The sequence below is a fragment of the Dama dama genome, chromosome 20 (assembly GCF_033118175.1).
Source record: "Dama dama isolate Ldn47 chromosome 20, ASM3311817v1, whole genome shotgun sequence".
Classification (NCBI taxonomy): domain Eukaryota; kingdom Metazoa; phylum Chordata; class Mammalia; order Artiodactyla; family Cervidae; genus Dama; species Dama dama.
The window spans coordinates 58,297,602-58,551,174 of NC_083700.1; the positions used below are offsets into that span (position 1 = coordinate 58,297,602).

The following is a 253,573-nucleotide window of genomic DNA, read 5'->3' on the forward strand; positions in this document are numbered from 1 at the left end:
AATGAGTCAGTTCTTCGCATCAGGTGGGCAAAGTATTGGAAATTCAGCTTCAACATCAGTCCTTCCAATGTACATTCAGGACTGATTTCTTCTAGGATGGACTGGTTGGATCTCCTTGCAGTCCAAGGGACCCTCAAGAGTCTTCTCCAACACCACAGTTCAAAAGCATCAATTCTTCAGTGCTCAGCTTTCTTTATAGTCCAACTCTCACATCCATACATGACCACTGGAAAAACCATAGCCTTGACTAGATGGACTTTTGTTGGCAAAATAATGTCTCTGCCTTTTAATATGCTGTCTGCTGCTGCTGCTGCTAAGATGCTTCAGTCGTGTCCGACTCTGTGCGACCCCATAGACAGCAGCCCACCAGGCTCCTCCATCCCTGGGATTCTCCAGGCAATAATACTGGAGTGGGTTGCCATTTCCGTCTCCAATGCATGAAAGTGAAAAGTGAAAGCAAAGCTGCTTAGTCGTGTCCGACTCACAGCAACCCCAGGGACTGCAGCTTACCAGGCTCCTCTGTCCATGGGATTTTCCAGGCAAGTAGTTGCCATTGCCCTCTCCGAATGTCTAGGTTGGTCATAACTTTTCTTCCAAGGAGTAAGCGTCTTTTTATTTCATGGCTGCAGTCACCATCTGCAGTGATTTTGGAGCCCCCCCCAAAAATAAAGTCTGCCACTGTTTCCACTGTTTCTCAATCTATTTGCCATGAAGTGATGGGACCAGATGCCATGCTCTTTGTTTTCTGAATGTTGAGCTTTAAGCCAACTTTTTCACTCTCCTCTTTTGACTTTCATCAAGAGGCTCTTTAGTTCTTCTTCACTTTCTGCCATAAGGGTGGTGTCATCTGCATATCTGAGGTTATTGATATTTCTCTCAGCAATCTTGATCCCAGCTTGTGATTCACCCAGCCCAGCGTGTCTCATGATGTACTCTGCATATAAGTTAAATAAGCAGGGTGACAATATATAGCCTTGATGTACTCCTTTTCCTGTTTGGAACCAGTCTGTTGTTCCATGTCCAGTTCTAACTGTTGCTTCCTGACCTGCATACAGGTTTCTCAAGAGGCAGGTCAGGTGGTCTGGTATTCGCATCTCTTTCAGAATTGTCCACAGTTTATTGTGATCCACACAGTTGAAGGCTTTGGCGTAGTCAATAAAGCAGAAATAGATGTTTTTCTGGAACTCTCTTGCTTTTTCAATGATACAGCGGATATTGGCAATTTGATCTCTCATTCCTCTGCCTTTTCTAAATCCAACTTGAATATCTGGAAGTTCACAGTTCACATACTGTTGAAGCCCGGCTTGGAGAATTTTGAGCATTACTTTACTAGCATGTGAGATGAGTGCAATTGTGCAGTAGTTTGAGCATTCTTTGGCATTGCCTTTCTTTGGGATTGGAATGAAAACTGACCTTTTCCAGTCCTGTGGCCACTGCTGACTTTTCCAAATTTGCTGGCATATTGAGTGCAGCACTTTCACAGTGTCATCTTTTAGGGTTTGAAATAGCTCAACTGGAATTCCATCACCTCCACTAGCTTTGTTCATAGTGATGCTTCCTAAGGCCCACTTGACTTCACATTCCAGGATGTCTGACTCTAGGTGAGTGTGAGTGATCACACCATCATGAGTATCTGGGTTGTGAAGATCTTTTTGTATAGTTCTTCTGTGTATTCTTGCCACCTCTTCTTAATATCTTCTGCCTCTGTTAGTTTTTGTTAGATGGCATTTAATGAGGCTTCACTTTTGATTATCAGCAGGACACTATGTTACAATTTTACTTTATCTGTGATGTGTTGGTCTCTGTTTTTCCACTTAAAATTATAGCAGTGTAGAGTTCTATTTTACCCAAACATATTATATTTCTTATTTATTTGCCTTAGTCCAAGATTCTACAAGAGACCTACCAATTAAAATTCACATTGTCCCCCAAATATAAGACAGGTCTTATTCCTCAAGTGAATTCTAATTCTGAAAGGAACACATTTTCCCCTGATGAAGAAAGCAAACTGTGGCTGGGAATAGAAATCTCAAGTGGCTGACATGAGATTGAAGGAATGTAAATTAATGTCATTGCTGTCTAGTTCTTGTTCATGCCAGAAGAGCACATGGAACTTTTTTCTTATGCTGGAAAGGAATATGAAGAGGAAAAAAACAGCTGCAAGTCAGGATTAGATAAATTATTTTATTCTGAATTTTTAAGTAGTAAAAATAACCTTAAAATTGGTTTTGAAACAAAACCAGTGTGATATAACATTAGAAAATATTTTTATTGCCTAATAAAGGGCAACTGGGCTTCCCTGGTGGCTTGGTGGTGAGAAATTTGCCTGCCAGTGCAGGAGACGAAGGTTCAATCCCTGGGTCAGGAAGATCTCCTGGAGAAGGAAATGGCAACCTCTCCAGTATTCCTGCCCGGGAAATCCCGTGGACAGAGGAGACTGGTGGGCTACAGTCCATGGGATCACAAAAGAGTCAGACACAACTTAGCAACTAAACAATAAGGCCAACCATAAATTATAAGCTGTTTTCTTAAGGTTTGATCTTATAGCAGTAAATTATTTTCAAGGAGTAAGTCTTCATTCAAAATAAGGGATGACATATTCAAAGTTTTAAAAACAACCACTTCCCCAACATGTACATCAAGGCTGTATATTGTCAACCTGTTTATTTAACTTCTATGCAGGGTACATCATGCAAAATGCCAGTCTGGATGAATCACAAGCTGGAATCAAGATTGCTGGGAGAAATGTCTGCAATTTCAGACATGTAGATATGTACTCTAACGGCAGAAAGTGAAGACAAACTAAAGAGCCTCTTGATGAGGGTGAAAGAGGAGAGTGGAAAAGCTGGCTTAAAACTCAACATTCAGAAAACTAAAATCATAGCATCTAGTCCCATTACTTCATGGCAAATGTAGGGGAAAAGTGCAAACAGTGACAAAATTTTATTTTCTTGGGCTCCGAAGTCACTGCAGATGGTGACTACAGCCATGAAATTAAAAGATGCTTGCTTCTTGGAAGAAAAGCTATGACAAACCTAGACAGCATATTAAAAAGCAGAGACATCACTTTGCCAACAACGGTTTATATAGTCAAAGCTATGGTTTTTCCAGTAGTCATGTACAGATGTAAGAGTTGGACCATAAAGAAGGCTGAGCACTGAAAAATTGATGCTTTTGAACTGTGGAGAAGACTCTTGAGAGTCCCTTGAGCAGCAAGAAGATCAAACCAGTCAATTATGAAGGAGATCATCCTGAATATTCATTGGAAGGACTGATGCTGAAGCTCCAATACTTTGGCCACCTGATGGGAAGAGCCGACTCATTAGAAAAGACCTTGATGCTGGGAAAGATAGAAGGCAAAAAGAGAAGGGGGCGACAGAGGATGAGATGATTAGATGGCATCAACAACTCAATGGACATGAATTTGAGCAAACTCCAGAAGATAGTGGAGGACATGGAAGCCTGGCGTGCTGCAGTCCATGGGGTCACAGAGAGTCAGACACGACTGAGCAACTAAATAACAACTCCCACATGTACACATAAACTGTGTCACAGAAATATTTGCAGACCGTCAGAAGAATTTTTGTACAAGATTTTGTGTCCTATCGTCTTTTTCAAATTTACCCTGTTTGCTTCAGGGTTCAAAAATGAAAGCCCTGGAAAGCAAGGAGAGAGGCAAAAGCAGCAGCTGCAATAGTAGCTGAAGCAGCAGCTGCTGCAGTGATACCTCAGGCTCTGACAGGAGCAGCAGCAGCCCCCACAGCCAAGCAGGCAAACCCACCACAGCAGCGGCCAAGCAAGCAGTGAAAGCGCATCCTCCAGGGCAGCAAGGCGGGGGAAGCTGAGAGCGCACCCTTGTCCGGCAAAGACAGGCAGGTGGCATTTGAGGGAAAGACCCGTTATCAGTGCCAAGAGTTAAAAAGGTAGTTTGTCAAATTTACATTCCTACCAACATAAGGATACAAACTCGTAAGGAGTAATAAATAAGCCATTGAGATCTAATGCAGAGTATACTGAATATAGATAACAATATTGTACTGTTATGATGTAATGTCATACATACTGCTTTGGTGGCAATCGTATTACAATATATATGTATCAAAGTAACATGGTCACACCTTCAGTTTATAAAATATAACATGTCAATTGGTTTTCAAAATAAAAGATGGTTTTTCAAGGTTAAGTTGCCTGGTAGCTTTCAAATTTTATTTTTTAGGCACTGAAAGCATTTAAAAATATCTACGGTTTCTTAACATAATAAAGACATAACAGGGAATATTAGAATCCAATTTTTCTAGTTAAACTATTTTTCTTCTTTATTATAGAGACCAATGTACTGGTTGTAACATGAGAAAAATAGTCTCATCTAACAGCCCATGATTATGTCATTGAACTTTTTCACTGTGGAAGAACATGCCAAGTCTATTACCATTACCAATATGATTAAGTCTTATCATTATTACAACTGCTGGTTAAAAATGCAGAATCATATTCTTTCCTTTGTCTTTTATTAAAAGCAAAGATCTAACTATCTTTTTGAATGACTAGAAAAATCCATAGTATGTGTAAATTCTGATGCTGAAAAGAAAAATAATATTCCAAATCCACAATAACTAAAGATGCAGAGTTTTGCTCAGTCATAAATGTTAGCATGAATATTTTCAACCTTGAGTGGCCAATATTCCCCAAACCAACTTTTATACTAAGAGCAAATCAACTTTCCTGAGTCACATTAGTTTAGCTAATATAACAGGGCCCTTTATTTACTACTATGAACTCATGAAAACTGTCTCACACACTGACAGGATGTCTCCAGCATAATGTTGAAAAGGGGGCACTATCAATTTACAGAAAACACACACTGAGAGAGAGAACAAGCATCCTTGTAGTGAGATGGGTACAGTAGGCTGCCTCAAGTCCTGTGATCTTTAAAAACCTCCCTGGACACTTGGGGTCAGTAGGAGCAAGGGACCCCTACTTACTCTCATGTAGAGTCAGAGTTGGCAGCCGAGTGGCTACTGCCCTAACCCTGGCCTTGGCCTTGCTGATGCCTCAGCCTGCCTTCTTTAGCTACCCAAATTAACAGCTTCAGAGGGACCAACTCCTGCAAAGCAAATCCAGGAATGACTAAGGCATAATCTACAGTATGCACTTTTTCTTTCTGTCTACCTTTCACTAATGCTGAAAGACCAGCATTGATACCAGTGGAATCATAGTGGTGGCCAGGTTCAATACGCTAAGGACCAGAATTGTAATCAGAAGGATGCAATAACCCCCTATAAAATGAAGTATTGTTTGTCTGGTCCTGATTTATGGGAACAGATGTTTCTGGCTATAGAAACATGTGGAGCATATTGAAGCATCACAGTTTTTTTGGCCACCATTATACTATTGTGTGCAGAGTACTGAAATGCAGTTTTTCTTGTAAAATTGCCACCACCACTACCAGCCCCACCATGGTCACCATCACCATCACCATCATTACAGTCTATATGACCATTAAAGCAAATTTCTAATATTTAAAAACCAACCACAATATAGCAGAGTCCCATTCTGTATCTGGAGCTCCATAGTAGAAATGGCCATTGTAAGGTGCATCAATATAGTTATGAGTTGAATTGTGTTCCCTTGATATCCAGAGTTTGAAGTCCTGAATCCCAGTACCTTGGAAGGGGACCTTACTTGGAGAGTCCTTATCAGGTTAAAATGAAATTAGCCTTGGTTCTAATCCAATGTGATTGATGTCCTTATAAAATAGAGACATTTGGAGATAGACTGGCACACAGGGAGAAGCCCATTAGAATATAAAGATGACCACCTGTAAGCCAAGAAGAGAGGCCAGGAAGAGATATTCTTCTCACAGCACCTCAGCAGGAACCATCCTGCCAATACCTTGATTTCAGACTCCTGGCCTCTACAACTATGAGAGAAGTAATCTCTGCTGTTTAAGCTACTTGGTTTGTGGTATTTTGTTTTGGCAGCCTTAACAAATGAATACAGACACCAAGTGAAATATTGTGCCTCTCCAATACGTGGGCTGCAGTAAAAATTCATAAAGCTGAGATATCCACAGACCATGCAAAGACAGCCTTGCCTTGCTTCTCAGGGTAACCTCTGGTGTGTTGGCACAAGGACACTCAGCCTCTGTTGCTCTCCATACCTGGTAGCTGGGAAGTGAACACATTTTCAGTGGTTGTCCATGCACGCAGACAAAAGCTATATTTACAGATTATCAATTTGCTTTCTAAATCTCCTGAACTGGAGAACATCAGGACACATTGCCTCTGAGTCTTTGTATTCAGGATGGCCTGTCTTAAATAAGATACAATTTCAAGGGATGAATATGAAGTCCTTTCTCAGCTGAACAAATTGACTGCATGGGTGAAGACAAAGGACATCTGGTTGAAAATGCTTTTTGTCAAATAGACATAGCAAGGGGCTTTAATTGATCATGAATTTATTATAAGCCAAGAGGGATACTGCTGTCCAGAAAGTTAAGAAATCACTAACATCCAGAAAGCCTTGTCATTCCAGCTCATAGGTGGAAATATTTCTGCTCTATGCAAAACTGGCCATATTCTGCCTGAACTGGAATATACAGATTAGCTTTGTATCACATCCTTAAATCTCATTAAAAAAACCCAAAAAACAACAACTGTGGGTGGGGTGGTGAAAAAAGATTATTATATGAACAGTTGATGGAATTTGGTTAATTTAATGTAGAAAAGGAAATTTGGAGATGCAGAGGAGGAGGAAATATTGGTTGTCAATCTTCAAATACATAAAGGGTACCATATGAAAAAAGAATCATAGTTGTTCTGGAGGTTCCCAAGAGAAAGAACCAGGACCAATTAGGGTAATGGTAGACAATTTCCATCTCAAGATTGAGAAACTATGTGTAATTATGTCCTAAAGATAGGATGGGCTGTTTAGGGGACTGATAAGCTTGTTTTACTGGAATATCCAAGCAAAGGCTGAGCACCACTCCTTATAGGAGGGAAGATGGATGCAATGTGGGACTTTGAGATCTGCTATTCAAAGGTGTGGTCAGGATGGCCTGTGGGTGGAAAGTCAGGAAACCATCTGGCCCAGGCTGCTAACTCTTGAGGTGGCATCCTAGGCTATGCCACCCTAATGGTGACTGTCTTCTCCATCCCCCCAAAACCACATACAAACTTGCTAATTTAAATTACCATTGACAAAAATAGTATTGCTGGTGGTTGCTGAAAATGACCCCAGGATGCTATGTTTCTACATCTAAACTGATGGATCTTGCTTAAAGTTAGGGAGGGATGGGGCTCCCAGACACCTCATCAACCTGAGCCTTGTTCTTCCCAGTTGTAAGATGGAGACTGCACAACATCATTGTCAAGACTGTGGATATTGGAGCTACACTAAGTTCAAATCCTAGCTCCATGCCTTCCTAGATATGTGAATCTACTAGTTAATCTCTGATGTCCCTTTGTCTATAAACTACAGATGACAGTAGTTGAACCTATCTCACAAATTGTTGTGGAAATTAAATAAGCAAAGAGATGTTACATACTTTGAACAGGGTCCACTGCTATCTATTCTATATTTCAATTTTAACCTATCTGCCCCCAGGCTGACATCTGTATTAAGATATTTACTCCAACTAGTCTCTAAAATGATTTCAAAACATGGAAATGCTAACTATATTCAAACTTGAGGTGTCATCTCACCAAACAATAATTGATCCTTGAAAAATAAATCAGATTTTAGATGAAAAACCACCTAAGTGCTCAAGTTCCAATTAAAAGTGTCTACTGAGGCAAGCTTCAAGCTAAGCTCTGTAGTAGTAGTTCTCAAAGTGTGGTCCCTAGATTAGCTGCATTAGCTTCTTCTGGTGCCTAAGTCCATTTGGTGTGCTATCACGAAAATTACATGGACTGGATGACTTGCATGCATGCTAAGTTGCTTCAGTCATGTCTGACTCTGTGCAACCCTATGGACTGTAGCCAACCAGGTTCCTTTGTCCCGTGGGATTCTCCAGGCAAGAATATTGAAGTGGGTTTCCATTTCCTTCTCCCTGGATGGCTTAAACAACGTTTATTTCTTAGGGTTCTGGAGACTGGAAAATCCAAGATCAAGGCACTAGTAGATGCAGTCTTGAGGACCCACTTCTTGGTTCATAGAGAGTCGTCTTCTCATTGTGTCCTCATATGGCAGAAGGAAAATGAGAGAACTTTCTGGAGTCCTTTCTATAAGGGCACTAATTCCATTCATGAGGGCTCCACCCTCATGACCTAATTGCTTCCTAAAGGTCCTGACATCACATTGTGGGTTAAGATTCAACTTGTGACTTTCTAGAGAGAGATGGGAGAAGGAAATGGCAACCTACTCCAGTATTCTTGCCTGGAGAATTCCATGGATGAGGAGCCTGGTGGGCCACAGTCCATGGGGTCACAAAGAGTCAGACATGACTGAGTGACTAACACACACTTTTGGAAAGACACAAACTTTCAGTTCACTGCACCTAGGAACCTTTTAGAAATGCAAATTTGCTGGCCCCACCTTGGACCTGTATAGTCAGAGACTCTAAGTGTGGGTCCAGTGATCTTGTTAATAAGTCCTACAAGTGATTTGATGCCCACTAAAGTTTGAGTTTCAATTCAGTAGATCTAGGATGAGGCCCAAGAATGTGCATTTCTAACTGGCTCCCAGGTGATGCTAATGCATCAACCACACTTTGGAAACAATTGCTCTCTAAGCTCTGGTTCCCTTTTGGAAGACCTGAGACTGATACACATGAAATAATTAGAGATCACTTATGTCTCCCAAATTGTGTGCTGTTGATTGAGTGGAGCAAGAGAAAAGAATGCAAAGATGCATGCAATTGAATTCAATGCATGCAACGCAGTGAAGCGAGGAGGCTGAATGCAGAAGGAGTCTTGTAAGCAGAGGCTTGCATGAGGAACAAGTGGTGACCACGTGGCCAGAAAGAAGGGCAGATAAAAGGGAAATAGTCCAGATTAGTGAGATTATGGAGAAATTTGGTAGTTAGGCAGAGAAATCTGTACTTGATTCAGGAGCCCATGCTATCTCTGAAGCAGGAAAAGGACAAAAGGCTTCAGGGTATTATAAAACAAAGAATGTTAACCCACATCCAGTTCTACAGTGACTATCCCTAGCCCCTGCAGTTGCTGATCCTAAGAATTAAGAACCAAGACAGACCACTTCCATAATTACATATATACCTCAAGAATTTTGATAGGCCCAGGTTTTTTGCACTTTCCCATATATACGTGGAAAAACCCTGAAATCATTAACTGAGATATCTGTTCCTTGTGACTGGCAGTAATCTTTTACCAAGATGTAAGCTTGACTGTATGTCCCCCCAAGCCAAAAAGTTAAGTATATACTAGCTTCACCCCTATGCCTTTGGGGCAATTTTCTCAGAGCTATTGATTGTCATCTGGGATATTGTCCTTGGTAAGACTCTGAACAAAACTTAAAATCACATCTCTATGTTCTGCATTTTTCTTTCAATCTACAGTATTAGAAAGGTGAATCTAGGTGAATTTAAGGAAGAAAAGCCTGGAATGGAGGTTGCAGCTGGTAAGTTTGAAGGTAGAATGATGTAGCTATTAGAGTTTACTGCAATCAGATGGCCAGACAGCCAGGAACTGAACCCTGGCTTTATTTCTTACAATAAATTGTTTTTTGGGCGAGTCAATCTATACGTCTTAGTTTTATCATCTGTAAAATGGGGCTGAGAATCACCCCTGTCTTACTTGACCATTACTATGATCTAAGAATGAGGATTTGAATCAGCTTGGTAACACATAATAGAGAGGAAATGTGAAACAAACAGACAAACTCCTCTCAGAGCTTTGAGTCCATGAGAAAGAAAGAATGATTATACAGTACCAAAAATCACAAAGGGACTTCAAGATGAGGAAAATAAATCTGATTTCCTTTCAGAAACAATATTTCAAACTAAACTTTCCAAATCCATGCAAAGTAGACATACATTCATTTATTTTTGTTTCTAATTAGCTAGAGTATTGTCCTCTTTTGAGAGGGCTGGATTGAGATAATCTTTTTGATAATATTTTGTTTCTGGAAAAGGAATTTGCATGATTTTCAATTTTACTGGCATTCAGGGAGTTTGAAATAAATTTAAATTCGTATGCTTTAATTAGTGTTTTAATTACTATGAGCTTTGTAGTATTTGATTTTCTTCATTGTCATAAAGAGAATTTGTATGCCTGTTGATGTTTAAAAAGGAGAATCCCTAAGACACAAACTCTTATTCAGAATGTCCTTTTCTTCTTATAGCATAAGGTACTTACATAAAGTAATCTAGACCACAAGGGTGAGGATCTGGTGGCAACTATTGATCCTCACACATCATGTTTCTGTAGTAAAATGCAGTGCTCTACATGAAGCTCTAACCTCCGAGTTCAGATGATTGGGCCACTGACTTTAAACTTACTTCATTTTTTACTTGCTGTTATTTAGTCACTAAGCCACATCTGACTCTTTTGCAACAGTACCCCACCAGGCTCCTCTGTCCATGGGATTTCCCAGGCAAGGATATTGAAGTGTGTTGCCATTTCCTTCTCCAGGGGATCTTCCTGACCCAGGAATCAAGCCTGAGTCTGAGGTGGCTCAGTGTTTACCACTGGTGGCTCAGTGGTAAACAATCCCTCTGCCAATGCAGGGGATGTGGGTCATTATGATTGCCAAAGCCCATAGAATGTATAGCACCAAGAATAAACCCTAATGTAAGTTGGGTGATAATGATGTGTTAATATAGCTTAGGTTCAGTGATTGTAACAAATGTACCAGTCTGGTGTCTCTGGTATAGGATGTTGATATTTGGAGATTATGCATGTGTAGGGGAAGGAGGTTATGCAGACCTCAGTACTTTCTGCTCAATTTTTCTGCAAACATAAACCTGCTCTAGAAGTGTTATATTTATTAAATGTTTTGTATTTTGCTTTTATTTTTTAATATAAAAGGAGTATTTTAAAATAAAAACTTTAGAAACAAAAATAATTAAAAATTTTAACAATGGCTTTAATCTACTTTTAAAAATATATGCGCTTTAGTTCTTCTTCGCTTTCTGCCATAAGGGTGGTGTCATCTGCATATCTGAGGTTATTGATATTTCTCCCAGCAATCTTGATTCCAGCTTGTGCTTTATCCACCCCAGCATTTCTCATGATGTACTCTGCATATAAGTTAAATAAGCAGGGTGACAATATATAGCCTTGACGGACTCCTTTCCCTATTTGGAACCAGTCTGTTGTTCCATGTCCTGCATACAGACTTCTCAAGAGGCAGGTCAGGTGGTCTGGTATTCCCATCTCTTTAAGAATTTTCCACAGTTTGTTGTGATCTATACAATCAAAGGCTTTGGCATAGCCAATAAAGCAGAAGTAGATATTTTTCTGGACTCTTGCTTTTTTGATGATCCAACAGATGTTGGCAATTTGATCTCTGGTTCCTCTGCCTTTTCTAAATCCAGTTTGAACATCTGGAAGTTCACGGTTCACGTACTGTTGAAGCCTGGCTTGGAGAATTTTGAAGAAGAGCTAAAGAACCTCTTAATGAAAGGGAAAGAGGAGAGTGAAAGAGTTGGCTTAAAACTCAACATTCAGAAAACTAAGATCATGGCATCTGTTCCCATCACTTCATGGCAAATAGATGGGGAAAAAGTGACAGACTTTATATTCTTGGGCTCCAAAATCACTGCAGATGGTGATTACAGCCATGAAATTAAAAGACACTTGCTCCTGGGAAGAAAAGTTATGACCAACATAGACAGTATATTAAAAAGCAGAGACATTACTTTGCCAGCAAATGTCCATCTAGTCAAAGCTATGGTTTTTCCAGTAGCCATGTATGGATGGGAGAGTTAGATTATAAAGAAAGCTGAGCAGCAAGGAACTGATGCTTTTGAACTGTGGTGTTGGAGAAGACTCTTGAGGGTCCCTTGGACTGCAAGGAGATCCAACCACCCTAAAGGAGATCAGTCCACTCTAAAGGAAATCAGTCCTGAATACTCATTGGAAGGACTGATGCTCCAATACTTTGGCCACCCAATGTAAAGAATGGACTCATTTGAAAAGACTCTGATGCTGGGAAAGATTGAAGGGGAGAGGAGAAGGGGACGACAGAGGATGAGATGGTTAGATGGCATCACTGACTCAATGGACACGAGTTTGAGTTAACTCCAGGAGTTGGTGATGGACAGGGAGGCCTGGTGTGCTGCAGTCCATGGGGTCACAAAGAGTTGGATGTGACTGAGGTACTGAATTGAACTGAACTGAAAAATATAGTCATGCGTGATATGTCACTTCAGTCGTGTCCTACTCTTTGTGATCTTATGGATGGTAGCCCACTAGGCTCCTCTGTCAATGGGATTCTCCAGGCAAAAATACTGCAGTGAGTTGCCATGATCTCCTCCAGGGGATCTTCCCGACCAAGGGATCAAATCCATGTTTCCTGCATGGGAGGGCAGGTTCTTTACCACTAGCACAACCTCTCTCTCTACATATACACATTTGTATGTATATGTGCTAAATCGCTTCAGTTGTGTCTGACTCTGAGACTGTATGTACCGTAGCCCACCAGACTCCTCTGTTCATGGAATTCTCCAGGCAAGAATACTGGAGTGGATTACCATTTCCTCCTCCAGGGATATATGTGTGTATGTGTGCATATATGTGTATATATATTTCATGTGTTCTGAGTATGACTTACTACAGTTATTTTTGAATCTTTAAGATTATTATTCTCAACAGAACAGAAATTATGTGAAAAATCTTGATTATAACAGCATGATTCTGCTGAAATAAAGATAAGATAAATTTAATGGAATAATAAAAAACCAGAAAATCCAAACAAATCATTAGTATCTTTGTAATAATAATTAAGTGCAATCATCTCAACAGTTTTCTTGATATTCAGTCATAAAAACTACAACCTTACACACACACACACACACATTCATATACATAGATACATTTATTTAGTCACTCTGAAATGTATTTTTCAAGGTAGAGAACAGCTTGTCGACTTGGCTATAAGTTTAGAATATTCAGACTTGGAGGAGGCTGAGGTCCGGAATCCAGGTCTCAGGTGGATGGGAAGGTTCAGGCGTGGCTTCTGGGGTCTTGGCTTGGAGCTGGATGGAGGCTGGTGACAGGATTTCATGTTGGCTGTGCGGTGGAGACTGTCATTTCAGCTAGGAATTGGTATAACATTCTGTGGGCTTAAAAATGCCGCCAGCATCTTCCTTCCCCTCTCTTCAGCTAAGGGCGTTTTCACTGCATTTTTTGGCAGCTTTTCCAGAGCTTCTCCCCTGAGAACCCTCTCGGGCTCGTGTGGGAGGTGGGATAGCTGGAGCTGAAGCTGATTCCAGGAACCCAACTTGTAAAAGCGGGGTGTGGCACTCTGTAACAGGCGCTTGTGCTAGGGGGCATTTTGCGATTTATAAATGATTAGGAGTACTTTTAAAATCTGTACTGTGTATCTGTCAGCTCTGTGAAGTATTCAGAAGAGGTATTAAGTCCGTTTAGTGACCTTCCATCACTCTTGGCCAAGAGAGCTTAATGGGCTCATCCAAAGTCACATGGGTGGCTTGCTACAGAGCTGCATCAGGGCCCATCCTTTGAAATAATACTGACATTTAGTTTCATACTTTAGCCCATTTGGAAAAAGTAAGTTGGAGTCAGATCATTGAAAAACAGCAGATTTAGAACTGTTAGGAAGCAAAATTAGCCACTAGTTCCCCCCACCCCATTTCTTTAACAGATTTGCCCATTAAAAAAAAAAAAAAAGACCTGTTGCATCCATTTCATAAACTGCAGGAATCTCATAAACTGCATGAGGCAGGCAAAGTGAACAGGTAAGACATTCAGTATGGGAAGGAATGGAAAATCATAGGGAACGTGTAAAGAGATGATTTGAGCAGATTCTCAAATCCAGCCTGCTTACCCCCAGTTGAATATAGGCCCACTGTAGCCAAAGGTTTCATTCCATAAGAGAAGCCAGAAATCTGGATTTTCTCTCTAATAAGGCATTTCCCAAAGTTTTAAAATGCAGGCCAAATGAATTGTGTGTGTGTGACTCTAGGATATACCTCCTGTGAAAGCAGATGGTGTGGTTCTATTCCCACCCCTGTTTCTTTATCCGGCTTTTAAATGAGATATGGGCAGAAACATTAGAAAATCTGCTTAGGCAAAAGACTTTGAGCTTTAAATTTTCCATTTTTTTCTTCCCATCTGCTATTTCAAGAAAGCTATTTCTAGCAACATTACAACAGTGCTCTAGATTTGGGCATTTTTGTTGCACAAGCCACTGAGCTAAACTTCTTTACCCAGATACCTGACTCTAAAGTACATTTCAGCTCAGTAGTGTAATGGAAATCAGATTATATGTCAGATCATCGATGTGGTATAATGATAGGAGATTTCCATTTAGAAATACACAAACTATTTTCCTTACCTGGAGGGTTCACTGTGGAGTCTCATTCTTACAATATTTGAATTGTATATTTTTCAAGCCAAATAACTGAGAAATTTAGTCATTTCATACTATTCAAAACTGCAGTCAGCCTAACATACAAAGTTGGGGCTTCATACGTCTTCACCTCATGACAACACAAGAGTAAATTAAGTCTCTTGTGATCAGTTTGGGAGCCAATTTACCACAAATACTGTGGTTAAAAACAAACAAACAACAACTTCTGTGTGCCAAAATAACCTGCACAAGAGTTCCAGAAAAACATCTGCCTTATTGAATATGCCAAAGCTTTTGACTGTGTGGATCACAACAAACTGTGGAAAATTCTTAAAGAGATGGGAATACCAGACCACCTGACCTGCCTCCTGAGAAATCTGTATGCAGGTCAGGAAGCAGCAGTTAGAACCGGACATGGAACAACAGGGAAAGGAGTTCCAAATAGGGGAAGGAGTCCGTCAAGGCTGTATATTGTCACCCTGCTAATTTAACTTATATTCAGAGTACCTCATGAGAAATGCACAAGCTGGATGAAGCACAAGCTGGAATCAAGATTGCTGGGAGAAATATCAATAACCTCAGATATGCAGATGACACCACCGTTATGGCAGAAAGCGAAGAAGAACTAAAGAGCCTCTTGATGAAGGTCAAAGAGGAGAGTGAAAAAGTTGGCTTAAAACTCAACATTCAGAAAACTAAGATCATGGCATCTGGTCCCATCACTTCATGGCAAGTAGACGGGAAGACAATGGAAACAGTGGCAGACTTTATTTTTGGGGGGGCTCCAAAATCACTGCAGATGGTGATTGCAGCCATGAAATTAAAAGACGCTTGCTCCTTGGGAGGAAAGTTATCACCAATCTAGACAGCATATTAAAACCCAGAGATATTACTTTGCCAACAAAGGTCCACCTAGTCAAAGCTATGGTTTTTCCAGTTATCATGTATGGATGTAAGAGTTGGGCTATAAAGAAAGCTGAGCACCAAAGTATTGATGCCTTTGAACTGTGGTGTTGGAGAAGACTCTTGAGGGTCCCTTGGACTGCAAGGAGATCCAACCAGTCAATCCTAAAGAAATCAGTCCTGAATATTCATTGGAAGGACTGATGCTGAAGGTGAATCTCCAATACTTTGGCCACCTGATGGGAAGAACTGACTCACTGGAAGGGACCCTGATGTTGGGGAAGATTGAAGGTGGGAGGAGAAGGGGACGATAGAGGACGAGATGGTTGGATGACATCACTGACTCAATGGACATGAGTTTGAGTAAACTCCGGGAGTTGGTGATGGACAGGGAGGCCCGGTGTGCTGCAGTTCATGGGGTTGCAAAGAGTTGAACATGACTGAGCGACTGAACTGAACTGAAATAATGTGAATTCTGATATGGAAGTTGTTAATTTAAGGCATAGGCCCCCTCTCAAAAATTATGGATAGCATTAAGCAATGTGTTCTTTTTCACCAAGAAAATCATAAAAATTTGAATATTCTTTGATCTTCTCAGAATGTTAACTCTACAATATTCTATAACAAATGTGTTACTAATAAGAATGCCAAAATATTGTATTACTAATAACAAGAATGTCAAGCATTTACTAACACTACCAAAAGATATTGATGTGAACTGTCAGACTGTATCCTCCTAGCAACTTTGCGAGTTAAAACTTAGTGTCCTTAATTTTGTAGGGAAAAAATGAGGTCCTGATCAGTGGAAAATATATACTGAGAATTCTAGTCTTTTAGTTTTGCCCTCACTTCATTTGGCTTCCTGTTGGAAAATAAAATTTCTAGAAAAAGAAATTAGACTTCATGTGCGTGGATTTCCATTTGTGCCCTTGCCCTGGGGTCTGCAAATGTTAGGGGAGGCTCTGGAGATGTCAGGAGGCCTGTGGAGTTGGAAACCATCTTTCCACCATATGGAGAAAATCTACCTTATAACTGGAGAAGGAAATGGCAACCCACACCACTACACTCACCTGGAGAATCCCATGGACAGAGGAGCCTGGCGGGATGCAGTCCATGGTGTCACAAGAGCAGGACATGACTTAGTGACTAAACCACCACCAGCACTACCTGATAACAGAACAAACTCAGAGAAAAGTAGAGCCAGGAAATGGAGAATGAGACTGAGAACTGTAGATATGATTAACATCTCTGGGCCCTGAAGATCTCCCTAGAAACATTTAGTTCCTTGACATAATAAATTCCTACTTTGTGCTCAGGTCGAGTTTTCTGTGCTTGGTATCAAGTGACATGACTCATATGAAATCCCTCTTCAGTTTTGGTCCAGGAAAATGAAATATTTTCACATATAGAGTTAGCAATGAGAGTGACTAGATAGCAGTGTAAGGAGAACGGGAAGGAACTGAACTGAGGAGGTTTTGGAAAATGGGCTTGAGTGAACGGTGGCAGGGAAAGAAATACTACAAATGCCATTCTAGGAATGTAAATATGAATAATCACTTCTGAGGCTTATACCTGAGAGCAACCTAGTGGTCCACAGATAAACTAAAAAAAGGTTCACATAATTTGTATGACTATGTATATGCTCTTTTCTGGAGAGAGAGTTCATAGCTATTCACAGATCCTCAAAACCAAAACAGAACTGTGAACTCCCATAATAAGAAATACTCCCATAATAAGTATTTCTTATTAATATTGTCGCCATACTAAATGGAGACAGCTTCTGAAATAGGGGTGAGATATAAAATCAAAAAGGTTTACTTTAGACTATGAAATCACTAATCATGGCAGTGACTCTCAAATTACATGCCACAACCTACATTATAATCATGTGGGGCTGTTGTTTCAAAATTCACATTCATGGCCTCCATACAGACTCAGTGAAGCAGAATTTCTGGGTGCAGGGCCTAGGACACTCCATTTGAAATGTATGATATGTCAATATTTTGAAATGTTACATGACTTCTTCATTTGATTGATAATTTGGTAGAATTTTAAGCAGAAATCATATTCCTTCAGAATTTCAAATGCAATGTTTCACTGTCTTTTAGCTTTGTGTTGCTATTGATAAATCTGACGACCTTCTGATTCTTGATACTTTGTGACTTTCTGGAAGCTCTTAGGATCTGTATCTTGCCCTTCTGAAAACTCCTGTCCTTCATTCTTGTAGTTGATGATTTCTTCACATCTGGACTATTCTTTCAATATTCTTTTTTTTTTTTAAGAGTATTTTTGTACTTTGCTCAGACATTCTGATTTTTTCCTAATTTCTGTGATTTTTCTAATTTCCGCAAACTCTATTCTCATGCCCCTTTAAAAAAAAAAAAAGCATCCTGTTGCAGTTTTCATCTTCTCTTACCCTTCTGGGGATATTACTGAGAGGTGTCTTTTTTTTTTTTTTAAGTATCCTCTGGACAATGCTTGTTTCCTCCATATTCCTTTCTCTGTTGTTCGTTTCATATTATTTAATTGTTTTATTTGTTCTCAATGATTAAAAGTAAGAGATAAGAAGTAAAAAGAGAGGGAGCTCTGAGTGGGTGACTGGTATTTTTGACTTTGAATTTCAAAAGGATGATTTCAGGGCGTTTCTAATATCTTCGGTCAGGCACAAAGTTAGTTATATTCCTTTTAGATTAGGCTTACGGTTAGTGGTACCCAAGCACCTACCAGAGAATTCACCCTCCCAGAGAATTAAACCTCCAAACTTCAGCCTGGGTGGGAGAAGGGCAGTTGCCCAGACATAAGGCTGGAGAAAGGATCTATAGATCTAACTGCTTCTCAAGCGACTCTCACCTAATTCCCTGCATTTTCTGACATCCTAACCTCCATCCCCCCTTCACCTCTAATTTCTGAGGCATCTCTTGCAGTTCTAGTGATAGGGACAGAGTGAAAGGACAAAGTAGATGATTAAACACTTAATCCCACTAGGGGATTGTAAGTAGAAAAAATATGGGAGACCCTTGTTAAGTTAATGATTACTCAAGAGAGCAGGTTTGCTTAACTACAAAACCAAGCAGTCTTGCTTAGCAACAAAACCATGCAACAGACACATGAGACATGCCCCAAAACAGTAAAACAATGGTGGCATGAGACCTGCGCAGTGAGCTCAGTAAATTAATGATCCCTGCACATGCTCTCTGCACACACACACACACAAATGATAATTTGGGGACCTAGCTTGACTATGTAGATATGAGAAAACTCCCCTGCTCAACCTGGAAGAGGAGCTGATGGAAGCAAGCATCTACTCAGGAAAGACAAAGAAATTCTTCTCCTCCCTACTTTTCCTTTGATTATAAAACTGTAGTCCAGTAAGTTCTTGGGAGTATAGCACCCCCTTGCCCACCCACTTGAAAACATCACAAGCATCTTATTCTAATAAATCACTTCTTATCTGTCACTTTGCCTCTCGATGAATTCTTTTCTGCACTGAGAATAAAGAACTATGGTACCAGAGCTCTTTGGAGCCCCAGAAACAACACCCAAATTGCTTCCCTGAGAACTTCTGAAGATTCTATGAATTAGGCTGTTTCTCAGCTTTCTGTACTGTTGGGAGTTGGGGCACCCAGGCCTCATATTTGTGCTTTCAAACTTCCAAAACGTTGCTGTTATCTCCCTGCCCTTTTGGGTTCAGGTTTTTACTGGAGTTTAAGCATGGAAGGAAGTGAAATTAGAGTCCATATTCCAAACCACCATCTTAATTCAACAGATACCCATGTCTTTAAAACCTTTGGGCCATTCCTACCAGGTACTACAGTCATCCCTTCCAAGGCACCCTACTTCTCCACTTCGAGGGCTCCCAACGGTTTTAGACTCCACAAGGAAGATACATACAATTATGACACAGAGCCAAAGAGAGGCACAAAAATGGTAGGTGATATACACTTGAGCCAGTGCTCTGCTAGCCACCAAGGCCCTGGCTGCCTGGGCTCAGTGTGTGTTTTGTGAGAGTTTTATGTCTGTGTAAGTTTTGAAGGATTCATTAACAAAAGAAACCACTTATCACACACAATGAACACTTTCCATATTTAATAGAAGAATATTTGATGCAATTTCAATATACAGTCATTAAAAATGAGAAACAGAAAAATTAACAGCACATCCCCTGGGAAATCCCATGGACCGAGAAGCCTGGTGGGCTACAGTTCATGGTATTGGAAAGAGTCGGACACAAACTAGCAACTAAAACAACAATACATCCATCATCAAATTGGGTTGACCAACTTCCAGATTAAACAGTGCTAGGAAATCCCTTATTAACAGCAATCTGGAGTCTCAATTGGGAAAAAGTCCTGGGCAGTGGGTCCACCCCATGGATGAGACTTCAGATTGTAGTTTTGGGGACTTCCGCTCATAATCCCAGGTCACAAACTCAAATCATCATCAGTTTACACTCAAAAAATACAGCTCTGGTTTTACTTTAATGTTTGCAATGCTGTTTTCCCCTCCCCCCTCACCTTTTAAGTCATAAGATTTTCCAGATACCAGGGGGGTCTGACGAGGTCTCCAATGGGCTCCGAGAAAATTGAAGATCCACTCCCTCTCTTATCTAAAGCACGGTCGCTTGATTGGCTGATACGAATTCGTGTGTTGGAGACAAACACCTAGCCCAGGCAGGGTTAGAAGGCAGTCAGAAACCTCCTCTCCTGCTTCTAAAGCCTGCCCAGACCACTTGCTTTTTAATTTCCTTCACGCGGCGCTTGTTGTTGTTCAGTCGCTTAGTCGTCTCCGACTCTTTGCGACCGCATGGACTGCAGCACGCCAGGCCTCCCTGTCCCTCAACATCTCCCGGAGTTTACCCAAGTTGGTCTGCAAGGCGCCGGAGGCTCGGAAACTTCAGTGCCTCCTTCCGACAGCCCAGATCACCCGGCTTGGAGACCGCAGCCTCCCCACCCCAACCTGCCCAGACCGGGAGCCCCGCCCCGTCCCTCCCCGCCTCCCCCCTCCCCTCTCCCCTCCATAAAGCTGGCCCCAGCTGGGACTCCGAAGGTACCGCTGCCTGATGAGCAGCTAGTATGGCCCGGCTGCAGCTAGCGGGTAGCCGGCGGCTCGTTCCCTTGCCCCGCCGGGCGGCCAGGCTCGCTCCGCTGCTGCTGCCGCTGCTGCTGACGCTGCCCGACGGGGCGAGGGCTGACTGCCCGTGCCAGGTCCCAGCTCTGTGCCGTCCCATCACCCACCGCCCCGACTTCGAGGTCAGTGGCATCCCTCCCCCCTGACCCTCCGGGTCTGGTCCTCACAGGGCCCTAAAAGGACTTACAGTAGAAGAACGGAGCCGGAAAAAGAGGTGCTGGGGGTGGGGGTGGGGGCGAAGCTAACTTTGACCGCTCGCGGAGGACCTTTCTGTTCACGGATTTCCTTGAGGAAATTTGGGCTCAGAGAGGTTGAGTAACTCCTCCCACGTCTCACAGTTAAATATTGCAACCCAGGTCTGAATCCAAGTCCAAGCCCCTTGCATTAGCCTGCTGTGTCTCTCCTGAGGTACTCTGGCCAGACAAACAAGGATGCCTGTAAGGAATTAACTCCCTAAGTAGCAAGACCCGTTGGTTTCCAAGAGGATGAGGATGAGTTTGAAAGACTCTCAGCACTGTCGTGGTCCAGTAAAAGACCGAAGGTGCTCCTTACTCTGCTTTTCTATACCTGGTACCCAAGAAGGGGGATAAAAATAGGTCTTTAATTTTCTAAAATGCATACCTAAAATATGCATATTCTCTTCTTAAAACCCTTTCCCTCGGGATAATTTCTCAAAAGGGCTTCAAGTCCTTTCATGATTTAACCCTGACTACCTCTCTCTGGTTCTTCATTATTGCCTTCCTCCAAATTCTAGGTGTCAGCCGAACATAACACTGTGCTCTCTGTGCCTCCAGGCACTTGCCACTATTTCTTCCTAGCTTACCCTCCCCTGCTTTCCAGACCCTGCTAATTTCCTCTGCCACCAATTAATTCGGACCCGTATATCTAATTCACTCTTGTACTCTCAGTGTCTACCAGTGCCTGGCATATGATCGATGATTAATGTTTCTTGGGGTGGTCAGAATGGTATTCTTCCTGGTTTAAGTGAGGGTGCTTACTCCTGTTGTTTTGGCAGGTCTTCGTATTTGATGTTGGACATAAAACTTGGAAATATTATGACTGGTCACAGATTACAACTGTGGTACTTTTTTCAAATTATGACCCAGAACTTATGTGCCATGCTCATGCGAAAGGAGCCAGAGTAGTGTTAAAAGGTAAGTTACAATTTTAACCAGATGTGTCTAGCCAATTGGTAAGTTTAGTTGCATCATCTGCTATCTCGAATTTCCAAAAATTTTCATGTTTATATGTTTAGCATCCTAAAATTAATCTTACTGTTTAATTCATTTTTCAGGTAGAGATATTTTTAAAGCATCAAGTAAACCACCATATGGTTTTGGGCAAAATATTGAGTCCTAATTAGCATGATGACCCGTAGCTAGCCATAGCCCACAATCTCTGTTTTTAATCTGAGAATATTACTAATTATTCATAATGGTTATTTAGGAGATCGGTGACATGATTTTCTGTGACTTTGATGTATTATTTCTTCATTTGGAAAACTTAAATTTGAGGCTGAGTATTCAAAAATTATGAGATGTTTTAAAGACATTAGGATCTCTTTGGAATGGGTTTGTGAAATAAATTTTATTAAAATGTGGAAAGTATGTATGTACAAAAGATATATATTTCTTCCATAGGAGATGTATCTGTAAAGGATATCATTAATGCTACTTTCAGAGCATCCTGGATAGCTCAACAAGTTAAGCTGGCCAAAACACAATATATGGATGGAATTAATCTAGACATAGAACAAGATGTTGCTCATTCATCACCTGAATACTATGCATTAACTGCTTTAGTCAAAGAAACCACAGACTCTTTCCATCGTGAAATTGAAGGATCACAGGTGAAAATTCATTTGCTGTTTTTTGGAAACCCCTTGTTTTTCCTCTCAAAATTCATTAAGGTAGAATCTCAGTTTTACTGAGTAGGAAGAGTTTCAGCACATCCTAAAAAGTTTTCTGGAACTTCTGAGGTTCTTAACTAGAAGAGTTTTATAAAATTTTAAGGTGCCAGACCTGTTGTTTATTCACATAAGGCTACAACACTGAAACTGCCCCACCTGCTTGCCTTTCAGCATGGTTAGATATAGTAGATAGGCAGAGGAAGGACTCAGTTGGCCAGGCCCTGCTTTCATCAGTTCAGGACAGAAATAGCTTTTGCCTAAGAGTAGAGATAGTTCTGGAGAAGTGTCTCACTTGCTCCATAGACTCTGAATTACTTTGCAAAGTACCTATGGCCCATTGAGACTCAAACCCTAATTCTAGGAACTGTATTTTTATCAAGAGTGATAAGTGATTCTGGTATAGTTGGTCAATATGAATTTGAGAAGCACTAGAAAAATAATAGACAACATAAAAATTGATATCTGTGTGACTGTATGCAAGTAGGGAAGGTTTGTCAGTGTGGAATTCAGTTTTTCAGACAAGTACAATTTAGATCAAGAATAGCAAATACCTGGTATGCAGGTCACCGTACTCTTCTCACAAATTTTAGCCTCAGAAACTTTTCCTTCATTCTCTAGATTGCTTTGTTAATAGGGTAGAATTAATGCATGGGAACTTATTTGTTAGTCCTGATTAAACTATAGTGAAAGAACAAAGAGAAAGAGATTGAGCAAAGACTTTGCAGTATGAGTGTCTATTTTCATGGGCAAGTAGAACAATTTGGGCTACTATGTCAAGTTCATATTAGGTAAGTCAGTGGAAAGTACGGTTGCCAAGCTGAGCCAGATTGTCACACTGAACATCCAGGATGTCACACTGAAGAGTATGCATTTGATTCTATATGTAATGGGTAAAGTGTATAGAAAGTATCTGGGGAAGATTATTTATTGTAGTATGTAAAATTGTCGAGAGGAGACTTATGAGGACTAACCCAGTAATCCAATAACTTAGAATTTATGGTTTGAGTAGGGATGGTGGCATAACCCTAACTGGAGAAGTCAATGGCACTCCACTCCAGTACTCTTGCCTGGAAAATCCCATGGACGGTGGAGCCTGGGAGGGTGCAGTCCATGGGGTCGCTAAGAGTCGAACACAACTGAGTGACTTCACTTTCACTTTTCACTTTCAAGCATTGGAGAAGGAAATGGCAACCCACTCCAGCGTTCTTGCCTGGAGAATCCCAGGGACAGGGGAGCCTGGTGGGCCTCCGTCTCTGAGGTTGCACAGAATCAGACACGACTGAAGCGACTTGGCAGCAGCAGCAACATAACCCTGATACTCAGAAAGTGTTTATTGAATTAGTGGACAAATGAAGGGGCAGAACAATTGTGAGAGGCTACCCAAAAGAAAATGTGAGATTAGTTATAGGATGAGAGAGAAAGAGAGTCAGAAAAATCCCCAAAGTTCTTAAACTGGTGAGCAGAAAAAAAAAACAAAACGAAACAAAACAAATGAGCCCCTAGAAGGAGAAATGAATTTTGGGGAAAAGATAATAATTTAGGATTATAGAATTTGTCCTCACAGAGTTAAAGAACTAGAAGGGCTCTTGAAGAATTCTTTCTACACTTCCACTGTTATAGTTGGAAAACAGACCACATATTTAAAATGAAATAATCTAGTTATATGAGAGCCAAGATAAGAATCAGTCTTTTGGTTTCTTTTCTAATATACTAACACTACCTGCTTAAAAAGTATGAGATTAACCATGACAGGAAAACCAGTGAAAATATTCTCACTGCTCAGAAGAGAGGCAAGGACTTGCAAAAAAAAAAAATGAATTTTCAATTTACCAGCTTAGAGGCAGTCACTTTCTCTATCACCTTATTATACTTCCATTTTGTAGAGGAGAGAGTGAAAAAATGAAGTCCAATATGTAAAAATTTCACTTTATAACCTATTTTGCTGGAGAGATTTGGGGAAAGCCTGTACTTAACAAAGCAGAGCTTTCTTTAGTGTTAATAATGAGAGAGTTATAGAGAGAATTTTGAGAAAGTCCTAAGAAGAGTTAAGTAGAATAAATTGGCCAAAGTGTAAAAATTTAACTAAAATACCTCAACTTTTTGTAATATTAATCAGTATATTTATTGAGAGCCTACTTAAGCAGAAAACTTTTAATGAAGCTTTAGAACATTTGCAGGCATATATAATACTCAATTAAAGCAATAAATCTTAAGAGCCTCATCCTTACTGAGGACTGGCTCATATTCAAAATAAAAGATAATTTATCACTCAAGTTTTATTTGAATATTTCCATAAAATCAACCTTTAAGTGACTTGTATAACATTTTGAGTTGATTAATATATACTAGTAGCCATAAAATACCACTACTCTTTAACTATAATATTGGACTAAACCTACCAGGTCGCATAGTTGTAAATCAGGAGCTCAAACTCCCAACACAGTCCAGTCAGCTTGTGCCAAGAGATGACCTATGTAGCTTGCACGATATTTTTAATAATTTTTTAATTTGAATTCTTTCAGTGTGTTTTTACTCTCTAGTTGCTTATAGACCCTACCATACCCTACTGTGATTACATGAATTTTCTTTAATCAGTTGAGTTGCCAGTCTGAAGGCATTTGAGTTTAAAATTCCTCTTCTACAGTGCCCGCTCCTGGTCATTGTATAAGTCCAAATATGTCCAGGTCCAAATATATGTCCATTATCTATATATATATGTCCAAGACATTGTCAAAAACACATGTCTGGGTCAGTCCATGCAGGCAAAAAATACATTTCTTAGAATTGTTCTCATTCCATACATGTCAAACTGTATGTTCATACACCTAAGTGGTTCTTTTTAGGGGATAATATGAGTCAAGAGAAAATATAATCAACAAAACATCTGCTGTAATATGCTTATTTGATCATGTCACATAAAATGGTTTTTCTATAGGTAACCTTTGATGTACCTTGGGGTCCAAACTGCGTAGGTGCAAGGTGCTATAACTATACCGGAATTGCAGATGCCTGTGACTTTCTCTTTGTGATGTCTTATGACGAACGAAGTCTGGCCTGGTCACGATGTATTGCAGGAGCCAATTCTCCCTATATTCAGACATTAACTGGTAAGAAATCACAAAGTGATCATTTATCAGTAATAGTAATTCTATAACCTCAAACATTATAGTATGTTTTAGTATTTCTAAGTCATTTTTATGTTTTCCATTTGTAACACTTTCTTAAAACATAGAAACCTCTTAATTTGAGAGCTTTAAATTTTACAAAAAGTTTTAACATTTTCAATTACTTCTTCTGAAAGTCTTGTCAGATAGGTGTAATAAATTAACCCTCCATTATAGATGAGATGAAGGGTGTTAAGATCTCATGATTGCATGGCTATTAGGTAGTATATGGTTGGGATTCAAGCAGGTGTTCTAACTTCAAGTCACAACTCTTTTCAGAAAGTTACCTAAAGAAGATATTTGCTTATTTAGAATTTGACAGAATTTTTTTTGTTGAAATAACCAAAGTTAAATAATAGCAAAGGTAGCTATAATGTAACTGTTGTACATGATTGATAGGATTGGTTTTACCTTATTTGGCATTTACTTTTAGTACCCATGCTACACTGACAACTAGATTCCTATTACGAGTACTTCTGGTATCTCATTCATATGACATGGACTTTTGTATTATCCTTTCTGAAGTTTGCGTTGGTTTGTATACCATAAACCAATTGAATAAAAGATTGCTTGTTAACTTTCGACTTAAGTGAGATTTTCTGGCATAGTTGGCACTGATTTAACTATTAAATAATAAATAAAAATTCCTTTATTTTTCATATAGAGGTAAAATCATAGAACCTGACCTAATTTTATCATGTCCTAATTGTCTGGATGGGTTTCCCAGGTGGCTCAGTGGTAAAGAATCCACCTGCCAATGCAGGACGCCCTAGTTCAATCCCTGGGTCAGGAAGATCCCCTGGAGAAGGAAATGGCAACCCACTACAGTATTCTTTCCTGGGAAATCTCATGGACAGAGGAGCCAGGAGGGCTATAGTCAGTGGGGTCACAAAGAGTCAGACATGACTTAGTGACTAACCAACAACAAATTTTCTGAATAGACTAGTTTGATCATAAGCATATCCTATTTAAATTTTGAAAAAAATGTGTTATAATACAAAATAATTATTTAATCCAGTGTTTGCAAGCTGTGTTTATGAAAGAGATAATTATGTATATCAATAAAACATTCATTATCAAGTATGTTTGGGAAATGATGCATACTCCATCCTTCTCTTGGATATTGAACAGTACATGGTAACTTTAAAGACTCTGAAAAACAGCAAATTACTCAACTCATCCTAGCTAATCTTGGAACATGTCTTTGTGGGAAAACATATTTTGCAGCATGGGCAAGAAAGGAATTGATAGGACCATGGATTTATTCATTTTTCTCTGTTTCCTATCTATAGATTATCTGCTACCGAGTAATATAGGGTAGCTGTAATTCATGTTTATAGTTCAGTTCAGTTGCTCAGTCGTGTCCGACTCTTTGCGACCCCATGAACTGCAGCACGCCAGGCCTCCCTGTCCATCACCAACTGCTGGAGTCTACCCAAACCCATGTCCATTGAGTCAGTAATGCCATTCATCCATCTCATCCTCTGTCGTCCCCTTCTCCTCCTGCCCTACAATCTTTCCCAGCATCAGAGTCTTTTCAAATGAGTCAGCTCTTTGCATCAGATGGCCGAAGTATTGGAGTTTCAGCTTCAACATCAGTGCTTCCAGTGAACACCCAGGACTGATCTCCTTTAGGATACTGATAAAATGTGAAACACTTGTGCATTCAAGAAGTAGTTTTGAGACCCCTGCCAGAAAGTTTTGGAGAAGGCAATGGCACCCCACTCCAGTACTCTTGCCTGGAAAATCCTGTGGATAGAGGAGCCTGGTAGGCTGCAGTCCATGGGGTTGCTAAGAGTCGGACACGACTGAGCGACTTCACTTTCACTTTTCACTTTCATGCATTGGAGAAGGAAATGGCAACCCACTCCAGCATTCTTGCCTGGAGAATTCCAGGGATGGGGGAGCCTGGTGGGCTGCTGTCTATGGGGTCGCACAGAGTAGGACACGACTGAAGCGACTTAACAGCAGCAACCAGAAAGTTTGACTTATACAACTTTTTTAAAGCTTTAGAATCTAGGATATCAAATCTGTGCCTTAGTAGTTAATAGACACAATTAACGTGCTTTCCTGAAATGTGCCATTGTTCTTAAATTTTGTGAATTTTTTGCTTCTATTTGATTTTGTTTCAAATGTTTTCTATTCATTTACATGCTGCAACTAAAAGAGCTGCATGTCGAAAATAAAAGATTCTGTATGCCACAACTAATGATCCTGCATACTGCAATGAAGACTCAGTGCAGCCAAATAAATAAATATTTTATAAAACAAATGACTTAGAAAGTGATACAAAATTTATAGATTTTAAGGGATGACTTTTATAGTATATTAGAGAAACACTGTAGTGTCTTGCATAAATGTACCTGTTTTTACAAACTTGGATTCTGAGTGGTTACATAGCTTGTATGAACACATTAGTAGATATATGAAGAGAAAAATAATATGCTTTTTCTGTTCCTATTTGATCAGGATATGATGACTTCATCAAGATTGGAATTAACCCTAAGAAACTTGTAATGGGTATTCCCTGGTATGGTTATGATTATACATGCCAAACTCTATCACTGGTAAGAACAGATCATTTCTTATGTAATTTTTTTCTCTTTCTATTATATTTTTTAGAACTTGTTTTGTTTCCTCTATATAAACTTTATGTTAGTTAGAGTTTAGAAACTTCTCTCTATAGAATACATATACTTTATGGAGAACTTCTTTAATGTAGTTTGAGACTAAGTAAATAATTAAATCCCATGCAAGTGTGTGAATGTTACTGTATTTCTATTTAATATTAAAATTTAACTTTAATTTGTATAGTCAGATTATCTATTTATAGTTTATATTTCATGTCTAATTTTTATAATTTTGGATTTGACTCTGAAGATTTGCTTAATTGATAATCTGCGACATGAACATTTTTGTGTTTATAGGATCATGTTTGTACCACTGCAAAATACCCTTGTAGCGATGCTGTACATCATCAAGTGGCTTATCAAACAATTATGAAGCAAGTAAATAGTTCTGCTTCTGGAAGGCTGTGGGATAAAAATCAGCAGTCTCCTTATTATCACTATAAAGTAAGACTATCCACAAGTTACAAATCTTTATTAGTTTTCATAATTGCATGTTTTCATAATTACATGTTTGATAGTAAGATTTTTTTCTATCAGTTTTCTTGTAGGATACAACATACAGACTGCTGTTTACATGAGTAGACTTGTCTTTGAGTCTGTGTAATCAGGAACTTGACTTCCCTTGTGAGCAATTCAAGTTACGCTAATAGTGGAACTGCTCTGCATGGGCCACTTGTCATTTTAGATGATATAATAAAAACATGTATATCACAAACAATTTTCTTAGGAGTTGACAATTGTAAATGATGTCTGTGGCTTTTGAAAGGACTTTGGACCTAAATAGGTTACTTGCTCTGAAAATCTCCATTTCAAAGCAGCCTTATGAGGCTGTTGTTTTGGAAGGAATGAGACTGAGGCTAGGAGATGCATCATCATGTACTTTACAATGGAAAATTGTATCATTCCAAATTTATCCCACAGTTCAAACTGTGATATTAAATAAATTATAAACAATATTAAAAATTAGAGACTGAAAAATATTACAAACAGAAACTTGAAGAAACAGAGTAAATGACTAATAATTCTGTCAGGTAGTTTTTGATAAATAGGAATTGCCATACTGAAGGGATAAAAAAAAGTTATATTATCCATAGTTTACCTTTAGCATAATAAAAACTTTTTCACACCTCAAAAAATTTTAAATACAAACTATCTTTGAATTTGCCTTAGATTATGTTAACTATTAAAGGAACCCTAAAATGATATGATGAATGTTAATTCCAGCAAGAATGTATATATATTTTTCTGATAGTCTGATACCCATTTACAAAAAATGAGTACATATATACATATTTAATAAATTATAATTGATGTACATGTACATGCCTGTATATTATTTATGTAGAAAGTTTTAGGGTAGAGCTCTTTAAACTTTAGAATCTAGAATGTAAAGTATAAACTTATTAATTAAACTCGGGTATATTGTGATCCTCTTTACCAAACAGTATTTATAGAATTGTGTTCTGGGAACTGTTAATAATGCACACACACACACACACACACACACACACACACATACATACACTCGAGTGGTTACTAGTGGGAAGTGCAGTGAGGGGGCAATATAGGAAGTGGGCAAGTGGGAGGAACAAATTGTTGGGTATAAGATAGGCTCAAGGATGTATTGTACAGGACAAGGAATATAGCCAGCATTGGAAAGTAACCTTCAAAATTGTATAATTTTAAATTTTAAAGGTTAAATTAAATTCTAAAAGAATTCACTAAAAAGACCCACATACACACACATGCCATAGCCAAATATATCTGGTAAACACTACATACTATAAGTCTCTCTTGAAGATTTATAATGTATGACATAATATTCAAGGATTTGAGATGTACTATAGTACATAACAGAGAAGGCAATGGCACTCCACTCCAGTACTCTTGCCTGGAAAATCCCATGGATGGAGGAGCCTGGTGGGCTGCAGTCCATGGGGTTGTGAAGAGTCGGACACGACTGAGAGACTTCACTTTCACTTTTCACTTTCATGCATTGGAGAAGGAAATGGCAACCCACTCCAGTGTTCTTGCCTGGAGAATCCTAGGGACGGGGGAGCCTGGTGGGCTGCTGTCTATGGGGTCGCACAGAGTCGGACACGACTGAAGCGACTTAGCAGCAGCAGCATAGTACATAAAGTCATTTAATTGTTTAACATAGAACCCTGTTTCCCAACACCCTTAAAAACTTGCAGGGGAACAGGTTCTCATGGACATCAGTTTGGTAAATGGCTTATTTAACCAATTATATATAGTTTGGAAATACACATTTTAAAATAGTTTACCCTATGATGTACTGTTTTTTTTTTTGTAATTCCTTATTTTTTTCCTTAATGCATAATAAGACATATTCTTTAAGATTTTAGAACTGAGGAAACATCTTGATGAGCCTTGAAAACCATTCATTTAATGGCACTTCAGACAACCATCTAGCTATAACCAATTTGTTCTCCTTCATTCTCTGTAAAATTCCATAGCAACCCAAATCAAGTTTATGTTTTAACTGAAGAGAATCATTGTGCTTTCTAATGCTGTCTCAGCAATGGCAGCTTCACCTTGCAGTCAATATTCTTGGAGGCATATACTCTTAACCAGGCATATGTCATTCTTACATATATCCAGTTTTTCATCCTTTGATCCTTCACTATTTGAGGTATTTGAAACTTTTAATGTATCAAAAAGACTCAAAGTTCTATTCGGTTGGCCAGAAATTTCATTCCGATTTTGTAAGCTGGTATGGAAAAAGCTAAACGAACTTTTTGGCTAACCCAATAGAATGATGACAAAATTCGAAGGGATATGTCTTCGGGGCAATATGTCTTTGCCCCTGCCTCTAAAAAAATAAATCTTTCTATATTTAGGGACAAGGTTTGCAAGTTGCCTTTTAATATTGAATCACAATTGATACTAGAGCATGTATGTCTTTTTCTAGTTCTAAACATTTTAAATAATGGGATATAAGATATAGTATGAGATACGCTTATATGTAATGAATCTGCTATACTTATATATCCACGGCTTATTCATTTACCAAGTGACTACTACCCTTTAAAGCAGTCATCTTAGGAGATGATTCTAATTCTCATGGTGCTAGCATAAATAAAAATATTACTGATATTCACTGAGAATTTCCTTTAAAGAGTTCCCTAGATGTATATAAAAATCAGTAAATTATTTTAAATCACAGATCGTTCTATTTTTTACTTCCTATCTTTTCCCCTTCCTTTGCCCTTTTGCCTAATTCTGCTCCTTTCCTCTTTCTTTTATCCTTTATCCATAGCTTATATACCTTCTAAAAGAGACTGTGGTTAGTGCTAGATAGAGGCAAGTGGTGGGGGGGGGAAAGGACTTTTCAGGGTGGAAAGTAAGCCTAAGACCAGTTTCTAGCTTGTGGTTCTTAATCAGGTGTATGCCTAAGTCACCCATGGGGTCCAGACCCACAGGCTCTTAGACTCAATTCTGTAAGACCTAGAAAAGGAGATATTTTCTTCATCCATTGTCATTACCTTTTGAACTGACTGTTCCGTCATAAACAAAGTCACCTGTTGAGCTTCTAACTAGGTACCTTCCCAGGAACTGTAAGTGAATGCAAAAAAAAAAAAAAAAAAAAAGTGTATAAGTTGGTTTTAGAGGGCAAAAGCAGTGATCCTCCTTAATCTTGACTACATATCAGAATCACCTAATGGAACATTAAAACATAACACAAACAAATATGTGTTACAGCACTAGCCTTGGAAGATTTTGATTCAATAGGTTTCATGTGGTGTGGGTCCTAGGAATCTGTTTTTAAAAGTCCTCATAAGTGATTCAGATGTGAACAGCACATCTTGGTTGATAATCACCAAATCAGAGCAAGGAAGGAATTTTAGGGCATGAGGAGGATTTTAAATAAGATATATTGGGAGATTCATTTGTGTAATCTCTATTGTTGTAAAAGTGCTACAGACAATGATATCTAGAAAGTATCACATATAAAACGTTGGACTGTATTATGCGTGTCCTGAAAGTTTTATTATTTCAGTTGTATCCTATTTGAATCATTGGACTTAAGAAACACTTTTTCCTCTTTTTGTGCGGACTATTTTCAAGTTACACTTTAATTTATTTGTACAGGATCAGGCTGGCCATTTCCATCAAGTGTGGTATGATGACCCTCAGAGCATTTCTCTAAAGGCATCATATGTACAAAAACATGGCTTACTCGGCATTGGCATGTGGCATGCAAACTGCCTTGACTATTCTGGAGATGCTATAGCAAAACAGCAAACTGAAGAAATGTGGAAAGCCTTAAAACCAAACTTGTGACCAGAGATGAACATCTTGTTAAACTATGAAGATTTAGAAAAATGGTCTGTTTAAATCTATCTAGTTTCTGGAAGAGATTAAAAAATTTAGACCTTTTTTCATGTTCTTATATATTTTAGTTATTAGTATTCTCAAAAACAGATAAAGAACAAAGAAATGCTTTGATTGTTTGAAATTGAAAAATACTTACCTATGTATATCTTCTGTGTACAACAACATAAATGTAAGAAGCAAGTCAACTTACCATGTCAAATACTCCCCTGTAAGAAGTTTAACACCTATAGTTGGGAACAATTGCTTTCAGAATTTTATTATGCTAAAATTTTAAATGATAATAAATGATATTAAAATATATACTTACAAATCAGTGACAGTTTTAAAAATATGTATAATTTGAAGTGGAAATTGTTTGCTTAGGGATAGATTTTTAAAAATTTACTCTGGGAATCTGTTTTATACTTTTTTCAATAAATTTTAAACCTGCAATTTTGTGTCTTTAGGTTCACCAAATTGATGCAAATAATTTTTCTGCTTTCTGATTCCTTATAACACTTGTGTTGTCTGAGTCACTTGAATGAAACTCAAGTCTCCAAAGGGGAAAAAATGAATATAAAAGATCAAAATACTTAGAAAATACAAGAAGGTAACTTAATAGTAATTTTTGAATTATTATAGGTTAAATATATCTGATATTTACCAATTAAATTATTTTTTTGAGGTCATATCTGAAATGTTTACAAAAAACTTGATGTTGAACCCAGTTCTGTTCATTGTCATTTACCCTTCCAAATTATTAATATTCCTTCACTGATGGACATTTATATATCCTGGTTAGTTTTGTTTGCATAGTTAAATTTTTTCAATTTCTATATCTGTGTTTTGATTATCTAAAGACATTAGTTTCTTAACTGTGGTTTTCTTCCTAAAAGAGAAATTTTGTACAAAGAAATGTACAGGGGTCTGTGTTTCTTTACTAAAGCCAATTTAGAAGAATATTGTGTTGCATTTATATTAATTCCTATAAATTCTTAAATTAAAAATCTGCACTCTTAAACTCTGGATTTACATTAACCCTGCCTTCCCTGTGCATTCTGCTCTCTTCAAACTGGATAAATAATGGTTGAGTCTTCTGTTATGAGAATAATTCATTTCCTACTTGCATAATTATTTATAGCAAAGTAAAACCAACCATTTTCCATAGTATTTGCTTTGTATTTTTAAATATTAGTATTTGTCTTTGTATTTTTAAAATAAATTTAAAAGATTTAAATTCTCAGTACTAATCTCTGTCATAGCTGTGAATGCAAGTTAGACTTATATTTATTAAATAATTTTTCATTTTACAGTCATATTAGGTATTATATTTTAAGACTATTTAAAAATGAAAATGATAAAATATAGTACTGTAAAATAAAATGTAATACATTTGAAACCTTAAAAAATAGCCAAATAACCACCATTTTGCTTTTTTACACCTATATTTCCTGAAACACTGTATAATGGCCACAAGAAAAGGGAAAAGATGTAAAACTTATAATTTATATGAAACAAGGAGAACAATGGTTAAACAAATATGTTCAAGTAAGTAAAAAAAATTTTTTTTGGCCATACCACAATGCATATGGGATCTTAGTTCCTAGACCAGAGATTGAACCTGCACTCCCTGTAATGGAAGTGCGGAGTCTTAATCACTGGATCTTTGACCAATAAAAGTTTTAAATTAACATACCTAATTGAGATTGAAAAGTTGTATTAAGTTTCCTCTGTGCCAGTTCAGCTTTCATTGTGCGTAAATCTGAAATTGCTTGTTTTCTCATCTATAAAAAAGAATTGTCTTTCAAAAATGAACTTCCATCTTTTCTAAAATTACATAATTGTCATATAAATAAGGGTTTTTGAAATAGCTTTCATGTCTTCTCTCATTTGCCTTCAGTGCCTTTGTTTGCACTGGATTACTGTGGTAAATGTATACTTCATAAGTCCCTCTGAGAAAGCATGCTTATCTACTGCTAGGTATGCTACCAAATAATTTCACTTATTAGTATATAAACATGATAAAAATAAATGGTTCTAAAAAACTAGAGTGAGAAAGAATTTTATCTTTCATTTATTTCAGTATCTTCTCAATGTGTAAAGAAAATGGTAAAAGCAAAAAACCTCTGACTCCTAAAGAAATTACAAAAAATACTTAATTTCCTGACCTTAGAAACCAAGGAAGTACTTAAGAAATATAATAGTGTGGTAAGCACTCTTTTAAGTGCATTAACCCCTTAGATTCTTCCAGAAATTTAATTGAAGCCATTACTGTTATTTCTCCTCATTTTACAGCTAAGGAAACTGAAATGCCTAGAAGTTAAGTAAATTGCTAAGGTATAAAACCAGAAAGTGGCACAGCCAGAATTCAAACTTAGACCATCTGCTACCAGAACTTGCCATTCTGAGTATTGTTTGTGGACCAGCAGCATCAGCATCACCTGGGAGTCTATTAGTGCTGAAGATTTTCAGGCTTCCCCCAGAGATCTGTTGAATCAGATCCTGCTAGTTTTAACAGGATCTCCAGGTGATGTAACATTGAACTTTGAGAAGCAGATTGTGCTATATTATTTGAATATGGTTGCAACAGTAAAAATAGGTTTTCTGCTCCTTAGATCTGTATCTTATGTATAGATATATAAATTCTTATAATGTATCTTATAATGTCTACTATGTGACAGTTAGTCCCTATGGTTAATGTAGGATTTTTTTCCCCTGCAGCCTGTAAGCTGAAAATGTGGTTCTCTTTTTTCCCCTTTATTTATTTATTTATTTTTTCAGTGGGTTTTGTCATACATTGACATGAATCAGCCATAGATTTACACATATTCCCCATCCCGATCCCCCCTCCCACCTTCCTTTCCACCCGATTCCTCTGAGTCTTCCCAGTGCACCAGGCCCGAGCACTTGTCTCATGCATCCCACCTGGGCTGGTGATCTGTTTCACTATAGATACTATACATGCTGTTCTTTCAAAACATCCCACCCTCACCTTCTCCCACAGAGTTCAAAAGTCTGTTCTGTACTTCTGTGTCTCTTTTTCTGTTTTGCATATAGGGTTGTCATTACCATCTTTCTAAATTCCATATATATGTGTTAGTATGCTGTAATGTTCTTTATCTTTCTGGCTTACTTCACTCTGTATAATGGGCTCCAGTTTCATCCATCTCATTAGAACTTGTTCAAATGAATTCTTTTTAATGGCTGAGTAATATTCCATGGTGTATATGTACCACAGCTTCCTTATCCATTCATCTGCTGATGGGCATCTAGGTTGCTTCCATGTCCTGGCTATTATAAACAGTGCTGCGATGAACATTGGGGTGCACGTGTCTCTTTCAGATCTGGTTTCCTCAGTGTGTATGCCCAGAAGTGGGATTGCTGGGTCATATGGCAGTTCTATTTCCAGTTTTTTAAGAAATCTCCACACTGTTTTCCATAGCGGCTGTACTAGTTTGCATTCCCACCAACAGTGTAAGAGGGTTCCCTTTTCTCCACACCCTCTCCAGCATTTATTGCTTGTAGACTTTTGGATAGCAGCCATCCTGACTGGTGTGTAATGATACCTCATTGTGGTTTTGATTTGCATTTCTCTGATAATGAGTGATGTTGAGCATCTTTTCATGTGTTTGTTAGCCATCTGTATGTCTTCTTTGGAGAAATGTCTGTTTAGTTCTTTGGCCCATTTTTTGATTGGGTCATTTATTTTTCTGGAATTGAGCTGCAGGAGTTGCTTGTATATTTTTGAGATTAATCCTTTGTCTGTTGCTTCATTTGCTATTATTTTCTCCCAATCTGAGGGCTGTCTTTTCACCTTACTTATAGTTTCCTTTGTTGTGCAAAAGCTTTTAAGTTTCATTAGGTTCCATTTGTTTATTTTTGCTTTTATTTCCAATATTCTAGGAGGTGGGTCATAGAGGATCCTGCTGTGATTTATGTCGGAGAGTGTTTTGCCTATGTTCTCCTCTAGGAGTTTTATAGTTTTTGGTCTTACATTTAGATCTTTAATCCATTTTGAGTTTATTTTTGTGTATGGTGTTAGAAAGTGTTCTAGTTTCATTCTTTTACAAGTGGTTGACCAGCTTTCCCAGCACCACTTGTTAAAGAGGTTGTCTTTTTTCCATTGTATATCCTTGCCTCCTTTGTCAAAGATAAGGTGTCCATAGGTTCGTGGATTTATCTCTGGGCTTTCTATTCTGTTCCATTGATCTATATTTCTGTCTTTGTGCCAGTACCATACTGTCTTGATGACTGTGGCTTTGTAGTATAGTCTGAAGTCAGGCAGGTTGATTCCTCCAGTTCCATTCTTCTTTCTCAAGATTACTTTGGCTATTCGAGGTTTTTTGTATTTCCATACAAATTGTGAAATTATTTGTTCTAGTTCTGTGAAAAACACCGCTGGTAGCTTAATAGGGATTGCATTGAATCTATAGATTGCTTTGGGTAGAATAGCCATTTTGACAATATTGATTCTTCCAATCCATGAGCATGGTATGTTTCTCCATCTGTTTGTGTTCTCTTTGATTTCTTTCATCAGTGTTTTATAGTTTTCTATGTATAGGTCTTTTGTTTCTTTAGGTAGATATACTCCTAAGTATCTTATTCTTTTTGTTGCAATGGTGAATGGTATTGTTTCCTTAATTTCTCTTTCTGTTTTTTCATTGTTAGTACATAGGAATGCAAGGGATTTTTGTGTGTTAATTTTATATCCTGCAACTTTACTATATTCATTGATTAGCTCTAGTAATTTTCTGGTAGAGTTTTTAGGGTTTTCTATGTAGAGGATCATGTCATCTGCAAACAGCGAGAGTTTCACTTCTTCTTTTCCTATCTGGATTCCTTTTACTTCTTTTTCTGCTCTGATTGCTGTGGCCAAAACTTCCAACACTATGTTGAATAGTAGTGGTGAGAGTGGGCACCCTTGTCTTGTTCCTGATTTCAGGGGAAATGCTTTCAATTTTTCACCATTGAGGGTAATGCTTGCTGTGGGTTTGTCATATATAGCTTTTATTATGTTGAGGTATGTTCCTTCTATTCCTGCTTTCTGGAGAGTTTTAATCATAAATGAGTGTTGAATTTTGTCAAAGGCTTTCTCTGCATCTATTGAGATAATCATATGGTTTTTATCTTTCAATTTGTTAATGTGGTGTATTACATTGATTGATTTGCAGATATTAAAGAATCCTTGCATTCCTGGGATAAAGCCCACTTGGTCGTGGTGTATGATTTTTTTAATATGTTGTTGGATTCTGTTTGCTAGAATTTTGTTAAGGATTTTTGCATTTATGTTCATCAGTGATATAGGCCTGTAGTTTTCTTTTTTTGTGGCATCTTTGTCTGGTTTTGGAATTTGGGTGATGGTGGCCTCATAGAATGAGTTTGGGAGTTTACCTTCCTCTGCAATTTTCTGGAAGAGTTTGAGTAAGATAGGTGTTAGCTCTTCTCTAAATTTTTGGTAGAATTCAGCTGTGAAACCATCTGGTCCTGGGCTTTTGTTTGCTGGAAGATTTTTGATTACAGTTTCGATTTCCTTGCTTGTGATGGGTCTGTTAAGATCTTCTATTTCTTCCTGGTTCAGTTTTGGAAGGTTATACTTTTCTAAGAATTTGTCCATTTCATCCAAGTTGTCCATTTTATTGGCATAGAGCTGCTGGTAGTAGTCTCTTAAAAATATGGAATGCTTCATGAATTTGCGTGTCATCCTTGCGCAGGGGCCATGCTAATCTTCTCTGTATTGTTCCAATTTTAGTATATGTGCTGCCGAAGCGAGCACTGTGGTTCTCTTTTTTTACATGTCTTTCCTGTTTTTTCACTATAATTCTAATTGGGGTCAAACCATTTATATGTAATATTTATAAGGCTAAAATATACAAAAAGTGGTAAGAACTAATGTGTATGCTTTCCAGAAGAAAATGGCATTGAGGAAGTTGTAATTGAAGGCCCTGGTGGGTCTTCTACCCATCCACCTATCCTTAAGTGGACAAGTTTTATGCTTGATTTCTCTCCTTTTTCTGGATACACAGGAGTTTTCATTCACTGAATGAACTATTTTTTTGAGTGTATACTGTATAAAAATGTCAAATAACTCCTTTTTTTTTTGTTTAAAATTGTCCTTTACCTTTTTCCTTTCCTGTAGTTTTAAGCTTCTCAGTGCTGAGCCAGGGTTTAGTCTGGAGAATGCTGCTAGTGAAAAGAATCTAGAACAGTTCTGTCCAGTAGAGTAGCCACTTGTCACATGTAACTATTTAACCTAAAAGTAATTAAACTTAAATCTAAAATTCAATTCCTCAGTCACACAACAATCTATATATTAAGTGTTCAACATCCTTATGTGGCTAGTGGCTACCTTATCAGAGAGTGCAGGTCTTAAACATTTCCACCATCACAGAAAGTTGTATTGGACAGTGCTAATTCTTGACAGGGGTCATTATTCTCTGTCATAAAGCTATTTCTGATAAAGAGGTGAATTGAGAGCACTCATATAACATTGTATATATATCTATGAAAATAACCAGAGTAAAGGAGATAATTACCCAAGATAGGAGAAAACATTAAAATTAAATGGGAGCTCAGAGAGCTCAGTGGTTTGTCAGACTTAGGTATGAATGATGCTAATGTATGAAAATTACTTCTTTCAAAATATTTTTTGGAGACTCTGTACTGATTCACAGGCTTCCCTGATGGCTCAAGAGGTAAAGAATCTGCCTGCAATGTCTCCTGGTTCTGACAGGAGACATGGGTCTGATCCCTGGGTCATGAAGATCTGCTGGAGAAGGAAATGGCAATGCACTCCAGTATCCTTGCCTGGAAAATCCCATGGACAGAGGAGCCTGGTGAGCTACAGTCTATGGGATCACAAAGAGTCAGCAGACAGGACTGAGCACATGATGGATGGATGGGATACTGATTCACAAGGTTCTTTTACTTTATTTCTTAGTGAAATTTTACTAAGTTTTGCTTTGGCCTTGTTAGGAATCTTTTCACAGGATTTCATTATTATTCTTGTACTTTTTTCATTCATGCTTTTGTTAAGGTAACAATTTTAAGACAGTCCTTACTGCCTTTACACTATTGACAAGCAAAGTTAAAACACCAAAGTAGTTTATTTCAAGATAAATGTTACAATCTTATTAGGGGAAATTCAAAGTACCTTAATTTCTATTATGAGTTTCATTTTGTCAGTATCCAGTTTTCTCTTAAGTTGATCAATAGCATGTTGTACTTCAGTGATCTGGATGATAAGGTAATTCTGTATGGGACATATAAAGATGCCTGTTTAGTGTAACATCTACCTTTCTTTGTCAATATAAACAACAAAAAGATACCAAATTTCAAAAGAGCATATCATGAAAATAACCTATTCCATAAAATACGCTTGTTGCTTTGCAGTAAATTATCGAGTTGTTTAAATTATTGAGTTGTTAATTTCTTATGCTTTAGGGACCACTTTCCTTTATGCTCTACTACCATTTTCATGTATTATAAAAATAAATAGGTATTTGTAAAATTTACCTTTAAATTAGCACCATAGAATCCAACAACTATTACTATAAGATGAATATACTAGGTTTAAGATACTTAGCAAGACTTCAGAAATTGGCATAATGGTTTATCAGTGGAATCATAATAGAATCACATTAAAATATTTAATAATGAAATACTGTATTTTATAAGAAAATCTGTTTAATATGAGAAAACCTATTTTAGTTAAGTAAAGGTTACTTAAGTAACCTTTTGGTTACTTTTGTTCAGAAAAGTTTGTGAGTTGTTATTGTTCATTCTTCAGTTGTTAGTTGTGTCTGATTCTTTATTACCCCATGGGCTGTAGCATGCCAGGCTTCCCTGTCCTTCACCATCTCCTGGAGCTTGCTCAAACTCATGTCCATTAAGTCATTGATGCCATTCGACCATTTTGTCCTCTGTCGTCCCCATCTCCTGCTGTCAATCTTTCCTAGCATAAGAGTCTTTTCCAGTGAGTAGGCTCTTCCCATCAGGTGGCCAAAGCATTGGAGCTTCAGCTTCATCAACAGTCCTTCCAATGAATATTCAAGGTTGATTTCCTTTTGGATGGACTGATATGATCTCCTTGCAGTCCAAGGGACTCTCAAGAATCTTCTCCAACATGACAGTTCAGAAGCATCAATTCTTCGGCGCCCAGCCTTCTTCATGGTCCAACTCTCACGTCCATACATGGCTACTGGAAAAACCATGAGATGGTTTTGTCACTAAGTCATGTCCAAGTCTTGCAACCCCATGGACTGTAGCCTGCCAGGCTCCTCTGTCCATGGGATTCTCCAGGCAAGAATACTAGACTGGGTTGCCATTTCCTTCTGCAGGGGATCTTCCTGACACAAGAATTGAACCCAGGTCTTCTGTGTCACAGGTAGATTCTTTACCAACTGAGCTATGAGGGAAACACCATATCTCTGATTATATGGATCTTTGTTGGCAAAGTAATGTCTCTGCTTTTAAATATGCTCTATAGGTTTGTCATAGCTTTTCTTCCAAGGAGCAAGTGTTTTTAATTTCATGGCTGCAGTCATAGTCTGCACTGATTTTGGAGCCCAAGAAAATAAAGGCTGTCACTGTTTCCATTGTTTCCCCATCTATTTGCCATGAGGTGATGGGATTGGATGCCATGAACTTAGTTTTGTTAATGTTGAGTTTTAAGCCAGCTTTTTCCCTCTCTTTTTCACCTTCATTAAAAGGTTCTTTAGTTCCCCTTTGCTTTCTGCCACAAGGGTGGTGTCATCTGCATATCTGAGGTTATTGATATTTCTCCCAGCAACCTTGATTCCAGCTTGTGTTTCATCCAGCCCGGCATTTTGCATGTCATCTGCATATAAGTTAAATAAGCAGGGTGACCGTATACAGCCTTGACGTACCCCTTTCCCAATTTGGAACCAGTCCTTTGGTTCTAACTTGCTTCTTGACCTGCATACAGATTTCTCAGGAGGCAGGTCAGGTGGTCTGGTATTCCCTTCTTTTTAAGAATTTTCCACTTTGCTGTGGTCCACACAGTCAAAAGCTTTGCCATAGTCAAAGAAGCAGAAGTAGATGTTTTCCTGGAACTCTCTTGCTTTTTCTCTGATCCAGTGGATGTTGGCAATTTGATCTCTGGTTCCTCTGCCTTTTCTAAATCCAGCTTGAACTGGATTTTCAAACTGGATTTTCTGGAAGTTCTCAGTTCACATACTGTTGAAGCCTAGCTTGGAGAATTATGAACATTACTTTGCTAGTGTGTAAGATGAGTGCAATTGTGCAGTAGTTTGAGCATTCTTTGGCATTGCCTTTCTTTGGGATTGGAATGAAAACTGACCTTTTCCAGTCCTGTGGCCACTGCTGACTTTTCCAAATTTGCTGGCATATTGAGTGCAGCACTTTCACAGCATCATCCTTTAGGATTTGAAATAGCTCAACTGGAGTTCCATCACCTCCTCCACTAGCTTTGTTCATAGTGATGCTTCCTAAGGTCCACTTGACTTCTTACTCCAGGATGTCTGGCTCTAGGTGAATGATCACACCATCGTGATTATCTGGGTCATGAAGATCTTTTTTGTATAGTTCGGTGGATTCTTGCTACCTCTTCTTAATATCTTTTGCTTCTGTTGGGTCCATACCATTTCTGTCCTTTATTGTGCCCACCTTTGCATGAAATGTTCCCTTGGTATCTCTAATTTTCTTGAAGAGATCCCTAGTGTTTCCCATCCTATTGTTTTCCTCTTATTTCTTTGCATTGATCACTGAGGAAGGCTTTCTTATCTCTCCTTGCTATTCTTTGTGAGGTGTAACTGTCTGCAAAGAAATAATTTAAGTTGCTTTCATGAAAAGTACATTATCATATATTGAACTGGAGAAAACAGTAAGATAAAAAGATTCAATGATGCTTAAAAATAGTATCAGCTAATACGGAGAAACCTTTATTTAAAACTATTTGGATTTTACATTAAATTGACCTAAAATGGTAAACTTTTACTCATAGAAACAGAGTAGATTGGTGGTTGGCAAAATGGGAGGTGGGGTTTGGGAGAAATGGGTGACAGTGGTCAAAAGTTACAAACTTGTAGATATAAGATCTACAAGTTCTAGGGATGTAATATACAGCAAGGGGCTTTCCTGGTGGCTCAGACAGTATAGAATCTGCCTGCAATGCAGGAGACCTGGGTTCGATCCCTGGGTTGGGAAGACCCCTGGGAGAAGGGAATGGCAACCCACTCCAGTATTCTTGCCTGGAGAATCCCCATGGACAGAGGAGCCTGGCAGGCTATAGTCCATAGGGTTGCAAAGAATCAGGCACGACTGAAGTGACTTAGCATGCACACACAACAGAATGTGAACATATTTAATAGTACCTTAGAGTCTGTGATGTTTGCAAGATTCTTTGGTCTCATCTTGATCTCCCTGGCTTCAAGTTGCATGAGCAATTTTTTATAGTAAAGTTCCAAATCTTCTCGAAGTTTTGTTAAAACTTCTTCCAATGATGCTGTAACTTTCTTTGTTTCAAAGCACTTTTTCTTCCAAACACTGCAGGCTTAAAAAAAAAAAAAAAACCACCACCAACAAAAATGCAAATGCTATAGTTTGATTAAATTTTTCAATCTGGAAAGGACCCTGGAGTTAATTCAAACCATTCCTCTCTCATATGCTGAGAAAATTAGAGTTAAGAGCAAAATGTTTATTGAATAAAAGACCTACAAATATAGTAAAATGCTCTTAAATCCAGGAACCAAAATCAAGCTCTTCAAGCTTGTACGTTTTTAATAAAATCTTTCTTCAAAATACTACCTATAACAAGATGTGTATATTTTTATTTTGATTACTTTTATCCATAATCTGATTTGAATTCAGCATTTATATAATTGAAAATATAAAAAAAAGGCAAAATATATATTTTCAGATTTTCCTTATTTTTCAGCCCCAAAATGACTTGTTTTGTGAAATCGATTGATTCTAATTTATCATTTATCAAAATTATTCCCAGTATATCCCCAAACTTCTGTAGGGCAGAATTTCTTAAACATGACTTCTGGTTGAGAAAATTAGAAATTAAACTCTGCCAGTTTAAGAAATCACTTTAACACTAATGAGATTCTAAATATAAACTTATTTGGAACACAAACTGCATGCTAGTATACCAGAATATGCTTATATTTCCTTTTTTAAGATTATCATGAAAACACCTTAAAATTCTACATTATAAGGTGATTTAATTAAAAATAAAAAACTACATGGAACTTTAACTCAAGATTTTAATGATTTATCTCAGCCCTATATCTAACCCCACAGCAAGTTCTACTGGTACCACTCCCAAAATCCTTTGCGCATCTCACACATTCTCCCTTCTTCAGTGCTGCATTGCTAGGCAATCCACTATCAGCTTTTGAAAGATGTATTATCTTTCTAATGGCCTCTCTGCTTCCATTTTTGCCCCTCTACAGGCTATTCCATCTTTCTAAAACATCTTTAAAATACTTTAAAAATCACAAAAATCAAATAAAGGTTAAAAATCCTCTGATGTCTTCCCATGTCACTTGTAACAAAATCCAACTTCTGGAACTGGCCTATCTGTTCCTTGCTGACCTTTTGATTTTCTCCCTCTACATTTTTTCTTACTGATCACACTCCAGCCACACTGGTCTTGGTTCAGGTCCTTAATTCTGAAAGTTTATTTCTATTTCTATATCTTGACTTTTGCTGTCCCTCCTGTTTGGACTCTTTTCCCCCTATCTTTTTACATGCTTGTTGTTTAGCTGCCAAGTCATGTCCAACTCTTTTTGCGATCCCATGGACTGTAGGCCACCAGGCTCCTCTGTCCATGGGATTTCCTGGGCAAGAATACTGGAGTGGATTGGGTTGCCATTTTCTTCTCCAGGAGATCTTCCCAACCAAAGAATCGACCTGTGTCTCCTGCATTGGCAGGTGGATTCTTTACCACTGAGCCATCAGGGAAGCTCCTTCACATGTGTATCATTTTATTAATCAAACCTTAATGATATCTCCTCAGAGAAGCCTTTTGAAAAGTCGAGCTAAACTGTCTCTCCTGCCCCACTACTCTTTACTGTTCTCTTCTAATTAACTTTTTAGCTCTCATCAGTAGCTGATATTATCTTACTTATTTGTTTATTGTCTGTATTCTCCAATTAGAGGCAACCCCTTGAGGGCAGGGACATGTTTGTTTTGTTTACTGCTATATCCTCAGCATTTAAAACAATGCTGAGAACCGAGGTGCATAGTAGGCTCAATCAAAATATTTGATGGCTGTTTCAACATTTTATCTTGAAATGTTTCCTGTTGAAATAGAAAGTAAGTGATAATTCTCATTTTATAAATAGATAGAGTGAGGCACAAAGAGGAGAAATAACTTGTGTAAGTAAAAGATTATTCTGGTATCAGGTCCTGGTCCTGTGATTTCTAATTCATTGCTCAAATCTGTCTGATAAAATTGTTCTTTTATCACTATAACATAGCCAAATCGTTGCCACCTCTTCTGGGGTAACGCTTTAATATTATGAGGTAAAACACTGAGAAATACCTCCTGACATTGTCTGTAACCTCCAGTCAGATCTAGTACTAGAGCAATAATTTTGCTGTAAACTGAGAGATTCACGGGATTAGCTCTGATACACAAAGCACCTGAAGAACTATGAACAGAGGTTTGTTCATACTGTACAGGAGGCAGTGATCGAAACCATCCCCAAGAAAAAGTAAGGCAAGATGGTTGTCTGAGGAGGTCTTACAAACAGCTGAGAAGAGAAGAGAAGGGAAAGGCAAAGGAGAAAAGGAAAGATATATCCATCTGAATGCAGAGTTTCAAAGAATAGCAAAGAGAGATAAGAAAGTCTTCCTAAGTGATCAATGCAAAGAAATAGAAGAAAACAACAGAATGGGAAAGACTAGAGATCTCTTCAAGAAAATTAGAGACACCAAGGGAACATTTCATGCAAAGATGGGCACAATAAAGGACAGAAACAGTGTGGACCTAAAAGAAGCGGAAGATATTAAGAAGAGATGGCAAGAATACACAGAAGAAGAACTACACAAAAAAGATCTTCATGACCCAGATAACCATGATGGTGTGATCACTCACCGAGAGTCATACAGCAAATTCCTGTTGGCTATCTATTTTACATATGGTAATGTAAGTTTCCATGTTACTCTCTCCATACATCTCACCCCCTTCTCCCCTCTCCCCGTGTCCATAAGTTCATTGCTGCCCTGTAAATAAATTCTTCAGAACCATTTTTATAGATTCCGTATATGTGCGTTAGAATATAATATTTATCTTTCTGACTCATTTCACTCTGTATAATAGGTTCTAGGTTCATCTACCTCATCAAAACTGACTCAAATGTGTTCCTTTTTATGACCGAGTAATATTCCATTGTGTATATGTACCACAACTTCTTTATCCATCCATCTGTTGATGGGCATCAAGGTTGCTTTGGTGTTTTAGCTATTGTAAATAGTGCTGCAGTGAACAATGGGATACATGTGTCTTTTTCAACCCCGGTTTCCTCAGGGCATATGCCTCGGAGTGGGATTGCTGGGTCATATGGTGGTTTTATTCCTAGTTTTTGAAGGAATCTCCATACCGTCTTCCACAGTGACTGTATCAATCTATATTTCCACCAACAGTGCAAGAGCATTAAAAATTCAATTATTTTTAAAAACTGACATTTATTTATTCATTTTAACAGTCATGTATTAAATAAGTATTTATTAAGTGCCTACTGAACTTAGTCACTGCTCTAGGGGCTGGGGAGTTAGTAATAAGCCAACATAATCTTGTCCCTGCCCTCAAAGTGTTTGTGGTCCAGTGGAGGGAAGATGATCAGGTTAAGCAGTAGTGATACATCCTGATAACTGCTATGATAAAGGAATTACAGATTCTATGCATGGGAGTACAGATGAAAAACACCTAAATTAAATGGAAGCGACCAAGAAAGGCTTCCAGGAAAAGTGGTAGATGTACTGGAATCTGAGCTTCCCTGGTGGCTCAGACAGTAAAGAATTTGCCGTTTGATCCTTGGGTCAGGAAGATCCCCTGGAGAAGGAAATTGCAACCCACTCCAATGTTCTTACTGGAACAATCCCATGGACAGCGGAGCCTGCCAGGCTACAGTTTATGAGGTCACAAGAGTCAGACACGACTTAGAAGCTAAACCGCGACCCACCATACTAGAATCTGAAGTGTGCCTCCTCTTGGCTCCAGGCCTTCAGTCTTTTCCCTCGGCCATCTAAATCTTATCTTCTTCTACTCCTTTCTTCAGAGTTCCTGGTTATTTCCTACTAATCATTCAATCTCAGCTTAGATATCATTCTCAAAGCCTTCTTTGAGTCCCTTAGTCTCCCCTAGATGCTCAATTTTTTTGGTATAAGTATCTGTCTGCTTTGCTAAATTGAATGAATGGGTGAATGAATGAGAGAAATGAGGTAAGAAAAATAGTTTCCTTGCAATAATTAGAAACAGTGTTGTTAGAACTTGTAGAAATGAAAAAATGGGAAAGGGTGGAGGAAGCATAGGATAATGATTTGAGAGATGTTAAATAGTTCAAGAGGCTTACATTTTGGGTTGTATTAGAAGATAAAAAGGGTAAAAGGTATATATGGAATTAATTGCCTTTCAGTTCAGTTCAGTCACTCAGTCATGTCCGAATGTTTGCCACCCCATGAACTGCAGCATGTCAGGCTTCCCTGTCAACTCCTGGAGCTTGCTCAAACTCATGTCCATCGAATCGGTGATGCCATCCAACCATCTCATCCTCTGTTGTCCCCTTCTCCTGCCTTCAATCTTTCCCAGCATCAGGGTCTTTTCCAATGAGTCAGTTCTTCCCATCAGGTGGCCAAAGTATTGGAGCTTCAGCTTTAGCATCAGTCCTTCCAATGAATGTTCAGGATTGACTTCCTTTAGCATTGACTGGTTTGATCTCCTTGCAGTCCAAGGGACTCTCAAGAATCTTCTCCAACACCACAGTTCAAAAGCATCAATTCTTCAGTGCTCAGCTTTCTTTATAGTCCAACTGTCAAATCCATACATGACTACTGGAAAAACCATAGCTTTGACTAGATGGACCTTTGGCAAGGTAATTATCAAAGTAATTATCTTGGCAAAGTAATGTCTCTGCTTTTTAATATGCTGTCTAGGTTGGACATAGCTTTTCTTCCAAGGAGCAAGCATCTTTTATTTTTTTTAATTTATTTTTATTAGTTGGAGGCTAATTACTTTACAATATTGTAGTGGTTTTTGCCATACATTGACATGAATCAGCCATGGATTTACATGTGTTCCCCATCCTGAACCCCCTCCCACCTCCCTCCCCATCTCATCCCTCTGGGTCATCCCAGCGCACCAGCCCTGAGCACTTGTCTCATGCATCCAACCTGGACTGGCGATCTGTTTCACACTTGATAATATACATGTTTTGATGCTATTCTCTCAGATCATCCCACCCTCGCCTTCTCGCATAGAGTCCAAAAGTCTGTTCTATATATCTGTGTCTCTTTTTCTGTCTTGCATATAGGGTTATTATTACCATCTTTCTAAATTCCATATATATGCGATAGTATACTGTATTGGTGTTTATCTTTCTGGCTTACTTCACTCTGTATAATGGGCTCCAGTTTCATCCATCTCATTAGAACTGATTCAAATGAATTCTTTTTAATGGCTGAGTAATATTCCATTGTGTATATGTACCGTAGCTTCCTTATCCATTCGTCTGCTGATGGGCATCTAGGTTGCTTCCATGTCCTGGCTATTATAAACAGTGCTGCGATGAACATTGGGGTACATGTGTCTCTTTCAATTCTGGTTTCCTTGGTGTGTATGCCCAGGAGTGGGATTGCTAGGTCATATCACAGTTCTATTTCCAGTTTTATAAGGAAATCTTCACACTGTTCTCCATAGCGGCTGTACTAGTCTGCATTCCCACCAACAGTGTAAGAGGGTTCCCTTTTCTCCACACCCTCTCCAGCATTTATTGTTTGTAGACTTTTGGATAGCAGCCATTCTGACTGGCATGTAATGGTACCTCACTGTGGTTTTGATTTGCACTTCTCTGATAATGAGTGATGTTGAGCATCTTTTCATGTGTTTGTTAGCCATCTGTATGTCTTCTTTGGAGAAATGTCTGTTTAGTTCTTTGGCCCATTTTTTGATTGGGTCATTTATTTTTCTGGAATTGAGCTGCAGGAGTTGCTTGTATATTTTTGAGATTAATCCTTTGTCTGTTGCTTCATTTGCTATTATTTTCTCCCAATCTGAGGGCTGTCTTTTCACCTTACTTATAGTTTCCTTTGTTGTGCAAAAGCTTTTAAGTTTCATTAGGTTCCATTTGTTTATTTTTGCTTTTATTTCCAATATTCTAGGAGGTGGGTCATAGAGGATCCTGCTGTGATTTATGTCGGAGAGTGTTTTGCCTATGTTCTCCTCTAGGAGTTTTATAGTTTTTGGTCTTACATTTAGATCTTTAATCCATTTTTGAGTTTATTTTTGTGTATGGTGTTAGAAAGTGTTCTAGTTTCATTCTTTTACAAGTGGTTGACCAATTTTCCCAGCACCACTGGAGCAAGCGTCTTTTAATTTCATGGTCACAGTCATCATCTGCAGTTATTTTGGAGCCCCACAAAATAGTCTGTCACTGTTTCCATTGTTTCCCCATCTATTTGCCATGAAGTGATGGGACCAGATGCCATAATCTTAGTTTTCTGAATGTTGAGTTTTAAGCCAGTTTTTTTTCACTCTCCTCTTTCACTTTCATCAGGAGGCTATTTATTCCTCTTTGCTTTCTGCCATAAGGGTGGTATCATCTGCATATATAATGTTATTGATATTTTCCCCTGCAATCTTGATTCCAGCTTGTGCTTCATCCAGCCCGGCATTTTGCATGATATACTCTGCATGTCAGTTAAATAAGCAGGGTGTCAATATACAGCCTTGACGTACTTTTCCAGTTTGGAACCAGTCCATTGTTCCATGTACGGTTCTAACTGTTGCTTCTTGACCTGCACAGGGGTTTCTCAGGAGGTAGGTAAAGTGGTCTGGTATTCCTGTGTCTTTAAGAATTGTCCACAGTTTATTGTGATCCACATAGTCAAAGGCTTTGCCACAGACAATGAAGCAGAAGTAGATGTTTTTCTGGAACTCTCTCGCCTTTTCTATGATCCAATGGATGTTGGCAATTTGATCTCTGGTTTCTCTGCCTTTTCTAAATCCAGCTTGAACATCTGGAAGTTCATGGTTCACATACTGTTGAAGCTTAGCTTGGAGAATTTTCATCATTACTTTGCTAGTGTGTGAGATGAGTGCAATTGTGTGGTAGTTTGAACATTCTTTGGCATTGCTTTTCTTTGGGATTGGAATGAAAACTGACCTTTTCCAGTCCTGTGTCCACTTCTGAGTTTTCCAAATTTGCTGGCATATTGAGTGCAGCACTTTCACAGCCTCATCTTTTAGGATTTGAAATAGCTCAGCTGGAATTCCATCACTTCCTCCACTAGCTTTGTTTGGAGTGATACTTTTTAAGGTCCACTTGACTTTGGACTCCAGGATGGGCTCAGGAAACTCAAGTAGGGGCTCTCAACCTACAGGGTGGGATGGGGAGGGAGGTTCAAAAGGGAGGTGATATATGTATACCTATGGCTGATTCATGTTGAGATCTGACAGAAAACAACGAAGTTTGGTAAAGCAATTATCCTTCAATAAAAATTAAGTTGAAATAAAAAATAATTGAATTTTAATAAAAAGTATGTCGCATTTAATGTATAAAATAGTCAAACAATGATTTCACCGTTCCTATAGTGAATCTATATCAATAGTGTATCATTTAAACTATAACAGTAAAACAGTAAATATCATCATTTTGTGGTTTATTCTGTAAAATAAATCACAGGCACAGAATTTACAGGCATGAATTCTGTAAACCTTGAGTTTCCTTTATAGTGATAAAAGATATGTAATAAATTTTACCATGATAGTGCTTTAATTTGCTTTGTTCCAATAGCCTTTCAGCTTTTTTCATTAGTTCTTCTCTAATTCTTTCCAGATATCTTCTTTCTTCCTTTACTTGTTTCATTTGCTCAATAATCTTCTCCCCTAATAGATTATAAGCCATACTTATAAATACCTAAAAGCTAAAAGATGGGTCAAGTCCTAAAATATAGAATATAAAACTAAAAAATGCTTAAAACAGCAAGTATAAATTTTACCCCAAACTCTGTGTTTCTACCTGTAGTATAGTGATTGCCACTGTGGAAAACACTGAGGAGTCATTTCAGTATCTATAGGAGATTTATATATATGTAAACAATACAGTATGTTTCTTTTGCATTTATATATATGTATAGAAACTAGGTAAAGCTTGTGTAGTTATATCTCTTGATTTAATTCTTTAAGTAAATTTATCTTGGGTCCAAAGTTATTGTACTTAAATCTTACATAGAAAAATGTATATTTTAGAATATATTTTTTAAAAAGTAGAAATAATACTAGTGACACACATATGCAGTAATCAACATAACAATCATACACTTTAATTTAACTTTTTGTGGTAAAATATACATAATTTACCATTTAATCATATTTAAATATACAGTTTAATGGCACTGTGTGCATTCATAATATTTTACAAGCATCACCACCCCTTCATCTCCAAAACTTTATCTTTCCAAACTAAAACTCTGTACACATTAAACAGTTAACTCCTCATTAACATAATTTAATGTTACCTTATAGAATCATCTGTACTTATAGTATCATCATACTTACTCTCAATCTGTGATAGAGATGTATCAGTTATTCCTGGAGAAAGATCAGGTTGACAAGGAAGTGAAGGAAAATCAATAAGATCTGGTAGGGGGATGTACTCTGTTTTACCTAGCTGTAAGCAAACATGAAAATCAGTAAGATCTGGTAGTGTGACACATTATTTTTCACCTATTTGTAAGCATCTGATAATGCCAACAGTAATGCATCTTTTAACTTATAAGGTGATGAACTCCAAAATCTGTCTTTGTAACTATAGACCCTCTCTAGTGCTCTATTTTGTCCATTCCACTATTACTTGGACGTTATACCACAGGAGCTTCAAACTATAAATTTACAAAGAAAAAATAAAAAAGAATCCATATTCCTTTCTAAGCATGATTTAATTCCAAGATTTCTGATTTCAGTTACTTGTTATGACAACTTTTAAATGTTTCTCAGATGGCTATTGAATTTTTTCTTCTTAAGCCAATTTTGACCATTTATATTTGCTTAGAAAATTGGACATCCTAGCACATTTTCAAATTTTAGCATACATTATATTCTCATAAATTTTATCACCTCTGTGTTACATTGCCTTCATCTCACCTAATTTTTTTGTTTCTATCCTTTTTTGATAAACTGCCTCAAGCCTTATCAATGTTGATGTTTCTGCCACTACCACTTTATAGATCTTGAACTCTTTTCAATTCTACTAGGCTGTTTACTTCTGTAATTTATTAGTTTCTACTTTTATCTTCATTAAGAAACCCTTATCCCTACTTTTTTTCATTATTTTTTCTAGTTTATTGCATTTTATTTTATTTTGTTAACTTATAAGGTCAGATTCCCACAGGATAATGGAAACCACCTAAATTAGAATCTCTCCATACATTCTCTCAACTACTATAAAAAGAAAGCAAATATAATCACCCATAACTTATGTCTGTGGTGTAACTAGGACACAGAATCCTCTAATTTACATATACTTTAATTTACATGTAAGTGGAGGAATAAACACCCTAGGCCAGCAGTGTGTGCTTAGGAGCTCACATCTAAGCAGAGTCAGATGGGGACTGTGCATCAGAGAGACAATACACAGATAACATAGTGAACATTAACCACAATTCGGTCTTAAAGGAGAGAGTCCTACATGTGGTGGAGAAATATTGAGAGATAGGGTATGGACTGGTAAATCAGAGCTCTTTCTATGAGGAATCTAAAAGAAAGGGGTTTTTAAAATGTAGAGGACCAGAGGTGGTAATTATGGGGAAACAGTTACTAGGTGAGAGGAAAATGCTTCAGAAGCAAGAGATGTTCTGTTAAGCAAGGTAGTAAGAGAAAGAAAGGTGGTCAAGTTAGTTAAGAGCTCTGCTGAATTAAATTAGTAAGAAAGTATACAAAGAAAAAAGAGCATTTCCCCCAAATGCCTCATTTATTTAAAAATAAACAACCGCATTTTATTATAACAACAGAAGAGGGCACTCCTAATCTACAAACTAAACCACCAGGACACTACTCCCTGTTCCTCTGTAGGAACACCTGCTACTGATTCAGAAAAATCCAACACAAATAAGCAAAGACAACATCTACAAAATAATCTAACATTCATGCTAAGTTACTTTTTGAAAACCCTCAAAATTGAGAACTAAAACAAAACAAAACCAGCAGCCAAGAGGCAGAAAAAATTAACAATATCCCAACATAGATTGTATTAAATGAATTCAAAGCATTTTGGGTATTAATGAACGCCATAAATCACAAATTTAGACATTCAGAAAAAAATGGAAAAACAAAAACCCAGGAAGATGTAAAATGGAGATTGATCAAATTGAAGAAAGAAATTAAAGAAAAAACAAACTGTCTTAGAAATGAATAACAGGTATCCAAATAGGAACAGATATGACCAAAAAAATGCAGTAAGCATAATATAGAACAGAAATAAAAGGAGCAAAGAAAATTAAACATAAAGAAATGGTAAACTTGACCTAGAAGAAATAAAAAGGAGTTAATCAATAATGAATAATGCAATAACTGAGATCAAAAACATTCTGGAGGGAAACAACAGTAGAATAACCGAGGCAGAAGATAGGATAAGTGAGGTGGAAGATAGAATGGTGGAAATAAATGGAAGCAGAGAGGAAAAAAAGAAAAAAGAATGAAAAGAAATGGGGACAACCTCAGAGACCTCTAGGACAATGTCAAACGCCCCAACATTCAAATCATAGGAGTCCCAGAAGAAGACAAAAAGAAAGGCCATGAGAAAATACTTGAGGAGATAATAGTTGAAAAATTCCCTAAAATGGAGAAGGAAATAGCCACCCAAGTCCAGGAAACCCAGAGTCCCAAACAGGATAAACCCAAGACAAAGCACCCCAAGACACATATTAATCAAATTAATGAAGATCAAACACAAAGAACAAATATTAAAAGCAGCAAGGGAAAAACAACAAATAACACACAAGGTGATACACATAAGGATAACAGCTGATCTTTCAATAGAAACTCTTCAGGCCAGAAGGGACTGGTAGGACATACTTAAAGTGATGAAAGAGAAAAACCTACAACCCAGATTACTGTACCCAGCAAGGATCTCATTCAGATATGAAGGAGAGGGTAAACTTGCAAACTCATTCTATGAGGCCACCATCACCCAAATACCAAAACCAGACAAAGATGCCCCCCCCCAAAAGAAAACTACAGGCCAATATCACAGATGAACATAGATGCAAAAATCCTTAACAAAACTCTAGCAAACAGAATCCAACAACATATTAAAAAGATCATACATCATGACCAAGTGGGCTTTATCCCAGGGATGCAAGGATTCTTTAATATCCACAAATCAATCAATGTGATACACCACATTAACAAATTGAAATATAAAAACCATATCATTACCTCAATAGATGCAGAAAAAGCCTTTGACAAAAATTCAACATCCATTTATGATAAAAAAAAAAAAACCCTCCAGAAAGCAGGAATAGAAGGAACATATCTCAACATAATAAAAACCATATATGATAAACACATAGCAAACATTATCCTCAGTGGTGAAAAATTGAAAACATTTTCCCTAAAGTCAGGAACAAGACAAGGGTGCCCATTCTCACCACTGCTATTCAACATAGTTTTGGAAGTTTTAGCCACAGCAATCAGAGAAGAAAAAGAATAAAAGGAATTCCAGATTGGAAAAGAAGTAAAACTCTCACTGTTTGCAGATGACATGATCCTCTACATAGAAAACCCCAAAGACTCCACCAGAACATTACTAGAGGTAATCAATGAATATAGTAAAGTTTCAGGATATGAAATTAATACACAGAAATTCCTTGCATTCCTATACACTAACAATGAGAAAACAGAGAAATTAAGGAAACAATTCCATTCACCACTGCAGCAAAAAGAATAAAATATTTAGGAATAAATCTACCTAAAGAAACAAAAGACCTATATATAGAAAACTATAAAACACTTCTGATGAAAGAAATTAAAGATGACACAAATAGATGGATCAGAATAATCAGTATAGTGAAAATGAGTATACTACCCAAAGCATTCTATAGATTTAATGCAATCCCTATCAAGCTACCAATGGTATTCTTTACAGAACTAGAACAAATAATTTCACAATTTGTATGGAAATACAAAAAAACTCAAATAGCCAAAGCAATCTTGAGAAAGAAGAATGGAACTGGAGGAATCAACCTGCCTGGCTTCAGATGATACTACAAAGCTACAGTCATCAAGACAGTATGGTACTGGCACAAAGACAGAAATATAGATCAATGGAACAAAATAAAAAGCCCAGAGATAAATCCATGCACCTCTGGACACCTTATCTCTGACAAAGGAGGCAAGAATATACAATGGAGAAAAGACAATCTCTTTAACAAGAGATGCTGGGAAAACTGGTCAACTGCTTGTAAAAGAATGAAACTAGAACACTTTCTAATGCCAAACACAAAAATAAACTCAAGGTGGATTAAAGATCTAAATGTAAGACCAGACTCTATAAAACTCCTAGAGGAAAACATAGGCAAAACACTCTCTGACATGAATCACAGCAGGATCCTCTATGACCCAGCTCACAGAGTAATGGAAATAAAAGCAAAAATAAACAATGGGACCTAATGAAACTTAAAAGCTTTTGCACAACAAAGGAAACTATAAGCAAGGTGAAAAGGCAGCCTTCGTCATGAGAGAAAATAATAGGAAATGAAACAACTGACAAAGAATTAATCTCAAAAATACACAAGAAACTAACTCCTGCAGCTCAATTCCAGAAAAATAAATGACCCAATCAAAAAAATGGGCCAAAGAACTAAACAGACATTTCTCCAAAGAAGACATACAGATGGCTAACATACACATGAAAAGATGCTCAACATCACTCATTATCAGAGAAATGCAAATCAAAACCACAATAAGGTACCATCTAACACCAGTCAGACTGGCTACTATCCAAAAGTCTACAAACAATAAATGCTGGAGAAGGTGCGGAGAAAAAGGAACCCTCTTACACTGTTGGTGGGAATACAAACTAGTACAGCCACGATGGAGAACAGTGTGGAGATTCGTTAAAAAACTGGAAATAGAACTGCCATACGACTCAGCAATCCCACTCCTGGGCATACACACCGAGGAAACCAGAATTGAAAGAGATACATGTACCCCAGTGTTCATCACAGCACTGTTTACAATAGCCAGGACATGGAAGCAACTTAGATGTCCAATTGCAGACGAATGGATAAGAAAGCTGTGGTACAAATACACAATGGAATATTACTCAGCCATTAAAAAGAATGCATTTGAATCAATTCTAATGAAGTGGATGAAACTGGAGCCTATTATACAGAGTGAAGTAAGTCAGAAAGAAAAACACCAGTGCAGTACACTAATGCATATATATGGAATTTAGAAAGACAGTAACGATAACCCTACATGCAAGATAGCAAAAGAGACACAGATGTAAAGAACAGTCTTTTGGACTCTGTGGGAGAACGCTAAAGTGGGATGATTTGAGAGGGTAGCATTGAAACGTGTATTATATGAATTGGATCGCCAAGTCCAGGTTCAATGCATGAGACAGGGTGCTCAGGGCTGGTGCACTGGGATGACCCTGAGGGATGGGATGGGGAGGGAGGTGGGAGGGGGGTTCTCGATGGGGAACACATGTGCACCCATGGCTGATTTATGTCAATGTTTGGCAAAAACCACTATGATATTGTAAAGAAATTAGCCTCCAATTAAAAAAAAAAAAAAGAAATGGTAAACTTGATCAGAGAGAAAGTAACAGAAATAAAAGGTAGAGAAGAACTAATAAAGACAAATTGGGGTCCCCAAAAGAAAAAACATGGAATGGATCTGCTATTTATATTATTTTTTAGAACTATAATTTGTTGAAATAAAAAAAGTCTTGATTTTCATACTGAGAGGGCCCACTAATGAAAGTTGCTCAGTCATGTCCAGCTCTTTGCGACCCCACAGACTGGATTCCCCAGTCTATGGAATTCTTCAGACCAGAATACTGGAGTGGGTAGCTGTTTCCTTCTTCAGAGGATCTTCCCAACCCAGGGATCTAATCCAGGTCTCCTGCATTGCAGGCGAACTCTTTACCAGCTGAGCCACCAGGGAAGCCCTAAAAGGACCCACTGGGTACTCATAAAAACCAGACCTAGAATGCTCAACTGAAGTATAGCCTGATAAAACTAGTATACATTAAAGGAATAATCTGGCCTTTCAGAAGAAAATACCCAAACTAATTTACAAGGAAAATAAAATCAATTTGGCATCACACTTCTTAATAGTAACAAATAAAATAAGACATCAATAGGGGAACATTTAAATAAACTCAAGGAAAAATTGCATAAGCCGAGGATGTTACAGACAATCAAGCTATCCCTCAAGTATCAAGGCTCAAATCAGGGATGAGCAAACTACTTCTGTAAAAGGCCTCAGAATAAATAATTTAGGTTTTGCAGGCCACAAATGGTATCTGTCATAATTCTTTTTCCAACTTAAAAAAAAATATTTTTAGGTCCCATGCTACACTAAACTGGCTTTGAGCCTTGTTTGTCTATTCCTGCTCTAGACAGATTTAAATATGGAAGAAGTAAGGGAATATTGTATATAGGAGCTTTTTTAAAAATAAGTGGAGCTTAACCCAGCCAGGAAGTGATTGAAAAATCTTGTGCAAAAGAACTGGCAGTAAGTGTTGATCGTATTTAATTATAGATCTGAGACTAAAGCAAGGGTGAGGAGAAGACAAGAAGCACAGCCCATAAATGTTCTATTCTTTGACAAAGTAGAAATGATACAACTAAAAGTATATGAGGGAAGAAAAGAGAGAGGGATGACTTTTTAATCACCTTGAATGTAAAGGTAGGAGTCAGAGGATAATTTTAGAGGTAATGAAACAAAAATTTCAAAATTTTGAAGAAGCATAAATTTTAAAAAAGGAAAAAGGAGGGCGAGGAATGCTAACAAAAATTTGTATTAGTATAAAGGTAAACACTAGAATAAGATTCAACCTTCCTACATACGAGGAAGGGGGAAAGTGCAAATAAGCCACATAGTAACTATAGCAAAGTAAAATGACAGATTTGAGGTCAAATATATCAATCCCATCATAACGAAAAGGACATAACTCATCTACTAAATGAAAATGACTTTCAGACTGTTTACAAAATGAAACCCAACTTTATGATGTCTATAAGGACATACCTAAAACAATGCAATCCAGAAAAGTTGGGGGGAAGAGTAGAGGAGGAAGATGGGGTATACCAAATAAATGTAAACAAGAAGAAATGAGAAGTTAGTATCTTGATTTGCAATAAGAGAAAAATACTTCAACTACTTGAAAAGGTAGTTCTTCAAAAAAGTTATCAAAACGGAGCCCATAAAATATATAAACAGGATCAAACCAACTGTATGGGTAACCTGGGAAATTAAAATTCAGGCCATAGTTAAAAAGCATTTAGTACCCACCAGGTGGAAAAATTTTATTTTTAAGTGTGAAGATAGCAAGTTTTAGTAATATCTAGCAACAACAAAATAATTATTTGCTGCAGATGGCATGCCTTTACTCCAAAACTCAAAGGCTCTGAGCTGTGACTCTTCTACCAGGACTCGTCTCAGACTCCATTCAGCATTCCGACTTATTGCACATCAAGTATGCCTGAACTAGATGAACGTTAGCACACAACCGGCAGCACTGCTCGCTGTGGCTCTCGGACCACTTTGTGAGCCATTTCTGCCCAAAGTTGACAGTCTTTTAGATTGCTTGATTGGGAAAAAAAAAGGAAAGATTGGAGCCACATGTTCGAATGCTATAAATCTCCAAATTCGAAAGAGGTGCATCGGGTGACTCATTTTCAATGGTAGCTGGGGCAAGGTTCAAATACCTGGTTTTTTACTTTAAAGGGCATATCTCAACATATCTCCCAGATCATAAAACTCCCAGAAATTTCACTGAATTGGCAGGCTCCTGAATTTTCTTGAAGTTTGTCTCCCCCGTCTCTAACTTGGGCATTTTAATCTGCAGTTTCATTTTCAATCTGCAATCTGCATTTCAATTTCAATATAAATATGGTACAATATCACATTTAAGAAAAATTTAGAAATCATACCTGATTATCCTCTCTTCTAATGATATTAGCTCTATCATCTTCATTTTTCCAAAGAAACTGACTTAAAAGGGAATGATAAAATTGAAAGTCATATTAAAAATGATTCCATGAATATTAGCTTTTCATGTTTTTAATTGTTTAACATTCTATAAACACAAATATAACATTAAAAATGTTTAAAGTCATCTCAAAACTATTATGTTATCTTTCAAACTCATTTTTGATTAACATAAACTACATTTAGCATGAGTTATAAGATAATATTTCATTATGTTGTTGTTCAGTTGCTAAGTCGTGTCTGGTTCCTTGTGACCCCATGGACTGCAGTGCACCAGGTTTCCCTGTCCTCTATCTTCTGGAGTTTGCTCAAACTTGTCCATTATAGCTAAATTCAAATCACAGTCCAGTGTTGATAGCAAGGTAAACTAACTGGAAATTTAATAGACATACTTTGTTTACAGTTATTTTGAGAATAATTATTTATAAAATTTCTTAATTTCAAAAGGCTATGCAAAGCTGTGGTTTAAGTACTATAATTTTGACTGAAATTATACCAATGTGAAACTCAAGCATAATGATTAGTTTACCATACCAGGAATGTAAAAGAGCCAGAAAAATTAATTCTAGGAAACAAAAATGAGGACAGAAACTTTTCTGCCATTTAGGTTGCCCCTGATGACAGAAGAATTACAATAGAATAAATTTAAGCAATACATTATCCCCCATTATATTGGAGGGAAATACTAGTACACAACAGCAAACATCAGAATCAAGGTAGTTTTAGTTAAAAATGTCACTAACTTCACTTGGTCCTTGTTTTAATTAGAAGATTTTAAGACAGTACCCTGAGTATCTCACTCTTATAGATTATGATATGTAAAATCAACATTCATACTAATTACCTTTTACTGTCACTAAAATAATCATTATCTGAATCTTCCTGTGATCGTGGCAATTCAGGATTTCCAGTTTGATTATTTCCGATCTGATTCTCATTTGGAGTAGCTTTTCCCCCAGCTGATGCTGATATCCATCCATAGCAAAGAAAGTTTACAATATTAAGAAAATACTAAAATAATAAATTTTTATATGTACATACTATATATTCTTCCATGTTTCAATATCTCCATGAACTTTACTATTTCCAAACTGAATTTCATGAAAACTCTAGTTTATGCAAAAGGAGAATTCTTTGGTAAATTCAGTTTGGGGAAAATTGGATTAAAGCAATCCTAACAGGAACACAAATCCCATAAAGACACACACCTATTGTAGGATTTCTCTGTTTTTATGTACAATATGTACAAGGTGAGGTAAGTTGGGTTTTATTCAAATCTAATTGTCTCTAAAAAGCCTTTGCCAAAAGTATCTTTTCAAATAGCATCCTGAGGATCCTCCTCTGGAAAGCACTGGGTATAAATACAGAGCACATGTCATTTGTTATTTTACATACGCAAACATGTAAGTGTTCCCGCCCGGGCATTATCACAGCATGTGTGACCTCAGGTAAGTTATTTCTCACTTCAGTTTCCTTAGCTCTAAAATGGCAATAGTGCATATAAAACACTTTCTGCACAGTATGCAATCATTAGAAGTCTTTAGACTTCAAGTTCTGATTTCCATTCCATAGCATTTCCTGGTTCAGGTCTTTATCACCTCAGTCTAGTCTCCATATTGTCTCCCACATTGTTTTTCTGGAACTGAAATCCAATTACACCATTCCTGTTAAAAACTTCAAATGGCTTCCCATTACCTGCAAAACATTTTAGCTTTGTAAACAAGGATCTTGTAGCTAAATCCCTACCTACCTCTGATTGTACTATATGGTACTTTTTCCTCTCTTTCCTATCACTGAACTATAATAAAATAGTGTGTGTGTGTGTGTGTGTGTGTGTACTCAGTTGCTTAGTTGTGTTCAACTCTTTGCCACGCCATGGACTATATATAGCCTGCCAGGCTCCTCTGTCCAAGGAATTTTCCAGGCAATAATAATAGTACTATTACTGCTGCTGCTGCTGCTGCTGTGTCACTTCAGTTGTGTCTGACTCTGTGTGATCCCATAGACGGCAGCCCACCAGGCTCCCCCATCCCTGGGATTCTCCAGGCAAAAACACTGGAGTGGGTTGCCATTTCCTTCTCCAATGTGTGAAAGTGAAAAGTGAAAGTGAAGTCGCTCAGTGCTGTCCGACTCTTAGAGACCCCATGGACCGCAGCCTACCAGGCTCCTCCATGGGATTTTCCAGGCAAGAGTACTGGAGTGGGGTGCCATTGCCTTCTCCGAGTACTATTACTAATACCAGGTAAAAATTATTGAACAAACTACCACATTAAACAAATCCTGAAAGCTCCATTCAAATCATAACCTATGTGAAGAAAACCTTCTGGAATTGGGCTGCATGGCCCAACATTTGTAACCCGGATTTGAAGTCAAGAGTATGAATAATTCTCTATGCCATTTTAAGGGGGCTTAATCAGTGACTCTTTCAAGGGTTTTTAAATAGGAAGATAAATAATCCAACTTGTAACAAGAAGAATGATGCTGATGGCAGTCTAGAAGATAGACTAGAAAGGAGATGTAAGCAAGAAGGCCACTCAAGATGCTTTTTAAGTTTCCTTTAAACTAAGAAGCTATCATTTTACAATAAGGAAATTTTCAAAGCTTTAAGTCTGAACAACTGGAAGAATGATGGAACGGAAGAAATAAGAAAGTGTACTGGCTTGGGGGCAACAATAATCAAGGATTAAACATGATAAAGTTGAGGCATGTCAAAAAATATAATAGAGATGTGTAGTGCTGGAAAAGAATAAAAGATAACTAATGGAAATGACTATCCATTTTAATATGTAAAAATAAGTAAAGAAATACATCTTTTCTCCTTCATTAAAGAACCAATGAAATATACTGTGCATATTTTTACCAGTTATATTTTGATACTAATGTTAGAGCTCAGATATTTTGTATTCTCAAGCACCACTAAAGAGCAATCTGACAATTTTAAGATACTGTACAACTATCATCAATAAATGATAGTGTACATATGATAAAAATTAAGGAAATTCATCTCACATCACACATAAAAATAAATTCCTGTTATATTAATGAACTAAATGTGGAAAGCTAACCATAAAATATTTGTAATATAATACAGGGCCATATCTTCATGCTCTCAGGGTAGAAAAGGGATTTTTTAAAGACATCTTAATACAGAGCAAGCACTAATCATGAAAGAAAATGCTGACAAACTTGACTAAAGAACTGCAGCTCCACTTTTGCTGAGGATATAGAAAGACAAAACTACTCCCACCCGAACAAGGAGAAAAAAAATCTATAAAATAATAACTGAACTCATCAGAGTTAAGTTTATAAGAAATCAGATTCCAGTTTCCTCCAAGGAGAAAATAAGATGTTTCATTTTTGACAGAGCATTGGAGGAAGTAAGTGTCATTGTTTGAAGAAGTAAAAAAGGAGGCTTCCTTGATGGCCCAGTGGTAAAGAATCCATCTGCCAATGCAGAAGACATGAGTTTAATCCCTGATCCAGGAGGATCCCTCATACTGTGGTGCAACTAAGCCTATGCACGACAACTATTGAACCTGTATGTGCTCTAGAGCCTGTGCTCCACAAGAGAAGCCACAGCAACGAGAAACCCACACACTACAACTAGAGAGTAGCCCCTGCTTGCCATAATTAAAGAAAAGTCCACAGAGCAATGAAGACCTAGCATGGCCAAAAATAAATAAATATTAAAAAAAAAAAGTAAAAAACAAAAGAGATAAAATTTTAAGGAATTCTAAAGGCTAATGTGGGCTACCAAGATACTCTGGAATTTCTAGGATCCCCAGACACAAAAGGCAGTCAATACTCATAGCAAGCTCCTTTCCATGTACCTGTATCACACACTCATAAGAAAGACTGGGGGCAGGGCAGGAGACCCAAAAGAGTCATCAGTGACACACAGGTATGAATGTGTGTGAATAAGAAACCCTATCTTTCTTAAACACTCTTTTCTCACAAAAAGCAAGAGCCTTAAGCCAATGGAAAAGGAGCACAAAACTCTCCCATCATAGGGATTGGACAAAAATCCACTGACTCTGGAGGAAGAATAGTAGCAAAAGCCATATACCCTAGAGGAAAAAAATAGGTAACTCCTCTTCCACCAATTTCAGCCTTGTAAATTTTTATTACTGAGTAGGGTATAGGAAACCTTCCCACCCCTAGTCTTAGATAAAGCCTAAAGGAAGAATAGAAGCTAAAAGCTGGCAGGGTCATCTTGGGCCCAGGATCACAAACATACAAAGCATTGGTTACTACTACTAGGTTAGGGGAAAGAAATTCTCTCCTAAGTTTAAAAAAGTCATTTTCCCCTTATTTTTAATTTCTTTAAAAGATGATGCACAGTAAAAGCAAAAACAATAAAAATGTATTATGGAGTTTGTAACATATATAGGGGTAAGATGTATAACAACAATAGCACAAAAGATTTGAGGGAGGGAATAGAAGTATATTACTGTAAGGTTCTTATATGATATATGAAGTTGTACATAATTGAAAGTATACTTCAAATTAAAGGTCTATATAATGTATATCCTGCAGACACTTCTTCTTAAAGATACAGACAGCAAATATTTCAGGCTAGTAGACCATGGCCTTTATCACAGCTACTCACCTCTGTCATTGCAGTGCAAAAACAGTCATTGACAATACGTAAATGAAAGGGCATGGCTTTGTTCAAGTAAAAGTTTATTTATAAAAAAAAGAGCCATAGGGCATGGATTTAAATAAAATAAAAAAAAAAGGTGTTTTCTGACCATCAACCTATAGTAACCACTAAATGCTTTTTAAAATGAGGAATAACTAATGAGCCAATGGTGGTGTAAAATTGAATCACAAAAAAAACACTACTTAATCAAAAAAAAAAAAAAGCCAAGGAAAAACAGAAAACAGATGAGACAAATAGAAAATAAATACTAAAATGGTACATTTAAAGCCAACCACATCCATAATTACATTAAATGTAAATGGTCTAAACATGCCTAATATTAATAAAAGGCATAGATGGTCAAACTGGATTAAAAAGTAAGATATAAATATATGCTGTTTATAGGAAACCCATTTTGAATATAAAGTCAGACAATACTGAAATAGATAAAGATATACCATCAAAAACTAATCAAAAGAAAGCTAGAGTGATTATATTAATATCAGACTAAGTGAATTTCAAATTGAAGCATTACCAGAGATAAAGAGAAACATTACATTATAACATAGAAGTCAATTTTTTTCAAGAAAACATAACAATCCTAAATTGTGCATACATCTCATAACAGAGCTTCAAAATGCATAAAACAAAACAGGGCTGAAAATGTCAACAGTCATCTCTATAATTTTTAAAACATGCTGACAAAATTTAAGAATTCCTTCCTCAAAGAATCTAAAGAGAATAAAAAGACAAGCCACAAACTAAAATCTAGAGTGAATTATATAGAAATATACACACATGTATACACACACACACATACAAATGCTGGAAAAATATCTGTACATATTGTCACCCTGCTTATATTACTTATATGCAAAGTACATCATGAGAAATGCTGGGCTGGATGAAGCACAAGCTGGAATCAAGATTGCCGGGAGGAATATCAATAACCTCAGATATGCAGATGACACCACCCTTATGGCTGAAAGCAAAGAAGAAGTAAAGAGCCTCTTGATGAAAGTGAAAGAAGAGAGTGAAAACGCTGGCTTAAAACTCAACATTCAAAAAACTAAGATCATGGCATCTGGTCCCATCACCTCATGGCAAATAGATGGGGAAACAATGGAAACACTTACAGGCTTTATTTTTGAGGGCTCCAAAATCACTGCAGATGGTGACCGCAGCCATGAAATTAAAACACGCTTGCTCCTTGGAAGAAAAGCTATGACCAATCTAGAGAGCATATTAAAAAGCAGAGACATTACTTTGCCAACAAAGGTCCATCTAGTCAAAGCTATGGTTTTTCCAGTAGTCATGTATGGATGTGAGAGTTGGACTATAAAGAAAGCTGAGTGCCAAAGAATTGATGCTTTTGAACTGTGGTGTTGAAGAAGACTCTTGAGAGTCCCTTGGACTGCAAGGAGATCAAACCAGTCAATCCTAAAGGAAATCAGTCCTGAATATTCATTGGAAGGACTGATGCTGAAGCCAAAACTCCAATACTTTGGTCACCTGATGTGAAGAACTGACTCATTAGAAAAGACCCTGATGCCGGGAAAGATTGAAGGAAGGAGAAGGGACGACAGAGGATGAGATGGTTGGATGGTACCACTGACTTAATGGACATGAGTTTGAGCAGGCTATGGGCAATGGTGAAGGACAGAGAGGCCTGGTGTGCTGCAGTCCATGGAGGTGCAAAGAGTCAGATATGACTGAGCGACTGAACAACAACAAAATGAGTCAATATTTAAGAGAACATAAAATAGGCAAAACACTTGAATGAAGACAAATCCAAATGGCCATGAAACATATGAAGAAATTTTAAGTAAAGAGAATGACTAGAAAAGAGAAACAGAATATTTGGAATTAAAAATTCAGTGTAAGGGTTTAATAGCAGAATGGCACCCCACTCCAGTACTCTTGCCTGGAAAATCCCATGGGTGGAGGATCCTGGTAGGCTGTCATCCAGGGGGTCACTAAGAGTCGGACACGACTGAGTGACTTCCCCTTCACTTTCATGCATTGGAGAAGGAAATGGCAACCCACTCCAGTGTTCTTTCCTGGAGAATCCCAGGGATGGGGGAGCCTGGTAGGCTTCCATCTATGGGGTCACACATAGTTGGACACGACTGAAGTGACTTAGCAGCAGCAGCAGCAGACATAGCTAAAAAGAGAATTGGTAAGGTAGATTTGGAAGAAAGAGGTGAACAAATTATCCAGAATGTAGTCTGACAGCAAGATTATGGTTCAACAGGAACTTTTAGATATTGTTGTTAGGTACAGTCACTTTGGAAAACACATGTAAGTTATTTAGTAAAGTTGAACATATACATACAATGCTAATTCTAGGTATACTTTTTTGAGATCCTTCTGCACATATGCATTTAAGACTCATGTACAAGAATGTACAAAATAGCATATTTGTAATAGCCCCAAATTGGAAACCAACTGTCTGTCAGCAGAATAGATAAATAAATCATGATATGATCATACAATAAAATATTATACAACAGTAAAAAGAAATGAAATAGTGTTATACATGACATCATTGTTGAATTTTTCGTTATAATGTCAAGTAAAAGAAAAAAGTTCCAAATAAAATGCTTTCAGTATGATTCTGTCTAAATAAAATTTTTTCAAAAGAGACAAAACTAAATTATTACTAAGGAATACACATTCAGGTTATAATAAAACTATACAAAAAGTGAAAAAATAATTCAAGTAACTAAAAAAATCAAGTAAGATTTCCCTGGTGGTCACTGGTTTGGAATCCACCAGCCAATGCAGGGGACATAGGTTTGATACCTCGTCTGGGAAGATTCACATTCCATGAGGCATATAAGCCTGTGCACCACAACTACTGAAGCCCACACACCCTAGAGCCAGTGCTCTGCAACAAGAGAAGCCACCACAATATTCTTATTCTTCACCATGGACTGTGACTAGAGAGTAACTGCAACTAGAGAAAGCCCGCACACAGCAACAAAGACTCAGCACTGCAAAAAATACATAATTTTTTTAAAAATAAGAGTACTCTTTTTATTGGAGAAGGAGCAAGATGTGACCAGAAAGAGGCACACAAGGTTTCCAGGACTACTGGAAAGCTCTTCTAAGAAACCTAGTGAAATATGCCAGTCAGATAAAGACAAATACTATATGTTATCATTTATACATGGAATCTAAAAAATAAAATAGATGAATATAAGAATAACAAACAAAACACATCCCCTGAGAAACAGCCATTAAACTTCTAAGAAGAAGATATGATAAATGCATGATATTGTATTTAGAAAAATGTTGCTTATAGCACCATTCATAATAGCAAGAATATTAATTCAAGGTTATATAAACAAATATACCACAAGAGAATTCTACAATGATGTAGATCTATATTTATTGACATGAAATGTGGGTGACATTTTCTAAAAGAAGAGGATTTAAAAGAGTTTGTATGTGTCCTCATTTTTCAAAAGTTCAAAAATATTTATATGAACTAAAGAAAAATTGGAAGAATATACACCAAAATACTAACAGATACTAACAACTATGGGCTTCCCTTGTGGCTCAGCTGGTAAAGAATGTGCCTGCAGTGTGGGAGACCTGGGTTTGATCCCTGGGTGGGAAGATCCCCTGTAGAAGCAAAAGGCTACCCACTCCAGTATTCTGGCTTGGAGAATTCCATGGACTATATAGACCATGGAGTTGCAAAAAATCAGACATGACTGAGCAGTTTTCACTTTCACTTTACAACAGATATCTCTGGATGGTGAAATTATTGTTAATCCTTATTTTCCTCTTAATAGTTATTGATATTTCTAGAACTTTGTAAAATGAGCATACACTAGGCTCTCAGTTAAATTATAGTTAATTTTTTTGATGTGAAGCACCAAGAAATTAATACTATTTAAAAATTACAATGACACAAAATTCATAAAGATTAAATATTCTCAATCAAATACTTTTTTGGGGTTTTGTGCAAGTAACATAGTTCAGGGACTTGGCCAGTAGCCTAGAGTATAAAATATGATACTACTCATAACTTTATGTAGGGTAATTGCCTACTTCATTAGTTACTTGATCTTGTACTTTTCAGGACTACTGGAATCCTACAGTTAACTTTTTTCCTAGGTGTTTCTTCATTTAACCTCTAATTGATACCATGACTGGAAAGCCATATATAAAACTGCAGGGATATACCTAGGTAAAAAAAATAAGGTAAAGACTCTCACTGATCACATCAAATGTGTGTATGCTCAGTTGTTTCTGATTCTTTTGAGACCCCATGGACTGTAGTAGCCTCAGGCTCCTCTGTCCATGGGATTTTCCAGGCAAGAATACTAGAGCAGGTTGCCTTTCCTCCTCCAAGGGCCTTCCCAATCCAGGGATAGAACCCGTGTCGTTTGTGTCTCCTGAATTGGCAGGCGATTCTTTGTCACTGTGCCACTTGGGAAGCCCATATTAAATGTATCTAAGGTTAAGCACACACACACACACAAGAAGGGGCTAAGTTTGGAATATCACTAGGCATAGTATAAACTTAGAATGCAGAATGCAATAATTGTTATAACTGAAGATGAAGAAAAATGCGACTAATTAAGAATAAGTGTATTTTGCAGCTGTAAAGAGTGTTGTCATTAACTGATGGGGGATTCATTTAATTCATAAAATTTTAGTATATTTGGTTTTCCATCACAATTTAGTTGCTGTATGCAGCCGGGTAAAAAAAAATCCAACTGACTTATTTCAATAGATTCTTAGAGTGTAGTACCAGCTTAATTTATATATTTATAAGTTTAATTTTGATTTTTTAAAAACCTACCACTTTTTGAGAACTAAACTACCAGTAAGTTGGTATGTGTAATCATAAAAAAATTTTTAGTCTTTGAAATACAAATGTCTCCCAATATTATTTTGTTTTGGCCTGATACTGTTTGCCTGGATAAGATACTTCTGAACTTACAACAATAAGGTTTTATGTAACAATCACTTCCCTTCTCTTCTCCTTTAGCCTTAACTTTATCTGAAACTATTATAAAAGGTGGTAGACTTTATGTTGTATTTTGATTTTATTTTTATTTTAGCATAGTATTTAGTCTTTTTTTCTCCAAACTCGTAAAACTATTTTTAAAACTCCCCAAATTGAACTGGAGCTTTCCTATTATATTGCCTGTATTTGTAAGGCTAGATTTGCCCAGAGTTTGCCTAGACTTGACTATTAAAATGTACTATAACAACTTCATTCCAGTTGAAATCACCTTCTTCCTGATTCTTGTCAAGAAGTTCTTTCAAAGCATTTTCTAAAAAACTGGGATCTGTTGCAGGTTCTTCCTTTGACGGAGTTATACTAAGTGGTCTGTGTATTACTCCGTCAGGCTCAGCAACACTGCTATTAGTCTGTTGTTTATTGAAAGAAACTGCTGCTGATGCTGAATAAATATTTCCTAAATGATCCATTATAGGAAGCAAATATAATTCTGGTTGAAGAGCCTAAAACATACAGGAAATTTAAAAATTAGTTTATACTTTAAAAAGCAATAAGTTAAAAAATTAGCATAAGTTTAAAATGTCAAATTACACACATATGGAGGAACAAATGATTTGAGTTTCAGTTCTGATTCTTGCTTTGTCTTCACCTACAAACAAATGAAAAAATAATTAAAGCTTTTGTAGCATTTTCCACTTACTTTTAACCTCACTTTTTTGCAGAAGGCATATATCTGTGATATAAAAATCACATCAAATAGTTGGTACTAAAGCTGGTAACTAAGCTAGATTCTAGAAAAGGTAGAATATATCCTGCTTCTATTCAGTGTACTAAACATAATAGAAACTCTATGTTATTTAACAACAGTAATTATGGCTCTCACTTGCATGGACTTACTATGTGCCAGGCCCTATTCTACATGCTTTACACGTACATATAAAGCTCAATTAATCCTCACAGTTCCATGTGATAGACATACGTATTGTCTGTAGTTCACAGATGAGAATGAGGCAAAGAGAGGTTAAGTATCTTGCCTAAGATTTTAGAAGTAGGAAGTTTCCAAGTTGGGATGCAAAACCAGGTAATCTAGTTCCAGAATCCAACTTTGTAAACTTTACTTCCTAAACGTTAGACCCACAGAGTTAATTTGTTACTTGTTTATTCACTCAACAAGTATGGAGGGCATAGTGTGTCAGGTGATGTCCTATAGGGTGGGGGTACAATGGTAATGTGAAGTCCCTGCTCTCATGTAGCTTATATTCTACTTGGAGAGCAGATGTTAAAATAAACATGATTTAAGGTAGTAATACATGATTTATGAAAATAAAATCCAGTGATGTAATAGAGAGTAATTCAGAGAAAGAATATCTGAAAATTAGGTGGTCAGGGAAGGCATTTTGTAAAAAAAAGAAAAATAAAGACAATAATTGAGCTGAGAACTGAATTATGAAAAAAAAAAAAGCAATCTATTTGAAAATCGGGGGAAGTGATTTCCAGGCAGGTACAAAGATGATGAAATAGATGTGAGTCTGACTTCATGTGAGGACCAAAGGAAGATTTTGTGGCTAAAATGTAGAACCAAGAAGAAAATAGTAGTAGATGAAATCTGAGAGCCAGCCTGTTCATGAGAATCTTCTTATCTCTTGCCTAGCCACTGTAAGACTCCTGGTTACAATTCCTGTCTCTGGTTTCTTAAGGCTCTCATTACATTATCTTCTGCTCAAAAACTACAAAGTTTCAGAAAAAAAAAAAAATCCAAATTCATTAGTCTGGCATTCAAGACCTTCAACCAACTATGTTTACAATTGTCTACTATTCCCTTTCACACAGTCAATGCTCCAGTAAAAACTGAACCACTCACTTTTCTGTAGTTGTCTGCTTTGCCACTTCCGTGCTCATTCTGCTTTCTCTACTCAGAAAGCTTCTGCTACCCAACATTTTTGCAAGATCAAATCAAGATCAAGAGCTGTCAAAATCCACTGATGATCACTTCTTTCCTAAAGTTCTCCATTTCACCTGTTCTCTTTCTGGAAGGAGTCTCTTTTTCTTCTAAATATACAGAATCAGTTCGGTTCAGTTCAGTTGCTTGTGTCCCACTCTTTGCAACCCCATGGACTGCAGTATGCCAGACCTCCCTGTCCATCACCAACTTCGAGTTTACTCAAACTCATGCCCAGTAAGTTGGTGATGCCATCCAACCATCTCATCCTATGTTGTCACCTTCTACTCCCATCTTCAATCTTTCCCAGCATCAGGGTCTTTTCAGATGAGTCACTTTGCATCAGGTCACCAAAGTATTGGAGTGTCAGCTTTAGCATCAGTCCTTCCAATAAATATTCAGGACTGATCTGGGGCTTCCATGGTGGCTCAGATGTTAAAGCATCTGCCTGCAATGTGGGAGAGACCCAGGTTTGATCCCTGGGTTAGGAAGATCCCCTGGAGAAGGAAATGGCAACCCACTCCAGTATTCTTCCCTGCAGAATTCCATGGACAGAGGATCCTGGTGGGCTACAGTCATGGGGTTGCAAAGAGTCGGACACGACTGAGCGGTTTCACTTTCTTTTTCTTTCTTTCTTTTTTCCTTTAAGATGGACTGGTTGGATCATCTTGCAGTCCAAGGGACTCTCAAGAATCTTCTCCAACACCACAGTTCAAAAACATCAATTCGTTGGGACTCAGCTTTCTTTCAGATCCAACTCTCACATCCATACACGACTACTGGAAAAACCATAGCTTTGACTAGACGGACCTTTGTTGACAAAGTAACATCTCTGCTTTTGAATATGCTGTTTAGGTTGATCATAACTTTTCTTCCAAGGAGCAAGTGTCTTTTTAATTTCACGGCTGCAGTCACCATCTGCAGTGATTTTGGAGCCCCCCAAAAATAAAGTCTGTCACTGTTTCCACTGTTTCCCCATCTATTTCCCATGAAGTGATGGGACTAGATGCCATGATCTTAGTTTTCTGACTATGAGTTTTATGCCAACTTTTTTACTCTCCTCTTTCACTTTCATCAAGAGGCTCTTTAGTTCCTCTTTGTTTTCAGCCATAAGGGTGGTGTCATCTGTATATCTGAGGTTATTGATATTTCTCCCAGCTTGTGATTTCAGCTTCTGCTTCATCTAGCTCAGCATTTCTCATGATGTACTCTGCATATAAGTTAAATAAGCAGGGTGACAATATACCTTGCTTACTTAAAAGCACCGTCAAAGGAGCCTTGACGTATTCCTTTCCCAATTTGGAACCAGTCTGTTACTCCATGTGCAGTTCTAACTGTTGCTTCTACCTGCATAGGATTTTCCCAAGGGGCAAGTCAGGTGGTCTGGTATTCCCATCTCTCTAAGAATTTTCCACAGTTTGTTGTGATCCACACAGTCAAAGGCTTTGGCAGAGTCAGTAAAGCAGATGTTTTTCTGGAAGTCTCTTGCTTCTAGAGTTTTGCCAAGAGAACACACTGGTCATAACAAACACCCTCTTCCAGCAACACAAGAGAAGACTACACATGGACATCACCAAATGGTCAATACTGAAATCAGATTGATCATATTATTTGCAGCCAAAGATGGAGAAGCTCTCTATACAGTCAGCAAAAGCAAGACTGGGAGCTGACTGTGGCTCAGATCATGAACTCCTTATTGCCAAATTCAGATTGAAATTGAAGAAAGTAGGGAAAACCACTAGACCATTCAGGTATGACCTAAATCAAATCCCTTACGATTATACAGTGGAAGTGAGAGATAGATTCAAGGGATTAGATCTGATAGACAGCCTGAAGAACTATGGACGGAGGTTCATGACATTATACAGGAGTCAGGGATCAAGACCATCCCCAAGAAAAAGAAATGCAAAAAGGCAAAATGGTTGTCTGACCAGGCCTTACAAATGGCTGAGAAAAGAAGTTAAGGCAAAGGAGAAAAGAAAAGATATACACAGCTGAATGCAGAGTTCCAAAGAAAAGCAAGGAGAGATAAGATAGCCTTCCTCAGTGATCAATGCAAATAGAGGAAAACAAAAGAATGGGAAAGACTAGAGATCTCTTTAAGAAAATTAGAGACACCAAGGGAACATTTCATGCAAAGATGGATTCGATAAAGGACAGAAATGGGATGAACCTAACAGAAGCAGAAGGTATTAAGAAGAGGTGGCAAGAATACACAGAAGAACTATACAAAAAAGATCTTCACAACCCAGATAATCACAATGGTGTGGTCACTCACCTAGAGCCAGACATCCTGGAATGCGAAGTTAGTGGGCCTTAGGAAGCATCACTATGAACAAAGCTAGTGGAGGTGATGGAATTAAAGTCGAGTTATGTCAAATCCTGAAAGATGATGCTGTGAAAGTGCTGCACTCAATATGCCAGCAAATTTGGTAAACTCAGCAGTGACCACAGGACTGGGAAAGATCAGTTTCATTCCAATCGCAAAGAAAGGCAATGCCAGAGAATGCTCAAACTACCTCACAGTTGCATTCATCTCAGACACTAGCAAAATAATGCCCAAAATTCTCCAAGCCAGGCCTCAATAGTATATGAACTGTGAACTTCCAGATGTTCAAGCTGGATTTAGAAAAGGCGGAGGAACCAGAGATCAAATAGTCAACATCCATTGGATCATCGAAATATACAGAATATGCTGTTTTAATTATTTCTATATTTTATCTTCACCATTAAACTGAATATTCGTTAAGGGAAAAATCTATGTCCAATTCTTTTTTTCCCTCATTTTGTATACAGAAAAACATCAATAACTATTTGTTGAAAACAATAAATTATTAGAAACATTTTAGAACTTGATTTTAATTACTGTCAAATCACTTCTAATTTAGAATTCTGTGGCTGATATTTAGTAATTTACATATCATGAAAAAGAACAAACATTTATGGGAGTAATTCTTTTTCTTCCAAGATTCAGGTCAACTCAGTTCAGTCGCTCAGTCGTGTCTGACTCTTTGCGACCCCATGAACCGCAGCACACCAGGCCTCCCTGTCCATCACCAACTCCCGGAGTTTACTCAAACCCATGTCCATCGAGTTGGTTATGCTATCCAACCATCTCATCCTCTGTTGTCCCCTTCTCCTCCTGCCCCCAATCCCTCCCAGCATCAGGGTCTTTTCCAATGAGTCAACTCTTTGCATGAAGTGGCCAAAGTACTGGAGTTTCAGCTTCAGCATCAGTCCTTCCAATGAACACCCAGGACTGATCTCCTTTAGGATGGACTGGTTGGATCTCCTTGCAGTCCAAGGGGCTCTCAAGAGTCTTCTCCAACACTATAGTTCAGAAGCATCAATTTTTCGGCGCTCAGCTTTCTTTAGAGTCCAACTCTCACATCCATACATGACCACTGGAAAAACCATAGCCTTGACCAGATGGACCTTTGTTGGCAAAGTAATGTCTCTGCTTTTTAATATGCTGTCTAGGTTGGTCATAACTTTCCTTCCAAGGAGTAAGTGTCTTTTAATTTCATGGCTGCAGTCACCATCTGCAGTGATTTTGGAGCCCCAAAATAAAGTCTGACATTGTTTCCACTGTCTCCCCATCTATTTGCCATGAAGTGATGGGACCAGATGCCATGATCTTAGTTTTCTGAATGTTGAGCTTTAAGCCAACTTTTTCACTCTCCTCTTTCACTTTCATCAAGAGGCTTTTTGATTCCTCTTCACTTTCTGCCATAAGGGTGGTATTATTTGCATATCTGAGGTTATTGATATTTCTCCCAGCAATCTTGATTCCAGCTTGTGCTTCATCCAGCCCAGCATTTCTTATGATGTACCCTGCATATAAGTTAAATAAGCAGGGTGACAACATACAGCCTTGATATACTCTTTTTCCTATTCTGAACCAGTCTGTTGTTCCTAACTGTTCTAACTGTTCTAACTGTTGCTTCCTGACCTGCATACAGGTTTCTCAAGAGGCAGGTCAGGTGGTCTGGTATTTCCATCTCCTTCAGAATTTTCCACAGTTTATTGTGATCCACACAGTCGAAGGCTTTGGCATAGTCAATAAAGCAGAAATAGATGTTTTTCTGGAGCTGTCTTGCTTTTTTGATGATCCAGAGGATGTTGGCAATTTGATCTCTGGTTTCTCTGCCTTTTCTAAGACCAGCTTGAACATCTGGAAGTTCTCGGCTCACGTATTGCTGGAGCCTGGCTTGGAGAATTTTGAACATTACTTTACTAGCATGTAAGATGAGTGCATTTGTGTGGTAGTTTGAGCATTCTTTGGCATTGCCTTTCTTAGGGATTGGAATGGAAACTGACCTTTTCCATTCCTGTGTCCACTGCTGAGTTTTCCAAATTTGCTGGCATATTGAGTGCAGCACTTTCACAGCATCATCTTTCAGGATTTGAAATAGCTCAACTGGAATTCCATCACATCCACTAGCTTTGTTCATAATGATGCTTTCTAAGGCCCACCTGACTTTACATTCCAGGATGTCTGGCTCTAGGTGAGTGACCACACCATTGTGATTATCTCGGTCATGAAGATCTTTTTTTTACAGTTCTTCTGTGTATTCTTGCCTCCTCTTCTTAATATCTTCTGCTCTGTTAGGTCCATACCATTTCAGTCCTTTATCGAACCCATCTTTGCATGAAATGTTCCCTTGGTATCTCTAATTTTCTTGAAGAGATCTCTAGTCTTTCCCATTCTGTTGTTTTCCTCTATTTCTTTGCATTGATCGCTGAGGAAGGCTTTCTTATCTCTCCTTGCTATTCTTTGTAACTCTGCATTCAAATGGGAATATCTTTCCTTTTCTCCTTTGCTTTTCACTTCTCTTCTTTTTGGGAAACTAACTTAATGATCAGTAAATTAATATTCTGTGTATGGAAGAGAACTCTATGACAAAATGTTCAAATCTAGCAGATAAGCCCAAGAATTCCAATAGCAAATTCCTCTACAGTACTACTTTGGGGGGCATGTTTATTTTTTCTATTATCATTCATCATTTAATTTTTTCAATAAACACTTAAATGCCTCTAAGTGCTAAAAGCCTTGTTAGGCACTCATATATAAAATAGTGATTAAAATAAGGCCTTTGCTCATAGGGAGCTACAGTCTAGGCAGAGTTAGATGTTAAACAAATAACCACATAAGGAAATACATAATAATGATATGTTTAAACTAGAGTAGAATAGGAATAAATGGCATTCTAGAGTTTCAGTTCAGTTCAGTCATTCAGTCATGTCCAACTCTTTTCGACCTCATGGACTGCAGCACACCAGGTTTCCATGTCCATCACCAACTCCCGAAGCTTGTTCAAACTCATGTCCATCACGTTGCTGATGTCATCCAACCGTCTCATCCTCTGTCATCCCCTTTTCCTCCTGCCTTCAATCTTTCCCAGCATTAGAGTCTTTTCTAAAGAGTCAGTTCTTCACATCAGGTGGCCAAAGTATTGGAGCTTATGCTTCATCATCAGTCCTTCCAATGAATATTCAGGACTGATTTCCTTTAGGATTGACTGGTTTGATCTCCTTGCAGTCCAAGGGACTCTCAAGAATCTTCTCCAACACCACAGTTCAAAAGCATCAATTCTTCAGTGCTCAGCTTTCTTTATAGTTTAACTCTCACATCCATACACGACTACTGGAAAAACCACAGCTTTGATTAGATGGACCTTTGTTGGCAAAGTAATGTCTCTGCTTTTAAATATGCTGTCTAGGTTGGTCATAACTTCTCTTCCAAGGAGCAATCATCTTTTAATTTCAAGGCTGCAGTCACCACCTGCAGTGATTTTGGAGTCCAAGAAAATAAAGTCCGTCACTGTTTCTGTTGTTTCCCCATCTACTTGACATGAAGTGATGGACTGGATATCATGATCTTCGTTTTTTGAACACTGAAATTTAAGCCAGCTTTTTCACTGTCCTCTTTCACCATCATCAAGAGGCTCTTTGCTTTCTGCCATAAGGGTGGTGTTAACATGCATATCTGAGATTATTGCTATTTCTCTGGGCAATCTTGATTCCCACTTGTGCTTCATCCAGCCCTGCATTTCACATGAAGTACTTAGCATATAAGTTAAAGAAGCAGGGTGACAAAATACAGCCTTGACGTATTCTTTTCCCAATTTGTAACCAGTCTGTTGTTCCTTGTCTGGTTCTAACTGTTGCTTCTTGACCTGCACACAGATTTCTCAGGAGGCAAGTCAGGTGGTCTGGTACTCCCATCTCTTTCAGAATTTTCCACACTTTGCTGTGATCCACACAGTCAAAGGCTTTAGCATAATCAGTGAAACACAAGTAGATGTTTCTCTGGAATTCTCCTGCTTTTTCGATGATCCAGCGGATGTTGACAATTTTATCTCTGGTTCCTCTGCCTTTTATAAATACAGCTTGAACATCTGGAAGTTCTTGGTTCACATACTGTTGAAACCTATCTTGGAGAATTTTGAGCATTACTTTGCTAATATGTGAGATGAGTGCAACTGTGTGGTAGTTTTAACATTCTTTGGCATTGCCTTTCTTTGGGATTGGAATGAAAACTGACATTTTCCAGTCATGTGGCCAGTGCTTAATTTTCCATATTTGCTGGTATATTGAGTGCAGCACTTTCACAGCATCATCTTTTAGGATTTGAAATAGCTCAGCTAAAATTCCATCACCTCCATTAACTTTGTTTATAGTAATGCTTCTTAAGGCCCACTTGGCTTCACACTCCAGGAGGTCTGGTGCTGGGTGAGTGATCACACTACCATGGTTATCTCTGTCATTAAAATTTTTTTTTTGTACAGTTATTTTGTGTATTCTTGCCACCTCTTTTTAATATCTTCTGCTTCTGTTAGGTCCATACCATTTCTGTCCTTTATTGTGCCCATCTTTGCATGAAATGTTCCCTTGGTGTCTCTAATTTTCTTGAAAAGAGCTCTAGTCTTTCCCATCCTATTGTTTTCCTCTGTTTTTTACATTGATCACTTAGGAGGGCTTTCTTATCTCCTCTTGCCATTCTTTGGAACTCTGAATTCAGATGGGTCTATCTTTCCTTTTATCCTTTGTTTTCCCTTCTCTTCTTTTCTCAACTATTTTTAAGGCCTCCTCAGACAACCCTTACCTTTTTATATTCCTTTTTCTTGGGGATGGTTTTGATTACCACCTTCTTACAATGTTAGGATCCTCTGTCCATAGTTCTTCAGGCACTCTATCAGATCTAATCCCTTTAATCCATTCACTTCCACTGTATAATCATAAGGGGTTTGATTTAGGTTGTACCTGAACGGTCTAGTGGTTTTCCCTACATTCTTCAATTTCAGTCTGAATTTGGTAATAAGGAGTTCATGATCTGAGCCATAGTCATCTACTGGTCTTGTTTTTGCTGACTGTATAGAGCTTCTCCATCTTTGGCTGCAAAGAACATAATCAATCTGATTTCGGTATTGACTGTCTAGGGATGTCCATGTGTAGTATCCCCTCATGTGTTGTTGGAAGAGGGTGTTTGCTATGATCAGTGCGTTCTCTTGTTAAAACTCTCAGCCTTTGCCCTGCTTCATTTTGTACTCCAAAGCCAAACTTGCCTGTTACTCTACGTACCTCTTGACTTCCTACTTTTTCACTCCAGTCGCCTATGATGAAAAAGACATCTTTTTTGGGGTGTTAGTTCAATAAGGTTTTGTAGGTCATCATAGAACCATCCAACTTCAGCTCCTTCAGCATTAGTGGTTGGGGCATAGACTTGGTTTGCTGTGATATTGAATGGTTTTCCTTGAAAACGAAAAGAGATCATTCTTTTGTTTTTGAGATTGCACCCAAGTATTGCATTTCTGACTCTTTCGTTGACTGTGAGGCCTACTCCATTTCTTCTAAGGGATTCTTGCCCACTTAGAGTTTAAATAGGGAAAATCTTGATTAGAGAAATAAACCTATATAAATATGAGAAACCAGAAACTTTGAGATCTAATGGTTTGCTGGACTGAGATTTCAGCTAGGAGAACTCTCTGTTTAGAAAATCCTGCCACTGAAGTTACAAATAGGAGTGTTCAATTGAGAACAGCTGATTCCTGCCCCATCAAATACAGTATATTGGAGTCATTCCACATCAAACAAGGCTAGTTGTGGCCTAACAAATGAGAATCCTTTTTTTTCCCCGTAAGTGCTCATTTTAAAAGCTTTTAAATGCTATTAAATTTAAAAATTTATGATCACATTTAAAATTTATCTTTCTTTTCTCCCCAAGGAAATTTACACCCCAACCCCCCCCCCCCCCCATATTTTAGTGCACAGTAATATACCAGAAAGGCCCATCTTTTCTTGATGACCTATGTGCTAAATGATATTTCCATTTTGTTATGATTGAGATTACATATTGCATAGTATATTAAGGAGTTGAGTTGATAAGCATTTAAGAAAGAAAATTTGTTAATGTATGCTTTTCTTTAATCAAAAGGAAAAATTAAGAAAACTTACTACAGCTAGATTATTTCCAATGCATTTGAGAAATAAAAATTTTTCTGCAACAGCTTCTTCACCAAGGAACTCACTGAGACGCTCCCTCAGGTCTTGTAAAGTTAGGTGAGGAGATACTCTGAAATATCATGACATTGCCTTATAATGTAAAATAAAATAGGTTTCAGCTATAATAAAGATTCAATAGCTTTAGTCATTTAACTCAACTCCAAATACTAATTTAACATATCATATATAACTTAATATATTGTGTTTCTACGTTGCTTGGAACTTTGTAGGCTTGAAGGCTGTAAATATATTTTTACAAAATGGTTAAAAGTCACTTAATCAATAAAATTATTAAAATTTTAAATTATCCAAAGGTACAGTTTATAAAAGTCCTTTCTGAACTAAAAAGGACTTATTTTCTCATCTACCTTCAGTTTCACTTTTCTCATCTACCTTCAGTTTTTTATTAAAATAAAACCTTGCAATGATATTTATATAATGTTATATGTATCTTAAAGAAGGATTTAGCCACAGATTTTTGGAAATTTGACACTGTTAGCTAATGCTTAAAACTTTCTTTGATGATCGAATGTCAAACATCTTCGCTTATTGGGAACACTTCATTCCTCAACATCTAAAATTTAAAGCTCTTGTTCTGAGTTCTTATTTTTGTAGACTTTTAGGGGAATATTATATAATTAACTCATTCAATTAACAAACATATATTGAGCTCCTCTTTGTGTCAGACATTGTTGTAGGGTTGAGAATAAGGCAATCAACAAAACAAATATTTTTGCCCTTATAGACCTTACAATCTAATGGTGGAAGTGAAAAATTAACAAAGTAAGTAAGAAAAAATTAAATTCATAAGACACTGCTAAGTACTATTTGCTGTTGTTGTTTAGTCGCTCAGTCCTATCTGATTTTTTGTGACAGCATGGACTGTAGTCTGCCAGGCTCCTCTGTCCATGGGATTCTTCAGGCAAGAACACTAGAATGGGTTGCCATTTATTTCTCCAGGGAACATTTCCAATGCAGGGATCGAACCCACGTCTCCTGCATTGGCAGGCAGATTCTTTATTGCTGAGCTACCAGGGAAGCCCAGTACTATAGAGAAACATAAAGCAGGTAAGGATGAGTATTCTGATGAGAGAAAATATAAACAAAAAAGTAATATTGGAGAAAAGACATGAATGAAGGAGGTGAGATAGCATATGTAAAGACACAAAGAGCACTTTAGACAAAAGAAACAGCAAGTACAAGAGTTCTGAGGTAGGACTATGTCTAATGTGTTCCAGAACAGAAAGGAAGTTCGTGTGCTTAAAAGAAATGAAGTTTGTGTGCTTAAAAGAAATGATCGGGAAGATTAGGAAGACTGAGGTGTCCTCAAGAGAAATAACAACAGGCAGTTAGAACACATAGTATCATGTGTGTTTCTGTGAATGTGAAAAAATATATATGTTATGTGTGTGCTCAGTTGCTTCAGTCGTATCCAACTTTTTACATCTCAGTGGACAACGGCCCATCAGGCTCCTCTGTCCATGCAATTCTCCAGGCATGAACACTGGAGTGGGTTGCCCTGCCCTCCTCCAGGGGATCTTCCCGAGGAATCAAATCCATGTGCCTTAAGTCTCCTGCATTGGCAGACGGGTCCTTTAGCACTAACGCCACCTGGGAAGCCCATATGTGTTATATGTATATATATATTGTGTTTCTATTTTTAAATAGTTCAGTGAAAAAGTCATTGTAGATATGCTAGTTTAACCACTATTCATAGCTCTTCAGGAGGTTTCTAATTTCAGGTAAATATGGTCTTAATTCTCTTTGTGTATAGCCTGGTTACTACACAGGTTAGTTTTACTCTGTTTTCTAGGTGGCAGTGTGGTGGCTAAGTGATATCTGTTCCTATGGCACTTTTTAACAGTTACATAGTATTATTTATTGATAGTATTCATTAAGGCAGGGACTGGATCCATCACACGAACAAGATATTTTTCACTTACAATTTTGAATTTCCACAAAGCATTTTTCTCTGCAGAAAAAAAAAAGATCACTTTTTCAGACACATTGTAATGTGACTACAAAATACTTGCCTTATAAATCCAGCTGAAATGAATTTGTTAATAACTTCTATTGAAATGGTATTTAACTTATAATTCCATGATCCTTCAGGTACATAAAAAACATGAAGTTCCACCAACTGAATAAATTGAGAATAAAGTCAGTTAAAATCATTTTTAAGTGAGAAAAATCAATTAATGTCCTCTAGAATTTAAGTTTAATAAACATTGTTGAAATAAACAAGGTATATTATGTATCCTTCTGAACAAACACATACAAAAAAACAAAATGAAGAGCCTGAAATAGCTAAGTTGGCTACTTGGCACTGGAGCACATTTCCCCTTGGAAACAATGTCCTAGATGTGGTGCTAGATTTCCTTAACATATATATGACACACAAAACATTTGTGGCTTGCAGTGAGGACACTAGATTGCCAAGATCAGATTTCCTATTACCAACCAATGCCCCTTTCCCTGACCCCTACCTACATAGTTTAATTTGTGTGACTTTGTGGAATCCTTATTCCTTATATATATATATTCACACACACACACATATATATGTATAGTTCTTATTCTATATACATATAGAATCCTAACACATTCTATATACATATATAATCCTGACTATAGAATAGTCACCCTAACACAGCTGTTATGATTGTTGCTAGTTCTAACCTGCTGAAGTGTGAATACAGGGGTTTGGGGAATATTTTTGTTTACCAGAATTTGAGGGAGAACCTATTCCTGACCAGTGATGGAAAGGAATGGTTGTTTCCATATAGGGCAGGTCTGTAAGCTTAGATTGTCTCTGTTTATATGTTGTCTGTGCTTATATGTACTATCACCTTTTCTATTAATGTTTTATGACCTTAATTAGAATTCACCCACTGAGAATATTTAGATTCCTACAAAACAGTTATAGCAAATAAAGACTTTTACTTCAATGAAAGTTTGCTACTCATCCATATTAAAAGTCAAAGCATTTAAATGATTATACACTACAGTATAATGTATCTGAAAAAAATGTTTTTTAAATTTGAAGTAAATATGACCTCACATTAATATTAGTAATTCTTATAGGAAATGAAAATGACTCTTGAATGAGTAACTTGCTCGTTTTTATTATAGACCAAGCATATTATCTGTATATTTTGATGTCAGAATATTAACTAATAGTTTAAGATGTATGCATAGATTGAATAGTGAAGTTTCCTATATGCTGTATTTTAAATATCAGGGCTTTTAAAAGATTACTCTCTGGCTATACCATCCTATTAACAGCTAAAAGCTATACTATGTACTAATACTACAATAGTAAATATTAAAGCTATACTAATAAATATTTACATTTCTTACATTTCTTAATGGCTAACTTTTTCCAGAACAAACATATTTGAAAAAATATTGAAAATTTTGCAAGCCTGTATTAAAATTCAGGACATCACTTTAAGGTTAAAAATTCTATTTATATCAAAATGCAACTTTATTGTAATTTTACTTTCCTGGCTTTAATGGAAGTAAACTCATCAATAATATTCTCATTAAAACAATTAATTATTTAAAAATACATTAAATAGCACAGGAAACTATACTGAATATTATGTAATAACTTATAAGGGAAAAGAATCTGAAGAAGAATATATATACACACACGTGTAACTGAATTGCTGTGCTGTGGCTTCCTCCTGCAATGCAGGAGACCTAGGTTCCATCCCTGGGTTCAGACGACCCCCTGGAGAAAGGAACGGCTAACCACTCCAGTATTCTGGCCTGGAGAATTCCATGGACTGCATAATACATGGGGTTGAAAAGAGTTGGACACGGCTGAGTGACTTTCACTTTCATACCTAAAACTTACCTGTGGAGTGCTCAGTTGCTCAGTCGTGTCCGACTCTTTGGGACCCCATGGACTGTGTGGCCTGTCAGGTTTCTCTGTCCACAAAATTTCCCAGGCGAGAATACTGGAGTGGTTTGCCATTTCCTACTCCAGGGGTTCTTCCTGACCCAGGGATCAAACCTGCATCTCCTGCACTGGCAGGCAGATTCTTTAACACTGAGCCACCTGGGAAGCCCGTCTTAAACTTACACTATATTGTAAATCAACGATGATTAAAAATTTTTAAAAATAAGTGAAAATAAAAATGACTATTCTACAATAAATAAATACATAAATTAAAAATACATTAAAAGGGATACAGAGGGGTATATATTTTGCCTTTTGCCTCTGGTTCCAAAATGTCTAGGCATAGCATTATTGGATCCTGTTTCTATTTAAAATGTTGATATCTTGTTCATCATTGGTTTTTCCATTAATGTTTCATTTTAGAAACATTTTATTATTTATTTTAATTACTTAATTTATTGGGTGCCTCTTTAAGTTTTGCACAAAAGACAACTGACTCCTTTGCCTCAGACTAGTGTCAGCCTTGTGAGGGACACAGACAATAAACATTAAATATAAAACACTGGTAAGTGACATAGAAAATTAGAAAGTGAACAGCCCTGGTCAAAAAGAATAAGTAGAGCAAGGCAAAAAAAAAAAAAAAGGGAAGATAAAAGTGGGAGTACTGTTCAGTTTTAAGTGGAATAATCCAAGTACACATCTAAGAAAACTAACAATTCCTTAATGTCAACTGATATCTAGTCCATATTCAAATTTCCCCTATTGTCCAACTGTCCTCAGAATGTTTTTTCAATCTAGAATCCAATTAAGGATAACATATGCATTTGGTTCTCATATCTTTTTTATTTTAATTGAAGTGCAGTTGATTTATAACTTTGTGTTAGTTTCAGGTGTAAAGCAAAGTGATTCAGCTATTTTCTTTCAGATTAAATTCATCTCACACGCTAGCAAAGCAATGCTCAAAGTTCTCCAAGCCAGGCTTCAACAGTATGTGAACTGTGAAATTCCAGATGTTCAAGCTGGATTTAGAAAAGGCTGAGGAACCAGAGATCAAATTGCCAACATCTGCTGGATCATTGAAAAAGCAAGAGAATTCCAGAAAAACATCTGCTTTACTGACTATGCCAAAGCCTTTGACTGTGTGGATCACAACAAAGTGTGGAAAATTCTTAAAGAGATGGGAATACCAGACCACCTAACTTGCCCCTTGAGAAATCTGTATGCAGGTTAACAAGCAATAGTTAGAACGAACATGGAACAACAGACTGGTTCCAAATCAGGAAAGGAGTATGTCAAGGCTGTATATTGTCACCCTTCTTATTTAACTTATATGCAGAGTACATCATGAGAAATGCTGGGCTGGGTGAAGTACAAGCTGGAATCAAGATTGCCGGGAGAAATATCAATAACCTCAGACATGCAGATGACACCACTCTTATGGCAGAAAGTGAAGAAGAACCAAAGATCCTCTTGATGAAAGTGAAAGAGGATAGTGAAAAAGTTGGCTTAAAACTCAACATTCAGAAAACAAAGATCATGGCATCTGGTCCCATCACTTCATGGCAAATAGATGGGGAAACAATGGAAACAGTGACAGACTTTATTTTGGGGGGCTCCAAAATCATTGCAGATGGTGTTGGCAGCCATGAAATTAAAAGACGTTTGCTCCTTGGAAGAAAAGCTACAACTAAACTAGACAGCACATTAAAAAGCAGAGACATTACTTTACCAACAAGGGTCTGTCTAGTTAAAGCTGAACTGTGGTGTTGGAGAAGACTCTTCAGAGTCCTTTGTACTGCAAGGAGATCCAACCAGTCCATCCTAAGGAAATCAGTCCTGAATATTCATTGGAATGACTGATGTTGAAGTTGAAACTCCAATATTTTGGCCACCTGATGCGAAGAGCTGACTCATTTGAAAAAACCCTGATGCTGGGGAAGATTGAAGGCGGGAGGAGAAGAGGATAACAGAGGATGAGATGGTTGGATGGCATCACCGACTCAATGGACGTGAGTTTTGAGTAAACTCTGGGAGTTGGTGATGGACAGAGAGGCCTGGTGTGCTGCAGTCTATGGGGTCGCAAAGAGTCAGACACGACTGAGTGACTGAACTGAACTGAGCATCCAAGAAGTGAAGTTTGAGTAAGGCATTAAGTATGACTCCAAGGTATTTGGCCTCATATGTTAAAAGGATGGATTTGCCATAAACTGAAGTGGGTAAGGTCATGGTTAGTACAGGTTTGGGTTGCGGGGAGAAGTATAGTTCAGTTTCAAACATGTTGAGTTTCTGCTGTCTATTGGTCATCCGAGTGGAGATTTCAAGTAGGCAGTTGACAACATCTGTCTGGAGTTTGGGAAAGAGGGATGGGGATATAAATTTGTGAATACTTAACATAATGTTGGTATTTAAAACTACTAGATTGAATAAGATCACAATGAGTGCAAACAGAGAAGAGAACAAAGAGCTGACCCTTGAAATTCCCCAGTATCAAGAGATCAGGAAGAAAAATAACACCTAAAAGAGAAGACAGAACAGGGACTTCCTTGGTAGTCTGGTGGCTAAGACTCTGTTTGACCAGTGCAGGGGGCCCAGGTTCGATCTCTAGTCAGGGAAATAGATCCCATATGCTGCAACTAAAGATCCTGCATGCCTAAACTACAGATCCCATGTGCTGCAACTAAGACCTGATGCAGTCAAATATATAAATATTTTTTGAAAGAAGACTCAGAATGAATAACAAGGAATTATGTCAAGGAAGAGAGTGATCAATGGTGTCAACTATTGTGCACATACAGATCAAGCGTGTGTGGGATAAGAATTAAACAATAGCTTTAGTAATGGAAAGGCGAACAGGGCAGTCGGTTTTGGTGGAGTAGAGGAGTGAAAACTTGTTTGGAGTTAATTTAAAGAAAAAAATGGGAAGAAGGTACGGGGGTTTGAGAAAGTATGAAATAGTTGTCTAAAACAGTGGAACAGAGAATAAGTGGGAGGTAGACTTGTTGCCTCTTAACAAAAAGTTCCACTTGAAATTCATGCTCATTAATTTAAAGTGAGAATAGTCCTTATGCTGGTATATTTTTCTCCAGCCATGTGCCAGTGTAGGTATACATGAGGAACAGATGAAGATTAACCAGGGTTTTTGTTTTGTCAAGGAGTACAATGAAATGAGAGGGGGTAACGAGTCAAAATTTTGTGCAAGAGAGTGATCAAGAATGCTCCATGATATTTAAGATAGCCAGAGAGGGTATCCTGAGAAACAAACAAACAAAAAAAGATTATAGGGTCAATGCACTAGAGGTACCAGTATAATTGGGGTCCTTAGAGATACAAGATCTGTAATCAAATAATTGGATACAGAAAATTGGGTTCACAGTGGAGTTAGTATCTAATACTTTATATAATCCATATTTTTGCTTTATCAAAACTTTTAAAAACCAATGGTAGGTAGGTGTTTCTTATATTTCAGTACAAAAAGATTCTCTTACCTCTGATGAAGAAGGTTGACTTGGATTGAGGGACATATTCACCAATGTCTGAATAGGGTAATTATCAGTTGGAATTTTGTAGGTTTTTTTTTATCTTTTCTTCATTTAGTATTTAAAAAAGGTTATAACAGATTTTTGGTTTGGCTTGCTTAACTTATAGCATTCCACTCATTTCTGGTCTTTGATTCGTTCAAAAAGTAAACAGAAAAAAACAAAAGGCTTTAAAATAGAGTCAAAATGAAAACTTCGATAAGTATGCAAACTTATAATAATAATTTAAAACGATATACTACTGATAAGTAGGGCTGGTAAATGCAAAGAAAATCATATATCCCATACAACTAAGGGGTAAATTATTAATACAGTAGACTTGTGACTAAAACTCTTTTTACTAAATAATTCATTTTCTCTCGATCAAAAATTAAGCTTAAATATATATAGCTTTTTACATAAAGTAGAAATACACTTTTGGAAGTAGAAGGACTAAAACTATAAAAATGACTGCTGCTGTTCAGTCACTCAGTCATGTCTGACTCTTTGCTACCCCATGGACTGCAGCACACGAGGCTTCCGTGTCCAACACTAACTCCCAGAGCTTTCTCAAACTCATGTCCGTCAAGTCAGTGATGACATCTAACCCCCTCATCATCTGTCATCCCCTTCTCCTCCTGCCTTCAATCTTTCCCAGTGTCAGGGTCTTTTCTAATGAGTCAATTCTTTGCATCAGGTGGCCAAAGTATTGGAGCTTCAGCTTCATCATCAGTCCTTCCAATGAATGTTAGGACTGATTTCCTTGAGGATTGACTGGTTTGATCTCCTTTCAGTCCAAGGGACTCTGAAGAGTCTTCTCTAACACCACAGTTCAAAAGCATTAATTCTTTGGTCCTCAGCTTTCTTCATGGTCCAACTCTCACATGCATACATGACTACTAGAAAAACCAAAGCTTTAACTATATGGACCTTTGTCAGCAAAGTAATGTCTCTGCTTTTTAATATGCTGTCTAGGTTGGTCATAGCTTTTCTTCCAAGGAGCAAGTGTCTTTTTAATTTCATGGCTGCAGTCACTATCTGCAATGATTTTGGGGCCCCCCAAAATAAAGTCTGTCACTGTTTCCATTGTTTCCCCATCTATTTGCCATGAAGGGATAGGAGTGGATATCATGATCTCAGTGTTTTTTTTTTTTTAAAGCCAGCTTCTTCACTCTCCTCTTTCACTTTCATCAAGAGGCTATTTAGTTCTTCTTCACTTTCTGCTATAAGGGTGGTGACACTTGCATATCTGAGGTTATTAATATTTCTCTGGGCAATCTTGATTTCAGCTTTTGCTTCATCCAGCCTAGGATTTCGAATGATGTACTCTGCATATAGGGGCTTCCCTTGTGGCTCAGCTAATAAAGAATCTGCCTACAGTGTGGGAAACCTGGGTTCAATCCCTGGATTGAGAAGATCCCCTGGAGAAGGAAAAGGCTACCCATTCCAGTATTTTGGCCTGGAGAATTCCATGAACTGCATAGTCCATGGGGTCACAAACAGCCAGACACAACTGAGCGACTTTTACTTTCATTTTCACTCTGCATGTAAGTTAAATAAGCAGGGTGGCAATTCACAGCCTTGACGTACTCCTTTTCCTATTTGGAACCAGTCTGTTGCTCCATGTATGGTTCTAACTGTTGCTTCTTGACCTGCACCCAGATTTCTCAGGAGGCAGGTAAGGTGACCTGCTATTGTCATCTCTTTAAGAATTTTCCACACTTTGTTGTGACCCACACAGTCAAAGGCTTTGGTGTAGTCAATAAAGCAGAAGTAGATGTTTTTCTGGAACTCTCTTGCTTTTTCGATGATCCAGCGGATGTTGACAATTGGATCTCTGGTTCCTTGGCCTTTTCTAAATCCGGCTTGAACATCTGGAATTTCACAGTTTATGTACTGTTGAAGCTTAGCTTGGCACATTTAGTATTTTGAGCATTACTTTGCTAGTGTGTGAGATGAGTGCAACTGTGTGGTGGTTTGAATATTCTTTGGCATTGCCTTTCTTTGGGATTGGAATGAAAACTGACCATTTCCAGTCCTGTGGCCACTGTTGAATTTTCCAAATTTGCTGGCATATTGAGTGCAGCATTTTCACAGTATCATCTTTTAGGATTTGAAATAATTCAGCTGGAATTCCATCACCTCCACTAACTTTGTAGTGATGCTTCCTAAGGTCCACTTAACTTCATATTCCAGGATGTCTGGCTCTCAGTGAGTGATCATACCATCATGGTTATCTGGGTCATTAAGATCTTTTTTGTATGGTCCTTCTGTGTATTGTTGCTACCTTTTCTTAGTATCTTCTGCTTCTGTTAGGTCCATACCGTTTATAGGTGTATGAGGCTTCCCCTGTGACTCAGCAATAAAGAATCCACCTGTAATGCAGGAGACACAGGTTTAATCTCTGGGTTGGGAAGATCCCCTAGAGAAGGAAATGGCAACACGGTACTCCAGTATCCTTGCCTGGGAAATCGGATGGACAGAGGAGCCTGGCAGGTTACAGTCTATAGGACTGCAAAAGAGTGGGACACAACTTAGTGACTAAACAATATATACGCATGTGGCAATTTATCAGTTAAGAATTAATGGTAATAATCTATAATAAATACAGCACATGGGTATTCACTAACTAGTATGCCAATTGGGAGACTAGAACTTGCATTTGTAGTGGATGCATTAAAAAGTTGATATTTTAATTCAGAAATAATTTTTGATTAATTGAACTCAAGACAGAGCAATCAAGACCTGCTTTACTATTAATATTATCCTAAGATAAACTGGTCAAGGCTATGGTTTTTCCAGTGGTCATGTATGGATGTGAGAGTTGCACTGTGAAGAAAGCTGAGCACTGAAAAATTGATGCTTTTGAACTGTGGTGTTGGAGAAGACTCTTGAGAGTCCCTTGGACTGCAAGGAGATCCAACCAGTCCATCCTGAAGGAGATCAGTCCTGGGTGTTCATTGGAAGGACTGATGCTGAAGCTGAAACTCCAATACTTTGGCCACCTCATGCAAAGAGTTGACTCATTGGAAAAGACCCTGATGCTGGGAGGGATTGGGGTCAGGAGGAGAAGGGGACAACAGAGGATGAGATGGTTGGATGGCATCACCGACTCTATGGACATGAGTTTGAACAAGCTCTGGGAGCTGGTGATGGACAGGGAGGCCTGGCGTGCTGCGATTCATGGGGTCGCAAAGAGTCGGACAGGACTGAGCGACTGAACTGAACTGAATAAAGTATGAATGAGATTAGTTAACAAAGCATAAAGGTCAAATAATTTGCAATACTACTGGTGAAGAGGGAAAAGAGACATTTATTGAGATACCTATCATACTCTTTACATATAAAATTTCATTCAGAAAGACAATTCTGCGAAGTAAGCTTTATTATTTCATTTTGAAATGAGGAAACAGAAGCTCAGGAAAGTGGCCTGCCCAGGGATACCAAGGTAGGAGACAGAGACAGAATTCAAACTCTGGTTTCTAGTTCCGGCCAAGTAAACTGTACATTCCTGTGAAGCGATTTAAACTGTTTTACAAGTTAGGTTTTGTTGAGATAGAGCACACAACACACAGATTTTCTCACTATACAAAACAACTGAAATGTATTAATGATGAAATTATGCATGTTTCTAGAAAATACTAGTGTATTCACTGACGGACTATACCAGCAGAACAAGAAACATTTGTCCTAAGTGCGTGACACACGTTCCCATGGGTGAAACATGCAGTGTCTGAGCCTTCTTTGCTTAGTTCCATCCTCCTGAAAGCTCCTCTGGTCAATTTCAAGCATCAGGTAATAAGCTACAACTCAAACATAAAAGAGCAAACTTTCTCAAAACAGAAAGTTTTTATTTCTTAAAGTACAATGAACGTTCATCCACCAAATGAAATGGACAAGAAGAGATAAATATAATTTTCAGTTAGCACCTTGGCTTCTTCACAATCGTTTCTAGAAAAACGAGAGATAAGAGGCGCCAGAAGCCAAACCTTGTGAAGATCCCCTTTTCTCAAGCGAACCAGCGCCCTCGCTGCCCGCCGCCCGGCTCCTCTCGGTCGGTTAGAGACCTCGCGCCCTCCTTCGCTCTCGGGGGTCTGTCGGTGGGAAGCCATCTGCGGAAGGGCCGCCCGCTGGACAAAAACGGGTCACTGAGGGACGCGTCCCTAAGGGAACAAGGTGCCAGCGACTCAAGCCCATACTTCTAGCTCCTACGCCTCCATGGGGCTCTCCCTTCCCTTTCCTCCATCTCTGCCGCCAATTCCGCCAGGGACACTGGAACCGCCTCGTCGTCCCGCCACCATGACTGTTACAAAGTCTCTCAACAACTTACTTTCCTCACCGACCCTCTCTGGAGTCCCTTTCGGGTCTCGCAGGATAACTACGATCTCTTTCCTTACCTCTCCCAACACTGCCTCTCGGGAGAGGGAGGACGGAGAGGAGGGGCGTCCGTTCCAGTCGGCGTCCCGTAGCTGCCGCGCCCACCGTCCGCTCCGCCCCTTCTCCCTCCCGACTCTCCCCTCACCCTCCGAAGCTCGCGCTCCCTTTCGGGTGTGGAGCCAAAACGGCGGGCGGAGGAGAGCGCGCATGCGCGTTGAGGGTGGAGCCACTGGGTAAAGGACCGGAAACTTGAGAGACAAAGTTCCGAGCCTCACCCCCAGCCCCGCCGACTGGCCCAGCGGACCCACCGCAGACCTGCCGACGGCCCGCGGATCTGCCATCCTTTCCAGTGCGCCATGTCTGGTTCATCCAGCGTCGCGGCTATGAAAAAAGTGGTTCAACAGCTCCGGCTGGAGGCCGGGCTCAATCGGGTGAAGGTGAGCGGGGGCGGGTGGCCGAGGGGGAGGGGAAGGCGGGGAGGTGGCGGGTGGGATCCGCCAGGCGAGCTGACGCGGCGGCCGCCACTCGCCCCTGGGGAGGACCCCGGCTCGGCGGCCGCGATCTCGGCCAGCTTTAGAGAAGTAGCGGCACGGGTCGGCGCTGTGGCTTGGGGGGCCGGTTAGTGCGCCCTTGCGCCCCAAGGCGGTCCCAGGCGGGCTGGCCCTGGTTGAACAGCCGCTTTCCGCATTCCGGCCCTCGTCCCTGTCTCCCTCCCTCGGCAGTGACTCCGCGGCTGGGCTCCCCAAGAGCTGCGCCTCCGCCCGCGCCCTTCCCGGCCCTCGCTACCGTTTCCCTCGTTTTTTGTCACCGGACGGAGTTTTATTTATCCGCCTTTTGATTCAGAACAGAAGTATTTTTTCATGTCAGAACTTTCCCAAATCCACTCCCTTTAGTAGTCGAGCCTTACTTCCAGCTCCACTTATTCACCGAACACACACTTGAAAACGAATTCTTGCATAACTTTAATTGTAGGTTAAAGAAGCCTGTTTTGGAAACGTTTACAGTGTCTAAGATTACCACTGGTGTCCTGCGCAACCTCGGACAAAGCGTGCATTTCATATCTGTTTTGCACTTTGCTGTGATCTGACCTTGGACATATCTCCTGGTCTGCATACCCGAATAAGTAATTAGGGTGGAACAGTGTTATTTATTTTGGCGTCTGGTTAGCATTGACCTTGTCCTGAGGTATTTACTTTGGGGAAAAAGTCGTGTGTGTGTGTGTTGATAGGACAAGCTGACGTTAAGTGCTATTCCAAGTTTCTTGATTTTTTAAATCCTGCGTGGATTGGCTTCTTTGTGGTGCACTCAGTTTACATGTGAAACGCTTACTGTAATTAGAAAAGAAACAGGGAAGGATATAAACCATGCACTCTGTTGAAAGAGACAGCTAGTTTCCAAGATGATTTGATTCTTTACTCATCACACTAGTTTTTACTTCCCCCTGAAGTGTTTCGTGTTGTTAGACGCTCTCTTTTTACCTATTTCCTTATGTAGAAATGCCAGGAACCTGGTTTACCCGGTTGTGGTCATCTCAGGAGGGAAGGGAAATTCCCATCAGTCTTGGGATGGGATTCCCCTCCCTTCCTGTCCTTTAAGTGCTATAAACTCCATTGCTGTGTGGAATCCATTTCTCTAATTTCCAGATTCTTACCTCATCCCAGTGATTTATGGTTAGCCTTGCCTGGATTTATCTCTGAAATCATTGTTATTATTCAGGTGTGCCTTCATCTTAGGTTGGAGTGGCCGAGGAAAGAAAAAAATGGGAAGGGGGGCAAAAAGAGGCTGGTTGAAAGCAGTTAAGTGTTAAGTAGGGATATTCAGTCCTAGTCTCCAAAGAAAATGAGTATACCCTGAGGGCTTTACCTTAAAAACCCTAGCCCTTGCAGTAACTCTCCAGTGGGGTGCCTTCCTCCAGTACTAAAGAGGGTTTTGGTCAGAATCATTAAAGCCATCACAAGGGTTTGGTTATAGAAATCTCAAGTCTAAATGGCAGGGCTGTGTGTAGCAAGGAGGAAAGCACCTCACCTTGGGGGAATTTAAATGAACTTTTCTTTGGACATGTTGCAAAATGTGGTGAGTTAGATTTCATTTTGTGCTTCTGTTTTACCCATGACTTTGCTAGATGCTTTTGTAGTGACATTTTACTTTTGAATTAGCACGACTTTATTTTTTAAAAGCTTTTGTTTGAGTAGTTGATAGAAATTATCACAAATGCTTGACAAACTCCCCCAGTGTTGGTGACCATACACTTTGTTCCCAACCCAGGGCACTTTTGAGAGGGAGAGAGGCACTGATAATTATGCCAGGATTATAGGGTTTCAACCTCTCTGGTGGTTATTATTATAGTGCCTTAGGGGCTAGCAGCTTGTTTGAGTTTTAAGCCTTTGTCTCCACTCTCCCCATTGATTGGAATTCTCACTGGTTATTTTCACTAATGGTTCCTTGGCTGGATCTCTTGTCACAGATCTCAGTTTAAATGTCACCTTCTTGAAAACACTTTGCACAGGTCCTGATCTAACAAACTACCCTTTTTTTTCCTGCAGATCATCTTGTCTCTTTTCATCTGAACTGTTAGCTCTGTATCAGGGACCTGGTTTTTCTTACATATTCCGAGGGCCTGAATTATATTAGGCACATAGAGGTGATGAGAAGTTTGTGAAAGGGAGTTTAAGTTGGAGTCTGCCTACATTTTTGGCAGAAAATTAACAGATTCTTTCTCATGTTTATGCTCAGTCATGTTCTGAGCATAAAGTCACAAGTCTTTGTGACCCTATGGACTATAGCCCACAAGGCTCCTCTGTCCATGGGATTTTCCCAGCAAGAATACTGAGTGGGTTGCCATGCCCTTCTCCAGGGGATCTTTCCAGACTCAGGTATCGAACCCACATCTCTTATGTATCTCCTGCATTGACATGTGGGTTCTTTACCGCTGAGTCCCAGGGGAAGCGCAATAGATTCTTTACTGCTGGTTAATGTGAATGAATGAAACCATGTTATAAGATACTGAAAAATGATGCCACCCTTCCCCCACTGTAGCTACACTCGTGAGGGGAGCAGGGTGCCCATTTCTTGTTGTACTTGGAACCCAAAACTACTTACACAGTTGCTAAATAAATTCATGAAACTCTTTATCCTGGTCTGGTGTATAAACCAAACATATAAGTAGATTCCAGGAAGAGTTTAGATTCATCTCACGGTGATGGATCCATTTATCAGAAGCTGTCATCTGCAGAAATTCTTTGTATAGAGAGCACTTGTGGTGCCCTTAGCTTCCTTTCAGAGGCTAAATATTACCCAGCCAGACTGGACACCTGTTCTTATCCTTGTAGATAGTTAAAACAGAATAAAATAAATGATTGCCTTCCCCATCTTCCTAAACCACAATTCAAGAGTTAGGATACTATATTTATTTGAGGCATCCTTTAGTCATTCATGTTATATATATGAACTATTCAGTTTATTGTTTTGGTATCCTGCACCATGCCTTCACAGAATATATACAAATAGTAGATGTTGAAGTTGGTATAAAGTTGTTTTAACTGTGAAACCACAGAAGTTCTCTAAGTCCTGTTTGATTGGTTTTGTATATATATGAAAATTATTAAGTCACATGTAAGGCAAACAGTTTCTTAAAGGCAGGCTGCTCAGTAAAGTTCTTAAATTGAAGTTTGCTAATAATTAGCCTTTCAGTCCCATGTCACTGAGCAGAAACTGTCATCGTCCAATTTTGTAACAGAACAGCTGATGGTATGTAATACCAAGACACTCTCAGCATTTTCTCAGTATACCACTTTCAAGACAGAGTGATAGTTTACTGGCATTTTAAGTTATCTTTACCCTATAATATCCTGTGTATTGCTTTTAATAAAAAAAATGTTGAGTACCTTCATGGTTACACTAGAACATCCTGTTTATTAGTAAACTAGCAAGATGTACTATGCTTTGCAGATAACAGAATTGTACTGTTCATGCTTGTTTTATTTACATGGAGCGTTTTGACTGTATATGATTGTGTATCAAACATATGTATATGTTGATAGTATATGACTGTTGAGCTTCCTGGTGGCTAAGTGGCAAAGAATACACCTGCCAAGCAGGAGATGCAGGTTTGATCCCTGGGTCAGGAAGATCCCTTGGAGAATGAAATGGCAACCCAGTCCAATATTCTTGCCTGGATATGGACAGAGGAGCCTGGTGGGCTACAGTTGATGGAATTGCAAAAGTCAGACATGATTTAATCAGACACAAAACAACAACAGTATGACTGGTGACCTTCAATTAGCGTATATATTTTTTGAGTTGTGTTTATTGGCAGATATTTTTATTAAAGATTTGAGAAAACTTTCATTAACACATTGTTATCACCTCCCACTCCCTCCCCCCACCGCTTGTTATATGCAGGTTTCCCAGGCAGCTGCAGATTTGAAACAGTTCTGTCTGCAGAATGCTCAACATGACCCTCTGCTGACTGGAGTATCTTCAAGTACAAATCCCTTCAGGCCCCAGAAAGTCTGTTCCTTTTTGTAGTAAGATGAATCTTGACAAGGTAAGTTTCCTTAAATTAAAACAACAAAACTCCATATAGTAGGGATAAGTAGTCAAGTTTCTTTCTTTGTAGCACTTTATAAGTTGAGCAAGATCTCACCATACTTTTGTTTTGCACTTGGATTTTCCAGTCTTTTTTTGGTGAAGATTGATGAAATTCGCTGATTTAGTAATCATGAAGACTAGTTGTTTCTATTTTACCAGAGGGTTAAGTAGAGGATTTAATAACCATAAAGAAGATATAGGGGTTACTAGAAAATTTCACTATTGTGACAAGCCATGTTAACCCTTTATAGTATTGCTTAATGGTGTACTCTGGTGTCCCCAAATACTAATTTTTTTGTACCTAGAAAATATTTAGACATTTAAAGAAATCTGCTGTGTTCATGGTGGTGACTTTTAACGTACTGTCAATGGATTTGGATTAATTATGATCTAGAATAGCATAGAAAAGAATTGAAGTAGTGCAAACTGAGGAGATAGCTGCATAAGCTGACATAGTGCAGGCATTTGGAGTTGGGGACAAAAGGTTTTAACTTTCTTCTTTTTAGGTAAAGATAACGAGAGGGAAATGAAGTATGTAAGTTTATGGTGAGAGATGGTTGGTTTTCAGAGGATAGAAACTAAAATTTGGGTGGATTTAAAGCGTACTTCTGTATGTTAACCTGTACCTTGCAGAACAGATGTCAATATGTGTAAAAATGTATGTTAATCCACAAGAGAGGTGGCCAGACAACATGATGTGTGGATAATTGAAAATGGACTCTAACGGTACTGCCTTCATGAAGCCATAGGACTTTAGTCAGAGCATTTATTTGTTATAAAGACAACTCTGTATATGGTACACACCCTCTGCAAATATTCTGACTCCTCACAGTGCAGGAAGCTGCTTCCTAAAATACCATGTTACATAGTTGTGCCTCCCTTATTAAATTTAGTAGACTTGGGAGTGTCCAGGAAGTCTGTATAAGTAACAACATGTCTCTAGTAAATACCATGATTGGTTGAATTGGTTAAGGTTTTCCAAACAGAGGGGAAAAAACCACCTTTGAGTTCAAGGAAGTAATTCTTTTCAACATTCAAGCACCTTCATATTTAACAGTGAAAGGTTTTTTGCTTCTGGCAATTTTGAGAAATTCCGTATTGTTATGGTTCCTCTTGTATTTTCTTCACAAGTTTATTTTCATTTATAATACTGCTAAGTGTGGCTTCTTAACTGGCTGTTCATAGTTTCATTTCATAGAATACAGATCAGTGCCTAATTAACTTGGCTCTGGTTGGGATAAGAATCCAGATTTCAAAGTAAAATAATGGCTGTTAATCCTGGCAGTATAATAAAAACCCACAGGTTTATGAATATTATGATTTGAAGCACTTTTGGCTAGGAAAAGTATTTGGATGGGAAAGCATTTCTTCTCAAACATGAATGTAGCTACAAATCACTTTGTTAAAATAGAGATTCTGAAACAATAGGTCTGGGACATTATCCTGATGCTGGTGGTCCTTGGCACACCGAGTGGCATGGATGCAAAACATCTATATTTAAATCTGTGCTTAAGTCTTTGCACTCATAACTTTTAAAAATATATGTAACTTACAGCATAGATATTTTAGCAACAAATAGTCCAAGGTATTAAAATAGAAGTTACCATGATTTGCACACCTAGAAATAACCACTGTTAACAGATGTTTCCTTTTAAGACAAAAAAATAAAAATCATCAAAAAGTGATTATAGTATGCAGTTTTGTTTTTTTGAAGTTGAATTTTGTTTCATTTAATAGTCTTTGTAAATTCCCTGGTGGTCTAGTGCTTAGGCTTTGGTGCTCTCATTTAATAGTTTTTGTAAATGAGATTTTTCTGTGGTTGTACTGTAACTTAAATTATACTTCATCAAATATTGAGGTTTCCAAATCTGAGGCTACACTGAGGTGAACATCTTGGGTATCTATAAGTATACTCTACCCATTTCTTTAAAATAAACTTCTGGAAGTAAGTTATTCAGTAAGGAATGACATTTAAAATTTAATAATCTTGATAATATTGCCAAATTAAACTCTGCTGTTCCACCTGGAGCTTAAGAGTACTTTTGGCTGAGCCCCTGCCAAACAGATCACAGATTGTTTGCTACTATTTCCTGCCTATCTCAGTTTTGTAATTTGCAAAACTTGAGGCTAAACATTTTCACCACTGATTCTGTTTATGCTTCTTGTAAAACTTTTTGTAATGAAGTAACAGGAAATTTTAAATCACTATAAAAAACCAATTATCTACTATCCTGAATTAAATGGTTTACCTTGTTAGTTCTGAGCTGTGCAGCTTATGGATCTTAGTTCCCAGTCAGGGAGTGAACCTGGTCCCTTGGCAGTGAAAGACCAGAGTCCTAACTATTGGACCTCAAGGGAATTCCCAACCTTGTTAATTTTTATAAAGAAATAAGATACATTCCCTACCTTTCCAAATATATAACTTACCCTGGAGTTGTTATGCCCATGTATTTATTGTTTTATAGTTCTAAAACCCAGCTGTTATTTTTAAAGAATAACTATTAATGCATTATTTTTCAGATTTGTGTTAATCCATAGATTGTTTAGTCATTTTAATTGTTGTATTGTATTCCATCATGTTTATAAACCTTAGCTTACTTATCCGTTGTCCTATTGAGTTGCATTTAGGCTATTTGCAGTTCTTTGCTATTAAAGCACTACTATAGTCAGTATCTGTGTGTATAGATTTATGTGGGTAAACAGAAGTGACTGCATCTTGCTCTCAGTTGTTGCTCATTTTCTAGAAGTGTTCAGATATCTCCCATCATAAGAGATTTTTATATTAACCTTTTTAAAAATTAGAATCCCCAGAGTGTTTTTTTTTTTTAATGTATTGGCAAGTTACTCTTTAGGTCCTTTCATTTAGGCATTTTCTATGCCGCCCCTCTCCGCCCCCCAAAAAAACCAACTGGGATGTGATTTTTTTTTTTTTTTAAAGGAAAAAAAAAAAAAAAACAGGCTTAGTTTAATTGAAAGCACTATATAAGCTTACATTATTTAAATACCCTAAAAGTGATGTAATGTAAGATGTACTGCTACTCATAAAAAATGCTATTGTTCTTATGATATTTTACCCTAATTCACTTTACCTTTTTCCATTTCAGGTTTTCCAAACCACTTTTCATAAACCAGTGAATATTCAAAGGAAAGCTAAATTTGAAGCCTGTACAAAAGCCTCTCTGTAACGTGCCATACTACACAAACTTCTACTTTTGTCAGTCCTTAATGTCTACCTCTCTGAATATTCTTAATTTTCTGTTTCACAAGGGTAATTATTTTATATACACTGATGGCAGCATACAATAAAATACTTAGTATAAAAGTTTTATGTATTAATTTGTTTTGTACACTTAAAAAATGAAAATTTCCCTATCATACTTTTGATTAAATTTTTAGTGTTCTAACAACTCATCTCACATAACTTTATGCCATGTATTTACAAGATTACTAGAGAATTAAAGATTGCAAAGTAATTCTTTTAAGGTCAGGAGAAGGCTGCTAGTAAATACTAGTTTCTATTCATGAGTTATTTACATGGTTAACTTTGTTTTCTAATAAACCCCTTTGTTGGGTGTTAGTTCATATTAGGTGGCGCTCCTAATAAGGATAGTAAAGACTAGACATAATTCCATTTTAAGTTGTGAGAAACATTCAAAGCCTGAATTAATTCCTGAATGGAGCCCTACAGTACAATGTAATGAGGTAAAGAAATACCAAGGAAAAAAGGAACCAAAAGCAAGTATCAATAATTCACAACTTTTGCTCTTAAGTCCTTAGCAAACCATTTTGCTTTAAAACTTTTTACCCTTCTTGAAAGGCTTAAAGAAATGTTAAAACATCTTAGAAACCTGGCCCCAAATATATGTGTTTTCAGGAAACAGAATTGAAACTATGAATACTAGTCTGATAGAAAACCAGTAGGTTACACAGTGTCTACCAAGCACTGTGTTTCTCAGCAGCCCACATGTTCCATGAAAGTACAAATGGGAATGTTAGTTTGAATCTTGATTCCAGAGTATTCACAGTTACCTAAAAATAAGAGAATTAGATTTTAGGAAACTTACAAACTCTTAACAAAATGACCTTTTTATTTGCTACATAAATAGTGGTAAGTTATGGCACTTGATACTTTGTTCAGATAGGAAAGGTTTATGAAATCAGTAACTGCCATTTTGAAAAGAGTCTTGTTTCATAAACTCAAGACAGGCCTGTTCAGCACAGTTTAATACTATCCTCTCAGTCGTTTATAAATGGAATTTTCTTCTACTTGTATCCATTTCCCGGGGCTGGAAAAAAAAAAAAAAGTTAACATTCTGTAGGTAATAGCACAAAACACTCTTGGTTTGTCTCTGAGACTGAATTTATCTTCGGGGGGGGGGTTTGGGGGGGTGTGTGTGTGTGTGTGTGTGTGTAATTTTAAAGTCATGCTTATGTATTTTATTTTACTTTTTTATGCTTATGTATTTTAAAGTATTATTTTCATTTATAATTTAAAATGATCTCCTAATTTATCTTCAGGGGTGTGTGTGTGTGCGTGCGTGTGTGTGTGAGTGACAAGTTCTTAGGTGATGCTTCTGGTCTACCTTTCAATCCTAATTTATCTTCAGGGTGTGTGTGTGTGTGTGTGTGTGTGTGTGTGTGTGTGTGTGTGTGTGTGTGTGTGTGTGTGTGTGTGTGTGTGTGTGTGTGTGTGTGTGTGACAAGTTCTTAGGTGATGCTTCTGGTCTACCTTTCAATCCTAATTTATCTTCAGGGGTGTGTGTGTGTGTGTGTGTGTGTGTGTGTGTGTGTGTGTGTGTGTGTGTGTGTGTGTGTGTGTGTGTGAGACAAGTTCTTAGGTGATGCTTCTGGTCTACCTTTCAATCCTAATTTATCTTCAGGGGTGTGTGTGTGTGTGTGTGTGTGTGTGTGTGTGTGTGTGTGTGTGTGTGAGACAAGTTCTTAGGTGATGCTTCTGGTCTACCTTTCAATCCTAATTTATCTTCAGGGGTGTGTGTGTGTGTGTGTGTGTGTGTGTGTGTGTGTGTGTGTGTGTGAGTGTGTGTGACAAGTTCTTAGGTGATGCTTCTGGTCTACCTTTCAATCCTAATTTATCTTCAGGGGTGTGTGTGTGTGTGTGTGTGTGTGTGTGTGTGTGTGTGTGTGTGTGAGACAAGTTCTTAGGTGATGCTTCTGGTCTACCTTTCAATCCTAATTTATCTTCAGGGGTGTGTGTGTGTGTGTGTGTGTGTGTGTGTGTGTGTGTGACAAGTTCTTAGGTGATGCTTCTGGTCTACCTTTCAATCCTAATTTATCTTCAGGGGTGTGTGTGTGTGTGTGTGTGTGTGTGTGTGTGTGTGTGTGTGTGTGTGTGTGTGTGTGTGTGTGTGAGACAAGTTCTTAGGTGATGCTTCTGGTCTACCTTTCAATCCTAATTTATCTTCAGGGGTGTGTGTGTGTGTGTGTGTGTGTGTGTGTGTGTGTGTGTGTGTGTGTGTGTGTGTGTGACAAGTTCTTAGGTGATGCTTCTGGTCTACCTTTCAATCCTAATTTATCTTCAGGGGTGTGTGTGTGTGTGTGTGTGTGTGTGTGTGTGTGTGTGTGTGTGTGTGTGTGAGACAAGTTCTTAGGTGATGCTTCTGGTCTACCTTTCAATCCTAATTTATCTTCAGGGGTGTGTGTGTGTGTGTGTGTGTGTGTGTGTGTGTGTGTGTGTGACAAGTTCTTAGGTGATGCTTCTGGTCTACCTTTCAATCCTAATTTATCTTCAGGGGGGGGGTGTGTGTGTGTGTGTGTGTGTGTGTGTGTGTGTGTGTGTGTGTGTGTGTGTGTGTGTGTGTGTGTGTGTGTGTGTGTGTGTGTGTGTGTGTGAGTGACAAGTTCTTAGGTGATGCTTCTGGTCTACCTTTCAAACCACTGATGTTTCAGGTGAACCAAGATTAATCTCTAGACCAGAATGCTGTATCAGAGATTAGTTCTAACTCATGGGAATAAATGCACAAGCATAACTTAAGGTATAAACACTCAAAGCTTAAAGTGCAGGGTTTTATTCTCATTCCATCCTTTTTAAAACTGCCTAAATGGCTTTTCATAGAATAAGCACATACCTTATGGACCCATTCATATTCTCCATATTTAGAATCAAAGGTTCCTTTCTGAAGAGATCTTAATTTTAAGGTAAAACGTGGTCCAAGTTCCTGAATTCCCACTTTCTTTTCACTCTTGAATATGTATCTTAAAGATAAAAATAGTTAAGGAAATTAGTCTGAATGAACCCAACTATTTAGTATGTCAGTTTTAATTTCTCATCTACAATACTTGTCAGAATACACTGGGAAACAGGTTTATGTAGAAAACGTTTCATAATTGGAAGTCAAAGTCCAAGGAGTTAAAGTACTTTCCTCACCTGTGAAATCTGAAGAAGATATAATCCCGTTGATTGTGGAATGTGGCAACCTGCCTTCCAATAAACTGAGGATTATGGGGAAAGAGAGATGCAAACATACGTCCAATAGAATGACCCAGTCGTGTTGTAAAATTGTTCAAAATTATTTCTGGTATGTGTTCTGTTGGGTCTTTGCCTCTTCTCTAGAAAAATGAAAAATCACAACAAAGTGGCAAAAATACATCTCATTGCAGTTTCAAGTTTTAGAATTTACATGACATTGAAACATTTTAGTTATCTTAATGACAAATTACTATAGATAGCTTAATCAAACCCAAGAAATAAGATGTATCTAAAATTATGTAATACACAGTGAACACCAAAAAGAAAGTGCTACTATAAAGTGACATGTTTCATAGTCATGGAGGCTATTGCTTGTCTCCTGTAACTATTATAATCTCACAAGAACACCGTAGATAAAATACCAATTTTAATCAGAAGAGCAAACAAACATCATTATTAAAAATCAATTAGATTGGGCTTCCCTGGTGGTCCAGTGGTTAAGAATCTGCCTTGCAATGCAGGGGACACCAGTCACTGATCTGGGAAGATGCCACATGCCATGGAGTGGCTAAGCCCAGGCGCAATTACAGAGCCTGTGCTCTAGAGCCCTTGAGTCACAACTACTGAAGCCTGTGTGCCTAGAGCCCATGCTCCACAAGGAGAGAAGCCACTGCAAGAAGCCGGTGCACCACAACTAGAGAGAAGCCCCTACTCACCACACAGCATCACAAAACCAACCAGCACCACCTCCCCCCGCCAAATTAAATCAATTATAGGTTATAGCATTTACTAACCAGATACTGTGAGGAGACCCGTGCCAGTCAAGCAATGCATAAAACTCACCTTAATTTCTTTACGCAGACGAACACTGCTCATTTTAAAGTGAGCAGTTGGGCCGTTGGGCAGGTGACTCAGAATTAATCCATCTGTTCACAAAGCTAAGGACACATTGAACTCTGTAATCTAAACCTTAAGTTGTTTAAATAACTAGTCCTTTGTATGCCCGAAGGCTCCTAAAATCTGTAGGTAATTCAACTATTAGGTGAATAGGTGGGTGCATGTATTCCTTTGACTTGATTTTCACACCATACCCAAAACACATAAATCATGTGTCAAAAGACACATAAATCAACCTGAATCTTTCAGAAAGACAATTATGTTAAGCATTGAAATGAAGTAAGTGAAAGAGCTAAAATCCACTACTCTAATACAGGAATAAGGATAAGATTCTAGCATAACTGTAGCACCACAAATGGAATGTAAGTTTACCTCCATGTTCAGATGCTTTATAACCCTTAAAAGCACACTTTCATACATCTGTATATACATTTCATACATTTGTAAGGCCAGGATATGCAGTTTTGAATATCATCCCATAAGACCAGATACTCAAACTATCTTCTGGAAATCAAGGTTATTAGTGTTCTCAAGAGACAAGGTCTTAATTCTTGGGATTACTGTACTACAGTTTAAAATCAATCAATTAACCACTTACTGACCCTACCACAAACAGAATTAGGCTATATACTCTAAATTACAAATGAAATATAAGACAACTACCTACAATCAAGCCTAGCCGTTCAAGGGCTTTAAAAGTTTGGAATGCAGCTCAAGTCTTTGTAGCACAACATGATTCTTTCAAATACTTAAAAGGAGGTCAGAACTAGACTTTTAAGTATCTGCACACATAAGTTTTATAAAACAGATGTTGCCATCTTTAAAAGACACCAACATTCTCCTATTCATCTATTAAATTAGAAACTATGGTGGTTATCATCTGCAACTTCCTTCTCTCCCACCACCAGATCCTGTTCATTGCTTTTACCTTTATAAATTCCTCACTTTTATAGCTGCCTCTTTTACCCCAGGTGTTATTGTATTATTTGAGGTCCCTTGAGATTTTTCCACCCAGATTAGGAAAACAGTATCCTGCTTGGTCTGACTTCTCTTTCACCACTTCAAGTACATCTGTCTCCTAATATAGACTAATCAAGTTGGATTTAGACCTTGGTTCTGTAAGTAATAAGCTATGAGACTCAGATGTGCCATGGTATTTGTAGTTTCTCATAGCTTCTTATGTGCTAAGTGAAAAACTAGATGCCTTGAGAGTTTTGCCAGCTATAGGTAATTTCAAACTACTCCCATCACAGACTCATCTACAGATTAAAAACATCAGCATAGCACTCATACTGTGGCTCCGCACTCCCCTTTTATTAATAACCTCCTGTCTCTACATCTTGTTTCATAACTGGGAGACACTGACAGCCTCTCTAATATACCATAAACATTAATCCTATCATGTGCTTTTTGCTTATGCTATTTCAAGTATCTACAGTATTTTACTCATCCATTAAGGCCTGCTTCAAATGCCATCTCTTTTTACACTCAAGCTCTAAATATTCTCAGCTCTCACTGTTACTATAGCACTTGTCATTTGAGTTATAGTTACACAAATGCCTTTCTTCCCAATGAATCCATTACCTCTAAGATATACTTCTGACAGATACTATGCCTACTACACAGCAGATTATCAGTAAATGTTTGAATTCTTTCCTTCTCTTCAAGGTTTGGCTATACTCATGAGGTACAGCCAAAAAAAAAAAAGTATTTCTGTATCATTTGCACTACAAAAAAAATCATAAAATCTTAAGGGGATTAAGAGAAGTAGAAGTCATTTAACCTAAATGAAAGCTTGAATCTTTTCTAGAAATTTCCACTAAATTGTGGTTTGTATCAAAAGAAACTACAAAATCCAAATGTATCTATTCCTAAGTACCTGCACTGTACAAAAGGCATTACTTATGTTATTGCTCATCTCTAACACAAACCACGCCACATAGGACTCATCCTGATTTTTAGTAATGATTTTAGCAATGAAGAGTTTGAGAAGGGTCAGGTAGATTCATTCAAGTGCTACATGGCATATCTAAACTGGGTGGGATTACACCTGAGTCCTAGACTTTAGCTGGTAATTTGCAGTCAGAAATATATAGAGGCATTTTGTTACCACTGATGTGAAAGTTACTTTGTTATGAACGACTCAAAGGCTAGGAATGTAAAACACCCTATATAAGCTGCCAAGAGCACAAAGACTTATCCTACCCTCAAATTTCCATTTAGAAATAAGGAAGAGGAAAAAAGTGAAAGTGAGGAAGTACTGCCTGCCCCAAAACAGAGGAATAAAAGTCTTGAAATCTCATTTGGGGGGTGGGGGTGGGGATGACATGTTTTAAAAAGGCAGGGATTAGTATCTTCAAAGCAGAGCTCTTCTGGAATAGATTAAGTATTCAAGAAACTTTTTTCCCTAAACTCACAATCCAGCCAAATTATAAAATGACTAACAATACAAAGCTAGTTTAGTCTTAAAAGTCTCTGAAAAGCAAGTGGTGCAAGGGGATACTTGGAGAAGGAAATGGCTACCCACTCCAGTATTCTTGCCTGAGAAATCCCATGGACAGAGAAGCCTGATGGGCTACAATCCATGGGGTCGCAAAGAGTCGGACACGACTGATCAAGTGGATGTCTTTAATTAACTTATACTGAAAAGAATAAACGCCATAAAAGTTATTCAGATGGAAAAAAATAGCTTGTAAACCATTATTTTTTAAAAAGCAGTGTTCGTTGATTTTTTAAAATATGTTATCCTGGCAGCACGGAAGTACTATCCCCATTGTTTATAAATCCTTAGTAATTTTGTTTTAATAATTTTGACATTCAGTTGGTCATTTTTAAAGTTACTGAGTTCACAGGCAATAAGTAAAACAACATCAATGACAAAAACAAATCTAGGCATCCTTTATATGATCTTTTATCTCAAAACAGGAAGAAATACCTAGGGTTGAGGTAACACATTCACCTTGGATCTGAGACTCACAGTAAAAGGATAGGTTATTCTTGGTATCTGAAACACTAGTTGATACATAATATGGGCCCAAATTCCTACTTCAAAAATGCAATCTGTGACACCACTTCTGGCAACACAAAATCTAGCCATATCAAAATAGTTGCAGATCCCCAACTGGGAGAGCACCTTCATGCCTCTATATTTTCAAATGGTTATATTTTTGCAATAGGTATTCTTTCTCTGCCTTACCTCATTCTCCCATATCCACCTAGACAGGGTTTAGGCATCTTTTCCTGTCAAGCACTTCTTCCCTAATGTCCCCAGGGCAGATTTTTACCAAAGTTTGTACTGTATCCTGTATTTGCCTCTATAATTGTACTATCGACACAATATTTTTATTTGTTTACGTATCTATTTTATCCTACTAGATTATGAATTCCCTGAAGCTGACTTTCTCATTTATCTTTTACTAACAAATAATGTCTTGCTTATAGCATGTGCTTAACAAATGCTTGCAGAGTGAAAAGGAAAAATCAGTTCAGAGTTTTGAATAGAGATATATAACTCTCTGGTTGAAAAAATTATGTTCTAAAAGTTACAGGAAACATTTTCTTATTCTTTTAAATATATCTTAAAAGGGGTGAAGGGGAGACAAGAAAACTCCTTAAAAAGAACAAAGGATACTTGGTATCTTACGATCTTCATTAATAACAATCAGGTCTGTGAAATCTCTTGAGATGCACTGTGGAATAATTTTTTTCAGAGCCAGTCCTCTTCTGTAATAAACATGCGAATTTGGTATAACTGTAGAGAGCTGTTCACAGAGTCGTACTGTTCTCTATAAAACAAAATAACAAAATCCTCAAAAATGAAAAAGAATAAAAATCTAAGTTGCATATATTTATAAGGAAAGAAGTAATCATTATAGTGTTATTAATAGAGAGCAAGGCTAAGGAAGAATGAAATCCAAACAGTTTCATCCTCCATCAAAGGCTGATCTACCTAAAGCAGTCATTCTCAACTAGGGACAATTTTGTCATCAAGGGATGTTTGGAAATATCTGGAAACATTTTTGGTGGTCATGACTGATGGTAGTGGTAGAAGTTGGCTGCTATGGGTATCTAGTGGATAGAGGCCAGAGATACTGCTAAGCATCCTATAATGAACAGGACAATCTGAACAATAAAAAAATCCAGCCCAAAATGTTTAAACAATGCTGAGGCTGAGAAAGCCTATCATGAAGAATCACACATGGTGAACCTATATCACATCACCGATACATTTTATTTAGCTTATTTACAGGCATTAACTAAGGCAATTACTAAAAATTTAACTCTTCTGAACGAAGTTATTTTAAATAACCTATATAAGAAAATCAAGAATTTAAGACCTATAGTAATTGATATGTTTACCCCATGAGGTCTATCTGATGTAGTGATGAGAATCTTGGGAGAAGTTTGTCTATTGAAGTAAGAAGCAAATTCATCTGTAGCTTCATCATAAGCAACCTGAAAATGGAAAGAGAGGTCACTTTACATCAAACACTCTACTGGGCCAGCATTTTACAAGCAATTCTAGTAGGATTCTATTAACACTGGGTATCCGACTGACTTGTGATTTAAAGAGGGCCCAGGAGGGTCAGGTTAATGACAACATGAAGAGGTTGGATAATTTTATAGATGAAGAATACTAATATAAAACTGGAGCAAAAAACTGTGAAAAATAATTTAAAGAAATTGAGATGCATTCATTCTTGAAAAATGGATCCACTTGTGGGCAAGAACATCAAGAATCTTGCTTAAAGCTATTCCATTTCCCATACCAACCTGGGTGGTAAAAACAGTAACTTTATCAACTTCAGGACTAATGGTAAGTGAGAAACAGCAATCCTGGATGCAGAGGTGGTAGACCAGATTTGAGGACGAGCAGTGGACTTGGACTTGGACTTGGACTTGGCTGTGCCAGTCCAAGGTTACAGGCCTAGTTCAGGGTAGGTGAGGACCAGCCAAAAATTTCAATGAGAGCTCTGGAAGTGAAAAAATCATAGACGAACTGACATAATCTCTCCCCAAATCTTTGACTGACAGCTAAGCTACACATAAGAGAGACCTGAGAATCCAGTGCACATGAAAGACAAGGGAGACTTGAGAAATGGCTGCAGCTTTGAATGCATTCCTCAATCCACACACACCACAGTTGGCAAAGGGGATGTATGTCTTGGGGGCCCAAGGTTTCACCATGCAACCTCTACCCAAATCACTGGCTGACCATTAAGTCACACAAACAAATCTCTAGGGAGGAAGGTTAAAAATAACACAAGCTGAGTAGTAGTGTAATGCTACTGTCAGAGATTCCAGTTTAAGTCCAGACAAGTTACTAAAACAACAACCAAAAAATCAGTAACCTGTAAAAAAAAAACAAAAACAAAGACAATCCAGAGTTACTGCAATATTTTCTACAAGTGTCCAATTTTCAACCAAGATATTAGATATACAAAGAAACAGAAAAGTATGACGTATAATCAGGAAACGAGAAGTCAATAAAACTGACTGAATGGGTCCAGATGGTAAATTTAGTGACAATTTCAAAGTCATAACAAATATATTCAAGGAATTAAGGAAAAATACAGGCTTTACAGTAGATCTAAGATGCAGGAGAATCAATAATCTTGAAAACAGATTAACGATCCAATCTGAAGGATGGAGAACACAATCATAGCAAAAAGAGTAAAGCTGCAGAAATTTTTAGGATAATGTTAACCATTTCAATAGTGTGTTAGAAAGGCAGTCCCTGAAGGAGAGTAGAGGGCAGAAAAAAAAAATATTTCAAGAAATAATGGATTAAAAACTTAACTGACAGGTCCAAACTCAACAAACATTAAGTAGAATTTAAAAAAAGAACAATATCTAAACACACCAGTGACAAACTGGTAAAAGTCAAAAAACCAGAAAACTTTAATAAATCATATGCAGGGGAAAAATGTAATGACTGGTTTCTCAAAAGAAATAATGAAGGTCAAAATTCAATGGAACAGGTTCAAAGAAAAAAACAGGTCAACCAAGGATTCTATGTTCCACAAAATTTTTTAAAATATAAAGGCAAATAAATGCTTTTAAAAAGACAAAAACTGAGATAATTAGATCTCAGACCTGCTACAAAACCAAAGGCTTAAGAAAATCCTGCAAGCTGAAAGAGAATAATACTAAATGATCCAGAGGCAGGAAAGAAGAGGACTATAAACAGGTAATGATGAAGGTAAACATAAGACTTTGTGGGTGTGTTGTGTGTGTAAACTCTTAATTTTTTTTTTTAAACATGAGGATGTTTATTTATTTTTTTTAACATGAGGATGTTTAAAGCAGTAATTACAACACTGGGTTTATAACATAGACAGATACATAACAAGATGTGCTGACAATTAACAGCATGAGTAAGAGTGGAGGTCACAAAGCTATACTGGTGCAAACTTGCTGTATTTTACCAGAATTGTGTCAGTATTTACTAGAAGTAGGTTGTGATAAATCATTCTCCAGAACAGATCTTATGCTAGGACATTTCTTCAACTGAAAAGGACTGAAATAAAACAAAATATGTCTCAGACCACAATAAAACTGAACTAGAAATCAATAGCAGAAATCAGCAGAAATCGGGGGAATCCTCAAATATCTGGAAATTAAACAAGATGCTTCTTGAAAATTGTAAGCCAAAGAAGAAATCACCAGAGAAATTAGAAAATATCTTCAACAGAATGAAAATGAAACCACCACAAACACACCAAAATGTATGGAAGGTGGTTAAAGCAGTGCTTGGGCGAACACCAGAGTTTTATATGCTTATATTAGGAAGAAAAAATAAAATCAATAATCTAAGCTTCCATCTTAGGAAGCTAGAAAAAGAAGAGCAACTAAAACCCCAGGTAAGCAGAAATAAAGAAAAAATAAGGATGGGGGGAAACTAATGAACTAAAAAAATATAGCAAGCAAGAAGAAATCATCTTTCATTAGAAGAGGTACTCAGATGTAAATGATTAAAGAAATGCATCTTAAAACTTGTGGACTATATATAGCAAATGTGAATTTTATGACTGTAATTGCTCATCATAAAAAGATAAAAATAAGTTAAATAAACAAAAATAGAATAAACTCAGAGTATAAAAGAAATAATAAAGGTAAGAGGAGATGTAAGTGAATTAGAAACATTTAATAGAGAAATAAAAGAAAATAGTAACTTGAAGAGAATAACAAAACAGGTATGTCTCTGATGAAAAGCTCAAATAAAAAAATTAGGAATGAAAACAGGGTATTACTTCAGTCTCACTCATGAACATGTTCTAAACAATGCACTTAACAAACCAAAACAATATTTTAAGAAGACAAAACACCTTAACTAAATTGGATTTACCCCATGAATAGAACAGGTTTTACTGCAATAAAGGAGAAAACTGGATATTCATCTCAATATTTGCAGAAAAGTGCATAAATTATCTTAATATTTGCAGGAAAGGCATCTAATTCATTAGCAAATTCATTAATTAAACAAAGCAGCAAAAAAAAAAAAAAAAAAAAAAGGGAATTTCCTTAAGTCATAAGGAAAATCTACCATTAATGACACATACATTAATGATGATACACTGGAAGTATTCTTTAAAATTAGTAACATGGCATAGAGGATAATACTGCTTTTTAAAATTTATTTGACATTATGGTGAGGGTCTAGTAAGCACAAAAGAAACTGTTAATAGTTTGAAAGTAACAAAAACATATTTGCAGAAATGATTATCTAAACATGAAATGAAAACATTCAGAAAAATTATTACAAGTGAATTCTACTGATTAAAAGATCATGATTCAAAAATCAATCTCATTTTTGTAAATCAGCAAATCAAATAGTTTTCAGAGAGATGTGATGTATACTAACAAAAAAATGTAAGATACCCAGGAATAGTTCTAACAAGATTTATATGTATAACTTGTATGGAGAAAATAATGATATTCACTGAAATACATTTTCAGTATTTAAAGGCCCAGTGAAGCAAAATTAGAGATACCAAAGGAACATTTCATGCCAAGATGGGCACAATAAAGAACAGAAATGATATGGACTTAACAGATGCAGAAGATATTAAGAAGAGGTGGCAAGAATACACACAAGAACAATACAAAAAAGATCTTCACGACCCAGATAATAATGATGGTATGATCACTCACCTAGAGCCAGACATCCTGGAATGCAGAGTCAAGTGGGCGTTAGGAAGCATCACTATGAACAAAACTACTGGAGGTGATGGAATTCCAGTTGAGCTATTTCAAGTCCTAAAAGATGATGCTGTGAAAGTGCTGCACTCAATATGCCATCAAATCTGAAAAACTCAGCAGTGGCCACAGGACTGGAAAAGGTCCGTTTTCATTCCAATTCCAAAGAAAGGCAATGCCAAAAAATGCTCAAACTGCCTCACAGTTGCACTCATCTCACATGCTAATAAAGTAATGCTCAAAATTCTCCAAGCCAGGCTTTAGCAATACGTGAACCGTGAACTTCCAGATGTTCAAGCTGGATTTAGAAAAGGCAGAGGAACTAGAGATCAAACTGCCAACATCTGTTGGATCATCGAAAAAGCAAGAGAGTTCCAGAAAAACATCTACTTTTGCTTTATTGATTATGCCAAAGCCTTTGACTGTGTGGATCACAATAAACTGTGGAAAATTCTTAAAGAGATGGGATACCAGATCACCTGATCTGCCTCTTGAGAAATCTGTATGCGGGTTAAGAAGCAACAGTTAGAACTGGACATGGAACAACAGACTGGTTCCAAATAGGAAAAGGAGTACGTCAAGCCTTTATATTGTCACCCTGCTTATTTAACTTATATGCAGAGTACATCATGAGACACGCTGGGCTGGAAGAACCACAAGCTGGAATCAAGATTGCCAGGAGAAATATCAATAACCTCAGATATGCAGATAACACCACCCTTATGGCAGAAAGCAAAGAAGAACTAAACAGCCTCTTGATGAAAGTCAAAGAGGAGAGTAAAAAAGCTGGCTTAAAACTCAACATTCAGAAAACTAAGATCATGGCATCTGGTCCCTTCACTTCGTGGCAAATAGATGGGGAAACAATGGAAACAGTGGCAGACTCTATTTTTGCGGGCTCCAAAATCATTGCAGATGGTGATGGCAGCCATGAAATTAAAAGACGCTTACTCCTTGGAAGGAAAGCTATGACCAAACTAGATTAGCATATTAAAAAGCAGAGACATTACAATATTGCCAACAAAGATTCATCTAGTCAAGGCTATGGTTTTTCCAGCAGTCATGTATGGATCTGAGAGTTGAACTATAAAGAAAGCTGAACACTGAAGAATTGATGCTTTTGAACTGTGGTGTTGGAGAAGATTCTTGAAAGTCCCTTGGACAGAAAGGAGATCCAACCAGTCCATCCAAAGGAAATCAGTCCTGGGTGTACATTGGAAGGACTGATGCTGAAGCTGAAACTCCAATACTCGGGTTACCTGATGTGAAGAACTAACTCATCTGAAAAGACTCTGATGTTGGGAAAGACTGAAGGAGGGAGGAGAAGGGAACAACAGAGGATGAGACGGTTGGATGGCATCACAGACTTAATGGACATGAGTTGAGTAAACTCCGGGAGTTGGTGATGGACAGAGAGGTCTGGCGTGCTGCAGTCCATGGGGTTGCAAAGAGTCGGACATGACTGAACGACTGAACTGAAACAATACATATATATATATACATACATATATACTAAGACTTCCCTGGTGGCTCAGACGGTAAAGCATCTGCCTACAATGTGGGAGACATGGGTTCAATCCCTGGGTTGGGAAAATCCCCTGGAGAAGGAAATGGCAACCCTCTCCAGTGACTCTTGCCAGGAAAATCCAAAGGATGGAGGAGCCTGGTAGGCTACAGTCCATGGGGTCGCAAAGAGTCGGACACAACTGAGCCATTTCACTACCTACATATATACAATTATATATAATTCTATATATGTATATATATATATATATATATATATATATATAGTGGATACACACACACACACACACACACACAGGGTTGGCCAAGAAGTTCATCCTGTAAAACATTCCATTAAGAAGGCACAGAAAAACCCGCATGAACTTTTTGGCCAACCCAATACTACCTAGATTCTGACACTGATCTGATTTAGTATGATTCATACTTTTACATGGAAGATGAAAGATCCAGGAAGATAACACTCTTGAAGAGAGGGATTTGAGGACGAGGGGCATCTTTCCTTCACAGCTATCAAAACTTACCATGAAGCTAAATAATCAAGAAAGTAAAGAACTGATCCAGTGACAAGCTACCAAAAAAAAAAAGACTCAGCACATATGGACAACTAATATATCACACAGCACTACAATTTACTATGAGAAAGACTGTACTACTTCAAAAATGGTGCTGGGAAACTGGTTATGGAGTGGAAGAAAGAAACTGATTTCCTTTCTCACTCTAATAAGAGAAATCCGTTTCTGATAATTAAGTACATGAATGTGTTTTAAAACCTTGACTCTTTCACTGTACTACTGCAAACTAAAGGGAAAAGTGAAAGATTATCTTGAAACCAAGAGTTTTATATGGACACACAAAAAAATAGCATCAGATTACCTTAGTTGTCAAAATGTCTAACAAATACTACAAAAATCTATAGCAAAAATTTATAAAACAAGGACTGCTTTTCAAATGACATTAAAAAACACTGGAAATATTATTGATTAAATGACAAATAAGTCTATCTGCATAAAATACCTTTTGAGAAAACAAATAATTATTGCCATTTTCTACAGCATTGTTGGAAAACCCAATTATGAAATAATCTTCAACAAATAATAAGATAATATGCCAGCATTATAGCTAAATCAATCCATTATACAACTTCACCAGCTAGTACTTTAAATTAAACACTGGCATAAGAACAGATAATTTATCAAATGTGATTATCCAAATTTATTTAAGACCTCTAACATTTACCTCTTCATCATTAGGATCTACTATGGTTTCATCATACACTCGCTGGTTGTCAATAGTCTTGGGTACAGGCTTTGGTGGAGCCTAAATAAAAGAAAAAAATGTTAAGTCTGGGAAGCATTTCACATTAATAATTTTGCATTATGCTTGGGGAAGAATAACAAAAATCTGCAAATAATGCAAAAACTCAATCCGTCCCTCTTTCAACCCACTGCTACATCAGTCCTAGTAACCATAATATTGAGTAAGAGACTTTTTAACTCTCTGAGCACACACAAGCACTTACTGGAAGCATTGCTGACAGGATAAAATGGCTTAAAACCAGGCAAAAGTAGCAGAAAGAGAAGACAGAATTCAGGATGATTATTCAAAAAGATGAAAAATATCAAACATAACAGAAAAATTACAAAGGTACATATTTAGGTAGCTTTGTTCGAATACTTTCAGAAAGCTATTCAGAAATATCTAACAAAGGCTACAAATCTGTATCTTTCTGCTGAACTAGTAATTCTAGTTTAGAGAATTTATGGTAAGGAATGAAAAGGGGAGCAATTTATACAAAGAAATATGTATAATCACTATGGTTAGTGGAAATGAACAGTAAACAGGGCAAATGCCCAACAACAAGATAATGACTATGGCAGTGCCAACTTAACGGAATACCATTAGCATCAGCAATCACATACACTCAGCTTAGATCAAGAAATTGTGTAAATGAAATTTTAAGGAGCAAGAACACAAAACCATAACCATACACTGATTAAAACTAATCTAAAATATATGTACACTAACAGAGATGAATATGACCTGACAAACTATTTAGGAATTCTTTTGTATTATTTTATGAAATGAATATTAAATTTTAAGTAATTTTTTAAAAAGAGGCAGTTCTAGATCATCTATCAATCCAAAAACAAGAATGGTGGTATTTTCAAATGGTGATCAGCATATTAATTTGCTGTAACTAACTGATTATTGAGTTAAAAAGAGACTAACACTACTTGATAGGATTTTGCAGGTGAAAACAGTCTTAATGTTGGAATTTCCTATGATTTAATCTAATACCATTCAAGAGAATTCATGAAAAAGTAGTATTTAGTTTGTATACACTATATATGTATATAGTCTGTATTTTTCCCTTCCTCAAAAATGCTTATTATTACTTGGTACTCCATCTTAAGTAAAAGATGGAAGGAGGGGGGAGTTGAACATTTTTAAAATTTTGCAAGTATAAAACACAACCTAGAACTATAAATAAAATGAAAATGACTTAGCTGTGCAATAATGCAGAAGCATTCAATAGTTCTTTTAAAATTTTTCAATAGAAAGATTTCACTTTTTGTCAGTATCACAAAAACAGTTAAATCCTTTCTTGATGCTCTCTTCTTTGCCACAATCCACTCAGGTGTCTCACCTTCCTCCTACTCCCCATTCTCACTCTTCACGGGTTATATTCTCTGTCAGCTCTCAGTCTCACACATCCCAACCCTACAACAGAAGAGGCTCTATCATGCCCTTCTTCAGCCTAGCATAACAAAATGCCTTTGCTTGAAGTCTGAAGAACTCCAGTTAGAGGCCTATGGTGGGGAGCTTCTCCATTCCCAGTCAGGGATAATGTATCTCTGCCTCTCAAACACATGAAGTTAAGTAAAATAAGCAAGCTGGAAGTATACACACCACTTTGAAATTCTGAAAACATGCAAAATACCACTACTACTGTATTTACTGTTTATGCACACAAAAATAAAGGAAACAAATAAAGTGCATGGCAATAATAAAAAGCAATTTCATGAGTTATTGTCTTTTTTTTTGACCCTGCTTCGAGACAAAAGGGATCTTAGTTCCCCAATCAATTGAGGACTAAACCCTTGCCTCCTGCAGGGGAAGTGTGGAATCTTAACCACTGGACTGCCAGGGAAGTCCCAATGAGTGGTTGTCTTTGGAGGGGAAAGCAATCAGAAAATACCACACAAGAGACTTGAACACTATTTACTAATGCATAATTTCTTGAGTAAAGGATAGAAAGGGGTGTGCTATATTGTTTTTATATCATTTTAAACATTCAAAATATTTCATAATAAATTTTAAAATAGTGATTCAATGTAAGTATCAGGGAACATTCCTTAATAGAAGATACAAAGCAGAGGACTAAAAATTTTATTTACCTTATCACCAAGAGCTTCTCTCTCTTTTTTAAGTTTTTTCTTAGCTGCCAACTTTTCCTAAAGGATTTAAAAAAGAAAAGAACAATATTGAGAAACTACTAGTTACATAGCAAACACATAATGAAATTACTAATGCAATGAATATTTAAACTGACCAGTCTTAGAACTGAATTAAAATAAACATCCAGACTTAGATGTTCACACCTAAGTAATTGTAAACCAGATGATCTTGCTCCCTCAAAATAATCTAAATTGACAAGTTTGAATATTTAAAATTTCATTAGCTTTATCTTTTACTCTAAAGCCTCAAATAAAATGAAAGTGCAAAATGTATACTAAGTAAGTTAACAAGCTTTTGTTATTTTGCATTCCTAACAAGTTGCAACCTAAAGAAAACTTATGGCTATTCTTGAAAAGTGCTAAAAATAATGAGTTTTCACACTGGTTACAATAAATCCATTACTAGTTATTCAAACATTTTATAATCAGAATATGCTTTTATTATTCAGAATCTGGAGGATGTTACTGTAAATCTGTAACTTCTGGGGACTTCAGAACAGGATGCTTGACACACAATATAAAATAAAAAATTTCTTCTCCCTAGCGCCTGTTGATCCTCAATCCACCAGGTCTCCGATTAGAAATTACAGACCCAAGACATCTAGGACACCCTTTCCTGATACTTGCGCCACAAAATGGGTTTTTTGTCCTTCCAGGTACTCCAATAGCACTTTGTCACCTACGACAAATAAGACACCGTGCAGGGCCTTAACAAGTCTAGCAAGAGGCAGCAGGCAAGTAAAAAGAATATTGTGTATGAATTTTCGCCATATGCAATAAGCAACTTGCTTCCAAGCGTAATTTAATCACAAACGAGCACTATGACTTTGGGCTTTATCTCTTTCTATGTGCTTACCACCTAGACTGGTATAAGGACAATGCGGGAAAGAGTAAATCCAATTTCCAGGAACTTGACAGTCTAACTTCGGTAAGAGCGGCTACCGCAATCAGAGAAGGATCATTTTGGATGTTTGTACTGCCTGTACTGCAGATTTTAGGCATTAGTCAACGTTAGGTTGACGGGGTAAATCGGAGACGAAGATTTTTGCCTTCTAAGTCTGGCGGGTGGGGGGGGGGGGGTGCGGCGCAGAGGAGCCAGGCAGGAAAGTAATTTTTAATACTAGGAGAGCAAGGTTTCTTGCTTTCTTTCGCAACCGAGGACAACAGAGCTGACAAGGAAAGCAATCCTTGCTGCTCAGACGGAAAGCTGGGCCGAGAGTGTGGTAAAAGTGAGGGTGCAAGAACCAGGGCAGGGACCAGGGCAGGGTTGCTTGGCCCCTACCCCTTCCGGATTAATAAGCGCCGCCTGCGACCTGGGCAGGGGTGACCACGCATGTGCATCATCCAGCCCGCCCCACCCCACTGGCTCGAGAGCGACACCGCGCACGCGCCCTGGCGACTCCGCCGCCTCATACCTTCCGCTGTTGCTGTTTCCACCGCGTGAACATTAAGTGTCGCCGCTGTTTGTTCTTAATTTCCGAAATGCTGAATCCTGGAGGAAAGGCAGCCGTCGTTGGGGGTTGGACCCCGCTTTCCGTCGTCCCATCCTCACCGACTGCAGCCTCCTGAGCTGCTTCGGGAGCGGCTTTGCGTTTCAGGCCTTTCTTCCCGCTGCCTCCGCTCTTATCTCCGGCCTTCGCCATGGTATTTTTGCTCTTTGTGGTCTGTACGGAAACGGAAGTAGCTTCTTCTTCCCACCCCGTCCTTAAGCTTTTATTTCCGGGTCGGGAAGTTCTTAAAGGAAAGTTATGTTTGCTGAGTTTTATCAGTTTAAGGAGGTGCTGAAATTTAGGCTTGAGGAGAGTATACGGAGCTTGCCCAGGCGTGTGAACTGTGAAATGAGTTGCTGAAATCCATTATTGACTGTTATCCATGTGAGAGCCCTTCAAACCTAAATGTTAGTTGCTCAGTCCTGTCGGACTCTGTGTGACCTCATGGGCTGTATGTAGCCTGCCAGGCTCCCCTATCCATGGAATTCTCCAGGCAAGAATACCGGAGTGGATTGCTATTTCCTTCTCCAGGGGATCTTCCCCACCCAGGGATAGAACCTGGGTCTCCTGCATTGCAGGCGGATTCTTTACCACTGAGCCACTATGGCCTAAGTACAAAACAGTCTTTATAGAGTTTACATTGTACTAGAAACTAAAATGATCTCCCAAATAATTACTGTGGTAAGCTATTAAATATGCATGGTGTTGTAAAAATAGAACAGGATAAAAGAAGATGAGGGGATAAAGGGACGGGTTATAGCTCTTAAATAGGATTCTGAGAGTGGTCTTAATTATTGAGCAGAGATTTGAAGGGCATATGGGTTTCCCTGGTGGTTTAGGGGTAACGAACTTGGCTGCAATGCAGGAGCCCCCGGTTCCATTCCTGAGTCCGGAAGATACCCTGGAGAAGGAAATGGCAACCCGCTCCAGTATTCTTGCCCCAGAATTCAAATGGACAGAGGAGCCTGGTGCGTTACAGTCCACGCGGTCCGAAAAGAGTGGAACACCACTTAGTGACTAAACAATAACAACAAATGGAGCATACAGTGCGGTTATCTGGGGGAAGAGCTGTTAATATGAGAAAAGCAAAGCTTTTTATCTAGGAGAAAAGCTGTCCAGGCCAAGGAAACATTCAGCTCCAAGGCTTCAGTCAGTAGCGAGCCTGGCTTGTTCAGAAAACTTCACTGAAGCCAGAGGTCAATGAGAGAAGAGAGTAAAGGTGGGCGGGAGTGGGCATGGGAGGTTAGGGTGACAGATTGTGTAAGATTTTGTAAGGGCTTTGGCTTTTATATGAGATGCAGATTTCTTGGAAGGTTTTGAGTAAAGGAATGGTGTGATGACATATTTTAAAAGCATCACTCAGACTCTTCTGGGAGTAGACTGTAGGGGAGGGAAAGTGATAGGAGGGGAAAAATGAATGTCTTGAACCGGTGGTACTAGTGGAGGTGGTAAGAAGTGAACAGATTGTTTTGGGAGGTACAATTCCTGACAATTGAATGAAAGGCATAAGAGAAAGAGAAGAGTCACGGATGACTCCAGGATTTTTGACTGAATGACTGGATGGTTGGAGAGAGAGGTATGGGCTGGAGATCAGAAGTGGGGAGTCATCAGCTAATGGATAGTAATTCAAACTATTATAGTGAGTGTAGATAAAGAACTGAAATAGAAAAGAGAATGATGAACTGAACCCTGAAGCAGTCTCACATGAAGAGCTAGAAAGAAAAGGAGGACCTAGTAAAGGAGAATGAGAAGGGAAAATCAAGAGAGTAGTGTGTCATGAAAGTGAACGTTTTCCCAGTGATTAAATTTTGCTATATTCCTCATTCTAATTTTAGGAAAATGACCTCTAAACAATTCTTTTTGGTTTACTGTCAGCAGTTGATTTTCCAGAAATTACCTTAATTTCAAGTTATATGTTTCAATATTGACATTGGGTGTTTTGATAGTCTAATATTTTGGTTTCCATAGTCTAATATTTTGGTTTCCATCCTTCATTTTCACCTTTTCAAGTTCTTTTAAACAGGATATTAAAGATATCAAAACTGTATTTTAGAATACAAGCCCCACCAAAACCTTCTGTCAAGCTACAAGTCTAGAATTGTGATTAGAAAACAAAACCTGTCTGTTTAGATCCAAAACTGGATTTGAATTATACAGTACAAGAAAAAGGGAAAAATAGTGTGGAGCTAAAAAGTCACTATCCTACAGGTTTGGCTTCAAGCAGTCATAAAAATATTACTTGGCTTATTTAAAGAGGAATAATCAGATTGTAATTGGTGGGGGGGAGGGGGCAGCAGGAGAAGACAAACCAACCTTTATCTAAAAAACAGACTGAACTATTTTGGAAGTCTCTTCTAGTCTTAATATTTTCTGTCTCTCTACATATGATACATTCTTTCCTTGTAAAAACAAAATAATCCTGAAATGGATAACTTTTTATTTATTTAGATGAGCCATACAAATGAGACCAAGAGCTGTTTATAGAGGCTGCCTTCATTGCTTGTTGCCTTCCTTGCTTGTTGGTAATGATAGTTGTATGAGTTGAATAAAATTATTTCTATGATCCGAATTCTTATCTGGAAGAAATCACAAAAGTGTTGACCAATTCAGCAAAAGTGTGTTTAATACTACTCTAATGAATAGGGAGAGCAAGTATGATGGAAACAGTGGGCTCTGTGTTCAGATCTGTGTTTAGATTTTGATTCAGTCACATAGATGATATAAAATCTCAGTTAAATCAGTAATCTCTCTGAGCCTCATTTTCTTCATCTGTTAACTGGGCTAATATTACCACATAGTTTCTTCAGATAATGTGCATTAAAGAAACATACACATGCAATAAATGCTAACTGGTTATTTTTATTACTTCTAGATCTAGAGGCTAAGCTAAATATTGTTGAGGAAAAAAGACATCATGCTTGCCCTCAAGTAGCTTACAGTTTGGAAGAAGATAAAACAGAATTCTAGTGTAAGTATTCAGTAGTGTTCAATGTAGAGTGCTCCTTAGTTTGTGGTCCATTTCTTCCATGCACTTCTTTTGAGTAACTGCTTTATTGTTTATTATTTGCAGGGCCTACTCCTAATAGACTATACATTATTTTAAAATAACACATTTAATTTTGATAGTTAATAACTTTTTTTACTTGTTATTTGAGAATACAAATGTACATGATATTCCAGAATACCCTGGAATACAACACATGGACACCAGATGAGTTCAGTGATCCAAACAAATATAACCTAAGATTCTGCTGAGAAAATTTGATCTGTGTTTACAATATGACTTATGCTCTTTACATAACAGAAATCATTCCATAAGTACAAAATATTAGTCTATTGCATGAGGAGAAAGAAATACAAGGTTTAGGGATAAAAAATTTTTTGTTTACAATGTGCTATAACTCTTTGAGAAACACAAAGTAATAAACTAATGCTTTCTGAGCTTGAATTATGCCATTTGGTCTGTTAACAGTTAAAGAAAAACCAAAATAGAGTCCCCATTTTGAATAAACTTTTAGACAAACACTCATAGTTATATAACCAAAACTTTTAAACTGTCCAGATTTGCCCAAAGCCTGACTCTGATCTAAAACTAAAACAGCTTTTTTCAGGTCAGTATGACCTTATAGCTTCCCAGCGAATTGCTATAGACAGTTAAGCTTACACAGTGCTGCTACCATAAAAAGACTGTAAGTTTCTAGTAACCAGTCACACACACACACACACACACACACACACACGTGCTCCCACATTCATGCTTTTTAAACTCAGCTGTCACTGCTGCATGCTGAGCTTCTAACCATGTTTCAGCTCAAAACTGCCCTGTTTTTGAGCAGTGTTTCTTGCTCAATAAAATGCTTGTATCAAGTAAAGCACTCCAAATTTTCTTTTGACAGGACAGTAGAACCATTACAGAGCTCGTGTCTCATCTGTGAATATTTCCCTGGTATCCAAGACCTGTTTAACTTCTCAAATACTGAAAACCTGGAGATTAATTGTATGGTTAATACTGTCATCTCTATGTACTCCACACGATGAAATAGACATAATGCATATCCTGACCTTTCCAGAAACCAGAAATATATTAGGAAACCAGCAGTTTTCTTCCAGAAGTAAATCTTTATAGATTGTAATAATTTCCTTGAGACTTTAAACGTTTTTTCAGTAGACACTAAACTTGGCCATGCTGGTGTTGGATGGAAGGACGGTCCTTACTTTATTTTCTGAGTAGCCTCCTTAGCATTAAGGTGGGCTGTTTGCTTAAACAGGGTTTTTTTCTTTTTTTCTGCCTGCTGATATTTGCAGAGTGCATGTAGTTCCACCATATCAGAAACTTTGATACACATTTCTGATGCTTACCGGAAAAAGTAACAGCACAATAAAAATCCAGTTTCACTAAAATATCATCTCCTAAAGTGATTTCTTGTTGTTTGAGTTCATCACAAAAGCTTTTATTTATATTTTTGTAAGGTATTCAGTGCCTCTGGATGATATTTCTGACTATGGAGCAAGCATAAATAAAATTTAAACATCAGCCTGGCAGGACTTTTGTATATCTAAGTATTTAGTATTCTGTTGATTCACTCGTTCAACAAATATTTATTAAGTCATACTTAATGCCAGATCCTCTGGCTTTTTTAATATATGTATTTATAGAATTAAAAAACAAAAAGCAACTCCCTGCCTTCAAAGAATTCCAGTGGGGAGAGCCCAAGTACAGAATCAAATGCCCAGAGTATGAGAGGTTATATGACCATCACCATGTTTTATAATCAAAACCAAATTTCTTCTCACATCTTCGAAGAACCAGATTAGGTGTATTTGCAAGTCACTTGTAGCTCAGAATATATTTTCCATAGACGTTAACCCATGTGTTGTGATTTGATCACCCAAACCAGAGATACAAATATCAATTGTTTACAACCAATACTGTTTATTTTCCCCCACATTTATGTTCTAATTTGCCATTATCATAGAATTATAATGTGACATAAAATATTTTCTACTGTTACCATTTCACAAACAAAATATAGCAAGCATTCTGTATAATTATCAGAAATAATATTAAAAATGAAAGCTGATGGAAGCATAGTCCTTAGCTTAGGATGAAGTGAAGTGGAGTGAAAGTCACACAGTCGTGTCCGACTCCTTGTGACCCCATGGACTATACAATCCATGGAATTCTTCAGGCCAGAATACTGAAGTGTGGTTAGCCTTTCCCTTCTCCAGGGGATCTTCCCAACCCAGGAATCAAACCCAGGTTTCCCACATTGTGGGCCCAGCTGAGCCACAAAGGAAACCCGTAGCTTAGGTTAGCAGTTTTCAAGCTTTTATCCTTAAAAATTATTGGGAAATTTTTTTGGTAATAAATAAAAAGCTTAAAAAGAATTATTGGGAACTCCAGAGAACATTTGTTTATATGCTTTATATCTATCAATATTTACCATGTAGAAATTTTTAATTTCTTCAGTTTTCTTAGAAAAAATTTATTTAAAAATAATAACAATAAACCAATTATGTGTAATATACACACTTCATGAAAATAACTATATTTTTCCAAACAAAAAGGTCAATGAGAAGTTAACATTTTACATGCTTTGCAAATCTCTTTTATGTCTGACTTAATGGGAGATACTGCATTTGTATCTATGTCTCTGTTTAACATATTGTGACATACCATTTTGGTTAAAGAATATAAAGAAAAATCTAGCCTCAAACAGGTCTGTGATTGGAAAAGGGAGGAGTATTTAAGAACTTTAGCAGAGAGCCAAGGATGTTCTTTTTGATATTACATTAATATTTGACTAATAAGTTTTTTAAAGAGTGAAAGTGAATGAAAGTTGCTCAGTTGTGTCCAACTCTTTGCGACCCCATGGACTATGTAGTCCATGGAATTCTCCAGGCAAGAGTACTGGAGTGGGTAGCCTTTCCCTTCTCCAGGGGATCTTTCCAACCCAAGGATCAAACCCAGGTCTCCCGCATTACAGGTATGTTCTGTACCAGCTGAGCCACAAGGGAAGCCCAAGAATACCAGTGTGGGTAGTCTATCCCTTCTCCAGTGATCTTCCCAACCCAGGAATGGAACCAGGGTCTCCTGCATTGCAGGAGGATTCTTTACCAACTGAGCTATCAGGAAAAACCCTTAATTTTAAAGATTAATTGCACCATATAATCTAAAATCATATCAACAAACTCTTTATGTTCTATTACCTTAAAATCTATTGGTCTGTTTTGCATTTTGAATGGATCTTTTACTGATGCATGATTTTGTAACATCATGCATTCATTGGTCATCTGAAAAATAGTGGTTCACTGAGTTATGCATTTCTTCTATAAGTTGACACACTCTTTATACAGTATCAAAAAAAATCACAATGTTAAAATCACTACTAGTCTCATCAGAGAAGTCTTCTGGTACTAGTAAGTTGTCAAGCTTACAGTAGTGAACAGTTTTCTGAAGTTCTGCTTTTTCTGAATAGGGGTTTCTTTTGGCTCCAGGTTACTGAGGGTAGTGCCCATAATGCAATGCAGGGATAGAAGCAGGGAATTAGGAGACTTGTGAGTAGTGAGAGCCTTTTGTTGATGTATACTATCCAGGGCTAGGCCACCTCACTGTTACCTTTTCTCATCTGTGGAGCTCTGAAGGTTGCCTGACTCTTCCATTGCCACCATTATTTAGCTAGAGACACCTTTTCATTCACCTGAGTATATTCCGGGAGTCTACTTATGGAGGCAGTCTGAGGGGGGCTTTGTGGGGGTCCTTCTACCCTATTCACTTGTTCAGGATGCATGAGCCACAGTTTATACTGTTAGTTGATTCTGACTAAGGTTTCTCTTCCAACCCACTATGGAAAAGAATGCATTCTCATAGCCTGTCTTCCTCTTCTGGAGGCAATCAGCAAACCTTTTCAGTTTTTCTGAAGCTTCCTTTTTTTTTCTCTATAGCAACCAGATGAAATAGATATAAAAGGCCCCTTATCCTTTATCCCTTTACATTCTAACAGGGATGATAAGGTCTGAAAAGGTCTTATATATTGTTGGTCATTGGCTAAAATTTCATTTAGGGGGAATAACAAAAGTCAGTAGCTTTCCTGGGAATTCCATCACAAGAGCCAGGAGGACCTCTGAGACAGAGAGAGTTAAGGAGATGGAAGAACAGTCTCAGGAACTGAAGACATGTTCATGAGATGAGCATTCATGGCAGTGACCTGGGCAGAAACTGCAAAACTGGATTATACTCTTCTGTACTTTTCCCCTAGATCACTCCTACTTACTAGATTAACTAGGGTAAAAAAATAGAGATTAAAGATAAAGGACCCCTCAGTAAGTGACCAGATTCAGGAAGTTTCCACCATGTACCAGTGCACTCCAGGGAGATTTTGTTGACTTAGTTTCCCTACAATTATCCCTTTATTCTAAAGACTTGGGTTCAGGATGCAGATTTGTATGTTCCAAAACTTGCCTTCGTCAAAGGCATTCTTTCTTTTTTTGTTTGTTTTTTCTTTGTTTCTTTCTTTTTAAATTAGAGTGTAGGCGCTTTACATTGTTGTGTTACTTTCTGCTGTACAGCAGTGAATCAGGCACCCAAAGAACTATTTCTATGACAGAGCATTGCTAGGAAGTTCCAAGATTCTCCAGGGAGCACTAGATGCTAGAACATCTTGTATTTGCTAAAACCATCAAAAGGCATATATGTAACCTGAAGTATGATCCACGACCAGCAGCAATGCATCATCTGGAAGCTTGATAGAAATGCAGAATCTCAGGGTCCACACCTAGACCACCTGAAAGATCCTTAGGCGATCCATAAACACAGCAAAGTTTCAGAAACACTGCTGAAGATGTGTGTTTCATCCCCCAGCCCTATTAAGTTTCATTGATCAATCAGAGGCCATGTTTCAGGCCAAAAATTTATGGTTGGTTTATAATAATAATTTATTATTGTCAAAAAATATTTTTAAAATGATTGAATTGATTGAAGGGAAGATAGACTTGTGAGAACTGCAGTGGAAAGCTCATATCTTTGTTTTATTTTTCTAACTTAGTCCTCACACAGACATGAAGTGAGATTTAACAGATCCCTTATTGAACTGGTAGGCAACAGATAAATCCAGGGACCTATGATTATACGTACCTCATCAGAACAAAGTGGCTTTATTTTTCTTTCGTACGACTGTCAACAAAAGTAACTCCCAAAGCATAGCTCCAGGACCAGCAGCGTCCACAGCACCCTGTGAACTTGTTAGTATGCAAATGCCTGGGCTAGCCCAGACCCTCTGAGTTGGACACTCTGGGGATGGAAGTCAGAAATCTGTATTTTAACAAGCCCTCTGGTAATCCTTGTGCATGCCCAAGTTGGAGACCCATTGATCTTGACTCATAATTATCTTCTAATACATGTTCTGTTTTTGTTCAGTTGCTCAGTTGTGTACAACTCCTTGAGGCTTCCTGGACTGTAACCTGCTTGGCTTCTCTGTCTATGGGATTCTCCCAGGCAAGAATACTGGAGTGGGTGGCAACCACCTCCAGGGGATCCTTCTCCAGGGGATCTTCCCTACCCAGGGATCAAACCCATGTCTCTTGCATTGGCAAGAGGATTCTTTACCACTGAGCCATCAGGAAAGCCCTCTGATACATGTTTCAATCAGTTCAGTTCAGTCGCTCAGTCGTGTCCAACTCTTTGCGACCCCATGAATCGAAGCATGCCAGGCCTCCCTGTCCATCACCAACTCCCAGAGTTTACTCAAACCCATGTCCATCGAGTTGGTGATGCCATCCAACCATCTCATCCTCTGTCATCCTCTTCTCCTCCTGCCCCCAATCCCTCCCAGCATCAGGGTCTTTTCCAATGAGTCAACTCTTCGCATGAGGTGGCCAAAGTATTGGAGTTTCAGCTTCAGCATCAGTCCTTCCAATGAACACCCAGGACTGATCTCCTTCAGGATGGACTGGTTGGATCTCCTTGCAGTCCAAGGGACTCTCAAGAATCTTCTCCAACACCATAGTTCAAAAGCATCAGTTTTTTGGTGCTCAGCTTTCTTCACAGTCCAACTCTCACATCCATACATGACCACTGGAAAAACCATAGCCTTGACCAGATGGACCTTTGTTGGCAAAATAATGTCTCTGCTTTTTAATATGCTATCTAGGTTGGTTATCACTTTCCTTCCAAGGAGTAAGCATCTTTTAATTTCATGGCTGCAATCACCATCCACAGTGATTTTGGAGCCCAAAAAAATAAAGTCTGACACTGTTTCCACTGTCTCCCCATCTGTTTCCCATGAAGTGATGTTTAGCAGACTACTTAAGGTTTTGTTTTTCTAGTATCTAAGGTAAGTTTCCTTAACTAGGACCCAAGTCAGCCTCTTCTCATGTCTTCTTTTGGAAAATCTAGGTGTCTATACTAGGTGATAGCAAAAGAATAGTCTTATCAAAATCTTCTCATGGATATTAAAAAAAAAAAAAGGCCCCCAAAACAATAACCAAACAACAATGACCAAGAGCCCTCTAGAAATGATGGTAGAGCTTGTCTTGATACAGTCATCTTTAGGTAAATGAAAGAGGTTAATGACTACCTACAAAATCATACGTACTTTTTGCTAAGGTTAAGAATCTGACACTATGGTGTGCCCAGGTGGCTCTTGAACACTCAGTTTATTTTTATTACTGCTCCACATTAATATTTTGACTGATTAGCCTCATTGCCCAGAAACAGTTGATTTTTTTAATCTTAGCAGTAAGACATTAGATACTCCTATTAAATGCAATGTAGGGTATAAGGACTGAATCCTGAAACAGAAAAAGGTATTAGTATAAATGAATGAAATTAGAATAAATTCCACAGTTTAGTCAATAGTAACATTCCAATGTTGGTTCTTAGTTTTGAAAAATGTACTGTGGCAATGTAAAAATACTAACGTTAAGGGAAACTTGGTAATGGTATACTGGAACACTCTGTATTATTTTTTGCAACATTTCTGTAAATCTAACATTATTCCAGAATAAAAAGTTAAAAAAAAAAAAAAGTCTCCCTGGCCCTTCACTGAGTAAATCTGTAGCAGTATTACCAGGTAAAATAAATTAAAGAACTGCTCTCCACCAACCCAGATTGCCCATTTGTTAAGTAGACCAACGTTGTTTAATTTATTTTGTTGGGATGCCAGCAAAGCTACTAGCAGTCACAAAATACATTTACTAAATATATAGGACAGGCAGTTGAAGCCGGAAAGGTGCTTCTTTTATTCTCCATTTCTTGAACTTTTGTGTATAGAGTTTCCACTTGAGTACTTTGTGCTTGGTGATCTGTTGTGTTAATAATAATCCTTAAATCATTTCATGATGACTGTTCCCATCCACCCCCGCCCTCCTCCAGAGCACTTAATGCAGTGTGGTACAGGAAGTAGGCTTTCAGAGCTCAGATTTCTCTGACTAACTGACTGACTCAATGTGCTACCTGTAATTATATTTTAAAATTTAATCAGGGCAGTTCTAGCAACTCAAGGGGATAAAGTCAAAATCAGCTATTCAAGTTAGGTTTGCATAAATTGTCTAGAGTGAATAGACTTCATCAAAACTTGTCAAAATGGAGAATTCATCAGTGGGAACCAGAATATCAGAAATTTAAATCATCCTTTTGAAATACCCTTAAGACTGAAGGTGAATAGTTCGTTGTGAAGTTATCATTTCTAAAATAAATTTTGAGCTGAACAGAAAGTTACCACGCTTAACTTTTGTGCTTTTTAAAAATTGTGTTTTGTTTTTTAAAGTAATCAAGGATCACAAATATTATCTTGTTCTGGTCGTTGATATGTGTGAAGAAATTCTAAAAAAGGCTTGTAATAGAAGGAACCATTATCTCCCCAGTCTTCCTTACTAGTATCTATGTAAAATAAAAACCAAAGCTATTTAAAAATACTAGGAATTATGATACAACTAACCTTAGATAGTCTCAAAGTATTTCTGATATAGCATCTCAGTCCTCCTAAAATTCCTATAAGTAGATGCAAGGCAGGCATTTTCATCATTTTTCCAGTGGGAAAATGGAAATTCAAAGAGATTTAAAACAGCATCCAGATTAAGCTATGAATTATTAGTCCGTTGCTCTTTTAATTTACCATGGGTCATGCCTTTAGGTCCATATGACTTAGAGTAAATGATTAACTGAACACAACCCCATACAGCTGCACATAACTCATTTTCTTTTCTTGACTCTGCAGTGAATTCTCAGGAACAAAGCCCTTGATGAAGTCAAATGTGGATCCTGTAAAAGGCAGATGCATGAAGTTTGAAACTGTGAATGTGAGAGCAATATTTGTTTTTCATTTAATTATTTCAAACCATGTTTTCTCTTATGGAGATGATAGAGCTTGATAGAATTTTGGCAAAATGAATTTAAGCAAGATTTCATATATATATATATATTTGATGTATTGTTTCCCATATCTATAACTAAAAAGAGATTTAACCTCAGGAGTTCCCAGTTGTAAAATGTGGGAAAGAATTATCTTTATGATTTCCTGACATAATAAATTGAAAATTATTTGGTTGACACAATAACAAAATTGTTGGTCAGAAGCCAGGAAAATTTCTCTTGCAGATTTCTTTCTCAGGAACAAAATAGTTTTCAGATACCTGAATAAGGGGCTTCTCTGGTGGCTCAGTGGTAAAGAGTCTGCCTGCCAGTGAAGGAGACACAGGTTCGATTGCTGGTCTGGGAAGATCCCACATGGCAGTAGAGCAACTAAGCCCATGCATCACAGCCATGGAACCCGGGAGCCACAAGTACTGAGTTAATGTGCGGCACCTACTGAAGCCCGAGCGCTGCACAACAGGAGAAGCCGCCACAAAGAGAAGCCCGAGACGTACCACAGCTAGAGGCAGCTCCCACACTTCGCAGCTAGAAAAAAGTCCATGCAGCATCAAAGACCCAGCATAGCCAAAAATAAACAAATAAATAAAATTATTTTTAAAAATGCCTGAATAAGATTTTACTTTCACACCATTCATGGGGAGATTTAGTGCTTTCTTGCATTATACAAAATGAAGATGCACCTAATGTACTGTATATAGCTAATAAAAGATATCATCTATTTAATATTTTATTTCAAATTAACATGACTTTCCTGGTGGTAAAGAATCAGTCTGCCAGTGCAGGAGACGCAGGTTCGATCCCTGGGTCAAGAAGATCCCCTGGAGGAGGAAATGGCAACCCACTCCAGTATTCTTGCCTGGAGAATTGTATGGACAGAGGAGCCTGGCAGGCTACAGTCCATGGGATCGCAAAGAGTTGGACGTGACTGATCGACTCACTTGCACACTTTCACTTTCAAGTTAACAGAAACATTGCTACAATTGTTTTGAAACTAACATCTAACATAGATTGCTCAGGTTTGATGTTCTAGATAAGAAAATACCGTGTGTTATCTTTTCCAGAGGATGATTGTATTGTCATATCAAATACTCAAATAGCAGTCATGGCCTTGATTCTTAGGCATCTTTATTAAAAATGGAAGTCTTCCTAAACTTGGACATGTGTTTAATGAATATAGCACGTTTAGTCCATATAAACTCTTAAGTAAGATTGTTCTAGTACTCATTTATTCATTCATTCTATAAATATTATGGAATACTATAGATATACTATAGAATACTATTCATTCTATATTGTACTTTCCAGGGTAAGGTATCTTACTCACCAAGTAAGGCATCTTCACATGTTATTCCAGACATGCCAAAATAGCACAGTTATTTTTCCCTAGCCAGTAATCTGATTTTACTCATTAATACACATCCCATCAAAAGATAAACTCTGAGAGATTAGGGAGGAGGGAAAGTATTTTAGTGATTTAAGTTGTCTTAAAGCTTGACTGTCCTTGACATTAGGGCCAATGCTTATTTTCATGACTATAAAAACATACAGTGTCCTTAATCAATTTGTAGAAACACAAACTACAGAAATGTTTGGCTTTCCAAGCATCTTGTTATATAAATAGTGTGATAATTTGGAAACTCCTGAACAAGATTATAATATATTTCATTACATAAATCTTACTGAGTGACCAGCATGTTTAGAAAGCTAGGAAAGCCAGTTTTATATGGTACCAACTTCATTTCAACTGGATTTACAGTGAATAGATAAGTTATTTAAATTTCCATTAACAAAGGTCAGTTTCATAGTAAATTCTCCCAACTAGAGGCAACCCCTTCCTCTCTTAGCCACTTCAGATTAAGTAATCTCATGGACTCCTATTTGGTTATTTCCCTGTCACTAAACTCTTGTGTGAGGAAGCATCCCTGAGTGGGTTTGGATTTCTGTTTACCCTATTTTGGGCTTCAGAACCTGCTTGCCAATGCAAGAGCCACAGGAGACGCGGGTTCGATTCCTGGGTCGGGAAGATCCCCTGACGGAGGCCATGGTAACTCACTGTAGTATTCTTGCCTGGAGAATCCCATGGACAGAGGAGCCTGGCAGGCTACAACCCGTGGGATCACAAAGAGTCAGACACAGCTGAGGTGAATTAGCAAGTCTGCATATTACCCTGTTTCCTCCATTCATTCATTAGCTCCTTAAGGGTCATTCTCTATTGCAGTGGTTTTGAACTGTTTCTTGTGTCCTGATTATTACACCAAAGACCTGAATCCTACTGTGATAGAAATAAATTCATGTTTTCTGAATGCTTCCTGTAATTATACTTCTCATGTACTGTATTATTTTAATGACAAAAAAATGTGATACTATGGTAGGGTATACATTTTATTTCATAAGAATGGTGGCTAACATTTATTTAGCACTTTTTACCTGCCAACCAATGTCCTAAGTGCTTTACATCTGTGACCCATTTAACCCTCTCAATGATTCAATGTGTTGGGTACTATTACGGACCTTACTTTTATTGATTAGGTGCCTGAGGCACAGAGTTTGAATAGTCTGGCCCAGAGTCACCTGACCAGTATGTCGGGTGACCTGGCCCAGAGTGCCAGGATTAACACCCAGGCAATCTGGCTCCCGCACCCATGCTGTTAGGGGACGGTGCTGTACAGTGAAATATAAAACCAGCATTTCATTAGTAATTTATAAATAATTTGGAGTATGAACTTTACCATTACAGAAATGAAATGAAGACAAATAAAATTTGCAGAAGTAATATCAGCAAATAAAATAGGCAGGAAATGGTGCATTGTGCTCTCAAGTAGACATGGGAATTAAGGAATAGTGAATATCCAGAGATTCTAATGAAAACCTGTGTCTTGCCTAGAACACTTTTCCTTCCCGACTGCATACCCCTGACAGGGAATTAATGTGGTAGTAAACATTCTGTATGAATCCCTAATACAACTCCTGTACATAACTCCAAGCAGAGTGAGCCCTGGGTGAATATTGGTATATGATTGGAAAATTCACTAATATATTCAACAAGTTTTTTTTTTAAAAGATTTGTGTGTGTCTGTGTGTATCATTTCTTTTTTTTTAAGTCTTTGTTGAATTTGTTACAATATTGCTTCTGTTTTGTGTTTTGGTTTTTTGACCCTGAAGCATGTGGGATCTTAGCTCCCCAGCTAGGTATTGAACCTGAGTCCCCTGCATTGGAAGGTGAAGTCTTAACCACTGGACCACCAAGGAAGTCCCAATTCAACACTGTTTATTCAGAATCTACTCCTAAAAGCTCATGTATCTATAGGTGAGGCAAATATATGAGCAAATAATTGCAGTAGAAAAATGAATTTATTTGGGGATACCATGATGAAGAGAAGTAATGGGGAAAGGATATTAGGGAGAAAAAGATATCCCTAAAGAGGAAATGTTTGATTTGGGTGAGTGGACTCTGCAGGCAGACAAGGAATAGGGATGGTCATTCCAAGTAATGGGAGTAGCATGTGTAAAAACTTGTGGATATGAAATAAGATAATGTATTCAAGGAACTGCATGTCCCTTAGTATTATGGGAATGTACAGTGCTGAAGGAAGGGGACTGAGGATGAAGCTGGAGGGATAGGCAAGGACTGGAAGAATATAAAGGAATTGGAGAGAATGAGGGGTCAGTGAATACTTGTAAACAGGAGAGTGACATGATTAATACCCCAAAAAATTGAACCTCAACTTCTTCCAGTTGATTATTATAAATAAACAATGTATCAAAAAGTAATCAACCAGGGGACTTCGCTGGTGGTCCAGTGGCTGAGACTCCATACTCCCAACACAGGGGGCCCAGGTTCTATCCTTGGTCAGGGAACTAGATCCCTCATGCCCTGCCTAAGACCCAGTACAATCAAATAAATAAATACTTTTTAAAAAAAGTGATCAACCATAGGAGATTTATGTATATATAAAGTTGGCACCATAGTTGGCATATATTATTTATGCCTGCCCAGCATCCATTCTTTCTGTCATTCTTTGTAACAGGAGTTAAATTTTCCTTTCAGGTATTAACCCTTCTAATACCTACCATCTCCTGCAAGTATCAGACAAGTTATTCTACCCTCCTTAGCTGAAAAGGGATCTAAGTAAGTTTCATCCAGCTCTTCCTGGAATTTAAATTTTGTGAGGAGTGACTCAGGATGGGAAAAAATTGTAGCTGATGAACTTGGTGTCAGCACCCTGAAGGAAGCCCATACTTCCTGTTACTCAGGTCATCAAAATTACTTCAATCTTCCCCTTCTGAAGCTAGATCTTCCCAAATTGCTTTTGGTTCCTTGAACTTCCCTCTGTGCATGTGTGCATGCTAAGTCGGTTCAGTCATGTCAGACTGTTTGTGACCCTATGAACTGTGGCCTGCCAGATTCCTCTGTCCATGGGATTCTCCGGGCAAGAATACTGGAGTGCGTTGCCATGCCCTCCTCCAGATCTTCCCAACCTAAAATTGAACCCACATCCCTCATTCTCCTGCGTTGGCAGGCAGGTTCTTTACCACTAGCACCATCTGGAAAACCTGAACTTCCCTATAACCTTCCAATAAATTCCACTTTTAAGGCAATACATTCTTTTCTTGCTCAAACCAGGTGCAATATGCTGCCAAGCTAAAAACCTTAATTTATACATCACCCGTGGGAATCATCTTCTTTACCTTTACCTGTGGACTTTAGCTGAACATTTTGTACTTAGGTGGTTGTGCTCTCCCAGCCAAGACACAGCAGGCAGCCATTTCTCTCTGGGTCTCACTGCTGCACTAGTATTCTGGTAGGGCATGGGCTCAGGTCTACTTTGCTCTCAGAATCTGCAAGCCTCCCCCTCTCTCTCTTCTCCCCTCAGCCGCCAACCTAGATCAGAGGGAGTCTATTTATGACAGTCTTCTTCCCTTTTTATTTTTAGCCAAGACACTTTTTCGATGTTCAGCAAGAAACGTACGTCCCCTTCACAAAACCACTGTGTTCTCTTAAGATCCTGGAAGAATGATGAAAATGATTTGCTGCCATCTTCTACTTTCTGTCTTGTCCCAAAACTACTTGGAGGCAATAAATGTATCATTTCTATGTGCCTGGATTGGGAAGCATGTTGAAGGTGGAAGAAAAATAAAAAGACACAAAGGAGGAAAAGAAAGGCAATTAACACTTCAAAATATTCCAGTAGCTTAATAATAAAAATAATGGTGTGTATGCTGTCGCTTCAGTTGTGTCCAACTCTTTGCGACACTATGGACTGTAGCCCACCAGGCTCTGTCCATGAGATTCTCCAAGCAAGAATACTGGAGTGAGTTGCCATGCCCTCCTCCAGGGGATCTTCCAAACCCAGGATCGAACCCATGTCTCATGTCTCCTGCATTAGCAGGTGGGTTCTTTACTAGTAGCCGTACCTGGGGTAGCCCTACCTGGGAAACCTCTGGTGGTTACCTTTCAAGATATCTTCATTAGCATTCTTTATTTTTTCTGTTTGTGTATTTTGTTTCATTTTATACTTTACTTGTGGATGGAGGGTGTACATTTATTATTAGATGTATCGGGTTGTTTTCCTGGGTACATAGTGGCCCTTTTAATTCCCTGTAATGCCAGCAATGATTATGCCTATTTCACAAGATGAACAATTTTCATGCATTTTGAAATGCGAAATCATTTGAAACAACTCTGGAAAGCCACACTTCTTGGCTTTCCAAGAATGTATGGACAACAACCCATCCATCTTAAACACTGGATTTTGGGTCACTGGCGAGATGTTGTTCTTAGTCATCTCTTTCATGCACACCTTCTGGCATTCAATGCTTCCTGTTATGCTTTTATGTAATATCAAATCCAGATGGTGGAATATATGGAGGTGCGGCAAATGACTGTGCATGTTTGAACATGTTTCGTGATTGGACTTTATAATGGTGGACTTTCTTTCCTAAGTCTTTATTTCTGCCATGTTCTGTGATCATTTTTACCAGGTTATATAGACATCCTTATAGAACTAGGGCTTAAGGGAGGTAAATGTTTCAGTCTCCAATTCTGGTCACACTCTTATTCTCTCCTCTCATATCATCCCTTTCTTAACCCCAGAGCCTCGGAGCTTTGCAGTATGGAGAAGATGGAGACAAAGAAAAAGGAAAAGGCCCCAAAGGGAGAAAAAGCCATTAAAGGAAACTGGAGAAAAGAATGAGAACTTGAAAGAGAAGAAGAAGAGAACCAATACTCAAAATATTTTGAAAGTTTTAAAAAGCAAAATATTAGAATTAGTTAACAACCCTTTTTACAAGTGTTGCTTATGCTTCCTCTTCTCATTTTACATCTGCTTCCTGCCCCCGCTCCCACCACATCTATCTCCCCCTCCCCAAGTCTTTTTGATACCAGACACTTCACAAAAATAATACTGGTTTTGTACATGTTCTTTCAATATATGTATTTTATCTATTGCTCATCATTACTTGGGTTCCTCTAATTAAATAAGAACTGCTTCTAACTGCTTTATCATTACTGGTGACGAAGTTGTCCTTCTTGTGAGGGACTGCCTGAGAGGATGACCCAGGTAGCAAATTAGGATTTGAACCTACCTCTTAATTCTCTTCTCAGGATGGAAGCATCTTGTACTCTGGACCTCATCAAGTTGTTTTATATTCTTGTTCATATTTTGGGGTTTTTTTAAAGATTTTTTTTAACCTGCATATCCTTGGTATTATTTGAAAACTGTTGTTTGACTTCAGCTTTTTTCTTGGATATGAATATAGGCAATAGTAATATTTATGGCACCTTGTACAAAAATGAGGGCAAATAAAACATAATTCATTCCTTTTATTATAGGTTTGCCATCTAAGGAGAAACTACCCTGAGATGAAGGTAGCATCATTTTTGGTAGCAAATATTATGTGCTTTGGTATTTTTTTTTAACTTTACCTGATGTAATAATAAACTTCTTTCATTTGGTGAGCTTAGGAGGATAGAATGAGAGATAGCCAGTGATGGCCTTTCTTTGGAAATTTGTTTTAATAATTACCTAGGCTTTGTTGTCTATGTTGCCCTGTTAACATTCCTTGATGCTAGAAGTGATTTCTGTCATAAGCTTTATCCTCATAACTTTACTTCCCAGAGGCAAAGGACATGCTCTGTGCCTGACTACATTATGAAACACTTGACTTTGTCTGACCCATCCCTCCACTAGCTGCACCACCCAGGACACTATGAAAATTAAGATGCCACTGACTGGAGGTCAGCAGTAATCCACTGGTTCAGATGAACTTAACCAACATGGAACCCCAAAGTCCAGGCTGTGGAAGGTCATCTCTGCACTTCCTTGAAGTAAGTTTTCAACCAGGTTGTTACTTATCTTAGTGCTGGTCTTTGAGATTCACTGGATTTTAAAAAAATTGATGCTTGTAGAAGCATGTAGGACTTCACTGGATGAGAGTGATCATTACCAGGTTCTATTTTCTTTTCTGTTTATAAGGACCTCTTTTTTCCTTGGTTGCTATTTTATGCTCAGTGTCTTGGGAGAAATACTTCTTAGAAATTGTTTCTATTTTATTTTATAGCAGTCTAGCCAAACCTAAAGAGAGAGTTGAACAGGAATGAGATGAAATTCAAAGATCAATTTATAAAATATATATGTATATATTTTTTAATCTTAGGTTTTATATAGCTCACAGTCTATTTCTATACTGGGCTTCCTAGGTGATGGAGTGGCAAAGAGTCTGCCTGCCAATGCAGGAGACGAGGGTTTGATCCCTGGGTCTGGAAGATCCCCTGGAGGAGGAAATGGCAACCCACTCCAGTATTCTTGCATGAGAAATCCCATGAACAGAGGAGCCTGGTGGGGTACAGTTCATGGGGTTTCAAAGAGTCAAACATGACTGAGCAACTGAGCACATCTTTATGCTCTAATTCACCTAATTCTCATAGGCTACCCCCAGTATTATTTATCACTCATTGATTCAACAAACATCTAGGGAGAGATTTTGAACAGAATATAAGTTCCATGACAGGAATTTAATTTATTCACTGCTATATCCATAGCACCCAAAATAGTGCCTGGCACATCAGAGACACTCATAAATATTTGTTGATGAATGAATAAATAAATGAATATTAGTACAACTTTTTTAAAAAAATTCGTTTTAGAGTAAGAGATTTACTAAGTATATTGGATCTGGGGTTGTAAATGGCATAAAGCCCATCATTAAGAAAAGCACCCCTTAGAAGACTTGAAGCACACAAGTGTCAGAGGAGATATGTTCCTTTATGTTCAGAGTGGGCAGTTATTTTATTTTCCAGATTGCTTTTACCTCAAAAGGGAGAAGCAGTTAATTTCATTTTTTCATTTTCACTCTTGTCTAGAAGGTAAAAAGATTTTGATCTATAAAAACAATGAATTAGCTTTATAAGTCTTTTCTGTGTTCATTTAGTGCCTATCTCTGCGGAATTCCAGGGTGTCCACCAGATGGTTGTATTAAGCTTTACAGCTCACCACAGAGATTGTGAGCAGAGCCAGCCCCTGGTGCAGACAGCATGTACTTCTGCACACAGCTTCTTCACCAGTGCCAGCTGACTCTCACCAGAGTTTCCATTTTTGAGTTTTCTATTTACAACAGTATTTCTGTATCCTTCTAAAGGTCAGCAGTAAAGAAAAAGAGAATCGAAGATGGGGACCTGGGATGTTGCTAGAGGGCTTGGCTGGCACCCTCTATCACCCAGTTTCTTTCCTGTATGCCTAGTTCAGAACATTGTCTTTTTTTTTTTTCCCCCCCTTTGCTTTTCTAGCAGCAAAGTCAAAGTGGGAACCAACTGCAGATTTTGTTGTGGGCACTCCCAGGTAGAAAGGTACCATCTCTTTCCTTTTGTAGTCACAGGAGCTGAGACTTCAGAGCAGGTTTTCTAAGGGTACGCTGTGTCTGCTGTGGTGAGACCAGAGATTCTGTCTGAAGACTTTGCTATTATACTGTGCTATAAAAAGCATATAACACAGTTTTTTTAATGTCTCAAGTGAAGTGTTATGAGATTTCATAAGAACCTTAAGTCCTACACATAAATCTCTCTCCAGTCAGTGAGGCCTTGTATTTTTTGTTTGTTGTTTGTTTTTTTCCCTGTGACTCACTCTGAGTTCATCCAAGGTGAGTATTTTTTTTTTTTTTTTTTGGTCATGTTACGTGTGGGATCTTCATTCCCTGGCCAGGGATCAAACCCATGTCCCCTGCTTTGAAAGCATGGTGTGTTAACCACTGAACTACCAGGGAAGTCCTAAGGCGAATATCCTTTCTAAACCAGCTGGTTAGAAAAGACACAGTGGTGTGTTGGGAAAAGCCCAAAATTGTGAATCAGTAGCTCAGTTCTAGAGTGGACTGTATTGCTGACCAGCTGAGTCAAGACCCTGTGCCTCATTTTTTTTGTTGTTTATAAACTGAAGGAATTGCACAAAATAAACTGTAGCAGTACTTGCAGCTTTAGTATTCTTTGGCCTCTCCTCTCCACCTTTTTGAATAATGGAATGTAAAACATTGGACAGAACTGTAGCATCAGTTCAGTCAAAGTGAAGACTGAGCTAAATAAAATCTAAACAACCTACCAAGTCTGTAGAGGAGGGAACTAGGTAAGCACAGAAAAGTCAAGTTACTTGCCTAAGTCAACAACTATTTAAAAGCAGAAATGTGACATTTTTTATCAATCATGAATTTATTTTCTCAGAAAAATTTCCCCTTGTGATGGTGGTGGTGGTGGTGGTCATGGTGGTGGCTGTGAAAGAAACAGAAGTTTTCATGAAAAGTGGAACTTCTAATCCTGCTGAGATGGCACTGCCCATTTTGATATTCCCTGTATAGTTCTTGCCAAAATACTGGTGGTTGTTGTGCAGAAGGATATGTTCATTGCTTTAACTCCTGGAGAAAAAGACTACCCATTCCTTAAGAAATTAGTACCTTTAATTTCTTTTTCTTCTGACCACTTTTAAAATCATGCTTATTGTTCAAATAGTAAAGGAGGATAGAAAAATCTGTTCAGACTGTCAAGAAGTAGGAGTTCCAGTCTACCCTCTGCCTAGGCTTTTGGAAAATCTGATGTATGAGTAGCATAAACTAATGTGAAAATAGTGACACTCTGCTCTACACACTGTTTCCTGCTCTGGAAGGAGTGCTATCTAAGTATGAACTCATCACGCTGCCAGAAGCTAGCTCTTCTTGACTTCTCTCTTTGAACGCTGTCCCTATTCTCCATGTTACTCACACTTCAAACTTGAGTCATCTTTAACTCTCTCCTTTTCTCTAATACATTGCAACAGTCGCTGAACTCCATGGATTCCTTTTTTGCAATATGTCTTACATCAGTTTTGTTTTCTTCATTTCTATTTTTCATGTATGTCACATAAAGTCATGTTTTGTGAGCAGTTTAGAACACAGGTTTGGAGTCAGGTAAAACTGGTTTGAGTCCTAACCCTGATACTTACTACCTATGTGTCATTGCTTAGTCTCTCTGACTCTTAATTATCCTATCTGTAAAATGGGAATCATAATTTTATTGGCTCCAAAGATTTTTTATGAAAATTAAATGACAGAATATGTGTAAAATATTCAATAGAGTACCTGGTACATAGGTATTCAACACATTTTGTTGTTGGTCAGTCGCCAAGTCATGTCTGTCTCTTTGTAACTCCAATGACTTCAGCATGCCAGGCTTCCCTGTCCTTCAGTATCTCTCAGAATGTGCTCAAACTCATGTCCATTGAGTTGGTGATGCCATCCAACCATCTCATCCTCTGTCGCTCCGTTCTCCTCTTGCCCTCAGTCTTTCCCAGCATCAGGGTCTTTTCTAATGAATTGGCTGTTCGCATCAAATGGCCAAAGTATTGGAGCTTCAGCTTCAGCATCCATCCTTCCAGTGAATATTTGGGATTGACTTCCTTCAGGACTGACTGGTTTGATCTCCTTGCTGTCCAAGGGACTCTCAAGGTCTTCTCCAGCATCACAATTCGAAAGCATCAATTCTTCAGTGTTCAACCTTTTTTATGGTCCAGCTCTCACATCCATACATGATTATTGGAAAAACCATACTTTGACTATACGGACCTTTGTTGGCAAAGTAATGTCTGTGCTTTTTAATGTGCTGTCTAGGTTTGTCATTGCTTTTCTTTCAAGAAGCAAGCGTCTCTTAATTTCTTAGCTGCAGTCAACATCTGCAGTGATTTTGGAGCCTGAGAAAATAAAGTCTGTCACTGTTTCCATTGTTTTCCCATCTGCTATTATGAAGTTTATATTATTTATATTTTAAATTAATGACATAATAAGTTAATATGAATTTTTGATAAATAAAAACCTATGCTATTTTCTTATATTCACTATTTTATAAACATGCTCTGTATTCATTTCTTTGGGCTTGTGGTTCCTTCCACCTAGAATGCAGGGTGGTGTAATGGAAAGAGTACTTGTAGCCCAAGGAGAGTAATAGGTTTTATATACTTAGGTGTCAGCTTTGACCTAGTAGTAGTTACATGGATTACTTTGAAAATACTCTGGGGCTTTGTATGGTTTCAGTGAGAAGTCATCTAATTTTTCTCCCATGGGCCTTAGAGGGAGAAGTGGAGACATATCTTCATATTTTTGCCACAATAAAGAAGAATTCATTTCTAAGAATCACAGTGCTTTCATTACAAAAATACACATTTTTGGGTGAAAGAAATTTTCTTAATACTGAGGCTACAGAAAAGAATTTTCTGACTGTTCAATTTATTGCATTTTATAGCATTCTTCTGATTGCTTTATAAACTAGAATTCATTTATTTCTCATTTATATATAGCATGTTAATACAGTGTTTTCTGAGGTAGATAGTATTACTGTCCTCATCTCCTTTTTACAGATGAGGAAGCAAAGGCATAGGGAAGTCAAGTAACTTGCTTGAGGTCACGTGGTTAATAAATGGAAAGGCTGGATTTGAAAAGTGGTCAATCTAGTTCCAAAGTCTATGCTTTTGTCCATTATACTAAATATAACTCTTGATCCTTGGGCTACTTTTTAAGTAAATCTATTTTAATTAAAAATAGGGTAACAATGCAATTTGAATAAATTTAATTCTATACTTTCAGACAATTCTGTGTATGTGTGCTCAGTCATGTCTGACTCTTTGTGACCCCATGGACTGTAGCCTGCCAGGCTTCTCTGTCCATGGAATTTTCCAGGCAAGAATACTGGAGTGGGTTGTCATTTCCTTCCCTAGGGGTTCTTTCCGACCCAGGGATCAAACCTGTGTCTCTTGTGTCTCCTGACTTGTCAGGCGGATTCTTTACCACTAGTGCTATCTGGGAAGCCTGACAATTCTATGAAGGCCCAAATCACTTTTCAAATATATATCTCTCTGCAGATTGGCTTGATTCAATAATAAAATTAAGAGTATATTGAACAATGGAACATACCACTGCTTACAGAACCCTAGGGCTGCACAGGTGTTTTTCTGGGATCTGCAGGTTGCTAAGTGATGAGTATGAAGGTGGCTCTGAGCCTCCGTTCTCATTTCAGCCAGGGCAGCCTTGTTTTATCTGTTTAAAAACTGGGATCCTAAGTAAGATTTTTTGAAGAAAGAGCTTTGGGTTTTAAAAAGTGAAAAAAATCACTAATCAAGAGAAATAAATGGATAGCATATTTGGGGGCAACTGCCCCAGTTTCCTTATCTTTATTGTTAGTCAAGAACACAAGTTTAAACTCTCTTCACTCATACATAATAGAAAAAAATCGTATCTGGCCTCAATGGATTTTATAGTATTTTGAATGTTCAACTTTTAAAAAATCCTACTTTTTATCCTGAGATTGGAAGTGTTTCCTGTAATTTACTTTTCATTAAGTTAAAACACATATCAAATGTCAAACAATAATCAGTATCAAGGCTGCAAAGAACAAAGAACTTTATTCGGGGTCTTAAGATTTGCAGTTCAGGAGACAGATTTGGTAAAACAAGAGTGTTCCTGGAAGAAGAGTCAGGGGCTTATAAGGGAAAAGCCACAAAATTGTTAAAATTGTCTGGCAGGAATTATGATTAACTCTGTGGATGTGAGAGTTGGATTGTGAAGAAGGCTGAGCGCCGAAGAATTGATGCTTTTGAACTATGGTGTTGGAGAAGACTCTTGAGAGTCCCTTGGACTGCAAGGAGATCCAACCAGTCCATCCTAAAGGAGATCAGTCCTGGGTGTTCTTTGGAAGGACTGATGTTGAAGCTGAAACTCCAATACTTTGGCCACTTCATGGGAAGAGTTGACTCATTGGAAAAGACCCTGATGCTGGGAAGGATTGAGGGCAGGAGGAGAAGGGGACGACAGAGGATGAGATGGCTGGATGGCATCACTGACTCGATGGGCATGAGTCTGAGTAAACTCTGGGAGTTGGTGATGGACAGGGAGGCCTGGCGTGCTGCGATTCATGGGGTCGCCAAGAGTTGGACACTACTGAGCAGTTGAACTGACTGACTGACTGATGACACAAGAAAGGAAGTATTTATCCTTAAAAGATAAGTTGTCATGAGTTATTTTAGGGTAAGGGTCAAATGAATATTTTGAGTTTCTGGATCATTGGGAAGATGTTCTGGATGCCTATGTTAAGACAATAAGTGATTGAAGTTCAGATTTCATCTGGGCTGTGTGTGCATGCGTGCTAAGTCACTTCAATCGTGTCTGACTCAGCACTCTATGGACTGTAGCCTGCCAGGCTCCTCTGTCCATGGGATTCTCCAGGCAAAAATACTGGAGTGGGTTGCTATACCCTTCTCCAGGGGATCTTCCCGACAACAATCAAACCTGTGTCTCCTGCAACTCCTGCATTGCAGGATGATTCTTTACTGCTGAGCCACTGGGGAAGCCCCATCTGGGCTGACACATACGTCACTCACTCTTCCTTCATGGCCTCCCACCTCTATTTTAGACAGCTCTGTTGGCAATACCGATGACATTTTGGTTTTCCTGTTACACAATGGTGGTTTGGAAGGGAGGGGGAACTGAAAAAATAGATAAGCAACAACTTGAGGAATGCTACTTGAATCTACTTCTTAGAACACAATGAAGACCCTAAACATGCCCTGTTATTCTCTAGGACCCACTTGGGAAAATGCAGGTTATTGAGTCACCCTGAGTTCTGGATTAAGACTTTTAGAAGTGTGCTTCCAAAATATCATGTGTCTTAAAGAAAGGTACAGTTCTACCAGCAACCAGTTTTCTGGATTAAGACTTTTAGAAGTGTGCTTCCAAAATATCATCTGTCTTAAAGAAAGGTACAGTTCTACCAGCAACCAGTTTTTCCCTATTATAGGAAGCAGGATTCTGGTACTAATGATTTGAAAGTTGGAGTGAATAGTTTATTTGGCCTGGGGATGCACTGCATTCCTAACCTAATTTCCCTTCCTAATTATGATTTGCTTTAGGTGAGTGGCATTTAAAATGACTATCCCTTGAGAGGCACTCATCAGAGGGGGACAGGTTGTCAGTTTGAGAGAATGCTGATAGCATGAGAAATTCAGCCTGGTATTAACATTCCTTGTGGAAAATCTACCAAATAGTAACCCATGTAGGGAATAATTGAGAGTTGACTTTACAAGCGAAACTCATGACTCTAGTTGACTTGTTATTTAATTCAGCTGTAACTCTAATCTCCATGGCATACCTAGTCAGTGCCCTTATCTCTAGGAGTGAGTTAGTAAGACGCTGATAAGAGCAGGAGAAGGGAAATCCTCAGGCCTCACCACTGGCACAGACCACAAAGCCCTGGATGCCTGCAGGCTTAATGTAAATGAAGGAAGATTTCAATTCCTCCTGCAACAAGTTACAGAATTCTAAAGCTATAGAATTTAAATGGTTACCTTTTTCATTTAAGTTACCTTTTAAAAAACATTCTGGGGCTTCCCTGGTGGCTCAGTGGTAAAGAATCCCTCTGCCAATGCAGGAGACACGGGTTCCATCCCCGATCTGGGTGGATCCCACATGCACAAGAGCAGCTAAGGCGGTGAATCACATCTACTGAGTCTGTGCTCTAGAGCCAGGAGTGGCAACTACTGTGGCCCATGAGCCCTGGAGCCCATGCTCCACAAGAGAAGCCACCACAATGAGAAGCCTGCGAATCACAACTAGAGAGTAGCCCCTGCTCGCTGCAACTAGAGAAAAGGCAGCACAGCAAAAGACCCAGCACAGCCAAATACAAATAAATAATAAAAATAAAATTGATAAGCAACAAGGATTTATTGTATAACCCAGATGGTCAATACAGAAATCAGGTTGATTATATTCTTTGTAGCCAAAGATGGAGAAGCTCTATGCAGTCAGCAAAAACAAGACCGGGAGCTGACTGTGGCTCAGATCATGAACTCCTTATTGTCAAATTCAGACTTAAATTGAAGAAAAGTAGGGAAAGCCACTAGACCATTCAGTTCAGTTCAGTTCATTCAGTCACTCAGCCCTCTCCAACTCTTTGCGACCCCATGAACTGCAGCACGCCAGGCCTCCCTGTCCATGACCAACTCCCGGAACCTACCCAAACTCATGTCCATTGAGTCAGTGATGCCATCCAACCATCTCATCCTCTGTCATCCCCTTCTCCTCCTGCCCTCAATCTTTCCCAGCATCACGGTCTTTTCCAACGAGTCAGCTCTTCGAATCAGCAGGCCAAACTACTGGATTTTCAGCTTCAACATCAGTCCTTCCAATGAACACCCAGGGCTGATCTCCTTTAGGATGGACTGGTTGGATCTCCTTGCAGTCCAAGGGACTCTCAAGAGTCTTCTCCAACACCACAGTTCAAAAGCATCAATTCTTAGGTGCTTACGTTTCTTTATAGTCCAACTCTCACATTCATACCTGACTACTGGAAAAATCATAACTTTGACTAGATGGATCTTTGTTGGCAAAGTAATGTCTCTGCTTTTTAATATGCTGTCTAGGTTGGTCATAACATTCCTTCCAAGGAGTAAGTGTCCTTTAATTTCATGGCTGCAATCACCATCTGCAGTGATTATGGAGCCCCAAAAAATAAAGTCTGCAACTGTTTCCACTGTTTCCCTATCTATTTGCCATGAAGTGATGGAACCAGGTGCCCTTAGTTTTCTGAATGTTGAGCTTTAAGCCAACTTTTTCACTCTCCTCTTTCACTTTCATCAAGAGGTTTTTTAGTTCTTCTTCACTTTTCTGCCATAAGGGTGGTGTCATCTGCATGTCTGAGGTTATTGATATTTCTCCTGGCAATCTTGATTCCAGCGTGTGCTTCTTCCAGCCCAGCATTTCTCATAATGTACTCTGCATATAAGTTAAATTGTCAGGGTGACAATATACAGTCTTGACATACTCCTTTTCCTATTTGGAAGCAGTCTGTTGTTCCATGTCCACTTCTAACTGTTGCTTCCTGACCTGCATACAGGTTTCTCAAGAGGCAGGTCAGGTGGTCTCGTATTCCTATGAACTGTACAAAAAATTATCTTCACAACCGAGATTATCACGATGGTATGATCACTCACCTAGAGCCAGACACCCTGAATGTGAAGTCAAGTGGGCGTTAGGAAGTATCACTATGAACAAAGCTAGTGGAGGTGATGGAATTCCAGTTGAGCTATTTCAAACCCTAAAAGATGATGCTGTGAAAGTGCTGCACTCAATATGCCAGCAAATTTGGAAAACTCAGCAGTGGACACAGGACTGGAAAAGGTCAGTTTTCATTCCAATCCCAAAGAAAGGCAATGCCAAAGAATGCTCAAACTACCTCACAATTGCACTCATCTCATACGCTAGTAAAGTAATGCTCAAAATTCTCCAAGCCAGGCTTCAGCAATACGTGAACTATGAACTTCTGGATGTTCAAGCTGGATTTAGAAAAGACAGAGGAACCAGAGATCAAATTGCCGACATCTGCTAGATCATCAAAAAAACAAGAGAGTTCCAGAAAAATGTCTATTTCTGCTTTGTTGACTATGCCAAGGCCTTTGACTGTGTGGATCACAATAAACTGTGGAAAATTCTGAAAGAGACCATTCAGGTATGACCTAAATAAGATCCCTTATGATTATACAGTGGAAGTGACAAATAGCTTCAAGGGATTAGATCTGATAGACAGAGTGCCTGAAGAACTATGGACAGAGGTTCCGCACATTGTATAGGAGGCAGTAATTAAGACCATCCCCAAGAAAAATAAGTGCAAAAAGGCAAAATGGTTGTCTGAGGAGGCCTTACAAATAGCTGTGAAAAGAAGAGAAGCTAAAGGCAAAGGAGAAAAGGAAAGATATACCCATTTGAATGCAGAGTTCCAAAGAATAGCAAGGAGAGATAAGAAAGCCTTCCTCAGTGATCAGTGCAAAGAAATAGAGGAAAGCAATAGAATGGGAAAGACTAGAGATCTCTTCAAGAAAAATAGAGCTATCAAGGGAACATGTCATGCAAAGATGGGCACAATAAAGGACAGAGATGGTATGGATCCAACAGAAGCAGAAGATATTAAGAAGAGGTGGCAAGAATACACAGAAGAACTATACAAAAAGATCTTCACAACCCAGATACTCATGATGATATGACCACTCATCTAGAGCCCAACATCCTGGAACAGGAATTCAAGTGGGCTTTAGGAAGCATCACTATGAGCAAAGCTAGTGGATGTGATGGAATTCCAGTTGAGCTCTTTCAAATCCTAAAAGATGATCCTGTGAAAGTGCTGCACTCAATATGCCAGCAAATCTGAAAAACTCATCAGTGGCTACAGGACTGGAAAAGGTCAGTTTCCATTCCAATCCCTAAGAAAGGCAATGCCAAAGAATGCTCAAACTACCCCACAATTGCACCCATCTCACAAGTTAGCAAAGTAATGCTCAAAATTCTCCAAGCCAGGCTTCAGCAATACGTGAACCGTGAACTTCCAGATGTTCAAGCTGGTCTTAGAAAAGGCAGAGGAACCAGAGATCAAATTGCCAACATCTGTTGGATCATTGAAAAAGCAAGAGAGTTCCAGAAAAACATCTACTTCTGTTTCATTGACTACACTAAAGCCTTGGACTGTGTGGATCACAACAAAGTATGGAAAATTCTTAAAGAGATGGGAGTACCAGAGCAAGTCTGTGTGCAGGTCAAGAAGCAATATTAAGACCTGACATGGAACAACAGACTGATTCCAAATTGGGAAAGGAGTACGTCAAGGCTGTATATTGTCATCCTGCTTATTTAACTTACATGCAGAGTACATCATGAGAAATGTCAGACTGGATGAAGCACAAGCTGGAATCAAGATTGCCAGGAGAAATATTAATAACCTCAGATCTTCAGATGACACCATTCTTATGGCAGAAAGAGAGGAATAACTCAAAAGCCTCTTGATGAAAGTGAAACGGGAGAGTGAAAAAGTTGGCTTAAAATGCAACATTCAGAAAACTAAGATCATGGCATCTAGTCCCATCACTTCATTCCAAACAGGTGGGGAAACAATGGAAACAGTGACAGATTTTATTTTCTTGGGCTCCAAAATCACTGGAGATGGTGATTGCAGCCATGAAATTAAAAGACAGTTACTCCTTGGAAGGAAAATTATGACCAACCTAGACAGCATATTAAAGAGTAGAGACATTACTTTGCCAACAAAGGTCTGTCTAGTTAAAGTTATGGTTTCCCAGTAGTCATGTATGGATGTGAAAGTTGGACTATAAAGAAAGCTGAGGGCAGAAGAATTGACACTTTTGAACTGTGGTGTTGGAGAAGATTCTTGAGAGTCCCTTGAACTGCAAGGAGATCCAACCAGTCCATCCTAAAGGAAATCAGTCCTGAATATTCACTGGAAGGACTGATGCTGAAACCAAAACTCCAATACTTTGTCACCTGGTGGGAAGAACTGACTCACCTGAAAAGAGCCTGATGCTAGGAAAGACTGAAGGCAGAAGGGGTTGACAGAGGATTAGATGCTTGGATGGCATCACTGACTCAATGGATATGAGTTTGAGTAAGCTCTGGGAGCTGGTGATGGATAAGGAAGCCTGGCGTGCTGCAGTCCATGGGGTCGCAAACAGTCAGACACGACTGAGTGACTGAACTGAGGAAACGTATGTATTGTATAACACAGGGAACTATGTTGTAATATTTAAAAAGCATTCTTGAAAGAAGGTCTTCCTATGGAAGGCAAAGTCCTGATCTGAAACAACATTGTATTTGAAAGAATATTCAAACAGAGTACTTTCCAGTAGAGTTTTATAAATGCATCTGCGTTGAGTTTCTTGCAACTTTAGTTCAAATGTAGTGAGTTTTGGAGAAATTGGACCAGTAGTCAAATGGAAAATTATGCTGACTCTTTCCATAGTAGTTTTGGGTATATGATGATGATTCACAGCCATGACTTTAGCTAATGATGTGGCATCTTTAGTCTTTCTGAGCAACAGTGCCTCCTTGTGTAATGAGAATGACCTTCTAACCCATTAATCTGTGTAATTTTAAATATATTTTTTCATTTGAATTTATTTATTTTTCTTTTTTTGGCTGCACCATTTGGAACCTGTGTCCCCTGTGTTGGCAGTATGTGGTCTTAACCACTGGACTGCCAGGGAAGCCCCTTGCTTGAATTTAGGCTCTTAAACAATCCCAACCAGATAGAAATATCTTTGTGCCCACATTTGATAATTTCCACTGATAAGGCCAACTGTATTGTTTTCAGGGACTGTGTGCCCATTTTGATATTATCTTGGTCTTTGATATTTTTTGCTCTTATTTCTAATCCCTCTCATTATCACTTTAAAGTGGTAGAAAGCAATAGAAAATTGAATGAAATACAAAACAGTATTTTTGCTACTTATTACATCATCTTGTGAAGTTTTTGTTGGAGGAAAGATAGAAAAGGTAAAATAATCCACTAATCAGAAATTCAATTATATATATATATTCTAACTTTATCAAAAACAGTTGATCCAAAGTAGTAAAGCCTGATGCATTTAAGTTACATATTTTCTCACCACTTCCTGTTTACTCTTGGTTCAGGAGATTGGTGCTATTTGGCTCCATGCAATTCATCCAACAAATATCTATGTGCATCTGTTGCTGCTGCTGCTGCTAAGTCGCTTCAGTCGTGTCTGACTCTGTGCAACCCCATAGATGGCAGCCCACCAGGCTCCTCTGTCCTTGGGATTCTCCAGGCAAGAACACTGGAGTGGGTTGCCATTTCCTTCTCCAATGCATGAAAGTGAAAAGTGAAAGTGAAGTCGCTCAGTTGTGCCCGACTCTCAGGGAACCCGTGGACTGTAGCCTACCGGGCTCCTCTGTCCATGGGATTTTCCAGGCAAGAGTACTGGAGTGGGTTGCCAGTTCCTTCTCCAGTGCATCTGTTAGATACACTCTGTTTCAGATGCTGGAGAACAAATCAGAGAAAAACCCTGCCCTTATGGAGCTTATCTTCTAGTGAGGAAACAGATAAGAGAGATACTAATAAAATATACAGTTAACCCTTGAACAACATGGGTTTGAACGGCATGGATCCACTCTTATTTGGATTTTTTCATTAGTAAATACCACTGTACTACAGGATTCATGGTTGGTTGAATCTGCAGATATAGAGGTTATATGTGTTACATATAGAGAAATATGTGTTACATACCGATTTTCGACTGCACAGAGGGTTGGCGTCCCAACCCCTTTGTTTTTTGAAGGGCTCACAGTCTATTATTTTAGATGGTGATAAGTGCTAAGAAGAAAAAATAAAGCAGAGAAAGGGGGTAGTGAACATCCAGAGTGAGGAGTGATATTACAGTGTTAGCTAGGGTGTCAGGGGAGGCCTTACTAAGGAAGTGATATTAGAGTGAGGTGAAGGGAAGAGAAAACCATACCAGGAGGAAATTTGGGAGAGGAATGTTCCATGCACAGCTAACAGCAAGTACAAAGGTCCTGAGAAGGGAATGTGTGCCTGGTTTATTTGAGTGACAGCAAGAAGGCCAGCATGGCTGGAGCTGAGTGAATAAGCAGTAGAGCCATAGAGGATGAGACCAGACAGAATCTTACAGCCTTTGCAAGGATTTGGGATTTTAGGCCTTTATGGGGTTTTGAGCAGAGAAGTGAGACATTTTGACTTTTTAACAGAATAGAATGAAAACAGATTAGAGTAAAAGTAGAATATATGACTAGAAGACTGGATTTTGACTTTGTAATCCACCTCCCCCCCTCCCCGCCCCCAATTTGGGGCATCAAAATCTGTTACCAAAGGGAGGTGTGTGGAGGGGAAATCCAGCTGCTCGCTGCTCAGAAGCCAATAAACAGGCCAGGTTGGTAGAGAGGAAAGTTTGCTTTATTTCAGATGCCAGCAACTGGGAAGGGGAATGTGGCAGACATCTGTCCAAAGGCCAGCTACCCCCGCTAACAAGCAGGGGGTGAGAGCTTTTAAAGACAGAGTGGGGTTGGGGGGAGGTTACTTGCAGAAACAACGTAGTCATCTCCAACAGTCATCTTCAACTGGTCATCAGTGGTCTGACTAGCATCATCTTGTTTGTTTAGGTACAGTTAATCTTTAGTTCCAGGGTGCACTTGTTCCCATTTCTTTGCAGTCACTTCTCAGAATTGTGGCAGCTCAAGTCCAGGGTAGAGTCTGGCCATCATGTAGTTAACTTCTCCACCTGAGGTTTTGGTATCTACAAGACAGTTCCCAGGATATGGCTCAGAATATTATATCCACAGCCTTTGAGAAAGAACTAAAGGTCCTTGACTATGATTCATGACTACATTATTATTATTATTTAGTCTCTTTTGACTGTTTTTCTTTGTTTCAGCATTTCTCACTTCTCTGATTAAACTTATTCTTTGACTAAAGTTTTCCACAGTCTAAGGCATCCAGAGGACATGGTGGAGGGGGCAAGGACCATATGGTCTTGCTCTCTTTCAATACCATCATTTATTCTGGAGTATGCATATGTTCATGAACCAAGAACTCGTTAGTAATGTACAGGATACTGGTCATGATCAAGGGTTTGTTATTAATAATGAGTTACCATATAATAAAGTTGAATACTGAGTAGGGAATAATTTTCAGAATTCTCAGCAGTAATCAACAAGGAAATTTTTGTTTAAACAGCAAATGAGCAGATTTGGAAATAGAAATGCAAATATGATTTTAATTAGTATTTTATGTTTGTAGAAACCTACCCCATTTTATAAAATTGTGACTTATGTAGAAAGAAACTTAGGGTACTTAGGAATAGTTCATCTTCTAAGAGCAACCCTTTCCTGAATGTGTTAATCTAGTCTAAACATTTTAGCTAGGAAGATCTTTTGACAAGAAACAGAATAAAAACTTGTTCTCTTTTCCTTTTTATATATAAGTACTCAGCCTTCACAGCAGTTCTACTTCCCAGCAGTCTTGTTTACATTGCAACTATTTGTGTGTTCCTGCTACTGCTAAGTCACTTCAGTTGTGTCCAACTCTGTGCAACCCCATAGACAGCAGCCCATCAGGCTCCCCCGTCTCTGGGATTCTCCAGGCAAGAACACTGGAGTGGGTTGCCATTTCCTTCTCCAATGCATGAAAGTGAAAAGTGAAAGTGAAGTCGCTCAGTCCTGTCTGACTCTCAGCGACCCCATGGACCGCAGCCCACCAGGTTCCCCCGTCCATGGGATTTCCAGTCAAGAGTATTGGAGTGGGTATGTTTTCCTAGAACTACTTTAAATGCATGGCATCACCATTGTACTAAATTCACGTTTTTTAAAATTAATGTTTGGAAAACTTTAGCATTATTACCCAAATGCTAGTCCCTGAAAGCAGACTGTGGTTTCTGTATATACTCTGGTAGCTCAGACAATAAAGAGTCTACTTGCAATCAGGAGACCTGGGTTTGATCCCTGGGTCAGGAAGATCCCCTGGAAAGGGAAATGGCAACCTACTCCAGTATTCTTGCCTGGAAAATCACGTGGACGGGGGATCCTGGTGGGCTAAAGAGGTGCACACGACTGAGTGACTAACACACACACACACGCAGAGGAAGAACTTAACACATTTTTGAATTTGCAGAGTTCCCTTACATTACCCTTCTATTCAGGAATCATTCATTTGAGCATTAAAGGCTTTAATAGTGTTGATGATGTTCAGCTAACTCTGATGTGGCAGCTTTCAAGGATATACCTCATGTCCTTGAAAAGATTCTGTTAGTACCCTGAGGTAAGAAAAGCTGTCAATGATCCCATGACTTAATGCACATGAAAATCTTTTATTATTGATTCACTCAACATATAATTATTGGACACTTATTATGTGCAAGTTGCTGTAAGGGGATTTAGATATTCAAGAGTCAAAAGAAATAGCCTAGGGGAAGGGGGACGGGGAGGGAGGAACATCCCTGATGTACAGGTAGTATGTACTGTAGCTATGACTAGCGTCAGATTGCCCAGCAGCATTTTAAGAAAGTCAGATGCCTGGATTGGACTCTGCAGAGCACAACGTGGGACACCTTCACTTAAAGGCTGTGTTTCCTGAAATCGATACTTGTATTCGTTTAGTGCCAAGTTAAATGCATCAAATTATAAAACACTCCTCTGTAACTTTTTCTCACTGAGACTCTCAGCGCTTTTAATATCTCCAGAATATATTTTGCCATTTTCCATAAGACTCAAAAGTAATATAAGCTTTAAAAAATCCACTAAAAAGACTGCAAAAAGTAGACGACAAAGGGCACTCTGATGAAGAGGGGGACCATAACGACATGAATGAGCTGGAAGAGGAGCCCAAGGACAACCCTGGTGAGGTCAGAGGCTATAAACACCTGGACAAAGTAGTACAGTATTTACAGTTTGATGTTATCCTGAAGACGAGCCTAGATATTGGAAAAGGTTAAGGTGGGAGATACATTGGATCTCCTCATTGGAGAGGATAAAAAAGCAGAAACAGAGAAAAGTGATGTGGATTCTCCTGAAAAAAGTGCTGGAGGAGAAGATCATCAATGAGAAGTACAGAGTGGTGTTACAATGGTGGAAAAAGTTACAACTGCCTAAAAAGAGTACGCGCAAATAAACGGATTGCTTTTCTGTGATAAAGCTGCTTTCTAGTGGTTCAGGAAGGGGCCAGGTTCAAAAGAAGATGTTTTTATTAAAGTTCTCCCACCATTGGTGGAAGATGCCGAGCCATTTTGTGGAAGTCAGGATCCACATGGTAGCTTTTGAAGATGCTTCCCTTGGCCTGGATTTCCCTCCCAGGCTTGATTTGTTCGCATTTTGACCTCATGAGCAAGAGTGAGACGTGTGCTGAATGAGCTAAACTCAGAGACGATTTACATGATCAGCCCGCTGTTTCCCAGGTTAAGTGCCTCGAGAGGCAGTGTAAAATAAACTGGCCTTGTTCTTAGGAAAAAAAAGAAATAGCCTAGAAAAGTTATGCATTATCTTCAACTAATACTTCTCTACCATTAACAACTTTACCTCTGTCCCTAGGCATTACTGTTCATAAACTGAAAATAAATCTTAATCACATAAAATGTACAGATTTAGAATGTTGCATAGTCTATCTTGACCCTAGATTTGAGAATTAACTGTCTTTTTTCCTCAGGCTTAGAATAGAGAAAGATCTATTGTCCCTTATCCTTCCACTTCCCACCCATACCCAAAGTTGTTGTTGTTTTTATAATTGTATTTATTTATTTTGGCTGTGCTGGTTCTTCATTGCTGCATGGGCTTTTTCTCTAGCTGTGACAAATAGGGGCTACTCTATAGTTAGAGTGTGCGGGCTTCTCATTGCGGGGATTTCTCTTGTGGAGTGCGGTCTGTAGGGTGCGTGGGCTTCAGTAGTTGTGGCATGTGGCCTTAATGGTTGCCGCTCACAGGCTCTAGAGCACAGAATCAGTAGTTGTGGCTCACAGACTTAGTTGCTCTACAGCATGTGAGATCTTCCCGATTTAAGGATCGAACCCTTGTCTCCTGCATTGGCAGGCAGATTCTTTACCATTGAGCCACCAGGGAAGCCCACGCCAAAGTTTCTTAAACATTTATCTTGTCTTCTCTGATCATAGTTGCTGATTCCCTCTGATTAGCCAAGCTTGTTTGTTTGACACAGACTCAGTATTCATGCCTTTGAGGAATTTCCCTGTCAATTCTAGGATGGATTACCACCTGTGCTCCCTCAATCACATTTCCCTGGATACCAGAAAAAAAACGTTCAAGCTCTTTGCTGGAGCTGTATTTAGGGCCAGTCTTGTTAAAGCATGGACTTTACTAGGTGCTCAAAGCCTTGTTTAAGGCCGTTCTCCACTGCAGGCCCCCAGGGCACTGTGATGTCCCTTGGCCACTGGTGGCACCTCAGGGTCACTTGAGAGGTCTCCTTCCTCCCAAGAGCAATCTGAACCTCTCCTAACCGCCTTTCCTTCTACAGTCCTTCATCTAGAATTTTATAGGAACAATTTTTGAGCAAACAAATAAATCCTCATGGATCTCGTCAAACCACAGTAAATCACAACATTCCACCTTTGGGGTAGCTGCTCTGTAGGTTTATAACCAGAGTATATTTTTAGAACTAGAAAGAACCTTAGGGCTTTTCTGGTTTTGTTTGTTTGCTTTTTTAATACTTATGATGTTTGCTTAAAAGAAACCTTACTTAGAAATCCAGCACATAAAACAAGGGAGAGTAGAGCTGTGCTAGGTGGGGGTGTAATGGGTCCCCACATGTTCTAGCTTCTCCCTCTCCACAGTCCCAGAGCCCCCAGAGACACGGCAGAAACACTCTCCCACAGAGACCTCTGAAAACCGCCTGATTTGCTAGATGAAGATTGCCCAAGAGCTTCGTTTTGTGTACTTCCTCCTGTCTTTTGGAGGTCTGATCTCTGCTCTCATAAACTTGAAGCTGTTATTTACTTGCTCCCAACCTGCCTGGAGGGAGAGGTGCTGGCCCCCTGGTATCACAGTCTTAACACTTCACTGTGGTGAATGTCACGAGGCTAGTTTTGGTGGATAAGAGTCATGGAAACTATTCCAAGAGCCAGCATACAAGGGCTAAGTTTTCTTTTATTATAGCATTACACTCTTAAAAATATTGAAACAAAAATAGAGACTTGTGAAAATGTTCTCCTTTCCAGTGACTGCGGTGAGAAAGCATTCAAGTCTGCAAAGACACAAAACAATTCTCATTCTCCCTTCAGCTTTTGACGGGCAAAATCCAGTTGAATTGCCCTTCGTATCAATAGTCTGTGTCCCCAGAGATATCTAAGCCCATTTCCATTGCTTTAATGAAAGCGGAGGGAGGCTTGGTACCAGGCTGATAGCAGTGATCATGTTTTGGAAAAGTCCATGTTTGAGAACACATTGTTTTCTTTACTTGGCCCACAAGACAATTTAGGACAGATAGGAGATAATCAGGAAGCTTGATGTAGGCAACTTAATTTAGTTTAGGCTTCTGATTTAAAAATAAAACCCCATGTTTAATGGTGAGGGAAGTGGAGGGGAGTAAATAGAAGGCTCCTTTGTGTTTTATTCATGGTAATTAAATTTTGCCATCACAATAGACCACACCCTTCTGCAGAGGCAATGGAATATAGAGGAAAATATGGGAGCTTTCAAGTCTTTCATTTTTTTTTTTTTGTCATTAATCTATACTTTTCCCGCATTCCCTCCCTCCTCTCCTTCTCTTCTTCCCTCCCTTCCTTCTTCTCTTGACAGTAGTTTTTGTCTCCTAAAATGTGTTTGGTGTTGCTAGCTGCTGGGGTCACAACGCTAAATTACACAGTATGGTGCTTTGGGAGCATTCCTCTTCCATCTTTGCCATTTACTGACTAAATGACCTTTGCCAAATCACTTAATATAGCTGAGCCTCAGTTTCCTCTTTTATAAAATGGGAGAAATAGTAGCTCCACACAGAGTAGCAACAATTAAATAATTAAATGAGTTACCCCCCAGAGTGCCTGGCACAGAGTAGGGGCTTAAAAAAATGGGAACCTGTTAGAGATTCCCATCTTTATAGTCATTATAATCTGATTCAGGTTCATCTTTCCACATTTTATGAGGACTTCTCTGAGGGTTTTGGCATCTGGCTCTTAATTTCATTCTGCCTCAGTCAGCAATTAATAGGCCAGCAACAGCTCCATGCCAGAGATTCTGAATTCTCAAAACCCCTTTCATGCTCCAGCTTCTGCCCTTCAAACTCTCTCTCCAAGTTCACTCTCTAAATGGGATTTTCAATTCTTTTGACATCCCTGGTTTTTGGATCTCATCTCAGCTTCCCAGACTGTCAACTTTCCACACTCCATCCCGTCCCTTCTGCCCGCAGCTTCATTTCCTTCCACATTCTTTCTGCACACCACAGCCAGACTCATTGCTGCAGGCTCACCAGGAGATTACTTATTGCATTGCTTGGTAATCTATCACTTAATCAGCCCAATTATGGATTTTTTTTTTCCTTCTCATACCTTTGGTTTACCTGTTGCTGCTGTAGAAAAGCATTCAACCGTGCCAACACTCATCTCCTTTGGTTTACATTTCCAGTCTCACTGTCCTCTCAATACTGCCCAGGGATTCTTTTACAAACTGGCTCTACAGAACTGCTCTAGCATAAAACCTTTATTGTTCCCCTTAAGCCCTCATCTCAGTGCTGTTCTCCTGAAATCACCACCCCCACCACTATCTAAAAGTTGTTAGTACATCCTTTCTTAACTGCCCAGGTGTCCAAGAAGAACATGTACTCTTATTCTTCTTGAAGACTCAACCTGGGCTCTTGATCCTTTCCCCTCCCAACTAGCCTATCTGAACCAATCATTTCTTTTCTCATCTGTCTCTCTCTCTTCACTGGCTTTTCATTAACCTTCAAACATGTTCAAGTCAAGTCTTAGGAAGTCTCCCCTGCCCCACTCTCTCCTCTGGACACCACTGTCTTTCTCTCTCTTCTTCTTCAGTGCCAGATGTCTCAGCAGTGTTGTTTATCTTCATTACTTTTACTTTCTAATCCACCACTTAAACTATCACTAAAATTGGGTTTGGCCTCCACCACTGTCCTTTCTTGGGGTCACCAGGGTTCTTCTAAATAGTGAAGCCAATGGTTTCTTTAAGTTCTCATCCTTCTTGGCCTCTCTGGATCTTGACATTGTTGACATAGTCCCTCTTGACATATTCTCCGACTTTGGTCAATCTTATCATCATTTCTTTAGTTTTCCTCCAAAATCTCTGAAGATTCTGTTTCTGCTAATGGTTCCTTTTCTGCCCATTCTTTAAATGCTGGTGATGTTCTACAAGTTTTCATATTCAGCTCTTTTCCTCTTCTTTTTCTTTATTTTCTCTGTGAATGATCTCACCCATACACATGACTTTAACTGTGATATATAAGTTGATTTTTAAATCTATAACTCAATTTCCAAATCCTTCTCCTAAACTCTACTCTCTATGGTAATATTAATAGCTAACTGGATAGGTTGTACACCCTTCGAATTCAGTGGAGCTTACCTGACCCTCCATAATTTGATCACCCAATCCCTGCCACTTTTCAGCTCAGTGTTAGATGCTTTCAGTAATTTCCATGGTGCAAAAATCAGGATCTTTATAGAATTCTCTTTCTTTCCCTCTCTTCTCCATTACAAGTAACTAGTAATTTTAAAAAATCACTAGCTAATATTACAAGCAATTTCTTACCCCTTGATGTTTCAAAAGTTCAAATTGAACTCAGAGTTTAAATTATAAAGGTGAGAAAAGTCTTAATCTCCAGGTTCACTCTGAGTTGAAGAGACAAAACAAAGAAATAGCCTGAAGATGTGAGAAACCTGGCACCTAGTCAGAATTTGCCTTATGTTTCATCATATGGAACAGGAAAGGAAATTTCCAGTGTATTTTAAATAAATTTAAATATCCTTGGAACACAGTTTTGCAGGTAAGTCTAAAGCTATTTATTAACAATGTCTAATTGCCCTAATTTTTTGTTTGTTTTAAAGCAAAAAACAAAACAAAACAAAAATGACCTGGGCTTCTTGGTCAGCAGGGGGAGCACTGCCACTTTGCTCTGGGAAGCTTTTCACCAGGGTAACTGCTATCTTTAATATAGACCACATCCTAGCAACGAGGAGGAAATAAACAATGATACGATCGATACATTTGCTCCCTTGTGGTTGCAATTTTTAAAAATAGCTTTTTTTTTTTTTTTGCTTTTAGAATTCAATGGTGTTTGCTTAGGAAGGTGTCGTCTTTTGTCTTTTCATCTTCTCTGTCCTGCCTTTCAGTCACTTTCTAATTAGAGAGGTGTTTATTAAGGGGACAGGGTCGAAAATGGGTCATGGAGGCCAGTGTTAACAGCACTGAGTCAGTATTTAGGCTATGTCTGTGTGACACAGAAACAGACACCCTGGTTTGCTCATTTTATTTAAATTGGCCAACACGGTGAAATAAATCAGTCAAACCAGTTTTCTGTCGAAAATGACCTTTTGCTTGAGTGAACTGATTCAAGGATATCAGTGGGACATTGTGTCCTTCTCAGACTGAGCTGGAGGGAAGCCTATCAAGCAAGGGTGGCAGCATTGTGAAAAGAGTCAGGAGACCAGGCTCTCATCTGGATTCTGCTCTGTGACTGTGGACAAAACATTTAACTTAACTCTTTGTACCTCGATTTCTTCTTTTATTAACTTCACACACTATTATGAAGGGGAAATGATGTGATAGGTTTGAACATACCTTGAAAGGCCAGGAAATATCTGTATAATAATTTACACAAAGATCTAGTTTGACACATATGTATCTGCATGTAGGTTGTAGATGCATACATAGTGCATATATACCCTATGTGCACATATATATGTATGTGTGTATGTATATATAGATAGATATATATAGATACAGGTAGATGTGTCTGTATAAGATACACATGTATATATATGAATGTATATAGATTTGTACATGTATGTATATATGTAAGTATGAAGTCTATACACATACAGGAGATAAGGAGGTAAGGACAGTTCTTTCTGAAAATATTGTACTGTTTGTAGTAATTATTCCACTCACTGAGAACAATAATAGCTTACAGGCTGAATAAAGAATCTAGGTCTCTACTGATAATCATTTACTTACTAAAATTCTTACTTGGTGATGAGAAATTTGTATCTCTTATTTCCCATGCACATTTTATAAGGAAAAAATTACAGATGATGCTTTAACTAAAGCTGATAATATACATTTATTCTTATTTAATAATATACCTGATGTGTGCTTAGTCATTCAGTTGTGTCCAATTCTTTGTGACCCCATGGACTGTAGCCCACTAGGCCCCTCTGTCCATGGGGATTCTCCAGGCAAGAATACTGGAGTGGGTTGCCATGGCCTCAAAATAAACCTAATAAGACTTAATAAAACACTTTGCCACTTTTGTTCACTTCCCCCTTGTCTTATTTGTGCCCTGAATGGAAGCACAGAATCAAAATATTTTTGTAGGCATTTTGAGAGAAATAATGATTAAAAAATATACATGATTCCTAATAAAGAGAAATCTAGTTCAGTATGATGAAAAGTGTGCATTTTATCCACTTAGCTTCTAAAATGGCTGATTTTTTTCAGTAAATCTTTCTTTTTTTCCAAATGACAACAAATAATTTAACAAGTAACATTAGGATTGTTAAATAGTGAATTTTAAGAAAGCAAATGAATAGCTTTCAGTTTTAGCAATATATTCCTCTGTTTTAAATGCACTTGGAATTAATTTGATCTGTGGCTAGTTAACTCAGTGATTCAAACTGAAGTGCTAATGAAGTCAAAGAATAAATTTAATTCCTATGAGGTTAGGTTTATGTATTACTATTACATAAACAGACACACACACATCCTTAATCCTAACTAGTCATTTGTCCTACAAATAGTTATTACTGTCCAGAACTGAGACCAGACAATGAAATATCATCTACACAATGCAAAACTATCGTTATCAATAAGAGGAAAGTGACTAAATTCCCTTACCCTACTTCTAAATGTTTTTGGTATAATCTTGGGACAGTTCATTCACAATTATATTTTGTGTTTATGTAGTGTTAGGAAGGGCTTCTCTGGTAGCTTAGCTGGTAAAGAATCCTCCTGCAGTGCAGGGGACCCTGGTTCAATTCCTGGGTCAGGAAGATCCCCTTGGAGAAGGGATAGGCTACCCACTCCATTATTCTTCGTGGCTCAGACAGTAAAGAATCTGCCTACAATTCAGGAGACCTGGGTTAAATCCCTGGGTTTTGAAGATCCCCTGGAGGAGGGCATGGCAACCCACTCCAGTATTCTTGCCTGGAGAATCCCTATGGACAGAGGAGCATGGCATGCTAGTCCATGGGGTTGCAAAGAGTCGGACACGACCAAGTGATTAAGCACAGCATAGTGCTTAGGAAAGGTTATAGATTGAAGAATTTCAGGTATTTTAATTGAACCTTGTAGGAAAACTGATATCATCTCAGATAAAAAGCTGAAATGCAATGAAAAATTTCCTGGACTGGGAACCAGACATACTGTATTTGAATCCCAACTCTTCCACTGAGCACTTAGACAAGTCATTTAACATTTTCTAGCCTCAATTTTCTCATGTAAGAAGGGAGAGAACTATATTCCAACTTTATTGCAGGGATTAAATAAGATAATGTATGTAAAATACTTAGCATAACACTAGGCACAGAATAAGTACTCAGTAAATAGTAGCCATTTTTATCCTACCAATCATTATTATAACTCCTACAGAAGAGGTATTATAAGAATTAAATGAATTATTTCCTGAATTGAAAATATTTTATATATCATTAAGCATTCAATTTATGTAAAATATTATATCTCACTAGGAGAAAATGATGCTAAGAAAACTGAGATGATTTCTTTGTTCATGAGTTAAAAATTCATGGCACATTACTGTGTATTATTCACAAAATATTGAGATAGGGATCACACAGTCTCATATGAGATTTTCTCTTCTGGGTAAGATATAGTACACCATGGCAAGCCAACACTCCTCCGAGTACAACAACTAGGTTAACCTGGATAAATGACAAAAATTGTATTTTAAAGGCAACTAGTTGCTATGGAAGCAGTAAGGATTAGATAAACTAAGATTTCAGAGAGAGAGTAGAGTACTTTCCCAAGTGAGTTGACACTGTCTGTTATTCATTCCCAAAGACACTTGCTGATTCTGAGTGTGGTCAAGGGATTTGTTTAGGCAGAAAACCTCTGCTGGGGCAAAGAAAAACCAATGAAGTTCTTAGCAAGGATAATGCAATGATGAAAAATAGGAAAAAGAAGACTCAAACATATGGCAGAGTTCCCCCATAACATGGTTGCTGAATTCAGGTACTGCACAGCAGGCGACAAAGCCAGGGGAAAAAATTTCAAAAGACAAAGTGAAACCTACCTCCTTTAGTCTTGAAATGCTTAGGAAACAAAAGCCCTCTGAGGAAGACTTTGCCTCCAGTATATCCTCAAGATATTTACTTACAGTGCTATGGGACAGGAGGCTGAAGAGCTGGGCTAGAATTTCTGAAGGGCAGACCTAGATCTCTTGTAGTCTTCCAGGGCTAAGGAGCTGAAGACGCTTAGGCTCACAATCACAAGCCCAGGAGAGCCATATGCTCAAAACAGGGTCAGATCCAAGGTAGAGCAAGTCTTTGTCAGGCCCAAGGCACATCATATTCTCATGTAATAAAAGTGACCAACTCCTTATCCTCTTAGCCTAACAGAGGAAAGGGTGAGCTCTGTTTGGTAGAAGGGAACATTTGGAATCTTTATGACATCTTTATGCTTAATGTTTGGCATATAATATAAAAATAAAAAAAAATGGACATTCAATGAGGCAATAAAATGTGGCTAATAATCATGAGAAAAGGCAGATCATAGAAGTGGACCCACTGACGATCTACGTATTGAAATCAGCAGTCAAGAACATAAAATAATTCAGAGCATAACGGGAGGCCAACAAAGGCACCATCAATGCAGAATGACAATCATGTATGACTGATCTATGGTTTATGGGGGAGTATTCTCAATCAAGAACATTTATCCTGTTTCTCTCCACCTTATGAAGGTGGTGGTGAGATAAAAGGAAGAATGATATTTGAACTGTGTAACCAGACAGGGGCCTCATGTCCTGGATTGTGAGTGAGAAGAAACGTAAATTAGCAAATATAAAATCCCAAAGAAGAGTCAAAGGTTACCAGCAAAAAGTTCAGGAAACAATAACTGAAGTATTAAGGTGAGAACTGAAGACTTACCTTGATCCAACATGCAACTGAAGCAGCACACAGGAGCCAGGCTGGAGGCTGGCTTTGACAGATACTAAAGAAGCAGAATCAAGAGGAGATGGTGGTTGTTTGGATGAGTGAATGAAAGAAAGGGAAGAATCTATAGTGTCTCCAAATTTGGGTTATTGATGAGTGGTTCTTAGACAGGGAAAACCCAAGGAAGAGGAGGTCCAAAGAGCAAGACTTGAATATGGGACATTTTAAATGCCATCCAGGTGGAGATGGTCACTCACTTTGGTTTACACAGTCACATGCATATAATGGACACAAGTAAGAACTTTGCAGAAATATAGATGAAGGTGTCATCAAAGAAAGAGTGGGAGAGATTGCCTAGAGAGGATGTTTCCAGTGAGACAATATCCAGAAATAGAACCCTAAGAAATACTGACATTGAGGATTCAGATGGGAAAGGTAAAGTTGAAAGGGGACCTGGTAGGACAGAGGTAGGAAGAAAATATAGCAAAGGAGTATCACAGGGGCCTGGAGAGAAGCTTGGCTTAAGAAGTAGGGTGCAGTCAACTGTGCAAATGCAAGTATGTAGAAGATAAGATTGAAACTTAATAAAAATAAAGCATTGGAAAATGGCAAAGAGTTTCTTAGAGAAGTGGCCACAAGATTCAGAACTATTCTTAAAAGCTTGATTACGAAGGAAAGGAAAGGCATAGGTCAGTGCTCGGAGAGGTTGGGGTACAGTTAAGACCTAGGCAGGCTTTCTTATTTTGTTTTGTTTAGAAGAGACTTGAACATACTTATATGTTGGAGAGAAAGATCTAGTAGAGATCAAGGAGCTGGAAGTAATTAATGGCATCAGTTCCTGGAAGAAATGGCAAGATTTTATTTGATTTAAAAATAGGTGTCTAATGTCTGTAAATATATTTATATATCAGTAAGACTACATAGATAAAAATCAATTCTCTGGGTGGGATTTTAGCATAGTAATATTGAATATACCTAATATCTATTTAAAGTTTTTTTATTGGTGTATATTTGATTTACAATGTTGTGTTACCTTCAAGCGTACAGCAAAATGAATCAGTTATACACATACATATATCTACTCTTTTCTTTTTAGATTCTTTCCTCATAGAGGCCATTACAGAGTATTGAGTAGAGTTCCCTATGATATACAGAAGATTCTTATTAAGTATCTATTTTATCTATAGTAGTATGTATATGTCTCAATTCCCCAGTTTATCCCTCTCCCCCCACCCCTTATCCCCTGGGAGTGTAAGTTTGTTTTCTAATACAGCTGTGACTCTACTTCTGTTTTGTAAATAAGTTCATTTTTTTTAAATTGCCAATTAAAAAAAATTCCATATATAAGCTATATCATGTGATATTTGTCTGTGTCTGACATTTCACTCAGTATGACAGTCTCTAGGTCCATGCACGTTGCTGTAAATGGCATTATTTTGTTCTTTTTTTGGCTGAGTAATTTTCCATTGTATATATGTACCACATCTTTATCCATTCCTCATTGATGGACATTTAGGTTGCTTCCATGTCCTGGCTTTTATACTAGTGCTGCAATGAACATTGGGGTACTTGTGTCTTTTAAATTATGGTTTTCTCTGGGTATATGCCTAGGAATGGAATTGCTGGGTCATATGGTAGTTCTACTTTTAGTTTTTTAAGGAACCTTCATACTGTCCTCCATAGTGGCTGCACCAATTTACATTCCCACCAACAGTGTAGGAGAGTTCCCTTTTCTCCAAACCCTCTCCAGCATTTATTGTTCATAGATTTTTTTATGATGGCCATTCTGACCATGTGAAGTGATACCTCATAGTAGCTTTTATTTGTATTTCTCTAATAATTAAGTGATGTTAAGCATCTTTTCATGTGCTTTTTGGCCATCTGTATGTCTTCTTTGGAGAAAAGTCCATTTTTTGATTGTGTTATTTTTTTAAATGTATATATTGAGCTGCATAAGCTGTTTGTATATTGTAGAGATTAATCCCTTGTTGATTGCTTTGTTTGCAATATTTTCTCCCATTCTGAGGGTTATCTTTTTGTTTCATTTATGGTTTTCTTTGCTGTGTAAAAGTTTTTAAGCTTAATTAGATCCCATTTGCTTATTTTTGTTTTTATTTTCATTACTCTAGGAGGTGGATGAAAAATTCTTGGGACAATTTATGTCAAAGGATGTTTTGCCTATGTTTTCCTCTAAGAGTTTTATAGTGTCCAACCTTATAATTTAGGTCTTTAATCCATTTTGAGTTTATTTTTGTGTGTGGTGTTAGGGAGTGTTCTCATTTCATTCTTTTATACGTAGCTGTCCTATTTTTCCAGCATCATTTATTGAAGAGACTGTCTTTTCTCCATTGTATATTCTTGCCTCCTTTTTCACAGGTTAGGTGACCATAGGTACATGGGTTTATCTCTGGACTCTCTATCCTGTTCCATTGGTCTATATTTCTGTTTTTTTCCCCTGTATCTACTGTTTTGATTACTGTAGCTTTGTAGTATAGTCTGAAGTCAGGGTGCCTTATTCCTCCAGCTCTGTTTTTCTTTCTTAAGATTGCTTTGGCTATTTGAGGCCTTTTGTGTTTGCATACAAATTATAAATTTATTCTAATTCTGTGAAAAATTCTTTAATAATTTGATAGGGATTACACTGAAATTTGTAGATTGCCTCAAATCTGTAGTCATTTCCCCAATATCAATTCTTCCAATCCAAGAATATGGTATACCTCTCCGTCTGTTTGTCATCTTTGATTTCTTTCATCAGTATCTTACAGTTTTCTGACAGGTCTTTTGCCTCCTTAGGTAGGTTTATTTCTAAGTATTTTATTCTTTTTTGGGGGGATTATACTTAATATTTTAAGTGGAAGTGCTTAACAGCCAACATGGTATAACCTGAACTTAAATGCCAACTTTAAACCTTCATTTTGGAAAGTTATTTTTCCCAAATGCTCTACTTTTCCTTCTTAAACAAAATGTTCTGAATATAATTTGACCTTATCTTGATGACTTGTTTTGAACATCAATCATTGTCCAATGCTACAATGCTGCCATGACCTCAGGAATATTTGAGGTCCTCAGGGCTCTTAGCCCAATGCTAAATGGCTCCAGACAGCTGTGAATTTGCAGTTCTTCTGTCCTCCACCCTGTCATTAGTCAATTTTCTGCTGTTTTCAGTGTGTCCTGACTCTCTGCTTCTCATATATTGCCCTCACTTTGTACATACTTGCTGAGTGAGGGCCCAAGAGCAGCTCCAGCCATACAGCGTGCAGACACAGATGTGGCAAACAGCTTGTTCAGCCACTCAGGTGCCCTTATGCAGAGCCCTGGCCCAAAGGGATTCAGGCTTTCCTGTCTTCAGGTCTCTTCCCTGGGTTCGGGTGAGAGCTGAGGGTGCAGAAGTCTGACTTATTGGATATAGAGATACAACTGGCAAGCCTCCAGCTTGGCTTAGCCTCTCCTTGGTCACTAGGCACTCTTCCATCTTGGAGGTGTGTATACCTGAGTCATCAGGAAGCCCTGATTAAACCCTAATTTGCATATGGTACTGCTGTAAATGAGTCATGAAATCTTACTAGTGTTATGTTCTTGTTTTTCTGTCAATGAGGCCAGATTATTTTGTCTCTGATAAAAGTGGCTGGAGTTTAACAGTTTCCTTTTCTGTTCTTTAGGAACCATGTATCCCAGAGACAGATTACCTTATAGTTGGAACCTTTGTTTAATATTCCTGGTAGGAGGTATACTTCTCTCTCTTAGACTGAGTAGCCCACCTACACACACACAGATATCCACAGATGCAGAGGCAGAAGCTAGGTGGTAATTGCTGCTGCTTTCTCTGCAACTGGATCTATACACTGACATCTATGTTAACTGCTGGGATGATTTTGATTTTAATTCTTCCACCACTTTTTCTATTCCCAAATTCTCACATAGATAAGAGAGTTGGTTCTTAGGGGTTCAGAATTATAAAGGAAACCAGAATATTACTCCAAAATATGCCACTGTTGCAGAAGGATTATTTTAAGCTAAAGGCACTTGAAAAATAGCAAGTGTAAGAAGGGTGCTCTGATCTCCCCTTTTCTTCCTAAAAGCAGGAGATACAACTTCCATGTCTCTGTACCAAGAGGAAAGAAACATTCTGATCACCTGAAGTGAGGAGTTGAAGCTAAGAGAATTCTGTACAAACAGACCTGGTTAAAATGATTCCTTTCTTTCATTAGCCTCCGTGTTTATTTTAGTTACTTTTCTACAATTGCCTCTAGTTGTTTAACCCAGTGTAAAAGCATTTAGGTTTTGCCACTTCTTTGGGTCTTCATTTCCTTGTGAAGGCCCCTGTAAACTTAGAAATTTTCTTATGTAAAACTTATATTACATAAAACTTGTATTATTTTTCCCCTGTTAACTCTCTTGTATCGGTTTCTTAGTCCTGGCTGGAAACTCTAAGAGGGTAGAGGTAAAGTTTTGCCTGCCTTACAATTAGCTCTGGAAAATGATAGCTTTGCCTCTGGAAGAAGTGGTCAGCGTTTTCTGTTGTCCTCTCTTTTAAACTGTCTAGTAAATCTCTAGAAGTAGAGGGTTGTATGGGTGTACACCAGGCATAAACCTACAGGTGGACTCACATTTTCACAGGCAGATGTGATGTAGTCAGAGGTATTGGCAGGAGCTGACAGTGGGCATCTTAGCATTCAGTTACCATGACATTACTAATGGCAGGTGTTGCTATCCAGCTTTTATGCAGTGCCTATTAGGTGTACAGTGATGGCTGAATCATCAATAATGAGATCCTGGAGGCTGTAAAAGTCAGGATAGCTTCCCCTGTTTCCCTTTTTCCGAGGCAATTTTTTCACTTCAGTGTTACGTAATGTGCTTTGTGGTTATGGTGGTAAAATCTACTTCCAAGAAAGAGAATAAAGAATTGAAATTGATAGAAAGCTGTTACATTTGATAAAAATGATACCTTTTTTGTATAAACAAACATGTATATTCATAGATACATAGAAAAATCATTTGAAAAAATGTACATAAGGGTATTAACAATAGTTTTGTATGGGTAATGACAGAAGTACTTTGAAAAGCATGAATTGGCTTTATAGAGGTAAATTTGCATACAATAAATCACATCCAGGTTGAGTATACAGTTTGATGAATTTTGACAGTATATAAGAATTCGTAACCATCACCACCACAAAAAGTTTCTCTATGTCCCCTTTAATCAATTCTATCTCCCCAACCCTCCAGGCCCAGGCAAACACTGATCTGCTTTTTTTCAAATGTACTTTGAATTATTTTTCTTTTGCTTGTCTGTATAATATTTTTCGGTGAACATGTATCTTTTTTTAATAAAAAAAGCTATTTTAAAATTTAAAAATTATGTTAAAAACAGGAAAGGAATACAAAAAATTAGTCTATGAAATAGTTATTTCAAATTGATTCATATATTTCTCTCCCATAAAATATGCACCAAAGAGTACGATTTTCATTTTCCTATTTTGCCCCTGACTCTGAAGGACCTCTCCATCCATCTCCCAACCCACAATCCAGTCATGTAGCTGACCCAGAGTCACTCAGCCCAAACCTGCCCAAAGTTGGGAGCTCCCCACCCCTTTCAGATTCAATAGTATCTAGGGCTTATCACAATCTTCTCACCCAAAATGGAAAAAGAGAGATAGCCCCCTTTTCCAATGTTTGTAGATACATGACGTTGATATAATTTATTGTACAGGACAATCATTCAAATTATTCTTCTTCCTTCAATTCTCTTTGAAATACCTTCTGACCACAGTGATAATTAAATATAGTGGAAGCTTAACACAGTCCAAACATGTTAAAAAGATTGCCTTCCGTGGATAACACTTCTGCCAAACCACTGGAAACATTCTGAGACTAAAGGACATGAAGAAATTGTGGTGAATGAAATAGACAGGATCTTGGGATTAGGTAAGGATGCTGCAGACCTTGAAAGCTGGTAGCTTCTCTACCTAAAAAGGTTATGAAGCAGATCCGAGATTAGCTGTTGGGGTATGCAAAGTAATTCCATTAAAGCCAAAACAAATCTTCAAATATTTGTTGAAGACCTGCCTGCCTAATATCCAGATACAAAATCCTCTTTGTACCATGTACACTTTGAGTGATGTAGCACAGTAGCCCTGATCAAAACAATTTTATTTAGTTCACATTGCCCTAGAGGAGTAAGGATACAATAAACACTGATGCTTAACTTGTAGAAGAACTTTACATATATTATTTTTCTTAATTGTCTCCATTTCACAGATGAGAAAGTCAAGGCTTTGAAGACTTAAGTAGATTGGCTGAGGCTGCATGAAAAACAGCAGAATTGGAAGTTAAACCTTCAAAGCCCTGATCTCGTGAAGGGCCTCATGCCTGTTTGCTCTGCAAATATGGCTCCAGCGTCCTTTAGTCTACTTATTAATCTTGTATTGAAAGCACTTGCAAAAAATTCTCATGGATATTTGCAAGGCTCATGCCTGCACCTTTCTCTTCTCTGAGAATATTTCTTATATTCATTTCCTCTTGACTCTTCAAATGTGAGATAAAGTAAAAAATTACTGGCTTATATTTATTCATCTGTTTGTTACTGAGAAAACATTATCACCACGGAGAAAGAGAACAATTCAAATAAATGGCATTCTCAGTTCTTTTACTGTATTTACACCTGTGTCTGTTAGACCAATTTCTTCATGGGATTAAGTAGTTGTTAAGAGTGTGGTATAGACAGAGCAGTTGATTTTCCCTCAATCTCTGAATTATTAAGATTAATTAATGTAGTTAACCTTTATTATTGTTCTGATAGTCTTAAATGGAAGGTGGGGAAATTTTTTATGTGCTAAGAACTAAGTATTTTACAAAGATTATCTTATTCCTTTTATTAACATTCTTGTTTTTCAGTTTAAGAAGGTAGCTTAGAAAGGTTAAATAATTTGTAGAAGGTCATACAACTGATAGTTGCTCAAGTTCAACAGAGCCAGCTTTCAAACCCAGGCTGTGTGATTCCAGAGCTGTTACCCTGTGTTGTCGTTCAGTCAATAAGTCATGTCTGACTTTGCACGCCCATGGATGGCAGCACACCAAGTTCCTATGTCCTCTACTATCTCCTGGAGTCTGTTACACTGTGCTACACCTCTTCCCAAATTGAACTGGGCTCTTTTAGGGTGGCATACTGAATTCATTCACATAACAAATACATTTGACATTTCTTTGGCAAAAAAATGTGGGGGAAAGACAGCAACAAAAATCAAGCAATATTAGAAATAAATGAATCAAATGGAGAGAGAAGAAGAAGAAGAAAGGCCAGTTAACAAGGGAAAAGAAGTGAAAGGGGGTGGGGATCAATTGGGATCTTGGTCTCTAACCAGCGCTGCCTGAAGTAGGGAGCTGTGTTGATGCTTTTAAGGAGATCTGGCAAAGAGTTACATGGCATGAACCAATTCCTATAGAGTGATGAGTTATTTTAATTGTTTGGCTGCTGTGTGGCTTCTAAAAGTCTTTAGTAAAGAGAAGTGTCAGGAAGACTGGGATGAATGAGATGAAAGGGATGGGCTTTTAAAGTGATTAATTGGAAAGCAGTGTATTCATTGTATAAGTGCTGGCAAGATGGATAAGAAATCATTCTGATTTCTTAATGGTGCTGCCTCACAGAGGCCCAGTCACATGAGGTTGTAACAACTGTTCTGAATGGAGCGTGGTTCTAATAAGATCACAGTCATATAAGTCATAGGGACAGTTTACAATAGAGGACATCGTTTTCACCTGACCATGCTCACCCAGCCACCTGCAGGATACTGGTGACAATGGATTCTGAGTGAGAGAATATCTGCAAATTCATTGCCATTGTTACACAAAGGATTCTAGATATCTTGCCAGTGTTCAGTAATAGAATCTTTTTATAGTACATAAGCAAATATTTATTGAGCACCTACTATATTTTGGGTTCCACTATGGAAATAACTATAATTATTATTAATTTAGGCATGAAATCCTGATAGCTTCCCCCCCCCCATTTATTTTTATTAGTTGGAGGCTAATTATTTTACAATATTGTAATGGTTTTTGCCATACATTGACATGAATCAGCCATGGATTTACATGTGTTCCCCATCCTGATCCCCCCTCCCACCTCCCTCTCCATCCCATCCCTCTGGGTCTTCCCAGTGCACCAGCCCTGAGCACGTGTCTCATGCATCCAACCTGGGCTGGTGATCTGTTTCACCCTTGATAGTATACTTGTTTCAATGCTGTTCTCTCAAAACATCCCACCCTCGCCTTCTCCCACAGAGTCTAAAAGTCTGTTCTGTACATCTGTGTCTCTTTTTCTGTTTTGCATATAGGGTTATCATTACCATCTTTTTAAATTCCATATATATATGTGTTAGTATACTGTATTGGTCTTTATCTTTCTGGCTTACTTCACTCTGTATAATGGGCTCCAGTTTCATCCATCTCATTAGAACTGATTCAATGAATTCTTTTAATGGCTGAGTAATATTCCATAGTGTATATGTACCATGGCTTCCTTATCCATTCATCTGCTGATGGGCATCTAGGTTGCTTCCATGTCCTGGCTATTATAAACAGTGCTGCGATGAACACTGGGGTACACGTGTCTCTTTCAGATCTGGTTTCCTCAGTGTGAATGCCCAGAAGTGGGATTGCTGGGTCATATGGCAGTTCTATTTCCAGTTTTTTAAGGAATCTCCACACTGCTCTCCATAGTGGCTGTACTAGTCTGCATTCCCACCAACAGTGTAAGAGGGTTCCCTTTTCTCCACACCCTCTCCAGCCTTTATTGCTTGTAGACTTTTGGATAGCAGCCATCCTGACTGGCGTGTAATGGTACCTCATTGTGGTTTTGATTTGCATTTCTCTGATAATGAGTGATGTCGAGCATCTTTTCATGTGTTTGTTAGCCATCTGTATGTCTTCTTTGGAGAAATGTCTGTTTAGTTCTTTGGCCCATTTTTTGATTGGGTCATTTATTTTTCTGGAATTGAGCTGCAGGAGTTGCTTGTATATTTTTGAGATTAATCCTTTGTCTGTTTCTTCATTTGCTATTATTTTCTCCCATTCTGAAGGCTGTCTTTTCACCTTGCATATAGTTTCCTTTGTTGTGCAAAAGCTTTTAAGTTTCATTAGGTTCCATTTGTTTATTTTTGCTTTTATTTCCAATATTCTAGGAGTTGGGTCATAGAGGATCTTGCTGTGATTTATGTCGGAGAGTGTTTTGCCTATGTTCTCCTCTAGGAGTTTTATAGTTTTTGGTCTTACATTTAGATCTTTAATCCATTTTTGAGTTTATTTTTGTGTATGGTGTTAGAAAGTGTTCTAGTTTCATTCTTTTACAAGTGGTTGACCGGTTTTCCCAGCACCATTTGTTAAAGAGGTTGTCTTTTTTCCATTGTATATTCTTGCCTCCTTTGTCGAAGATAAGGTGTCTGTAGGTATGTGGATTTATCTCTGGGCTTTCTATTCTGTTCCATTGATCTATATTTCTGTCTTTGTGCCAGTACCATACTGTCTTGATGACTGTGGCTTTGTAGTAGAGCCTGAAGTCAGGCAGGTTGATTCCTCCAGCTCCATTCTTGTTTCTCAAGATTGCTTTGGCTATTCGAGGTTTTTGTATTTCCATACAAATTGTGAAATTATTTGTTCTAGTTCTGTGAAGGATACCATTGGTAGCTTGATAGGGATTGCATTGAATCTATAGATTACTTTGGGTAGTATACCCATTTTCACATTATTGATTCTTCCAATCCATGAACACGGTATATTTCTCCATGTATTTGTGTCCTCTTTTCTTTCATCAGTGTTTTATAGTTTTCTATGTATAGGTCTTTTGTTTCTTTAGGTAGATATACTCTTAAGTATTTTATTCTTTTTATTGCAATGGTGAATGGTATTATTTCCTTAATTTCTCTTTCTGTTTTCTCATTGTTAGTGTATAGGAATGCAAGGGATTTCTGTGTGTTAATTTTATATCCTGCAACTTTACTACATTCATTGATTAGCTCTAGTAATTTTCTGGTAGGGTCTTTAGGGTTTTCTATGTAGAGGATCATGTCATCTGCAAACAGTGAGAGTTTCACTTCTTCTTTTCCTATCTGGATTCCTTTTATTTCTTTTTCTGCTCTGATTGCTGTGGCCAAAACTTCCAACACTATGTTGAATAGTAGTGGTGAGAGTGGGCGCCCTTGTCTTGTTCCTGATTTAGGGGACATGCTTTCAATTTTTCACCATTGAGGATAATGCTTGCTGTGGGTTTGTCATATATAGCTTTTATTATGTTGAGGCATGTTCCTTCTATTCCTGCTCTCTGGGGAGTTTTTATCATAAATGGATGTTGAATTTTGTCAAAGGCTTTTTCTGCATCTATTGAGATAATCACATAGTTTTTATCTTTCAATTTGTTAATGTGGTGTATTACATTGATTGATTTGCGGATATTAAAGAATCCTTGCATTGCTGGGATAAAACCCACTTTGTCATGATGTATGATCTTTTTAATACATTGCTGGATTCTGTTTGATAGAATTTTGTTAAGGATTTTTGCATATATTCATCAGTGATATTGGCCTGTAGTTTTCTTTTTTGGGGGGGCATCTTTGTCTGGTTTTGGAATTAGGGTGATGGTGGCCTCATAGAATGAGTTTGGAAGTTTACCTTCTTCTGCAATTTTCCGGAAGAGTTTGAGTAAGATAGGTGTTAGCTCTTCTCTAAATTTTTGGTAGAATTCAGCTGTGAAACCATCTGGTCCTGGGCTTTTGTTTGGAAGATTTCTGATTACAGTTTCGATTTCCGTGCTTGTGATGGCTCTGTTAAGATCTTCTAATTCTTCCTGGTTCAGTTTTGGAAAGATACTTTTCTAGGAATTTGTCCATTTCTTCCAAGTTGTCCATTTTATTGGCATAGAGCTGCTGGTAGTAATCTCTTATGATCCTTTGTATTTCAGTGTTGTCTGTTGTGATCTCTCCATTTTCATTTCTAATTTTGTTGATTTGATTCTTCTCCCTTTGTTTCTTAATGAGTCTTGTTAACGGTTTGTCAATTTTGTTTATCTTTGCAAAAAACCAGCTTTTAGCTTTGTTGATTTTTGCTATGGTCTCTTTTGTTTCTTTTGCATTTATTTCTGCCCTAATTTTTAAGATTTCTTTCCTTCTACTAACCCTGGGGTTCTTCATTTCTTCCTTCTCTAGTTGCTTTAGGTGTAGAGCTAGGTTATTTATTTGACTTTTTTCTTGTTTCTTGAGGTAAGTCTGTAATGCTATGAACCTTCCCCTTAGCACTGCTTTTATAGTGTCCCAGAGGTTTTAGGTTGTTGTATTTTCATTTTCATTCGTTTCTATGCATATTTTTATTTCTTTTTTGATTTCTTCTATGACTTGTTGGTTATTCAGAAGCATGTTATTTAGCCTCCATATGTTTGAATTTTTAATAGTTTTTTTCCTGTAATTGAGATCTAGTCTTACTGCATTGTGGTCAGAAAAGATGACTGGAATGATTTCAATTTTTTTGAATTTACCAAGGCTAGATTTATGGCCCAGGATGTGATTTATTCTGGAGAAGGTTCCATGTGCACTTGAGAAAAAGGTGAAATTGATTGTTTTGGGGTGAAATGTCCTATAGATATCAGTTAGGTCTAGCTGGTCGATTGTGTCATTTAAAGTTTGTGTTTCCTTGTTAATTTTCTGTTTAGTTGATCTATCCATAGGTGTGAGTGGGGTATTAAAGTCTCCCACTATGATTGTGTTATTGTTAATTTCCTCTTTCATACTCGTTAGCATTTGCCTTACCTATTGCAGTGCTCCTATGTTGGGTGCATATATATTTATAATTGTTATATCTTCTTCTTGGATTGATCCTTTGATCATTATGTAGTGTCCTTCTTTGTCTCTTTTCACAGCCTTTATTTGAAAGTCTATTTTATCTGATATGAGTATTGCGACTCCTGCTTTCTTTTGGTCTCCATTTGCGTGAAATATTTTTTTCCAGCCCTTCACTTTCAGTCTGTATGTGTCTCTTGTTTTGAGGTGGGTCTCTTATAGACAGCATATATAGGGGTCTTGTTTTTGTATCCATTCAGCCAGTCTTTGTCTTTTGGTTGGGGCATTCAACCCATTTACATTTAAGGTAATTATTGCTAGGTATGGTCCCATTGCCATTTACTTTGTTGTTTTGGGTTCGTGTTTATACAACCTTTCTGTGTTTCCTGTCTAGGGAAGATCCTTTAGCATTTGTTGAAGAGCTGGTTTGGTGGTGCTGAATTCTCTCAGCTTTCGCTTGTCTGTAAAGCTTTTGAATTCTCCTTCATATCTGAATGAGATCCTTGCTGGGTACAGCAATCTGGGTTGTAGGTTATTCTCTTTCATTACTTTAAGTATGTCCTGCCATCCCCTTCTGGCCTGAAGAGTTTCTATTGAAAGATAAGCTGTTATCCTTATGGGAATCTCCTGGTGTGTTATTTGTTGTTTCTCCCTTGCTGCTTTTAATATTTGTTCTTTGTGTTTGATCTTTGCTAATTTGATTAATATGTGTCTTGGGGTGTTTCTCCTTGGGTTTATCCTGTTTGGGACTCTCTGGGTTTCTTGGACTTGTGTGACTATTTCCTTCCCCATTTTAGGGAAGTTTTCAGCTATTATCTCCTCGAGTATTTTCTCATGGCCTTTCTTTTTGTCTTCTTCTTCTGGGACTCCTATGATTCTAATGTTGGGGCATTTCACATTGTTCCAGAGGTCCCTGAGGTTGTCCTCATTTCTTTTGATTCTTTTTTCTTTCTTCCTCTCTGCTTCATTTATTTCCACCATTTTATCTTCTACTTCACTTATCCTATCTTCTGCCTCCGTTATTCTACTGTTGGTTCCCTCCAGAGTGTTTTTGATCTCATTTATTGCATTATTCATTTTTAATTGACTCTTTTTTTATTTATTCTAGGTCCTTGTTAAACATTTCTTGCATCTTCTCAATCCTTGTCTCCAGGCTATTTATCTGTAACTCCATGTTGTTTTCAAGATTTTGGATCATTTTTATTATCATTATTCTAAATTCTTTTTCAGGTAGATTCCCTATCTCCTCTTCTTTTGTTTGGCTTGGTGGGCATTTTCATGTTCCTTTACCTGTTGGGTATTTCTCTGCCTTTTCATCTTGTTTAGATTGCTGTGTCTGGAGTGGGCTTTCTGTATTCTGGAGGTCTGTGGTTCCTTTTTATTGTGGATGTTTCTCCCAGTGGGTGAGGTTGGACGATTGTCTTGTCAAGGTTTCTTGGTTAGGGAAGTTTGTGTCGGTGTTCTTGTGCATGGAACTGGATTTCTTCTCTCTCCTTTCGAAGACAATGTGCTGCTTTTCTGGGCGCCTGATGTCCTCTGCTAGCGATCAGAAGTTGTTTTGTGCAGTTTGCTCAGCGTTCAGATGATCTTTCGATGAATTTGTAGGGAGAAAGTGGTCTCCCTGTCCTATTCCTCCACCATCTTAGCTCCTCCCTCCTGATAGCTTTTTAAAAAAATCTCTCACATTAATCTTTTTGTTTCACTTGTTACTATCTTAGGTCAAGGCCTCATATCTTACATCAGGATTATTGTTAAAGCCTCCTAAAATGGAATAGATTAGAAAAGAATAAATTGTTTTATAGTTGAAGGGATATCATTTAGTTCAAATCAATTACAAGGCTCGGATTCTACCAGGGATCAACATCTCTTAAATCATTGCCTTTATCATGGTGTTCACCTATCTTCTCAAGGATACTCAGGATTTTCCCACAGAGTTTAATTCATAGTTTGGCTTTAAGGTCCCACCTTGTATTGTGGCCCTATTCTGTCTAGTCTCATTTTTCTCAAGTTCCCAAAGCACACCCTCTCCTTTAGATGACCCTAATGCTTTTGAACTGTGGTGTTGGAGAAGACTCTTGAGAGTCCCTTGGACTACAAGGAGATCCAACAAGTCCATCCTAAAGGAGATCAGTCCTGGGTGTTCATTGGAAGGACTGATGTTGAAGCTGAATATCCAATACTTTGGCCACCTCATGCGAAGAGTTGACTCATTGGAAAAGACCCTGATGCTGGGAGGGATTGGGGGCAGGAGGAGAAGGGGACAACAGAGGATGAGATGGCTGGATGGCATCACCGACTCGATGGACATGCATTTGGGTAAACTCCGGGAGTTGGTGATGGACAGGGAGGCCTGGTGTGCTGCAATTCATGGGGTCACAAAGAATCAGACACAACTGAGCGACTGAACTGAACTGAACTGAACTTCTTACAGTTTTCTCTCACTCATATGATACTCTGGTCTGCCTCTGAGACTTTGTTCATGATATTTCTTTCTCCTAAAACATCTTTCCTCCCATTCCTACTGTTTAAATTCCACCATGAACATGAGTTTGAGCAAACACTGGGAGGACAGGGAAGACTGTCATGCTGCAGTCCATGGGGTCAAAGAGTCAGACACAGCTTAGGAACTGAACAACAGTAACTACATCTTTGATGAAGACTTCTTGACTGTTCCAGTCTCCATTTATCATCTCTCTCAAGCCACTAGTGATACTATAATGCATTCCATAAATTAGGGAATAATTGTAGAACTTCAGGATTGAAAAGGTCTTTAAGATCACCCAGTTATATGTTTTAATCTGTGTGCTAATCTCCCCTACTACAGCCTTCCCAATGAGTTTTTGCTCTTCACTCAAATATATATTCTGGCAGATCTCACCAACTTTACATTCACTCATACATTCAACCAATGTTCACTGAGCACCCAATGTTCCAGGCATTGTACAAGGGGCTAGGAATTTGACAGTGGATAGAAAGCAAAAGTCCATGTACCACCATGAAGATAATATCATATAGGGATGAATGTTAAAATAAAATAGTGTTGCACTGCAAAGTGACTGGAGATTCTAACTTAGATAGGGTGACCAGAAAAGCCTTCTCATCAGAATTTACCTTAATGCTAAGGGCCCTAATGATAAAAGGCCAACCATGTACACATCTGGGGAAAAAGCTTTTCAGACAGCAGGACTAGCAAGTACATAATGCCAAGGTCGGGTTGGTGAGTTTGAGGAATAGGAGGAATGACAGTAGGTGACCTGTAATGAGTGGGTGGGAGAGCAGTGGGACAGGGGCTAGAGAGAAGCCTAGTACGGTAGATCCCATAGAGCTCATTGGCCATGGGTAAATGTTTAGACAACATGGTTTGTACTTCATTTGAGCTGGATGTGATTCATTCTATTTTTCACTGCTTTATCCTACCTCAGCCTCTAGATGTCATACAGAACAAGTATAGACCCTCCTCCACAGAAAAGTCTTTTATATATTTGAAGATTTGTATCCTGTTCCCAATGACCCTTTTTGGGGATAGACATTTCTGTTTCTTTCTTTTTTGTTTGTTTCTTTGTACTGTTTCCTCTTCTGTCACAGAGGCCATCTTTATTCTGGCCCATTTCTTCTACACATCCTTCACTGTTTGTGTATTTGTCATAAAGATGATACCTGGGCCACCACCTATTTACTATTTACTCTTTCTAATATATGTTCAATGCATACATCTCAGTATTATAGTATCTTTTTTTTTTTCAGCCAGTCACACTGCATAGTCATATTGTGTTTTCTGCCAAAGGCCATGAATCATTTTCTGTCATCTGCTGTTAAATTATATGTTCCTTCAGCCTGTTACCTCTATGATGGTCATTGTGGGGTTTTGTTGTTGTTAATTTTGGATTCAAGGGAAGAGACTTATATTTATCTTTATTATATTCAGTATTATTTAATTTAATCTATTACACCAGCCTTTCAAGGTTCCTTGGGAATAAATTTCATCATCTGTAGGATCTACTATTTTTTTTTACCTGCTTGTCATATAAAAATGTAATTAACGAGTTTTCTGGATACTCACCAAAGTCATCTAAAAATATTTATGGAACAGACCTAAGGGCAGACTCAAATTTAAGATCCTTAAGGGCAGAAACTGTCTGTCTTGTTCCTTGTTGTTCCTTTTTCTCATCACAGTGTTTAGTACAGATTATGTTTGATGGATTAAATTGGAAAAAAGTGCTCAGGTTCTTTGGTATGACACCAAGAACCTCCTTTTAAATGGACATAAATTCACCTTGACTACCCTTTGAATAATGTATAAATTCATCAGTCTGTATTCACATTCACCCAGTGTTATCATCTTGACCACAGGATATTGAGAGATATCTATTTTGTTTCTATTCAAGGATTTCCCACCTACAATTTTGCTGTTGCTGCTGTTTAGGTCACTAAGTCGTGTCCTACTCTTTGTGACCCCATGGATTGTAACTGGCCAGGCCCCTCTGTCCATGGGATTTCCCAGGCAAGACTACTTGGAGTAGGTTGCCATTTCCTTCTCCAGTGGCCTTCCCCATGCAGAGATCGAACTCATATCTCCTTCATTGGTAGGCAGATTCTTTACCACTGATCCATCTGTAACTGTTGTCCAAATGGAAATGAGGTAGTCAGAGATGCTGACTCTTAGAGGGCTTGGTTCTTTCTCAGCCTTGCAGATTGTCTAACTGATCATTTTCTAAGGGCTTAAAATCTGGCCCTTTAAAGATTCACTGTAGGATCATTCTGGTGATTAAATTTCAGACCATACCTTCCATCCCTTTTTGGAAATTAAGATGATATTTGCCTGCCCTCCATGTTTCTGCAAAGATCTCTGGTCTTTCAGTAGTTTTCAGCTGTAATTTATTGGGCCTGAAAACATGAACTCAAGGTAGTATAACTTTCTTAAAATGTGCTTTCTTTAAAATTACTTTGCAGAAGTCTTGACTTAGTCATCCCTGTCCATTTTTTCCATACCCTCTCAGTTTGAATGCCATTCACCTTTACTGAAAAGACAGAAATAAAAGAGACAAAGATTTTTTCTTTGGTATTCACAAACTACTATTTGTTCCAGTGTATCCTGATCAAATATAAGCATAAAATTTTTTTGTTAACCTTAGCATTTTTTTGCACAAGTAGCCTTTTTTCTTTCATGTAATTCTGTATATAGATTGATGCCATTCTTTTATTCTAATTTCATTGGCCTTTTTCTCTTATGGTTTGTATGCAACTGTTACATATAACCTCATGAGAAAACTGTATAATTACACTGCTTTTCCATTTCTTTCTCATAGAGAAACCACATAGTCAGAATTTCATTTTTTGGTAACTTCATAACCCCTTAAACTATATCCCCTTAAAGAATCTTCTGCCGTGGAATCATATTTTCTTCTGTACCTCAATCTCAGGCTTTCTAATCTTAGGCTATATTCAACTTCTGTTTTCCTGATGATCATCCAGAAAAGTTTTCTCTTGGGACACCATTACTTTCCTTTCACCAACACACTCCTCCTTTCTGGCAAGTTTTGGCTCAGAGTTGAAATTCCTCTAGATACTTTATCTGCTCTTTGGGAGATGCAATTGTCTGTGTATTAAACTAAAAGTTAATCAAGAATTAACTTTAGCTGGATGAGACCCTTAGTAAATGTCTGAATATTTGAAATTATGTCATAACTCTTTCTTATTCTATCCCATCAATGCTTCCTGTGAAAGCATATTTACCATGCCATGCTACAATATCAAATGTATCTTCTTTATAACACATATTCTATGTTAGTATGTAAAACACCTGATGTTATGAGACTGTGAGACTTGTTTAGAACACAATTCTCTATTATTTTTATTGAAATGATTTGCAACACACTCATAGTCATGCTTTTTTCTACATAATTTAGATAAGAATTGTTTGCTTGCAAGAATTAGGTACCTCCTCAAAATAAACTAAACTAAATATGGGGGCCTTAATGACAGAATATAGGAGTATGTTATAGAATAGTATAGTATTCTATAACATATAGTATCCTCTATGTGACCATAGAGGATAGCTGAGCTCCACAAGGAACTCAACTGACATCTGACACTTAGGAATTGCTATCTCTCTGTGCTTCTTTGATTTTGAGGTTCGTCTGTACCATTCCCCAGCTTCTGCATCCTAGCATTTGTTGGTTATGTTTGCACAAGGGAAATGCTATGGTGATGCTATCTGCAATGGACGTGATCAAGTGTCCAATCCCCAAATTCAGCCTTGGTACCCCTACTGTATCTCCCATATCTAATTGCCTTGAAACGGCCCATAACTTATGTTCTTTGGTGTTACAAGCTCACTTGCTCCAGCCATTTGGATCTAGAGAAGAAAGATCTTTTCTTGACACCAACAAACTAGGGAAAATAGCTTTTCTAAGAAGAAGGCACAGCAGAAAAATGTCTTGGAGGTTCCATGTTAGAACTACCATCTTTTACTCTAATTATTATTGCTATAGGTTTATTTCTAACTTTTCCTCATAATTACATTAAGTAGTTTATAGACAAACAGTCTTACCCTTCTTGGAAAGATACAGTCCCATTTTAGACATGGCTCTTTAATTTCATTGTTTTAAGTCATGGTTTAGAAAATTTCATTCACTAATATCTCCCACATTTTCCTCTTTCTCCCAAAGGGAATCAATTTAAAATACCTCATGTTCTCAAATATTTGTTTCCTTCCAATACTGTTATTACCCTAAAGATATATCCCAATTGTCTCTATGGGAATCAGCTTGACTAGGTAACAATCCTGGGCACATGCTTGAAAAAGATAGCAATACTGGCTCTCGTTTGGTTTATTATAGCTGCCTCGAAGTTCCACCATAGGGAGCTACCAACACCAACATATATTCCTTCATCCCAGGGTTAGTATTTGATAGCCTTGAACTACCAGGACTATTTAGTTCTGGCATTTTTTTCCTTCCTCAAGGAAGGTCCAGTCACATCCCATCTCTACTTCAATGAGAAACACATCCTTTCTTTGCATTTCCAATGAACCAGCATCTTCTATTTCTTCTCTCTCTCACATTCCTATACTTTTATTCTGTGATTTCTGATTTTGACTCTCTTCTCCAATAGATTGTTCTGTTGAAATTGGTATGAAACCACTTTTCTAGTAAATTGGTATGAAACCACTTTACTTTTGAGAGTAAATCTCAAACTTATTGTGCATGTTTATTTTGTTCATTTGAATTTCTTCACCTTTGCTATCTCTTTTTCCTTTTATTCATTACTCTTAATTCACTACTCATTTTATTCATTCATACTGTTGGATCAAGTTTTTCTTACCAAGTTCAAGCTCTCTCTGCTCACGACATGACAGGCCAATAAATTGGGAGACAAGTTATTGGGGCAAAGAATAGTGACTTTAATCGGAAAGCTAGCAGACTGAGATGATGGCAGATTAGCATCTCAAATAAATAAATAAATAAAAGAGCCCCATCTTTTCTCAGCCCCATTCCAGGATCCCTTTATACAGAGTAGGGGGAGGGGCCCACTGTGGGGCTGACCAATGACTGAGAGGGACTGCTATAGGTAGCGCCTGTCCCACCCCTATTACAATTCCTCCCTATCAATGTTCATTCCACAGTCTTGTTGGAAAATGGGTAATTATCTTTCTGGTTACTTCCCACTGAACAGAGGTGATAAGGGTGTGATCATGAAATGGAAGTGATTGGCTTGGGGTCTGGAATATTCCTAAAATTTTTAGTAAGCAATACACTTTTCTGTCCTTATTTGCAACTATTTGAATCTAATGAAATTCCTTCTGTGATGAAATTTTAATCTCATCAACATCATCTCTGTGATGAAATTTTACTCTTTTTGAAGAGCAATCTTAACCCTTCTAAGAATTCACAAATCTATTAGAACTGGACATGGAACAACAGACTGGTTCCAAATAGGAAAAGGAGCACATCAAGGCTGTATATTGTCACCCTGCTTATTTAACTTATATGCAGAGTACATCATGAGAAACTCTGGGCTGGAAGAAGCACAAGCTGGAATCAAGATTGCCGGGAGAAATATCAATAACCTCAGATATGCAAATGACACCACCCTTATGGCAGAAACTTAAGACAACTAAAAAGCCTCTTGATGAAGTGAAAGAGGAGAGTGAAAAAGCTGGCTTAAAGCTTAACATTCAGAAAACTAAGATCATGGCATCTGGTCCCATCACCTCATGGGAAATAGATGGGGAGACAGTGGAAACAGTGTCAGACTTTATTCTTTTGGGCTCCAAAATCACTCCGGATGGTGACTGCACCCATGAAATTAAAAGACGCTTACTCCTTGGAAGGAAAGTTATGACCAACCTAGATAGCATATTAAAAAGCAGAGACATTACTTTGCCAAGAAAGGTCTGTCTGGTCAAGGCTATGGTTTTTCCAGTGGTCATGTATGGATGTGACAGTTGGACTGTGAAGAAAGCTGAGTGCCGAAAAATTGATGCTTTTGAACTATGGTGTTGGAGAAGACTCTTGAGAGTCCCTTGGACTGCAAGGAGATCCAACCAGTCCATCCTGAAGGAGATCAGTCCTGGGTGTTCATTGGAAGGACTGATGCTGAAGCTGAAACTCCAATACTTTGGTCACCTCATGTGAAGAGTTGACTCGTTGGAAAAGACCCTGATGCTTGGAGGGGTTGGGGGCAGGAGGAGAAGGAGGTGACAGAGATGAGATGGCTGGATGGCATCACCGACTCGATGGGCATGAGTCTGAGTAAAGTCAGGGAGCTGGTGATGGATAGGGAGGCCTGGCGTGCTGCGATTCATGGGGTCACAAAGAGTCGGACACGACTGAGTAAATGAACTGAACTGAACTGATTGCTCTCTAGGCCTCTCAGGAGTTGGGTCATTTTCTGATGTCAGTGGGGCTACTTTAACCCAAGTGTGATGAATCCATGGTTTTACTCTAGCTAGCTTGATGGATGAGTGTGTGATGAGTAATACCACACTCATGAGTGGTCCTACCCACCTTGCAGTCAGCTGGTATTCAGGCCCTTGTTTTCTACAGGTTTTAAGGGGGATTCAGTCTCCAGACCAGAAAGGATGTAAGACTAACTCAATTGGATAAGCAGACCTGCTGGAAACAAAGTCATGAACAGAGGTTAGTATAGTGTCCAGAGTTCAACATAGTTGGCAACTGTTAGATTGTTCAGAGCATTTATAGATTCTCCCGCCCAGGCAGACACCTGGAATGGCCTACCATACAATATTTCAAAGGAGCTTAAATTAAGCCTGCTTCTGGGAGTCACGTTGATCCATAGCAAGGCAACTGGCAAGGCCTTATCCCAAGGTAAATTCGTCTCTTGACATATTTTAGCAATGCTCCTTTTTAATGTATGATTCATTTTCTCAGTTTTTCCTGTTGATTGTGGACTCCAGGATGAATGTAGCTTTCAATTAATTTGAAGTACTTTAGACGCTTGTTGGGTTGTTCTAGAAACAAACACAGGCCCATCACCTCTTTGGTGGGAGTTAGGCAGTCCAAACTGGGGGATAATTTCCTTAAGGAGGACTTTAAAACCTTCAGAATCTTTTCCTGACCTGGTGGGATATGCTTCTAACTATCCTGTAAAAGTGTCCACAAATGCTAGCAGGTGTCCGAAATTCCCTGTGGCTCGAGGCATTTGAGTAAAGTCTATAGGCCAGTCCTTGGTGCACGGGTTCCTCTGTGTTGGGTCCCCATCTGGGGAGGTCTGACAGCAGTCTGGGTTATTTTTAGCACAAATTCTATAATTTTGAGTGACTTGTTGGATGGTCCTTTGTGGGCTAGGCCCCATTACATATTTTTGTGTCCACTGTAAGGTGACATCTCTCCTAGAAAGGGAATCATTATGAATGTGCTGCAGCACAGTGTCCAAGAGGACCTTGGGAAGCAAAACATTTCTGTGTGCATGACACTCCCAACCAGGAGAGGTGTGATGAAGGGTGAATCTCCACTCTTTGACCCTCTCCTTGCCTTTTCTGAATACACAGGCTGGTATTTTGACAGATCAGACTGTGGGAGAAGTCATGGCTTGACCATCCCCCTCCTTGGCTCCTTCTTTATAGCTTGGTCAGATTACCAGTTGCCTTTTATTAAATGAGCCTTGCCCTTTTGGTGGCCTGGGAAGTGCATTATGGCCCCTTGTGGGGGTTTATGGACTGCTTCAAGGAGTGACAGGATTTCAGAAGCATGTTTTAAGTCTTCATTGTTTGAAATGAGGAGCCCCTTCTCTTTCCAGATTGCCCTGGGAGCACGCACCACAGAGAATGCACAGAGAGAGTCTGTGTATGTATTTACTTGCTTGCGTTCAGTGAGTAGTAGGGCTCTTGTCAGAGGAATGACTTTTGCCTTCTGAGCTGAGCTCCCCGGCACAGGGCTTTTGCCCCAACAGTCTTTTTAAGGATTACCACTGCATACCCAGTGCGCTGCCTACCTTGATTCATGAAGCTGTTTCCATTGGTGGACAGGTCTGATAAGTGTGGTCTGCTGAAATATACTAGCTGGATGACATGTAGGCAGTCATGCTCTGGGGATTATGCAGCATTAACTGGGAACAGCGGGGCTGGATTTATGACTGAAGTGACCTGAAGTCCTACATTGGGATTGTCCGAAAGAATTACTTGGTGCTTTCCCATTTTCCCAGCCAGTAGCTCCCTTTCTGTTCCAGTAAAGAAAGGACATGGTGAGGGACATACACAGTGGTGGGTTGCTCCAGGGTAAACTCCTCAGCTTCCTGAAGTAACTGCTTCAGCTCAAAGGAAAGGTGGCTCCCAAATTGTCAATTTCTTGCTCCAACTGCCAAGTGCTGGGGCAGCTGGTGCCACTTCAGGGAATTTTGAAGGGAAGGTCCTCAGGACAAGTGGTCTTGGAAGCTGCTAGGGCCTTACATGAAAATTCCCTAATTGGGGTCAGCTGGCTTCAAGCAGCAATGATCCTGGCTGACTTTCCCAAAATTTGTTACCAAGCTGGGGCTCAGTAACATTTTCACCCTCTTCTTTTTTAAAGTCAAGATTTTGTACTTTAAAATTTCTCTTCTAATCTGATTTTGTTGGAATTATTTATGTTCAGATGCTCTCTGAAAAGCCAAAATATATTTTTCAAGTCTTCTTATATTTTTAAGTATGTAAGTTAGCTAGCAAGTATTCAAAATTCCCATAACTTATGCTTGCTTCTAACAGGAAGACAAACTTCGTTTTTTCCTCTGCATTCCACTGAACTAGTGCCATTATGTCCCATGAATGTTGGTTAATTAAGACATCAAGATATGTATTATCCTATATCACATCATTGTTTAAAACTCATCTCTTGAAATAGAAGTTAACACCATAATAGTCTTAGAGGTCAGCTGGACCTCTGTGATACTGTAAAAGTTACTAAAACTCTGTAGGACTCACTTTCCTTGTCAGTAAAAAAGGATTATAGTAGTTCCTACGGCATAGCATAGTTATAAAGATCAAATAAGAAAAAGTCGGTTGGCTGTTTACTGCATAGTATATGCAGAAGCGCGCCGGCTGCGACTGACCGCGCAGAAGCGTGACCGTGAGGAGCTACCCCTCGCCCAAGGGTAGGGGTAGCGACCGAGAGCACCAGGCTGCGACAGCGCAGGAGCGGCAGCCGAGAGGAGCTACCCCACCTCCAAGGAGCAGCTGCTGCGCGGGCGCAGGAGGGCCAAGAGGAACTACTCCACGTTCAAGGTCAGGAGGGGCCGCCGTGAGAAGTTACTGCTCGTCCAAGGTAAGGAGCAGCGGCTGTGCTTTGCTGGAGCAGCCGTGAAGAGATACCCCACGTCCGAGGTAAGAGAAACCCAAGTAAGACGGTAGGTGTTGCGAGAGAGCATCAGAGGGCAGACACTCTAAAACCATAACCACAGAAAACTAGCCAATCTGATCACAGGACCACAGTTCTGTCTAACTCAATGAAACTAAGCAATGCAGTGTGGGGCCACCCAAGACGGTCGGGTCATGGTGGAGAGCTCTGACAGAATGTGGTCCACTGGAGAAGGGAATGGCAAACCACTTCAGTATTCTTGCCTTGAGAACCCCATGAACAGTATGAGAAGGCAAAATGATAGGATACTGAAAGAGGAACTCCCCAGGTCGGTAAGTGCCCAATATGCTACTGGAGATCAGTGGAGAAATAACTCCAGAAAGAATGAAGGGATGGAGCCAAAGCAAAACCAATACCCAGTTGTGGATGAGACTGGTGATAGAAACAAGGTCCAATGCTGTAAAGAGCAATACTGCATAGGAACCTGGAATGTTAGGTCCATCAATCAAGGCAAATTGGCAGTGGTCAAACAGGAGATGGCAAGAGTAAATGTCGACATTCTAGGAATCAGCAACCTAACATGGACTGGAATGGGTGAATTTAACTCAGATGACTATTATATCTACTACTGTGGGCAGGAATCCCTTAGAAGAAATGGAGTAGCCATCATGGTTAACAAAAGAGTCCAAAATGCAGTACTTGGATGCAATCTCAAAAATGACAGAATGATCTCTGTTTGTTTCCAAGGCAAACCATTCAATATCACAGTAATCCAAGCCTATGCCCCAACCAGTAACGCTAAAGAAGCTGAAGTTGAACGGTCCTATGAAGACCTACAAGACCTTTTAGAAGTAACACCCCAAAAAGATGTCCTTATCATTATAGGGGACTGGAATGAAAAAGTAGGAAGTCAAGAAACACCTGAAGTAACAGGCAAATTTGGCCTTGGAGTATGGAATGAAGCAGGGCAAAGGCTAATAGAGTTTTGCCAAGAGAACACACTGGTCATAACAAACACCCTCTTCCAACAACACAAGAGAAGACTCTACACATGGACATCAACAGATGGTCAACACTGAAATCAGATTGATTATATTCTTTGCAGCCAAAGATGGAGAAGCTCTATACAGTCAGCAAAAACAAGACCAGGAGCTGACTGTGGCTCACATCATGAACTCCTTATTGCCAAATTCAGACTTAAACTGAAGAAAGCAGGGATAACCACTAGACCATTCAGGTATGACCTAAATCAAATCCCTTATGACTATAAAGTGGAAGTGAGAAATAGATTTAAGGGACTAGATCTGATAGAGAGCCTGATGAACTATGGACGGAGATTCGTGACATCGCAGAGGAGACAGGGATCAAGACCATCCCCATGGAAAAGAAATGCAAAAAGGGAAGATGGTTGTCTGAGGAGGCCTTACAAATAGCTGTGAAAAGAAGAGAAGTGAAAAGCAAAGGAGAAAAAGAAAGATATACCCATTTGAATGCAGAGTTCCAAAGAATAGCAAGGAGAGAAAAGAAAGTCTTCCTCAGCGATCAATGCAAAGAAATTGAGGAAAACAACAGAATGGGAAAGACTAGAAATCTCTTCAAGAAAATTAGAGATATCAAGGGAACATTTCAGGCAAATATGGGTTTGATAAAGGACAGAAACGGTATGGACCTAACAGAAGCAGAAGATGTTAAGACAAGGTGGCAAGAATACACAGAAGAACTGTACAAAAAAGATCTTCACGACCCAGATAATCACAATGGTGTGATCACTCACCTAGAGCCAGACATCCTGGAATGTGAAGTCAGGTGGGCCTTAGAAAGCATCACTATGAACAAAGCTAGTGGATGTGATGGAATTCCAGTTGAGCTATTTCAAATCCTTAAAGACGATGCTGTGAAAGTGCTGCACTCAATATTCCAGCAAATTTGGTAAACTCAGCAGTGGACACAGGACTGGAAAAGGTCCGTTTTCATTCCAATCCCTAAGAAAGGCAATCTCAAAGAATACTCAAACTACCACACAATTGCACTCATCTCACACGCTAGTAAAGTAATACTCAAATTTCTCCAAGCCAGGCTTCAGCAATACGTGAACCAAGAACTTCCAGATGTTCAAGCTGGTTTTAGAAAAGGTAGAGGAACCAGAGCTCAAATTGCCAACATCTGCTGGATCATCGAGAAAGCAAGAGAATGCCAGAAAAACATCTTTTTCTGCTTTATTGACTACGCCAAAGCCTTTGACTGTGTGGATCACAATAAACTGTGGAAAATTCTTCAAGATATGGGAATACCAGACCACCTGACCTGCCTCTTGAGAAACCTGTTTGCAGGTCAGGAAGCAACAGTTAGAACTGGACATGGAACAACAGACTGCTTCCAAATAGAAAAGGAATACATCAAGGCTGTATATTGTCACCCTGCTTATTTAACTTATATGCAGAGTACATCATGAGAAATGCTGGGCTGGAAGAAGCACAAGCTGGAATCAAGATTGCCAGGAGAAATATCAATAACCTCAGATATGCAGATGACACTACCCTTATGGCAGAGAGTGAAGAGGAACTAAAAAGTCTCTTGATGAAAGTGAAAGAGGAGAGTGAAAAAGTTGGCTTAAAGCTCAACATTCGGAAAACTAAAATCAAGGCATCTGGTCCCATCACTTCATGGGAAATAGATGGAGAAACAGTGGAAACAGTGTCAGACTTTATTTTGGGGGGCTCCAAAATCACTGTGGATGGTGGCTGCAGCCATGAAATTAAAAGACGCTTACTCCTTGGAAGAAAAGTTATGACCAACCTAGATAGCATATTAAAAAGCAGAGACATTACTTTGCCAACAAAGGTCCATCTGGTCAAGGCTATGGTTTTTCCAGTGGTCATGTATGGATGTGAGAGTTGGACTGGGAAGAAAGCTGAGCACCGAAGAATTGATGCTTTTGAACTGTGGTGTTGGAGAAGACTCTTGAGAGTCCCCTGGACTGCAAGGAGATCCAACCAGTGCATCCTAAAGGAGATCAGTCCTGGGTATTCATTGGAAGGACTGATGCTGAAGCTGAAACTCCAATACTTTGGCCACCTCATGCAAAGAGTTGACTCGTTGGAAAAGACCCTGATGCTTGGAGGGGTTGGGGGCAGGAGGAGAAGGACATGACAGAGGATGAGATGGCTGGATGGCATCACTGACTCGATGGGCATGAGTTTGGGTAAACTCTGGGAGTTTGTGATGGATAGGGAGGCCTGGCGTGCTGCAATTCATGGGGTCGCAAAGAGTCGGACATGACTGAGCGACTGAACTGAACTGAACTGATATGCAGTCCATGGGACAGCAACGAGATCAAACAGTCAATCTAAAGGAAATCAACCCTGAATATTCATTGGAAGGACTAATGCTGAAGCTAAACCTACAGTACTTTGGCCACCTGATGTGAAGAGCTGACTCGTTGGAAAAGACCCTGATGCTGGGAAAGATTGAGGGAAGGAGAAGGAGGGGATGACAGAGGACAAGATGGCTGGATGGCATCAATGACTCAATGAACATGAGTTTGAGCAAACTCTGGTAGATAGTGAAGGACAGGGAAGCCTAGCATGCTGCAGTCCATGGGGTTGCAAAGAGTCAGACATGACTGAGTGGCTGAATAAGAACAACAAAATGCTCAACAAGTGCTAGTTTTAGTTATTCTTATGATTACTTTTGTTAGATTGTAAGCTTCTTGAAATTAGGAACCATGCTCCAAATGTTATTAAACAGTGAATACCTAATACAAATATATTATTATATATATATATTAAATATATATTATTATATATACCTAATACAAATATATTATTTATTATTCATTTATATAACAGTTATATTTAGTGATAAGAATTCCAGAAAATGAAACACACTGGAATTAAGATTACTAGATTTGATTCTAGTTTGTTCTACTTCTTTATTTCTCCCAAGTTGGTGGGTTGTTTTATTTCTTCCTCTTAATCTGACAATTTCTTCTTTTTGAAAAATAGTAATCATCTCTAAACTTCCTTTTGTCTTTTCTCGCTGCAGGGTAATTCACATTCAAATTCCACCTATATTTTTAAGTGTCAGCCGCGCCAGGCTCTGTGCTAGGTACTTGAGCATACTTAGATATTATCTCCATTTCATAGAGAAGAAAACCAAGGCTTAGAGAGTTCAACTGAATGGCCCAAGATCATACAATTAATGGGCTTCCCTGGTGGCTCAGATGGTATAGAATCTGCCTGTAATGCAGGAGACCTGGGTTCAATCCCTGGGTTGAGAAGATCCCCTAGAGAAGAGAATGGCAACCTACTCTGGTATTCTTGCCTGGAGAATTCCGTGGACTGAGGAGACTGGAAGGCTACAGTCCATGGGGTCACAAAGAGTTGGACATGACTGAGCAACTAACATATACTAGCTCAAGAATGACCGATTAGACTTAACCATAAACCACTGAAAAGAACTTTAGGAGGAAAATGACTAAGTAGTTTGATGTACAGAGAGATAGAAATGTCTCTTCTTCAAAAAGAGGTGAGGAGGAGAGTCAGGGAATTCTTTGTGAAGATGAAATTACTCTAGGAGGTGGCCGGTCACTCCATGGACAATTGAGAGCTGACTAATCTGGAACAAAACTTTTCCCTTTCACTCCTTTCATTTTACATATATATTTAAACATATAAAAAATAAATACATATTTTATTAATTATATATGTGTGTGTATATATATGCATGTTTATGGTATATAAATGAAAGTAGATAAATTGTCATTATTTGGAAGATAACGTGGTAGGCATGGGAGAAAAGCATTTTATTTGATGATATGTGGACCATAAGTACTGGAAAAGGAAATGGCAACCCCTTCCAGTATTCTTGCCTGTAAAATCCCATGGACAGATGAGCCTGGTGAGCTATAGTCCATGGGGTCTCAAAGAGCTGGACATGACTGAGTGACTAAAATGATGATGGACAATAAGTAAATTCACAGGTTTTTAATTTGTAAAGAATGAATCTAGTAGAAGAAGGCCCCTTATCAGTGTTGAAAATGATAGCACATATGTCCTTTCACCAAGTTTAGCTACAGTTCTCATAATATAAAACTAATCCTTGAAATGCTTGGTAAATGTGCTGATTCTGGGTACAGATGAATCCACCACTTCTGAAGGCTTGGTATGGACTCCGATTTAGGTCTCCAATACATGTCCAGCGATTTTTGGTGCCCTTGTGGGAAATACACCATTTGGCATGATCCTGATAAGAGCTGAAATAAGAGTGTCTAGATATCTTAATTGCTTTGATATTGTAGACATGGTGAGGAAGGGAGCAGTTTGAAGGAAGCTCTTGTCTCTTTCGTTGCCAGGTTTCTGTTAGCAAGTGTGTCTTCAACTGTTGAGCCATCCAGGCTGCAAAGATGTCTAGAGTTTATAAAGAGAAAGATAGTGAGGTTAATATTTATTCTTAGATAAATCCTAAAAATATCCTCAGGAAGAGAATCATCGCTCATGCCTGATATGTGGATGTCACACGCATAATAAACACAACATGATTGAGAGAGTGAATGGGAGAACATTTTGTAAATGCTAAAGTGATATGAAAATAAAAGTTATTATCATTATTACTAAGATGATATTAGTGCTGAAAATGTCTTCTGTTCTGCACAAACAAGGGAGCAATATATGGTTTTGTCCTGAAAAGACCTTTGGAAAGACTAAGGCTGGAGAAGTAATCAGAGGCCAGCATCTAGAAATCTTTATAAGCCATGCCAGAGTGTATGAATTTTCCTGAAATCAATGGGAAATTTTTTAATACTGTATTTTATTTATGTATTCTAAATTAGTTAATTTTATTTATTTATTTCTGTTGCTCTGGATCTTCATTGCTGCATGCGGGCTTTCTCTAACTGTGGAGAACAGGGGTTACTCGCTAGTCGCAGTGCACAGGGCTTCTCATTGCAGTGGCTTTTGTTGCAGAGCACAGGCTCTAGGCTCATGCGCTCAGTAGTTGCAGCTTGCTGGCTCCTGGGCATGCAGGCTTCAGCAGCTGTGGCTCATGGGCTCTAGAGTGAGGGCTCAGTAGTTGTGGTGCAGGGGCTTAGTTGCTCTGAGGCAGGTAGAATCTTCCTAGTTCAGGGACTGAACCCATGTCCCTTGCATTGGTAGGCAGATTCTTATCCACTGTACCACCAGGGAAGTCTTCAACAGAGAATTTTTTAAGGAGTGTTAGTGGAGGAATTAATAGAAACTGATTTATGATCATAAATATCAACTGAGAAACCATGTGCAGGATGAATTGAGAAGACTACATTAGATTGGAGAGAGGAAAAACATGAGGTTGTCATAATAACTGTGATAATAAGCACAAGTGTAGACTATGGCCATGACAGAGAGATAAATGTGAGAGTTATTAAGGACCTGGAACTGATTGTATTTGATGATTTGATATGGGGGGGGACAGTGAGAAAAAAGAGGGACTGAGAGTTTCCAGGTGACTATGCAACAAAGGTCCGTCTGGTCAAGGCTATGGATTTTCCAGTGGTCATGTGTGGATGTGAGAGTTAGACTGTGAAGAAAGCTGGGTGCTGAAAAATTGATGCTTTTGAACTGTGGTGTTGGAGAAGACTCTTGAGAGTCCCTTAGACTGCAAGGAGATCCAACCAGTCCATCCTAGAGGAGATCAGTCCTGGGTGTTTATTGGAAGGACTGATGCTGAAGCTGAAACTCCAGTTTCAGCTGGAGGCCAAACTTCGCATGGCCACCTCATGCAAAGAGTTGACTCATTGGAAAAGACCCTGATGCTGGGATGGATTAGGGGCAGGAGGAGAAGGGGGTGACAGAGGATGAGATGGTTGGATGGCATCACCGACTCGATGGACATTGGTTTGAGTAAACTCTGGGAGTTGGTGATGGACAGGGAGGCCTGGTGTGCTGTGATTCATGGGGTGGCAAAGAGTTGGACATGACTGAGCGACTGAACTGAACTGAACTGATGCAGAATGAGAAAGGGGGTAAGATATGTGAGGGATAGTGATGAGATGAGTTTGACATGTTGAATTTTATGTGGCTCTGCCACTCACTGTTGAATACATCTGTCAGAACACAGGCCTTGGATGAAGATCTAGATTTGGGAATCTCTCAAGGGCTAGCTCGGAGAAGACAACGGCAACCCACTCCAGTACTCTTGTCTGGAGAATCCCATGAATGGAGGAGCCTGGTAGGCTACAGTTCATGGGATCGCTAAGAGTCGAACACGACTGAGTGACTTCACTTTCAATTTTCATTTTCATTCATTGGAGAAGGAAATGGCAACCCACTCCAGTGTTCTTGCCTGGAGAATCCCTGGGACAGAGGAGCCTGTTGGACTGCCGTCTATAGGGTCACACAGAGTTGGACACGACTGACGCGACTTAGCAGCAGCAGCAGCAAGGGCTGGCTGGAATTGCCTCAAATGCATTGTAGATGAGATAAGGATCAGTAGAGGACTACAGGGCAACCTAGTCACATAAGGATTATGCAGAGGAAGAGGGCATGGCAGAAGAGACTTAAAATCAGGAGGAAGACCAAAAGCCTGTATACTGCCAAGACTCAGGGAGGGAAAAGTTCCAGAAAGGAAACTGTTCCAACTGTGCCAAATTCTGCAGAAGTTATTTCTGTCCTGTTAATTTGGGATATCTAATGCCTACCACAGGACTTGACAAGTAGTAGGCATTCAATAAAGTTTATTCACTATTAAAGGAAGGAAGCAAGGAAGGAAGACTGAGGTCAATTAAGGCTATCAAGGGTGACTGGGGATAGATACAGAGAAGCAAGACTGCAGTCAAGGAGCAGTAAGCAAGTAAAGATCCTGAAGAGTTTCCTCAAAATAAATTTAGAAGAAAAGAAAAACAACCCAAAAAAACAGATATAGGGAATCTAGAATTGAGGGAGGATTTTTTAGGAATGTTCGGGGCTCGTAGAGTAGATAGGCTAAAGTACAAGAGGGAGAACAGATTGAATGTAAGAATCCATGTATTTGGAGCCTGATTAGTTTCTAGGGCACAGGGGGGCACTGCTTCTGTTGGGAAGGGAGGAATCTGGTAAAAAGGAATGAAAGTAGAAATGATTGTTGAGGGTGGAGTGTGCGCTTGAAGTGGTTTCTCCCTCTATTCGCTCTGTGAAGGAAAAAGTGAAGATGAGTGAAGAGACAGGGAAAGGTAAAGGATTTGAGAGTAAAGAAGGCTTAAAATAATTGCTTAGGGAGTGAAAGAAAAGGAAGACAGCTTGGTTCTGTGCCCAACTGAGGCTGGAGACTGAGTTTTTACTGGCCTCTAGTTAGATGGTTGTGAGATACTTTTTTTGGATGGATCAGCAATCCTTCTATTCAAGTGGCTGTTGTTTGAATTGATCCTTGATGTCCCTTTTCCCTTTCCTTTTTTGTCTTCCCTCCTTTTCTACTTCTACACTCCTAAATAATCAGTATATTTGCTCTTTGCATTCCAAAGTGAGTCCAACAGCACGGTTACAACATATTGTTTTGATGATGGTCTTTCTTACCGTCAAGAAAAGAATCAGACTTTGCAAAATGGAGGAATTTTTGTCCCTGGGCTGACTGAAGTGTGGTCAGGTGCCGGCCTGGGATCTCTGAGGAGCTGGATCCAGCACACAGCTGGGGCATGTGGATGAGTTCCATGTGAAAGGTTACAGGGATGGAGCAGCTGTAAATATTTGGGTTGTAGACCAAGAGCTGAGAGTCTGAACCACAAAGAGTAAAGAAAAGTTGAGAATTAAGATACAAACGGAAATGCTTGTTGGTACTTTAGATCTTGTTGTGAATTAAAAAACTGAACAGAACAAAAAACAAAAGTGAAAGTATTTCCTTCTTTAAGCCAATAGCCTTCAAACTTTTAACTAAAATAGTTGACACCTGTTGAGCACTCCCTACTTTTTACTACATTGGTTTACTGATTTAATCATAAGAATATTACCTTTATTATTGGTAAGTTATTTTATCACAATCCTCATTTTATAGATAAATTAATGGAGAATTTATGCCCAAAGCTATAAGACTTGTAACTGAAGGAGTTGATATTCAAACCCAGGCAGGCTGGCCTTGGAGACCATGTGTTTTTTTCCCCTATGTGTAAACATACAAAAGTAGAAAACACCCATATACTGATCATCCAGCTCCAAAAATGACCAGTTCATCACCGTGCACACCCAGTCTCTATGCTATTAAACTCTGTAATCTTTGCAGGAGCTCAGCTAGCTAGACTAGGGCTTAATTTGGGTAAGAGGCTCAGTGATCCTTTCCATCAGATGGAAATTTGATTAAAAAAAAACATATTTGAAACCTCCTATATTAGAACAAATCACTGTTTACTTTTTAGCAGCTCCCTCAGTAAAAAGTGATTGGTAAAATACCATTACTACTTCTGCTCCTCATTTGTACTTTGGATTTTTCAAGTCTAAGTATTTTTGGCCACTTGAGCTTGAGATCTTAAGGGAAAATCATCTGGTTTAGGCTCAGAAGTGTCACATTGGTGGCCTGTAAGCAACATGAGGTCTGCACAATTTAAATAATAAGATGGATACCATATCAGAAAATCAGAAGATCTCTTTCTCTCTCAATTTCTCTTTCTCTCTCTCTTTTCTACTTTATATCTTCCCCTAGATTTCTGCTTCCTCTGAAAAATATGGAGATGTAGGTCTTCATTCTCATGGAGCCACAACATAATGGAGTTGCAGCTTTCGAGGAAAGCTAGTGGAGAGTCAACACCCCATTTTGTCATATTCCCCACTGCCCATGCAATGTCCACTGGTGTCACCCAGTTTTGTCACCTGCCTGGCCCCTGTAGACATTTGAAACTACCACTTCTGATCAAGTTCAAAGACTTCCTTGGACTAGGAAACCAAAGTTCAAAAGTGAGCCTGCCCAAGATCTCATCATGGCAAAACCAATATTGGAATCTAGGTATCAGGGTTTATGAATAGAGAAGCAAATAAAGTAATACATTTATTCATAATTTCCAAATCCCTTCTTAAATATTATGTCTTTTTAAAAACACTCTAATGTTACCTATTGCTTCATACTGGTTGTACTTGAAAGTTATGCAGATGCCAGCTTGTCCATTTCGTCTCCCTGTGGGTGGATAATCATAGCCTTCTTCAGGAACTGGAGGAAAATGGGGAATGGAATGAATCAACCAGAACCCCTGGAGTCTGTTCCACAGAAGTACACCTACCAAAGATATAGTAAATACAGATAAAGTAGAAAAACAAGCCTCCTTTAAAAAAAAAACAGAGTTCAAAGCTACAACATTTAAGCCCTTTAAACTTCAGGCTAATGTTTCCTTAGGCTAATAATGACAAGGATCATGTTCTTTTTCAAAGATTTCAAAACCAGTTAAGGTATACATCACATTGCCCCATTACTGATGTTAACCCAACACAAAAGGGAGCTAGCGCAGACACCCTGTGAAGAGTTAAGAGGCATTTCATGTTGAAACTACAAGGAAAATTTGTTTTGGCAGAATGCAAATTTGCTAAATTGGAGTTTGACCTCGATAGACTATATAGTCACCTGGCAAGCTTCAGATAATGTCTTTACTGCTAAGCAGCTAAGCTATTTTCAAAACCCAGTTGAAAAACATAGTTGAAAGAGAAAACATCAAATGAAAAAATGTATTTGCAGTAATTTGTTGTGAGAAACTGATGCTCATTTGTGTGCAGAAGTCACCCAATTTTATAAGTTTGAAAAAAAAGAAGCAGAAAAGGGGTGGGGGTGGGGATGAAGGAAGCCATGTTCTAAAGCATCCTAGTTACTTGTATTTTGTAAAATCTCTGGAGCAGACAGTATGAAAGCCAGAAAGGAAGAAAGCTGAAAGATTTTCATCATCTTGTGACATGGCACAAAGAACCCTGTCCAACAGGCACCTATGACTATTTCTGTGTTTGTAAATATATCAGGATAATTTGGGTATGCTAACTTGGCTTTCTAGTTTGCACATGACCATGCAGACATAAAAGTCATACTTGCCTTAGTGTTAGAGTAGAAACCAAATGCCTGCCAGTTATTTCTTTTTCAAAGAACACACTTTAAGAAATCACACTGTTGCTGTCTCAGTGACTGTGGAATCAATACCTGCGTCGAGATGGAAAATGTTCAAAGTTCAGTTGCCTCACAGAGCTGCATGACCTCAGGGTCTCTCTTCTGCCCAGATGAGTATGCTGTTTGTCTGAAATCCTAACTTCCTGGTACAAGTGCCACAGTGTATTGGAACACCTGTTGGCAGGGAACTCTCCCATATGACATCAGGTTCCACTCCATTTCCAATCTTCTTTCTGAGCCCTTGTATCAACTAACAGATTGGAGTGATAATGGTGGTGGGAGGTTGGTAAAGAAGAGTTTGCAGAATGTGGCAGGATGTGGCAAATACGACCATCAGGAGGGCAACTTAGCTAAATCAAAAGCTAAGTTGCTCATGGCATTTGATAGCCATTACAAATTAAATTCTTAATCAGAGTTTGCAAACTGGCAGCCCCAGGCCAAGTCTAACCTGCAGATACATTTTATTATGCTTGCAGATTATTTTTAAAACTTTGAATTCATTGCCAGCACTTAAAAACTGGGATTTTTCACAAACTCCTCATTTTCTCTGGAAAAAAATCACATTCCCATAAGGCAAGCTGAGTGGTAACTGCTTCTTTAGACCATGTGTATACTGTCCAGCTCTCCAGTTACCTGCCGGTTCAGCCCCCTTGGCGTGCTGACATCATTTGCCTGACCCTGAAGGCATTTGATTTGGGAACCTTCTGAAAAATACTTATTGCTGTGGGAAGTTATTCATGGTATATTAAGTTGAAAAGAGTTTGAAGTAGTCACTACAAAAGTTTTATAAAAAATGTTTCAAAATATATATTATAGAAAAAATAGAAAATATTAGCCGCAACTGGGGGCTTCCCAGGTGGCTCAGTGGTAAAGAATCTGCCTGCAATAGGAGAAGCAGGTTTGATCCATGGGTCAGGAAGATCACCTGGAGGAGGATATGGCAACACACTCCAGTATTCTTGCCTGGAAAATTCCATTTTCCAGGAGCCTGGTAGGATACAGTCCATAGAGTCACAAAAGAGTTAAACATGACTTAGTGACTGAACAACAAGATTAGGTATAATTAGCTAATGAATATTAGGATTACAAATTTCTTGTTTACTATCATTTTGACTTCTTCAACAACACACATACTTATATACATAGTTTACAAATAGAAAAATATAAAAAATCCCTATAATAAAAACCGTTATAATATATAATTATTAACAAACTTACTATAATATGAAAATTATTTTAAAATACTTTTTCAAAAATGTTTACTGTATTTTAAATGGAACTAAGAAGGGTGAATTTTACTCTGTGTAAATTATACTTCTATAAGCTTAACTAAAGTGTGTGTACACACACACACACACACACACACACACACACGAGGCTGGCTAGTATTTCCAGTAGTCAAATGCTTGTATTTTTGCCTTAAAGTATATTTTAAAAATATTGAGAAATAAAATGGTATTTGGGCAAAGGATATTTCAAAGTCAAATTATATTGTTATAAACTGTGATACAGGAATCACTCATCTTGATAACTCAGACCATTAAAAAGAAAAGCTATCTTTTTAGTGTGGAATATAAACCTACTAAAGATAGGATGTTTAAGAAAATGCTGACTTTCAGTAGGAAAGAGAAATAAGAGCCTTTGTCATACCTTTGCTGTGTCCATACTTTCTGCTGTAATTCACGGATTTAGGGACTCCATCATTGTATATTAGATAGGCTGTGCTGTTATTCTGCAGGAATATTTTAAGGTTATAATGGCATAAGTCCTTCACTCATAAGCATTTTTCGCCCACAACATTTCTACTAGCTACCCAGCCTACAATACAGAACTTTCATTAATACACATGAGAAATCATCCATTCCCCTAACAGGCAGATTTCCCATCAATTTGAATTCTGTGCCATGCAAGGCAGGAGACAAGAAGTCCGTCCTCAACTTCGCTGCTTGTGTGACAGGAACCCTGTGCTCTGTGATGTGTGTGTGAGGGCAATATTCCTATTTCTCCCAGTTGTTTTGGACTCATGTTTCTGATGAAGCAACTAGTGTATAACAAAGGAGTCCTTAAATATTTGTTCAGGAAATGAAGTAAGAACAACCAGCCAAGGATTACATCTGGGCTCTTTCCATTGATATTATAGGCACAGCGCAGAGCTGGCTGCCAGGGTTTGATTTCCTCTGCCTGCTTTGTGCTTTACCACTTGGTCATAGCTTCCTGTTTAATCAGAATTCCTCATTCTCTGCTTCTACTGCCTCTTTGTTAGTGGAGGATTTTTCTTCAATCTATTTCTCTGTGTCACTGCACCTTTCCAATTGACATTCCCCTGCTTAAAAAAAGTGGTGTAATTGAATATGTGATATTGGATTTCCTCTGGGAAGGCAAAATGCTAGTAAATTCTCCAAACAGTTTGCCAAATCTCTGAGTCAAAATGAAGCTATTACTTTGATAGTGTCTTTTTGTCATGTTTTGGAAACTTGCTTATATTTGTTCAGTGTCATTCCATTTCAATTGTATCATGATGCAGTGACTTTTAATGAAGCCAATAATGTCAATAGTAAAAAGTCCCAGCTATATATTAATAATTAAAAGCAGGAAAGGACAAACCATCTCTGTAAAAAAGGTCTTTGTTTTTCTCTGAGAAAAAAATAAGAGTCTCCTACAGTTGCTTCATTATTTGATTTCATCTAAAACCATTTTTTTTAAGGCATAAGATAGTCTGTATAGCATTTTTGGCTACTATATTCAGGAATATTCGGGGAAATAAGCTGTTTTCTTACCTGCATTTTCCATAATTGACCATAGCTACAGTTGGCATTCATATTCTCCACTGGAGAACTCTGACAGTTATTCTATGAGCCTGTGTTGAATGCGGTAACAAGGCCATTGTGTGCCTTTAGGGTACAATGTGGAGGGCCTCTGGGAAGATTCGGTGAGGAGCATAATTCTCCTAATAGATGAAGTTTATCATTCTAACTAGGAGTATAACAATCAACTAAGATTAAATGGGATGTAACTCTAGTGAAGAGAGGCCCTCTCACAAAAAGGAAAAATCATGAACTAACAATAGGGCCTGGAGGTAATCATACTAAGTGAAGTCAGACAGAAAGACAAATATCGTATGATATCATTTATATGCAGAATCTTAAAAAATGATGCAAATGAACTATTTTTTTTACAAAACAGACTCACAGACTTAGAGAATAAATTTATGATGCAGGAGTCAAGGGGAAAGGTGGGGAGGAGGGATAGATTGGGAGTTTGGGATTGACATGTACACACTGCTATATTTAAAATACAAAACCAACAAAGACCTGCTGTATAGCACAGGGAATTCTGCTCAGTATTCTGTAATAAACTAAATGGGAAAATAATTTGAAAAAGAATAGATACATGTGTATATATAACTGAATCACTTTACCGTGCACCTGAAACTAGCACAAAATTGCTAATCAACTGTGCTCCAATATAAAATAAAAATAATAATAAAAAAGAATAGCAGACCTAGTCCTGTGCCTTTGGACATCTCTCTTTTTTTAACTCTTAGTTGGATTTGACTTATTTGGCTACTGGATGTTGAACAAGGTTACGGTCCCCAGTCTAGCTGGGAATATAGTCAGGCAAATATAGGCAACTGTGATATGGTCTAAGTGTTATTGTCAAGGTATATGGAAGGTTCTCATTTATTGACACAAAAGCAGAAGAAGAAAAGTATTTCCCAACATAACCCCAGATATTATCTTAACTTGACATTTGAAATTTAAAACCAGTTAGTCTGATCTTGCTTTCTGCTCTCTGTTAGAAGTTCACTTCTGGGTCAGAAGACGGGAAAGTTGTATTTTCATGGTCACTTCTGGCACGTATGTTCAACTTCCAAAGAACATTCAATCTTATCTGGATATCACCCCCTATTGTCATTATTTTTCTTTTGGCTCTATGCCAATCAAACATGGCAATCAGCCCCTCTACTGTCATTTTCTTCCAGAATCCACCAGTCATGGCATCCTGTGTGAGCAGGGTATACTGAAGCTAGGAAACACTGAATGGTTTTACATTACCAAGCTGACCTGCTTCAGCCTCCCTCCATGTTTTATATACTTTTTAATTCCTAGCTTCCATCTGCATTTTTTTTTTTTTTTTTTTAGCAGAGCAGTTTAGTTCTCCAGCCCTCCTAGGCCCTGGGACTACTTTTGCACTTCCAAAGATCATTGTTATAGTTTGTCAAACTAAGATCCATCCTTCCCAACCAAGATAAACGACAGAAGCTTTGCAGTGTTACCCTTTCCTTTCTCTTCTCGGGCAGTGTGCAATGGGAAAGGGGAGAATATGTTTATTTTTTCATTGATGGGTTATACTCCAGGTTTTTCCATCGCCAACCTTGGAAAGCAGAAGCAGCTGCAAGTAATTTTGATTTTACATAATAATTTATTAATTCAAAACAGGCTTGTTGCTGAGACTGAAGAATTTCTAAAAGCCCCTAGGACAGTGTTTGGAACATCACATGTATTCAAATAGCCTACAAGTAAGTTTTGACTTGGTAACTTGGCTCTGAAGGCTGGTGTTAATGACAGGTGAATACAGTGAGTATTTGCACACACAGAGACAGTTCTCCGCACATTTCAAGTAAATGCTCAAATAGACCTGTGCACTATGGTGTCTCACTGCAAAAAAGCAAAATGGTTGTCTGAGGAGGCCTTACAAATAGCTGTGAAAAGAAGGGAAGTGAAAAACAAAGAAGAAAAGGAAGGATATACCCATTTGAATGCAGAGTTCCAAAGAATAGCAAGGAAAGATAAGAAAGCTTTCCTCAGCGATCAATGCAAAGAAACAGAGGAAAACAATAGAATGGAAAGACAAGAGATCTCTTCAAGAAAATTAGAGATACCAAGGGAACACTTCATGCAAAGATGGGCTGAATAAAGGACAGAAATGGTAGAGACCTAACAGAAGCAGAAGATATTAAGAAGAGGTGGAAAGAATACACAGAACTGTACAAAGAAGATCTTCACGACCCAGATAATCATGATGGTGTGATCACTCACACTCACCTAGAGCAAGACATCCTGAATGTGAAGTCAGGTGGGTCTTAGAAAGCATCACTACGAACAAAGCTAGTGGAGGTCATGGAATTCCAGTTGAGCTATTTCAAATCCTGAAAGATGATGCTGTGAAAGTGCTGCACTCAATAAGTCAGCAAATTTGGAAAACTCAGCAGTGGACACAGGACTGGAAAAGGTCCGTTTTCATTCCAATCCCTAAGAAAGGCAATCCCAAAGAACGCTCAAACTATCACACAATTGCACTCATCTCACATGCTAGTAAAGTAATGCTTAAAATTCTCCAAGCCAGGCTTCAGCAATACGTGAACCGTGAACTTCCAGATGTTCAAGCTGGTTTTAGAAAAGGCAGAGGAATGAGAGATCAAATTGCCAACATCTGCTGGATCATCGAAAAAGCATGAGAGTTCCAGAAAAACATCTATTTCTGCTTTACTGACTGTACCAAAGCCTTTAACTATGTGGATCACAATAAACTGTGGAAAATTCTGAAAGACATGAGAATATCAGACCACCTGACCTGCCTCTTGAGAAACCTGTATGCAGGTCAGGAAGCAACAGTTGGAACCTGACATGGAACAACAGAGTGGTTCCAAATAGGAAAAGGAGTACGTCAAGGCTGTATATTGTCACCCTGCTTATTTAACTTACATGCAGAGTACATCATGATAAACGCTGGGCTGGAGGAAGCAAAAGCTGGAGTCAAGATTGCCGGGAGAAATATCAACAACCTCAGATATGCAGATGACATCACCCTTATGGCAGAAAGTGAAGAAGAACTGAAGAGCCTCTTGATGAAAGTGAAAGAGGAGAGTGAAAAAGTTGGCTTAAAGCTCAACATTCAGAAAACTAAGATCACGGCATCTGGCCCCATCACTTCATGGCAAATAGATGGGGAAACAGTGGAAACAGTGGCTGACATTTTTTTTTTCTGGCCTCCAAAATCACTGCAGATGGGGATTGCAGTCATGAAATTAAAAGACACTTACTCCTTGGAAGGAAAGTTATGACCAACCTAGATAGCATATTAAAAAGCAGAGACATTACTTTGCCAACAAAGGTCTGTCTAGTCAAGGCTATGGTTTTTCCAGTGGTCATGTATGGATGTGAGAGTTGGACTATAAAGAAAGCTGAGTCTGAAGAATTGATGCTTTTGAACTGTGGTGTTGGAGAAGACTCTTGAGGGTCCCTTGGACTGCAGGGAGATCCAACCAGTCCATCCTAAAGGAGATCAGTCCTGGGTGGTTTGTTGGAAGGACTGATGTTGAAGCTGAAACTCCAATACTTTGGCCACCTGATGCAAAGAGTTGACTCATTGGAAAAGACACTGATGCTGGGAAAGATTGAGAGCAGGAGGAGAAGGGGACGACAGAGAATGAGATGGTTCGATGGCATCACTGACTCAATGGACATGGGTCTGGGGGGACTCTGGGAGTTGATGATGGACAGGGAGGCCTGGCATGCTGTGGTTCACGGGGTCGCAAAGAGTCGGACACAACAGAGTGGCTGAACTAATGGTGTCTCAGATGGTAAAGAATCTACCTGCAGTGCAGGAGACTTGGGTTCGATCGCCTTGTGAAGGGAATGGCAACCCACTCTTGTATGCTTGCCTGGATAATCCCATGGACAGAGGAACCTGGTGGGCTACAGTCCATGGGTTCGCAAAGAGTTGGACATGACTGCATGACTAATGCTTTCAGTAGTGCTACAGTCTAACTCAGAATTGTTGTGGGAATTAAATTAGTTGACACATGTAAAGGCCCAGCACATTGTTAAGTGTTGAGTTATTTTACATTTTTACTTCTCAACAAATTGTTAGGAAATGCATAGATGAGTATGAAGTGAAGTGAAGTGAAAGTCACTCAGCCATGTGTGACTCTTTTCTATCCCATGAACTATACAGTCTGTGAAATTCTCTAGGCCAGAATACTGGAGTGGGTAGCCTTTCCCTTCTCCAGGGGATCTTCCCAAACCAGGGATTGAACCCAGATCGCCCGCATTGCAGGCGGATTCTTAACCAGATGAGCCGCAAGGGAAGTCCATAGATGAGTGTAAGTGGCTGTTAATTATTGTTTGATTTACTTGTCATCTCTGGTGGAAAAACAGTATCTTTCACTGGATAGCAGATGTTGCCTGGATGTTGCGAGACTGCTCACGTTGAGGCACTAGGCCTATTTACCCATGTCTCTTTGGCTGGTTAGTTCATTGCCTGATGAGGTCCAGTGTGTGTGCTCAGTCACTCGGTCATGTCTTATTCTCTGTGATACTTAGGACTGTAGCCTGCCAGACTCCTCTGTCCATGGAATTTTTCAGGCAAGCATACTGGTGTGGGTTGCCATTTCCTCCTCCAGGGGATGTTCCCAATCCAGGGTTCAAACCCACGTCTCCTGCATCTCCTGCATTTGCAGGCTGATTTTTTACTGCTGAGCCATCGGGAAAGCCCGATGAAGTCCAGATAGTAGACTTAATCTCCATTCAGGTAAATGAGTTCCAGGGCCTTGAACTAGTTCTTAACCTAGTAACCTAGGTACAGATACTCTAACCCAGTCCTAGTTCTTAACCTACTATTTTGAAAATGATTAATTAAAAGGAAGACCAAGTGGAACCCTTTACTTTTCCCATCAAACTCATCACACCATGGCATGAACAACCCATAACTCATGGCATATTGATCACAGATCTATACTACATTGTAATAGGAAAGATCTCTTCTCTCTAGTTCCCTTTAAAGGGCTAAGATAGCCAGTACTGAGAAAATTGGCAGAGTTTGGCAGCCAAAAGATTTGAATATGTAATTAGTTCAGTGATGCCATTGGACATAGTGCTAAATGTATAAACAATTTGGCATTGCTGTAGAGTCTGTTGACATATCCCCTAAGGTTAGTTAGATTGATTCAGATTCTGAGCTAACTTACTTCCAGTTGCTAGGATTGGGGGTTGGATATGTGAGCAGTTATAACTTTTTGGAAGCTTTGGAGTCTGTAGTATGCATTTTATGTGGTTCAAATGAATGATTAACCATAACATACCTTGGAGGCAGATGCTTCATACAGTTGTTGTAATGTCCTTCCCAGAACACTCTTGGTGGCATTCATGAGTTGCTTACTCCGACTCCAGCTTCTGGTTGTAGAGTCAAGGTACAGGTACTCTAACCCAGTCTCTCTGCTTTCCTCATCTTGCCTTTTGGGCAACTTATAAAAGGTAAACCTAACAAAGGAAATAATTATGAATTACTAACACTTACTGAGTGTTACCTTTTTTTTAAAGTTTTTATTTTTCTTTTAAATCTAGTTTTTAATTGGAGGAAAATTGCTTTACAATGTTGCATTGATTTCTGCCATACAACAATGTGAATCAGGCACAAGTGTGTATATATATACACACATTCATCACACCTTCCTCTTGAGCTTCCCTCCCCTTCTGCCATCCCATCCCTCTAGGTCATCACAGAATGCCAGAACGGGCTTCCTGTGTTGTGTAGCTGTTTCCTAGTAGCTATCTATTTTACACATGATAGTGTATATATGTCAAGGCTACTTTCTCAATTTATCCCACCCTCTCCTTCCCCTGCTGTGTCCACAAGTCTGTTCTCTATGTCTGTGCCTCCATCCCTTCTCTGCAAATAGGTTCATCAGTATCATTTTTCTAGATTCCACATATGTGCATTGATATTTTATATTTGTTTTTCTCTTTCTGACTTACTTTGCTCTGTATAACAGGCTGTGGGTTCATCTACCTCACTACAAATGACTCAAGTTTGTTCCTTTTTATGATTGAGAAATATTCCATTGCATATACATACCACATCTTCTTTATCCATTCATCTGTCAATGGACATCTATTGCTTCCATGTCCTGGCTGTTGTGAATAGTGCTGCAGTGAATACTGGGGTAAATGTGTCTTTTTGAAATGTGGTTTTCTCAGGGTATATGCACAGTAGTGGGATTGTGGGATCATATGGTAGACTTATTCCTAGCTTTTTAAGGAATCTCCATATTGTTCTCCCTAATGGCTGCATCAGTTTACATTCCCACCAATAGTGCAGGAGGGTTCCCTTTTTTCCATCGCCTCTTCAGCATTTATTGTTTGTAGATTTTTTGATGATGGCCATTCTGATTGGTGTAAGGTGATATCTCATAGTAGTTTTGATTTGCACTTCTCTAATAATGAGTGATGTTGAGCATCTTTTCATATGGTTATGTCTTATTTGGAGAAATGTCTAAGTATTCTGCCCATTTTTTGATTGGGTTATTTGTTTTTCTGATACTGAGCTGTATGAGCTGCTTATATATTTTAGAGATTAATTTGTCAGTTGCTTTGTTTGCAGTTATTTTCTCCCATTCTGAGGGCTGGACTGACTATTTTCTTGATGGTAGCCACTGTCAAGCATTTAACTATATCATTTCACCTATATTTCACAAAAGGTCTCGAAGTTAAGGAGAGGGATTTGCTCAAGCTTTCTGCCTCTTACATTCCACCCTTACTGTTGCTCCTTCCCAGCAAAGGAAATACAAATCTGACTGTGCGTGTTCTAAAAACATTTACTGGCCTGGTGTGTGAGATCCCTGTGGTGAAAGCCCACATACATTGAAAATGGCTCTTCTATTCTTTCCACAGTTGTTAAGAATGTCAAGGCCCAGGCCTGGACTAGAGAAGTCTTAGATGTGTCTCTGCTGCCTGAAGGGCTTGGCGTGCTCATCTCTTTGCAGCTGGCTGGCTGAATCTGAGATTTGGGTTTGGGCATCAGAGTCAGTGGAGGCTGTTTTGAGCCTCTGACCTGAGCCTCATTCTTCAGCCCAGTTTATCAGCATACTCTGCATTGAGGATTCAGGGCCAAGCCCAACCAATTAAGTGCGTGCCTTGCTTGCTTTCCTGTTGTCTCCTGTTCGTGTGTTTCCTTTAGTTGCCTCACAGGATGCAGAGGTGGCTGGACCTGCATGGTATTCAGACGTTCTTGAATCATCTGGCCCAGGTTTCTCAGTGTGCTGTATTCACATTTTGGGGCTCATTGTTCTTCATTCTGGGGGGCTGCCCTGTGAACTGTAGCATCCCTTGCTTCTACCTGTCAGTAGTACAATCAAAACTGTCTGCAGACATTGTCGAAAGTACCTGGAAGGTGAAATTGACTTTGCCTAGCCAAATACCCTTTAATAGCGTGAACCCACATTTAACCCTCAAATACTCACACTGAAGCAAACATTGTAATGCATTCACTATTACCACATAACAGCATTTCACTTCACCCAGAAAATCTTCACTTTTCATTGGGTTCTCACCAGTCTTATGCTTCTATTTATGTTCTTTCCTGCCCTGTCCAGGCTTTCTGACTCTCAGGGCCATGTCCTCACATGTGGCAGGAAACATGAAATTATTCTTTGATGCTGACCTCATGTTCCTCTGGCCTTTAACTCTCACAGTAAGTTTTAGACTCAAGATTGTGCCTCCCTGTGTGCTCAGTTCAGCATTCTCTCTGACAGAGACTGCTAAATAATATGTCCATTCATTTGTGGCAAAAATAAATTTTTTGTGCTGATCACAATTTGATGGCCCACCAATGAAAGGTTTGTGAACTATCATGGCACACCAGTTAAGGACTAGTGCTTGTATAAACAATTTTCCTGGGTGACCATATCCAGTTACAATCTGAAGATTCTTGAATCTATTTCTAGCCTCTGTGCTGAGGTCTAGATAAATCCAAATGCAAAGATGGTTCAGAGACCAACTCCATGTTTTTGAAACCAAGTTCATGATACTGTGCAACAAATCTATTCATTCCCTACTCTTAGGGGACACATTCACACAGTCACAGAAGCTAGCAACCTGCAAGTCTTTCTTAACATCTTCCTCTCTCCTACTACCCTCTGCCCATCCATTATCAAGTCTTCTTAGCTGCTCTTCTGCTTTACTTCTACTTCTTTAACTCGAGTATCCAGACATTGTCTGGATACTTTTCTCACCTATTATGCTGCAGAAGTCTCGTTGGTCTCCATGACTCTGCACTGGTTCCTGGCCAATTGGCCTTCACAGTACTGCCAGTGGGCTTTCTAAAATGCAAATCTGACTTATTCAAGTCCCTGCTTGACGTCCCTCAGTAGTTCCCTTTCAAGGTCAAATTCAGTCTCAGCAATTTAACCCATAAAGCCCTTCATGACCTGGCCCTTGCTTATCTCTCTAAGCTCCTCTCTTGCCATTTCCCCATGTTCTCCTGAAGCACAAACATTACTCAACTGCTTCCAGACTTTCCCCACTGTTTGTTGCCTCTGGACCTCCTCAGTGCTACTCCATTGGCCTGAAATGCCCTGACATCTCCCTTGTTTTTCTAACTAACTTAAAATTATTATCTAAACTTCTCCCAGAGAAGTCTTTTGGGCTCCATCCTCTCTAATGCCCCATCTATACCCTTACCACACAGCTATGAACTCCTTAAGGGTAAGAACTATGCTTTATTCATATTTATATTTTCAAAACTTAGCATAGGACTGGTGTGTGCTCAGTAACTGTTTGGTGAGAGAGTGAGTGAGTGTATCTGTGTCCTCCAGCCTCAACTTTACACAAAGCTTGATGCCAACCATAAAAGCAAACCTAAATACCCTAATTAAAGAGTGAAGAAGTGATCAGAGCTTTTGGAGAATCCATGACTGTAATGCAAAGCTGTGTTTCACCCCTTTGACACTTCAGGAGATCAGCGGCCTCCCACCCACTCTAACAACGGCCTGTTCTACCCAACAAACAAGGTTAACCAAACAGTGCTGTGTACCATCAACCCTCTTTCTCCTTCACATAAGCATTCGCTCCACTATCAGGAAAAAGTCATCTATCTTCTCTCCTTTGTCACCTTAAAAGGATGCTGGGAGTGCTCTGTTAGGAAAACCACAAAACAATTGAAGGAACTTGCCAAATGTTCAGCTCTCCCACACCTCTGTGGCCACCAGCTTTGCCCTGCTGAGAGCATGAATCAGGCCCACAAGGCTGCTCAGCTCCTTCTCAAGGGAAAGGTCCCTCATTCACATCCTACCCCTACCTGGATACATGGCCCGTTTACACACTTTCACTTCCTTTCCTTTTATGGGGAGAGGTGGAGCAGAGGTCTCCTTCAGAACACACAGTGAACCAGGTAACCACCAGTAGTTTGGCTTTCCACTGGCAGGCACCAAGCCTTACATTTCATTTACTTACCAATCCACAGCTTCACCGTCTTCATTTCTGCATGATATTTTTGTTGCCTCCAGGATCCCAAAGAGACCAAGGAACAGCACAGTCAGCAGTGTTCCTAGAAGTCTTGCTGTCATTTTCTGTCACCTTTAGTCCATGGCACAGCAGGAAACCTTCCCCCTGGATGGTGGAGTCTGAGTTTCAAATCTCCCTCAAACTGTGCTGGCTCTGACGTTTGATTCCATTTACCTCTGCCATTTGCTGTCTGGGCATTTTCAGAATGGGATTCATCCTATCTATGTAATTGTGTGATTCAGTCACAACATGCCAGCGTGATTCCTCATGCCTTTGTGCTGAATTGTTGACTGGCTTGCAAAGTCATCAAAAAGTCCTGGAGAGAAAAAAGGGATGTACGGGTAACTCTTTGGAATGAACATCGTGTGATAGGAAGTTCAGTGGACAGGAGAACTCTGTATTGATAAACAGATGTTGAATTAAATCTATTTCATGTGTTTTCCCCTTATGATTGTTTCTCTATGAAAAGAAAAGAAAGTCAAGTCAAGTCACTCAGTCATGTCTGACTCTTTGCGACCCCATGGGCTGTAGCCTACCAGGCTCCTCCGTCCATGGGATTTTCCAGGCAAGAATACTGGAGTGGGTTGCCATTTCCTTCTCTAGGCGATCTTCCCGACCCAGGGATTGGACGCAGGTCTCCCACACTGTAGGCAGATGCTTTACCATCTGAGCCACTGGGAAGTCCTCTACGAGTATCTCTATGAGTGAGGGTAAATGTTTGTGGTTCACCCATTAAACAGAAATGACAAAATCTTATGTCTTAATAATAATTAGGATCTATCACTTGTGATACTCTCTATCTTAAGGAAACACTTCCTAAAGAGTGTCTCAAAGGCTTGCTTCAAAGAAAGGGCAAATTCAGAATTGCTTTTAGCAAAGATGTTTACATATCCCCTCCACCTCCTAGTTTCAGCCACTCAGCATGGTGCTTCACTTCAAAGAGGCTTTACTGTCCAATAGGTTACAATGCAATCAGATAAACATACCGACCACTCTTGCATCAGATCAAATGAAAAATGTTGCAAGCATCAGTTTTGCCCAAATTATTCTTTCTCACTCTTGAAACTGAATCTGAAGTTGAAAACAAAGAGAAAATGGCTTATTACCATAATGACTATCAAAAGGTGAGCCCATTCTCTTTTTGGAGGAGGGAAGAGGTAGATGGGCATATGAAAAAATTTCTTTAAGTGCCTGCTGATTTTTAATCAATTATTAAAGATGCTGTCATAATAAATAGCAGTTTACTTTATACCTGAAAATAATTATGGCTCTGATCTGTCTCTTTGATTTTGGATCCAGATCAGAGTTACTTAAGAATTCAGACTAAACTGGACTCTTGCAAATTGGATCACTTCTATGGTTGAACTGGAGCTATTCAGGATTCTTGGGGGTTCATAGGAAAGAGAGGGCTAGTTCTCTTATAACAGAATTTTGTTTGAACTGTTCTGGACCACCCGTCCATATTTTCTTGTGGTGCCTTGCAAGAACAGAATTGTGGGCCTTGATCCGAACCTGATAAATAAAAATCCTTCCAGTTGGGTCAGGAATCTACCTTAATTACCAGATTTTTGGTGATCTGCTGTACTTTGAGAATCGCTGGCCTGAGATCAAGGCTGTGCTGTATCTGGTTACCAAATTGGTAAACTGAGAAGCCTTTTTCTGACTATTCCTCCATGGGTATCATATTATTTAATGTATGTTTTTACTGCACTCAGATTAAAATGATCTTAGCAAACCCAAGCTTTTCATCAATTTTTAAAAAATTTCATAGCATGAAGTTTACTTTTCTAAGTTAAAGTGAAATAAATTTAATTTTATTCATATTTATCTTGTGATACCTTTTCATATTATGATAATAGATAAATACACTAGACTTAAGATTCATTAATTCATAGAAAATATAAGGAACTTGTTTTCAGTTATGTAAGCTAAAGAACTTTTGTTGAATAAGATATAAAATAATTCATATTTTCTCCTCATTACACATTTAGCACATGCATGCATACGTGGTCACTCAGTCATGTCTGATTCTTTGCAATCCGATGGACTGTAACCCCCCAGGCTCCTCTGTCCTTGGCATTTTTCAAGCAAGAACACTGGAGTGGGTTGCCATTTCCTCCTCCAGGGAATCTTCCTGACCCAGGGATCAAACCAGCATCTCTTGCATTATCCTGCATTATCAGGTGGATTCTTTACCAACTGTTCTATGCGTGCAGCCTACACACTTAGCACAGTGCATGGAAAATAGTAAATGATCTGTAAATGATAGCTAAGATTATTTTTACTTCAACCTGAGCCTTTCCTGTGACTGGGCTTTAGGATATCTGCATTAGGATGGTTTTGCTAAAGCTAATTTTATTTCAAGGTCTGGAAAAACAGGTAGGTTCTTTTCTTCGAGATGTCATTTTCAATAAGCTTTCTTATCTCTTGTTTCTGACCTGATCATGCTGGTTGTCAGTCAACAGCCTTCATTATGCAATCACTAAGTGTCAAACAGTGCACCCCAGCCACTGAAGGGATCCAGGGATTTCAACATTACCCTAAAGCCTAAATTCCAGTGTGTCCTGGGTTTTTACTAAAAACAGCAAAGTAATGGCATGGAAAGAAGCACAATGAATTTAATGGATAGACAAAACAAACTGGGCAGAATGTTTTTCACATTACCCACTTTCGAAGCCCAAGTAATACAATTTTATGAAAATACCATGTCTCCGTCATAATGATTAAATCTTTATAGAAGAAATCGTAGAAAATCCCTTCATTGTAACTTGGCCAAGTATAGTGAACAAAGATGAGATCTTCACTTGGCATTGGGCTTCTTATTTTATGGTTGAAAGTTTGCATTCATTCATCCAGTAATTCTAGAAAATATGTCTTTTTTCATTGAAGCGTAGTTGATTTACAATGTTAATTATTGCCATACAGTAAAGTGATTGTTATACATACATATTCTTTTTTAAATACTCTTTTCCTTTAGGGTCTATCATAGGATATTGGATATAATTCTCTGTGCTATACAGTAGGGTCTAGTTGTTTATCTGTTCTATGTATAAAAGCTTACATCTGCTAACCCCAACCTCCTATTTCATCCCTCCGCCAACCCTCTCCCCACCACAAGTCTCTTCTCCATATCGTTGATTCTGTTTCATAGACAGGTTCATTTGTATCATATTTTAGATTCCACGTATAAGTGATATCATATGATATTTGTCTTTCTCTTTCCGACTTACTTCACTTAGTAAGATAATCTCTGGTTGTGAAAAGCTCAGTCTTAATTTCTCCAAATTTTGCCACTTTCACATTATTTCTATCATATCTTTCTAGTACATTTTTATACTATTCTTTTTCTAAAAAAATTATTTTTTCATTGAAGTATAGTTGATTTACAATGTTTTGTTAGTTTCACAACAAAGTGACTAAGATACAAAATATTGAGTATAGAGTTCTCTGTGCTATACAGTAGGTCCTTGTTAATTATCTATTTTATATATAGTAGTGTGTATGTGTTACTCATAAATTACTAATTTATCCCTTCCTCCAACCTTTCCCTTTTGGTAACAATAAGTTTGTTTTCTATGTTTGTGAGTCTGTTTCTGTTTTGTAAATACATTTTATGTTTCTTTCATATATTCGACCTCCTGTGTATCTGCTTTAATCTCTGATTCTTTATTTGGGTCAGTGTCCCAGATCAATCTCTTTGGCAAGATTAAATTGTTACTTAATCTGTCTCTTACAAATAACTAATTCTTTCTGTTTCAGTCTGTTTCTTAATCCACTTATTAGTGCATTTCTAGAAGCTCTGTTGGATTCTTTTTCAAATTTTCTTGGTCTTTTTTATGGTTTTTTAATTTCTCGTTCAAGAGAAACTTCTTAATTTTCTCTTTTATTTCTGTAAAGATATTAAATATATGATTTTACATTTTGTGTCTGGTAATTCCAGTATCTGAACTCTTTGCAGCTCAGACTTTTCTACCTGTTATTTCTGTGACTCTCAAGATACCTTGTTACTATGTATGCTTTTGATTTTTCATTATGAGTTCATGTCCCTTAAAGCTTTATATGTGAGAATGTGAGGACGAGATACAGTTGGGTTTGTCCAGACTATGGTCTATGCTGGCTTCAGCACAGTGAATTCATCTTGCAAGGACTCCTGGGTATTAGACTGCTGGCTTTGTTTCTTTAGCCTCAATAACTCTTTGAGGCATGGCTTCCCTGGTGGCTCAGACGGTAAAGAATCTGCCCACAATGTGGGAGAGCTGGCTTCGATCCCTGGGTGGATAAGATCCCCTCGAGAAGGGCATGGCAACCCACTCCAGTACTCTTGACTGGAGAATTCCATGGACAAAGGAGTGTGATAGGCTACAGTCCATAGGGTCGCAAAGAGTCGGAAATGACTGCGACTTTCACTTATATACTACAACATTTTTATGTTTAAGTCCAACTTTAATTTTGTTCGAACTGTTAAAAAAAACTATTAATATACAGAGTAAAATCTAGAATGTGACAAGCTGAAAGAAAAAGTTGATATGCTTGTTGCATTGTTATTTTGATGAAATGGGCTGAGACAAGCAAAATGGCCCAGGTATTTGTAGCATAAAGAACTGTTGATGAAAATGTGGTTAAAAGAAAAGATAAGGAGAATAATCAGAAGAGGACCAGACAATCTGCCTGTCAGCTATGTGACTTCTGGAAACTTGTTAACATCACTGATGTAGCTTATTTTAAAATAAGTGTTCTTTCCACCAAATCACAGGGTTTTTGTGAGGAATAGATTAGATAGTGTAGGTCTTTAACGGATGGAAAATTTTTAAATGTATAGAAGGGCAAATTTCTGCAGTAGCATGTCCACTTCCCTCTTTCTGTTGGGATCAGAGTACTTCCTTTCTTTCCCTAATGAGTGTAGGGACTTTGATGTAGTAAGATAGAACATATCATTTTAGGGCAAATGGGCTGGGTTTTCCTCCTGCCTCTGTCGCCCAATAACTGTGTGACCTTGACAAGTACTTAACCTTAAAGTCTTCCTTTGTGAAACTTGAATAAGGATATCTGCTTCACAGTGTTCTGGTAAAGGGTTAGAGGAAATCATACATGCAAATTTCCCAACATGTATCAAACCCTCACTAAATGGTTGCTACTTTTATTTTTACTTGTAAGTCTTACACATTAGGAAAGAAATCTTTCAGTGTATGCATTTCAGTACAATTTCCTTCCAACTGCGTGTTTGGAAGTCTCCATCAATTCTTTTTATTTTTTATTTTTACAAAGTTTTAAAGAAATATTTATTTATTTATTTATACGACTGTGTTGGGTCATAGCTGTGGCAAGAGGGATCTTTAGTTGCAGCATGTAGGATCTAGTTCCCTGACCAGGGAATGAACCCAGGCCCCTTGTATTGGGAGAACAGAATCTTAACAACTGGACCACCAGGGAAGTCCCTCCATCAATTTTTTGTTGTGAGATTTCTTGCCCCTAATTCTAGAGGCTCCAGAGGCCTGTTCCAGCTAAGACTATTGCTACCTTGGAGAGGCTGGCAAGAAGAAAATTAGCATTTCCCTTTGCATTTAGTAATGAGTTGCTCTTCCTTTGTAACAGGCAGAAGTATGAAAATAACTGAGCGCCTATAAATGAAGTCTTCATTAGGTGACAGGTCGCCTTTTCTACAATAATTATGCTTATGAATTTTTACATTGTTCTTGAAACCTCTGCTTGACAAATCCCTTAATGTTAGTTAAAACACTTTGAACATAACTCAAGGCGTATCCCCCCTTGATATTAAAAATGAGCCACTCTGCAACCTAAAGCAACATGACATTTTGTACAAGATATCGATATTTTTCTATCTGACATTTAGTAGATCCTAAGCAGCCAAAAAAAAAAAAAAAACACAAAAAACCAGTTGCCTCTAAGGTTATTATTCATCATTATTGTTTTTATCATTATATATTATTAAGATCCACTAAAATGATATTAAGATGGTTCATATGAATGCTCTTTTTTTCTCATATTAGTTCAGCACTTTTCTCGGAAGTCTTCTTGTTCACAAATGCCCAAGAAAATACGCAGGCAGAGGAAGAACCTAGGCAGAGAATTGGAGGGACTTCTCACATTCCAAAGACAAGGAGGGAGGCATGTGTCCTGGCTGAGTTCTTCCATCTGTCACCGCGCACTGCAACTGAATTGGTATTTATACATGAGTGATGGGTCCAAAATAGCTCGCACTTCTGTATTTCCCTCTATTATGGTGGGTAGAGATATGCTTACAAGAGCTCCTCTAATACTTGAGAGAAAATTCTAGCCATTCTAAAATTTAAATTTATAAAAGTTTTCCCTTGTCTTTTCTAATATTTTCTACCTCAGATCCATCCACTGAACCTTATAGACCTTAACAGACTCCAGGCTAATAAATCCTAGACCTGTAGTGACAACCTACATCACTTTCAGTGTGGCCTGGGAAAAACAGAACACTCAGTATCTCACTGCAGAAGTGAAAATGCACGAGTCACTTAAAAAAGTCTCTGAGAGTTCTCTACAACATTACTTAGAGGCAATCAATGATTCTCTATTCCTTTATATTTCAAGACTTGTCTAAAAAAAGGGAACTTTTCTCATGCAGTGCCAAGTATAGATATCCTACTGATATCTTTGCCTGATATTTTGTCGAGAGTACTGCTCTAGGAAATTAAGTTTTCTTTTATAACTTTGTTCCCCCAAGCCACATAAGCCTGAGGAAGGACAACCAAAGTATGAAGGCAGAAGTAGGCTGGATTATAGCCGCAATCTTTGAGTTTAGCCACTCTAGCTCTGGATTGATGTGTAGTCTGAGTATTTCTCTCTAACGGTAACTGGAAGAACCCTTTGATGCAAAATATAACATACAATTATTGTTTATTAATAACTAATGTTTGTTGAACATTTATTATTTGCCAAGTACTTTTCTAAGTGTTTTATGTTTTTTTTTGTCATATAATCCTCACAACAATCCTGATAGATTGGCCCTAGTATCATGGATTTTACAAATGAAGAAATTTGCCTCCATTCAGAGAGTTAATAGGTGGCAGAACAGAAACTCACACTTGGCCCCTCTGATTCCATCCTCTCTGCTCCCCACCCACCCTCCGGATGAGAGAAGCCTTGGTATTTTCCTATCTGGTTATCTTGGGTGTGGATCTCTGCCCCACACTGTGCAGTGTACACAATAGGATTCTGGCACCTACTCCTGGTTCTCAGACTACAGAGCTGGGGAGGCTTCATTGAGGAGAACAGCCTCAGTCTGGCCTGGGCCGTTATCTGTTCTGTCAGGTCCTGCTGAGGGACTCTTGAGTGTCCCACACGGTTCTTGTTCCGTCTTGCTCCATCCTCAGATGGTTACATCCTCTTCATTCTGACTCATTTGCTCAGTAAACATCATTACTCAGCCTTTGCTGGAGCACCAAGGCCTCGGCAGGGGCTTTCTAAGGTTGCTGACCTGTCCCGCCTGTGTCACCCGTGAACCCCGGGTGGCTGTGGCGCTGGAGCGTTCTGTCTTGTTAGCATTGGGAACACTTTGTGCTGTGTCACTGACTCTGTCTGCCCTCAACTCTGCCCTTCCTGACCTTGTTCTCCGGCCAGCTGTTCCTGTGATCTCCGTGCTGCGTTGATCAGAGAGCACAAGTTGCCTTCCCCTCTTTCCTAGGAAGAGGAACTTCCTGACGGGGTTCTGAGCTGAAGCAGCTCTTCCTGTATTGAAATCTTAGGGGCATTTTCATGAACGAGTCCATGTCATTGCACAAGAGGTGCAGGTGATGAGGCAGCAGTCAGTCACTCATGATACATTTATTAGGCACCTATTTATGTTCCAAGCACTCTGCTGAGCACGGGGGTTGCTATGGCGACCAAGATGGAAATTGTTTCTGCTTTCATGGCTTACGGTTTTTGAATAAATCACACACATGAAGAGGCAGTTATAGTTCTACTTGATAAAGTCTCTGATAAGGCAATAACAGAGCATTTTGAGATCACACAGAAGGGGCACCTACTTCAGACTTGAAGGGCTAGGGCAGATTACCTAGTGGAAGTGACATCTGAGATTTAAGGAAGCTGAGTCAGAAGTTAGTCAGGTGAAGAGATTGGTAGTCAGATAATGAGGAAGAGAAGAATGTTTGAGAAAGAAGTAATAGTAAATTCAAAGGGCTACTGGCAGAGCAGAAAGCATGCAGAGCCAGGGTGACCACATCTAGCTCAGGATAGCCAAAGTGCAGTTTGAAGTAGAATGTGGTAGAATACAAAGTTGGATTGGTGAGCAGGAGTGGGGATATGAAGGGTAGCTACCATTCCATCTTTCTTGGTACCTCATGGTAACTAGTTGCTTTAACAGACTAACCAGCATGGGTACTTAGTGGCAGGGAATGGGACTGAGGAGTAATATTTGTTGAGTCTTCCTGTGTGCTGAAGGTGCTGGAAGGTCTCAGAGACCTCTGGTCCTGGACCCCAGCCCATATTACCCAGGGACTCCAAGCCAGCCAAGCCCTCCCTCCTCCGGGTAGAATTCCCAGTGGTTTAAGACACACCAGAGTCTTCCTTCTGCTGTTACCAGCAGGGCTCCCCACTCCAGAAACTAGTGCCCCTGCTCAGGGTTCCTTCTGCTGTCTCTGCTGCCGCTGCATCCACAGCCAGAGCTGACATGGCCACTCTTGCCACGGGGAGACCTCAGTGCATCAGTGGGTACCAGGGATGGAGCCCAGCCCCTCACATTCACCAGCACTTGTTGAGGTAGTTATCTCCATTTTTACAAAGCAGGGGGAAACTCGGGCTTACAGACATCAAATTATTTGTTACAAGCCACAAAGCTATAACTGGCAGGGCAGAATTGGGACCTGGTCTGATTTCAAAGCCACTACAATCACACAACTGTGCCTCTTTCCCGGTCAGCATTAGAGTTCTCATTAGGATCCTTTAAGATTTTCTTACTGATGTTTTTCTTGAAGATGAATCCCCGAAAGATTGGGTCAGAGGCTTCTGGGGAGACTCTCCAAGAGTGGCCCTTCCGTATGTCACTCCTACAGGGGAAAGTACTGAATGTAAACACCTCAGACCCTCAGGGTATGTGCAGCAAGAACAGCAGCAAGCCCTACCAGGCTCTATCCCCAAGATTTAAGACAGCCTCCCCTACCTCAGTTTGATAAAGGATATGACAATATTTCTAATTTTAGTATTTTAAAATTCCTCCTAGGGGGTGTGGTGATTTTTTTAAAATGCAGGTAAGTGTTTAGGCAGTTCCTGACCTGTCTGAGCATATCACATATGTGTGATAAGCAGGTGAGGTTTCTTCTTTGTGACCTCCCCAGATTCTCACTGCATGCTGTTTTTGATTTACTGTTATTTTTGTCACCTTTTCTTATTACCATTTCTATGATAATTTTCTTTTTTTTTTCCATGTATTTTTATTAGTTGGAGGCTAATTACTTTACAATATTGTAGTGGTTTTTGTCATACATTGACATGAATCAGCCATGGATTTACATGTATTCCCCATCCTGATCCCCCATCCCGATCCCCCCTCCCAACTCCCTCTCCACCCGATTCCTCTGGGTCTTTCCAGTGCACCAGGCCCGAGCACTTGTCTCATGTCTACGACAATTTTCATGCTAAATAAAATAAGTTTTCCTGTCCTTCTGCTCCCTCCTGCCTCTCTTCTCAAACACCAGGAAAGCCCAGGCACAAGTCTTAAAGGGCCTAGCAGTGGAGATGGGCGTAATCGCCAGTGAGGGCTCCAGCTTCAGACAGGAATACTAATGAATCAATCACTGGCTTTTATTAAGGGTCTCTTCTCTAAAAGCATAGCTCTCCCTACAGCCAGATGGCCCTGGCTCTGTGCTGCTGAAGGTCATCAAGACCCTGTCACTAATTGCTCTTCTTCCTGGTAGCAAGTAGAAGAAGCAAATTTTCAAATGTTTTTATTGATCATAGGGCTGTTTCTCCAGAATACTACTCTCTATAAAAAGAGGGATATAATTATTTCCAGTTAACATTGTCAAAACACTTTTATAGAGGAAGGCAGTTTGTACAGTGGTTAGAAGTACACAATTTGGAGTCAACAGCCGTGAGGGTGAATTCTTGGCTCTATCCTTTACTAAATAGTGCAAGTCACTTAAATTCTTTGAACCTCAGTTTTTCTCTCTGTAAAATGGAAATAATATTACTTCATGGAGCTGATACAAGGATTAAGTTAGTAGAGATTAATGAAGACTGAGTAAATAGTTAGCCTCAGAAGGTACTGTTTTTATTATTATTGCTTAGTATTATCAAGAAAGTCATCTACGTGTCTCTCTTAAGGCCAACCTGATATATCTTAGTCTATTTCTTGCAATTCTCTTTTCTCCATACAGGTTCTCATTCTTCAAAGGTAAGGCACGATCTTGGTTTCATGAATAATTTGACTCTCACCATTCACAATTATATGATAAAATTAAGGCTGAAAGAAATTGCATTCAAGAGTTCAGTTCAGTTCAGTCGCTCAGTCGTGTCCGACTCTTTGTGCCTCATGAACTGCAGCACGCCAGGCCTCCCCGTCCATCACCAACTCCCGGAGTCCACCCAAATCCATGTCCATTGAGTTGGTGATGCCATCCAACCATCTCATCCTCTGTCATCCTCTTCTCCTCCTGCCCTCAATCTTTCCCAGCATCGGGGTCTTTTCAAATGAGTCAGCTCTCCACATCAGATGGCCAAATTATTGGAGTTTCAGCTTCAACATCAGTCCTTCCAATGAACACCCAGGACTGATCTCCTTTAGGATGGACTGGTTACATCTCCTTGCAGTCCAAGGGATTCTCAAGAGTCTTCTCCAACACCACAGTTCAAAAGCATCAATTCTTTGGGGCTCAGCTTTCTTTATAGTCCAACTCTCACATCCATACATGACTACTGGAAAAACTATAGCCTTGACTAGACGGACCTTTGTTGGCAAAGTAATGTCTTAGCTTTTTAATGTGCTGTCTAGGTTGGTCATAACTTTCCTTCCAAGGAGCAAGCATCTTTTAATTTCATGGCTGCAATCACTATCTGCAGTGATTTTGGAGCCCCCCAAAATAAAGTCAGCCACTGTTTCCACTGTTTCCCCATCTATTTACCCTGAAGTGATGGGACCAGATGCCATGATCTTAGTTTTCTGAATGTTGAGTTTTAAGCCAACTTTTTCATTCTCCTCTTTCACTTTCATCAAGAGGCTCTTTAGTTTTTCTTCACTTTCTGCCATAAGGGTGGTGTCATCTGCATATCTGAGGTTATTGATATTTCTCCCAGAAATCCTGATTCTAGCTTGTGCTTCTTCCAGCCCAGCGTTTCTCATGATGTACTCTGCATGTAAGTTAAATAAGCAGGGTGACAATATACAGCCTTGACATACTCCTTTTCCTATTTGGAACCAGTCTGTTCATATTTTTACCTATAGCTGATTCATGTTGATGTATGGCAGAGACCAACACAATATTGTAAAGCAATTATCCTCCAATTAAAAATAAAAATAAAAGAAATTGCAGTTGACTTCTGGTTTTCATCTAGCCTTCTTCAATAAGATGACTATTTTCATTGCAGAATGATGAAGTGGAGTTTGTCCAAACTGGTTATGGTAAGGATATGGTAAAAGTTCTTCATATTCAGCGAGATGGAAAATATCATAGTATTAAGGAAGTGGCAACTTCAGTGCAACTTACTCTGAGCTCCAAAAGAGAGTACCTGCATGGAGACAATTCAGACATCATCCCGACAGACACCATCAAGAACACAGTTCACGTCCTGGCCAAGTTCAAAGGCGTATGTGTCATTCTTCTTCTTAGATGCTGCCTATCTGGATGGGCAATTCACTGTACTATAGTGTGAGAATAGTACTTGCTTATTTCAAGTTCCCTATATGTTTTAAGTTTATTTTTACATTTAAGCCATTGAAAGAAGATTCCTTTTCTATTCTAAAATTCTCAGCTTTACGGGAAATTTTGCATTTTAAAAACTCACCACTTTATATGCTTTTCTTTTTTTGTTCCCTCTTTGTTCTGTTTCCTTGGTTTCCAACTCAGTACATCTTTTAGAAGGTAGAGAATCCTATTTGACAAATTTACATGTTATCACTTATCTAGGATCATTGGCAAATCAAGGCCCTGAGACAATTTCAGATTAGAATTTTACCCACTATTGCCATGCATTTATTTGAGTCCTATTGTTTGGTTTTCTTTCTTTTTTTTTCTTTAAGAATGGTATGTATTTACAGAAGAAAGTGCCATTTCTCTTCTTGGTATTACTAAAGAAGAAAATTCAGTATAAGATACAGTTTGAAATATATTTGTCCAACTTTTAATGCCTTCCTAATTTTCTCAACTCTATGACCACTTAATGTCCACATTTGATGGTAACTGTACTTTTCAAAAGGGTCTTGGAACTAATAGAATCTGATTTTTTTTAGCACTTTACCTCAGATTTCTCTAAAAAGTGTGAGTGAAATTGTGCTGGGTGACCACCAGATTTCTGGGCAATTCAGGATGATTTTTTATTTACTAAGACATTTAAAAAGACAAGAAATGTAGACTAGAAAGTTTCTTTTTCCATGATTTTGCATGAAATCCACACATATAATGCATGAAATGAACAAACTAATTGAAAAATTATTTCTGCAAGGCCTGTCTCCACTCTGAACCTTTCTCTTGCTAATCAGAATGGCCCAGCAAGCATAGACAGGGCTCTGGAAAAAGGCATTGCTTTCTTTAAAAAAAATTGAAAGTAAGCTTCTAGTACTGTGTTTAAGAAGATGGTTGGGTACCACAAATTCTTATACTTCCTGTACTATGTGAGAGATACAAAAAAGTGAAGGGGTGGACCTGGATGTTAAGAAAAAAATTTAAATTCATTCATTATAGCGACCATAATTTCTTATCCAAACCAAGATACTTTTGAGAATGCAATAGGATGCTTATAAACCTCAGATATGAAACAAAACTATCCTGGAAACCTGTATAGTCTACCTTAATTACAGGCAAAACCATAAATAATCTGTAGACTGAACTAGTGCCATAAAATAGAGATTAATATGAAGAACTTGGGTGGAAATAGGGAGCTGTTTTATGGGGGTGGAGAGTTGGAGATGGTCTATAGAAGGCATGTTTGCAAGGAAAGAAAGCTGAGTGACCGTTCCTTAACATTTTTCCTGGGGAAACTGGAAGGTCTGTTTGCCAGCCTCATAAAGAGAGCAGAGTGTTTTGGAGTATCCTGCAATAATTTTGCTGGCATGGGTGATGACTGAGCTCATCTTGAGGAGAATCTGAATATTCAATTCCTTTTTGCTCATCCATTGATGGACAGACACACCCTCTCCGGCACACAGTTTTCTTTTAAAAACCGGGTAGTCTCACCTGGTGATGGTGATCCATTAACTACACTGAGGGGCCCATGTGAAAAATTGGGATAAAAAGATAAATTCATCTCTAAGATTCTTTCTAAGTCTTTGTTTCTCTGATTCTAAAAAACACTTGATCAGGAAAGAGAGTCTCATGGATATTTAAAAATGACTTTCAATTGGGGCAAGTATTGCTGCTCATTCACATTTGTTTCTCTTTATAGATCAAAAGCATAGAAACTTTTGCTATGAATATCTGTGAGCATTTCCTTTGTTCTTTTAACCATGTCATTCGAGTTCAAGTCTACGTGGAAGAAGTCCCTTGGAAGCGTTTTGAAAAGGTTGCCTTACTTATTTGTGTTCTCAGTTTAATTAAAGACATTGGCTTTTTGACATATGCTGAAATTTTACTGGAAACAATCTTTTTTTCTAATTTTCAGAATGGAGTTAAGCATGTCCATGCATTTATTCATACTCCCACTGGAACACACTTCTGTGAGGTTGAACAGTTGAGGAGTGGTGAGAAAATGTTTTTCGTGTTTGATTCTGCAATAGCAATTTTAGTTTTTTTTTTTTTTTTTCTTCTAAACAACTCTGTTTATCAGCACCAAGGAGAACTGTAGAGAATTTTGAACTCTTTTAAATCTGAGATGGGAATGAAAGTTGTGACCTTGGATTACATTAAAGAACTATCTGCTTTTTATCTTTAAAGTATAAAGATGAAATAATACCCTTTGCAACAAATCTGGGGGTTGAGTGGGGTCAATCATTTTTATTGCATGATCTTGAGGTGAGAGGAAAAAAAGACTCAGGCTGACAAAAATCTCAAATCTCTGAAATTTCTGACCAGTGCTTTTTATACCATACCAAACTATGATTATAATAACTTTATAGGAAATACCTAGAAAATAACAATCATGTTTCCTTATTTTGTCCTAATAATAAAACCATTGATATTATTATAATTACCATAGTATAAGCTTCATTTAAAATAGCAGTGACAGTTATATAGTTCTTTCTGTTTAATAAGAAATCTAAACATTAACTGTGGAACATAATTACAATATAGACCTTATTGGTACTGATGAATAAACTTAGCAAAGTATGTCTTCCACTGATTTGTTGAGGTTATCAGAACATAGTTCAATAATTGGTTAAGAGCTGGACTAGATGACCTTTAAGAACTGTGGAGCCACCATGGTAGAAATGTCCCTATCCTAATAAAAAATAAACTTAGTGATCATTATAGATTGAAAGTGAGGACTCTGAATTTTTTCTTTTCTCATCTCTCTTTTCTTTCATCTCCTCTCCTTCTCTTTCCCACTTGTTTCTTTCATTTCGTTTCTTTTACTTTCTTTATCTTTCTTCCATCTCTAGCTCTCTTCATTAAGAATTTAAGGTGGTATCTGGTAAACATCATAAATATCTTTTAAAAGGTTAGTAAAATATAAGTGCCTCTTATTCTGAGTTCTGCTGGATACTGCCTTCCCTTAGAAAGTCCTAGTCATTTAATATTTTAATCATTTAATATTTTCTCTATCTGTATTAAATTCTAGACACAGCCAGGGCCTTCTCAGTGTTTGAGTAATAGTTGTGAAATTGTTAGTATATAAAGAAGACTGAATAATTAGTTGATAAGTTGAGAAGATAGTGAGTTTTTAAATCCTCCAAATGTGAAGAGATTGGTTTGGGCCTTAATGTACTGTATTAGCAAGACTGGTGTAACTAGGGAATTCCTGGTGGTCAAGTGGTTAGGACACCACACTTTCACCATTAAGGGCCTTGGTTGGATCTCTGGTTCAGGAGCTAAGTTCCTGTAAACTGAGCAGCATGGCCAAAAAAAACAAAAATAACCCTAGTGCAATGAGGCAGTTTTTGCATGGTAGTTAAGTCTATAGTTCTTGCAGACTAAGATGTTTTGCTTCCTTTATTGCTTTCCTATTGTAATTTTTTAAATGTAAACCATTTTTTACATTATAGTTTAACTTACAATGTTGTGTTAGTTTCAGATGTACAGCAAAATGATTCAGTTATACACATACACACACACACACACATATATGTATATATATATTCTTTTTCAGCTTCTTTTCCACTAGAGATTATTTAAATGCTAGATATTGAATATAGTTCCTTGTGCTATATATTAGGTCCTTGTTTATCTATTTTATATGTAGTAATGTGTATATATTAATCCCCAATTCCCAGTTTATCTTCCTCCCACAGCTGCTATCCCCTTTGGTAACCGTAAGGTCAGTTTTTGTCTGTGAATCTATTTCTGCTTTGTAAATAAATTCATTTGTATCTTTTTTTTAGATTACACTTGTATTTGTCTTTGATTTACTTCACTCAATATGATAATCTCTAGGTTCATCCATGTTGCTGCAGATGGCATTATTTCATTCTTTATTATGACTGAGTAATAAATATTCTTTATCCTTTCATCTGCCTATGGATATTTAGGTTGCCTCTATGTCTTGTTGTTATTTTTGTTGTTGTTGTTTGGTCACTAAGTCATGTCCAACTCATTTGTGACCCCATGGACGGTAGCCCACCAGGCTCCTCTGTCCACAGGATTTGTAGGTTGCTTTTTCCTTCTCAGGGGATCTTCCTGACCCAAAGAGTGAATCTGAATCTTCTGCACTGGCAGGAAGATTTTTTTTTTAACCACTGAGCCACCAGGGGAACCCTTCCATGTCTTAGTTATTGTAAACAGTGCTTCTATAAATGTTGGAATGCCTGTATCTTTTCAAATGAGAATTTTCTTTGGATATATGCCCAGGGTGGGATAGCAGGATCATATGATTAATTCCTTTCTCTCCACAGTCTCTCTGGCATTTATTATTAGCAGACTTTTTAAAGTAATGGTCATTCTGATCTGTGAGAGTGATATTTCATTGTAGTTTTGTATTTTTCTAAAATTAGCAATGTATGTATATGTGCATGCACAGTCATGTCCAACTCTGTGTAACCCCATGAACTGTAGCCTGCCAGGCTCCTCTGTCCATGGAATTCTCCAGGCAAAAATACTGGAATGGATCGCCATTCCCTTCTCCAGGGGATCTTTGCAACCTAGGGATTGAAACCGGGTCTCCTGCATTGTAGGCAGATTCTTTACAGTCTGAGCCACCAGGGAAGTCCCAAATTAGTAATATTGTGCATCTTTTCATGTGCCTACTGGCCATCTGTATGTCTTTTTCTGAGAATTGTATCTTTAGGTCTTCTGACCATTTTCTGATTGTGTTGTTTGCTTTTTGATATTAAGCTGTATGAGTTATTTATATATTTTGGAAATTAATCCCTTGATATCTCCCAGTCCGTAGGTTGTGTATTCATTTTGTTTATGGGTTTATTTGCTGTGCAAAAGTTTTTAGGTTTAATTTGGCCCTATTTGTTTATTTTTCTATTTGTATTACTCTAGGAGATGAATAAAAAAAAATTCCTGCAATTTATTTCAAACAGTGTAAATTCTTGTCTCTTTTCACAGTCTTTATTTTAAAGTCTATTTTGTCTGATATAAGTATGGCTACTGCAGCTTTCTCTTTTAAAATTTTTATGTATTTATTGGCTGTGCTGGGTCTTCATCGCTATGCACAGGCTTTCTCTAGTTGTGGTGAGTGGGGGCCATTCTTCCAGCGTGTGAGTTCATTTAGTGTGTGTAGTGAGTGTGTTCTCATCGTGATAGTTTCTCTTGTTTAAGGGCACAGGCTCTAGGTACATGTGCTTCAGTGGTTGTGGCACCCTGGCTGTAGAACACTGGCTTGGTAGCTGTGCATGGGCTTAGTTTTCCCGCTAAGGCATGTGGGATCTTCCCAGACCAGGGATAGAACCCATATCCCCTATGCTGGCATGGGGGTTCTTAACCACTGGGCCACCAAGGAATTCCCTCCAGCTTTCTTTTGATTTCCATTTTCATGAAATACCTTTTTCTAATCCCCTCACTTTCAGTCTATGTATATTTCTAGATCTGAAGTGAGTCTTTTGTAGGCAGCACATATATGGAAGCTGTTTCTTTACCCATTCAGCCAGTCTATATCTTTTGGTTGGATCATTTAGTCCATTTATGTTTAAGGCAATTATTGGTATATATGTTCCCACTGGTTTCCCAGGTGGCTCAGTGGTAAAGAATTTACCTGCCAAGCGAGAGATGCGGGTTTGATCTTTGGGTCAGCAAGATCCCTTGGGGGAGGAAATGGCAACCCACTCCAGTATTCTTGCCTGGAACATCCCATAGACAGAGGAGCCTGGTGGGCTACAGTTCATGGGGTCGCAAAGAGTCAGACATGACTTAGCAACTAAACAATAGCACCAGTAGCTTGTTTCTATTGTCATTTTATTAATTATTTTAGATTTGTTTTTGTAGGTGTTTTTCCCCTTACTTCTTTTGTTCTCTTCTTTTGTGATTTGATGACTATCTTTAGTATTATGTTTGGATTTCTTTTTCTTTTTCTGTGTGAATTTTTGTTTTGTGGTTACCATGAGGTTTTTGCACAGCAATCTATCTAGATAGATACTTTGCATTTGTACTTTCCTCCCCTCATGATTACTGTTTTTGATATTATTTTCTAATCTAAATATTTTGTGTGTCCCTTAACTTCTTATTGTGGATATGAATGAATTTATTACTTTTGTCTTTTATTCTCCCTACTAGACTTCCTATTTTTATTCTATGAAAACTGAAGTGTTTTTGAACTTGAGCTCCATTACTTAATGGGCTTCTCTGGTGGTTCAGATGATAAATCTGACTGCAATGCAGGAGACCTGGTTTCAGTCCCTGTGTTGCGAAGATCCCCCGGAGAAGGGAATGGCAACCCACTCCAGTATTCTTGTTTGGGAAATCTCATGGACAAAGGAACCTAGCAGGCAGTCCTTAGGGTCACAAAAGTCAGACATTACTTAGTGACTAAACCACCCCCACTTAATAACTTTGTGACTGTTAGCACATTAAATACACTACTTTAGTGTCTTTTAATTTGTAAGGTGAGGATAACAATGTCTACCTCAGCAATTATCCAGATAATTGAAAGAAATAAATGTTAATTTAAAGCATTCAGCATAGTCCCTAACATATAAGAAGCGCTCCTTGAAAGAAAGCTGTTATTATTTTGAATGATTATAGAGATCCAGGGAAGGTCTTTGTGTATATATGTGTACATTTGGGTAATTCCGACCAAGATTATGGTGAACTGGCTAGAGAAATAAGCCATAGGGAAACATTTGGAGACTTGTTGCAGAGATGAAGTAATGATGTAGGCTGACCTCAGGCAGTAGAGGCAGAGATGGAGGGACTGCAGAAGCTGGGGAGGGACATTATGTGAGGCATTTTTGAAGTGTGCTTAATATATTGGTCTGTGTAGTTGCATAGGGATGCAAGGTTAGAGAAAAGGAGGGGTTAAGGTTACCCTAAAGTCAGGAGCCTGGCGGTGTTGACTAAGAATAATACATGTAATGAGGAAGTTTTCAGAGGAAGCTGGTAAGTTTGGAAATAAGGAAAAGATTTGGAGACTGATAGTTGGTGAAGCCATGGGAAGAAGGACTAATCCAGAAAAACATATAAAATGAGAAGAGGAAAGATGAAAGGGCCCTGGGGAAAATTCCCCAGTTTAAGAGTTAAAAGTTTAAAGACCGAGACAGAAGAATGGTCACACAGGAGGACACTTGGAGACAATGGTATTATGGAAGCAAAAGGAAAAGTACATTTCAAGAAATGAGGGATAGTTATTGGGGTAACAGAATGCATAACAAGTAGGCTTATATGCAGTGGCTTCCCACACAAAGTTTACTGCTATGTGTAAAAGTTAAGTTTACTGTGTATGTGTGTATGTTGGGAGGGTGCCCTGCTCCAGGAATTTATTCAGGAACCCAGGTTGATGCAACCAGACATTTTAATCCTTTCCCTTCTGGGTCACCTTGAGAGTAGATCCCCACACCAGACAAATGGAGGAAAAAAGCTTGGAGAAGAAAACGGAGGAGGCAAAACCACTCAAGCATAGCACCAGGCCTGAAAGTAGCACAGAGCACATCAAATGAAGAGAACCCAATTAAACAACCACACCCGAAGGCTGGGAAATGTAGTCCAGGCAAGGACCCAGGAAGAAGAGAAGCTGCTCTTGGTCTCTGCTGCAGGAAGGTTAAGAAGTTTGGCTTGAAAGGAGACTGAAGAGATTGTGCAGTTTGGCAATTAGACATCATTGGTGACCTCCCTCTGCAAGAATATTTAGCAGAGCCCTGGAGGTTGAAGTGGAGTGGCCAAATATAGGGCTCAGCTGATCAAAGAAGTCAGGCTGCTCTTCACACCCTGTTCTTTCCAGGAATTACTAGGAGCTATCATCAGCTTGCATGCTAGTCACCTGGCTGCTGTAGGGTGGGAAAACTTATCAACAGAATCAGGCCCAAAGCTTTTTCTTTCTGCAGAAAACTTCAGGGTGTTGCGATCACTGTGGCGATGTTCCCAGAGCTCCAGCTTGACTGTCTAGAGCCCAGTAAACCCTGCCCCCACCCCCCATAGCATGTGGGGCTGTCAGGAATCTGAAGGGAGGAGGCATCTGCTGCCTGGGTGTGTGCAGTATGTGTGTGCACACATCCCTGAGGGTGCATATCTTCCTGTGTTGTCTATTTGAAGATGATACTCGTGCTCTGTCCCTTTTTGGATTTTTGGTAGCAAAGTTTAACTCTTAATTTGCTTATTTTCCAAGAGCTAAAACTGCAGGTATCATGAGGTGATTCAGTGTACAATCACTGTCACAAGAAATGCCCTTACATAGGCTTAACTGAAGAAAATAATTATTATCTGACACACACACATTCCAGTTCACATGCTGAAGGCTACTGTTTTTTGTTATTTAGTTGCTAAGTCAAGTCTGAATCTTTTGTGACCCAATAGACTATAGCCTGCCAGGCTTCTCTGTCCATGGGATTTTCCAGGGAAAAATACTGGAATGGGTTGCCATTTCCTTCTCCAGGGATCTTCCCAACCCAGGGATTGAACTCACATTTTCTTCATTGACAGGCAGATTCTTTATCACTGCACCAGCAGGAAAACCCAAAGGCTACTGTTACAAACCTCTAAATGAGACTTTCAGTGGGTGAGGCTGGCTAGAGTCATGAGAATTCTGCCCCCGTGAATACATATACTTAATCACACATTCAACCTACAACTTTCCCCAGCAGGATATGTAACTGGGTTTCTCCTAGTGGCCTGGATTCATTTTTATTGATTGAACAAACATTTAGAGAAAGCCCACTGAATCTGAGGAATCCATTTTAGGCCCTGAGAATTGCTGTAAAACTCCCACTACTCTATTGTTTCCTACCGTATCTTTTAAAGTTACATCATGAAGTGTACTTTTAGCTGTTTCAGAGTCTGCTAGTTCCATGGGGGAATCTGGAAGAGAGAGAAATTTTTTCACCAAAGGGATGAGGGTGGGTGTTATGCTTGTGACTTCCTCAGCTCTGAGAGGAGAGCGAGGCTCTACATGTGTGGCGCAGGCTGTGGTGTAGGCATTATATGGAACCTCAATCTTCCAAACTCTTTCTCTCATGAGTCTCTGTGACCTGCAAGCTTAGACAAGCCTTGAAGTCACTAGGATGGTTAAGTCATTAATTTAAACTCGTTGAAATAAGCAGAACACCCTGCCAACACACACACACACACACACACACACACACACACTATTTGAATTATAATACATAATTCTTTAAGCATCAAATTTCCCCCAATCTGACACTAATTATAAAAACACAACTAAAGCATAACCAAATCAAGGAATGAAAGGTAAAGAAGATATTTCAAATAAGAGATACTATCTTCTAGTGGTGAAAAAAAATCTCTTGACATGGGGACTAGCAGAGGTAGGAAGATGGTTTTAAGAAAGTGGGAGATGAAAATGAAGTCCAGAAGAAGAGATTTAAGAGGTGTCAAGCCGGGCAGATGGAAGAGAAGAGGAAAATGGGAAACTCAAGACAGAGAGGGCCACTGCCGAGAAGTTTACGTCTGTCGTTCTGATGTCAAGACTAAGCCACTCATCAGTTATTTCAAATGAAAATTTCTGGGCAAGCACAATATCTTTTAAAAATCATCTTGAGGATCACTTTGCTGTACAAAAGCCCAGTTAACTTCCTTCCATGAGGTGACGTCATCTCTCCTCATCCAGAATTGCACACAGAGAGCTTTCGCCTTCCTTCCATGAGCTAAATGGACTCTCAGAGGCAAATGATATTTAATTGATCTTCACTTGTTCTAGCACTTTCCAGGTGTGAGGTTTTCTACTAGAATTATTTAATATAGTTTTAAAATAGTCCCCTTTTAGCTATTTGTGTCCTTTTTGGAGGTGTTAAATGTGGAAGCAATTATTCTTTTCTTGACAGGATTTTTTTTTTCTTGGCTCAGTAAAGCTTTGTGCTTTGTGACACCTGATGCGTAGGTAAGGAATCAGGCTTATTTTCTATTAATTTGCAGTGAGTTTCTTTCCCTTAGAGACCTGAAGGGGTAGGATGTATGCTTCTCTGAGAGAGAAACCACAATCTGTTAAGTGTGTAGGAGGACTCTAAAAGCTGGAAAAGATTATATTCTAGCAAAGGAAAATGTGGAAATCTTCCTTTTGTGTTACTCCATAAACATGGCAGAAAGGCAAAAAAGAGCTGATTAAGTGGTTTCATGGGAGATAACCTAGAAAAGGACAGTCTTTAGGGTTGAATTATTTCTTGTCTTCTAAATTGGAATCTTTTTTAGAGTGTGTGAAGTATCATATTTTTAGTTGATGGGCCCATGAATTTGAAAGGCTCAGGTTCCTACTAGTGTTGAGTAAGCTGGGGCACCGCCAGCAGAAAAGATAAAATAAGCTCCCAGATTTCATCGAGGGTGTCTGATGTGTGCCAAGAGAATTTATTTTTCACATTCAAAGAGAATAAGTTTTTGTTGTTGTTGTTCATAGAATGATGAGCATACCAGCGTCGATAGTTTGCGTTCTGCCTAAACCGTGGCAGTAGTGAACTGTCTTGGAGAATGTAAGATGTTTTATACTGCATGAAACTGAAGCCAAAATATGTTAGAAAATACAACTGCTTTCTCCATTTTCAGATTCTAGTGAGAAAGTAGATCATTTCAAAGTTGCCTAGCAAACTGCCACTCCCCAAAGATTAACAAATATCATCCCAGAGCCAGAGGCGGATAGGAATGGCATGTCAGAAGGAGTTTTCAGAACCCAATGATTCTTTGTGAAACATGGGCAGTATTTACAGGGGGTTGAAGTCAGTTAGGGCAAAATCATCTTAGTAACTTCTGTAGAGTATTTCCAATGGGGCAGCCATTTTACTGAGTCCTTTACGTGTACCATATTAGACATCTATCACCTCTAGGAAATAGTTATGATTATCATCTTCTGAAAATGAGAAAATCAAGATAGAGAGAGGTTAAGTAATTCTATCAGGGAAATACTACTCATAAACAGGGGAGGAGAAGCATGAAGAGCACTGGAATTGAATTCGAATAATCAGAGTCCCAAGACTGTGGACTCAACTGTATGGAACACAGAATCTGGAAATCCTTTTATGATTGAGACAGTTGAGGGGTCCAAGTCTGGTTGGCTCACAGAGATGCTGGTGATCAAGGCCATCTATATAGGAAAAGTGGAAATGGATAGAGTTTACCTTTGGTTTCTCTTGCCTTCTCTTTATCCACCTTCAAGGGTTCCCACCACTTGTTCTAACGCCACTCCTGATTGCAAATTGAAGTCTCATTTCTAGAGGATTTTTTTTCTAGGAGGGATTACTATTAGAAGTAAATTATGATACTAGTTTATAAAATATTAAGGAGTCACTCCTTTAAGGGGTCTTGGTATTTCAATAGGAAATTTTTGAGTGATAAAATATTTTCAAAACTTATAGGGATCATTTCTAAAAGTGATGCTTCATTTCAGACCAATGGGGATGGTATTTTTCAATTAGGGGCTCTGTCTGAAGCCCTCAAAGCACATTGTGGAATGGCGGTGGCAACTTTCTTATCTCTTGGAAAGTCCTCTTTTATTACAGAAATGGAAAGATAGAATTGAAAGAAGGAGGAAACATTTTGAGGATGGAAAGTGATGCAAAAAGGGGGAAGAAAAGCATGAAATCTCATAATGGGGTGGTGAGTTCCAACTCCACCTCTGCTAATGTCTAGCCAGGTGACTAGAATGCATGTTGGCAGTCAGGACCGTCTCAGTGTTGCTGCCCTCCCCCTCTACCCCTGCCATACTGTCTGAGAGCTGAGAGGAGGGGCCAGATCAGGAAGGGAAATGCTAGAGATTGATAGAGGAGAACTGTCTAGAAGGAAAAGACTGTAAGTTATGAGGCTAAGTTGCTAAGGTGAATCAATGGCATTGCATTCATTCATTCATTCATTTAATGGATATTTATTGATTGCTTCTGCAATTCTCTTGGGTCTGAGACTAGACTCACTTGGATTAGCTCTACACTGCATTTTGAAATGCTGATTTTGCAGAATTGTGTCTTTATACACTTAGAATCTGATAAAGCCAACCAACTTAAGGTATTAAGTCCAGGTATTCTCTTAATCCTTCTTCAAATAAAGCTTCCAATGAGAACTTTGGAATGTTAAACAAATACCATTTTCTATCTTACCACATTATCCTAGAATACTCTGGCCAGAATGCTTATTTAAGCAGCACATATTTAATCAGCAGATCTACCACTAAACAGGGCCCCTGCTCTCTCTGGTAGGTACACACATGTGGTTGGGAAAATATCAAAAATATAGTCATTGTTTACCTACTTGTGAAATTCCAACGGTTCCCAAGTTAACCACAGCAATTGAAATCACATAGGATGATATAAACCACTGGATTATTAAGAACTGTCCAGGATTTTAATTGACAATCATGCATTACATTCTTATTCTTCAACCAGGGCCATGTGCAACATAGTGATGTGTGATGATATACCTCCAGCTTTTGACTTAAGATTTTAGGTCAAAAGGGGTAGATATTAGTCAGGACTGATTTCAAGATCTAAAAGAGGTTGACCTTAGTCATCCTGCTTTGACTATGCTATTGGGAGTTTGCACCCAACTGCTCCCTGAGTATACCGGCCTCACCAGTCTGCACATACAACATAAGGCCATGATGATGTTAATTCCTGAATTTCCCTGGCCTTGTCGTTCTCTTATTACCGAACTGTTGAACCTCTCCAGCCCAGCTCTCCCACCGTCTCCCAGCCTGAGGGCTGTCTCACGGGGGCTCAGGGAGCAGTCCGCACCCGCTGAGGACAGCTGCGGCCTCACGGCTCCGTCCAGCATCTGCTGTGCCGGTTCCCACTGCTCCTGGGGCAGAAGGCCGCTCTCCACAGACACTGTGTCCTGGGCTTCCCACTGTGTCGCCTGGTGCCGTGTTCTCTTCAGGCAACACCAAATTGCTGGAGCTACAGTGTGTTCCACAGAGGAAAAGAAAGACCCCTCCCCTCACTAACTCAGTACCCTACCTGTCACCTGGGCCCTGAGCTAGAACTACCTGGCTTAAGAAAACAAGGTTTTCAGATTTTTGCCTCTCTCCCCACCACCTTTCCAATGCACCTCATGAGGTGATGTCAGGGACTGCCAGAGAGACATATCATCTCCTCCAATATTTTCAACTCTGCCCTCTCTCCCTCAGGTCTCCACAAACCAACTCTGCCCCCCTCTCAGTTCAGCCAAAAGCTAAAAACCTTTATGGGTGTCCACGTATGCAATCTATAACTTACGGATCACTGATCTCATCTTCCCAGTCTCCATTTAGGTTCATTCGGGCCCATGCTGCTACCCATTCATAAAATTGTCTGGTTTTGCTGAGTTCGTAAACACAGGGAACTGAGGGGTCTGGAGCCATTCGGCAGTATAGAGAATGCACATGAGAACCACCCCCAATTGAAGGCATCACAGTGCTGGACAGAAGAACTGCTTTTGAGGAATTTATGAACTCTTTCCAGCATGACTGCCTGCTGAGTGAGATGGAGCTCAAAATGTGGAACGTAATTTGGCCTAGAAGACACACTTGTACGTAGCTGAGAAAAAGGTTCCTGTGGGCTTCAACACAACCTGGAGGTTTAGTCTCTGCCCTTCAGTTCTCTTAGGGCATGAGAAGGCAGGGAGTTGTGGAATTCAGATAGGGGGAAAGGCACACCATCTTCATCACATGGACTTCGGAGGAGACCAAGAGACAGAACTCTTGGGGAGTGATGTCGCTGTTCATACAGACACAGTGTGCCATGTTTTATTGACCCCAGAATCCTCAGGGCTAGGCAGTAAGAAGGCGCTGTTTCCTTTATGACTTCATCCCCTCTTACCTTTTGACTTAAAAACAGGACCTCCAGTCGTTCATTCTGGAATCAAAGACCTCAAGGTCTTGAAAACCACGCAGTCTGGATTTGAAGGATTCCTCAAGGATCAGTTCACCACCCTCCCTGAGGTGAAGGACCGGTGCTTTGCCACCCAAGTGTACTGCAAGTGGCGCTACCACCAGGGCAGAGACGTGGACTTTGAGGCCACCTGGTATGAAGAAGTGCTAGGGTCTGGCACTGGAGCAGGTAGTGTCCGCCCTCTTTTCCAGGGGCCTAGGAGTCTTCAGTCTGAAAGAGAAACTTGGAAGCCATTTAGTTCAACCTCCCCATTGTAAGAAATCCCTTCTGATGGGTAACAGAAAGAACACTGGTCTTACTCTGAGTTAGTAAACCTGCACTTGAATCTTAGATGCTCTTAGCTATAACAGCCTCAAGTGGACTGCCTGATTTCTCTGATTCTATCTTTCCTAATTGACTAAATCAGTAGTACACAAACATGATTGGGTATCAGAACCACTTGGAGGGTTTGTTACATTGTAGCTCGCTGAGCCCAGAACCCAGAGGTTCTGATTCTGTGGCCTGGAATGGGGCCTGAGGACTTGCATTTTCTAACAAACTCCCAGGTGTTGCCCATGCTGCTGAACCAGAGGCCACACTTCCAGAATCACTGGATCAAATGAGGATAGTGGCCTTGTCACTTCATAGCAGGTGCAGGGAGAGCTAAACCAGGCTGACCAAACTCGTCCCAGTCTGTCAAGGGCTTACCTGATTTTAACACTGAAGGTCCCATGTCCTAGGAAACCCCTTGGTCCCAGTCAAATTGGCCACCGTAGGCCAAACTCAAAACAAGATGACAGTTACAGAAGCATTTTCTAAATGATAAATTCTTTAACATTGTAAAGGTATGACTTTTATTTTTAACATCCTCGACAATCAGTGATTAGGCCTCTGAATTCCCAGTTTGCTTTTGACCAGGTATCTCATTCCTTTGTCAAAGTTCTAATTGTTAGAATCTTGTACTCTGTGATGAGCTAGAATCTGCCTCCGGTAGCTTCCTCCCACGGGGAGAGTGTTGCTCTGCTCCTTTTATTATATGCTAGGTTGGAAATGCTTGACGAGAATCTCACCTCAGTCTTTTTATTTTCCCTTGTTTTTTCAAGTGTTACCCATGGGCAGCAGTCTGATGTATTTATGTTGAAATGAGTATGAAATTGAGAGTCAGGGTACCAGCTGGGCATCCCACTAAGGAGACGGACTGAGAGTGAATCATTTAACTTTTAAGCTCAGATTCCTTCCAAATTGAGGATGATAATAATAATAGGAGCTGCCTCAGGTACATTGAGAAAATTTAATGAAGTAATCACATAAAACACTTAGCCTACAGCCTGGCATAGTAAAACCCCTCAAAAATGCAGCAATTCAAGCAACCAGCCAAGCCAAGCAGCACAAAGATTAGAATATGAGGAAGTCTTCCTAAATTCTTCAAGCATGGAGAGGAAACTTACCCTGGGATGCCCATTGAGCCCTGGTGCCAGATTATGAAGATAGCCTAGTTATGTGCAATATGTCTGTTGCCTGGTGTGTGTGTGTGTGTGTGTGTGTGTGTGTGTGTGTGTGTTGACATTATAATATTCCCGTGCTGTGCTAAGTCACTCTGTCTTGCCTGACTTTTTGCGCCCCTGCGGACTGTAGTCCACCAGGCTCCTCTCTCCATGGGATTCTCCAAGTGGGAATACTGGAGTGGGTTGCCATGCCCTCCTCCAGAGGATCTTCCCAACCCAGGGATTGAACCCGCATCTCTTAGGTCTCTTGCCCTGGCAGGTGGGTTCTTTACCACTAGCGCCACCTGGGAAGTCCCTGTAATCCTCTCTAAAACCAGCAATAAAATTGTTTTGGGGGTGGGGGACAGAGAGGTCACCATATCTCAGTTTCACAGTGAATTCCCAAAGACCATCCTGTGGGAGCCCTCAGTTCTCCTTTCTGTGCTCTAGGGAGGCTGTCAGGGGCATTGTCCTGGGAAAATTTGCTGGACCCTGTGACAAAGGCGAGTACTCGCCCTCAGTCCAGAAGACCCTCTATGACATCCAGGTGCTCTCTCTGAGCCAGCTTCCTGAGGTACGTTTTGTCACTTGCCATTCTGAAGACTGAGAGAGCTTTCTGTGTCTCCTGTTAGCTCTGAGAAAGAGCTGAGAGTTAAAATAAGAAAGTGGAAGACACATGAAAAATGACATCTGTTGTTGCTCAAAAGCTTGTTATAGCAAGTGAGAAAAGGGAAAAAAAGTAGAAAAATCTGTGCAACCTGAAAACATAGGCCACTGCTGTAGTTCTTTAGTTTTCTTGAAGACTCTGAGTCTCTTCAATCTGCTACAATTTGAGTCTCATATTTAGGACACTTGAATGGCCTGAAGGAGGGGTAATTATCCCAAGGGTCTATGTTTCAGAAGAGCCAGAGAGTGAAGGCTAGATACAGAGAGATTGCATCCATCTATCCATTTGATATTATTGAATGTTACTATGTCTCTATCAGCACATGAGAAAATCAGGGATAAATTAGACATAGAGTCCCATAGACTCTACCCTCAATGAGTTCATCATTCAGTGAAAGAAGAAAATAAGTAAGCTAAATATTCAATAAACAATATAATATTATGGAAATTCAGAAGACGGCACCTAACTCAAGTATATGGGAAATGCCTATCAGGCTCTCTGGAAGGAGAGGTATTTGAGTTGAGCCTTAAGGGACAAGTAGGGGTTTTCTGGGTTCATTCTCAAGGATGAGGGAGGGGTAGGTATGGACAACAGGAGGCAGCATGGAACAGGCATTTATTGTTGAAGGTCTGCCACACGTTAGGCTCCAGGAGTGAAAGCCCTTCCATGTGCCTAGGTGGGAAACAGGTCTGGAGGGCTTTGTGGTCTTTGTAGAGTCTATATTTTGTCCTGAAAAAATCTTAGGAGCCACCGAGGGGTCTAAGCAAGGTGCCACGCTACCAGCTTTGCACTCTAGAAAGATCGTTCTGAAAGATGTGTGATAAATGAAAAGGATAATGGGCCATAGACAAGGAGACCTATTGGGAGGTTATTGCAGGAAGCTGGAAAGGAGGGCATGAACCATGGCCATGATGGGATGGAGAGGACAGTGCTATCCTTAGACCTGGGCAAGAGGGACACCCACCATGGCCCAGAGGCCCCCTTCAGGTCATCCTCTAGCTATGCTTCTCTCTACTGGAAGAGGCACTTCAAGGCAGTGAACACTTCGGGAGCCCATGCTTCCCCTTATAGACCATTCTCTGGGATGTTTACCGTTAGGCAACTTGACATGCAAGCTGGAATATCCACCCATGTGAGTCCAAGAGAGAGGATAGGGTGGGCCAGGGGTTGGGGCTGGCTCTTCCCATGCTACCAGGTCCTGGCCTGATGATGCAAGGAGTCAGAGGATTTAAAATTTGGTCCTGGCCTTCCAGATAGTTTTGAAGGACTGAAGGATAGTTGTGAAGGACTATCTGTTAAGTTACAGAGATAGAACATATTTCTATCTCTATATTTTAGCTTGATTCATAACTTTAAATCTTTAAACATGTGGTATGAGTGTGTGCTAAGTCACTTCAGTTGTGTCCAACTCTTTACAACCTTACGGACCATAGCCTACCAGGCTCCTCTGTCCATGGGATTCTCCAGGCAAGAACACTGGAGTGTGTTGTCATTTCCTCCTCCAAGGGATCTTCCTGACCTAGGGATTGAACCCACGTCTCCTGCATCTCCTGCATTGGCAGATGGGTTCTTTACCACTAGTGCCACCTTGGAAGTCCAAAACATCTGGTGTGGGGACCTCCAAATGCTCTTACTCCAGGGCCTGCAAATGTTGAGGACAGGCCTGGAGAAGAGGGTATGGACTAAGTGGGAACTGAAGAGGTTGATGGGCCAACATCTGGAAGCCAGCTGGATGCTGAACATTTCCCAGGTGTCTGACCCCAAGAGATTTTACTTTTCTGAGAAATGGATTTCATACACAGAGGGAGGGGTGAGTCCATCATTTAATAATAGTACTAGCTAGACAGAACAGTGTCGAGCAGTAGAGGAACATCAGACGGTGTCCCAGAGACAGAGGTGGAATCTGAGTAATGAGCTAATTGGAGGATGGGGGCAAGTAGTGATAGAGACAGATTCCTAGTTTTCCAATGTAATACATATTATTGTGGATTCCAGATAGAAGATATGGAAATCAGTCTGCCAAACATTCACTACTTTAACATAGACATGTCCAAAATGGGACTGATCAACAAGGAAGAGGTAAGAGAACTTTTAAAATATTTAAAGCACATTTCCCCTGCCTTGCCCACTTTTTAACCCTCTTTGTAAACTTGGGGTGATACAACTGCCACAACTCTTTTTTTTTCCATTTATTTTTATTAGTTGGAGGCTAATTACTTTGCAATATTGTAGTGGTTTTTGTCATACATTGACATGAATCAGCCATGGATTTACATGTATTCCCCATCCCGATCCCCCTTCCCACCTCCCTCCCCACTCCATCCCTCTGGGTCTTCCCAGTGCACCAGGCCCGAGCACTTGTCTCATGCATTGTGAATGTTGGGATATTTATAGTTGCAACTGTTTAGAGCCCACTTAGACTCTGGCCTTTCAATATCTGAGGCTGGTATGCCATACAAGTGGATGAATACTTATAGAGGAGGCTTGAAAGTTGCAGAGAGTAAAAGACAAAGAAAGAACAGAGTGTGCCCAAAGAAACAGCTCTGAGATCCATTTCTCCAAAAGGTGACACAGAAGGTCACAGTTTCATTATTTTTCCATCACAAGGCAATGAGAAGAAAGGAAAAAGTTATCTTTTTATTTTCTTCTATCATCCCTTTTAAATAGTCAGTTTGAGTAGCATGCAATAAACACACACAAAATGAAAGATATTTGTGTTTCTAATTGCGATTACAGCAGGCAAGACGAGGAAGTTCAGTTTTCGAAAGGAAACCCAGCCTTAGAAAAAGCACTTAACCATGACTTGCTTTTAGACATGGCAGAAGGTTCAGCCAAGCTAGTGTGAAGTCCCAACAGATAGGCCTGCTGTGCTCAGTCGTGGGAGATCAGAATTGTCCCTCCCCACTTGGATCACTATCAGACTGGCAGGACGTCTCTGATCCATCTTCCCATGGGCTTCCAGGGTGCTAAAAAAAAGCACCATTCTGTTGGCTGCTTCTAGTGTGTTGGGGAAGTGAGACAGGAAGGGACCCTCTATTACCGTGGCTGCGCAGCCAGAGAATCATCTCCTTTGATGGCAAAAGGTCAGTGAAGGGTGTCCAGAAGGTCCTACCTTCTGGGCCTGCTGCCCCAGGAGCCTTATCAGTCACAGCCGTCTGGCCAGGTACCTTGTTTCTGTTCTGTGCGTTAGGCTCCATCACGCTCTGTACTGCGACAGCTGTGAGGGAGGCTGGGAGCAGCGCTGGGTAAGTAAGGTCATGCTGAGGTGCCTGGCATGGCTGAAATAGGGCCCGAGTTGCAGAGACAGTCACTGTCCATTCAGCTGGAAGGACAGGCAGCCCTGTGTACTTCAGAGGATGGAGGGGATGTAGATTCCCAGAATGCCACTGTTAATTTGGATGTAAAGACTCTTTTGACAGCTTACTTTCCAAAGGGCAGAAAGGGGACATGTTCAGCAAAGATGACACCAATGGGCCCCAAACAGAAAAAGGCTCAGGCTCATGGCTAGAGCAGTGCATAGCTCAGGAACCCCAACCTAAGGAGGCCTGATACTGCAGGCCTGCAGTGATCCTAGCTCGATGGAGTTCTGGTAGACCAAGGCCACGGTGTCTTTTGCTCTAAGAAGTCAGACTCAAAACTTCCCCTGGAGACCTGCAGGCAGGAAGGCCTGAGGTCCTTTGGGTCAGGCTCTGTGTAAAGGCACTCAAGGGGGTGAGCAAGCTGTCCCTATGTCTGTGTTTGCACCTTGAGGATGGCTGGTCATGCTTGGGCCCTCACTCAGCAAGTACCTACAAAGTGAGGGCAACATATGAGAAGCAGGAGTCAGGACACAAAGAAAACAGCAGAGAAGTGACTAACGCAGAGTGGAAGACAGAAGAACTGCAAATGCACAGCTGTCTGGAGCCATTTAGCACTGGGCTAAGAGTCCTGAGGACCTCAAATGTCCCTGAGGGCATAACTGTATTATAGCATTGGACAATGATTGATGTTCAAAGTGAGTCATCAAGCAAAGGCTAAATTATGTTCACTACACTCTGTTTAAAAAGCAGGGATATGTAATGCATCTGAGAAACATTTATATCCTGATAATTAAAAATTGTTGAAAAACTCTAATTTTCTGGAAAATCACCTCATCTCTCTTCAGTGTCTCTGAAGGTGCCCTGTGGTTTTTCTACAGGTCTTGTTACCATTAGACAATCCATATGGCAGAATTACTGGTACAGTCAAGAGGAAGCTGACTTCAAGGCTGTGACATTGTGGCCACCAGTGGGAGTCCATGCTCCATTGAGGCATTCCTTAAGCCACTTGTGATGCTGGAAATCATAGTGTATGGTCGTGCAAATTTTCAACCTAGTATGTTGATTTATAGTGTTCATTTTCCTCCTAAATGAAAGAATTCTTCTATACCTAGCTCAGCAAAGTATTTGGGGGTTAGTAATTAAAACATGTGTTGTGGATACAGTTTATTTCACAAATGCTGAGTAGTATTAGAATAATCATAAATCAGTATTTCATTTTAGTGGTCTTGGGCCTTCCTATCTTAGAGGAGCTTTAGAATGCATTCAATAGGAAGATAATCATGAATCAATGGAGGTGTGATAACAGTTAATCTTGTGAACAAATTTAAGAAGCCAGCATTGCTTTCATCCTACTGATGCTAAAACTTGCTCCTTGGCCAAGCAGAAAATGTAATGATAAAGTAATATTTTGAAAAATATCACCATTGTGACTTCAATTAGACTGAATATTTGAGTTCTTAAATATGCTCTAGCATATGTATTATTGGGAGTTTATTTCTACTCTAAAAGTACTTTTGAAATTTTAATGTATTGGTTTTATGACTTTTACAGCCCTTAAAGAATGTTTAGTACACACTGAGGCATTGTAAAAAAAGTGTGAATTGTTTTTCTTTGAATAATGTATCACTTTTGCACAGAGTCACATTTAATAAATGGTAAGTCATTCCCCAGGTGGCTGAATATACATATAGAAAGAAGACTAAAGACTATATGTATGAATGTATCAGCAGTGATGATTTCTGGATGGTGGGATTATGAGTGATTTTTATGTTTTGTCTTGTGATTGAATCTTCTAGATATGAACATTTATTACTTTTATAATCAGAGAAATAAATATAATTGATAATTTAAAGATACATGTGTATTTGAACGGTGGTCATCTTTACATCAGTAAACTAACACTACTGTTGTACATATACCATAAAGCTTCATAAACTGGAATTTTAGAAACCCATGACTAAAAGTTGTTTACATGAACAGCCTAGATAACCTTCCTCCATTAAAAAATTGTCATCCTGCTTATTTAACTTATAGGCAGAGTATATCACATGGAATGCAGGTATATTATCACCCTGCTTATTTAACTTACATGCAAAGTACATCATACAAAATACCAGGCTGGATGAAGCACAAGCTGGAATAAAGATTGCCAGGAGAAATATCAATAAACTCAGATATGCAGATGACACCACCCTAATGGCAAAAAGCAAAGAGGGATTAAAGAGCCTTTTGATGAAGGTGAAAGAGTAGAGTGAAAAAGCTGACTTAAAACTCAACATTTAGAAAACTAAGATAATGACATCTATTCCCATCACTTCATGGCAAACAGATGGGGAAACAATGGAAACAGTGACAGCCTTTATTTTCTTGGGCTCTAAAATCACTGTGGATGGTGACTGAAGCCAGGAAATTAAAAGATGCTTGCTCCTTAGAAGAAAAGCTATGACAAAACCAGACAGCATATTAAAAAGCAGAGACGTTAACTTTGCCAACAAAGGTCTGTCTAGTCAAAGCTATGGTTTTTCCAGTAGTCATGTGTGGATGTGCAAGCTGGACCATAAAGAAAGCTGTGCACCAAAGAATTGATGCCTGCAGACTGTGGTGCTGGAGAAGACACTTGAGAGTCCCTTGGACAGCAAGAAGTTCAAACAAGTCAGTCCTAAAGGAAATCAACCCTGAATATTCATTGGAAAAACTGATGCTGAAGCTGAAGCTACAATACTTTGATCACCTGATGTGAAGAGCTGACTCATTGGAAAAGACCTGGATGCTGGGAAAGATTGAAGGCGGGAGGAGAGGGGGATGACAGAGGATGAGATGGGGGGATGATAGAGGATGAGATGGTTGAATGACATCACCGACTCAATGGACATGAGTTTGAGCAAACTCCAGGAAATGGTGAAGGACAGGGAAGCCTGGTGTGCTGCAGTCCATGGGGTCGAAAAGAGGTGGACATAACTGAGCAACTGAACAACAATGATTAAAAATCTCCATTTATTTAAATTTTTTGTCTCCCTTTTCATAAATACATACTCATGAGTACTTAGTATTATTTGACTAAGTAATTCTTAGTGAATTCTGCATTCACTTTTATAATACTATTACTTAAGGTGCCATGTTTGATTGCACAATCTCATTTAAATCCTGACTCCATCTCTTACTAGCTCTGTGACAAGTTTCTGCATTTGTAAAATGGAGGTGAACATATAGAACCTATCTCAGGTTTTTTTGAGGATTAAATGAATAGTCTGTAAAGAACTATGGTAGTAAGGGGGCTTCCGAGGTGGTGGAGTGGTAAAGAGTCCACCTGCCAAAGCAGGAGACGCAAGAGACAAGGGTTCTATTCCTGAGTTGGGAAGATCCCCTGGAGGAGGAAATGGCAACCCACTCCAATATTCTTGCCTGGAAAATTTCATGGACAGAGGAACCTGGCAGGCTACAGTCTATGAGACCACAGTCGGATACATCTGAGCGGCTGAGCACATGGTAGTTTTTATACCTGACACATAAATTTCTGTATGTGTTTGTTAAATGAAAAATCCTGCCTTCTTTTCATTTGTTTGTAGACCTACATGGAAAGTTATCACTGGACTTTGTGGGTGAGATGAGAGATGGGAGGTCTGAGAGCAGCAAACTCTAGAAGGTACTGCAGGTCATTCTCAAGCTGCTGCTGCTTAATGAGGAACATGAGATAAGAAGGATGAAGTACTGTGACATAGAAAGTTTTGTGCTGTATTGATTACTCTTGTTACAAAATGTGCTTCCACATCATGTAACTTGCATGGCCAAATGACTAGTACATTTTATTTCTCTGCTACTTTGATAATTCTGTGCAAAGAGGAATTTAGATTCTAACGTGATTTTTCCTAAAAAAAGAAAAAAAAATTTAATTAGCCCCATTTTACTCAATGGTAATATAAATCTTAGAAATACTATATTTGTTTCAGAGAAGAGCAGAATTCTTAGAAATCGTAGTTTACATTATACATATATGCCTTTATTGTAATGAGTTACAAAGGAACTATTGGAGGTTATATCCCAGGTGTGTGGCAGGAAAGTCTGTAGTCTGTGAAAATTTCAAGGACCAATTTCCTGTTTTGTGTGGTCAAGCCATTCAAGATGGCTGTTCTCTTGTTCTCTGTGCAGACTTCTGCTCAACCACATGCCTGCTTCACTCATATGACTATCCAATCCTCTGAATCAGAGGGCTTAATAAGTGACTGCCTATGTGCTTGTCCCCTGCCCCAGCTGCTAGTTTCCTTGGTAACTGATGAGCCAACTTGATGTCAATTTCCCCTATAAAGGGTAGCCTCCTCCCCTAAATAGTGAAGACTGCGGCCATATCCTGCCTGTTGTTTGCCAGCCATGGTGGAATGTTGCTCCAGGATCCTTTGTTTTGGACGTATAAGACATCAAACCGTCAATGTCTCTGGCACTGTCTCCGGGCTCTATCTTCGGTCTTGAGCCTGGGCAACTACAAGACTTGGAGGCCTGTGGGTGCAGCCCAACAATTGGCAAGCCAGCCAAGAGGCCAAGGAAACTCCCATGAGTGCTGAGATATCATGAAATAAGGACAGGGAGTGAAAAGTTATGCGGGTAACCCTGAGGTGATTAGCATGTGGGCCTGTGGCAGTTGACCACCATGAGACCTGTCTTCCTCTTCCATTATATTGATGATACTCCATAAACCTCAGTCTCTTTCCAGTTCAAAAATAGCCCTGTGCTCATGGCTTATCTGACTGCATGGGGTGGCTGGTGAATACAGATAAAATGCCAGGACTTGGATTATCTATCAAACACTTGGGTGTTAGCTGGTCAGGTAAAATAAGCATACTCCCAACCTACCATTCTTAAAAAATAAGCCATTGACACAGGTTTTAGGGATATTAACTCAGGGATAGGCTTGAGAATTGGATGTGGCCAGTTGCCTGAGAGGGTTTGTTTGGGGCCTGTGGCAGTGACAAAATAATAGAGTGCCCTTGGATTCCTGGCCCCAGCTCTGAAGGATGCAGTGTGATGGAACAGCAGTGATATGTGGCCTGCAGTGCCTTAAACCAGGTGGAAGACATTAAAGCAGGCATACCTGCTGTAGGCATCAAGCCACAAGAAGAGTGACGGTTCAGGGTCTAGACAGTTGTGCACACGTGACGCACAGGGCACCCACTGGGACTGATAGTGAGCGAGGATCCCACTTGGCCAGCCACGAAGTTCACTCATGGGCTGGGCTGATAAGAAGGCATATACTGGTGTTTCCACCTGTCTCACCACTCCACTGCTGCCAGACTAATGGGAAGAAAGAAGGGGCTACGTCAACAATAGTTGATGTTCCCAACACATGGACACACCCAGGAATAATTGTCCCAGTGGCTGCACCATGCTAACCCAGAGGCAACCAGCCCACACCATTTGAGTTCAACCGCTGACCACCAAAGGACAACTGGCAACTATGGGTCAGGACAACAACTCACTTTTACCCTGGCCACAGGGTCTATGCTGAGGGGAACACACTATAGAAAGGCCGTGGGATTGGCAGGTAAGTCCCCTGTGCTTTGGTTTTGCTGCATCGTGGGGAATAGGGTTAAAAAAGGACTTACAGGTTTCATTTGTCTTCTACCTGGCCCAACTTAAGACTCCTAAGGGCTAATCTGGGCCTCTGCTGAAGACAAGCACCATTGTGTTGGGTTGGCCAAAGAGCTCATTTGGGTTTTTCTGTAAGATGTTATGGAAAAACCTGAAATATTTTAGGCCAACCCAATATTAACCCTGTGGTCTACTGTTACACCATCTCTCTTGGATTTGGCCCTGGCTGTGGGCACTAAGGGTGGGCAGGTGGGATGGTACTGCTGGCCAGGACAAAGCCCACGGGCAGGGGTGGTATGATCTAGAATGCTGTTACTGCTTGTAGTCTGCTTAATGGTCATGATCTTCCCTATACTGTGTCTGTTAAACATCTCACATTTCATCCCTAGTCTGACCAGAGGGAATCTGTGCACAGTGAGGGCCACACTGTAAAATGAGTCTGATTGCTGGGTCGACAGTGAGATGCTCTTGTTGCCCACTGGACTTGCATGGAAAACCAACATAAACTCCTGGCTTACTCTTGATACTCTTTAGTTGCTGGTGTCTGTACTGCATTTGTGGTATCTAGGTTGCAGTGTACTCTACACACTTCACTTCAGGAATATGTCAGAAGAGGGGTGAACCAACACAGCAAGGGACATGCAGGGTACAGAGGAGTGGAATGTATGGTTAGGTCATCCAAGATGGCTGTTCTCTTGTTTTCTGTTCATCCCCTGCTTCACTCACGTCACTGTCCAGTCCTCTGAATCATAGGGCTTAATCAGTAACTGCTTATATGATTGCCCCCTGCCCCAGCTGCTGGTTTCCCTGGTAACTGATGAGAGAGCCTGACATCAATACTCCCTATAAATGATAGCCTCTTTCTCCCTCAAGTAACAAAGATTGCCATGTCCTTCCTACATACCATCTGTCAGACATACAGGGGTGCAGCTCCAGGACCTTTGTTTTGGATGTGCTTATTCCCAATAAGTGAAGTTCTTCAGTTGTGTCCGACTCTTTGCAACCCCATGGATTGTAGCCCAACAGGCTCCTCCATCCATGGGATTTTCCAGGCAAGAGTACTGGAGTGGGTTGCTATTTCCTTCTCCAGGGGATCTTCCCAACCCAGGGATCGAATCTGGGTCTCCTGATTGTAGGCAGACACCTTGCCATCTGAGCCACCAGGCTGAAGAACAGGAGTGGCCGAGAGGAGCTACCCCAAGTCGAAGGTCAAGAGCAGCATCTGAGAGGAGCTACCCCACGTCCAAGGTAAGCAGCAGCCATGAAGAAATACCCCACGTCCAAGGTAAGAGAAACCCAAGTAAGACAGAAGGAGCTGAGAGAGGGCATCAGAAGGCAGACAGAATGAAACCACAATCACAGACAATTGGCCAATCTGATCACATGGACCACAGCCTTGTCTAACTCAGTGAAACTAAGCCATGCCATGTGGGGCCACCCAAGACAGGTCATAGTGGAGAGGTCTGACAGAATGTGGTCCACTGGAGAAGGGAATGGCAAACCACTTCAGTATTCTTGCTTTGGGAACCCTATGAACAGTATGAAAAGGCAAAAAGATAGGATACTGAAAGAGGAACTCCCCAGGTCGGTAAGTGCCCAATATGCTACTGGAGATCAGTGGAGAAATAACTCCAGAGAGAGTGAAGGGATGGAGCCAAAGCAAAAACAACACCCATTTGTGGATGGGTGATAGAAGCAAGGTTTGACGCTGTAAAAAGCAATATTGCATAGGAACCTGGAATGTTAGGTCCATGAATCAAGGCAAATTGGCAGTGGTCAAACAGGAGATGGCAAGAGTGAACATCGACATTCTAGGAATCAACAAACTAAGATGGGCTGGAATGGGTGAATTTAACTCAGATGACCATTATATCTACTACTGTGGGCAAGAATCCCTTAGAAGAAATGGAGTAGCCATCATAGTCAACAAAAGAGCCCAAAATGCAGTAGTTGGATGCAATTTCAAAAATGAAAGAATGATCTCTGTTCATTTCCAAGGCAAACTGTTCATTATCACGGTAATTCAAGTCTATGCCCTGACCAGTAAAGCTGAAGAAGCTGAAGTTGAATGGTTCTGTGAAGACCTAACACCCAAAAAAGATGTCGTTTTCATTACAGGGGACTGGAATGCAAAAGTAGGAAGTCAAGAAACACCTGGAGTAACAGACAAATTTTGCCTTGGAGTACAGAATGAAGCAGGGCAAAGGCTAATAGAGTTTTGCCAAGAGAGCACACTGGTCATAGCAAACACCCTCTTCCAACAACACAAGAGAAGACTCTACACATGGATATCACCAGATGGTCAACACCAAAATCAGATTGATTATATTCTTTGCAGCCAAAGATGGAGAAGGTCTATACAGTCAGCAAAAACAAGACTGGGAACTGACTGTGGCTCAGATCATGAACTCCTTATTGCCAAACTCAGACTTAAATTGAAGAAAGTGGGGAAAAACACTAGACCATTTAGGTATGACCTAAATCAAATCCCTTATTACTATACAGTAGAAGTGAGAAATAGATTTAAGGGACTAGATCTGATAGACTGCGTGCCTGATGAACTATGGATGGTTCGTGACTTCGTAGAGGAGACAGGGATCAAGACCATCCCCAAGATGCAAAAAGGCAAAATGGTTATCTGAGGAGGCCTTACAAATAGCTGTGAAAACAAAAGTGAAAAGCAAAGGAGAAAAGGAAAGATATAAGCATCTGAATGCAGAGTTCCAAAGAATAGCAAGGAGAGATAAGAAAGCCTTCCTCAGCAATCAATGCAAAGAAATAGAGGAAAACAATAGAATGGGAAAGACTAGAAATCTCTTCAAGAAAATTAGAGATACCAAAGGAATATTTCACACAAAGATGGGTTCAATAAAAGACAGAAATTGGATGGACTTAACAGAAGCAGAAGATATTAAGAAGAGGTGGCAAGAATATACAGAAAAACTGTACAAAAAAGATCTTCATGACCCAGATAATCACGATGGTGTAATCACTCACCTAGAGCCAGACATCCTGGAATGTGAAGTCAAGTGGGCCTTAGGAAGCATCACTATGAACAAAGCTAGTGGGGGTGATGGAATTCCAGTTGAGCTATTTCAAATCCTAAAGGATGATGCTGTGAAAGTGCTGCACTCAATGTGTCAACAAATTTGGAAAACTCAGCAGTGGACACAGGACTGGAAAAGGTCAGTTTTCATTCCAATTCTGAAGAAAGGTAATGCCAAAGAATGCTCAAACTACTGCACAGTTGTGCTCATCTCACATGCTAGTAAAGTAATATTCAAAATTCTCCAAGCCAGGCTTCAGCATACGTGAACCGTGAACTTCCAGATGTTCAAGCTGGTTTTAGAAAAGGCAGAAGAACCAGAGATCAAAATTGCCAACATCTGTTGGATCGTTGAAAAAGCAAGAGAGTTCCAGAAAAACATCTATTTCTGCTTTATTGACTATGCCAAAGCCTTTGACTGTGTGGCTTTCCACAATAAACTGTCAAAAGTTCTTCAAGATATGGGAATACCAGACCACCTGACCTGCCTCTTGAGAAACCTGTATGCTGGTCAGGATGCAACAGTTAGATCTGGACATGGAAAAACAGACTGGTTCCAAATAGGAAAAGGAGTATGTCAAGGCTCTATATTGTCACCCTGCTTATTTAACTTCTATGCAGAGTACATCATGAGAAACACTGGGCTGGAAGAAGCACAAGCTGGAATCAAGATTGCTGGGAGAAATATCAATAACCTCAGACATGCAGATGATACCACCCTCATGGCAGAAAGTGAAGAACTAAAGAGCCTCTTGATGAAAGTGAAAGAACAGAGTGAAAAAGTTGGCTTAAAGCTAAACATTCAGAAAACTAAGATCATGGCATCCGGTCCCATCACTTCATGGCAAATAGATGGGGAAACAGTGGAAACAGTGGTTGACTTTATTTTTTTGGGCTCCAAAATCACTGCAGATGGTGACTACAGCTATGAAATTAAAAGACACTTACTCCTTGGAAGGAATGTTATGACCAACATAGACAGCATATTAAAAAGCAGAGACATTACTTTGCCAACAAAGGCCCATCTAGTCAAAGCTATGGTTTTTCCAGTAGTCATGTATGGATGTGAGAGTTGGATCATAAAGAAAGCTGAGCACCAAGGAATTGATGCTTTTGAACTGTGGTGTTGGAGAAGACTCTTGAGAGTCCCTTGGACTACAAGGAGACCTAAAGGAGATCAGTCCTGGGTGTTCATTGGAAGGACTGGTGCTGAAGCTGAAACTCTAATACTTTGGCCACCTGATACGAAGAGCTGACTCATTTGAAAAGACTGATGCTGGAAAGATTGAGAGCAGGAGGAAAAGGGGACGACAGAGGATGAGATGGTTGGATGGCATCACCGATTCAATGGACATGGGTTTGGGTGAACTCTGAAAGTTGGTGATGGACAGGCAGGCTTGGCATGCTGCAGTTACAAACATGGGGTTGTAAACAGTCAGTCATGACTGAGTGAGTGAACCGAAATGAATTCCCAATATGCTGTTAATGTCTCTGTTGCTGTCTCTGGGCCCTTTCAGTCTCCAGTCTGGGCAACTCAAAGGCTTGTGGGTCACAGGGTGGAGCCTAAGAGGTGTTTTCTTGTGGTTGAAATTGTGAACCATATGCTGAAAACCAGTCTTCCTATTTCACTGCTCCTCTTGGCACCAGCAGCAGAGCAGGCCCGCCTGGACTGTAAACACCTGGGAGGTAATTTGTATCAAAACACTTTGTGATTTTGTTACAGAAGGTCACATAGACTCTTCCAATTTTCTGGGAAGCAGAGCTTCTCTCACAGCACTTTTCCCTCTTATCTCCCTGTTTTTAGCCCAATCCATCAAGTACTATACGGGAATAATACAGGTGATTCTAGCCCATTTGCTACCTGGGAGGCAGTCTGCATAGTCTTTGGTGGAGCAGCTATCACCTAGGGCTTGTGGTTTTGGCAACCAAGATTTGGCTGACTTATTCCAAAGCCTCTAAATCTCATCTCCTAGGTTTTCACAGAGACAGGCTCAGAAAATATTCCATTCCCTCCCTTTATACAGTCAGACTTAAGTTCATACCATTCTTTACTCTTAGTAAACTGATTTTCTCCCATTTTTCCTCCCCCCAATATAATAGAAATAATTCTTGAGATAACAGTTTGTCACTGAAATGGAATATACCTTTTCCAGTTGCCTACAAGATTCAACTATAGAAACATGAATTTCCCTCTAACCTCCTAGCCCTCTATTCAGAAACGACTTGGGGCTGTCTGACTTTGTGTTTTGTATCCTCCTTTATAACACTTCTGAAACTCTGGCTTCCTCATGCTCATGCATGAAGAAACCAAATCTTATTTCTAAAGACATGGATTTCCAGTCTTCTAACCAGAAACACTGGATTATTCTCACTTTCAAACACTGGAAACTTCATCTCTTTATTATAGTCTTTGTTCTTGCTTCTCCTAGAGCTTGGGTGCCTCTCATTCTTTCATTTGCCCAACTCTTTCTCAGAAATCCTTAGAGTTCTTTGGATCCTATGGAGACTGTATTGTAAATACAATGGCTATGGGCCTTCTTCTAGGGCAAGCATTCATTCACATCTCTACAGATGTTTAACTTCTGTGAAGGAAATTGTTTATACTCCATCTTCGAAGTGTAAAGGATTCCATTAGAAATTTACTACATAAGGAATATACTCAACCAAACATAAAAGAAAAGCACCCTGATTACCCTTATGTGAGAAAGGAAATGTGTCTTTAGAATGAAAGAAAGATCACAGATGTATTAGTTTACTGAGACTGCCATAACAAAGTGATACAAACTTGGTGGTGTGTATAACAGAAGTTTATTCCCTTATTGTTCTGCAGGCCAGAAGTCCAAAATCCAGGTGTGGGCAGGATTGTGCTGGAGGTGATTGTCCTTGCTGTTTCAGAGACCCTTGGCTGTGGCTGCATTTCCTCCAAGCCCAGTCTCCACTGTGTGTCCCTTATGAGGACTCTCGTCATTGGATTTAGGGCCCACAGAGACAACCCAAGGGACTCTCATTATCTCAAAACCTGAAGTTAATGACCACTACAAAGGCATTTTTTCTACATAAGGTCACACTTACAGTTTCTGACAACTAGGATGTGGACATAGGATTTTGGAGCCACCACTCAGGAAGCTGGGAGCTTCTTAAGAGCAGTTCTTCTGGTACATATTGAATCTTTAGCTACACAGGCTTCTATTCTTTTCAGATCTGGGGATGCCACATGCCTCTTCCCAGTTTGATCACATAGATTTTTTTAAATGGAAAAGAGCATGGAGTTTGGATTTAGATGGTATGACATTTTAGACTAGGTTCCACCAATTTCTACGCTATGTGAACTTGGGGAAGTTACTCTAAACTTTAATTGTATAATTTTGAAATGGGATTAATATCAACTTCAGAGTAACTGGGGGTTAACTGAAATAATGCAATGCATGCATGCATTAGAATACTTTTGGTTGCAAGAAAATGAATACAGTGTTTCACCTAAAACTTACACAACATTGTTTATTAATCCTCTATACATCTATGTGATCAAATTGGAAAGGGGCACGTGGTATCCCCAGATCTGAAAAGAATAGGAGCCTGTGTAGCTAAAGATTAATCCTCTATACTTTTAATTTAAAAATTAAAAGTTAAAAATTTAAAAATTACAGTGTCTTAAATGGAAGTGTTAGTTGCTCAGTTGTGACCTACTCTTTGCGACCCCATGAACTGTAGCCCAGGAGGCTCCTCTGTCCATGGATTTCTCAAGGCAAGAATACTGGAGTGGGTTGCCATTCCCTTCTCCAGAGGATCTTCCTGACTCAGGAATCGAACCTGTGTCTCTATGTCTCCTGCATTGGTAGGCAGATTCTTTACCACCAGTGCCACCTGGGAAGCTCCTTCAATGGAAAGGTTATCTTATTAAGTTTAGAGAGACATTATCCCAGGATTGATTTGGCAACTCAAGTTCAAGCCATCCTTTGCTTACTGTCTTTCGTGTGTGGTAATGTTTTCTCCATGGACACAAAGTGGGTGATATTTAATAAAACCCCTTTAAAGATGCTGTGATGTATTACCCAACTAGATCTCCCTTGGGACCAAGGCACTCAGATGCCAGAAGTGTTGGCCTCTGATGGCTTATAACTGGCTTCTGCTGCCAGAATGCCGTTGGCTGAAGGAGGCTGATTCACCTAAGTTTGTACCCACTCCCGGGGAGCAGCTCATATCCAGTGTTGGACAATGTGAGAGATACAAAATCCTGATCCTCTTGCTGAATTGGGGCAGCCCATCTGGGGCACTCCAGCTCCATAGCTCCTAATGGGCAGAGGCCTTTGCAACTGCATCATAGTTCAAATTCTCCCTCTGCCCAACCCTCCTTCACTGCTCACAGGCACTATTCCAGAGAGTACCCCTCACTCAATCTCCTGCATGAAAATCTCAGGGTCTCACTATGTGCTTCATGGGCATGTCTGTCTGTGATACCAGGAATAAAGGAAGGGGGTTTTTAAATGAGGGTTTAGGAACTGGGCCACCTGTTGGCCAGCTGGCAATGAGCCCCTGGAGTGTTATAGTCACACAACTGTTAAAACTTCTACCAGAGTTGAATTAGGTTGAGATACTAGAGGAAGGGAATTTACTAGTAGGGACAATATCTCAGGTGCTTGAGAGATTTGAGGGAAATAATTATAAGGATAATGGAATCTGGATGGGTGTTGCTAGAGACTGTTAGCGTATTAAGGAAGACAATAAGGCAAAGTGTGAAAGCAAGAGGGTCTCCTTGGCAGCATATAGAGACATAGCCAGATGGCAGAAAAAATTAGGATTGGGCCCAGGACTTAGAAAAGCAGAGCTCTAAGAA

The 253,573-nt window shown here is 39.0% G+C and overlaps 6 protein-coding genes, 1 non-coding gene and 1 pseudogene across 14 annotated transcripts; 4 read left to right on the forward strand and 4 right to left on the reverse strand.

Annotated features, from left to right (window-relative positions):
• Window positions 1-20,440: 20,440 nt before the first annotated feature.
• CTBS (chitobiase) lies at window positions 20,441-35,062 on the forward strand. Of its 3 annotated transcripts, XR_009689165.1 has the most exons (9): window positions 20,441-20,648; window positions 21,542-21,680; window positions 22,167-22,375; window positions 25,371-25,542; window positions 28,069-28,166; window positions 28,527-28,673; window positions 32,343-33,177; window positions 34,045-34,115; window positions 34,863-35,062. XR_009689165.1 is itself a non-coding variant. In XM_061121518.1 (8 exons), the coding sequence occupies exons 1-7, from the start codon at window positions 20,472-20,474 to the stop codon at window positions 32,532-32,534; spliced, it is 1,134 nt and encodes a 377-aa protein (XP_060977501.1). In that variant the 5' UTR covers window positions 20,441-20,471; the 3' UTR covers window positions 32,535-32,578; window positions 33,035-34,764. The 3 variants fall into 3 exon arrangements, 2 of the variants coding, with proteins under 2 accessions (XP_060977501.1, XP_060977500.1); XM_061121518.1 differs by lacking the exon at window positions 34,863-35,062 and having other exon boundaries at window positions 32,343-32,578; window positions 33,035-34,764; XM_061121517.1 differs by lacking the exon at window positions 34,863-35,062 and having other exon boundaries at window positions 32,343-34,765.
• Window positions 34,264-86,528, reverse strand: SPATA1 (spermatogenesis associated 1). The gene is given in 13 exon segments (XM_061121524.1): window positions 34,264-34,291; window positions 34,293-34,351; window positions 39,718-39,816; window positions 42,920-43,098; window positions 50,536-50,661; window positions 51,334-51,445; window positions 58,941-59,001; window positions 59,843-59,963; window positions 68,896-69,127; window positions 69,220-69,273; window positions 79,021-79,138; window positions 81,102-81,208; window positions 86,461-86,528. Coding segments are annotated over 13 exon segments (1,332 nt in total). The 5' UTR covers window positions 86,497-86,528.
• Window positions 38,234-38,340, reverse strand: LOC133041735 (U6 spliceosomal RNA). Its single transcript, XR_009689311.1, has one exon. It is a non-coding gene; the product is annotated as a U6 spliceosomal RNA (small nuclear RNA).
• Window positions 86,529-91,070: 4,542 nt separating the features above from the next.
• Window positions 91,071-98,803, forward strand: GNG5 (G protein subunit gamma 5). The gene is made up of 3 exons (XM_061121523.1): window positions 91,071-91,304; window positions 95,269-95,413; window positions 98,562-98,803. Exons 1-2 carry the CDS (start codon window positions 91,224-91,226, stop codon window positions 95,392-95,394), a joined length of 207 nt encoding a protein of 68 aa, XP_060977506.1. The 5' UTR covers window positions 91,071-91,223; the 3' UTR covers window positions 95,395-95,413; window positions 98,562-98,803.
• A 724-nt stretch (window positions 98,804-99,527) lies between these two features.
• RPF1 (ribosome production factor 1 homolog) lies at window positions 99,528-117,612 on the reverse strand. The gene is made up of 9 exons (XM_061121519.1): window positions 117,378-117,612; window positions 115,903-115,959; window positions 113,741-113,821; window positions 107,141-107,236; window positions 106,413-106,566; window positions 102,728-102,810; window positions 101,843-102,024; window positions 101,544-101,670; window positions 99,528-99,743 (listed from the first exon to the last, which is right to left on the reverse strand). Exons 1-9 carry the CDS (start codon window positions 117,603-117,605, stop codon window positions 99,702-99,704), a joined length of 1,050 nt encoding a protein of 349 aa, XP_060977502.1. The 5' UTR covers window positions 117,606-117,612; the 3' UTR covers window positions 99,528-99,701.
• LOC133041134 (uricase) lies at window positions 117,467-241,983 on the forward strand. 6 transcript variants are annotated; one of them, XM_061121520.1, is made up of 12 exons: window positions 117,467-117,606; window positions 120,325-120,420; window positions 128,669-128,750; window positions 133,758-134,213; window positions 134,918-136,150; window positions 220,509-220,727; window positions 222,522-222,638; window positions 222,738-222,816; window positions 234,631-234,817; window positions 236,598-236,721; window positions 238,810-238,893; window positions 240,992-241,983. In XM_061121520.1, exons 5-12 carry the CDS (start codon window positions 136,085-136,087, stop codon window positions 241,064-241,066), a joined length of 951 nt encoding a protein of 316 aa, XP_060977503.1. In that variant the 5' UTR covers window positions 117,467-117,606; window positions 120,325-120,420; window positions 128,669-128,750; window positions 133,758-134,213; window positions 134,918-136,084; the 3' UTR covers window positions 241,067-241,983. The 6 variants fall into 6 exon arrangements, 3 of the variants coding, with proteins under 3 accessions (XP_060977503.1, XP_060977504.1, XP_060977505.1); XM_061121521.1 differs by lacking the exons at window positions 128,669-128,750; window positions 133,758-134,213; XM_061121522.1 differs by lacking the exons at window positions 117,467-117,606; window positions 120,325-120,420; window positions 128,669-128,750 and adding an exon at window positions 132,271-132,952.
• LOC133041176 (mitochondrial transcription rescue factor 1-like) lies at window positions 149,924-153,203 on the forward strand (annotated as a pseudogene).
• On the reverse strand, window positions 190,604-208,999 carry DNASE2B (deoxyribonuclease 2 beta). The gene is made up of 6 exons (XM_061119991.1): window positions 208,887-208,999; window positions 204,740-204,917; window positions 198,307-198,388; window positions 195,625-195,720; window positions 194,103-194,300; window positions 190,604-190,988 (listed from the first exon to the last, which is right to left on the reverse strand). Exons 1-6 carry the CDS (start codon window positions 208,997-208,999, stop codon window positions 190,648-190,650), a joined length of 1,008 nt encoding a protein of 335 aa, XP_060975974.1. The 3' UTR covers window positions 190,604-190,647.
• Window positions 241,984-253,573: the final 11,590 nt, after the last annotated feature.

Bases quoted from the DNA above. Each gene is read 5' to 3' on its own strand.
- CTBS (XM_061121517.1), top strand. From the start codon at position 20,472: ATGGCCCGGCTGCAGCTAGCGGGTAGCCGGCGGCTCGTTCCCTTGCCC. The intron at 20,649-21,541 runs GTCAGTGGCATC...TTGTTTTGGCAG, and splicing joins CCCACCGCCCCGACTTCGAG to GTCTTCGTATTTGATGTTGG. The intron at 21,681-22,166 runs GTAAGTTACAAT...TTTCTTCCATAG, and splicing joins AGCCAGAGTAGTGTTAAAAG to GAGATGTATCTGTAAAGGAT.
- GNG5 (XM_061121523.1), top strand. From the start codon at position 91,224: ATGTCTGGTTCATCCAGCGTCGCGGCTATGAAAAAAGTGGTTCAACAG. The intron at 91,305-95,268 runs GTGAGCGGGGGC...TGTTATATGCAG, and splicing joins CCGGGCTCAATCGGGTGAAG to GTTTCCCAGGCAGCTGCAGA.
- RPF1 (XM_061121519.1), bottom strand. From the start codon at position 117,605: ATGGCGAAGGCCGGAGATAAGAGCGGAGGCAGCGGGAAGAAAGGCCTG. The intron at 113,822-115,902 runs GTAAATAAAATT...TCTTTTATTTAG, and splicing joins GAGAAGCTCTTGGTGATAAG to GCTCCACCAAAGCCTGTACC. The intron at 101,671-101,842 runs GTGAGGAAAGTA...TTTATCTTTAAG, and splicing joins ATCTTCTTCAGATTTCACAG to ATACATATTCAAGAGTGAAA.
- LOC133041134 (XM_061121520.1), top strand. From the start codon at position 136,085: ATGAACTTAACCAACATGGAACCCCAAAGTCCAGGCTGTGGAAGGTCA. The intron at 222,639-222,737 runs GTTGCCTTACTT...TCTAATTTTCAG, and splicing joins CTTGGAAGCGTTTTGAAAAG to AATGGAGTTAAGCATGTCCA. The intron at 234,818-236,597 runs GTATGAAGAAGT...TCTGTGCTCTAG, and splicing joins GTGGACTTTGAGGCCACCTG to GGAGGCTGTCAGGGGCATTG.
- DNASE2B (XM_061119991.1), bottom strand. From the start codon at position 208,999: ATGACAGCAAGACTTCTAGGAACACTGCTGACTGTGCTGTTCCTTGGT. The intron at 194,301-195,624 runs GTAACATTAGAG...TTTGTGGTTCAG, and splicing joins CAACCAGTATGAAGCAATAG to ACTCTCAGCTCTTGGTCTAC. The intron at 190,989-194,102 runs GTAAGAAAGACC...TATAAACTCTAG, and splicing joins GTCTGATTCTTTTCTTGACG to ACATCTTTGCAGCCTGGATG.